Genomic DNA, 288,358 nt, shown 5'->3' with positions numbered 1-288,358 from the left:
TGATTCCCAGTATTGTGTGGTTGTCCTCCATTTTATGATCTGATGTGATTATCCTATACTTTGTAAGTGAGGCAGGATTAGGCAGTTAAGTTAATGAGGCAGGATACAATCTACAGGATTAGATTGTATCTTGAGTCAACCTCTTTTGAAATATTAAGGAGAGAGGCGAGCAGAGAGGAGAGTGGCCTCCTTATCACCAAGCAAGAAGAGCCAGGAGCAGAGCCCATCTTTGGGCCTACAGTCCCTTCTCTGAGAAGCTCCTAGACCAGGGGAAGATTGATGGCAAGGACCTTTCCCCAGAGCCCAGATAGACAGAAAGGCTTCCCCTGGAGCTGGCACCCTGAATTTGGACTTCTAGCCTCCTAGACTATGGAGAGAGTAAATTCCTGTTTGTTAAAGCCATCCACTTGGGGTATTTCTGTTATAGCAGCACTAGGTGACTAAGACAGAAGACCTCTTCCTCTAGGCTTAGAACTGGCATACCATTACATGTGCTTCATTCTATTGGCCAATGCAAGTCACAGGCCAGCCCAAATTCAAGGGCAGGAAATAGACTTCACCTCTTAATGGGAGAAGTGAAGGATTGTGGCCATTTTTGTAATTGGTCACAAGGGCAGATCACATGGCTCTAACTATCAGAGAGGAAGAGATGCAGCAGTTTCTTGGAGCAACGTTGTTCCCTTGACCAACTCAGAGAAGAGTTCCCAAGAGTCTAGCAGACGCCACATGAGCCTCATTTCCTTCAAAGCAGCTGTCATGTATTGAGTACTTATTTTGTGCCAGATCCTGCTAAGAACTTTAAATTCATTTGCTTCAAAAAACACAGGAAGCACAGCATGGCTGCTTTCTCCTTCTTTTTAATAATATTTTATTGTGTTCTTGGTGAAAGTTTATACGATAAGTTAGGTTCCCATTTGACAATTTCTATTTAAATTGTTCAGTGACATTAGTTACCTTAGCATGGCTCTTAATCAAGAGAATTTTAGTTAGACATGGATGAACAGGGATTGTGTCATCATCTTCGTTTGTCTGTTTTTTTAATTGCTTTCTATTTGTGATAAGTGATATTAGTTCTCTTTTGGTTTTAATATAAAACTTGTCTTTTGAAACAGATCAGCAAATCTTTTTAAATTTATTTCATTTATATTGTTGTTGAGAATATACACAACAGAACATCCACCAATTCAGCAATCTCTACATGTACGATTCAGGTCGCACAACTTAAAGGATGTAACCTAAGTCTTTTCAAAGTGAGTCAGTTGAAAAGCCAAAACCCATTGCCATTGAGTCGATTCTGACACATAGTGGCCGTTAAATTAATAACAATATAGGTAGTATGTGGCCAGAGTAAAACTCACGAGGGCAACAGGCAATGGGCTGGCATTTGGGAAACACAGTGAATCATCTCTTCTAATTCCTGATTGGTTTCCATTTGGTAGATGGGGAAACTGAGGATAGATGGGGCCCATGGAGGCTCAACCCAAGACGCTGCCAGATGTGCAGGTCTGCCAGAGAAGGCCCTGGTGAAAGCTCCCATGTGGCTTGTAATAGGAAGGCTGGTGCACAGCAGGGACCTTTGGCACCATCTGTCACCAAATGAGACCCCTGGGGCTCCTTGGGTGTCCCTTCTCCCACTCCAGGCTTCTGAGCATACGAGGGCTGCAGGCCAGGGTTCCTGCAAGACAAACTCTCAGAATTTGAATCAAATAGAATTCGAATCAGTAAGCTCCCCCAGAGACCCCAGTGAGCCGTGGGACTGAACTCTCCAGGAGAGGTAGGTGCAGCTCGGAGCGTGTAAACCGAAATCGTTTTGTAACTAAGAATCCGCGCATGCACAGCAGCGCTGACTAAATTAGAAGAATATAGACCTGGTCGTGGGAACTGCAAACGGAAGGGCTGGCTTCACTGTTGTAACGGCACCTCTGATTCTTTTAAAGGGGAGTCCCACGGGGACCAGTCCTGGGGACATGGGGCTGAGGTCCGCTTTTTTTTATTTTTTTGTAATTTACCTGCTTTATTCACATCCCTGATAAGAAGCCTCCTCCTGCCAACCTTAGAAGTGAAACTGCTCTCCTGTCACAGATGAGGAAGCTGAGGCTAAGAGAAATCGGATGATTTGTCCAAGGTCACCCAGCTGGTTGATGGAGGAGTGGAGGCAGGAACTTAGATAATATGAATGAGGGTTTTTATTAAGCATTTATTCTGCATCACACACAATGAAAGTACTAGATCAGGATTCTTAATCTCAACCAGTTATTGTCCAGTTGACTCCAGGGCACCGGCTCTAGGGGAAGGCTTTCCCTCTGTTGGCTTTGGAGGAAGGTCCTTGTCTCTTTTGAGCTTCCACTCCTGGGTGTGGCTTGACATCTCTGCTTCTGTTGCTTGCTTGTTTAATCTCTTTTATATCTCAAAAGAGGTTGACTTAAAACACACCCTACACTAATCCTGTCTCATTAACATAACAAAGACAGTCTATTCCCAAATGGGATTATAGCCACAGGCATAGAGGTTAGGATTTACAATACATATTTTGGGGGACACAGTTCAATCCGTAACAGCTTCCTTCTCACTACGTTTATGTCTCTGCCCAAATTTCTCATGATCAACAAGGTCTTTGCTCTAAAACAAATCCCTACTCTTATCCTACTCCACCCCTTTATCTTGAAATCCTGCTATATATTCTGATATTGATAACATATTATATTATCTATGTTGATTACATCAACTGGAATGTAAGTTATTGCGTGTATATATACAATGGACTATTACGCAGCCATAAAGAGAAATAAAGTCTTGATACGTACTATAACATGGGTGAACCTTAAAAACATTATGCTGAGTGAAGTAAGTCAATCACAAAAAGATAAAAATTGTACGATCGCATTTATAGGAAACATTTAGAAAACAGAAATGTATACAGACCGGAGTTTATTAGCGGTTACCAGGAGTGGGATTGAGGAGGTAAGAGGAAGTCATCGTTTAGGAAGCACTGAGTTTCTGTTAATGACAGAAAACTTGACAAAGGATACTGGCGATGGTTACACAACATGACTAATGCACCCAGTGTCACAGAATTGTACATGTAAAAAATGTTGAATTGGTAAATGTTGTACTAGATATATTTTTACTCACCCCCCACCTCAAAAAAAAGGTATACTGAAAATTAAAAATGCTGGCTATGAGTCGAGTCAACTTGATGGCGGTGGTTATTGCGGGTATTACGTTTTTCATTGGGACTGCGATTGGGTCTTAATTTTCCAATCTGGGAAATGGGGCTGTTGAGAGAATTAAATGAGATAATGAATGGAAAGTGCTTGGCACATAGTGAGCCCTTTATAAAAATCAGTGGTTGTTTTTAATTAATACATACACAAACTTGCACGAACACACACAAGCCCAGTACATGATACTATCCGTTTCTGACTTCCCCAGGTGGAATCTCCTTTGGGTTGAATTAGCAGAGATCTAAGACCACGGGTGGCACAAATATTTAAGCACTTGACTACTAACTGAAAGATTGGCAGTTCAAACCCACCTCGAAGCACTGTCATGGATTGAATTGCGTCTTCCAAAAATATGTGTCACCTAGGCTAGGCCATGATTCCCAGTATTGTGTGATTGTCCTCCATTTTGTGGCCTGATGTAATTGTCCTATGTGTTGTACATTCTAATCTCTGCTTGTGGTTAATGAGGCAAGATTAGGTTATGCTAAAGGGGATTAGGGTGGGTTGTAATAGCCTTACTCAGGTCATAGCCCTGATCTGACGTAATGGGAGTTTCCCTGCGGTATGGCCTTCATCACCTTTTATCTTACAAGAAAAAAAAAGGAAAAAGAAGAGAGGAGAGAGAGGGGGACCTACTACCACCAAGAAAGAAGAGCCAGGAGCACAATGCCTCCTTTGGACCCAGGGTCCGTGTGCTGAGAACCTCCTAGACCCAAGGTAAGATTGATGAGACCTTCCCCAACAGCTGACAGAGGGAGAAAGCTTTCTGTTAGAGCCAGCACCCCGATTTTGGGCTTCTAGTCTCCTAAACTCTGAGAGAATAAATTTCTGTTTGTTAAAACCATCCACTTGTGACATTTCTGTTATAGCAGCATTAGGTGACTAAGACAGGCACGTTAAAAGAAAGGTCTGGCGATCTGTTCCCACAGGTCACAGCCTTGAAAACCCTATGGAGCAGTTCTACTCTGCACACGTGGGGTCTCCATGAGTCAGAACCGACTCAACAGCAACTAGTTTGAAGTCAGTAGCTTGAAGAAGGACGGCCCCAGTTTAGCCACATCCATGCTCACTGTCACTCAGCTGATTCCAGCTCATTCATTCTGGGAGTTTTCTTGTCCTTCGTACTCTGCAGCCCCTGATCTCACCAGGCAGCCCTGCTTTCCTGTAAAACAGTCCCACGCAGGCATCGGAAGCTGGCCGCTCCCTCTCCGGAGCCCAGACCACCACGCTGAGCAGCCACCGTGCCTGTGTGCGATGTTGCTCCTTATTAGGCATCATTAGGTACACAGTAATTATAATAATTATGTGCACTGCTTAGGCGACCATCCTCAGTAACAACCACTGCTATTCAGAAGTCATAATTGCTGCATCGAGACTTAAAATGAAGGCTAATTAGATGTCAGCTGCCCCCCCCAACTCAAAGCCCCCTGCATAATCTCTGTATCCGAAATGCCCTGTGACCACCAGCTATCTTTGATTAATCTGAGAACCCAAAACAAGCAATTTGGTCCACAGGAGAGTGTGGCTATGCCTGCAGGATTAAGAGGAATCATGTGGATGACCGGGGGACTTGCAGGGTGTTGAGTCGTTTAAGAAGAAAAGACCTGGGGGCTGGAGGTGACTGAGGAAGCTGGGCTGGGAGTCAGGAGATGGGTTTGAGTCCTGGTTCTGTCATGGTCTTATTGTGCGATGCAGCAGGTCACCTCCCCAAACCCACCTCCATCCCCATCTGCGAAGCTGGCGGGGTTGATTTAGAGAACTGCTGCAGGGGCTTTCCTTCAAGTGATTGAGATAGATAGATGACAGATAGATAGAGAGAGAGACAGAGACAGACAGACAGATAGATAGATAGATATAGATGGGTGGGTAGGTAGGTAGGTAGACAGACAGAGAGATCGTTAGATGATAGGTAGGTGATAGACACATAGATACATAGATATATACATAGACGCAAGAGTGGTAAAAATGTGTATAACATTCAAGTGATCGATATAGATATATACATTGTGGTGAAATCTATATAACAAAACATCTGCCAATTCATCAATTTTTACATGTATAATTCAGCAACATTGTTTACGTATGTCCTGTTGTACAATCGTCTTCACTGTCCTTTTCCAAATTATTCCATCACTGTTAACAGAAGCTCAGTGCCCCCTAAACAATGACTCCCCCTTCCCCCCATCCCTGGTAACCACTAATAAACTTTGATTTCTATCCATTTGCTTATTGCATGTAAGTAGGTTCATACAGCATTTGTCATTTTGTGACTGGTTTATTTCACTCAACATAATGTTTTCAGGGTTCACCCACGTTGTACCATGTGTCGGGACTTCACTTTACGGCTGAGTAGTATTCCACTGTATGCGTGTACCACATTTGGTCTATCCATTCATCTGTTGATGGGCATTGAGGTTGTTTCCACCTTTCAGCTATCGTGAATAGGACTGCAATGAACATTGGTGTACACGTGCCTGTTGGCAGTAAGTGATATTTCATAAGGGGGCAAATAAATAAAACAAATATGGGGACAGCTGCTTTGATGAAGGTGGAATGAAAGAGTCTTCAGACCCTTGCCCTTTATCCCCTCCTCTGCAGTATCTTCAGAGGTAACTCTTTGAACCCTTACTTTTCCTGCGAGAAATAAAAAATGACTGATGTCAGTGCTCCCTAGAGCACTATTTCTCAAACTTGGCTGCACACTGGAATCCCCTGCAGAGATTTAAAAACTGCTGATGCTGCCCCTCACCCCCGGAGATTCTGATTTAATTGGTCTGTGGTATGGCCTGGGCATCAGCATGTTTACAGCCCGCGCCTACCACCCCCCCCCCCCAGGATTCTAAAATGCAGCTGAGTTTGAGAAGCACTGCTTTGTAAGCTCTTGCACCTGGGCATTCGATGGACCTATGGTTCTAACCAGTCTGGAGCAAGGACATCCCTTCTCTGGGCCTCAGTTTCCCCATTTTCCAAAATGAAAGAGTTGGGTGAAATGGCCTCCAAGGGCTTCCTGGTTGTCAGGTTCCTTCAGATAGGGGTTATTCAGGGCTTGTCATGCTGACAGTGCCTGGAAGTTGTGGAAAAACAAGGCTGTTTGGGTCCATTTTTCTCTGCTAAGTGATCTTCTGCACTCACTCTGTTGTATGCAGGCCTGTCCTCAGTACTGTGAATAAAAAAACATAACAAGAATACAACTAAATTCTCCTTGCCCTCAAAGTACTTTAGGAATCTAAACCTGTTACCATTGAGTTGATTTTGACTCATAGCGACTCTATAGGACACAGTAGAACTGCCCCATAGGGTTTCCAAGGAGAGGCTGGTGGATTCGAACTGCTGACCTTTTGGTTAGCAGCCTGAGCTCTTAACCACTGTGCCACCAGGACTCTTAGGAACCTAAAGGCAACCAGCCAAACCCAAACCCATTGCTGTCGAGTTGGTTCCAGCTCACAGAGACCCTATAGGACAGAGCAGAACTGCCTCGTAGGATTTCCAAGGAGAAGCTGGTGGATTTGAGCTGCCAACCTTTTGGTTAGCAGCCACAGCTCTTAACCACTGCAGGGCTCCTAAAGACAAACATTTGTTGAAAATGAAGGGCTTAAACAGTAATGAACACATATACAAAGACACAAAGTAATTGGCATTCAACTTCCCAAAGGGATCATCAAGCTCACCTTGAGGAATGATTGGAGGTCAGGAGATACTGTAAGAAAGTAATTAACAAAACTCGAGGTGCACACAGTAGGCCCCCAATAACTGCCAGTTCTTGTCACTGTTGTGCTCAAATCCAGCATTTCCCTGGGTGGGATGGGCAGAACACTTAAACTATGAGAAGAGGCTCAGTGAAAAAATGGATGCGTAGTCAACTAAGCTTGAGGAATACTGCTCACTGAATGTTGTGAATTAAATTGTGTCCCCCAGAAATATGTGTTGTAAATCCTAATCCCTATGCCTTAGGTTATAATTTCATTTGAGAATAGGTTGTCTTTGTTATGTTAATGAGGCAGGATCAGTGTAGGGTGTGTCTTGAGTCAACTTCTTTTGAGATATAAAAGAGATTAACCAAGCAAGCAACAGAAGCAGAGACCAGGGAAGACACATCCCAAACTACATGAAGATCACCCAGGAGCAGAAGCTCAAAGAGAGAAAGATCTTCCTCCAGAGCCAACAGAGAGAGCGCCTTCCCCTAGAGCCAGCACCCTGAATTCGGACTTACAGCCTCCTAAACTGTGAGAAAAGAATTTGTTTATTAAAGCCACTTGTCTTAGTTATCTACTGCTGTTGTCGTTGTTAGGTGCTGTCGAGTCGGTTCCGACTCATAGCGACCCTATGGACAAGAGAACAAAACACCGTCCGGTCCTGCGCCATCCTTACAATTTTTATGCTTGAGCTCATTGTTGCAGCCACTGTGTCAATCCACCTCATCGAGGGTCTTCCTCTTTTCCACTGACCCTGTACTCTGCCAAGGATGATGTCCTTCTCCAGGGACTGATCCCTCCTGACAACATGTCCAAAGTATGTAAGACGCAGTCTCTCCATCCTTGCCTCTAAGGAGCATTCTGGCCTCACTTCTTCCAAGACAGATTTGTTCTTTCTTTTGGCAGTCCATGGTATATTCAATATTCTTCGCCAACACCACAATTCAAAGGCGTCAACTCTTCTTTGGTCTTCCTTATTCATTGTCCAGCTTTCACATGTATATGATGTGATTAAAAATACCATGGCTTGGGTCAGGCACACCTTAGTCTTCAGGGTGACGTCTTTGCTCTTCAACACTTTGAAGAGGTCCTTTGCAGCAGATTTGCCCAATGCAATGCATCTTTTGATTTCTTGACTGCTGCTTCCATGGCTGTTGATTGTGGTTCCAAATAAAATGAAATCTTTGACAACTTCAATCTTTTTTCCATTTATCATGATGTTGCTCATTGGTCCAGTTGTGAGGATGTTTGTTTTCTTTATGTTGAGGTGTAATCCATACAGAAGGCTGTGGTCTTTGATCTTCATTAGTAAGTGCTTCAAGTCCTCTTCACTTTCAGCAAGCAAGGTTGTGTCATCTGCATAACGAAGGTTGTTAATGAGTCTTCCTCCAATCGTGATGCCCTATTCTTCTTCATACAGTCCAGCTTCTCGTACTGTTTGTTCAGCACATAGATTAAATAACTATGGTGAAAGAATACAACCCTGACATACACCTTTCCTGACTTTAAACCAATCAGTATCCCTTTGTTCTGTCCGAACAACTGCCTCTCGATCTATGTACAGATTCCTCATGAGCACAATTAAGTGTTCTGGAATTCCCATTCTTCGCAGTGTTATCCATACTTTGTTATGATCCACACAGTCGAATGCCTTTGCATAGTCAATAAAACACAGGTAAACATCTTTCTGGTATTCTCTGCTTTCAGCCAGGATCCATCTGACATCAGCAATGATATCCCTGGTTCCACGTCCTCTTCTGAAACCAGCCTGAATTTCTGGCAGTTCCCTGTTGATACACTGCTGCAGCCATTTTTGAATGATCTTCAGCAAAATTTTGCTTGCGTATGATATTAATGATATTGTTCTATAATTTCGAAATTTGGTTGGATCACCTTTCTTGGGAATAGGCATAAATATGGATCTCTTCCTGTCAGTTGGCCAGGAAGCCGTCTTCATATTTTTTGGCATAGACGAGTGAGCACCTCCAGCGCTGCATCTGTTTGTTGAAACATCTCAACTGATATTCCATCAATTCCTGGAGCCTTGTTTTTCGCCAATGCCTTCAGAACAGCTTGGACTTCTTCCTTCAGTACCATCGGTTCCTGATCATATGCCACCTCTTGAAATGGTTGAATATCGACTAATTCTTTTTGGTATAATGACTCTGTATTCCTTCCACCTTCTTTTGATGCTTCCTGCATTGTTTAATACTTTCCCCATAGAATCCTTCACTATGGCAACTTGAGGCTTGAATTTTTTCTACAGTTCTTTCAGCTTGAGAAACACCGAGCATATTCTTCCCCTTTGGTTTTCCATCTCCAGGTCTTTGCACATGTCATTATAATACTTTACTTTGTCTTCTCAAGACGCCCTTTGAAATCTTCTGTTCAGTTCTTTTACTTCATCAATTCTTCCTTTTGCTTTAGCTGCTCGACACTCAAGAACAAGTTTCAGAGTCTCCTGTGACATCCGTCTTGGTCTTTTCTTTCTTTCCTGTCCTTTCAGTGACTCCTTGCTTTCTTCATGGATGGTGTCCTTGATGTCATTCCACAACTCATCTGGCCTTCAGTCACCAGTGTTCAATGCATCAAATCTATTCTTGAGATGGTCTCTAAATTCAGGTGGGTTATACTCAAGGCCGTATTTTGACTTTCGTGGACTTGCTCTGATTTTCTTCAGTTTCAGCTTGAACTTGCATGTGAGCAATTGATGGTCTGTTCCACAGTCAGCCCCTGGCGATATTGAGCTTTTGCAGCATCTCTTTCCACAGATGTAGTCAATTTGATTTCTGTGTGTTCCCTCTGGCGAGATCCATGTGCATAGTCGCCATTTATGTTGGTGAAAGAAGGTATTTGCAATGAAGAAGTTGTTGGTCTTGCGAAATTCTATCAGTCCGTCTCCGGCATTGTTTCTATCACCAAGGCCATATTTTCCAACTACTGATCCTTCTTGTTTCCAACTTTTGCATTCCAATCGCCAGTAATTATCAATGCATCTTGATTGCATGTTCGATCAATTTGAGACTGCAGCAGCTGATAAAAATCTTCTATTTTTTCATCTTTAGCCCTAGTGGTTGGTGCGTAAATTTGAATAACAGTCGTATTAACTGGTCTTCCTTGCAGGCGTATGGATATTATCCTATCACTGACAGCGTTGTACTTCAGGATAGATCTTGAAACGTTCTTTTCGATGATGAATGCAACACCATTCCTCATCAAGTTGTCATTCTCAGCATAGTAGACTATATGATTGTCCAATTCAAAATGGCCAATACCAGTTCCATTTCAGCTCACTAATGCCTAGGATATCGATGTTTATGCATTCCATTTCATTTTTGATGATTTCCAATTTTCCTAGATTCATACTTCGTACATTCCAGGTTCCGATTATTAATGGATGTTTGCAGCCGTTTCTTCTCATTTTGAGTCATGCTGCATCAGCAAATGAAGGTCCCGAAAGCTTTACTCCATCCACGTCATTAAGGTCGACTCTATTCTGAGGAGGCAGCTCTTCCCCAGTCATCTTTTGAGTGCATTCCAACCTGGGGGGCTCATCTTCCAGCACTATATCAGACAATGTTCCACTGCTATTCATAAGGTTTTCACTGGCTAATGCTTTTCAGAAGTAGACTGCTGGGTCCTTTTTCCTAGTCTGTCTTAGTCTGGAAGCTCAGCTGAAACCTGTCCTCTGTGGGTGACCCAGCTGGTATCTGAATACCGGTGGCATAGCTTCCAGCATCACAGCAACACACAAGCCCCCACAGTACGAAAAACTGACAGACACGTGGGGGTATCTACTGCTGGTGTAACAGAAATAACACAAGTGGATGGCTTTAAAAAAGAGAAATTTATTTCTTCACAGTAAAGCAGACTAAAAGTCCAAATTTAGGGTATCAGCTCCAGGGGAAGGCTTTCTGTCTCTGTTGGCCTTCTCATCAATCCTGCCCCGGCCTGGGAGCTTCTTTGCACAGGAACCCCAGGCCCAAAGGACACACTCTGCTCCTGGCACTGGTTTCTTGGTGATATGAATTCTCCAACTCTCTGCTTGCTTCTCTTTCCTTTTATCTCTTGAGAGACAAAAGGTGGTGCAGGCCACACCCCAAGGAAACTCCCTTTACATTGGATCAGGGAGTTGACCTGAGTAAAGGTGGTGTTACAATCCCATCCTAATCCTCTCAACATAAAATTACAATCACAAAATGGAGGACTGCCACATGATACTGGGAGTCATGGCCTAACCAAGTTGATACACACATTTTGGGGGGGACATAATTCAACCCATGACACCACTCATTTGTGATAGCAACACTAGTAACTAAGACAATGGGTAGTGGAGATCGCAATGCAAATTACCATACAAAGGCTCTGAGAAGTCCTGTAATAAATAATCCTGTTTCACTTTGTTTAATCCATAGTTTACAAACTTCTTGCACCCCAGAACTCTATTGCACAAACTGGAACATGTGGCGGTATAAGCACAGACACTCAATCGATGATGTCAGAGGACAGAGACCTAATTTTGAGCAACTTTTGGCAGATTGTTGGTGAAATTGCCATAATTTGTCCAAGCCCAGATGGTGTCAGTGGTAACTTCTATTAAGACATTTAAAGAAAAAATAACGCCAATAGCACACAAAATCTTCCAGAACATGTATGTAAAGAAAATACTTTTCAATTTTTCCGTTCAGGATGACCCTGGTCCATAGGAGAGCATGGCTATGCCTGTGGGATTAAGAGGAAACATGTGGATGACTGGAGGGCTTGCAGAGTGTTGAGTCATTTACGAAGAAAATATGTGGAGGGTGAGAGTGGCTGAAGAACCTGGGCTGCTGAGAAAGGGAAGAAACAGGGCCTGAGTCCCTAGGTAAGGAGCCCTGCAACACCTGCAACTTGTAATTTACTTACAATACTATGTGTTTAGCTAATGCAAAACCCCCATCCTGGAATCTGTGATAAGGAAAGAACAAACAGTGTATTCCCCTGTAAGACATTTTTCTGAAGGACTGACCCAACCTGGTCCCTGCAGCACGCGCAGACATCCGCAAGGTGACCTACGGATGACTTCTGCCTGATGCAAGTACCCAAGACAGGAGTTAAACTGGCACCACAGGAGGGACTGTGCAGGCATGACACCCCATAATAAGTCCTGCTACAAAGCCCAGAAGTCTCCAGGACAGAAGCCATCTTAGAAAGCTGCTGTGTGAGCACCATAGTTACCATATCCCCACCCAGACAGGACACTTGCAGGAAAACCTTGCCTATACCTATGAATAAACATACATCTTTTACCACTCAAAAACCTTTAAAAACCCATGCAAATCCTTTATTCTGGGAAACAGGGGTAATCATTGCCTAGGCCGTCCTCATCTCCGCTTGAAAGCCTCTTCAATAAAGTTTTACTCATGTGGAAATTTCTCTGTGCCTTACCTGTTCATTCTTGACCAGGGAGAGGCAAGAACCTTATTTAATTAAAGGTGTAGAGATGCCAGCAACACTGGGATTCAGGACAAAACCAGACACAGAGGAGTGATGTCACCAAAAATGTGAAATAGGGAACCCCAAAATTCCAGCCTTCCAATAAAGTAACAAACTGAAAAAACTATCAATCAACTTTCCCAGAATTCCATAATCTAATTAAAAAAGAAAAAAAAAACTTAAAATAAAGCAGGGAAATGATTAATAATAAATAAGCTGCTAATTTTCAGTAAGAGAGTGTTGTAACATTTTAACTACCCACCTACCCAACCTCCACTCACCAGATCAATGGTGGCCATGAAAATGGTGACCATCATTCTTTTTTTTTTTTTTAATTAACTTTTATTAAGCTTCAAGTGAACGTTTACAAATCCAATCAGTCTGTCACATATAAGTTTACATACATCTTACTCCATACTCCCACTTGAGTCAGCCCTTTCAGTCTCTCCTTTCGTGAGAATTTTGCGGGCTTCCCTCTCTCTCTATCCTCCCATCCCCCCTCCAGACAAGAGTTGCCAACACAATCTCAAGTGTCCACCTGATATAATTAGCTCACTCTTCATCAGCATCTCTCTCCCACCCGTTGACCAGTCCCTTTCATGTCTGATGAGTTGTCTTCGGGGATGGTTCCTGTCCTGGGCCAACAGAAGGTCTGGGGACCATGGCCGCCGGGATTCCTCTAGTCTCAGTCAGACCACTAAGTTTGGTCTTTTTATGAGAATTTGGGGTCTGCATCCCACTGATCTCCTGCTCCCTCAGGGGCCCTCTACTGTGCTCCCTGTCAGGGCAGTCATCGATTGTGGCCGGGCACCAACTAGTTCTTCTGGTCTCAGGGTGATGTAGGTCTCTGGTTCATGGGGCCCTTTCTGTCTCTTGGGCTCTTAGTTGTCGTGTGGCCTTGGTATTCTTCATTCTCCTTTGCTCCAGATGGGTTGAGACCAATTGATGCATCTTAGATGGCCGCTTGTTAGCATTTAAGACCCCAGATGCTACATTTCAAAGTGGGATGCAGAATGATTTCATAATAGAATTATTTTGCCAATTGACTTAGAAGTCCCCGCAAACCATGTTCCCCAGACCCCCGCCCCTGCTCCGCTGACCTTTGCAGCATTAATTTTATCCCGGAAACTTCTTTGCTTTTGGTCCAGTCCAATTGAGCTGACCTTCCATGTATTGAGTGTTGTCTTTCCCTTCACCTAAAGCAGTTCTTATCTACTGATTATTCAATAAAAAACCCTCTCCCACCCTCCCTCCCTCCCCCGCCTCGTAACCACAAAAGTATGTGTTCTTCTCAGGTTTACTATTTCTGAAGATCTTATAATAGTGGTCTTATACAATATTTGTCCTTTTGCCTCTGACTAATTTCACTCAGCATAATGCCTTCCAGGTTCCTCCATGTTATGAAATGTTTCACAGATTCGTCACTGTTCTTTATCGATGCGTAGTATTCCATTGTGTGAATATACCACAATTTATTTACCCATTCATCCATTGATGGACACCTTGGTTGCTTCCAACTTTTTGCTATTGTAAACAGAGCTGCAATAAACATGGGTGTGCATATATCTGTTTGTATGAAGGCTCTTGTATCTCTAGGGTATATTCCGAGGAGTGGGATTTCTGGGTTGTATGGTAGTTCTATTTCTAACTGTTTAAGATAACGCCAGATAGATTTCCAAAGTGGTTGTACCATTTTACATTCCCACCAGCAGTGTATAAGAGTTCCAATCTCTCCGCAGCCTCTCCAACATTTATTATTTTGTGTTTTTTGGATTAATGCCAGCCTTGTTGGTGTGAGATGGAATCTCATCATAGTTTTAATTTGCATTTCTCTAATGGCTAATGATCGAGAGCATTTTCTCATGTATCTGTTGGCTGCCTGAATATCTTCTTTAGTGAAATGTGTGTTCATATCCTTTGCCCACTTTTTGATTGGGTTGTTTGTCTTTTTGTGGTTGAGTTTTGACAGAATCATGTAGATTTTAGAGATCAGGCGCTGGTCGGAGATGTCATAGCTGAAAATTCTTTCCCAGTCTGTAGGTGGTCTTTTTACTCTTTTGGTGAAGTCTTTAGATGAGCATAGGTGTTTGATTTTTAGGAGCTCCCAGTTATCGGGTTTCTCTTCATCATTTTTGGTAATGTTTTGTATTCTGTTTATGCCTTGTATTAGGGCTCCTAGGGTTGTCCCAATTTTTTCTTCCATGATCTTTATCGTTTTAGTCTTTATGTTTAGGTCTTTGATGCACTTGGAGTTAGTTTTTGTGCATGGTGTGAGGTATGGGTCCTGTTCCATTTTTTTGCAAATGGATATCCAGTTATGCCAGCACCATTTGTTAAAAAGGCTATCTTTTCCCCAATTAACTGACTCTGGTCCTTTGTCAAATATCAGCTGCTCATATGTGGATAGATCTATATCTGGGTTCTCAATGCTGTTCTATTGGTCTATGTGCCTGTTGTTGTACCAGTACCAGGCTGTTTTGACTGCTGTGGCTGTATAATAGGTTCTGAAATCAGGTAGAGTGAGACCTCCCACTTTCTTCTTCTTTTTCAGTAATGCTTTACTTATCCGAGGCTTCTTTCCCTTCCATATGAAGTTGGTGATTTGTTTCTCCAACACTTTAAAAAATGACATTGGAATTTGGATCGGAAGTGCATTGTATGTATAGATGGCTTTTGGTAGAATAGACATTTTTACTATGTTAAGTCTTCCTATCCATGAGCAAGGTATGCTTTTCCACTTAAGTATGTCCTTTTGAATTTCTTGTAGTAGAGCTTTGTAGTTTTCTTTGTATAGGTCTTTTACATCCTTGGTAAGATTTATTCCTAAGTATCTTATCTTCTTGGGGGCTACTGTGAATGGTATTGATTTGGTTATTTCCTCTTCGGTGTTCTTTTTGTTGATGTAGAGGAATCCAAGTGATTTTTGTATGTTTATTTTATAACCTGAGACTCTGCCAAACTCTTCTATTAGTTTCAGTAGTTTTCTGGAGGATTCCTTAGGGTTTTCTGTGTATATAATCATGTCATCTGCAAATAGTGATAACTTTACTTCTTCCTTGCCAATCCGGATACCTTTTATTTCTTTGTCTAGCCTAATTGCCCTGGCTAGGACTTCCAGCACGATGTTGAATAAGAGCGGTGATAAAGGGCATCCTTGTCTGGTTCCCGTTCTCAAGGGAAATGCTTTCAGGTTCTCTCCATTTAGAGTGATATTGGCTGTTGGCTTTGCATAGATGCCCTTTATTATGTTGAGGAATTTTCCTTCAATTCCTATTTTGGTAAGAGTTTTTATCATAAATGGGTGTTGGACTTTGTCAAATGCCTTTTCTGCATCAATTGATAAGATCATGTGGTTTTTGTCTTTTGTTTTATTTATGTGATGGATTACATTAATGGTTTTTCTGACATTAAACCAGCCTTGCATACCTGGTATAAATCCCACTTGATCAGGGTGAATTATTTTTTTGATGTGTTGTTGGATTCTATTGGCTAGAATTTTGTTGAGGATTTTTGCATCTATGTTCATGAGGGATATAGGTCTATAATTTTCTTTTTTTGTAATGTCTTTACCTGGTTTTGGTATCAGGGAGATGGTGGCTTCATAGAATGAGTTGGGTAGTATTCCGTCATTTTCTATGCTTTGGAATACCTTCAGAAGTAGTGGTGTTAACTCTTCTCTGAAAGTTTGGTAGAACTCTGCAGTGAAGCCGTCCGGGCCAGGGCTTTTTTTTGTTGGGAGTTTTTTGATTACCGTTTCAATCTCTTTTTTTGTTATGGGTCTATTTAGTTGTTCTACTTCTGAATGTGTTAGTTTAGGTAGGTAGTGTTTTTCCAGGAATTCATCCATTTCTTCTAGGTTTTCAAATTTGTTAGAGTACAATTTTTCGTAATAATCTGAAACGATTCTTTTAATTTCATTTGGTTCTGTTGTGATGTGGTCCTTCTCGTTTCTTATTCGGGTTATTTGTTTCCTTTCCTGTATTTCTTTAGTCAGTCTAGCCAATGGTTTATCAATTTTGTTAATTTTTTCAAAGAACCAGCTTTTGGCTTTGTTAATTCTTTCGATTGTTTTCTGTTCTCTAATTCATTTAGTTCAGCTCTAACTTTTATTATTTGTTTTCTTCTGGTGCCTGATGGATTCTTTTGTTGCTCACTTTCTATTTGTTCAAGTTGTAGGGACAGTTCTCTGATTTTGGCTCTTTCTTCTTTTTGTATGTGTGCATTTATCGATATAAATTGGCCTCTGAGCACTGCTTTTGCTGTGTCCCAGAGGTTTTGATGGGAAGTATTTTCATTCTCGTTGCTTTCTATGAATTTCCTTATTCCCTCCTTGATGTCTTCTATAACCCAGTCTTTTTTCAGGAGGGTATTGTTCATTTTCCAAGTATTTGATTTCTTTTCCCTAGTTTTTCTGTTATTGATTTCTAGGTTTATTGCCTTGTGGTCTGAGAAGATGCTTTGTAATATTTCGATGTTTTGGACTCTACAAAGGTTTGTTTTATGACCTAATATGTGGTCTGTTCTAGAGAATGTTCCATGTGCGCTAGAAAAAAAAGTATACTTTGCAGCAGTTGGGTGGAGAGTTCTGTTTAAGTCAATGAGGTCAAGTTGGTTGATTGTTGTAAGTAGATCTTCCGTGTCCTTATTGAGCTTCTTACTGGATGTCCTGTCCTTCTCCGAATGTGGTGTGTTGAAGTCTCCTACTATAATTGTGGAGGTGTCTATCTCGCTTTTTAATTCTGTTAAAATTTGATTTATGTATCTTGCAGCCCTGTCATTGGGTGCATAAATATTTAATATGGTTATGTCTTCCTGATCAATTGTCCCTTTTATCATTATATAGTGTCCTTCTTTATCTTTTGTGGTGGATTTAAGTCTAAAGTCTATTTTGTCAGAAATTAACATTGCTACTCCTCTTCTTTTTTGCTTATTGTTTGCTTGATATTTTTTTCCATCCTTTGAGTTTTAGTTTGTTTGTGTCTCTAAGCCTAAGGTGTGTCTCTTGTAGGCAGCATATAGATGGATCATGTTTCTTTATCCAGTCTGTGACTCTCTGTCTCTTTATTGGTGCATTTAGTCCATTTACATTCAGTGTAATTATAGATAAATAAGCGTTTAGTGTTGTCATTTTGATGCCTTTTTATGTGTGTTGTTGACAATTTCATTTTTCCACATACTTTTTTGTGCTGAGACGTTTTTCTTAGTAAATTGTGAGATCCTCATTTTCATAGTGTTTGACTTTATGTTAGTTGAGTCGTTACGTTTTTCTTGGCTTTTATCTTGAGTTGTAGAGTTGTTATACCTTTTTGTGGTTACCTTATTATTTACCCCTATTTTTCTAAGTAAAAACCTAACTTGTATTGTTCTATATCACCTTGTATCACTCTCCATATGGCAGTTCAATGCCTCCTGTATTTAGTCCCTCTTTTTGATTATTGTGATCTTTTACCTATTGACTTCCATGATTCCCTGTTATGTGTATTTTTTTTTTAATTAATCTTAATTTGTTTGTTTTTGTGATTTCCCTATTTGAGTTGATATCAGGACGTTCTGTTTTGTGTCCTTGTGTTGTGCTGATATCTGATATTATTGGTTTTCTGACCAAACCATATCCTTTAGTATTTCTTGTAGCTTTGGTTTGGTTTTTGCAAATTCTCTAAACTTGTGTTTATCTGAAAATATCTTAATTTTGCCTTCATATTTCAGAGAGAGTTTTGCTGGATATATGATCCTTGGCTGGCAGTTTTTCTCCTTCAGTGCTCTGTATATGTCGTCCCATTCCCTTCTTGCCTGCATGGTTTCTGCTGAGTAGTCTGAACTTATTCTTTTTGATTCTCCTTTGAAGGAAACCTTTCTTTTCTCCCCAGCTGCTTTTAAAATTTTCTGTTTATCTTTGGTTTTGGCAAGTTTGATGATAATATGTCTTGGTGTTTTTCTTTTTGGATCAATCTGAAATGGGGTTCGATGAGCATCTTGGATAGATATCCTTTCGTCTTTCATGATGTCAGGGAAGTTTTCTGCCAGGAGTTCTTCAACTATTTTCTCTGTGTTTTCTGTCCCGCCTCCCTGTTCTGGGACTCCAGTCACCCACAGGTTATCCTTCTTGATAGAGTCCCACATGATTCTTAGGGTTTCTTCATTTTTTTAAATTCTTTTATCTGATTTTTTTTCAGCTATGTTGGTGTTGATTCCCTGGTCCTCCAGATGTCCCAGCCTGCATTCTAATTGCTCAAGTCTGCTCCTCTGACTTCCTATTGCGTTGTCTAATTCTGTAATTTTATTGTTAATCTTTTGGATTTCTACATGCTGTCTCTCTATGGATTCTTGCAACTTATTAATTTTTCCACTATGTTCTTGAATAATCTTTTTGAGCTCTTCAACAGTTTTATCATTGTGTTCCTTGGCTTTTTCTGCAGTTTGCCTTATTTCATTTGTGATGTCTTGAAGCATTCTGTAAATTAGTTTTTTATATTCTGTATCTGATAATTCCAGGATTGTATCTTCATTTGGGAAAGATTTTGATTCTTTTGTTTGGGGGGTTGGAGAAGCTGTCATGGTCTGCTTCTTTAAGTGGTTTGATATGGATTGCTGTCTCCGAGCCATCACTGCGAAACTAGTTTTTCCAGAAAATCCGCTGTGTCCAGTCCAAATCCTGGCGGGACGGTTCCCCAGCTGGGACGCTGCTCTCCCCACTCCAAGACCAGTCACTGCCTCCCGGGGACTTCTCCCACCGGCTGCATCGCCAAGCCACCCGCGCGAACTGGCTGGGCCCCCTCCCGGTGTTAGTTCAGGGGGTGGAGCAGCTCTCTGTGCTTGCACCGTACCTGACTGGTACGCTGGCTCCAGGCTCTGAAAACAATCGCTGCTTCCCCGTATTAGTTCGTTCTCCGTCTCTAAATCTGTGTTTCTTGTTCAGGGTTCGTAGATTGTTATGTATGTGATCGATTCACTTATTTTTCCATGTCTTTGTTGCAAGAGGGATCGGAGGTAGCATCTGCCTTGTCTGCCATCTTGGCCCCGCCTTCTGACCATCATTCTTGATGTGGCTTGCTGGTGCCAGAGAGAACAATAGGAATATCGTTTTCAAAGAATTGTGGTTGTGTGTTTCAACCTAACTAGTGGCTCCCTTAGTGATTGGTTCAGAAGCTTGCCTTGGTTCCACCCACCTTCTCAGGGCTGAGCTGGCCTTGAGGATGGCATTTATCAGATGCATTTAAAGCTAAATATACTAGCCACAGCCACCTAGGGCAGGTGGTAACAGACAGGGCAAGCATAAACAAACTGAAAATCCTGAGAAAGAAAAAGCTGGGGAAGGAGATATATGAAGGAATAAGGGATTTGAAAGCCACGGTGCATACCAGGGAATCTAGAAGGTCACATGTATGACTGGGACCAGACACATGTACAGTAAAGGCCTGAGAAGGTCTAAGCTTCCACTTGAGGTTGACCTTTACACTCCACACAAGCAGGAAATGAAGCTAAGAGAGTTGAAAACAACCTGGTTAGGAATTGAAGCAGTGTCTCAACACAGAACTAATCTACAAGCAACAGTAAATTTTACTTGTTTATTTTTTGCTCCAAGCATTAAGAAAATCTCTGTCAAATCCCTAGCTGGTAGGAAATGGTAATGGAACAGAAACTTCAGAGACCGTACATAACAAAGAATACAGTCTTTACAAAAATAGTTTACAAAATATCACTAAACAAACAACTAAAACCCACAACAAGCAGCAACAACAAATCTGGGAGGATGGATAATCTGATTTCCAAAGTTATCACACTATATTATTAAAAATGTCCATAATTCAACAGTGACAACAACAAAAATGCATGCAAAAAAAAAAAAAAAAAAGCATGGCTCATTCACAGGGGAAAAAAGATATTAATAGAAACTGTCCTTGAGGAAGCACAGGCATTGGACTTATTAGACAAAGACTTTAAATCAACTGTCTTAAATATGCTCAAAGACCTAAGGGAAACTATGGGCAAAGGACTAAAGAAAACCAAGAGAACAATGTCTCACCAAATACAGAAGAATATCAATAAGACAAAGAAATTATGAAAAGGAATCAAATAGTAATTCTGGACCTGAAAAATGTAATAACAGAAATGAAGGATTCATTAGAAGAGTTCAACAACAGATTTGAGCAGGAAGAAAACAGACTAAGCAAACTTGAAGACAGATCAATTAAGACTGTCCAGCCTGAGAAGCAGAAAGGAAAGAGAATTAAGTAAACTGAACAGTGCCTAAGAGACCTTTGGGACATCGTTAAACATACCAACATACACATTATGGGAGTCCCAGAAGGAGAGGAGAAAGAAAAAAGGGCAGAAAGAATATTTGAAGAGATAATAGCCAAAAAATTCTCAAATTTGATGAAAGACATGAATCTCCGCATCCAAGAAGCTCAAATAACCCCAAGTAGAATAATCAAAGTAAACCACTAAAAGAAGCACATTATAATTAAATTGTCAAACGTCAAAGACAAGTTGAGAATTTTGAAAGCAGCAAGACACAAGCAACTAGTCACACATAAGGGATTCTCAATAAGGTTAAAAGAAGATTTATCATCAGAAACCTTGGAGGCAGTGGGATGACACACAAAATACTGGAAAAAAAAAATGTCCACCAAGAATTTGGTATCCAGCAAAACTGTCCTTCAAATCAATAAGGGAGAAATTAAGATATTTCCAGATAAACAAAAGCTGAAGGAGTTCATTGCTAGTAGGCTTGCCCAACAAGAAATGTTAAAGGGGTTCTTCAGAACAAAATGAAAGGACACTAAACAGTAACTTAAAGCCTTATTAAAAAAAAAAACAAACAGCAAAGATAACTACATATGTAAATATAAAAACCAACATTAGTTGTATTTTTGGTTTGTATCTCCTCTCCTTTTCTTATTTTTTTCTATATGATTTAAAAGACAAATGCATAAAACAATAAATATAAGTCTATACACAAAGTACAAGGATGTAACTTCCAACAATAACAACATACAAAGGGGGGGAAATTGTATCAGAGCAGAGTTTTTGTATATGATTGAAGTTAAGTTGGTGTTACTTCAAACTGGATTGTTACATATATAAGATGTTGATTGTAATCTCCAGGGTAACCACTAAGAAAATAACTAAAAAATATACCAAAAAATGAAGTGAGAAGGGAATTAAAACAGTGCGCTAGAAAAAAGTAATTAAACACAAAAGAAGACAATAACAGAGGAATTGAGAAACTAAAAAGAAATAAGACATATAGAAAATAAATAGTAAATTGCCAGAAGTAAGTCCTGCCTTGTCAGTAATTACTTTAAATGTAAATGGGTTAAACTCTCCAGTTAAAAGACAGAAACTGTCATAATGGATTAAAAAATAAATGCTCCAATTATATGCTGCCTACAAGAGATTCACTTTAAGTCCAAAACACAAATAGGTTGAAGATGAAAGGAGGAAAAAGATATTTCATGCAAATAGCAACAAAAGAAAACTAAGGTGGCTATACTAACATCAGACAAAATAAAGTTTAAGTCAAAAATTGTTACAAGAGACAAAGGACATTATATATTGTTTAAAAAGTCAATCCATAAAGAAAATATAACACTTATATAAATATACAAACAACAAGAGCCCCGAAATATATGAATCAAAAATTGACAGAATTGAAAGAGAAATAGACAATTCTATGGATGGAATCCCACTTTCAACAATGAATAGAAAAACTAGACTGAAAATCAGTAAGAAAATAGAGAACTCAACAAATGCTATAAACCCAACAGACATATACAGAACAGTCCATTGAACAAGAGCAGAATATACATCCTTCTCAAGTGCACACAGAACATTCTCCAGGATAGGCCATATGCCACAAAACAAGCCTCAATAAATGTAAAAAGACTGAAATCATACAAAGTATTTTCTCTGACCACATAAAACGAAAACCTGGAAAACTTACAAATATATGGAAATTAAAAAACATGCTCTTAAGCAGTCAATGAGCCAAAGAAAAAATTACAAGGGAAATTAGAATATACTTTGAGATTAATGTAAATGAAAATGCAATATACTAAAACATATGGGATGTCATGAAAGCAGAGCTCAGAGGGAAATTTATAGTTGTATAAACAAATCCACCCAAGTTGCAGAATACAAGATTGACACACAAAATCAGTGGTGTTTCTATACATGAGCAATGAACAGCCAGAAAAGCAAAATAAGAAAACAATTAAGAAGGCAAATGCATAAGACAATAATGATCAATCTATTGAAAGGCATAAGTATTGGAAAGGAAAAATTGTATTTGTTTATAGCTTACATGATTGTATATAAAAAATACTAAGGAATCTACCAAAAATGACTAGAGCTAATACACAAACTTAGTAAGGTTGCAGGATATAAGGTCAATATACAAAATCCAATTGTATTTTTATATAGTAGCAAATAAAATAATACAATTATAAAATAAAATGTAAAACTATACCATTTACAATAACATAATTAGAAATAAATGTAACAAAATATGAAAAAACCTCTACACTGAAAACCACAAAAGTAAGCTGAGAGAAATGAAAACTCAAACCAAACCCATTGCTGTTGAGTCAATTTGGACTCACAGCAACCCTTTAAGACAAAGTGGAACTGCCCCCACATGGTTTCCAAGGAGCAGTTTGTGGATTCAAACTGCCGACTTTTTTTGCTTAGCAGCTGAATGCTTAACGACTGCACCACTACGGCTCTGAGAGAAATGAAAGAAGGCTTAAATAAATGGAGAGATGTACCATGTTCATGGATTGAAAAAACTCAGTATTATTCAGATATCCATTCTCCAAATTAATACATAAATTCAACACAACCTCAAACAAAATTTTATATAAATGTGCAATCTGATTCTGAAATTCGTATGGAAATAACAGGGGACTTTGAATAGCCAAAACAATCTTGAGGGAAAAAAGAAAAATATTGAAGGACTCATATCACTATTTCAAAGATTTACTGTAAAGCTATAGTAGTAATCGAGCAGTATGGTAATAAAATGTATAAACAAATAGATCAATAAAACAGATAGAGAGCCCAGAAATAGACCCACACATAAACAATCATTTGATTCTTAACAAAGTCATCAAGGCAATTCAACAAAGAAAGAAAAGTCTTTTCAGCAAATAGTGCTGAGTCCGCTGGATAAAAATATGGGAAAAAGAACCTTAAACCCCTATCTCACACCATACACAAAAAATTAATTGAGATAGACCACAGACCTAAATGTAAAAGCTAAAACTATAAAAATCTAGAAGAAAATGTAGCAGAATATCTTCCCTATTGGGGAACTGGCAAAGCTTAATTAGACAAGACTCGGAAAGTAATAACAGTAAAAAAAAAGGAAATAAGCTTAGATTCCAAAAAATTTAAAAAACTAGCCACCAAGACATCATTAAGAATATTAACAGGAAAGCCATGGACTGGGAAAAATTATTCCCAAAACCTATACCTGATGAAAGAATGGCAAACAGAATATATAAAGAACTCCTACAGATCAATAATATGAATACAGTGTGATTAAAAATAGACACAATATGTGAACAGACACTTCAGAAAGGAACATATGCCAATGGCCAAAAGGCATATAAACAGTTCTCAACCTTTTTGATCACGGGAGGGAAAACACAAATCATAACCGCAGTGAGTTACTTGTACATGCTCACCACAATGACTAAAATGAAAAAGACTGACAATACAACATGCTGGCAAAAATCTGGGAGTGGAAACTGTACAATCACTCTGGATAAATGTCTGAAGTGAACACATACTACCTATGACCCAGTCATTCCTCTACGAGGAAGTGTTTACCCAGGGAGATGAGAAGATACACGTACAAAAAATACATGTACATAGAATGTTCATAGAAGCATTAGTCAGAATAGACCCAAACTGGAACCATCCAAATGTTCGTCGACAGATGAATTACAAATTACAGGATACTCAGCAAGTAAAACTAACAAGCTAAACATGGAGGGATCTCAAAAATATAATGTTGCGCAAAGAGAGCCAGACATGAAAGACTACATATGCATGATCCCAATTACCTGAAGTCCAAAACAGCTAAAATGGATCTGTGTTGTAGAAACCAAAAACATTGGCTGCCTGTGGTGGGAGGGACAGGAGTACATGGCAGAGGGCACCAGGGAAATGTTCTATGTCTTAACCGGGGTATTAGTGACACACTTATCAAAACTCATTAAACTGCATACTTGAGATCTTTGCATGCCAGTGTTTGAAATTTTATCTCAGCGTCTAAAAAGTACTTATTAAAAACACATAAACACACAGAGAGAGAATTCAAAGGATTAGCTGCCTATGCTTGCTGCCTTGCTGATCCTTGGCCCTAGCCAGTTTCTAGAATGCTCGCATCCACCAAGGGGTTTCACACATATCACTCAGATGTCTAGGAAATAAAGAAGGAATTAGAAATTCCATTTCACAAATGAAAAAATATGTGACTAAATCAGTATGCAACAGTGCAGGTATCTGATGGTGGGTAAGTCGCGGTATTGGGATGTTTGTATTTTTATTACTGAATTGTAGGAGTTCTTATATCTTTTACATATCCTGGTAGCAATCATACCAGCAGTATTAACTACTACTAAATATAATAAACTAAAAACCAAGGCCAGTGCCTTCAAGTCAGTTTCAACTCATGGCAACCACATGTGTTATAGAATTGTGCTCCATAGGGTTTTCTTGGCTGTAATCTTTACAGAAGCATATCTCCAGGCCTTTCTTCTGTGGCACCACTGGGTGGCTTTAAACAGCCAACTTTTAGTACCCATTGCCCCTGAGTCAATTCAGACTCATAGAGACCCTATAAGACAAAGAAGAACTGCCCCATAGGGTTTCCAAGGCTGTAATCCTCACAACTGGATCAATAAGCAACATCAAGATAAAAGGAGAAAATATTGAAGTTGTCAAAGATTTCGTTTTACTTGGATCCACAATCAACGCCCACGGAAGCAGCAATCAAGAAATCAAATGATGTATTGCATTGGACAAATCTTCTGCAAAAGACCTCTTTAAAGTGTTAAAAAGCAGAAATGTCATCTTGAGAACTAAGGTGTGCCTGACCCAAGCCATGGTATTTTCAATCACCTCACAAACACATGAAAGCTGGGTGATGAATAAGGAAGACCGAAGATGTATTGATACCTTTGAATTATGGCGTTGGAGAAGAACACTGAATATACCACGGACTGCCAGAAGCATGAACAAATGTGTCTTGGAAGGCGTACAACCAGAATGCTCCTTAGAAGCGAGGATGGTGAGACTTCATCTCACATGCTTTGGATGTGTTATCAGGAGGGACCAGTCCCTGAAGAAGGACATCGTGTTTGGTAGAGGGTCAGCAAAAAGGAGGAAGACCCTCAAGGAGATGGACTGACACAGTCGCTGCAACAATGGGTTCAAGCATGACAATGATTGTGAGGATGGCGAAGGACCGGGCAGTGTTTTATTCTGTTGTACATGGGTCACTATGAGTTGGAACCAACTCGATGGCACCTAACAACAACAATTTTAATACCAGTAGTCTGCCACATCTTTCTGCCACAGAGTGGCTAGTGGGTTTGAGCCACTGACTTTTCGGTTAGCAGCCAAACACTTAACCACTGCACCACCAGGGTTCCTCAACCGTTAGTAGACAGGTGCAAGCTCTTTCGCCAACCAGAGACCTAGTAATAATAGTAGTTACTTTATAGTGAATGATTAAAGTATATCAGGTCTTGCGTTATTTCTCTCAGTATCTTTTCTGGAACTGGTTCATACCACCTTGCATGAGTCAATTGTTTCATTTTCTAAAATGTTGAGGAGTCGTTAAACACAGCCATTATTAAAAGCTAAATTACACAAACCTAGAATTAAATATATTTTTTAAAAAGGTAATAAATGCTCAAAACTTATCACTTCCTAGTTATTTCCCTATTATCTTGAGGTTATTTACATCTATTGTATCTCTTTGGTGAAAATACCATATACTCGTGTGCTACTGGGCACCTCTTCACAACTCCACTATCGGTACTATCACATTAGTAGCTTGAAATTGACCATGGTGGGAGTATTTACACCATGGAAATCAGCTAACACTACAAAGCAGGGTTTGATTTATTGTCTAGGCTTAAAGAAGTGTCAAAGAAAATGTTAATAATACATATTAAACTTAAAAGTGTGTCCTGCCTATAGCCGTCATATTGCCAATAGTAGAAAACATGGAGGGCATGCCCTTCCAATATTCAAAAACTGTTACTCAAAAGCATTCTGGGAGGCTACTTGGCTACACGGAATTTACAATAAAATAATACTTTATTATTAGTTGTAAATTGTGTGTTACATTCATTTACATCTGTAAAGTTTATAATAAACTTACATGTATGTGCATATATATACGCACACAATTTTTCATCAAGTCAGTTGTCAAGTCAGCACATTTCTGATCTCATTTTGATCTCAAAAGAAACATAGAAGGTAGAAATAGTATGTGTTTTATGGAAAGGAAATGGAGGCTCAGTAAAGTTAAGCAACTTGTTCAAGGTCAGAGCTGACTGTCTTCCATGCCCAGATATTTATCCATCATGAGATAAGAGCAGCTTCTTACAAACTCCAGTAGTCCAAGACATGGCATTCCATTGCTAGAAGAGACCTCGGAGATCACATCAACTAATGCCTCTCCCCTGGTGGCGTAGTGGTTAAGAGCTACTGTGTGCTACAGCTGCTAACAAAAGGTTGGTGGTTTGAATCCCAGGAACTCCTTGGAAACTCTCTAGGGCAATTCCACTCTGTCCTATAGGGTTGCTATGAGTTGGAACCAACTCAATGGCAATGGGTCTAATGCCGCTCCGATTCCCATTTTATAGCGTGAAAAACTAAGGCTCAGAGAAAGGAAAGTCTCAACCAAATTCAGGGACTGGTGGCACAGCTGGGACATGTTCTCATTTGTGTCACCTCTGCCCTGGTGCTTGCTTCGGGGAAGGGGCTTGTCAAAGATGCAGGAAAGGGTTTGATGGCCCGCCTCCCTTCTGGCCCAGTAGCCTTCAAGTGCCCACCAGAGGGCCTGGCACAGAGGGGCACCCAACAACTGTTTGCCCAGCAAAGGCACAGGGAGTCTGATTGCATATACTCAGGTTAGCAAAGAACATCAAGGGATCTTCTCTAAATCAGATCAAATTCCTCCTCCAAATGCCCAGCCAGCAGGCCTGGCCAGAAATCCAGCCTCAACTACTCTTCGCTCCCCATGAGCCCAGGGGGTCCACTGGCCCAGCAAATGGGAGGGCCCGCTGTCTTCTACCTCCATGGCTGCCCTATGGCTCCACTTTGAGCCACTCTGGGTGCACCCTGCCACCATTCCCAAGCCACCAAATTACCTGGGAAGGTGGATGTGCCCCAGATACCTGGTGTGACACACACACATTCACACACATCTAGACCCTACAGAGATTCACACACTGACACACAGTCACACACTGACAGCGACACTCATATGGATACAGGCACTTCTGCACACCTGAAGACTAGACAACACCACACCCAGACACCTCAGACACACGCCTACCAACACTCACAGACACACCCTGACCTGACTATTATGGATAGGTATTAGGGACTAGGAAGAAAGGCCTGGCCATCTACTTCTGAAAATCAGCCATTGAAAACCCTACGCATCACAACAGCCTGATCCACAACCCGTCACGGTGATGGCAAAGGGCCAGGCAGCACTTCGTTCCATTGTACGCGAGGTCGCCATGAGTAGGTGCCGACTCCCCAGCAACTAACGACAACAACTTTACGTGTTATGTAAATGTATCACGTATACACACACACACACACGCACACTCATACACCACGGCACAGGCCCAGATATTTGCTGAGGTTTGAGTATACACGCAAGAAGAGGTATACACTCACAAAGACAGGCAGACGCCAACTCACGCACACATTCTCATCCGGACATCACGGACACACACTGTCCCTGCAGCAGAGACTGGCCTGGGCACCTCGTTCACAGACACACGCACTCCCACACTCGCAGGCAGACCCGCGTAGACAGGCACACACTTGCATCTGGGTAGCACACACACCCCCAGGGTCCACACCCAGCTGCACACTCAAATGCAAGTGGGTTTGCACACCCAGAAACACGTGCCAGAAAGCTACACAGACGCCAGCACAGGTGCACACATGCACACGTACGCACATGCACACGCCCTCACTCTCACGCACCAAGCACGCAGAGATGAACGCAGGCACCCGCCCTGTCCCCGGCCTGCTCTGTTCCCTGGTCCATGCTGCCACACAGTGGAGACGCAGCATCCTCCTGGCACCCCTCCCGCCCACCCCATCGGCTCCCCCCACTCTGGCCCAGGCAGTCACATGGACGAAAAGACAAAAATATAGATGGGGCTGGGGGGAGCGGTGGGTAGTGAGGAAGGGAAGGGGCAGAAGATGAAATAATAATACTGCTGGGTTTGTTCATTTCGGTGATAATTAGCGGTGCATTCGCGCCGCCTCACCGGCCTCTCCCGGCTGATCCCGCGTGATGGATGCCTGGTGGTGCTGAATGCAAATTAGCATAATTTCATTACCGAGGGACCCGTGAAAAGGTTCAATTATAGAGCAATCTCATTAATACCAGGGCTTGTTAAACTAATAGAAAGAGACAGGCCCTGCAGCTCAGAGAGGCAGGCATGTGCTTGGAATACAATCAATGCCAAAACCCCTAGTACCTGGGCCACGCCTTGCTCTCTGGGACCTGCCCCCAGGACCCTGCAGACCTGGGCTCCAGACACCCTGACATCAGAGGAATAGCGCCTCCCAGCTGGATCAGCCTTCACAAATCACCTAGTCCCAGGTCATAGGTGGGGAGACTGAGGCCCAAAGAGGGGAAGGGACTCACCCCAGGTCAGTGGCACAAAAGGGGCAAGCAGAGCTGCAGAGGGTCATTCCAGGGGTTGCTCAGTCCCGTTTCAGGGGTTCGCCCCATGACACATAACCTTTCAGATGCCTTTCTTACACCATGACTCAGTTTTCCCACCCCATGGGTCTGCTCAGCATCTCTTTTTTTCTCTATAAATTGTAGCAAAGAAACGCACCTGCCTCAGCCCTTTCACTAGCTGGATCCAGCGACTTTGGCGCCCAGCTCCCCAAGAAAAGGCCTCTGTTAGGGCCCACTTCAAGCTGAAGCCTTGGCCCACGTAAGACATACAAAACCTGAGGCCACCTCGGACACCATTCCCTCCGTCCCTCCTTCCTTTCATCCCCCTCTCCCCCTACTGAACCCCTGTCTAGAAACTAAAGAACCTGGCAGAAACAGCTCCTGTGGAGGGAGGATCTTCCCTTCCTCCCTGGACATAGGCCCTTGGCATAAGAAGAATTTTTAGGGCTATCATAGTCACCCCCTTATCTGACTTCAGCAAAAATGGGTCATGCTTGGCAGTTGACCTTAACTGCCCTCCCCAGGAGCCCTTTGCAATGACCTCATGCCTCAGCTCTCTCCCCTACCCGGGTATGGTACGCACACCGCACACGGAGTTGGGTCATATGAATTTGCTGTATTTTTTATCACCTCTGTAATATTTGATTTTTTTCTGCAATTGTAAGTAAAACAGCCAAGTCCCAAAATACCCCCGAGCTGGAGAATGACTCACACTGTATATTACTGAACACATAAAAATATGCAGTGACTCAGAAGGGCCCAGCAGAAGTGACAGGCCCCACAAAAGGCCTCATTGTTCCTATCATAAAGGTAAGGGGGAGGAAGGGAGGCGGTCCCAGAGGCAGACGGCCTGCCCTGGCTATGGCTACTGACACTTGTCAGATGGCCTGTCAGCCTTGGTGAGTTTTGATTCCCTCCTTAATGACATAATAAAGCCAGATAATCTCAGAAGAGAAAAAGTGCTGGAGATCTTCATTTCTAGTTGAAAGTGTGGACAGGATGGGGAGAGGCAACTTTGAAGACCATAAAAACAAAGGCAAAAAAACAGTTGTCATCAACTCGATTTTAATTCAAGATAAGCCCATATGTGTCAGAATAGAACTGGGTTCTATAGGGTTTTCAAGGCTGTGGCCTTTTAGAAACAGATCACCAGGCCTTTCCTCCAAGACACCTCTGGGTGGGTTCAAACCGCCAATCTTTCAGTTAGTAGTTGAACACTTGACCGATTGCAACACCGAGGGACTCCTAGTTGGGCCATGTTGTTGTTGTTAGGTGCTGTTGAGTTAGTTCCAACTCAGAGCAACCCCACATACAACAGAAGGAAACACAGCCCAGTCAGTCCTGTGCCATCCTCACAATGATTGGTATGCTTAAGCCCATCATTGCAGCCATTGTGTCAATCCTTCTTGTTGTGGGTCTTTCTCTTTTTCACTGACCCTCTACTTTACCAAGTCCCTCCTTCTCCAGGAGGGACTGGTCCCTCCTGATCACACGTCCAAAGCACCGGAGACCAAGTCTCGCCATCCAAGGAGCACTCCGGCTCTAATTCTTACAAGACAGATGTGTTCTTTCTTCTGGCAGTCCGTGGCCTATTCAATATTCTTTCCCAACACCATAATTCAAAGGCATCAATTCTTCTTTGGTCTTCCTTATTCATTGACCAGCTTTCCCGCGCAGATGAGGTGATTGAAAACACCATGGTTTGGTGTTTTCCTTAAAGTGATATTGTTGCTTTTTAACACTTCAAAAAGATCTTTTGCAGCAGATTTGCCCAATGCAATCCACCTTTTGATTCCCTGACTGCTGCTTTCATGGGTGTTGGTTGTGGATCCAAGCAAAGTGAAATCCATGGGACCCCAAAATCCAGGATGCACGCAATAAAGCCACAGGATTTCTAGCCAGACTGACACTCCCTCCCCTTGCAAGGCGCCACGGAGGAGCCTGCGGTTGGGGACAGAACACAAGAGGAGGGACACGGTGATGAGAGAAAGGCTCCAAGGCCCAACGCCTGGGTTCCTATTAACAGTGCTGACGAGCCTGTAGAGCTGGAGGGGAAGCAGGGTCCCGAGAGCCTCATCTTACTGTGGGAACTTCAGCAGTTAAGTCCAGAGTCGCTGGACCAAGAAAGAGAGGGGAAGGTCTAGTCCGCAAAGTTACAAAGGTAACCACTGGAAGCACCGAAAATTAATAACAGGAGGCTGTGGCGGAGTGGAGGGGACCTGCGTGTGAGCGAAATCCTCATCTATCATAGCAGAAAGTCAATAGATAATGTCTGAAACTGATGAATCAGGAAATAGCGGCAGACGCACATTATTTAGAGATATGTGGAATGGTTAGGAGACGAGGCTGGGAGTTAACATGGGGAGCAGACTGGGTGGGGAGGGCTGAGAAGGGACTGGGCTTTGTATCGGGAGCCACACAGGGCTATTTCATTTGTTTTAATATTTTATTAAAAAGCCATGATTTGTGCTCTTGACTGTGCCTCAATTCACCCTTCCCCATTGCCCTGCATGGTTTCAGTCACTCCCTGAGTATCCAAGTGGGAGGATATCTGTGCAGGCATGTGCACATGTGCGTGTGTGTGTGGACATGGATGTGTGTATGCACATGTGTGAGTGTGTGTACATGCATGTTCATGTGTGCATTTGTGCGTGTGCATGTGCATATGTGCAGGTGTGTATGCATCGGCGTGTTTGTGCATGTGTGTGCATGTGTGTGTGTGTACACAGATGTGTGTATGCATAGGCGTGTTTGTGCATTTGTGTGTTTGTGTGTACGTGTGTATGGCATGCACGGGTGTGTGTGTGTGTGTGTGTGTGTGTGCGCACTTCCACCTGTGCCATGCTCAGGACTTTCCAATAGTCTGCTTTGGACATATTCCCCATTCTACTGGGTGACAGCGCCCCAGCCTCTTTCTCATCTGTACAATGGAAAGCTTGAGCTAGGGCCCTGTCCCTCTGACAGTCTGAGGTTTGTTGATGACAGCTTAGAGTTTAAAGTCAAAAGACCCAGATTTTAGTCCCAGTTCTGCCACTTCCTGGCTGTGTGGCTTTGAACAAGTCACTCAAACTCTCTGCATCTCAGTCTTCTCTGTAAAGTAAACAGACTCATCTCAGGACACAGCGGGAGGACAGTGGGTCTAGGAGGGGCTTGTCAGCTGTGGAGCTGTGGAGATCGTGGGGTTGCTGTGAGCGGGTCTTCTGTTCTTCTGCCCTCTCCACTCATATGGTACCACCTCTGCCCGTTTCACCACCTCCCCCCTTCCCTGCACCTTCCTTTCCCTCATTTTCTCTTCTGTGTGGGAGTCCCTCAGTGGTGCACACGGTTAACACACTAGGCTGTTAACTAAAAGGATGATGGCGGTTCAAGTGCGCTCCTGGCAATCTACTTCCAAAGAACCAGCCATTGAAAACCCTACGGAGCACAGTTCTCTGACACATGCGGGGTCGCCATGGGTCAGAGTCAACTCAACAGCGACTGGTTTTTTGGTGACCATTGGCAAGAAGTAGCTTAAAGGCATCAACTACAGCGAAGGATCAGGAGATGGAGTGGAGCAAGATTAGAAAGGGAGATACCGGGGATGCAGTGGGCAGGAGGACGGTGCAAGAAAGGGGCACCAAATAGGGCTCTGTGCTAGTCAGTACTCTTTGGACTGCGAGTAGCACGACCCAATTCAAACTGGCTCAAGCAAAAAAGAGAATTGATTGGTTTATTTAACTGGGAGCCCAATACCGTCTTCAGGCATGGATGGATCCAGAGGTTCAAGCAATGTCTTCAAGAATCTGTCTCTCTCTCCAGGTCTCAGTTCTGATCTACTCTGTGTTAACTTCAATGACAGGCAGGCTTGTTTCAAGTGGTACGAAGGGTGGTCTTCCATGGTCTCCACACTTCGTAATATTAAAAGATGTTCTCTCTCCCAGCATCCCTAGCAACTCTCCCCAAAGAAACTCTGATAGACCCTCCCTGAATCACATGTACAGCTCTGGACCAATCATTTTCAGACACATGAGGTATTCTGATTAGCTGGCTCAAATCACATGATCTGCTCTGAGGCAGAGACGCAGGACCCTTGATTGGCGGTCTCACCAGAATCACATGGAGGAGGGGGAAGAAGCCGTTCCCAAAAGAGAGAAAGGGAGGAGAAGACGTGGAGCCACTTCTGGTCAAAGTGCTTGATCAGCGAGTGGGGGTTGGGGAAGGAAGGTGAGGTCTACACATGCTGTGCTGCTAGCCCGACAAGGAGCCATGACCTTTAGCAGCTCATGGGATGTAGGTTGAAGTTTGAGGGTGAGAACCAGGTCAGGCTGGAGGCCATGAAGGTGAAGAACCCAGAGGAGCAGGGGACCAGAAGCCCCAAGTGCACCTCACAGTGTAGAGAACAAAACAGTGCCCTACTCACACCCTGAGTTCCTGATCCCTGGCTTGGATATCCCAGAGGAAGGCAAATGAGGCTCTGCAGCCCATCTGGGCACTCAGGGTCCTGGTCCCCAGGTCCCCAGCACCTGTTGGCCATCTTCATGAGGAAGATCACAAACAGTGGGCTCCTCTGCCCCAGGCTTGTTGCTAACACTCCATCAAGAGGCCTACCACCACCCCATCATCCGCCAACCCAGGGCTCACAGGTCTTCCTGACCTTGACCTGAGGTGGAAGAGGGTCACAATGGGCCCATTTATTGATCTATGACGATGTGCTAGGCATCTTAGCTGCGTTATCTCATTTGATCTTTATTCCAAATCTATGATTTATCCCCATTTTGCAGATAAGGAAATTGAGGTTCAAAGAGATTAAACAAACTGTCTGGGATCGCACAGAAAGTGGTGACTGAACAGCGAACTCCGAAGCCTATGCTATATATAAAAGGTTGATTTTTATATGGAAATACTTAGATCGTTCTTCCCAAGGGCCAGGAACTGTCCCAAATACTCTCCGCACATCATCCCATTTAATCCTCACATCAATCCCATGAGATAGATACTGTTGTTATGCCCTGAAGTCAACTTTCCTGAAGAGGCTTGAGATCAAGATTCTCAGTATTTCAGTTTTCTCATCTGTAAAAGGGGCTCAGAGTTGGGGCAGAGACACTTAGATGCTTGAGGGGAGGGGAAAGGGGTGTGGGATGAGAGCCAAAGAGAGACAGATGAGAGAGAACCATGCCGAGCCTGGGCACCCCCATCCCCAGAGCGAAGTGAGGGGAGGGTCTCCGGCGGGGCAGAGGGCGAGGCTGGCCAGGACTGGGTTCAGCAGCCCATTGTGCACTGCCTGCTGGCCCAGGCCCAGCCGCCCTACAGCGGTCACTGGAGGGATCTCCGGGAGTGGGACACAGAGAGATTTTCTCCCTCTAGGGCAGAGGAAAAATGGGAGTTCAGGGGCCAGGGAGCGGGGAGGGGCTGCTTAGAGATAAAAATGTAGCTTCAGACCAGTCAGGGGTCTAATCTGAACTGCTGTCCCTCTACCCAGGACTGCCTGTCCAGAACAGAAAAGCCCTTCTTGCCATCAGCCCTGCTCTCACACCTGCCATAGCTCCCCAGTGCCCCAGCAGAAAGTCGACCTGTCTCAGCCCAGCTCCAGGGCCCTTTGCTCCTCTCCCCAACACCCCCGCCCCCACCCCGCTTCCTCTGCACTCGACCACATGACCATCCCCTCCTCCCTCTAGGATGGCTGCCTCCAGGCCTTTGATTCAGCCTGCTCCCTACACATAGAACACCTTTCTCCCCCACTACAGCCCCCAAACTGAGCCATCCTTCAAAGCCTGGCTCAAATGTGGGACTACACAGGGCTGAGCCCCTGCTCTCATCCCAGGACTTCGTCCCCTCAGATTTTCTTCCACTTATTTCCAAAGCTTATGGAAACCCTGGTGGCCTAGTGGTTAAGTGCTACAGCTGCTAACCAAAATGTTGGCAGTTTGAATCCACCAGGCGCTCCTTGGAAACTCTGTGGGGCAGTTTTACTATTTCCTATACGGTCACCGTGAGTCAGAATCGACTCGATGGCAACGGGTGTTTTTTTTTTTTTTTTGGTTTATTTCCCAAGCTTAGCTTCCATTCTATGTCTTCCAAAATCCATTTCCCCAAACTTGGCTAGTAACTGATATCCCCCTAGCTCTCCTTCGATGCTTCAGTTTCCACATCTGGAAATGTGAATAATGATGGTATCTATATCCTAGAGTGGCTGTGACAATGAAAATGAGATCATGTTGGCGAGATGCTTAGAACACAGCCTGGTACTTTGTAAGAACTTGGTAAATGTTAGCTGTTATTATTGCTATCCGGGAGGGCATGGCAACTATATTTTCCAAAATATTTCCAGTCCCATCTGCTCTCGAGGAACCTTGTAATTTCCCATCAAGAGCTGGAATCTATTTCCCCCACACCCCTCCTTTTAAAGTTCACCAAGGGAAAAGCGATACCATGTGACTTGTAAGGCATGGAAAAGATACAGCTTCTAGGCAAACTGTCTTCACCTTGACTTTAGCCTCGTGAGACTATAGGCAGACACCAGTCAAGTCCACCAGACATCTAAGTTATGGAAACTGTAGTATAGTAAGTCCATGTTGCTTCAAGCCTCTAAGTGCATGGCAATTTCTACAGTTGAAGACTAATACAGCCGCCTTCCAGTTCTCTACCTGAAGCCCTCGCACAGCATCCAGCTGCCCCCACAACGCCCTCTCCACAGAATCTGTGAGCGAGTGAGTGGCTGTTTTATGGCACTAAGTTTGGGAGCTCTTTGTTATGATGTTGCCTTAGCATGGAGCTCTGGTGACACAGTGGTTCAAGTGCTTGACTGCCACCCAAAAGGTCTGCAGTTCGAGCCCACCAGCCACTCTGTGGGAGAAGGATGTGGCACTTGGCTTCAGTAAAGATTAAACCCTCGAAAACCCTACGGGGAAGTTCTACTCTGCCCTATAGGGTCATCATGAGTTGGACTCGACGTCACGGCAATGAGCGAGTGAGCCTTAGGAACTGGAGTACAAGGCTTCCCCAACCCGTTTTCCTAGAAGGAAAGCACTTCTGAGCTCACCAAGTGACAGTTTCTTCATCCGTAAAACAAGGAGAGGGATAATAAAGAAGCAAAGCATATGTGTTGACATAAAGGGCGCCATATTGTATTTTAAAGGAAAAGTTGATGAATAGTTGTAGTGTGTGATACCATTTGTGTGAAATAAAAACGCAGCATGGTACATTTGCACTTGCATTATTTAGGAAGATGCTCCCTACATTGTCGAAGATGGTTACCACAGCAGGTGCAGTGGCAGGCTGAAATTTCACTTTTTGTTTTAGATACCTGCATGCTGTTCAACCATTTTACAGGGAGCAAGCACTAGGCTTGCGGTAATAAAACAAATGAATGCGTATTTTAAGTGGTGACAGCAACACCCACCCAAAGAGGTGTTGTGAGGATTAGCAATCTAGCAGTAGGAGAAGCACCTATCCCAGGCCTGGAATGGATGGAGTTGTCACTCAGTGACTGTCAAGTCCCTCCACTGCCTGTTTCCTGTGCTGAGGATCTCCACGCCGGACAGACAGCCCATCAGAGGTTTGAGACTGGAGATTAAAGACTTGAGCCAGACACAGTTCCACGTCCATCGCGCCATCCACGGCAGCAGAAGACTGAGGAAGGGTCCACCCCAGGAGGCTATTCCAATCCTGCAGATTCCACCTGTCAAGGTGATTCTGACTTACAGCGACCCCATGTGTTAGAGAGTAGAGCTGCTCCATGGGGTTTTCTTGGCTGTAATCTTTATGGAAGCAGATTGCCAGGCTTTTCTTCCATGACACTGCTTAAAAAAAAAACCATTGCCTTCGAATCGATTCCACCTCATAGCAAACCTATAGGGCAGAGTAGAACTGCCCCATATGGCTTCCAAGGAGTGCCTGGTGGATTCGAACTACCGACCTTTTGGTTAGCAGCCGTAGCTCTTAACCACTATACCACCAGGGTTTCCGTGACACCACTGGGTGTGTTCAAATGGCCAACCTTTAGGTTAGTAGGTGAGTGCAAACTGTTTGTGCTACCCAGTGACCTTCCTAGTCACCTAGTGCTGCAATAACAGAAATACCACAAGCTCAGAAATTTATTCTCTCATGGTTCTGGAGGCCAAAAATCCATATCAGGGTCTTGATGTGTCGATTCCCTTCTGGTCGGTAGTCCCAGGCATTCCTTGTTTCCTCGGTTCCTTGGCTTGTAGGCGATCCTCACATGGCCTCTGTTCCCCCACCGCCAGTGTTCATACCTCTGTGTCAAAGCTGCTCTTTTTGTAACTCAGAAGTGATTCGATTTAGAACCCGCCCTACTCGGGTACGGTCTCATTAATACAACAAAGAAAACTCTATTTCCAAACAGGATTACATCCGCAGGGTTAGTGTTCCAGCGTATCATTTTGGAGGGACACAATTCTACCCATAACACCATCTGATGGTAAACTTCAGAGCCCCTCTCCATCTCTGAAATTTAGTGGGAGCATTCAGTCATCAGTGCTGGGAGGAAAACATGTCCCTTTGTAGATGGCCACATTACTAAGACCGACAATAGCTGCCTTCCAGATCACTCTCAAAGACCCGGGAGAGCTCTGGATAGGTCATTCCATCCCTCCCTCAGCCTCCAGGTAACAAGACCATGCCCTGTTGTCCACATCATCAAGCAAACAGCTCTCCTCCCGGCCCTCTCCCTCAATGTTTCATAGCACCTTTCAGTAAGTTTTTCAGAATCTAGGCCAAGTCCTCATGCTGCTGCCAGACCAAAGGCTTCACTCTGTGAATCAGTAGGCCCTGCCCAGCAGAGAAGAAATGTTACAGAACTAGCCTGTTCCCCTGTACCCCATCTCAGGGTGCAGGAAATGTTTTCTCTCCAGCAAGGTAGGGCTTGGGTGGCCAGCTGTCCTGGCACTGGGTTGATCTAGCTGGGAATATGACTGGCCAGCACTCTCAAATGGAGTGTCCCAGCCACCACTTCTACCTCTGGGCTCCTAAAGCCAAGAGCTGTCCCCTATCAAAGGGCGGGGGTCAACCTGGGGTTCAGAATGTCTCGCCTATCCTAGGCACAGCTTACCTCCCCAGGACTGCCCACACTGGCCACACTTTGGGTTCCTGCCTCCATCAACAGGCTTGTTTTCTGTCAGAGTCTGTTTCAGGGCTGTGCAGACCCCACCCTCCCTGTGCCGTGAAATGCCCAGTGACTATGAATATAGGCTCTAGAGCAGGGTGTGAGGATCTGAAAGCCAGCTCTGCCACTAACTTGCTTTGTAATCTTGGGATAGTTACTTAAACTCTCTGTATCGAAGTTTTCTTGTCTATAAATTAGAGATTATAATGGCATCTACCTTGTCATGAATTGAATTGTGTCCCTCAAAAATATGTGTATTAATTTGGCTAGGTCATGATTCCAAGTATTGTGTGATTGTCCACCATTTTGTCATCTGATGTGATATTCCTATACGTTATAAATCCTATCTCTATGAAGTTAATGAGGTAGGATTAGTGGCAGTAATGTTAATGAGGCAGGACTTAATCTACAAGATTGGATTGGGTCTTGAGTCAATCTCTTTTGAGACATAAAAGAGAGAAACACGGGGACCTCATACCACCAAGAAGGCAGCACTGGGAGCAGAGCTTGGCCTTTGGACCTGAGGTTCCTGGGCTGAGAAGCTCTGAGACCAGGGGAAGATTGATGAAAAGGACCTTCATCCAGAGCAAACACAGAGGGAAAACCTTCCCCTGGAAGTGATGCCCTGAATTTGGACTTCTAGCCTACTAGATTGTGAGAAAACAAGCTTCTGTTTGTTGAAGCCATCCATTTGTGGTGTTCCTGTTATAGCAGCACTAGATGACTAAGACACGCCTCATAGAGTGTTTTTGAGGAGTCAGTGAAATAATGTATCTATGGTAAGGTCTCAGTGAAAATTTACTGGATGAATTGTTTTATTGTTGCTGTTTTCATTGCTGTTTTTGAATTGGTCTGAACATACCAAATTGTATTGGTAACTACTGCCAGTTTTACACAACAAATCCAGCAGTACACTACTCCATTGGTCTTCTTTAACAACTCCAAAAATAAACACAGGTGCCTTCCTTAGGTCTAGAAACCTCACAAGGGCAGTGATGGTTCCGTGGTAGAATCCTCGCCTTCCATGTGAGAGATCCAGGTTCAATTCCCGGCCAAGGCACTTCATGTGCAGCCACCAGCCATCTGTCACTGGAGCCTCATGTTTTGCCATGGTGCTCAACAGGTTTTAATAGAGCTTCCAGATGAGACACACTAGGAAGAAAGACCTGACAATCAACTTCTGAAAATAAGCCACTAAAAACCCTACCACAGATAGTACAGCGTTTCCTTCCGCCGCATGGATTTGCCATGAGTCAGGGACCAACTCACTGACCACTAACAACAACAACAGAAACCCCAAAGCTGTAAAAGAACAACAAAAAGTACCCAGCATCAAAGAATTTTTGATGGTTTAAAAACTAAAACTTTTGTATAGCAACAGATAACATAACAAAGTCAGTTTGGACAGATAATAGATTTGGGAAATAGCTGCAATACAGAGAACAGAAGAGTGAGATTTATAATGTATTAATGAGCTGTTACAAACAGGATTTTTTTTTTTAAGTGGGGAAAGGACATGACTAAGTAAATCACAGAGGAGCAAATCCAAAAGGCCAATAAACAGGAAAAGACGTTCAAACTTAAGAAAACTTAGGTATATGCAAAATTGAAATAACAATGAGATATTCCTGTTTTGTCTATCAGACTTGGCAAAATTTTACAGAGGTAACACGTACTCCCAGGAATATGTGGGGAAATGGGTGTTGCTGTTGGGTTCCAACAAGTCGGTTCTGACTCATAGTGACTCTATCAACAGAACAAAACACTGCCTTGCCATCTTCACTATCATTGTTATGCTTGAGTTCATTGTTGCAGCCTCTGTGTTAATCCATCTCATTGAGGGTCTTCCTCTGTTTTCACTGACCCCCTGCTTTATCAGACATGATGTATGTGAGAAGTAGTCTCACCATCCTTGCTTCCAAGGAGCATTCTGGGTGTCCTTCTTCCAAGACAGATTTGTTCTCTCTTCTGGCAGTATGTAGTATGTTCAATATTCTTTGCCAATACCACAGTTCAAAGGTGTCAATTCTTCTTCAGTCTTCCTTATTCATTGTCCAGCTTTCACACGCATATGAGGCGAATGAAAACACCATGGCTTGGTCAGGTACACTTTAGTCCTCAAAATGACATCTTTAACACTTTAAAGAGGTCTTTTACAGCAGATTTGCCCAGTGCAATGCGTCGTTTGACTGCTGCTTCCATGGGGGTTGATTGTGGATCCAAGGAAAATGAAGTCCTTGACAATTTCAATCTTTTCTCCATTTATCATGATGTTGATGCTCTTATTCAAATCTGGGGGAAATGGGAGTTGTTTTGGCTCTTTGGAATACAATCGATCATGTAAAAATACACCCATCTCCTTTGACCTGATACTCTCTTCCTGATAATGTATCTTTTAAAAATAAAAATACTGGTCCCTAAGGCTACCTATGAAGGAGCCCTGGTGGCGCAAAGGTTAAACACTTGTCTACTAGCTGTGAAGTTGGCAGTCCGAATTCACCCAGTGTCTCCATGGAAGGAAGACCGGGAAATCTGCTTTTGTAAAGATTACAGCCCAGACAATAACGACAAAAAAAAAAAAAAAAAAAAAAAGATTACAGCCTAGAAAACTCTATGGGGCAGTTCTACTCTGTCACATGGGGTTCCTGAGTCGAAAAATCGACTCAAAGTCACCTGCCAACAACAAGAAAGCTGCATATCTCTTTGTCTCACCATTGTGCACTCTGGTACGACTTAATAAACTGATGCCCTTCAGTGGCAAACGCAGAGATAACATTCGTGCTATGCAGCCAAGAAAAAGAATGAGTTAGAGTTCTTCCAGTGTCAGTGGAATTTACTCATGCTATGACTAGGAAACCCTGATGGCGTAGTGGTTAAGTGCTTTGGCTGCTAATCAAAGGGTTGGCAGTTCAAACCCACCAGGCACTCGTTGGAAACCCTGTGGGGCAGTTCTACTCTGTCCAGTAGGGTAACTATAAGTCAAAATCAACTCAGTGGCAACGGGTTTGGTTTGGTTTTTTGGACTGATGACTAAGAAAAGCAAGAAACAGAAATATGCATCTAAAATTATTCCATTTTTGCAAAATAAATAATGACCTAAAAACTCCCAAGTCATGCATGATGCAAATATTTGTGTGTATGCAATAAAATAATTAAAAACATAAATTCAAAATAAATGTATATGCTCTTTATAGATGCATATTTACACATAGAAAAGTATAAAAATGTCTCTCTAGAAGGTTAACCTCAAAGTCATGAGAATGGTAACTTGAGGAGAAGAAGTGGTTAAGCGGTCTTTAGCTGGATTTGTAATGCCTTATTTCTTTGAGAAAAAACAAAAAGCTGGAGGCAGATATGAGAAATGTTAACAGCTGAGGGGTAGGAGAAGGGATGCCTTTTATATTATCCTTGGAAATAAAAACAAGAAAGTGAAATAAATTTGACTGTTCATTCACTGTAGCAATGAGGCATCGTTGAAAGCATCCATTCTGGAGTCTGCCCCTGCGTCTACCACACAGTTTCCCCATCTGTACAATGGGCATAAATGACCACAGTTTTACCAGGTTGTTGAGAGGGTCAAATGGGAGGCCATGTGAAAGGGCCCTGCACAGCCAATGTCAGTCAGTCTTGTCTCCCCAGGCACCTGTGTAGATGGCTGCAAAGATGCTCTGGTGGCCCTAACCAGGTGTCTCAGTTACCTAATGTTGCTATAACAGAAATGCTACGAGTGGGTAGCTTTTACAAACAGAAATTTGTTCTCTCACAGTTTAGGAGGCTCGAAGTCCAAATTCAGGGCACCAGCTCCAGAGGAAGGCTTTCTATCTCTGTTGGCTCTGGAAAAGGTCCTACTCATCTATCTTCCTCTGGTCTAGGAGCTTCTCACAGGGACCCTGGGTCCAAAGGTCACATTCCATTCCCCGCTGTTCTTTCTTGGTGGTATAAGGTCCCTATTTCTCTGCTCACTTCTCTCTACTTTTATCTCTTGTAAGATAAAAGATGATACAGGCCATACTCCAGGGAAACTCCCCTTACATCGGATCAGGGCTCTGACCTGAGTAAGGGTGTTGCATCCCACCCTAATCCTCTTTAACATAACCTAATCTTGCCTCATTAACCACAGGCAGAAGATAGGATTTCCAACATCGAGGATAATCACATCAGATCACAAAATGGATTTAAAAACAGAATCTTTTTATTTTTCTTTATGAAGCACATAATAATATCCCATAGCTATTTGGAGAAACACCATATATTCTTCATATATTCTGTGAGGGCCAGTGTGGAAAAGGGGCCACTTGCTCTCCTCAGAGAGAAGCTGAAGGAGAGAAGTGCTTTATGAGGGCAGGGGTGAGGCGTATTCAAGATGGCTGCCTACCGGTAGTGAGAAGAGGGGAATGCCAGGTGGGGAGGCATGGCAAAGGCAGGGCAGAAGGTGTGGAGGGGCAGGAACAGGAAGGCAGGGAGGGGTAAGAGGACAGAGGGAGGGCAGAGCCCTCGACGCCATCTGCAGTCTCTTCTCTCCTTCTTTCAGGAACCCTTCAGATCAGCAGGGCTAAGAGAATAAAGTGGTGCTCCCCTGAGGGCTTGAGGGGTAAGCAAGGTCAATATAAGTTCCCAGCACCCCACCCTCACCCCCGGACCCAGCGCTGGAGCAGGAAGCCCTGGAGAGCAAACCCTCCACAGGATGTGTTTGAGGAGCTCCTGAAGGCTACGATAGAAACTCCTCACCCTCCTCACAAGGGAAGGCTCTCTGAAGGCAGTGCCCCAGCACAGAGCATCATGCGTGGTGAGTACCAAGAGGGTCAGTGTGGAGTGACCAAGACTAATGATGAGAACTCAGTGTGCCAGACCCAGGTCTAACAGGTGATTCACACATATTGACTCATTCACTCTTCACATCTCCGGAGATAGGTGCTGTAATTGGGCCCATTTTATAGATGAGGATACCGAGGTTCAGAGCGCTAAGCCACCGGCTTTTACCGACAGCTGGAAACTGACCCCCAGGCCACCTGACTGTGTGACCTAGGCCTTCATAATTCTCGCCCACCTTTCATGAAAACCTTAAACCACATGGCCCGTCTAAATTCCATGCCAAGAGGAATCAAGATCCTCCAAGCAGAGAGAGGAGATCTGGGTTCTAGTCCCAGGCTTCTTTTAACACGCTGTGCATCCAAGGGAAGTCCTGCCTCCTCACTGGGACTCAGTTTCCCCCATTGTAACAGACAGCAGGTTGGGCTGGATGGTCTCAGAAGGTCCTTTGACCTCCGACCTTCTGTGAAGTAGGAGACACCACAGTCCCTATTAGCAGCCCCGTCCCACCTTGATGCTGAGAGACAGAAGTAAGATAGCAGGATGGCCCGCAGGGGAAGCAAGACAGTTTGAACAGCAGGCTGGTTCACCCTGTCTGGGTGGAAGTAGAGGTACAATTTTGCAGCATGGATCAAAATATAAGACATACCTACACTTGGACCCAGCGATTCCCCTTCTAGGTCTGCATCCTACAAAATACTCTCACATGCCCACCAAGACGTGCAAGAAGATGTTCACAGCAGCTTTCATTATCCACACTTGCAACAAGCTGGAAACAGATGGAAGGCTCCCGAATGGGGAAAGGGATTAAACCAATTACGGAGCGTCCACACTCTAAACTCCTCGGCTGCATTTCACAAGAAAGAGTTTGTATGTTTCAACCTGGAAAGGAGGTCCTTAAAGTATGATTCAGTGACCTAGAAACCTTGGGGGCCAGTGAACTTATGCTAACTGGGGAGGAACAGTTCAGAAAAGGAGGGCGAGAATGGTTACACAACTTGAAGAACGTAATCCGTGTCGCTGAACTATACGTGGAGAAAGTGTTCTATCGGTGTATATTTTGCTGTGTAATGTGTATTTTCAACAATACAAATGTCCACAAAATGTTGAACGAGAAAAAGCAAGGGCGATATGTTTAGCTTAAGCACATTTAAGAAAAAAACACAGTGTGTGAATGTGTTATCTATGTGGATATAAACACACAGAGAAAGGCTTAGAAGGATACACACCCAGCCTCTGGGAAGCAGAGTGTGTTGGGATGGAGAGAGTAAAGGGGGCTCTGCTTTGATGGTCTCTACACTAGGTCTGTACTGTATGAAATTCTTACAATGCAAAAGTATTCATGGTTTTTTTTTTTTTTGTAGAATTTTAAAAAACTGATTAAAATAAAAAAGGAAAAGAAAGTTTAACAGTGGCAGAGTTCATTTTAAAAACATTATTAACTCATTTAGTATTTGAAGCAGTTGCTTAAATGATACCATTATGCTTTCCTTGGGAAGCAGTTTGGGAGCAGCATCATAGGTGAGAATGTTGTGTTCACATGAGGGGATTTGAGAGTGTCTTGGAATCCTTCCTTCCTGAAGATGTTGAGGGTAAGAGGGAAAAGCCTGATAAATGAAGATGTTCAGAACAGTGTTGACTACAGCAGCAAAGAATTAGGAAATGTTCAAATGCAACACTGACAAAAAAAATCAGAGCCCCTCTAAGCCATGAGGAGATCATACACTCTATGGAAAATATAAAACCAGTTGCCATCATGTTGATTCTGACCCATGGCAACCTCACGTGTGTCAGAGTAGAACTGTGCTACATAGCATTTTCAAAGGCTGAGTTTTTTGGAAGTAGATCACCAGGCCATTCTTCCACAGTGCCTCTGGTGGACTCAACCCTCCAAACTTTTGGTTGGTAGCCAAGCTCATTAACTATTTGCACCACCCAGGGACTCCATGGAAAATGTACAGCCCCTGAAATAAAGGTCTCATACATTCTATGGAAACATGAGCTCCTGATGGTATTTTAAATGGGGCAGGGGGAGCAGGATATAAAATTGTACCTGGCTGGAGGTATAACTGCAAAAGCCATGCATACATTCATGAAGACAAACAAGAGGACAATCCCTTAATTTTAGAGCAATTATAAATGACTCTTTTTTGTTTAGTTTTTGTCTTTTCTTTTTATGATTGACGCTATGATATTTTTTGAGCAATTAAAGGTGCTGAAATCAAAGCCAAGCTGTTAAGGGTGGTTGTAACTCAGATTTCTCCAATGACACATAAACCATCACCGAGAACGGAGCATCATGTGTGTGCTTGGCCTAGGCTGGGGTTTTAAAATTCCCAAGACAAAAGACGTGGACCCTGTGCTTGAGAAACTCACCATCAGGGATGAGAAGAGGGAGGCAGAGCCCAAACAGATCTTTACAACCGACTGGAAAGGCTTCAAGCAAAAAGGGCACAAGAAATAATTATGACGTTAATAACAGTGATGATCCTGACAATTCCAACATTCACAGAGCACTGTGTTAGTCAGTATAAGCCAAGCTATGCTGCAATAACAAACAACCCCACGATCTCAGTGACTTAAAACAACCAAGGTTTATTTCTTGCTCTTATCACTGTTCATTGTAGGTTGGCATGAGGAAGGGGAAGAGACTCTGCTTATTATAGTTACTTAACCAAGCAATTGCTGTAGAGTGGATTCCAACTTATAGCAACCCCAAGTGTGTCAGAGCGGAACTGTGCTCCATAGGGTTTTCAATGGCTGGTTTTTCAGAAGTAGATTGCCAGGCCTTTCTTCTGAGTTGCCTCTGGGTACACTCAAGCCTCCAACCTTTTGGTTAGTGCCTCAGTGCCTTAACCATCTGCACCACCTAGGGACTATGCAGTGAAGCAGCCGCTATCACAAAAGGTGCTGATCACTGTGCCAGAGAGAAAAAAATTCAAGGGAGTCTCATCCATGCAGTTACGTACTCTGGCCAGAAAGCGATGCCTATAATTTCCGTAAATAACTCATTGGCCACAGCTACTTCCCTGGACTTACCTTCAAGGGGGCAAAAAATGCAATTCTCCCATGCCTCTGCCAGGCCAAACTAAAACACCAAACCTGTCGCAGATCACGAGGCCTTTCTTCCGCAGAGCCACTGGGTGGGTTCAAACTACCAAACTTTTAGTTAGCAGTTGAGAGCAGGAGGCCAGAAATATTTAGTAAACTGCATTAATAACAACCATAAACACTTACCGTTTCAGGTACTGTGGAAATGCATTGCACATATTAGCTTATTTAATTCCCTAATAACAGTAAGAGGTGGGGACCATTAGCCTCATTCTATAGTTGAGGAAAATGAGGACCAGAGAGGTTAAGCAATATATCCAAAGTCGCAGAGTTAAGGGTTGGAGCTGAAATTTGAGCCCAGGACTCTGGCCTGCCGGGTCTCCTCACCTGGCCTCACCTTGGCTATCCCATCCAGGCAGTGGCAGCCACCACATACTCACCTTCGTTCATTCATTCAGCACAGATTTACCAAGTGTCTACTACACCCCAGAGCCAGGTTTAAGTGCTGGGGACACAGCAGTGAACAGACAAGTCTCTGCCCTCATGGAGCTTACATTCCAGAGGTGGAGACAAACAGTAAAGAAGATAAAGAAATATATTGTGTGTTAGATGGTGACAAGGGCTATGAAGAAGAGAGGAAGCAGGAAGGGACATATGGAATATGGGGTGGAGGTTCAGGGGGGCTGGAAGGAGCTGAGATACTAACTAGAGCAGGCAAGGAAAGACTTACTGAGGAGGTGACTTTTTGAGTAAGGATCTGAAGGAAGCGAGGGGCTAAGCCATACTGGTAGGGGAGCTCCCAGGGAAAGAGAACAGCAAGGGCAAAGGACCTGAGGCAGACTCACAGCTGAAGGACTTAGGGAACAGCAAGGAGGCTGGTGTGGCTTCAGAGGAGTGAGACAGGAGGAGACGGTTCGTGGAAGTCAGGTTCCTGCTGACTACGCCAATTAGGCAAACAGTCCAAGGAGAATAAGATCGCCCAGACTAGATGCCAAATTGTGTGCTAGATGAGAAATCCCACTCCACATGCCAGCTGTGTTCTATGGAAGTCTCAGCTTCCCTTCCCTGTTCAGTTCAGACCCAACCACGCAGCTCTTCTCTCTCTCATCCCCAGCCACCTGGGGTTGGGTCAGCAGGTCCCAACAGCCAGCCCTAGAGCCGTATGACTTCCTCTACTTCAGACCGGCCAGCTCCCCTGGCTGTTTTAGGTCCAATAGTTCACGGAATGACTCACAGAATTCAAAGAGAGCATAACATTCTTAAAACCCATAAACCAAACCCGTTGCAGTCGAGTCGATTCCCATTCATAGCAACCCTATAGGACATGGTAGAACTGTCCCATAGGGCTTCTAAGGCTGTAATCTTTACAGAAGCAGGTCTCCAGATCTTTTATCCCAGAGAGCCACTGGTGGGTTCAAACCACAGACCTTTCGGTTAACAGCTGAGTGCATAACCACTATGCCACCAGGGCTCCTTATAGCACACTTACTTCAGATTGATTACAACCAAAAAGGATATAAACTAAGAGACACATAGTGTAAGATCTGGGAGGGGTCACAGTGTGAAGCTTCCATGTCCCAAGGAGGGACATGCAATTCTCTGCCATGCATGGTCACCAACCAGGAAGGTCCTTGAACCTCCGTCTTCCAAGACTTTTACTGGCTTCACATGGCCATGATAGGTTACATTATGCCCCTGAGGCTTAGTCAGCGCTGGGCGACCAGGTGGTCCCTCTTGGTCTGGTCAACCCCCACTCCTTTGTGTCAGGTGTGATCCAGCTCTCAGGAAGCAAGACCAAAGGCCCAATGGCTTTCCGCAAGTTGACTCCACGCTTCACAGTAGGAGACAAGGTCAGAGAGGAAGGAGGGGCCGTTTATTCAGGGACTTGGCTGTCGTGAGGATTTTGGTTTTTATCCCAAGAGAAAGGGGGATTTGGGACAGAGGACCTGACCCAGCTTACGTTTCAAAAGGATCAGCTGGGTACCTGAGTGGAGGATAGCTGAGGGTCTGGGGAGGAAAGGGCAGAGACAGAGAGGCCAGCGTGGAGACTCTGGCAGCCTGCCCCCACCCTCCAGATTCCATCACTGTGGAGACACCGGTGAGCCTCCGCAGCCAGTGCTCAGGCTGCAGGAGGGGCTGTGGGTGGATGCCCCAGGGAGCAGCCTTCAGCCAAGGATGAGCAGAGCGTAAGACTATCCCAACTTCCTAACCTCCAGGGATGACAAACCCAAAGCGCGTCCTACACTGCCTCTCTGCCTCCCCAGCAGGACAGCACCCCAACTGCCCGTGGTGGTCGCCTGCTTGATAAGGGACGCTTTATTGTCTTCCTTTCCTTCTCTGCCAGTAACCCATAGGGTTCTCAATGGCTGATATTTCAGGACTTTCTTCTGAGTGCCTCTGGGTGGACATGAACCTTTAATCTTTCTGTTAGCAGCAGAGCACATTAGCTGTTTGCACTCCCCAGGGACTCCCTCAAACCCAGTGTCAGGACATGCTTCTGGGAGAACCCTGACTAAGACCGAGGTCTGGCCGTAATCCGGGTGAGCATGGGAGGTAGCTCAGACTGGAGGTGGCTGTGTAAGAAGGGGTCAGATTCTGGCTACACTGACAAACAGCATCCGGGGTCTGCAAGATCAAGGCACGTCCTCACCCCTTGTCCATGTGTTTTTGCCCCCCAAAGCAGGAGCCCAGGCCTAGGGGGGCGGGAGGTTCAGCCTCCTGGACTCCAAAAGACAAGACTATGCCCTGGTCCCACATCTCCTGAGTGCAGCCGCTAGCCCATGTCCTGCGGGTTGGAGGGGCTGTGGCTTCGGGAGTTAATGAGGTCCCGGGCTGAAGCACACCCCACTGAAGATGACAAACGAACGGCATTACAGACCGTTCCTACAATTACTATCAGTTGGCTGTAATATAAATATGCAAATTCCCTGGGCTTGAACTTTAACACCCTCTGTAGAAACCATTCATCTCTTTAAAGTATTAATTTAAGTTGTAAAAGGGCCCATACATCACCGAGTGTCATTTTGAAAACAAATATTAATCAATTTTACCCTCGGAATTGCTACAGTGGAGGCGGCCCCCATTACTAAGGAGCAAGGAGGCTGCGGTGAGGGATTTACATATTCATCCGGACTTAAGGAAGCCCGTGATAATGCAGGTACAACCCGAAACTCTGGCCTCCAGACCTTATCTGCGCGCCCTGCTGGCCAGCGCTCCTTCCGCATTCCCCACACACTGCCATGCAAATGAGGCCCGCAGACGGCTATCTGGATAACCTTGAACGCTGGAACAGGAGGCAGAGGCAGGCTCCCAACTTCGCTCTTCCCAGAAATCACAAAGTACTGGAAAAGCAATGAAGGGACAGCTCTGTCCTTGTGGGCTCCTGAGCGGAGCAGACTGGTGACTGAGCTAAATTCTCTATCCACCAGACTTAAGAACCAGGAAACAAAGGGTGACAGGCCCTGGGAGGATGGCTTCAGACTTTAGGAACAGGAGAGCAATTGAGGTGGTGGTCGTCTGGGAACAGAAGAGCTATGTGACTTTGGAGTCACATAGCTGTGAGTTCAAAAACTGCCACATACATGCCATAGAAATTTGCATGGATTGATTTAACCACTCTGAGCCTCAGTTACATTATCTGAGAAATGGACTTAGGCATTAAAGACACCAACTCATACAGGCATTGTTAGAAATTATCTGTGAAAGCACCTAGCACAGAAACAGGTATATGTTAAGTGCTAGATTCAAATTTTCAACAAATTGTTATTATCCTCAATTATTCATTGCATTCTCAACTCTTACTTCTCCAAACTTGCGTCTAGAGTGGGTTTAGAGGGACAGGAGCTCCCCTACTCTGCCGGCTTCCACAATCCTAGTACTAGGCAAGCTTGTGGTTTCAGGATGCTGCCTGCAAAACGTGCCTACCTAACCAGAAATCTGCTGTAACTCACTTGAAAATCTGCCACTAGGCTTCTTTCCACCACCCTGTCTGTCAAATTGCCCTGCTGCGGTGGCTTGCTTGTTGCTATGATGCTGGAAGCTATGCCACCAGTATTTCAAATGCCAGGACAGGTTTCAGCAGAGCTTCCAGACTAAGACAGACTAGGAAGAAAGGCCTGGCAATCTACTTCTGAAAATTAGCCAGTGAAAACCCTGTGGATCACAACAGAACATTGTCTGATACAGTGCTAGAAGATGAGGCCCTCGGTTGGAAAGTACTGAAAATACACTGTGGCTGCAAAAATGGACCCAAGCATACCAGTGATCGCGAAGATGGCACAGGACTGGACAACGTTTCATTCTGTTGTGAATGGGGTCTCTGTGTGTTGGAGCCGGCTCAATGCAGCTAACAAGTCCTCTTCTTTACTAAAGGACAGGCGTCCAGAAAGTCCCAGGAATGAAATATAAGTGCAGATGAAAAGTTAATGGCCACATTCCACCAGGTTCTGACCACCTTCAGCTTCTTCCAGGGAAATAACGCCATTCCGGACAGAATGTGGCTGGAGTCCGCCTCCTGAGGGGACACTTACAGGAACCATGCAGACCTGCTTCCACAGGAGGCTGCCGTGCCCTGAGACCTGTTGGCACCTTGTCAAGCCAGCAGAGGGTGCCATTGCACCTGGACAGATGTGCAGGTGGGAAGTCCTCTTCCTTCTGAGAAGCATTTCATAGTGGCCTGTATGCATTTGCTGGCATCTACCGCGTGGCATGCATCGAGCTGCACACACCTGCCCACGTGACCCTCACAGTGTGGTTGACTTCCCAGAAAATCCCGCCTCCCTTCATCCACCCACCTGCAAGGATGGGGCAGGTGTTCCCTGATGGACTCTGTGCATGGAACTGTGCACAACTGAAAGGCTCTCCTGGAATGGCTTACAATGACAGCTGAACGTCACCCACCACCTCCTGGTAATGCTGGCTATCGGCCAGTGTCAAACATTCCCTGGGACATCCACAGATCTGGGCTCAGCTGAGGACCAGTTCCCTGTCCTCCTCCCCCATTTCTTCACTTCTAAGCCTGGGACGGAAACCCTGGTGGCCTAGTGGTTAAGTGCTACGGCTGCTAACCAAAGGGTTGGCAGTTCGAATCCACCAGGCGCTCCTTGGAAACTCTATGGGGCAGTTCTACTCTGTCCTATAGGCTCACTACGAGTCGAAATTGACTCGACGGCACTGGGTTTCGTGGGTTTTTGGGAAGCCTGGGACAGGATTCAGGATCACTCAGGGATATGATGGTGTAACACTCGCTCTGTAGATGTATCTGAACCACGTGGAAGTATGTGTTGAACTGCATGTAAACATGTGCACACGTTTGTTCAGTCACATGTAAGTGTGTGCACACATGTAAGTTGAACCACAGGTAAGCATATGCACACGTGTATATTCGACCACGTGTAAACATCACACGCATGCATGTTGGGTCACACTTAAATACGAGTACACATGTATGTTCAACCATGTATACGTGTGTACACATGTGCATATTGAATCATGTTCAAGTGTGTGCACACAGGTATGTTGACTCACCCGTGTGTGCACACATATATGTTGGTCTGTGTGAGAGTGTGCAAAGAATGATACCAGAGATCAAGACAGAAAACAAACACAGTAGCCAAAGAAGAAACACTTGTTCAAAAAACCCTACAGTCAAATTTTTAATTCTTTAAACATTCATCTCAAAAACATTTGTTAAGGGGCTAATAGGTTTCAGGTAAATTTTCAGTCAAAGGAACCCTGGTGGTACAGTGGTTAAGAGCTCAGGCTGCTAACTCAAAGGTCAGTAGTTCAAATCCACCAGCTGCTCCTTGGAAACCCTATGGGGCAGTTCTACTCTGTCCTGTAGGGTTGCTATGAGTCAGAAGCAACTCGATGGCAAAGGGTTTGTTTGTTTGCTTTTGGTTCAGTCAGGAAACCGAAGGGCTGAGTTATGGAGAGTGGAGAATTTTCACATTTTATTAAACATAAACTGAAGCTAAAAGCTGTGTTATAATAAAATCCAGAAACCCAAGCCAACTCCTTTACTCCTGCACTAGAACTTGGTAATCAGCAAGCTATTCCCTAGTTCTGAAGAAAAGCCCATGGTTCTGAAGAACGGTGGTAACACTGAGGTGGCAAATTCCAGAAAACAAATTTTCATTTTTGAGGCAGCATAGATTATTTTTCTAAATGGAGCATTGAGACAAGTTGGCTTTACCAGGAAATTCATCTTCAGACACAGGCCAGGGTTTCCCACAGAGGCCCAGAGGCCCTCAGCAGGAGCTCTCTAAGCCCCTGGGGGTAAACCACCTGATCAGCTGAACAGTAAGGACAGCAGCCTTGGCCGAGATACCCAGCCTCCCTGGGCTTCTCTTTCCTCACCTGTAAACCAGGAGTAACATCAGCACCTGGACAATTATGGCGTTGTGGTGAGGACGAAGCCCGTCCAAAGCAGTGCCTGGGACACAGTAAGCACCCGGTAATTTTAGTTATTCAACATCATCATCATCATAATTACTCAAAGTTGGTAGATATTTTGTTTTGCTAACAGTGTTTGTGTGTGTGTGTGTTTTTAATTTGGTGCCAACACTTTAAAAAAGTGTAACAATTGACATAAAAATTCAAAATTCCAGCTTCTCTTGAAAAATTTAAAGCTCTCTGCCCACCGGCCCACATTCACCCAAAGCAACACTCGGCTACAAGTGAGAGGTACCTGCCCCCTGCCTTCCAGTTTGCCACAGTCCCCACCCGGCCCGCTCGCTCATTTGTTTTTATTGCTGCTCGGCTCCGGTGTACATAGGAGTGCGAGGCTCTTGACACCCTCCTCCCTCTTCCCTCTGTGAACAGATGGGGAGACTGAGGACCAGAGAGGAAAAGGGCTCTGCCAGACCTGAGCGCCAGCAGCCAAACCCTTTCTACCCTCCCCTGCTAAATTCTTTGGGCCACAAGACCACTAGGAAGCTGAAGATTTCATTCTAATTTTTTAAAGCTCGCTGAGACTGATTCCCCCGCTTACTCAGTGTAATGGGATTTCCAAGATGGATGAGGCCACTCATTTAGGGTGGGGCTGGGGTTGTTGCGTGAGCGTGTGGCGTGTCTGGTGTTTAATGTCGTAGCCTCTCTTCCATGGTCTTTTACATTTAACGTGTTACCAATATTAAGGCAAAGTAGATCTATTAAGCAATTACCTAAGGGAACTCAGCTGCTACCATAAAGCCAATGAAGTTATGACAGCCGGGCCCAGGAGGAATCAAAGCTGAGTAAAACCTGTCGGGGCTGCTGACAAATGATGATAAAGTGATCTCGGGTGCCAGCACTCGATGGGAATTGACAAGGTGAGGCTCCCCAGCTAATGAACAGATCCAACCCTTGCTCCCAATGAAATGCACAGCAAGTTTCATCTTGATAAACATCAAAAGAGATTTGCACCCACGTTTAGAAAGGGCACAGGCATGTGGCCTCAGTGCATAGTCTGGGGGTGACGGCAAAGGTGCTAGGGGCCCCCCATATGCTGTATCCTCAATGCACCAGAACAGAAACTGAGGCTCAGATGGCACCTATGTCACAGCGACCCCAACCTCTCAGAAGGCAATTGTCTCCGTGACGCGTATTAAATCTGCGCAGTTCGGGATTCTTATAAAATAATGTCAGTTATAGAACAATACCAGCCTGCCAGACAAGACGCATTAGAGGAACAGGGAGGACGGCGTGCGGGTGGGGGGAGAGACACCCCCCCAGCAACCATCGGAATACAATGCACCAGCTGCACATTAATAAATATGTAATGTTTGATTAGAAATATGTATAGTATTTTTCCCTCCCCAAATGCCGGCTCACCCTCAGGCGGAAGACGGGATCTGGCCCACACTGACGGGTTTCTTTCTTGCTTGCTTTGAAAATACAAACTCAAATGTTTTCCTGTCCCAGCTGTTTCCCATTGTTGCTGTTTATCAGCTTGAAGGATGAACAGTGGAATAAAAAAACACGCTTGCATTTCAAATGTGCCAGTCCGTCACTCCATTGTTCAAAGAAGAAAGCTTAATTGTCTGTGCTGGCAAACTTCTTTTTGGTGAATGTCCAGGTTTTAAGAAAAGCTATTCAGCTGTGCAATTTGTTTAATACATGCAGAGAAAAGCATATAAAATCACACGTTTTCTGGGAGAAAAAAATTAAAGAAGGGGAAAAGGAGAATTTTGGAAAAGAAAGAGTCACACGTTAAAGTTCTGAAACTCGCCCCCATGGGGCATGGGCTTTACTCTTCTCTGTTGAACCCTCGGCTTTCTCTTGGGGTACTCAGGGGGTCCTATCCGGTGGTCGGACCTGGTGCAGAGACACCGCACGGGCTCAGGGCTGATGGCTCAGACAGCAGAGACTCAGGTGAGGCCGTCCAAAGCCCCGCTTCCCTGCGAACTGCCCCGGCCTCTCGTGGAAGTGGCTCCTAGGAGTAAAATCCTAACCAAACCCCTTGCCGTGGAGTCGATGCTGACTCACAGTGACGCTACAGGACAAGGCAGAACTGGCCCACAGGGTTTCCGAGGCTGTAACCTTTACAGAAGCAGACTGCCACATCTTTCTCCCGCGGAGCAGCTGGTGAGTTCCAACCGCCGACCCTTCAGTTAGCAGTCGAGTGCTTAACCACGGTGCCACCGGGGCTCCTTTCTCTAGGAGCACTCGGGACTTCTCTAGGAGTACTTGAGGACTTATCTGGAAAGATTTTTCTGGAGCCTGCTCCAGGTTTAAAACTATGGCAGGAAAGAAGTTTCTGTAAATGTGTTTTTTTGTTCTTTTTTCCGGCTACCATCAAGTAGATTCTGACTCATGGCAACCCTATGTGTGTCAGAGTCGAATGGTGCTCTACAGGGTTTTCAATGGCTGATTTTACACCAGGCCTTTCTTCTGACGTACCGCTGGGTGGACTTGAACCACCAACATTCTGGTTAGCAGCTGAGTGCCTTAGCTGTTTGCACCACCCAGAGACTCCATGGATAAGGTTAGTGATGCACCAAGGGGACAAGACCTTACCACTCTCGGAGCCTGCTTAAGGGCAACTGACTACAATCACAAAGCTTCCCATTTAACCAGAGGGTGATTGTACTTAGCTATCTCAACCTCTCCTCTTTCCAGGTCTTTAACCTCAGGAATGTTTTTCTAGAACTGGAAATAAATGATAGGCCGTAAGTATCCCAGCCCAGTTCATTACTATAACCCCTACCATGCTCCTGGTTCATTCATGGCAGATCACTCACAGCCACCTGGTGAGGTGTGAGATCCATATCACCATAGCTCAGAAAGGTTAGAGGCTCAGAAAGGACAACCGTGTTCCTAGTGTCCCATAGTTCCTGAGGGGTAGAGCAAGGGCTTGAAGGAGGACCAGCCAAGTCCTGGCCCACCTGGCCTTTGTCAAGAGACTCACAGGTGGAAAACGCTAACCAGAGTTCTCCTAAGTTCTCCAGCTTCCAAATCAACATCCTCCTATGAGTGAGGGAGGGGCCAGGCTTGGACCGGCCAGGGCAGCGTCTCTATGGGCTGGACATCTGCTCGGAGAGCAGACCCTCCACATGACCCAGGAAGCCTCTGTTTCCCCAATCAGCTTTCTCACAGGCTCTCCACAGTGATGAATCCAGGCATTCTCACTTCTCCAGAAACCCTTGGCTCCTCCTCAACCTTCTTCCTCACCCCATGATAACCTCACGTCCTATTTCACAGAGAATATTGTTGTTGGTGTTGTTAGTTGCTATCAAGTTGGTTCCAACTCATGGTGACACCATGTACAACAGAACAAAACGCTGCCCAGGCCTGCGCCATCTTCATGATCACTGGTATGCTCGAGTCCATTGTTGTGGCCACCTTGTATTCTGAGAGCCTTCCAACATAGGGAGCTCATCTTCCAGCATTATATCGGACAATATTCTGTGACTCATAGGGGTTTCGTTGGCAAGTTTTCTGAAATAGATCACCAGTCCTTTCTTCCTAGTCTATCTTAGTCTGGAAGCTCTGCTGAAACCTGTCTACCGTGGGTGACCCTGCTGGCATTTGAAATACTGGTGGCATGGCTCCCAGCATTATAGCAACACACAAGCCACCACAATATGATAAACTGACAGACAGGTGGTGGGCAGAGAACACAGAAGGAACAAATAAGAATGCTGTTAATTTTCTACCAACAAACCTGTTAACGTACCTTGTTGTTGTTCTGACTGATGATGACCCCATATGTGTAGAGTAGAACTGCTCCATAGGGTTTTCAAAGCTGTGACTTTTCAGGAGATTTCCAGGCTTGTTGTCTTCCAAGGAACCTCTGGGTGGGTTTGAACCACCAACCTTTTGGTTAGTAGTAAAGTGCTTAACCATTTGTGCCACCCAGGGACTCCATGGATGCACCTACATCTGTGCATGTCTTGACTGGTCCTGCATGTCTTTGATGGTCTAAAGCCAGCCCTACCACCCTAACTTTGACCCCACCCCTCAGCCTCCCCAAGGGGCCACACTTAATTAGTTATCGTCTCTTTCCTATATCTTCAGCTTTCTCCTCTCTGCTGGCCCCTATATCGCCATGGAACCATATCTAAGTCTCCCCTGACTTATACACACACACACACAATGATAACCTAGGCATACCTATCTACCTGCCTCCTGCCCCAAACCCCTGAAGCTATATTTAAAAGAGAAACGGGGTGGATCCATAACTACACCAAAGAAGCAAGAACTTGTCCACGATTCCTGGAAGATGGAAAGCAGATAGGATTGGGTTGGCGGGAGCAGAGGAAGCCACAGCCCAACACCACAAGCAGAACTACTGCGAAAGAAAGAGAAGATGCAAAGTAACCTGGCATTCAGAGTAAACAAATACAAAGAGCAGGGGGTGGAGTGATCCGCGGGAATTTCATAAAAAAAACATGTTCAAAATCGGTTTTCACTGGGACCCACGGAGCCCACCCACCCCCATACACGAAACAGTAGGCTGCAGTAGCATTTAATCCAGGGTCAAAACCCAAGGAATTCACAAAAAAGAAAGTGAACCCTTCCGCAGTCAATTTCACCCTCTGCTCTGCCACCGTGGAAGCCCAGCTGCCTGCACTCAGGAGGAAGTGGATGATAGAAACGTTTGTTCTCATCCAAGCTTAAGGAATTCTGTCATGATGTGAGTGCAAGCCCAGAAACCCTCCAGCAGACCCATTCACAATGAAAACAAAAAGTATAAAATACTTAGGAACAAACCTACCAAGAAATGTTCAGGACCTGTGTGAAGAAAACTATAAAAATTTACTGTGGGACATAAAAGAAGACCTGAATAAATGGAAAGACATAACTGAGGACCTGGATGGAAACACTCAATATTGTAAAGATGTCAAATCTCCTCAAATTAAACCATAAATTCAATACCGTCCCAATCACTGTCTCTACAGGATTTTTTATGGAACCGGACAAGATAAGGCTAAAATCCCCTTGAAAGGGAAAATGCACGAGGATCGCCAAGAGAAGTTGGAAAAAGAAGAACAACTAGTTGGGCATTTGTTCTACACATACTAAAACAGCCCGTGAAGTATTTACAAGAGGATGACCTTGATCTGGCAAGGCAAAGAAACCAACACAACGGAACAGAAGTCCAGAAGCCAACATGCGGATATAAGAAAAAATGGAGAAGATGGTGCCATTTGCAACACATGAAATTGTGCCAATCAGCTCCCTACTTGGGGGGAAAAAAAGTCAGATCCCTACCTCATACCATAAAACAAATTCCTACTGGAGTAAGAAGCTAAATACAAGACAAATCTACAGAACCATTAGAAGAAACGATGTCTTACATTTGATGTGAACTTGAATGGTGTAGTTTTGAAGCACTGTAATATAAAAATAATGTCTCTACATTGTATATAAAATTTTAACTTCCCCTGCCCCTCATGGAGTCTCTAGAAAGCCCTAGAAGGAGAGTGCTAGCTCAGACCCCTGGGGTTCTAGAGCCAGGCCATGCTCAGCGGCGGCCGTAGGGGTAGCGTCACCCAGTGTGGTAACTCATGGTGTCACCACCCGCCATGGACCTCCTTCCATACCAGACCATACAGAATCCTTAGCAATGTTTATTACCAGTTTTAGCCATAGAATAATATGTGGTAAATATAGTTGTAAATTGCATAAATGTAATATTTCTTAGATTATACAAATACTAACAACGAAATTGTTCTGTAAAATCTTTCTACATTGAATTACATTATTAGTAACTAAGCAGAAGCCTTTTGTATTTTTCTCTTTCTTTTCCTTTAATCGGAGCCCTGGTGGCACAGTGATTAGGAGCTCAGGCTGCTAACCAAAGCGAGCAGTTTGAATCCACCGGCAGCTCCTTGGAAACCCTATGGGACAGTTCTCCTCTGTCCTGTAGGGTTGCTATGAATCAGAATCAACTCAACGACCAAGGGTTTTAACAGGTTTCATTTAATTACCACTTCATTCTCAAAAAAGTTATTGATATAGGTTCATAAATACTAATTACCACAATATTATAGCTAAAACACCAGAAATTTTGACAAAATCAGTAAATATAAAAACACTGGCAGCCATGAAAACAACAGCGCGTGCTTGTAGTGCTTGCAGAAGAACCACGTGATTCAAAGCGTCACTGTGATTGGATAATAACGACAGCTGTGACCAGAGCACATTAGAAGGTTCAAAAGGTAAATTAGCATAGAATTTTAGCCTTGTAGGCCTATTGACACATGTAAGCTGGGCTTATGAAAAATGTGTTTGTTATTATAACTAACTACAGGGATATGTTTATAAAAAATAATAAATTTCTGCTGAAACTCTCCATGAAAATTTTATAAATAGTCATTTTAGTGTCACCCCCTCTGACAATATCACCTGGTATGATCTGCACCCCCCATTTTCCCCTAGTAACAACACTAGCCATGCTACCTTCCACAAACAACTATTCATCATTTGAAAAACAGCTCTAGGCTACTAGACACAGAAGATATAGAGCTCCTGACCATGGGACATCAAGTGACCTTCCAGCCAGAACTGAGCTGTCAACCCAAGTCATAGGGTCAGGAAGATTCACCAGTAAGCCATGATAAACTGGAAGTTGCATATCTGAGACTGAGCAAAGCAGGTACACTAAGTCAGCTGTAAACCAGGTGGCCCAGACCCTATCACTTTCTGTGTTACAGCCATACCTCCCTGTCAGCTTGCACTTATGGTCTCATCAGGAGTCCCTGACAACCAGCTAACTAAAAACAGACAAACTCCATTCACAGTGGGTGAGCTCAGTATATTGGTACAAGACAAATATGGACCACTGCTATACTACAGTTCCACCCGGGGCTGGGCCTGGAGAGGTTTGTGGGGAAATCCTCCCAAGGTCAGGGCTTCAGATGTTGAACCTGGTCTCCACTTCCTGTGGACAGACCAGTGGTCACCTAGGCAGTGGTGGATGGCTTAGCCAACTGGTCAGGAGTCTGGAAGGGGCAAGAGTGGAAGATGAGAGACAGGAGGTTGAGGCAGAAGGCATGTGATGGACCCATGGAAGTCAGCATCGTGTGAAGCTCTTTGTGTTGCACAGTAACGCACACCAGAAAGCATCCATGGTGGAAGTGGCAGTGGACAACCGAGAGCACAGGATGACTCGCCAGTTCATGTCATCCAGTCTCTGACCTCAGACACCCCAGTGATGGTGCAATAGTCTCATGAACAAGGTAGACATGGCAGCAGAGAGGGAGGCCACCCATGGGCCCATGACATTGGACTCCCTCCCGCCCAGTTGAAAAAACTGCTGCTGCTAAAGGTCTGATATGTCGACAAGCATGGCAATGCTGACCCTCCATTGTCTCTTGAGTAGCCCAACCAACCACTCAATGCCAAGTCGATTCCACTGGACTCCTTCCATCCTAGTAAGGGCAGGGTCTTAGTCATCTAGTGCTGTCATAACAGAAATACCACAAGTGGATGGCTTTAACAAAGAGAAATTTATTTCCTCACAGTGAAGTAGGAATTCAAGGCACCAGCTCCAGGGGAAGGCTTTCTCTCTCTGTCAGCTCTGGAAGATGGTCCTTGTCCTCGATCTTTCCCTGGTCAAGGAGCTTCTCAGGTGCAGGGACCCCGGGTCCAAAGGACATGCTCTGCTCCTGGCGCTGCTTTCTTGGTGGTATGAAGTCCCTAGCTCTCTGCTTACTTCTCTTTCCTTGTATCTCTTGAGAGATAAAAGGTGGTGCAGGCCACACCCCAGGGAAACTCCCTTTACCTTGGATTAGGGAGGTGACCTGAGTGAGCGTGGTGTTACAATCCCACCCTAATCCATTCTAACATAAAATTACAATCACGGAATAGAGGACAACCACAGAATACTGGGAATCATGACCTAACCAAGTTGATACACACATTTTTGGGGGGACATAATTCAATCCATGACAGGCAGTGATTGAGGATGACCAGTATTGACACATATTCACCGCCGACAGAGCCTCAGCCAGCACTCCTCTGCAAGGCATGGAATCTCACATAGTATGTCTCAGACCAAGGGACCCCCTTTACAGCAAAAGAGGTGTAGGGTGGGCATATGATTGTGGGATGCATAGGCTCTGCACATAGCTTCCAGGAGACACTATGCTTATAAAACTGTGAAACAACCTTTTTTAAGATGCAGCTGGTGTGTTAGTTAGGACATGACACCCTGCAAGAAGGGGCACCATCCTTCAGGGGTGGCTTAAAACCGATGGGCACCATAGGATGCCGTATCCAGGAACCAAGGGTAGAACTAGAAGTTGCCTCACTTGGGAGGTTGTGCTTCTCGTTCCCACAGCTACAGGTCCTGGTCCTGACCCCCATATCCTCTTTTCCAAGAGGGCATCCACTATCCATGGCTGAAGCATCACTGCTGATGCAGCTCACAGTTCCCTTCTTTCTCTGCAGAAATGCATCTGGGCCATCAGGAGCTTCCTCTGTAGGAGGTTATGACCCATTTCCCCAGGGTGGCCCCAGAGTCAGTGACCAACAGTCCACTCCAAAGGGAGTGGTGCTCCAAAGGGAGTCCCTGGGTAGCATAAATGGTTAACACACTCAGCTGCTAACCGAAAGGTGGCCCGGAAGAAAGGCCTGGAGATCTACTTCTGAAAAGTCAGCCATCGAAAACCCTATGGAGCACAGTTCTACTCTGACACACAAGGGGTCTCCATGAGTCCACTCGATCAACAGGTCTGGTGGCAGTTTACAGTCCAGAGCTCCACCCAACAGCCCTCTACCTTATCAGGCCAACTTAGACCTTGCCCAAGACCACCTCCCAACCTGACGCTCTCTTTTCCTGTTCCCCTTTCTGCCTTACAGGTTTTCCTGAGAGCACAAGCTCAATAAATCAATTATACCTGCTGTAGTGGAATGAATTGTGTTCCCTAAAAATATCTGCCAACTTGGCTAGGTCATGATTCCCGGTATCGTATGACTGTCTACCATTTTGTCATCTGATGTGATTTCCCTGTGTGTTGTAAATCCTATCACTATGATGTATCAAGATGGATTAGTGGCAGTTATATTAATGAGATCTACAAGATTAAATAGTGTCTTAAGCCAATCCCTTTTGAGATATAAAAGAGAGAAGCGAGCAGAGAGACATGGGGACTTCATACTACCAAGAAAGCAGTGCTGGGAGCAGAGCACTTCCTTCGGACCCAAAGTTCCTGTGCTGAGATGCTCCCAGACCAGGGGAAGATTGATGAGGACCTTCCTCCAGAGCTGACAGAGAGAGAAGGTCTTCCCCTGGAGCCGTTGCCCTGAATTCGGACTTCTAGCCTACCGGACTGTGAGAGAATAAACTTCTCCTTATTAAAGCCATCCACCTGTGGTATTTCTGTTATAGCAGCACTAGACGACTAAGACACCTGCCTTAGGCTTGGCTTCTAGGGAACCTGGCCTATGGCATCACCCCAAATAGAAGATACAGCCATCCTGTATAAGAAAATACTTCTATAATCACGGGTACAGGAGGAGTGTTAAACAAGATTAAAATCCCCGAAGAAGTAAAGGGAAAGACTGACAAATTGACTACATGCAAATTAAAAATTTTTTTTTTCTTTTTAATTCTGAACAACTAAAGACAGCTTAAATAAAATTAAAAGAAAGAATCAGCCAGAAATAAACATTTGCAACATACAGTGTAGACAATGGATTAATATCTAGAATATATAAAGAGTTCGTGCCAATCCCCTCAAGAGAAGTAAACAACTTGATATAAAAATAACCTGTTGCCATCAAGTCCATTCTGACTCATAGCGACCCTATAGGGCAGGACAGAGTAGAACTGCCCCATAGGGTTTCCAAGGAGCGCCTGGTGGATACGAACTGCTGACCTTTGATTAGCAGCCAAGCTCTTAACCACTGCACCACCAGGGTTTCCTGATATAAAAGTGGATGAAGGACATAGACAAACACTTCACAGAATGAGAAAAACATATGACCATAAACCCAAAAAAAGACATTCAATTTAATTACAAATCAAGGAAACGTAAATCTTATTTAGTCCATTAGATGGAAATTTAAAAATATTTATTATATTCAGTGTTGATAAAGAAAGGGGAAAATAGATAAATCTGCTTCCCTACTTGGAGGGCAATTTGGTTGCAATTATTAAATTTTTGAAAGTGCAACCCCTGGGATCCAGAAACTTCCCTTCAAGCTTCAAACCTACAGTCCCCATGTGCTCCAAGATGCTTATATGAAAAATAGAAAATATCCAACCAGAGAAGACTGGTTAAATAAATAATGGTTATCTATACAAGGAGCTTTAATGGCCCGATGGTTAAGCGCTCAGCTGCTGACTAAAAGATCGGCAGTTCAAATCCGCCAGCAGCTCCGCAGGAGAAAAGACCTGGTGATCTGCTCCCATGAAGATGACAGCCTAGGAAACCCTATTGTGCAGTTCTACTCTGTCCTATAAGGGCGCTGTGAGTCAGCAGAGTCAGTGCTCAGAAAATGGCACTTCTCTGCCCCTTTCTTTTCCTTGTACCGCATGAGGCTATGGAATTTCCTTCCCCTAAAATAAGACAGGTCTTAACCTCTTCTGGGAGGCAAGACATGTGGACCCTGGCAGCCCTCCCTATGTCAGGGGTTGCAAACTCAGATACCGCTGAGGTCTGGGCCTTGGGTGAGGCAGCCAGGTGAGGCCAGAGGAGAAGGGCAGAGTACGGGCTTGTTGCAGGGGTCCTCACTGTCAGCTCCAGCCACTTACTATCAGATGCCATTGAGTCAACTCCAACTCATGGTGACCTCAAGTCTGTCAGAGTCGAACTGTGCTCCACAGTGTTTGTTTTTTTTTAAATTATTGTTGTGAAAATACAGGTAATACAATATTTACCAATTCAACATTGTTCACTTTACAATTCAGTGAGATCAACTACATTAATCACGTCGCCGGGCTTTTCTTCTGAGGTGTCTGGGGGTGGACTCAAAACTCCAACCTTGCTGTTAGCAGCTGAAGGGGACTACCCATGCCACCTGGGGACTCCTGGTTACCCTTTCAGAAAACAGACCCACACACGCCAACCCTTTCAGCTTTTTCATGAAAAGCTGGAGATCCAGATCTTATGTGAAATCTCCCATTTTTTTAAAATGCTGGCAACTTTTAATATCTATTTCCAAACACCATTCAGGCCCTGAGTCTGCCGCCTCACTCAGTTGTCCGAAACCAGAGAAAAGGCTACGGTTTGGTTCTTAGCATTCATCACTTCCCCTCCAAAAAACCATTGCTATCGAGTCGATTCCAACTCACAGAGACCCTATAGGACACAGCAGAACTGCCCCCTAGGGTTTCCAGGGTGCAGCTGGTGGATTTGAACTGCCAACATTTTGGTTAGTAGCCAAGCTCTTAACCACTGCAACACCAGGGCTTCTCACTTCCCCTAGCAGGGGTAAAACTTACTCAGAGATAGAGACCCCCTCCCCACCCTTGCTCAAAGGCCAGCCTGCACCTACAAAAAGCTGGGCTGGCAGCCACGTCCACCGAGTCTTCTGTGTTCTCAAATGTACCTTTATTGATACCCACCGTCTCTTGCAGCCCCTTCCCCCAAGGTCATGAAATGTCAGAATCCAACGTTTCTGCCTCTGGAGTACGTTGATTAAAGTGACAAAGTGACCTTTCTTTGCTGGAGATACAGGTCAACCCTGGGCACACGCAAAGGCCACTTCTAATGAATGAAGGTCCCCGCTATCCACCAGCAGCCCATCCACTGCCCACCGGCTGTCTGCCAGCCAAGCCCCCACCCGCCACACCCACCGCTGCTCAAAGTGACACTTGTTTCCTCCAACGACGGAGGTGTGGGGTGTGGAAGGACTTGGAAGTGATAAAGGCTCTTTCCCTTAATAACCACTTGGCATCTGGGCAGGCTTTCAAGACAGCCCAGAGACAGCTTATGGCGCAAAAGCACCGGAAGAGCACCGTCTCTTGTCATATGTTGTTGTTAGTTAACATCAAGTCAGCCAAGACGCACGGCGACCCCATGCACAAGGGAACGAAACACTGCCCAGCCCTGCACCATCTCCATGATTGTGGATCGGATTGTTGTGATCCTTAGGGTTTACACTGGCTAATTTTCCAAAGTAGATCCCCAGGCCTTTCTTCCTAGTCCATCTTAGTCTGGAAGCCTCGCTGAAACCTGTTCAGCACCATTACGACAGGCAAGCCTCCAGTGACAGCCGTCGGTAGCTGCGAATGAGGTGCATTGGCTGGGAATCAGACCTGGGTCTCCTGCACGGAAGGTGAGAATTCTACTGCTGAACCATCACTGCCCACTCCTGGGCATACACCAATCCTAAAAGAAAAAGAAGAAACTACAGTCTGGAAACAACCTAAATGGCTACATAAATTACGGCACAGCAAACAATACAACACTATGCAGCTACAGACAAAAATGAAGGCCTTCATGTCATGTACTAATATAGAACAAGTTATACCGCTCAATTAAAAAAAGAAAACCCAAAACAGAGTGCAGTGTGTCCCATTTGTGTCAAAAACAAAAACAACTGGTGGTGGGAATTTATTTGTGCCTATTCATGAACAAGGAACCCTGGTGGCACAATGGTTAAGCACTCAGCTGCTAACTGAAAGGTCAGCAGTTCAAACCCACCCAGCAGCTCCAAGAGAGACAAGACCTGGCAATCTGACCCCACAAAGATCGTTGTTGTTCTAAGGTGCCACCAAGACCGTTCCAGCTCATAGCAACAGAATGAAACACTGACCAGTCCTGCACCATCCTCACAATCGTTGTTATGCTTGAGTGGCTTGCAGCCACTGCGTCAGTCTTTGAGAGTCTTCCTCTTTTACTCTGACCCTCTGCTTTATCAAGCATGATGTCCTCTAGGGACTGGTTCCTTCTGACAACATGTGCAAATTACGTGAGATGAAGCCTCACCATCTTTGCTTCTAAGGAACATTCTGGCTCTACTTCTTTCCAACACAGATTTATTCGTTCTTCTGGAGCTCCATGGTATATTCAACACTCTTCACCAGCACCGTAATTCTAAGGCATCAATTCTTCTTTGGTCTTCCTTATTCATTGTCCGGCTTTCATATTTGTATGAGGCTATTGAAAACATCATGGCTTGGGTCAGGTGCACCTCAGTCCTTCAAGTGACATTTTTGCTTTTTAACACTTTAAAGAGGCCTTTTGCAGCATATTTGCCCAATGCAATGTGTCATTTGATTTCTTGACTGCTGCTTCCATGGCTGTTGATTGTGGATCCAAGTAAAATGAAATCCTTGACAACTTCCGTCTTTTCTCGGTTTATCGTGCCGCTGTTTATTGGTCCAGTTGTGAGGATTTTTGTTTTCTTTATGTTGAGGTGCAATCCATACTGAAACCTGTGGTCTTTGATCTTCATTAAGTCCTCTTCACTTTCAGCAAGCAAGTTTGTAAACCATCTGCATAACGCACGTTGTTAATGAGTCTACCTCTAACCTTGATGCCCCTTTCTTCCTCATATAGTCCAGCTTCTCACATTATTTGCTTAGGATACAGATTGAATAAGTATGGTGAAAGGATACAACCCTGACACACACGTTTCCTGATTTTAAACCAGAGCAGTTCTTCTCTGTTATATGGGGGACCCTGAGTCGAAATCGACTGACAGCACCTAACAACACCACATTTATGAAAAGAATATTTTTAGAAGAATATAAAGAACTGGTAATAATGTTTACAAATCCCAGTGGCGCAGTGGTTAAGCTCTCAGCTGCTAACGGAAAGGTCAGTGGTTTAAACTCACCAGCCGCTCTTCGAGAGAAAGACGTGGCAGTCGCTTCCATAAAGATTGTGGCGTTGGAAATCCTAAGGGGCCGTTCTACTCTGTCCTATAGGGCTGCTACACGTCGACTCGACAGCAATGGGTTTTTGGTTTCGTCCAGTGGTGCAAATGGTTAACATCCTCAGCTGCTAACCAAAAGGCTGGAGGTTCAAGTCCACCCAGAGGTGCTTCAGAAGAAAGGGCTGGTTTTCTACTTCCAAAAAATCAGCCCTTGAAAACTCGGCATAGCACAGTTCTGCTCTGACGGACATGGGGTCGCCAAGAGTCAGAGCTGAGTTGACAGCAACTGGTAATAATGTTTAACTTCAGAGAAAGGAATTGGGAGCAGGAGGCCAAGGCGTGAAAGAGGTTTGCTTTTCACTTTTATAATGTTTGACATCTTTTTAACCATGTGTCTATTTTGATTTTTTTTAAATAAACTTTTTATATTTGGGGATAATTTTAGGTTTTCAGAAGAGTTGCAAAGACAAAAGAGTTTCCATATACATTTCATCCAGTCTTCCATAATGTTAATACCTTACATAAATATTTGTTAATATTTGACATAACATTTTTCAAAGGTAAGAAATTAACATGGTACAATACACCTTCTCCTCAATTACCAACATGGTTAGGTTCCAAAGACCAGGTTGTTATGTGAAATCAGTGTTATGTGAAAATGGAGACTAACCACATTGGATCACAAAATGGAAAACGAGTACAACGTTAATATAACTGCCAAATTACATCATTACATAACTGTCAAATTACATCACTACATAACTTCTAAATTAAATCATTACATAACTGCCAAATTATATCATCACATAACTGCCAAATTACATCATTATATAACTGCCAAATTACATCACTACATAACTGTCAAATCACTGAGAATCATGGCCGAGCCAAGGTGACACATAACCTGAACCATCGCAGCTAGCGTTATTCTTGCCTTGTACCTCGGTGTTTGTTACTGCCAAATGTATGTCGTTAATGAGCAAATTTTTTACTAGTGCCGTAAATGTGAAATGTCAGATGATAAATTAGTTGATAAGTGAGGAGAAGGCATATTATCAGCTCAACTCTAGGCTTTATCTAATCCCCCTTTTTCTACAGGAGTGTCCTTTTTCTGCCCCAGGATCCCCTCGAGGATCCAACATTCCATTGTCCCTCAGGTCTCCTTCGTCACCTCCAGCATGTGACAGCTTCTCAGTCTTTCTGTGCTTTTCATGGCCTTGACACTTCTGAGGAGTACTTTTCAGGCATATTAGGAGCCCTGGTGGTGCAGTGGTTAAGCACTTGGCTGCTAACTGAAAGGTCGGCAGTTTGAACCCACCAGCTACTCGGCGGGAGAAAAAGTGGCAGCCTGCTTCTGTAAAGATCACAGCCTTGGAGACCTTATGGGGCAGTTCTGCTCTCTCCTACAGGGTTGCTAGGAGTTGGAATCAACTCCACGGCAATGAGTCTGGTTTGGTCTGGTATATGAGAATGTACTTCAGTTTGGGTTTGGCTGATGTTTTCTCTGAACCTGAGAGGAAGAGTGTGGATGAGGCTGGTGGGGACTGGCCAAGCCACACAGGGCTGGTGGGCCCTGGGGAACGGGTCAATGAGGGAGCTGGGCTTACGTTGGGGGAAACAGGAGGCTATCAGGAGGTGAGCCACGGCTAGCATCCAGAACATTCTGCCCCCACACACCCCAGCTGCCAGAGGGGAGTCCCCACGCTCCCTATTCATTACCTGACATAACTAATTGCCTTGTGACATTTCCCATATTATAGACAAATGTGAATTATGGGCCCAGCTGTTCCCCTTCTCGTCACCAGGAATCGGTTGATAAATATGTTTATTTGAGGTCAGCCTGGCCTCATCCATTAGAAATATTGTTTCTCTAAACATTACATTGATTTAATTTAACTCTAATCAATTTAAAATGGTTCTGACAATTAACAAAAGCTTCAAATATGACCTTAAAGTAATAGGATTCATTAGCTATGTTTAGGATTAAATTTACCCTAACAGGGCAATTTTTCTTCCGAGGGTATTTGGTAAGCGACTAGTGGTCAGTCAGAATGAAATCAATTATTATAAATTATACAGTTAAAGTTGATTATGTATCCACTGCTAATTTGTATAAATAAGGGTCTCCGACAATGGAAGTAATTTATTCATAACTATCTCTCCCCCAGCCCGGGATCACACTTCGTGTTACAACTGCCAGGCATCTGTAACCCATGAAGTATTATTTTCCAGGGCTGTTCTCGATGTATGCTAATTAAACCCATAATTAATTGAAACAGTTATAGTTAAAGACACAATGCTGGCGCCCTTTGCCCTGTTATTCATGACAGTCAACTCATTCAAAAGACAATCCGATCAAAAATTCATATGCTAGCTTGGGTGCTCCGAAAGCAAGGCGATCATACTACAAAGGCTGCCTGTGATGTGACAGCTGGCAGGCTGGGGAGGGGGCAAGACAGAGTTAGGCTTTAAGCCCTGGAAATCTCTGGGTTTCTCACCCAGCCACCACCCGCCAACACCCCCTATAGATGGAATGTAGTGGCAGAACAGAGGAGCCAGGGCAGAACGGCCAGCCCAGAGCTTGCAAATTGGTGGCCCTTACAGTGGTTAAGAGCACACCTGCTAACCAAAAGGTCGGCAGTTCAAATCCACCAGCCGCTCCTTGGAAAAACCCTATGGGGCAGTTCTACTCTGTCTTAGGGGGACACTATGAGTCGGAATCGACTCGATGACAGTGGTTTTGGTTCACTGCATTAGGAGCCCTGGTGGCACAATCATTTTGCACTCAGCTGCTAACCAAAAGGTTGGCAGTTCGAACCCTCCCAGTGGCTCCATGGGAGAAAGACCTGGCAATCGGCTCCTGTAAAGATTACAGCCAAGAAAACCCTATGAGGCAATTCTGCTCTGTCATTTTGGTCATTAGAGTTGGAATTGACTTGGTGGCACCTAACAAAAACATACAGTGTTAAACAGCAAACAGAAAAACTGAATTTTGGTCAGAATTTTACAAATCGAGAGAAGTCGCTTCTCTTGAAAATTTCCAGCTTTGCTTGAAGAAATCGAAATATGCTGGTGTCTCAGGAAAAGACAACTTTCAGTGCAGCCGTGAGACAGAGGTCTGATAGGCCAACCTGCTATTTCATTTTAATCTTGATTCAATAGCTATGGTTTTCGAGAAAAAAATGTATTATTCCTTGGTGGTCAAAACCAGGATGTAAAACCATATGCCCTGAGGGGTCTTAACCAAGTGACCCTCTGCCCCCCTCAAAATACACGTATTCAGGAAGAGCATCGTCTGGTACCATTGCAACAACGTATTTTGCAAGATCAGAAAAGAAAGCACACATAAACATCTTGTGACCTGATCTAAGCATCTTGTGAAACTATCTGCAATCACTAGCTACACTACCAATAATCAGTAACCAATCAGACTGTGACTATTCCAGTATTCGTTCATTTTCCCGTAATTGCCCTCCCTATGGGTTGGTTCCTCTTTTCACCTCACAGGAACGAAACCAGGTTCCATTTTCAATGGGCTATGTAGTTCCTCAATTGCAATTGTTTTAAACCCTTAACAAACTTCTGTTTTAACTTGAAACAGCGTTCAAGTGTTTCTCTACAACCCTGGGCCTGCTTCTCCCATTCCTTTTTCCCACACCAAGCCTCTTCCTTCCCTTATGTGACTTGCCGGCCCCCAAGGCACCTGAGTTTGAGAGCCTGGGTCCAGGCCCCTTCCTCACTTTATAGATGGAGATAAATGGAGCATCAGAGACAGACAGTCTTGCCAAGGGGCTTAGTGTAGCCAGGTTTCAAGCAGCCCAGGATGGCTGGCTTCACAGAGCATCTAGGCATAGCTGGGGGACCGTGAACCAACACTTGAGGTGCCCTGAAATTTGTGAGTGAGGCTGGGCCAACACCGCTGTGCTGGGTGTTTGCATTTGAAACAATGGGCTGTTGAGTCCCTCTACTCCCAGATTCTTCAAGTTGGGCTGGGGGCGGTGGGGGAACGCTTCCTTGCCCCCACGTGACCCTCTGTGGCACTTGGATGAAGGAGGAAACTAGAAGAGAAAAATTCTGACAACCAAGACCATGGGCACAACAGAACATTCAGCTTGGAAATGCCCTTGAAACATGACTCGGGACCAGGCAGCTTTATAGGAATCTGTGGCTCTTTCAGTGAACGTGGAATGAGCCACCACCCGGGCAACGGTGGTGGATGCTGAGGAGACGGGAGCGACGGGCCTCTGCCTTCCAGCGGCCCCACGACTGGAACCGACCACAGTAACCAGCTGCTGTCTAGTCGATTCCAACTCATGGCGACCCCATGCGTGTCAGAGTAGAGCTCTGTTCCACAGGGTTTTCAGTGGCTGTGACCTCTCGGAAGCAGAGTGCCAGGGCTTACTTCCAAGAAGCCTCTGGATGCACAGCAAGGATACAGCCTCCCTGGAGAGCAGCCCCAGCGAGGTCTATGGGAAACCCACTGAGCTGCCACCTCTTCCCACCCAGCAAGCAAAGCTGGGGGACCTGCCCAAGGGACCTCTGACCAGCCTGGTTTGGCACTTTTCTGGGTGGTCCCAAGACACAGTGGCTGGACAGTGTGAAGAAGAGGACAGGTGCCCAGGCTGGGACCGGGTTTCCAGAACTAGCTCTGTATGTCCTTGAGCAGATCCCTTCCCCTCCCTGGGCCTCAGTCTCCCCATCTGTACCCCACCATGAGGGGTGGACTAGAGCTGAGGCTTGGAAATGTTTTGAACCACAACCCAATGTCAGGCTTTTTGACACTGTGATTTTTTTATACTGTATATATGTAACTGAAAATGTCACAAGCCATACTTCCCTTACTAATAACCTGTGTTGCTGGCTGAGGTTTTCTACTATATTTCATCCATATATACTGGCACACACCTGTGTGATGTGTACGTGTGTATGTACAACCCAGCGGATGGTTTCGTGCCTCGCTCTAGTTCCTTCTGCCTCAGGCCTGGTGGTCTCCTCCAGGTTTCCCCCAGTACAACAACCACCGGCTGAACGCCAGGAGCCCACTTTCCACCAAAGGGATGTCCCTGCCTTCCTCCACTCCTGCTCAGCGCCCCACCAGCCCTCAGCTGCTGCAGGAGGAAGAAGAGCAGGCAAGGACCTGGGGGGTCCAGAGACCTCAGACAAACTCTGGCCTGTCCTGCCCCAAGGAGGGGGAAGGGCCAGGCCAGTCAGCTGTTTCCGTCCTTTCTGGGACAGCAGGCTTTAGGGGCTGCCCACAAGGTGGGGAGAGCCCATAGTAAGAAGCCTGGTTAATGTGGAACTCTGGTCAAATCACCTAGCTCCTTTGGCCTCAGTTTTTCCATTCTGTCCACCTCGGAGGATGAGGACAGAGGGTGTAGACATGTTTTCCAGGCTGCCAGCCCAAGGACAGGACACCGAGCAGAGTTCATGCTGGCCAAGTCTGTTTTACCCCAAACCCCTTCTGGAAGTTGACAGCTGCTCCGCTGCCTCAGTCTCCCCAGTGCAATCCTGACAGTCTACGCTGTCACCTTCGGGACACCCCCATACAGCATCCTCCTGCTCCTGAAATAGCTGCTGTGTCATCCAGCCAAGCCCATCCACACCTTTCAAGTGGCCAAGTCTTGGTAGCTTACCACCCACCCTCTGGCGCTTACCACTCACCCTCTGGAGCTAGACGCAATTCAGTCATTCCCTGGGGGTCCTAAAGGCCCCTCCAGCCATCCCTCTTCCCAGACATAGTCTTTGTCTTCCTAGGACGGGTTTTATCATGCTAAAGGGCCTCCAGAACTACCCCTTCAAACTCCCAAAGGTCCCAATAGCAGGAACTTTACAGTTCACCAGCCTTCTCTCTTCCACTATCTCCTCCCCCACCACCCTCCCTGCAGATTCTAACAGTCAGTCAATCACTGGTTTTAATCTGGATAGCAAGCAGTTTGTTACAGGCTGCTAACATCGAGGTTGGCAATTCACACTGACCCAGCACCTCCCTGGAAGAAAGGCTTGGCGATCTGCTTCCATCAAGATTACAGCCAAGAAAACCCCATGGAGCAGTTCAATTCTGTAACACACGGGGTCGCCATAAGTCAGGGGCCAACTTCAGGATGGCGGCTAACACCAACACTACTGACAAGGAAAAAATAAGAACATAAAACCATCTGCCTGTGTGGTCATTGCAATCACAGCTAAGGAGCTCAGTGCACCCACACAGACGTTCTCACATACAAAACTAGATGTATCACGTTGTTGGTCGTTAGGTGCTGTCAAGTCAATTCTGACTCATAGCGACCCCGTGTGACAAAGTAAAACTGCCCCACGGCTTCCTAGGCTGTAATCTTTACCGGAACAGATCATCAGTTCTTTCTCCCTCGAAGCAGCTAGGTGGGTTTGAACAGCCAACCTTTTGGTTAACAGCCAAGTTAAGTTCCACTTAAATTTTGCACCACCAGGGCTCCTTTGTATTAAGATACATCAGTTTTTACAGCCCACTTTTTCTCTCCTCATATATTGTAAACCTTTGGTCACACCGTTAAAAATAGTGTTCTAGGGTATTCTTCAATGGCTGCGCAGTACTCCATAATCTCAAAAAAACAACAACAACAAAAAAAGTCATTGCAATCAAGTTGATTCCGACTCATAGTCACCCTATAGGACAGAGTAGAACTGCTCCATGGGGTTTCCAAGAAGCAGCTGGGGGATTTGAACTTCTGACCTTTCGGTTAGCAGCCATAGCTCCTAACCACTACACCACTAGGGCTCCTCTCCATTAGCCTAGCTATCCCATAACTTACCATTTTAGTAATAATTACTAATATATTTATTAATAATTATTTATTAATTCATCAAGTCTTTCCAGTTTGTCCCCATTAGAAACAATGCTGCCTGCGGTGGGGCACATCTGTGAGAATTATTGCCTCAGAAAAACTTCCCTGCAATAGGAACTCCTAGCACTACAAAGTACGCAAAATGTTAAGGCTTTTGAAGAATAAGCATAGTTTTATTGAGTACCCACGTGACTCACTATTTGTGTACAGTAGTTTAGGAACGCGGCAGAGGAAGAACCAAAGCGAGAGAAGCCAGCAATCTGAAGAAGGGTCTGTGTACGTGCTGACTCGAACACTGAAATCACCAGACACGTAACATGAAGGGGTTTATAAAGCAGTTTACCCCTGAATGTCGGAGCTAGGTGAGACTGTGGAAACAACAGTTTAGTACCCTGTATTGTTGTTTTTAGTTGCCCTCAAGGTTTGGGTTTTTTTTTTTTGGTTTCAAGTCAATTCCAACTCATGGCGACTTCAGGTGTTAGAGACAGAGACCTCAGGTGTTACAGATGGAGAAGCTGAGGTCTGGAGAGAGGCCACCTGGGAAGGGAGTGATTCCCAGTTCTGGACTCTTTCCAACACATTCCTGCACTTCCCTTAAAATGAGCCCTGGTGAGAAGGCAGGAAGGCCTTGGTCTGGAAGTGTTAAATGATTTTAGCCCACCTGGCCAAGCAGAGCAGGAGTGGGGGAAGGTGGGTGAGAGCTGGGGAGACCCTCCTCCCCCGCAGGTCTCACACAGATAGCAGCAGCAGCACTGACCTGTATGAACATCTGATGTGTGCCAGGCACTGAGGGTTTTTGGCCCATTACTGCTTAATCCACACCACAAAGTAAGCGAAGGTGAGTACACGGCTTTGTATGGAGAGCCCTTCTGGCTACCTAAGAAATACCTGCCCACACTCATACAAACGGCTGTTGGTGCAAGCCTTAATCCAAACGCAAACTCTTTCTAGATTTTACTGAAAGAAAACAGTCTTTTCCACAGTGGCAGGGTCAGGGCAGTGGTTCTCAGACTTCAGTGTGTAGAAGATTTGCTTGGGAAGGGGGTGGGGGAATTGTCCAAAGGCAGATTCCAGGATGTCTTAGTCATCTAGTACTGCTATAACAGGAACCACAAGTGGATGGCTTTAAAACAGAAGTTTATTTTCTCACAGTCTAGTAGGCTAGAAGTCCATTTCAGTGCGTCAGCTCCAGGGGGATGCTTTCTCCGTTGGCTCTGGAGGAAGGTCCTTCTCATCAATCTTCCCCTGGACTAGGAGCTTCTCCTTGCAGGCACCCCAGGTCCAAAGGACATGTTCTCCTCCCCGGTACTGCTTTCTTGGTGGTATGAGGTCTGTCTGTCTCTCTGCTCTCTTCTCTCTTTTATGTTTCAAAAGAGATTGGCTCAAGACACAATCCAATCTTGTAGATTGAGTCCTGCCTCATTAACATAACTGCCACTAATCCCACCTCATTAACATCATAGAGACAGGATTTACAACATATAGGAAAATCACATTAGAGCATACTGGGAATCATGGCCTAGCCAAATTCATATGCATATTTTTGGGGGCACACAATTCCATCCATGACACAGGGCTCCCTCTGAGTTTGGATCTGTAGGTTTTGTGTGGGCCCCACTCTTCAAGCTTAGCTGCAGGCAGTCTGCAGACCGCTCTTTAGGAAGTGTTGGTGGGAATGTGGTCAGTCTCCACACTGGGACCCTGACAACAAAGCTGAAGTGTGGCTGCCATTGTCGTTAGATGTCATGGAGTCGACTTCAACTCATAGCAACCCCAAGTAACAGAGTAGAACTGCCCTACAGGTTTCCTAGGCTGTAATAATGTTTACAGGAGCAGATGACCAGGTCTTTTCTCCTCTGGAGCTGCTGGGTGGGGTTAAACAGCTGAGCACTTAACCGTTGCGTCACCAAGGCTCCTTGTAGTAAGGCTAGTACAGGAGTTATTACCACACACCAACAATCTTCTCCTGCGCCCCCGTCCCCTCAGAGGAGCATTCCTAATGAAGGGAGAAATAGGCACCAATTACGGGATGCGGCAGCAGGGTCCTATTATTTACCTGCTTCCTGCGGAACAGCTGCAGAGCTGTAACCCGTCCAGGCAGACCCCCCGGAGAAGACCGCATTACCGACCTTACGGCATTCTCCCAGTAGATGGCGCTAACTCGTTTTAAACACCATTTGTAAAAGGAGACGGAGCGACAGGGGACGATCACAAGCAGAAACGTCCAATACGAACCATCTGTCCTGAAATGACACAGAGGAAGCTTAAACTCTCCTGGGTGGGGTTTGTAATCTGGTGTGTAGCCTAGGACTAATTCCCACACTTGCTTTCAAAAATCACCTGCTTCCCAAACCTGGGGCTGGCTGCTGGCAGATAGTTGGGAGTTAAGATCCAAAATATTGTCATAACCTACTCTGACCACAAGATGGCGCTGCTGCACGCAGAAGGACAAGATGCCTGAGAAAATCTAAATCTTACAAACCCATCCAAAGAGGAGTACGACCTGAAAATAAGGTATGGAGGAAATAGCCGTGTTGCTCAGACTTGCAACGTATCTCTCAAATTTATGATTATAATACTACCGCTACTGCTGCTGCTACTCTTAGCGGATACCACTTATTGAGCGGTTTCTAAGTGCCAGGTGCTGTGAAAAGCCGTCTGCATACATGGTTTCATTTAAACCCCATACAGCTTTGTGAGGGATGCGATGACTGTACTTCTGAGAGGGGACATTGTGTGAAGAAGCAGAAGCTGGGACCTCTTGTACTTTCCCAAAAGAAAAGGGGACAGTGATCTAATTCTGGTCACGTCGGCCACAGTGAATGGGATGGCCTCTCTGCATAAAAAGCTGAGAGCTCCTTCTTTCAGTGAATGTTTGAGTACCTACTATGTGCCTATAGGGTCGCTATGAGTCGGAATCGACTCCACGGCAGCGGGTTTGGGTTTGGTTATGTGCTGGTGATGCAACGGTTAAGCGCTCGGCCGCTAACCAAAAGTTTGGTGGTTCCAACCCACCCAGGGGCTCCACGGGAGAAAGACCTGGTGATCTGCTTTAATGAAGATTACAGCCAAGAAAACCCTGTGGGGCAGTTCTGCTCTGTCACACAGGGTCGCTGTGAGCTGGAGCCGACTCGAAAGCACCCAACAACAAACAGTATCAGCACTGTTGTAAGTGCTGAGGAAGCAGAGCTGAAAGGACCTGAGAGAATCCCTGTTTTTAGTGCAGAGAGGCCACAATGAACCCTTAGGTCAGGGACTAAGTGATGTGAAGACAATGGAGACCAAAACCAAACCCAAACCCAGTGCCATGGAGTCGATTCCGACTCATAGCAATGGCGACAGCAGGGACTAGAGTGCCTGCAGGCGCGTTTAGATGATGTCAGCTGCAAGCTGGAGCCGGCCCCTACCGGCTCACAAAAATTATTAATGTAACCAAAGCCACTGAACAATAATATGTCTAGAAACTGTTAAATGGAAACCTAATTTGCTGTGTAAAAACACAATAAAATATTATAACAAAAAAGAACCAATTTTTAAATTTTCAGGAATTCTCTGAGCAAGATCTTAAACATAACTGCTATTAAGAATTAAATCACACAAATTTACAATAAAATAAGTTATATTTAAAGCAAGGGTAGTAAATAGTCAAAGCTCCTCACTTTCCTAATTATTTTCCATTTTACTATTATCTATGCCAGGCGTAAGGAGCCCTAGTGATGCAGCGGTGAAAGTACTTGGCTGCTAACCAAAAGGTCTGCAGTTTGAGCCCACCCACCAGCCACTCCACGGGAGAAAGACGTGGCAGTCTGCTTCCGGAAAGAATACAGCCCGGGAGGGTTAGTGGGGCAGTTCCCTGGTGGCATAGTTGTTAAGAGCTATGGCTGCTAACCAAAAGGTCAGTAGTTCAAATGCACTAGGTGCTCCCTGGAAACCCTATGGGGCAGTTCTACTCTGTCCTAGAGGGTCGCTATGAGTCGAAATCTGCTCAACGGCAACGTTTTTTTTTTTTTTTTAATATGGTTGCTATGAGTCAGAACTGACTGGGCAGCAATGGGTTGTACCAAGGGTAAACAAATTTCTGTAAAGGGCCTGGTGGTAAATACTTTAGGCCACGCAGGACAGATCGTTTCTGTTGTCACGACTCAACTCTGCCACCGTAGCACAAAAGCAGTCACAGGCACCAGATGCAGGAATGGGCATGACTGTATTCCAACCAAAAGTTATTTGTATAAACAGGCGATAGGTAGGCTAGATGTGACCCCCGAAGCTATAGTTTGCTGACTGCTGATCTGTGCCGATATTTATGCCTATTATATCTGTAGGGTGGAAATGCTATATAATGGCGTGCTAGTCCTACTATGTAGTCCTATAGCTCACATACTTCAGACATGTTATCAGGAGGGACGAGTCCCTGGATAAGGACATCATGCTTGATAAAGTAGAGGTTCAGCAAAAAAGAGGAAGACCCTCAATAAGATGGATTGACACAGTGGCTGCAACAATGGGCTCAAGCGTAACAATTGTGAGGATAGTGCAGGACCAGGCAGTATTTCATTCTGTTGTAGATAGGGTCACTATGAGTCAGAATTCACTCGACAGTACCTAACAACAACAACAATCCTAGTGCATCCCATGGAACGTACAAACTATGAATCTGGGAAAATTGGAAGTCATCAAATATGAACTGGCCCACATAAAGATCAATATCCTAGGCATTAGTGAGCTGAAATGAATTGGCATTGGCCATCTTTAATCAAACAATCATATGGTCTACTATGCCGGGAATGACAAATTGAAGAGAAATGGTGTTGCATTCATCATCAAAAAGAACATTTCAAGTTCTATCCTGAAGTACCACACTGTAAGTGATAGAATAATATTCATATGCCTACAAGGAAGACCAGTTAATATGATTATTATTCAAATTTATGGACCAACCACTAATGCCAAAGATGAGGAAATTGAAGATTTTTACCAACTTCTGCAGTCTGAATTGATCAAACATGCAATCAAGATGCATTGATAATTACTGGTGATTGGAATGTGAAAGTCGGAAACAAAGAAGAAGGATCAGTGGTTGGAAACTATGGCCTTGGTGATAGAAATGATGCCGGAAATCACATGACAGAATCTTGCAAGATCAACAACTTCTTCATTGCAAATACCTTTTTTCAGCAACATAAATGGCAACTATACACGTGGATCTCGCCAGATGGAAAACACAGGAATCAAATCGAATACATCTGAGGAAAAAGACGATGGAAAAGCTCAATATCATCAGTCAGAATAAGGCCAGGGGCCAACTGCAGAACAGACCATCAATTGCTCACATGCAAGTTCAAGTTGAAGCTGAAGAAAATTAAAACAAGTCCACAAGAGTCAAAGGACAACCTTGAGTATATCCCACCTGAATTTAGAAACCATCTCGAGAATAGATTTGTCGCACTGAACACTAACAACTGAAGACCAGGTGAATTGCGGAACGACAACAGGGACATCATCCATGAAGACAGCAAGAGATCATTAAAAAGGCAGAAAAGAAAGACAAGACCAAAAAGGATGTCAGAAGAGACTCTAAAACTTGCCCCTGAACATAGAGTCGCTAAAGGGAATGGAAGAAATGATGAAGTAAAAGGGCTGAACAGAAGATTTCAAAGGGTGCCTCGAGAAGGCAAAGAAAAATATTATAATGGCATGTGCAAAGACCTGGAGACAGAAAACCAAAAGGGAAGAACACACTTGGCATGGGCCCTGCTCTACAACTTTTCTCCTGGGGCCTGGCTTACTGCTCTCTTGCTAACACATCTCCCCTGGTAAAGCCTGAAGAAGGGGCATGTACTGACCAAAACAGTGGTTCTCAATCCTGGCTGCACAGTGAATTTGCATATAAAAAAAATAGAGACTTTAAAATCATACTAACGCCTGTGCCCACTCCAGACCAACTGGAACCTCTGAAGATAGGGCCAAGCAATTGGTATTTTTCAAAGTTCTTCATGGCTGTGGTTAGCGGCCATCAAGTCAGCTCTAACTCATGGTGACCTTACATACGACGGGATGAAATGTCACCCAGCCCTGCGTCTTCCTCACAATCACCAGCATGTTTGAGTCCATCATTGTGGCTATTGTGCCAATCCATCTCACCCAGGGTCTCCTTCCCTCTCATTGACCCTCTGCTTCACCAGACATGATGTCTTTCTCCAGTAATTGATCCCTCCTGGTGCCGTGTCCACAGCAAGCGAAACGGACAATGTTCTGCTGTGATCCATAAGGTTTTCATTGGCTCATTTTTCAAAGTAGATCACTCCTTTCTTCCTAGTCTGTCTTAGTCTGGAAGCTTCACTGCAGCCTGTCCACCATGGGTGGCAGCTGGTATTTGAAAGACTAGTTGTATAGCTTCCAACATCATAGCAACATGAAAGCCACCACAGTGCAAGAAACTGGCAGATGGGTGATAGCAAAGTTCTTTGGGGGATTTTCAAGTGCAGCCAGGATTGAGAACCACTTTGTTGCAAGAAATGTAATTCTCTGACGGAGACATAGCCTATGTGTCACTTTCTGGTGGAACTTTTTGCTCTAAGATGGAGAATCGTGAGCTTGGACACAGTCTAAAGGTGAAGCAGCAAATCTATTGTAAAGGTACTGTCCTGGCCTCTTTAGAGAGAGCCTTGGAAATATTTATTGAACCTGTTCTGGAGGTATGAGAAAGGATTTTGAAATGGGATGAATTTTACTGTTTCCGAAGGAGACTTGAATACAGATACCCTAAAAGAGGCAGGATGAGGATGCTATTTCCTTTGCTCAGGAGGTGTGGAAACTTCAGATGTCAGGAACTTGAATGTCATAAACTAAGTCCTGGGTTGATTAGGTGAGAAGGAAGAATCCCTTGGGCAGGGGCTGAGCTTTGTGTCAGCCTTTCAATCTCCCCTCACACTGAATTGTGGACAGACAGGTCTGGGGTCTGCCACCTTTGGTAGATTGTATTGTAGTGCTGCATTTTATTTGGGAGGGGATACTGAGGTCTGTCCGTTAGCATAAATAAGCAAGGGAAGACTGATGAACGGGATAGACTTCCATACCATAAAAATAGGGTGATTCGCCCAACAGGGACTCTCATCACAGAAGTGTCACTGAAATTTCCAAGGTGTGTCCATTATTTTGGAAACCCTGGTGGCGTAGTGGTTAAGTGCTACAACTGCTAACCAAAAGGTCAGCAGTTCAAATCCACCAGGCGCTCCTTGAAAACTCTGTGGGGCAGTTTTACTCTGTCCTGTAGGGTCACTATGAGTCGGAATCAACTCGACGGCAATGGTTTAGTTTGGTCCATTATTTTGACCTCCCAGTGTTACAGTTTAAGAAAGCTCTTAAATTTCGTGCAGCAAGTCATCACCTCACACATAACAAAAATACAAAGTGAGTAGTTTGAGGTTGCACTCAGGTTTGGACAGTTGGGGAGGAAGTTGACTTTGCCAGGGATGTCTTTATGAGGCCCTGTCCTCTCTCCTGCCTTTCTCCTGCCTTCTGCACTTTGGGGAACTCTCAGTGTGACCTCTGAGGTCTAATTTTGGAGGTTCTATTTGGTGGCAGGCAGAGTCTCACCAGCCTGTGGAATAATGAAGTCAGGCTCAGGGCCCTGGTGTGTGGCTTCTTAGCTGTGCATTCTAAATGCTACAGACACGGCTGCTCAGGGTGTGGCGCGGTGGGGTTATGATACTGGGATAGATTTATTTTAAACAAATGTGTATCTTACTGTTTTTGACCTCTTGGCAAACTTCAGACTGTTTTGTTCAAACATATTCTCAAACCGTGCCTGTAGGTCACACATCATGGGGGATGGGCAGCTGGGGAACAGAAAGACCAAGGGGTAGTTACAGGTTTCTGTTCAGAGGTCACCTCAAAGAGCCTTCACAGACCACAGTAACCACTGGTTTGCTGGTAAATGCTTAACAACCAGCTCTTTCTCTGTGTGTGTAGGTCAATGAAGGCAGAGTTCGGAAGAGTTGCACGCTAGGATTGTTGTTGTTGCTGGTAGTTGCTGTTGATTCCAACTGATGGCAATCCCATGTATTGCCTAGTGGAACTGCTTCATAGGGTCTTCTTAGCTGTAATCTTAATGGAAGCAGATTGCCAGGTCTTTTCTTCCCTGGTACTGCTGGGTGGGTTCTAATTGACAGCCTTTATGTTAGCAGTTGGGTGCAGACTGTTTGCAATACTCAGGGGCCTGCACTAGGTCTGTTGTTGTTAGGCACCATTGAGTCAGTTCCAGCTCATAGCAACCCTGTGTACAACAGAACAAAACACTGCCTGGTCCTGTGCCACCCTCACAATCTTTGCTCTGTTTGAGCCCATCATCACAGCCATTGTGTCAATCCATTTTGTTGAGGCTCTTCCTCTTTTTCATTGACCCTGTACCAAGCATGATGTCCTTCTCCAGGGACTGGTCCCTCCTGATAACATGTCCAAAATATGTGAGACGAAGTCTCATCATCCTCGTTTCTGGCTGTACTTCTTCCAAGACAGATTCGTTCATTCTTCTGGCAGTCCATGGTATTTCAACGTTCTTCACCAACACCATAATTCAAAGGCATCAATTTCTGGGTATTCCTTATTCATTGTCCAGCTTTTGCATGCATATGAAGCAATCGAAAACACCATGGTTTGGGTCAGGTGCACCTTAGTCCTTAAAGTGACATGTTTGTTTTGAACACTTTTGCAGCAGTGAATCCAAGTAAAATGAAATCCCTGACAACTTCAATATTTTCTCCATTTACCATGATGTTGCTTATTGGTCCAGTTGTTAGGATTTTTGTTTTCTTTATGTTGAGGTGCAATCCATACTGAAGGCTGTGGTCTTTGATCTTCATCAGTAAGTGTTTCAAGTCCTCTTCACTTTCAGCAATCAAGGCTGTGTCATCTGCATATCATTGGTTGTTAATGAGTCTTCCTCCAGTCCTGATGCTGTGTTCTTCTTCATACAGTATAGCTTCTCGGATTATTTGCTCAGCATACAGACTGAATAGGTATGGTGAAAGGATACAACCCCGACACACACCTTTCCTGAATTTAAACCATGCAGTATCGCCTTGTTCTGTTCCAACGACTGCCTCTTGATCTATGTACAGGTTCCTCATGAGCACAATTTAGTGTCCTGGAATTCCCACTCTTGGTGATGTTATCCATAATTTGTTATGATCCACATAGTCGAATGCCTTTGCATAGTCAGGAAAACACAGTAAACATCTTGCTGGTATTCTCTGCTTTCAGCCAGGATCCATCTGACATAAGCAATGATATCCCTGGTTCCACGTCCTCTTCTGAATCCAGCTTGAATTTCTGGCAGCTCCCCGTCAATGTACTGCTACAGCCACTTTCGAATGATCTTCAGCAAAATTTTACTTGCATGTGATATTAATGATATTGTTTGGTAATTTCTTCATTCGGTTGGGTCACCTTTCTTTGGAATAGGCATGAATATGGATCTCTGCCAGTGGGTTAGCCAGGTAGCTGTCTTCGAATCGAAGGGAAATCGGAGTGATGTTAAAATGGCATAGAGTATACTTCACTGGTGTGTTCATTCAGCTGCGGGTTTTCAAAACAGGGAAGTTCTTGATTGTACCATCGACACCAATATACCAGCTCGGACCATAATAAGTGACTTAAACTCCACGGAATTCCTAAGGTAGACTTGTTGGATCTGTTCTCTGAAAAAAGACAAAGTTTCAGTTCCATATAATATCAGGTAGTCATTCCTCCCACCGCCGTCTGTCAGTTTCTTGTAGAGTGGTGGCTTACATGTTGCTATGACGGTGAAAGTTATGTCCTCAGCATTTCAAATACAAGCAAGGTGGACAGATTTCAATGGAGCTTCCAGGCTAAGACAAGGAAGAAAGTCTTCGCAATCTACTTCTGAAAATTAATCAAAAGAAAACTTATGGGTCAACATTTAAAAAAAACAACAGAACATTGCTTGATATAGTGCCGGAAGATAAGCCCCCTAGGTTGAAAGGCACTGAAAACACAGTGGCGGCAACAATGGACTGGAGCATACCAATGGTCGTGAAGATGGTGTAGAACTGGGTAATAGTTCGTTGTTGTGCATGGGGTCACCATGAGTTGGAGCCTTCTTGACAGCAACTAACAATAAGAACCAGCATTCCTCCGGAAACTACAGAAAAGTAAAGCATTCAACTAACTGCCCCTTTGGCAGGGGTGGACCCCTAGAGATGCCAGAGTTAAGAGCTCAGATGCTAACCAAAAGGTCAGTAGTTCAAATCCACCAGCCGCTCCTCGGAAACCCTATGGGGCAGTTCTCTCTGTCCTATAGGGCCGCTGTGAGTCAGAATCAACTCAACGGCAACGGGTTTGTTTTCTGTTTTTGGCAGTGGTGGGAGGGGGTGGGACACACTGTGGTAAATCGTTTTGTGCCCTTGTTTGCAGAGATGAAGCACCGGGAGAACAGCCCCCGGCTGGAGTGGTTTAGAGACTTTTGGAACTGAATGTTAACTAGGAGCAGAGTACTCAGAGGCAAGCCTGGCTCAAGGACCCACAGAGAAGCGCAATGGCAGGAGGCGGCCCCATGGCAGGAGGCGGTCCCATGGCAGGAGGTGGTCAGGAGTCCTGGTACATATCCCAGAACAGGCAGGCATGAAGGCATTCCCAAAACTCCTGTAACAATAGCTGACGTTTGACGGGGAAACAGAAGTCCGCCCGGGCACAGCGTTTCCCCAAAGGATCCTCCTCTCCTGGCACCACGGCAACCACTTCAGGAGTTGTCAAGACCAATTCCAGTTTTCCCGTAATAACCCGAGACCCCGCCCCAAAAGAAACCAAGGAAAAGGAACCATAAAAATTTGATTTTAATGATACAGAAATAGTGTATAATACATCTCTTTCCACGGCAGCACTTCGTTCATCTCTAAAAAACTTAACAAAAATAAGGCTAAATCAGAGCAGTCTGATAATAAAGGGATACTTTATGTGGTGGTTTTTTTTTTAAAGGAAGTTTTCATAAATACAGGATGTTCTTCAGGAAAAAAAAATTTTAATGCTGAACGAGATACCAGAAATAGGACATGCAGTACAAAACGCGCTTCTTTTTACCCATCTACCAATGGCCACAGTTTCCCTGGCAAGCGTCCAATGGAATTCTGGAAACAGTGAACGTCTATGATGTGGTATGACGCAATGCTAAGACTTTCTGGAGCTAAAATTCCACAGTTCTAGGCCATTTTATAAAACACAACCCAGGGGAGTTGAGTCTCCATCACAATCCCTCTAGAAAAAACAAAAAGCAAAAATGAACAGTGGTGAAAAATGTTCAGAAAATTGTATCTGAAGCTGTGGTGTCTGCAAGGATAACTCCTTCCTCGCTGCCCTTTTCCCTGATGTTATTCAAGCTCTAGGGTGAAATACAGAGTTGCAAACGTGGGGACACAAACGTGTCATCGGTGCCAGGACAGCCAACCCCGGAATCCAATGGGCTTTTTTAACCTGGTTACCAGTGCTGATACTGACCGGGACCAGGAAAGGGGGGCAGACTTTCTCCCCCCCGTTTTACTATCCCTGGCCACGTTGGCTAACTAACATTTTACCACTGCTTTCTGACTCCAGAGAAACCCTTCAGCTTCTCCCAGACTCAGAATAAGATGAGGAGTCAGTCAGTCAGTCTCTCTCTCTCTCCCAATAAAACAGAAGAAGGAAGAACAGACAAGTCCAAAGCTTCCTCCCTGCAGGAAGCCTCTAGCTCCTAATCTCTGATAAATGGCACGATCCCTTCATAGCCGTAGAAAGCTGCTTTCCCGTGGACCCACACACACCTGCTTTAGGGCTTTACCTTCTTTCTTCCTCCATCCCATTTTGCACTGTAACACATCTTTGTCCACTACCACCTTCCACTTGCTTTTGGGAATTAATGTATTATTTTCATTGATTGAGAACTGTGAGTGTGATGTTACCATCACCAATCCCTAGAGAAGGTGGCCTTATTTTTCAGTGTAAGCCTTCTGGTCCACCAGCTTGAACACAGACATCTTCCTTTATGACAAGGGGAGCTCGCAGCAAGAGAAGAATCTTCTCATGTAATTTTTAAATTTTCATCAGAAAGTACCAGATAGTAAGAAATAATGTATTTTTTCCTTCAGCTTTACAGGACAATTTTGTATTCCTATTTCTTTGGTTCCCGGAGGCTCGATACCCCCTCAAGAAATAAAATGGAGGGAAAACGTCCAGGTAAATAACATTAAATACCCTCTTAAGAATTACCTGTTTTCCAAAGACTGCTAAAACCTCTAAGAAAGAGCAGGTTGAGGTACATATGCTGAAATGTATTTCTTATACAAGTTCATCTGTAAACAAATAGACAATCTGGTAAGTGTCTACTTACCCACATTTAAGCAGCATAATTAATACAATAATGTTACATGTTCACACAATCAGAGAATGACATCTTCTAGTTTGGTGGCTCTTAAGCCTGGCTGTAACCTGGCTGGTTGGTAAAAAGAGGAGCTTCCCACTAACAAACTTCCTAGGTCCCGCCCATGGAGTCAGATCTAGCAGGCATGTCTTGGCATCCAGAATTTTTTTTCCCCTAAAAAACTGAGAAACTAAGGCCCAAAGAAGTGAAAATGCTTGTCCAAGGCTACAGAGCCAGCAACAGAGAAAGGGCTAAAACCCAGGCCTCCCCTGCTTTTCCTGTTACACCACAGTGTCTCCTAGAGCCTTCCCTGACATGCCACCCATACACTTAAGCTGAGCAATCAGTAACATAAAATAATATGAAACGACAGCTATTCCGTCGTTAAAATTAGGGGGTAAACTGTTTGAGGGCAGAGACCGTGTCTCCCATTCCTTCTGACATAATCCTAGGCCCCTGATGCAAGGTCAGTAAAGACTCGTTGGCTGCCAGTTGCTCACCCGAGGACTGATACTCCCCTCACATCTCTGTCTGCCATCACCCAAGACCATAAGCAAACTTATCCAGCTGGTTCTCGAGAGCCAGCCAAGGACAGTACTGACTCCCGAATTTATGAAGATGCCGTGTTCAAGCAGCCAGGAATCTGAGTGGCAATACCAGCTCCATTAAGATGACTTACTACGTCTTCCCCTTGATCCCGAATCATCTGAAACAAACAAATGAATCCAAGGGGTTGGAAGAACCTGACCATTTACCTGTCACACTTGGCAAATATAAATGATAAAAAGCCTAAATTATTCTAAGGAAATGATTCTCAACAACTGTATGACACTGATTTTTGTAACCATTTCTTTAGATTTTCAGTGTCTCTCCCCAGTCTTACATTCTTTTGTGGATGGAGTCAAACTCCTTTATAAAGCTGATAGTGAGGGACTGGCCACATTTGCTCTTTTTCTCTCTCTCTTTCCCTCTCTCCACACATACAGGAATACATACACAGCCACACACGCGCACGCATACACACGCACACATGTATTTATCTGAAGGTGGGGGAAAATGATTTGTTATTTTTTCTGTTTGGAGCTATGAGTCATGAGCCATGTTATAAATGTTTCCATTATACTGTCATCTCGATTGTACATATGATAAGAGGAAAAATAAAAAGGATAATCAAAACACTTACAAAGCAAACAGGAAAATATTTTTTGAAATTTAAAGAAATAACTAAGCAGGAACATCTGCCACCCTTCCACGCAGCCCAGCTCTGGTCACGCCTCACTGACAAGCCAAGCTCTTCCGGAACAAGGAACAAGGACGGGGCCGGAACAGGGAGGTGGGGACGGCAGCCTTCCGGGCTGGCTTCATGGTGCTCAGAAGCAAGGGAAGAATCCCACCTCTATCGGGACCACCAGAGGTGGCCCTGGGCATCCCTTTACTGAGTGTTCCCTCCCCCAAGTAACGTTAAAAGGATGTAAAGCTCCATCTAAGAAAACATGAGAAATAACTTATGGCTGAGGATCACCTGACATGAAAACACTGCCATGCACTGTGGAAACCACACAGGCATCAAAACCTTCCTTCTTTAAATCTGCATGGAAAGGCTGGAAGGACAGATTTCCCCAGCTTTTATTTTGTTTAAATGTTTGCAGAAAAGGAACTGTATTCTCTTCTTCTTTTAAATAGTTAAGTCCATTTTTACCTACATGTAGAATTCCAATCATGCCTCCAGATGAACTTTTAAAATCCTATTGATAAGCTTGTTCATCCGTGGATTCATTCAACACATTTACGAAGTGATGGTTGGGCTCTAGGTGGGCAGAGCTAGAAGAGACTTGGACATCTTGTATCCCAGGCCCACATTCTACCCTCGGCTAATGGAGGCAGAGCCCACCCCGCAGCCCAGGGCTCCTCCCCACCCCCTCAGCTCCCGATCTGGTATCCTTCCCACCACCCCAACCCACGGCCTCTGCAGTACAAAACCCCATGCAAAATTTATGTCCCTTTTCATTTCGAAAAATGAGAACAATTGCGAGATGAGAGAATTTTTTGTACCTTCTCATTCTTTACAAAGCTAAAATAAACATCAGCAAAATGGATGATAAAACCAAAAAAGTGCCTTTAAAAGACAGTAATTGTAGGGTTTGTAAAGAGTCTATTTTTTTTTTTTTTTTTGCCATTAAGTATTTTATAAAGTCATATGCTAGGTCCATATGACAACTTTCTGTCTCTCTGCATGGTTAGGAATTCATTCTAGAAAGACAACGATACCACAAAACAACACTCATAGAACACACACTCCACAGCACAGACATCTGGGCTTCTAGTCTACCACATTTACTCGAGGTCTATAAACACATTAGGGATATTAGCCAAGAAAACATCCCGTTTTTTATTTATTTAATCAGAAGGAGGATGCAGCTGCTGACAACATTTCAATAAAACACGATTCATAACTGTCATTATCGCCACTGAAGCTGAAGTGAACTGAGTCAGGGTACTGGCTGACCGATCAAACTTAAGCTCAGGACAGACTTGTTCGAAAGAGCAGAGGTCTAGGTACCCAAAACGTCTTTTCAGGGACATTTTAGTGAGTGATTCTATATGTCAAACGTACTGTCTTCTGGAGCACGTATTTGTGGAGGACTATTTTTTTTTTTTTTTTTTATAGCATTACACTTATTACTCCCACCTTCGGTATGAAATTTATCGTGTCCGGTCCCACACAATAGCTGGAGAGCCTTGAAAAAAACCTGTTGGTTGACAGTTACAACTATGAATGAAGAGCTTCAATTGCTGAATATCCTAATCCTCCTGGAAAATTACATCAAAAAAAAAAAAAAAGACGTTTTGTAACAGAATCACTCATTTATCTCAAAACCAGAACAAGTAGAAAACAACACTCCATTAAGGGGCTTTAACTCTTTTTCTGGCCACTATTACAGAAACTCAGCAGATTGCAGACATGCAGGAATCGGCACTAGATAGGAAAGAATTAACAAGTCAAACTGAGTACACCTTTAAAAACAGATGGAAAACAGGCTCTTAACCAAACCAAAGGACTGCTTCCTCAAGGCCACCGTGAGCTACAAAGGAAAAATGATTTCACATCCTTGGTCCAGAAAGAAGACACATTTATTTACATTCTCAATGGACTAAAAGACGTTTTATGCTTCCAAAAATATCGTATGGTCAACGCACTTAACTGAAAGCTTCAGGTATTAATAGCTGCATTTACACTTTTTAAAAAACCAACACAAACATACTTTCTAGAGTGCAAAATGCGTCTTATTAAATACTTCAGTAACACAAAAGCAATTTGTTTTTAAACACTGGAATCCTTTTCGGAAGGATCCTCACCACAAAGACGTCCATTGCCGGCAATGGACGCTGAACAAAACTGCCAGCTCGAGTAAAACGCAACGTTAAAATCCTGCGTTCAGCTTCTTCACCTCTCCGGCGACCCCGTTTATTTGTACAAACTCATGGTTGGACTCTGGTACATGCACATGTATGCATCACAGAGGAGTCTTCGTGCGCATCCTTGGATCCTTCTGGAGTCTAAGGAGTGCAGCTCTTCCAGAGACATCTTCAAGTACTCACCAACTTCTGGGCATGGGGTGACCTGCGGAATGTTGAAGCCATTCTGACCACCTACGAAGAAGAGGAGGGTCTCTTTTTAGGCCTGTGAAGCTCTCACCCCCCAGTTGCTGCCCTGACCCACCACAGCGACTTTAGAAACTTGGGATTTAGTACAGGCTAATTTTCAGGGTCTGAAAGTCCTTATTTTACTTCTGATTTCTGGAAGCTAATGCCTCTTGTAGAAACCCTGGTGCTGTAGTGGTTAAGCGCTACAGCTGCTAACCAAAGGGCTGGCAGTTCAAATCCACCAGGTGCTCCTGGAAACCATATGGGGCAGTTCTACCCTGTCCTATAGGGTCACTGTGAGTCGGAATCGACTCGATGGCAATGAGTTTGGTTTTTTTTTGTTAATGCCTCTTGTTAACTCTCAACAGTGAATAAAACTGGTAAAATGACATTACCCTGAGAAAAGGCCAACGCCTACTTTCCAGGCTCCTCTCAGCATTCAGTCAGGGAGAAACAGTACAGACACATAAGCACACAACACTCAATTCTTCACATTTCCATATCCCCTCCCAGCATGGGCACCCCGTACACGTCACCATGGGGTGGCCCATTTAGAGCAGGCCTAGTAAAAGTCAACACTATCATTCCTCCCTCAAGTCTGAAAACATAATTGTTCAACTTTAGCAAGGTTTGATTTACGTATCATGAGACTGTGAGCGAAGATGCTATGGAGTATGCTGTTAGGGATTCCAGAAAAGGCCCTTCTGGTTTAGCTCTCCCAATGGTTTAATATGAAACACATACGCTCTGAGGTTAGAAGGACTGGGTTAATACTCGCTCTGTGACCTTAAGCACCTGAAACTTTAGCTTTAATAGTAGAAAAATAAGAATGATTCCTTCTTGCAGGGTATCTCGAGAACTTAGAATAATGACTTCATGCATTTCCCAGGGAGCTTGGCACATGGGCACACCATAAAATGGCAGCCCTGGCTTGCACAGAAAAGGAGAGGAACCCGAAAGTAAAAGATAACAAAGCTGCAAATAAAATCTCTCAGTAGCAGAATGTACGCATATCATAACAGCACAATAATACTCTTCCTTGATTTAGGTCTACCACTTGCCCCTGAGTGATACCAACGATTGATGTGCTTAGCTGCTAATGTAAAGGCTGGAGGTTTGAGTCTAACCAGAGGGCACCATGAAGAAAGGCCTGGTGATCTACTTCCAAAAAATCAGCCCTTGAAAAGGCTATGGAGCACAGTTCTACTCTTGACACATATGGGGTCACCATGAGTTGAAATCCATGCAACAGCAAAATGTTTTCTTTTTTTTTTTTTTTAAACTAGCAACTCCACGTGTGCCAGAGCAGCACTGCGTTCCACAGGGTTTTCAATGGCTGATTTTTTCAAAGTAGATAGTCAGGCCTTTCTTCTGAGATGCCTCTGGGTAGACCTGAACCTCTACGTTTTAGGTTAGCAGCCAAGCACATTAACTGTGTGCATCACTCAGAGATCCCTCAATCTAGGTAGCAGGGCTGTGAACACATTTCAAGATCTATGGCTGTCTCACCAAGATATCCCTGAAAGAATTCTGTCACAAAATATTTTCTCACTCAGAAGAGGCTATGGCACCGTGGACTCTCCCAGTATAAACTAAAACACTGCCACAAAGCAGAAGGAAAGTTTTCAAAATACCATCCCGGTCGGCCATGCTGTCAAAGAAGAGCCAGGCCGAGTCGTCCTTCCCGTACTTCACAAAAGCAACGTAGTGGCTGGTCTCTATGCAGAGCACAGCAAATAACTCCATCTTCTGGCAGGGTATGCAGCCGTGTCTCCAGTCCCAGTCAGGCAAATCCTTGGGAAGTGACACGGGGTTGTACTTATGACTCAACCTCTTGGGATGAAGGTGGACCTAAAATGGACCATGAAGAGAATGTCACAGATAAGCTGAACTCCACGTTACAAGTCACTGCGCTTTGCTTACTCTTACTCAACACATCCCCTATAACAGCAGCCAGGTACTTCACAGAAGCCTAACAAACAAACGGTCAGGAGAGGCAGAAATACTGCATCTTATTATGAAGCTTTGAAAGTTAATTTTGATTTAAAAACCTTTTCAAAACCTAAAGTCTGTGTCCAACTATAAATAATTGACAGTTCCTCCAAGAACATCCAGAGTGAAGGCACACTTACTTGGGTGTTGCAGGTCTTACAGAACTGCTTGATCTTTCCAGCTGAGATGTCAGGGTCATCATAGCACTCTCTGCATTCGTACATGGCAAGTCCTCCGCATATCCGGCACTGCCTGGGGGCTAAGAGGGTGGTAGCGGATGGGGAGGCGGGGGTTAAGGTGCCTTTAAAACATGCACTCTTTCGTTTAAAAAATCAGAAGGAAAAGTTATGCTTTAAAAAGCATAATGTTCATGGACTCGGACAGTCCCTTCACTCCTGTCTCTATAAATGTTACATTGGATATCCTTGGACTCAGGGTATCTTGAATATTTTGGTATTTTCTCTGTACAAATGACAATCTTTTAAATAACAAAGTCTGGGGGTTCTCCTCCCTGATTCTAAAAGTGAAGAACGCCCATTAATGAAAAATTCAAAGACATAAGAAAATACAAAGAAGAAAACAAAAAGCACTTGCAATTTTCAATTTGCAAGAGATAACCACTGTCAATACTGTTGTGTATTTTCTCCAATAATTTTATATCTTCATATTTATATAACTGTGCAGGTAGATATATATATTAATCACATCCTATTGTAAAGTATCAGTGCATTTACCTTTCACTTTACATTGTATCTTGACCATTTTTATGCACATTAGTCTTCAAAAACATGAATTTTAATGGCAGTAGTTTCAATGTATAAATAATTCATTTAACTCTTCTTATTAACGTTTAGGTTGTTTCTAATGTATTCATCAAGTGATAATACACATTTGCATATGAAGTATTCATCTGCATCTCTGATTATTTTCTCAGAGTAAATTCCCAGAAATAAATTGTTGTTGGGTGCCATCAGGTTGATTCCATCTCACAGCAGCCCTATATAACACGGTAGAACGGCCCAATAGGGTTACCTAGGCTGTACTCTTCACAGCAGCTGGTTGCCAGGTCTCTTCTCCTGTGGAGAGGCTGGTAGGTTCGAACCACCAACCTTTTGTTTAGCAGCCCAGCACTGAACCATTGTGCCACCAGGGCTCCTTGAAGCAAAATTACTGGCTTAATATTTCAAGGCTCTTCAGATACTGAGTTGCCTTTTAGCAGAACTGTCTCTAGTTATAATCTTATTCATGAATGATAATGACCTGACAATTTCTGAAAAACAAACTAAAATATCTTATACTTACTGTCCTCAAGTAAATCTGTTATATTTAATTCCAGAGAAGGAAAAATTTTTTTAAATAGTTTAAAGTCTTTTCCAAATCGAGGCATCTGAATAATCAGACATGATGGTGCCTAAAAAGAAAATATATATTTTTAGAACCAAAGTTCTGGAAAAAAAATTTTCCCTATGAAACTGAAATAGTCACACTGTCAAATCAAGCAGTGATTTTTAGGCATAATGCTGACGGTCTGTAGAACATTCTAGAAGGGTGAATTTGGGGTCTGGAGGCAGAGCTCAAGGAGTCACAAGTGTGCAAGCAGGCGACTATCTCATGGACACAACAATACCCAGGTCAGGTAGTTAAAGAAATAATGACTCAACTAATACCATGACTATCTACAGTGACAGTCTGCATTGGGTTTGTATCTAACCGAGGTTTTGGAGAAACTGTTTTTGCAAGTATAATATATACAAGCTGTCGTCACTGAAGAAGACTATTCCTCATTTCAACAAATGCATAACTGTAGCTGTTATGTTTTTACCAAACGTTCTTTCAGAAATGAATAGTCAAAAAAAACCCCATAAGCATGTACTACTAATATCATGAAGATACTCAGAGAGTAAAAGAAAAATCATTTCTATTCTTCATTAACAAACTGATATAAGTGAATCTGTTCACATTTTATCTTTTATTAAGGGGGAAAATGAAACATTCTCTTTGGGTATATTTGGAAATATGCTTGCATAAAATTTAAAATAGTAAATTTATGCAATAAAAAAGATGACAGTTATTTTTTCTAAGAAACACAAATCTTTCTTTCGCTTTAAACTACCTGAAAGTTTTTAAGTTATAAATTACCCTGGTGTTTTCTCTGGCATCAAAAATTCAAAAACTTAAATCTTAATTCTACGCGTTTCCATAAAAACGAAGCTGAAACAGTGCACGTTGTTTCCTATTTGTGTTTTCTTAACAGATTGTGTTTCAAACTATTCTCAGCTGGCTAAAATGAACAGTTATTCAATCTGGAGTAGTGTCTCATGAATCGTAAGGACTTACAGACGGAAGACAATAAGCGCTTTTCACTAACCTCTGCAAATTTCAGGTTACTGTTGATAAAAGACCATTCTAGCAACTGCTGAATTGTAGGAACACCAACTTTCTCGTTTTTTTCCATAAAGATTTGGTAGAAGTAACAATCCTGTACTTTTTGACCTGCTGATCTAAAAAACATGCAGAACAAACCACACAAAATCTAGTTTTTCAATGCATAATCAAAACACGCAGCTGTGCCAGCTGGATCTGAGAAAAACTGTGAAACTTATAGCACAACCGTGGACAGTGAGTACAACAACGGAGAAAAAGACAACAACTCAGACTGAATAATTACATGTACGAATGCATAACAACTTAAAAATGATCCCTTATTTTAATTTTTATATTGAAAAGGTCCTTTAGGGATCAGGAGAAAAACGATGGAGTAACATCAGTGTTATGGATTGAACTGGCCCCCCAAAATATGTGTTATAAATCCTCACATGTCTGAATGGGGCAGACCCTTAGAGACCTTCTAGTCCAAAGTTTTCTTTTCATAAAATGAAAGCCCTGAGATCTAGGGAAGGCTAATCACTTCCCAGCATGAATAGCCACTAAAATTCTTTACAGACTCTGGGTTAGCTATCACTAGGGAATATAATATAGATACAATATACCCATGTAATAAAAATACTCAGACCATGTACTTTGAGAAGTACTCAGTAATATGATCTGAAATTCTCCTATCTCTTTTGACTCATTGAAAAGTCAGACACATAAAAAAGGTATTGAATAAAAACAGTTGATTAAGCTAAATATTTTATTTAAAAGATTTAGTGTTTAAAGCTGACATGTGGCATATAACTAGATACAAGAGAGAACAATAACTGAATCATGACACTGTAGTCTGTACTCTGGAGGCCAGAATTTGAACGGCCTGAGAAGTTTTATCAAACAGATTAAGCACTATCTTGGCAATGTCTTCCAATTTTAATTCTTCTACGTAACATTGGTTCAAAATCCCAGGCTAATATAGGATAAAAGCAAGCTATTCCTGTACGTGTTATAACCAGTTGCCATGTTTAAGGGCTGATACATAAGATACTGAAATATTACCTATAGTTAATTCTATTTCTGGGCTTTCTATTCCGTTCTAATTTTGTACCAATATTACAATGTTTTAATGTCTCCTTTTTGTTTTTATAATAAAATTTTTGAAAAACGCTTCAATATTCTCATCTTGTAGAGAACTCTGAAATCACTTTATTGAACTCTGAAATCACTTTATTGAACTCTGAAATCACTTTATTGAACTCAAAAAAAATTCTGTAAAGATTTTGCTTAAATGCAAATTACTTTGTGAAAAATTAACATCTTTAAGATACTTAAGTTTCCTATCCTGAACACAATCTTTTTCATTAATCATATCACCTTTTAGTTCTATGCAAGTCTTTTTAAAAATCTATCTCCATAAAATTGATTTCTCAGTAGTTATACTTTCATTAAGGAGCCCAGGTGGCAAATGGTTAGATGCTCAGCTACTAACTGAAAGGTTGGCGGTTCAAACCCACCAGCCGCTCTGCTGGAGAAAAGACCAGGTGATCTGCTCCCATGAAGACTACAGCCTAGAAGACCCTTTGGGGCAGTTTTCCTCTATCACATGGGGTGGCTGTGAGTCAGAAACGACTGGATAGCACACAACAACAACAATATACTTCCATTAAGTACGAAATGATCCTTTTTTCATATTTGCTAGAAGGAATACAGAAATACTACTGATTGAAAAAATAAAAAGGTTATTTTTTTTACTTGACCAAATTACAAACTCTTTTTGTCAATTCCAGTAGTTGCTGGACAATTTTCTAGGATTTTCTAGGTATGCATATTACTATTATTATCTTTGAATAGATAAACATGTATTCTTGATGTTTATGTGTTGCGCCTTATTTCGTTAGTTAGAACTTCCAAAACAATATAAAACTGTGATATTGTCCCCCCTTTCTTCCTTCTTCTCATCCATCAATTTGACATTGGCATCAAACAGCATCACTTGAGGCATAGAGATGGGTAAAAGCATCTGTCTGTGATTAGGTTTTAGAAAAATATATAGTGTGATAGGAAGATTTTAATAGAGAAACCCAGGTTAAGAGGTAAAAAGGTCCAGCATTTAGGCTGTGAACACTCAAACTATCTGTAAACTACCTATAACATCTCAGTAAGAATTCTACCCCATTAGATTCAAGGCTTTCACTCAAGATGGAGTAAAAAAACCAAGTTAGCAAACTGAGAACATGAGAGCTAATTTAAGGCTAAATTAGTTCTTTGAGTGATGGGTAGATAAAAACTGTGTTCTCACAGTGTTTGATTAGGTTAGAGTAAGATTTCTTAAAGGGTGCATTAACTTAAATTACAAAAATATATCCAGTTTCATAAGAAAATGATTTGCAATGATATTTATTACTAGGTTAAAATTAAAAGCACATATTGACATTGGATTCATTCTTCAAGTTAAATGTGGTACTCTGGAGAGGAAAATGATTAAAATTAATTTACATTATACTCAGCAAGCATATAAAGGGTGCTAAACAAATATTATATTAAGTAATCGCTAATGAAATAATTTCTACTGAATAATGGCAATGGAAATGAGGACTATCTTTCCTATGCTTCTATAATAAAATAAAAAATGTACCTTATTTTTAACAATGGCTCTACCCTTAAAATATGGTGAAACAGGATATTCAAGAATTCTTCAGGATCTAGGAAAATATAAAAAATCAGATATTACAGACAAAGCCTAAAAATTACTCTTTTTATTTACAGTAATAACATTTCTATATTGACTTTAATTTCATAGATCAATATTATTTCCATTAATAGTATATTTCTCAAGTTTTCCTAAGGAAAAATACAAAGGCTAACTAAAGGTTATGATAAAGTACTATGTGTCAATTTTGTTACAGCTTTATTTCATTTGAAGGGGTATAATAACTCACTTATGGTGAAATAATTTTAATTTATTTGGGGAGAGGAGGTTGGGATAAATGGAATAAAGTCAGAAGAACGGCTCTGTTTTTTCCTGATATTTAAATAGCTGTCACACCTCTAGGCATTACACTTAGTTACAACACACTATTATCAAGTTCAAAGTCAAGTGTTCAATCCCTGAGTAAACCCATTATCTAGGAATAGATGAAAACACTGACTATAAACTCAGTCCCAGCCAGCCGTGTTCTAACTCCCTTTATAGCAAAACTAAGTGAGAAAATGTGGAGGGCTCAAAGCAACCCTTCGCTGCCAAAAAAAAACAACTCGGGATATCATTACTGGATAGAAGGGTAAGAGCTTTTTATTTATTCGTTTAGTATACTAAAGCCATCCAACTTCTAATTTTTTATTATGCCACACCATCATTCACTTTTACAAGAGAGAAAGTATTTACAAAAAGGGGAGAAAACTGTGTATCACCTAGAAAGAAGTTCCTAATTTAAAATCAAACTCCGAAACCACCCACACGCATTTCAGCCAATAATCTAGCATATACTTTTGAGTTACGTTTAACGCATATCCTGTACGTTAAGACAGCCACCTTTTTCTTCAGAGGTAAATCCTGACGCAGCCCCCACTTTTTCAAGTATTTTCCTCAGTTTCATAATTTTTGTGGCACACACGTATCCATATCTGTTAACAAAAAATATTAGGTTAGAATAAGACTCTCTAAAAGGGTTCATTAACTTAAATTACAAAAATACTTATATCCAGTTACGTTAGAAAATGATTGGCAGTGATATTTATTACTGGGTTAAAATTAAAAGCACAAATTGACGTTGGATTCATTCTTCAGGTTAAATGTGGTACTCTGGGGAGGAAAAGGATTAACATTGATTTACATAATACTCAGCAAGCATATATACCTTAAATTACGTAACCAAACCCAAAAAACCAAACCCACTGCCGTGGAGTCGATTCCAACTCAGAGCAACCCTAAGCACAGAGTAGAGCTGCCCTATAGAGTTTCCAAGGAGCACCTGGTGGATTTGAACCACCGACCTCTTGGTTAGCAGCCGTAGCACTTAACCACTACGCCACCAGGGTTTCCAAATTATGTAACACACCTTGATAACCACACGTTTCTTGTACAGCCCCAGTATGTCAAAAATCAATAGACCAGACAATTATCTTCAAGACTACACTAGGGGCTTCTTCCTGAAGTTTGAAAAATTACAGGTCTAGAACTAGGATTATCTCAGACACTATTATACCTTAAAAGCAACTGTCATATACTAATACAAGAAAAATTATTTTTAATAATAGTTTATGATGACTTATTTTTAATATTATTTGTCTAAGAAATTAAAGCATTTACTTTATACAACAGAAAATACCATTTTCGGAGAGGCAGTCCTTTTAATATTAAAGGCTGAAATAGCCACCTAAGGAATGGGAAAGGGAATTGATAAATTGAAAACCCCAAATCTGCAATCAAGCCAATCACTGCAGTTATGTTTTCTCATAGTATGTAAACATACAGGAAGCATTCAATATGTTTAACATCAATCCTTGACAAAATTCTAATTCTAAAATGGCTTCAAAAGAGACCTAGAGGCCACATAACTTTATAAGGGCAAGTCAGAACCAGCTAATCTCATATCCATTTTTTATAATAACTATTCTTTTTTTTTTTTTTATTATTCATTCATTTGGAGCCCTGGTGGTGAAGTGGTTAAGAGCTCCGGCCATTCACCAAAAGATCAGCAGTTTAAATCCACCAGCCGCTCCTTGAAAACCCTAGTGGGCAGTTCTACTTGGTCCTATAGGGTCGCTATAAGTTGGAATCAACTCAACGGCAATGGGTTTAGTTTATTCATTCATTCATTGTAATCATATATACTGAGCATCTAACACTTAAATATTAATCTAACCTGATAGCCACTGAGAATATAAAAATAAATCAGATGAAAAAGACAGAGTCTCTACCCCTGAGAATCTTATAGTGGAGAAAAAAGCTATAATACAGACACAGGAAACTTGAACACAACAGGGCATCTGAAAGTTCCTTACTGTGGACAGGGTGGCAGGGTGTGACTACTCATGATTCGTAACTGGTTGGATAACAGTATCCAAAGAATATACATTAACTGGCTCATGGGGTTTTGGAAGGAAGGAAGGAACACACCGCAGAGTTCCGGGTTTGACACGTCCTGATCTCATATCAATTACTTGAGGAAAAAAAAAAAGGTATGCTTAAAAAGTTGTATATGACAAAAAGTTGATGTAAAAATCTAAGATTCATAATTATCTTAGAAGATGAAAACTATAGTCATTTTGATCATTTCAGAATTTAAGAAAAACAAATGCTCTAAGCAGGGAAGCTTGTTCTCTTGTAATTGATTTTCCTGGTCATATTATGAAGTAGGTCATTCTCAATGCTCATTATATTTCAATATTCTGGGTTTTTGAGCAACCTCTTGTACCAGACTGGTTTTTATTTTACTTGTTAAATAAGAAAAGTATGTCACAGATTTTAAATTTACCTTAATGAGGGATTTAAATTACATTGTTTGCTCTCTACACTCCTGAATGAACAAATCTGTTTCATGATCTGCGGTCCTAATTCTTCACAGTTTAAATCTGTACTGGCCGGTATCACACACACTACTACTATCACTTATCAAAAGTCAGTACGAGATGTCTCCTGTCACTGGATTAGTACCATTATAATCACTTTCTGTGGCCAGAGAAAGACACATTTACAATTCCTAAACTAGGAAATGAAAAGAAAAAAATAAAGAAGCCTAAATATATTCCTTTAACCAAGAAATGTGTTAATAAAATACATATTGTTTGCTTCCAATATAAACCCGTAAAAACCAAACCCCATTGCCGTCAAGTCGATTCCAATTCATAGGGACCCTATAGGACAAAGTAGAACTGCCCCAAAGGGTTTCCAAGGAGCGGCTGGTGGATTTGAACTGCTAACCTTTTGGTTAGCAGCTGAGCTCTTAAACACTGTGCCACCAGGGCCCTGTTCCTAACAGAAGTTAACAACTAGCTATTCTATAAATAAAAATTTCCCCTTGCTCCTGCTCTGACAGGGGTCACTATAGAGGGTCCTGGACAGAGCTGGAGAAAAATGTAGAACAAAATTCTAACTCACAAAAAAAGACCAGACTTACTGGCCTGACCGCGACTGGAGAAACCCCAAGAGTATGGCCCTCGGACACCCCTTTAGCTCAGCAATGAAGTTACTCCTGAGGCTCACCCTTCAGCCAAAGATGAGACAGGCCCATAAAATGAGACTAAAGGGGCACACTAGCCCAGGGGCAGAGATAGGAGGCAGGAGGGGACAGGAAAGCTGATAATAGGGAGCCCAAGGTCAAGAAGGGAGGGTGTTGACATGTCATGGGGTTGTTAAGCAATGTCATAAAACAATATGTGTACTGTTTAATGAGAAGCTAGTTTGTTCTGTAAACATTCATCTAAAGTACAATTAAAAAAAAAAACCAAAAACTTCCCCTTGCTCTTTTTCTTTCAGATGAAATTAAGTTTAAGAAGCCAAACTACACCAATTTGACTAAGAAGCATGATTACTGTTAGGGATAGATCTGGAATAAACTATTTCAGAAAATAAGAATCCCAAGTACTAACTATATCAGCTTTTCTAAACCTATAGCAATTGCTAACCTGTAACATGTTCTACCAAATCGTTTAAACCATTTCCTGGCATACACTTTGTATTACAGATTAGCCAAATTTAAGAAATTAAACAAGCAAAGGAAGGACCAAACATCAAAAAATATATATATTAATATTTCATCAAGAAAATTAGTATTTGCCCATTTCCTACTATATGAAACAGGGTATAAGTTAATCACTGTGCCAAAAGTAAAAAAAAGACAAAAGAAAAGCAAATAAGATGCCATCTAACAGCAAAATAACTATATATGTTCTACTTACATTCTCAAAGGATTAACAATTTCCGTCCTCAGTAGTCCTTGAGTTTCACTATAATATTCTACATCATTCTTTTCTTTGGGTCTAAGTAACACAGTGTCCAGAACAGAACTAAAAGCAAAGAGGCTGCAAAATAAAAAGAACATGCTCGCTCATGCTGTAAACATACTATTTTTTGAGAAACAGGTTCTAAAAAAGAGAAGAGAAAAAAGCAAACTCTGGAGAACAAATAATATAAAAATTAGTGTTTTTCCTTAACTCAGTATCCAAGAGCCCTGTTAAGATTCCCATGGTTCAGTCATCGGGACCTAGAGACCCCTCCAGGTTAAGAAGAATACTAACATCAGGAGGGCAAACTATAGACTGACGGTATTTAAGGATAAAAACACACATAGAGTTTATTAAAAAAGAAAACTTGTTTGCAAAAGTTGAAAGAAGGTCTGCAAAGCTGAGCAAACTACAGACAAGCAGCTGGTGGCGGAAGTGTGGAAGCGACTCCCCAGGACGAGCACACGCCAGCGCGCATCCCCTCTAGGGACCATACTTCTCTCTCTCCACGCCCCCTGGAGAGGATCCGAATTTCTTTAAATGGCAAAATCACTTGTGCGTGACTAACAGCAGTAACTTGCTGGTATCTAAGAAAAAGAAAACTTGGCTAATTGAGATTTTTATTAGGAAACCTGAAGAATATTATAGTCATGCTGTGAGGCTAACTTTTATCAACACATCTGAAAGGCTGGAAGTATTCTGCCCCCACAGTGGCCTGTCCCTTCTCTTCTTCCCCTACTTTTCCCATTTCAGCATCCCACAATAACATTTTTTTCTTAGGACATGGCTGTCCAGGGCTGGCAGGTGACACTGAACTGAGCTGGCTGTGTACTTGGTTCAATCTTCCGAGTCTAAAGAGTCTTGTCATGTTGGGCTGTTCCATTTTGGAGTAAACTGTATCTATGAGGGCAACAAACATGTAGTTCTCCTGAAAACAATCCTTTAACATGAAGTTACATTATGATTGCCTCCACCTGTAAAACAAATGCGGCTCACACCAGCCAGTGGCGTACTGCAAGTCCTGCTCTTCAGTATGTGCCCAAAGATTGCTGTATTTATTCTCCTCAGTCACACGATTCCCCAGAAATCCTCAATAACGCTATCATTGTAATATCATTGTTCACCTTTTACTCAGCGTTGACTGCATTACTTTTTATATTAATTTTTTGGGTATAGATACATGAAACATTCAATAGCTTCCAAAGAGTATATAATGAAAAGCAAATCTCCCTTTCTTCCCTGACCTCCAGCCATCCAGCTTCTCAACCAGAGGCAGTCAGCTGTTTCCTTCACATGTATACATACGTACATTCATGTACACACATACACACACACACACACGGATGTCCCTGCCCCATGACACTGCCTATTCTCCTACTGCATCAATTTGAAACTTACCAGAATAAGGTCGAATCTAAGTAACAAGAATTGTAATGACCCTGGATCCCTTTCTTCTTTCCAATCATTATCTCTAGACCTTCTTTTTCCATTTTTGGTGGAGTATTTTCTTCTACTACTTCACTTAAGTAGCCTCCAAATGCTGAAAAGATAAAAAACAAAAATGAATTCTTTTAAACTATTATAATATGTACTCCACACACATCTCTTCATTTAAAATATATTTTGATGTTTGATACAAAATTTGTTTCTCAACATAAAACTATGCTAAAGGCAGGCTCTCACTAACTCTTACACAGCTTGGCTTGTAAAAAATGCTACTGTTTGTTTTCAACCTCTTTTCCTCCACAGTTTAAAAAATCCTTTATTGTATTAAATAATATGTAAAAAAAATTCTGCCGAGTAAAATATTTTCCCCTCAAATATTTTATTATTTGTCCAAAGATGCTTCAAATTTGAAAAGAAAAATAATTTCAAAGAACTACTTCACTGTAATGAAAAATCTTTTTCATAAATATGGCTTTCTAGTTATACCTTCTTAACCCTTAAGATGCTTTACCGCTATTACCCAAAACTGGAAAATTGCATTGAGAAACTGGAAACTGCCACCTATTACAGGTAATGTATCCTTCCCCAACTGACTTAAAACTACTTCCTATAATAGTGCTGATTTCTTGATAAGAATACGCTTATTAATGTACTTAAATGATTCATTAAAAGAGGAAAATCAGTGCCCAAAAGGCCATGTGTCAGTTTCCACCTCCTGTATCATTGAAAATTAATGGCTGAACGGCAGCTAACAACCACAACAGTCGACGGGAAGAGAAAAATAAATCCCAGTATTTTTCGCTTTTTAAGTCCCCAACACTTTCCCTGCCTATTACTTTTTAACAATTTCCCCTGGTAGGATAATAACGACCAATAAAAACCACTGTAACCTTCCTATACCCCAACTGAGAATTTTTACTGGTTTAAAGCTCAATGAACACTGGCAAGAAACATATTAAAATGCTGTCACTGTCACACTGCAAAATGACAGGAGCTAGAACTAGAGTCATTGCGGACTGGTAAATAATTGAAAGGTACCCAGATACCTAAGGAGTTACAGCGTTCGATCTGATTGGAGACTGGCTGTAGTGATGCAAATCTAGAATCAGGTCTGCAGCTCTTGAGTTTCACAAAGAGCGCCTTCTTCAGGGCACAGGTGAAATACCGAGTGCCCCTAAAGGTTCCGTCTGTGCAGCCTGCACATTCATCCTCCTGAAAAAGAAAGGCTTCGATTTGCGTGATTCTGCATCTTGCAAAGATAATATACAAAGAATGAAGGTTCCTAAGCTCTGTTCCCAGTATACCCTTTCTCAGAATTCCCTCTCTGCATCTGGACTGAGAGCTCCATTGGGAAAGAGGAGTTGACTCCTCAGTGCTTCAGCCTACAGCTGATGATTTAAGAAATTAATTCTTTAATCCAACGTGAAGTCCTTAATGTGTCTCCTTTCAGAATATATGCATAAACCTTCTCCGGCTAACTGTCTTTCCTGAACCATTTCCACAAGTATTAAAACTGGAGGGGCAAGAAAGGGAGGAGGAAGCTATTTATTTTAACAACCCAAGAAGAAAAATCAGTATTCACTAGACTGGAAACAAACAAAAAAAGAACAAGAAATATAATTAAATAAAACCTAAATGCACTCAAATTCTCCTCTCCTGCTCACAAAATATCAAAACAGTATGTTCTCCTAATATCCCAAGGGAAAATCTTTCCTTCTACAAAAGATCTCTAAAAATGGAGATTAATCTTAAAGCCAGTGACGTAACTATTAGAGCTGATTAGGGGATGGAGACAGAGGGGAAAAAAGAAACGCTGATATAACGGATTTGATTTCCTTACTGTACTCTCTTTAAGCAAATAAGCCTGAACATATTTGCTTAAACATCGAATTTTACTCCTTAAACGTACGGTGACATTAGGAACAAATGGGTCATAAGCTTAATGGGAGGCAAAGGGAAGTCAGTCATTTCTCTAGTGATGGCCTTTTGGACAAATACAACATTTAACCAAATGACATATAATAGGAAAGAATCTGTATAAAACCCCAGATGGAAAGGAATTACAGTTTTTTAGGTCAAGTTAAATTACCAGTTCTAGTCCAGCTAGTACTTCATTGAGTCCTGGTGGTTGACCAATCCAGCGGATCACCCCATAGAAAGGAGGGTTCTCTTTAACTTCAGCCAGAGAGCCTACTTCTAGACCATGCGTGTTACCAGAGGATGTGGCCAAGGGTGGGCTTTCCTGGACAGGTGTATTGTTCAGCTCTCCCATCACGGACTGAACTGACAGAGAAAGCGGACTGTGGCCAATACTCCCATTGGTATTGGGCATCTTTGTCAGACTAAACGGTAAGGAGTGAAATCTGTTCTCGCTGGACAATGAGTTCATGGAAGGAGGCTGTAATGGTGGTGAAGAATGTCCAAAGTCTGGAGATAGCTCAGTCAGTGATTTTGCAGGGTCTTCAGCAACTATGAAAAAAAGCATTCTTAATTAGAAAACTGTACTCAAGGATATTAAATATGCATTGCTTCTCTAAAAATTAACATACAGGTCTACTCCAACTGCCCCCTTGACAACTCTACCAGGATTCTCACCGGCATCTCAAACTGAGCAACTCCAGAACAGTGTTCTTGATTGCTCCCCGCCCACCTCCAAATTTTTCTGCCTCGGTAAATGGCACCCAATCATTCAAGCTAAGAAATATCTATTACTGATTGATATAAAAAAGATTACATTCTTTGCCCACAATACAATTAAGTTAGAAATTTGTACAAAAAGATACCAAAAATTTAAGAAACGTACTTCTAAATAACTAATGGATCAAAGAAGAAATGTTAACATAAATTTTTAAAATAAAGAAGAGCAAGAGAAAAGGAAGAAAGGGAAGGATGAAGAGAGAGGGACGGAGGAGGAGGAGAAAGAAAGAAAGAAAGGGAGAGAGAGAAACATAATTTGTGGAACACAGCTGAAGTAATATTCATAAAGAAAATGTATAGGCTTAATAGCTTATTTTAGAAAAAAATAAAAGTTAAATATTAATGAAGTAAGCATCCAACTTAGGAAGTTAGAAGAAGAGAATATCCTTCCAAATAGTAGGCAAGAGGAAAGAATAAACAAAAGAACAGAAAATAATTAAAGAGAAAATGAAGATACAATAAGGACAACCCAAGCCAAAAGCTGTTTCCTTAAAATGGATAATAAAGTTGTAGATGTGTTTTACCCACAATTTAAACAAATTCATGTGACAGCTTAAAAGTTATTACAGAGTTCTACAGTGCTCTTAAATTCTTATCTTCATTTAATGTGCACACAATTACTAAATCTAAGTCCTGTGCTAAACACTAGGAAATCAGCAGCTGGCAGAGAAGACTGGCAAGTAAACAAAACAGTTATGACGACACTTTACCTAACCTAGGAGAAGTGGGAGACAAGAAGAAAGGCTTCTGCTAAGCAGATACCCAAGCTGAGATTTAAGAGATGAACAGAAGTAAACCAGACCACGAAGTAGGGGGAACAGGAAGCAAAATGTCCAGGCACCAGAGACATGTGCAAAAAAAAAAAAGAGAAGGCATGGCATATACAAAGAATGGCCCCACTCCAGTAAGGTTGGAGCAGGGGTGGAAGGGGGAAATGGCAGAGAAGAGGAAGAAGTCATGTCAAAAAGAGTCCCATAGGCCAAACTAAGGAAAGTGGTCAAGGGCTAGGAATTAATAGATACGGAGCAAAGAAGAGACATGAGTGATGTGAAGGGAAGCATAGGTAGTGATTAAGATGTTGAGCTCTGGTGTCATATAGACCTGAGTTGAAACACTGGCTCCATTATTTACTAGCTGTGTGACCTTGGGCAAGTTATTTAACTTCTGCAACAAAACAGAAAATAAAAATACCGACCCTCATCAAGTTGTTATGAACATAAAATAAAATAATGCTATAAAATGCTTAGTATGATGCCTGGCATGTAGTAGGTGGTCAAGAAATATTAGCTACACTGATGAGAATGCTGAGAATGATGACAACTGTTACTACTGTTCAGAATAAATTTTAAAAGAACGAGACTAAAGGCGGAGAAACCAGTTAGAAGATCATTGTATGAATCCAGGTGGGAACAAACAAGGGATGTGAACTAAAGCCACAGCTGCAGAAATGAAGAAAAGGGGGAAGATCCCAGTGATGATGAAGAGAAGGAAAGGCAGAGGACTAGTGACAAGTGGATGTGACTAATGAGAGAGGGAGGAAGTCCAGGATGAAGCCTGAGATAGAAGCTGGACTTATGTCTCTACTTCCTCACTCTACATACCTTAGAGCACTCCAGTCTGGCCTCTGACCAAATTCCTCCACCAAAACGCACTTCCAGGTGGCCAAATCAATGGGCACTGAGTGGTCTTCATCTTACTTGTCCTCTCAGAAGCATTCAATACTGCTGTTCACTCTCTCCTTGGTCTCCTTGACCCAACTAGTTTCCTAGTTTTTCCCACATCCCTCTAGTCACTTTGTCTCCTTTGAAGACTTACTCTCCTCTCACCCAGCCTTTAAGTTCCTCAAGGCTCAGTCTTAAGCTATGACACCTCATAACCCTTCATACTCTCTCCTTACGTGATATTACTGACATAACTCTAATCATCACATATATGCAGATGACCTACAAATGTGTTATTCCAGCTCTTCTCTTCCAAGCTCCAAATCTGTACATTCAACCATCCACATGACGAATCACCTCTAGTAAGCTTAAAAGGCCCCTCCAACTCAATGTTTTCAAAATCTAATTAATAATCTTCCTCCACCACTATCTAAGGATGCAAGACAAAAACCAGGAGTCATCCTTGCCATCTCCTTTTTCCTTAACTCTTATTTTCAATCGATCTGTGAGTCTTGTCAACTGACTTGCTAAACATCTCTCCTATTTTTCCACTTCTCTTAAGTCTCCTCTTCCACAAGTCTAGCCCCCACTATCACTGAGCCCAGGAACAGCCTTCAGTGGTATACCTGCATTCACACTGGCCTCTTTTTCAACCTTGGCAAACACCTGGCTTCATTTTTCCATGAGGCCTCCACACACGCCGTTCCCTCTGCCTAACCTGCTCTTCTGAGCCCTTGCACTTTATCTTCTACTCCTCCAGTAAATGCAAGCTCACATCACTTCCTCAGAGAACCCTCCCTGAGCTCGAAGTAAAATCACCCTTTAATATGCTCTCGTAGGTCACATGCCTCCCCTTCATTGCACGCATCCCAACTGCAAGTTTATATTCGCTTCTGTGATTGCTCGATTAACTTCTGCCTGAACAACCTGATCATAAACTCAAAAAAGGCAAGGACAATGTCTTTTTTTCTCATCATCGGTGCCTAGAAGAATGCCTGGCACATAGGAAGCACTCAATAAATATTTGTCAAATGGATGAACAAAGAAAATAATAAACCAGGAAAAAAAAAATGATACCTCTGAACCGAAAGAAGGCAGGCTTTAAAAAGTACTTTAAAGAGGATAACAAAGACCCATAGAGGAAAGTCTTTAAATGATCCTATTGATTCTAAAGATCTTCTGCCCTAAACAGATCAGTTAAAGGAAGAGACGAAGCTACTAATACATTTTTTAAATGTTTTTATTCACCTTAACATCAATGCAGTTCAAATTGTGTACAATATTTGAGTTCAGCAATACCAGTAGTCCCCAACTTACGAGATATTCAAGTTACAACCAGCCACATTTAGGATCATCATTTTTGGGTTTTTTTTGGTATATCTTAACATTAGTAATAATGTATGCATCTATTAAAATATATCTGTAAGTTTGTATGTAATGTTTCCAACCCCCAAAGACATATAAAGATTGGATTTATAAAGATACTGATAATAAAAGGCAATAACAATGAAACTAAAAAAAAAAAAGAAATGAGGTTATCAATTTATGTCACAACCAACTTTCGACAGAGATGTCAGAACAAAACCCCTTCATAAGCTGGGAACTACTTGTATTAATAAAGAACGGTCTAGTTATTCTGAAAACTACAAATATTGGTGAAAGAGCCATTATTCTCTGATGAGTTAAAAAGAGAGGATCATCATAAAGAACACTAAAATTATAGATTACCTTCATCAATGTACCACGTATTTTTTGATTTGGATTGTGGCTGTGAATCAACAGAAGACCCATTTAAGTTATAAAATAATTCAGATCTGTTTCTATTTCCAGGGTCTGAGGTAGAGCCTACAGAACAAGAAAAGTTCCCTTTAAAAGTAAAATCAATATGGTATGAAAGCTTTTCTTTAATAAGAAAAATTAATATGCATGTAGAATCAACAACTGTTTATATAACAATAGATAGGCAAACCCAATTTTTTTTTTTTTCTTGAGCTTTTAAAAATGTGGTAATCATTTTGGTAATGTCAAAAAGACTCTTCAGCCCATCAGTCAACACAGGAGGTGGACAGGAGTAAGTCGAAAGTGTGGTCTCTTTTTTTTTTAATGAACTCCTTTTAGAAATTGTTTCCTATACTACGGCTTGTTTCCAAATGTCAAAACTCCACAATTTCATTTGATGAACTTGTTGGTTGACGAATTTAACCTATTATTTTAAAACAGTTCCTTTCAGAAGAAGGTAATCTTCAAATGCTGTACACAAATAAATGTACAAATTAAGTTTAAACATATTTAAAATTTAAGCATTTTGGAATCATTGGTGATCAAATATTTGCTTAATTCCTTCATGTCTTTGAAAAAGTGAAGCACTATTATTTCTTACACACTAAAAAAACCAAACCAAAACCAAACCCACCGTCGTCAGTATAGGTAGCTCCATGCTGTGTACACATAACTAAGATCTGCTAAAACATAATTAGCACAACGTGTTTTAAGAAAATCTTTAGGCTGCTTATATTTAGGTGCGAGTGGCAAGTTTGAACTATATACATAGATCTGGAGGATAAAATTAAAAATGCTGTTGCCTATATACATGCTGCTTAATTCTAAGTCTCACAGGGTCCAATGTCACACGAACTATTTTTTACAGTACAATTTCTTTCTAAGCGAGCCAAAATAGTTTTGTTCACTAGATAACTGAGGAAAAATTTTCTTTTCCTAACACCCCATCTGAGTTGTAACAACGCCCATTCTTACAGTTTTTTAAATGAGCTGTTTAGCTTGTATAACTACCACCCTATAAATCTATAAAGAATGTGAAAGCTAGCAAAAAAAGAAAAAAAGCTCAGAACACCACATGTATTGTGGGGGAGTTTCTGGAAGAGAAACAAAATTTTTTGCTTAGCGTTTGGAATTTAATTTGTGCTACTTCTAGTTAGCAAAATCCACATAATTAATCTCTAGCATACATTATCCTACATAATATTTTCCATACCTGATTATTTTATACAGTTGTAACTCTAAACTATATGTACAAATGCAACAAGGAGGGGGTTCCAGAAACCAGTTAATTCTGGGCCAGCAAAAGACACAGGTCATCACAGGAAACTATCCATTAGCTAAAAAAGGCTGGGGACTCCTGGCTTAAGCAATAGCATCTATATAAAATTTTGGTTTAATGAGTCAGAACTGACTCAACGGCACTTAACAACAGCAACAACAACAGTAGTCACGCATCGCATAATGTCCTTGGGCAATGTACAATCGCCTATACGTCTGTAGTCCCGTAAGGTTGTAACAGAGTTCAGAAATCCCGAACAGAGTATACTGTACCTTTCTATGAAAAAACATGAAAGAAGCACTTCCAGATACACTCAAACATCTTTCATACAATAATACAGTAATAATAATAATGTTTTGATGTGCGTCGCAAAGTAGCATCCATTTGTTATTATGAACCATTGCATGTACCTCAAATTTTTAACATAATAGAGACAGACTGACACGGTGGCTGCAACAATGGGCTCAAGCATAACAACGATTGTGAGGATGACACAGGACAGGGCAGTGTTTCGTTGACAGCACCTAACAACAACAAAGGCTTTATGGGGGTTGGTTTGTAACTAAAGGTTGTACACAAGTAAGTCATTTGTAACCCGGGGACGACCTGTATATAATATGGTGTTTGCACAACATCCAGGTCACATAACATATTGTGGACGTTAAGCGACACGTGACTGTGCTCAAAATGTTTAAAAGAAGAAAGTCTACATACACGTTAAGGATTAATACCTTTTAACCTCTTTTAATCCTACAGCAAATCAGTTATCACAAAAATGACGGAGGATTGCACTCTATGAATTCATACCTGTAGCCTTTGGTTTATTATGACTAGATGAGCCTTTGTCCCCAACACCTCTTGACATAAAGGCAAGTTTGGGAGGCCTCCTTTCCTGTGTCACGCTATCTGAAACAGTAACGCGTTTTTTAAAGATAAAAGCAAATTCTTATAGAAGAGAAATAATCATACAAAGACAAAAGCAACAAAAAAAAAAACCTTTTTGAAATTTTTTCTAAAAAGGTGCATTTTCACAGAGCTTAACAAATTTTTTTTTATCAAAAGTATTCAGAGAGATAATACTTCAAAAGAAAAAAAAAGTCAATGTCGTACTTAAAAAAGCAATGTCTACAAGAAAATACAATTCAGCCAAATGCTTTAATCTCCTAAAATTTAATCACTTGTAGTCAATTTGCTTGATGATTTAAAACACTACCAAGAAAACCTTATTCATATTTTTTGCAGTATTTACCAAACTGGTCTCACCAGAATACCCCCTATGTATTACGAAGTGTCCCACACTCCACTATTTCTAGAAAATACAGATTTCTCTACTGTATGACCCTCAGAACCTTTAATATGCTGATATCCTCTCAGAGAGGGATATGGTAAGCTTATGTGCTCACATTTTTTGTGCTACTCCGCTTAACATCTCAGAGTAATATATTTCATGGAACACAGTTTAGAAAAATCCTGTTTACTGGTTAGACTATAGATTAGTTTTTAAAAACACAGTATGCTAAGAATAACACAAATGTATATACAAACACATACATATAAACAAGAAAAATACAATTATACACAAATTAATGATGCAGAAACCCAGAGACATACAACAGCAATACTTTCAAGGAAAGCACTCAAAACTTCTTTTTGAAATACGAGTCTAATAAATTTGGCAAACTTGTTTTGATACAAAAAAAAAAGCCCAAACCCATTGTTGTCGAGTCAGTTCCAACTCATAGCAATCCTACAGGCAGAGTAGAACTGCCCCATAGGGTTTCCAAAGAGCAGCTGGTGGATTCAAACTGCTGACCTTTTGGTTAGCAGCTAAGTGCTTAAAGCCCAGTAATGTTCATAGGCTATTTGCAAATACTGACTGAGCAAATGTAGAAAAGTCAGTCTGGAAAGCTTTTCCCTGAAAAATTCAACACCACATCTGTGGAGTCTAACCGTGAGGACTCACACCTGATAAAGCTGTGTATCAGTGAAAATGGTATCACCCACAGTGTGTTTCTGAGAGTAGGAGAAAAAAAAAATATATGAAATTTTTTACATTTTAAACACAAAGAGGCCATTTAAAAAAAAAAAAAAAGTGAATCATACTGAATTAATTATATAAAACTGATGCTTGTTAACTTTTTTCCATAGTTGGAGGGGGAGGAGAAAGCATTGTTAAACTACATCTTCAACTTCTCAGAATACAATCAAACGGAATATTATTTTAATTCAAAAATTATACTGAATCGCCATGATTTTACTCAAGTGATATATTAAAAGGAAAGCTATTTACTAATACATTTATGGTGTTACCATTCAGACAGCTCCAAATATCACATATGACAGCTCACTGTAGAGGGGAAGAACTTATTAGTCACCGGCAAAGGTTCTCAAATTATATCATGTAAATTAAGAAAAATAATCCCATTAACAGTAATTAATTGGCATAAAAGTTTATTTTAATAAAGATATTCACATGTATACCATTATATATATATACATATATACATATATATGCACGTAATAAGGTTTGTAAAAAATGCCGCAAATGGTCTTCCCTTTGTAAACACAGCAACTAGCAGTACCCAGACGGTCATATGGATGACACCATGGGGACAATACTGCTGGTAATGCTAGGGAGGGCTGCAAAGATGGGGAAGGTGAGCTGGAAGGCATCGGAGTTGGGAACCGTGGTTACCATCTGTCTGCTGAAGACTTTGTCTTAAAAAACCACCCACTGCCGTCAAGACTTTGTCTTAGAGGGCTCAAATGTTGAGTTTGAAGAACAGGACATTCCAGCAGATTCCTATATAGATAAAGGGTCATATGCCCCATCTAACTTGCCCTCCAACAATCATATACCCAATATGTCTTGATATTTTGTCACAACTACGTTCATGAACTAAAACCATTTGGATCATGAAACAAAGCCTTCGAACATAAGTGGATTTTAAGAGTTTGCCATCTCAGGAAGAGGTAGGCATAGGAAGGTAGGCAAGATAAGAAACATATTCAGCACACAATTTTGTGAGATTAAAACAATCATGGTTAAGAGATATAAGAAGTGACAGAATGATGCATCTACCAAAAGGCAGGTCTTATTCCTGATAGCCAAAGCTGGAAACCATCTGTTCTATTAAAGAATGGAAAAACAAATCTGGCCTATCATATGATGGAATACGACATATCAATTTAAAAAAAAATGTTGCATTTATGAAATAAAATGTTGTTGTTACGTGCTGTTGCATCCATTTTGACTCATAGCAACCCCACAGGGTTTTCCAGGCTGTAAGCTGTATAGGGGAACCCTGGTGCGTAGTGGTTAAGTGCTATGGCTGCGAACCAAAAGGTCGGCAGTTCAAAACCGTCAGGTGCTCCTTGGAAACTCTATGGGGCAGTTCTTCTCTGTCCTATAGGGTCGTTATGAGTCGGAATCAGCTCCATGGCAGCAGGTTTGAATCTTTATTGGAGCAGTTCACCAGGTCTTTCTCCCATGGAGATGCTAGGTGAGTTTGAATCACCAACCTTTAGGTTAGCAGCCAAGCACTTAACTGTTGTGCCACCAGGCTCCTTATAAAATGAAATACAACGCAGTATTTTTTTTTAATTAAGTAGGCAATTTATGTACTAACATGAAATTATCTCTATTAACTTAAAAAGGAAGGCGCAGAGGGTGGGAGCCAAGATGGCGGAATAGACAGACGCTTCCGTCGAGCCCTCTTTACAACAAAGACCCGAAAAAACAAGTGAAAGGACTGTATTTGTGACAAGCTGGGAGCCCTGAGCATCAAAGGCAAGCTTAGACAATGAACTGAGGGTCAGGGGAATGAAGAGACCGTTCAGAAGTGGAGAGGAGTTACCAGACCTGAATCGCGGGGAGCCCTCAGGCACCATTTCCGGAGCGGCTGCGGCGGCAGTGGGCTGGTCCTAGCGTTCGGCTGCAGTTTCCTCAGGGAGAAGCAGCCAGGCACACAGCCCACTCACACCTCTGGAACCTGAGCAGAAGGGCGCTCTCGGCAAAAGCTAAGTACTTGCCTATATTTTACCGTGCCCCCACCCCCACCCCATCCCAGCTTCAGCAGCTGAATCCCTAGGCCTGAGATAGACCCTGGTGAGCACCTAGAGCCGTCCTCCTGGCCTTGGGGAAGGAAAAAATTTCCAGCTGGGGGGAGAAGACAATTTGTTAGCTCCATTAACTGGGGGAGCTCAGGACAGAAGCAGCTCCTGTCCAGGCATAAACCACCCGTGGACCTTGAGCACCTTTCCCTTCTGCATGGACCTGTGTGGGCCTATCTTGGGAGAATAGACCCTTGTTGGCAACCTCCAAACATTTCAGCGATGCAGTGGAGAGGTGGGTGTTTGACGTTTGACATTGTTTTGCCTATTAAACAAGGTCCTCATCTACCCACATCAGGGACATAAGGACTGATGGCTCCACTTGGGTCACCCAGCCACCCGTGATAGGGGCCCAGGGATAACTGGTACCTCCCCGTCCTTACAACAAAAACTTTGGGTGCCCATGGTCCCTCTGAAGAACCCACCCACCAGCACTCTAGGGAACAGAGACGTGTTTTCCTCAGAGACACTTGGGGGTCGGTTCTCAGCCCCCTGCCTTGTTCAGAGCATGACCCCCCGCTGCAATGAGATACGGGTACACACGCCAATCACCCCTGCCCCTCTAATACTGTAGGACAGAGCCTGTACACACACTTGATGATCAGCTACCTGGAAACCTGAGCTGAATTCATACAAGAAAATTGAATGGACTCCTAGACTGATATACCTGATAACAGCTCTAGCCAGTTGGGGACAGAACACCACAGCTCCAAAGGCGAAAATGAACAAGCTAGCTCGCTCAAGCAACCCATAGGGGTATACCAAAATAAAACAAAGCAAGCAGCTATGACACAGTAAGCAAGCATAAACTAATACAATAACTTATAGACGGCTCGGAGACAACAGTCAATATCAAGTCACATAAAGAAACAGACCATGATCATCTCAACAGGCTCTCAAAACAAAGAATCCGGGGATCTTTTAGATGAAAGTGCATTCCTGGAATTACCAGATGCTGAATACAAAAGTTTAATATACAGAACCCTTCAAGACATCAGGAAGGAAATGAGGCAATACGCAGAACAAGCCAAGGAACACACAGATAAAGCAACTGAGGAACTCAGAAAGATTATTCTGGAACATAATGAAAAGTTGAATAAGCTGGAAAAATCCATAGACAGACAGCAATCAGAAATTCAGAAGATTAACAATAAAATTATAGAATTAGATAACTCGATAGAAAGTCAGAGGAGCAGAACTGAGCAAGTAGAAGCTAGAATTTCTGAACTCGAAGATAAATCACTTTGTACTAATATATTTGAAGAAAAATCTGATAAAAGAATTAAAAAAAATGAAGAAACCTTAAGAATCACGTGGGACTCTATCAAGAGAAATAACCTACAAGTGATTGGAGTACCAGAACAGGGAGTGATAACAGAAAATACAGAGAAAATTGTTGAGGATTTGTTGGCAGAAAACTTCCCTGATATTGAGAAAGATGAGAAGACATCTATCCAAGATGCTCATCGAACTCCACATAAGGTAGATCTTAAAAGAAAGTCACCAAGACATATTATAATCAAGCTTGCCAAAACCAAAGATAGGGAGACAATTATAAGAGCAGTGTGGGATAAAAGAAAAGTCACTTACAAAGGAGAGCCAATAAGAATAAGCTCGGACTACTCAGCAGAAACCATGCAGGCAAGAAGGCAATGGGATGACATATTTAAAAAACTGAAGGAAAAAAATTGCCTGCCAAGAATCATATATCCAGCAAAACTGTCTCTTAAATATGAAGGTGAAATTAAGACATTTCCAGATAAACACAAGTTGAGGAAATTCGTAAAAAACCAAACCAAAACTACAAGAAATACTAAAGGGAGTTCTTTGGTTAGAAAATCAATAATATCAGGTATCGACCCAAGACTAGAACACTGGGCAGAGCAACCAGAAGTCAACCCAAACAGGGAAATTCAAAAAACTAAAAAGAAGATTAAAAAAAAAAAAAAAAAAAAAAAAGCCCAACACAGGGTAATGGCGATGTTATTATATAAAAGAAGACAACATTAAAAAAATAAAGAGGGACTAAGAAATATAATCATACACCTTCCATATGGAGAGGAAGATATAGCAATACAAAGAAATAAAAGTTAGTTATAAATTTAGAAATCTAAGGGTAAATAACAAGGTAACAACAAAGGAGACAAACTATCCTACTCATCAAAATAAAATACAAGGGAAAAAGATAGACTCAGCAGAAACAAAATTAACAACAAATATGAGGAAAGGACAATATATAAAGAAAATCTACTCAGCACATAAAATCTAGTGGGAAAAAGAAACTGTCAGCACACAAAAAAAGACATCAAAATGATAGCACTAAATGCATACCTATCCATAATTACCCTGAATGTAAATGGACTAAATGCACCAATAAAGAGAGAGTGGCACAATGGATTAAAAAACAAGATCTGTCTATATGCTGCCTACAAGAGACATACCTTAGACTTAGAGACATAAACAAACTAAAACTCAAAGGATGGAAAAAAATATACCAAGCAAACAACAATCAAAAAAGAGCAGGACTGGTAATATTAATTTCTGACAAAACAGACTTTAAAGTTAAATCCATCAGAAAGGATAAGGAAGGACACTATATAATGATTAAAGGGACAATACACCAAGAAGATATAACCATATTAAATATTTATGCACTCAATGACAGGGCTGCAAGATACATAAAACAAACTCTATCAGCATTGAAAAGTGAGATAGACACCTCCACAATAATAGTAGGAGACTTCAACACACCACTTTCGGTGAAGGACAGGACATCCAGAAAGAAGCTCAATAAAGACACAGAAGATCTAAATGCCACAATCAAACAACTTGACCTCGTAGACATATACAGGACACTCTACCCAACAGCAACCAACTATACTTTCTTTTCTAGTGCACATGGAACATTCTCTAGAACAGACCACATATTAGGTCATAAAGCAGCCTTAGCAGAATCTAAAACACTGAAATATTACAAAGCATCTTCTCTGACCATAAGGCCATAAAAGTGGAACTCAATAACAGGAAAAGCAGGGAAAAGAAATCAAACACTTGGAAACTGAACAATACCCTGCTCAAAAAAGACTGGATTATAGAAGACATTAAGGATGGAATAAAGAAATTCATAGAATCCAATGAGAATGAAAACACTTCCTATCAGAACCTTTGGGACACAGCAAAAGCGGTGCTCAGAGGCCAATTTATATCAATAAATGCACACATCCAAAAAAAAGAGGGCCAAAATCAAAGAACTATCCCTACAACTTGAACAAATAGAAAGAGAGCAACAAAAGAAGCCCACAGGCACCAGAAGAAAACAAATAATAAAAATTAGAGCTGAACTAAATGAAATAGAAAACAGAAAATCAATTGAAAGAATTAACAAGACCAAAAGCTGGTTTTTTGAGAAACTCAACAAAATTGATAAACCATTGGCCAAACATTGACAAAAGAAAAGCAGGAGAGGAAGCAAATAACCCAAATAAGAAATGAGATGGGCGATATTACAACCCACACAACTGAAATTAAAAGAATCATATCAGATTACTATGAAAAACTATACTCAAATTTGAAAACCTAGAAGAAATGGATGAATTCCTAGAAACACACTACCTACCTAAACTAACACAAACAGAGGTAGAACAACCAAACAGACCCATAACAAAAGAAGAGATTGAAAAGGTAATCAAAAAACTCCCAACAAAAAAAAAAGCCCTAATCCGGACAGCGTCACTGCAGAGTTCTACCAAACTTTCAAAGAAGAGTTAACACCGCTACTACTAAAGGTATTTCAGAGCATAGAAAAGGATGGAATACTACCAAATTCATTCTATGAAGCCACCATATCCCTGATACCCGAACCAGGTAAAGACACCACAAGAAAATTATAGACCTATATCCCTCATGAATGTACATGCAAAAATCCTCAACAAAATTCTAGCCAACAGAATTCAACAACATATCAAAAAATTAATCCACCATGACCAAGTGGGATTTATACCAGGTATGCAAGCCTGGTTTAATATTAGAAAAACCATTAATGTAATCCGCCATATAAATAAAACAAAAGACAAAAACCACATGATCTTATCAATTGATGCAGAAAAGGCATTTGACAAAGTCCAGCACCCATTTATGATAAAAACTCTCACCAAAATAGGAATTGAAGGAAAATTCCTCAACATAATAAAAGGCATCTATATAAAGCCAACAGCCAACGTCACTCTACATGGAGAGAGCCTGAAAGCATTTCCCTTGAGAACGGGAACTAGACAAGGATGCCCTTTATCACCGCTCTTATTCAACATTGTGCTAGAGGTCCGAGCCAGAGCAATTAGGCTAGACAAAGAAATAAAGGGCATCCGGATTGGCAAGGAGGAAGTAAAATTATCTCCATTTGCAGATGACATGATCTTATACACAGAAAACCCTAAGGAATCGTCAAGAAAACTACTGTAACTAATAGAAGAGTTTGGCAGAGTCTCAGGTTATAAGATAAACATACAAAAATCACTTGGATTCCTCTACAAAAACAAAAAGAACATCGAAGGGGAAATCACCAAATCAATACCATTCACAGTAGCGACCAAGAAGATAAAATACTTAGGAATAAATCTTACCGAAGATGTAAAAGACCTATACAAAGAAAACTACAAAGTACTACTACAAGAAACTAAAAAGGACCTACTTAAGTGGAAAAACATACCTTGCTCATGGATAGGAAGACTTAACATAGTAAAAATGTCTATTCTACCAAAAGCCATCTATACATACAATGCACGTCTGATCCAAATTCCAATGTCATTTTTTAATGTGATGGAGAAACAAACCACCAACTTCATATGGAAGGGAAAGAAGCCTCGGATAAGTAAAGCATTACTGAAAAAGAAGAAGAAAGTGGGAGGCCTCACTCTACCTGATTTCAGAACCTATTATACAGCCACAGTAGTCAAAACAGCCTGGTACTGGTACAATAACAGACACATAGACCAATGGAACAGAATTGAGAACCCAGGTATGAATCCATCCACATATGAGCAGCTGATATTTGACAAAGGCCCAGTGTCAGTTAATTGGGGAAAAGATAGTCGTTTTAACAAATGGTGCTGACATAACTGGATATCCATTTGCAAAAAAATGAAACAGGACCCATACCTCACACCATGCACAAAAACTAACTCCAAGTGGATCAAAGACCTAAACATAAAGACTAAAACAATAAAGATCATGGAAGAAAAAATAGGGACAACGTTAGGAGCCCTAATACAAGGCATAAACAGAATACAAAACATTACCAAAAATGATGAAGAGAAACCCGATAACTGGGAGCTCCTATAAATCAAACACCTATGCTCATCTAAAGACTTCACCAAAAGAGTAAAAAGACCACCTACAGACTGGGAAAGAATTTTCAGCTATGACATCTCCGACCAGCGCCTGATCTCTAAAATCTACATGATTCTGTCAAAACTCAACCACAAAAAGACAAACAACCCAATCAAGAAGTGGGCAAAGGATATGAACACACACTTCACTAAAGAAGATATTCAGGCAGCTAACAGATACATGAGAAAATGCTCTCGATCATTAGCCATTAGAGAAATGCAAACTAAAACTACGATGAGATTCCATCTCACTCCAACAAGGCTGGCATTAATCCAAAAAACACAAAATAATAAATGTTGGAGAGGCTGCGGAGAGATTGGAACTCTTATACACCGCTGGTGGGAATGTAAAATGGTACAACCACTTTGGAAATCTATCTGGCATTATCTTAAACAGTTAGAAATAGAACTACCATACAACCCAGAAATCCCACTCCTCGGAATATACCCTAGAGAAATAAGAGCCTTCACACAAACAGATATATGCACGCCCATGTTTATTGCAGCTCTGTTTACAATAGCAAAAAGCTGGAAGCAACCAAGGTGTCCATCAACGGATGAATGGTTAAATAAATTGTGGTATATTCACACAATGGAATACTACGCATCGGTAAAGAACAGTGACGAATCTGTGAAACATTTCATAACATGGAGGAACCTGGAAGGCATTATGCTGAGCGAAATTAGTCAGAGGCAAAAGGACAAATATTGTATAAGACCACTATCATAAGATCTTGAGAGATAGTATAAACTGAGAAGAACACATACTTTTGTGGTTACGAGGCGGTGGGGGGGAGAGGGTTTTTTACTGATTATTTAGTAGATAAGAACTGCTTTAGGTGAAGGGAAGGACAATACTCAATACATGGAAGGTCAGCTCAACTGGACTGGACCAAAAGCAAAGAAGTTTCCGGGATAAACTGAATGCTTCAAAGGTCAGCGGAGCAAGGGCGAGCGTTTGGGGACCACGGTTTAAGGGGACCTCTAAGTCAATTGGCAAAATAATTCTATTATGAAAACAGTCTGCATCCCACTTTGAAATGTGGCGTCTGGGGTCTTAAATGCTAACAAGCAGCCATCTAAGATGCATCAATTGGTCTCAACCCACCTGGATCAAAGGAGGATGAAGAACACCAAGGTCACACGATAACTAAGAGCCCAAGAGACAGAAAGGGCCACATGAACCAGAGACCTACATCATCCTGAGACCAGAAGAACTAGTTGGTGCCCGGCCACAACCGATGACTGTCCTGACAGGGAGCACAACAGAGAACCCCTGAGGGAGCAGGAGATCAGTGGGATGCAGACCCCAAATTCTCACAAAAAGACCATACTTAATGGTCTGACTGAGACTAGAGGAATCCCGGCAGTCATGGTCCCCAAACCTTCTGTTGGCCCAGGACAGGAACCATTCCCGAAGACAACTCATCAGACATGAAAGGGACTGGACAGTGGGTAGGAGAGAGATGCTGATGAAGAGTGAGCTATTTGTATGAGGTGGACACTTGAGACTGTGTTGGCATCTCCTGTCTGGAGGGGGGATGGGAGGATAGAGAGAGTTGGAAGCTGGCAAAATTGTCACGGAAGGAGAGACTGGAAGGGCTGACTCATTGGGGGAGAGCAAGTGGGAGTACGGAGTAAGGTGTATATAAACTTATATGTGACAGTTTGACTTGATTTGTAAATGTTCACTTGAAGCGCAATAAAAGTTAATTAAAAAAAAATAATAATAATTCACCATGACCAAGTGGGACTCGTACCAGGTATGCAGGGATGGTTCAACATTAGAAAAACAATTAATGTAATCCACCACATAAATAAAACAAGACAAGAATCACATGATTTTATCAACTGATGCAGAAAAGGCATTTGACAAAGTTCAACACTCATTCATGATAAAAACTCTTTGCAAAATAGGAACAGAAGGAAAATTTCTCAGCATAATAAAGGGCATTTATACTAAGCCAACAGCCAACATCACCCTAAATGGAGAGAGCCTGAAAACATTCCCATTGAGATCGGGAACCAGACAAGGATGCCCTTTATCACCGCTTTTATTCAACATTGTGCTGGAAGTCCTAGCCAGAGCATTAGGCTAGATACAGAAATAAAGGGCATCCAGACTGGCAAGCAAGAAGTAAAGTATCTCTATTTGCAGATGACATGATCTTATACACAGAAAACCCTAAGAAATCCTCCAGAAAACTACTGAAACTAATAGAAGAGTTCAGCAGAGTATCGGGATACAAGATAAACATACAAAAATCAGTTGGATTCCTCTACACCAACAAAAAGAACATCGAAGAGAAAATCACCAAATCAACGCCATTTACAGTAGCCCCCAAGAAGATAAAATACGTAGGAATAAATCTTACCAGAGATGTAAAAGACTTATACAAAGAAAACTACAGCACACTTCTGCAAGAAACCAAAAGAGACTTATATAAGTGGAAGAACATACCTTGCTCGTGGATAGGAAGACATAACATTATAAAAATATCTATTCTACCAAAAGCGATCTATACATTTAATGCAATTCCGATCCAAATCCCAACGACATTCTTCAATGAGATGGAGAAACAAATCACCAATTTCATATGGAAGGGAAAGAGGCCCCGGATAAATAAGGCATTACTGAAAAAGAAGGACAAAGTAGGAGGCCTTACTTTACCTGATTTTAGAACCTATTATACCTCCACAGTAGTCAAAACAGCCTGGTACGGGTACAACAAGATACATGGACCAATGGAACAGAATTGAGAATCCAGACATAAATCCATCCACATATGAGCAGTTGATATTTGACAAAGGCCCCAAAACAGTTAAATGGGGAAAACACAGTCTTTTTAACAAATGGTGCTGGCATAACCGGATATCCACCTGCAAAAAAATGAAACAAGACCCATACCTCACTACATGCACAAAAACTAACTCAAAATGGATCTAAGACCTAAATATAAAATCTAAAACGATAAAGATCATGGAAGAAAAAATAGGGACGTTAGAAGCCCTAATACATGGCATAAACATTATAGAAAACATTATAAAGAACATAGAAGAAAAACTAGATAACTGGGAGCTCCTAAAAATCAAACACATATGCTCATCCAGAGACTTCACCAAAAGAGTAAAAAGACTACCTACAGACTGCGAAAAAGTTTTTTAGCTATGACTGTTCTGATCAGCGCCTGATCTCTAACATCTACAGAACACTGCAAAAACAACTGCAAAAAGACAAATAACCCAATTAAAAAATGGGCAAAAGATATGAATAGAAACTTCACTAAAGAAGACATTCAGGTAGCTAACAGATATATGAGGAAATGTTCATGATCATTAGCCATTAGAGAAATGCAGATCAAAACTACAATGAGATTTCATCTCACTCCAACAAGGCTGGCATTAATCCAAAAACACAAAATAATAAATGTTGGAGAGGCTGTGGAGAGATTGGAACACTTCTGCACTGCTGGTGGGAATGTCAAATGGTACAACCACTTTGGAAATCGATTTGGTGCTTCTTTAAAAAGCTAGAAATAGAACTACCATACGATCCAGCAATCCCACTCCTTGGAATATATCCTAGAGAAATAAGAGCCTTTACACAAACATATATCTGCACACCCATGTTTACTGCACCACTGTTTACAATAGCAAAAACATGGAAGCAAGCAAGGTGCCCATCAATGGATGAATGGATAAATAAATTATGGTATATTCACACAATGGAATACTACGCATCGATAAAGAACAATGAGGAATCTGTGAAACATTTCATAATCTGGAGGAACCTGGAAGGCATTATGCTGAGTGAAATTAGTTGCAAAAGGACAAATATTGTATAAGACCACTATTATAAGAACTTGAGAAATAGTTTAAACTGAGAAGAAAACATTCTTTTGTGGTTACAAGAGGGGGGAGGGAGGGAGGGTGGGAGAGGGGCATTCACTAATTAGATAGTAGATAAGAACTACTTTAGGTGAAGGGAAAGACAGCACACAGTATAGGGGAGGTCAGCATAATTGGACTAAACCAAAAGCAAAGAAGTTTCCTGAATAAACTGAATGCTTTGAGGGCCAGCATAGCAGGGGCAGGGGTCTGGGGACCATGGTTTTAGGGGACATCTAAGTCATTTGGCATAATAAAATCTATTAACAAAACATTCTGCATCCCACTTGGAAGAGTGGCATCTGTGGTCTTAAACACTAGCACGCAGCCATCTAAGATGCATCAATTGGTCTCAACCCACCTGGATCAATGGAGAATGAAGAACACTAAGGACACAAGGCGATTAAGAGCCCAAGGGACAGCAAGGGCCACATGAACCAGCGACAACATCATCCTGAGACCAGAAGAACTAGATGGTGCCTGGCTAAAACCGATGACTGCCCTGACAGGGAACACAACAGAGAACCCCTAAGGGAGCAGCAGAGCAGTGGGATGCAGACCCCAAATTCTCATAAGACCAGACTTAATGGTCTGAGACTGGAAGGACCCCAGTGGTCATGACCCCCAGACCTTCTGTTGGCCCAGGACAGGAACCATTCCCGAAGCCAACTCTTCAGACATGGATTGGACTGGACAATGGGTTGGAAAGGGATGCTGGTGAGGAGTGAGCTTTTTGGATCAGGTGGACACTTGAGACTATGTTGGCATCTCCCGCCTGGAGGGGAGATGAGAGGGTGGAGGGGGTAAGAAGCTGGCGAAAAGGACACGAAAAGAGAGAGCAGAGGGAGAGAGCGGGCTGTCTCATTAGGGGGAGAGTGATTGGGAGTGTGTAGCAAGGTGTATATGGGTTTTTGTGTGAGAGACTGACTTGATTTGTAAACTTCCACTTAAAGCACAATAAAAATTATTTAAAAAACAAAAAAGGAAGGTGCAACTTCCATTTCTGAGAAGATGGAGTAGAAATATTTTTCCCTATTCCTCTCACTAAGTACAATTAAAAATCCTGGACATTATACATAAAATAAACAGAAGACTCTGAAAGGTGGGCAGAAGGAGGCAGGCCAGCCTGGGAACCTCGAGACCTGCGGAACAGCACAGCAGGGAGTTCCCTAGCGGTGCAGTGGTTAAGAGTTTGGCTGCTAGCCAAAAGGCTGGCAGTTCGAATCCACGGCCATTCCTTGGAAACCCTACCGGGCAGTTCTACTCTGTCCTATAGGGCTGCTATGAGTCAGAATCGACTTGACAGCAACAGGTTTTTTGTTTCTGTTTTTGTTTTATCCCAGACTTAGAGCTGCAGACTTAGCCAGCAATCTAGAACCACCAATAGGTGCACACAAAAGAGAGCCCCTACAAAAGTCTGCTCTCTCTAGCCAAAGCACCAGGGTAAGGGCAGCCTAGCAAGACAAAAATTTTAGACAATAATTACTCTACTCCACCCAAACTCCACAGAAAAAATTGTGGTCCCATCCCCGGCCACACCAGCAAGGGCCAAATGGGGAGCCTCAACTTCCACCCTCAGGAGATAATAGCAAAGTGCTCCAACACCCCTGCTGGGTGCTCTCAGCGAAGGCCAAGTAGAGAGTTGGGACGTTCATTTCTACCAGCTGGCAACAAGGTCCCCCAACCCAGTGGTGTCTCTGGAAACCATGTGGAGAAGCTACATTTCCACCCCAGCAATAACAAGGTGCTACTCCCCGGTGCTGCTGGAGTGGCACCAAAGGAGGTCTAGTGGAGAGTCAAGACTTTTTCCACTGCCCAGCAGTAATGAGGCCACACCATCCATAGTGTCAGCAGAGACCACACTAGGAGCTGGAACTCACACTGCTGCCCAGCAGTAACGAGTTCCCCCATTCAGATGTCAACAGAGGCAAATGAAGGCAACAGAGTAGGAAACCTGTATTTCTACCCCTAAGTGGCAGTAATGAGGCATTGTACCACCCTTCCTCTAACCGAGTGGTAACAAAGAAAAGCAGCTAAAACGTAAGGTTTAAATATGACCCAGGATCTCAGAACATAATACACTGTCCAGTTTTCAGCTGAAAATCACTCATCATACCAAGAACCAGGAAGATCCCAGACTGAATGAAAAAAGACCATCAGTAGATGCCAAAACTTAGACGCGTGATGTTAGAATTATTTGAGAAAGATTTTAATGCAGCTATGATAAAAATGCTTCAACAAGCAATTATCAACAGGCTTGAAACAAATGAAAAAAACAGAAACCTCTTAAAAGAAATAGAAAGCCTCAGAAAAGGAAAAATATAAAAAAAAAGCAAATGGAAATTTTAGAACTGAAAAGTATAATAATGAAAATTAAAATCTCAGTGGGTAGGCTCAACATCAGAATGGACGGGAGAGAAGAAAGAACCAGGGCAACTGAAGTCAGAACTCTACAAATTATCCAATCCACACAATAAGAGAAATAGACTAAAAAAAATTAACAGAGCCTCAGGGACCTATGGGATTATAACAAAACACCTAGCATTTGTGTCATCAAATCCTGGAAGGAGAGGACAAGCAAGGCAGGGCTGAAAAAGTACTCACAGAAATAATCAGAAAATTTCTCAAACTTGGCGAGAGACATAAACCTACAGATCCAAGAAACTAAGTGAACCCCAAACAGGATAAACCAAAAGAAATCCATTCTGAGACATATCATAATTAAACTTTTAAAAACTAAAGACAAAGTCTTGAAAGTAGACAGGCTTACTGGACCAGCTGAGACTACAGGACTACCCCATGACTACTGCCCTGAGATCCTCTTTAAACCTTGAACTGAAGCTATCCCCTGAAGTCATCTTTTAGCTAAATAACAGATTAGCTCACAAAATAAAGAATATCACCCGTGAGTACTGTGCAACTTTAAAAAAAAAAAAAATCATCTATGTAAGACCAAACAATTACTTTAAAGCAAAGATAAGAAGTAAGGAGAAAGGGAAACTAGATTACTGGAAACAGAACAACCAAAATGGAAATAATGAGAATGCTGACACATTGTAAAGAATGTAACCAACGTCACTAAGCAATCTGTGTAAAAATTGTTGAACGGGAACCTAACTTGCTGTGTAAACTTTCACTGAAAACTTCGTATTATTTAAAACAAATGAAACACAACAAAAGCACTGCAGAGCTTCTAGACTAAGACATACTAGGGAGAAAGGTCTGGCTATCTAATCCTACAAATCTGCCAACGAACACCCTATCGATCGAACAGCCCAATCCACAACGGATCACGGGGATGGTGCAGGACTGAGTAGCGTCTCATTCCATTGTGCAAAGGGTAGCCAACAGCTGGTGCCCAACTCTATGGTAGCTAACGTAACTATTAATAAAATTGAATTTGTAATTTAAAAACTCTCAAAAAAAGAAATCCCTAGGCCCAGATGGTTTCATTGAAGAATTTCACTAAATGTTTAAAGAAGAATTAATACCAGTTCTACATAATCTGTTCTAGAAAATAGGAGAGAACACTTCGCAATTCATTTTACAAAACTAGTATTACCCTGCATCCAAAGTCTGCTTACCCAGTTTACTACTTAGCTACAGCGATCAAAACTGTGAGGTACTTTCAGTGGGACAGACACACATATCAATGGAAGAGAACAAAGAACCCAGAAATAGACCCACACTAATATGCCCAACTGATTTTTTTTTTTTTTTTTTACAAAGGTGCAAAAGCAATTCAATAGAAGAAAGTTTTCAACAAATAGTGCTGGAGCAACTGGATATCCTGGGGGCGGGGAGGTGAGAATCTCAACCAGTTACCACAATAAGCCCATTGTTGTCAAGTCGATTCCAACTCATAGCAACCCTATAGGACAGAGTAGAACTGCCCCACAGGGTTTCCAAGGAGCAGCTGGTAGATTTGAACTGCTGACCTTTTTGGTTAGTAGCCAAGCTATTAACCACTGTGCCACCAGGGCTCCAGACCACAACAGACCTAATAAAATAACTAAGATTTAAAGGACTAATCACACAAGGACATGGAGAAACTGGAACTCTCATGTATTGCTGGTGGGGATTAAAACAGAATAATCACTTTGGAAAACACTTTGGCAGATTAGTTAAAACAACACCTACCACATAACCCAGCCATTCAGTATCTAGGTTATTTACCCGAGAGAATGTCCGTTCCCAAGCATATGTTCCTCAAACGCCTGTACACAAATGTCCACAACAGCATTATTCATAGTAGCCAAAAACTGGGAACCTCCCGAATTCCCAACACGGAGTGAGGGGATAAACTGTAGTTATAGCCACAGAAAGGAATACTACTCAGCAATGAAAACAAGTAGCTTATTGATACATGCAACGATATGAATAAATCAAAAAATAATTATATTGATTGAAGTAAGACGGACAAAAAATACATACTGAATTATTCCATTTACATAAAATTCTAGAAAATGTGAACTAATGTACAGTGAAAGAAAGAAGAACAGTGGTTGCCTGGGGTGGGGGAGGCAGGCAAGGATGGGAGAGAGGGATTAGAAAGGAACACGCTTTTCAGGTGATGCGTATGTTTATTACCTTGATTGCAGTGATGGTTTCACAGGTGTGTATACATAAATATATATATATTTCCACCAAGAATACTGTTGCGGTTGAGTTGATTCCGACTCATAGCGACCCTATAGGACAGAGCACAACTACTCCATAGGACTAGGTAGCTGGGGCCAAGGTTATGAGGGAAATTTCTCCCTATATACCCTTTTAAATGTGTGAATGTAAATATACTGCATATTCTAAAAAAATACAATTAGCATTACACCCCCAGCCACCACAATTACAAAAGAAGTCCCGGAGCGAACCAGAAAAAGCAGAAATGAACAATGGAGGAATGGCGCTAATCTTCACCACAATAGCCTCCGGAGCCTGAATAATAAAATACCAGGTTGGATATGTAAGAGTTTTTCACCACCTGAGACTGATATGAGGAGAGGAAAGGTATGATAACAGGTTTCAGATTCCTGCATCACTTAGTAAAAGGTATCCTTCAGAAGCCAACTGTAAGGAGTAACTGAATGGGAAGAACTCTTTCCTAATCTTACCAGCTGTTCAATGACTTCAAAAAGAAATCTTTTCAGAATGCTAGAAATATTAATTTGGTCCTACAGATGGAAGGTAATTGGGTAAGAACAAGAAGCTAAGGAACTAAAGGAGATGCTCTGACTCCTCTTTCTCCCTCAAGAAAAGGGCGTTAATGATGACATGAAATACAGATGGAGGCTCATTCAAATAAACTACATTAATTTCCGTTCAGACAACTTTATTTTTAAAATTCCATTTGCAAGCTTTATTTTGCCAGCAAATAAGTATAATTTATGTATTATGTTATAAAAGCTGGTATCATTCTTAATTATCTTCTATTCAGGGTTTATGAAAATCAAGCTTTAAAAGGAAAAAAAAAAAAAAAGTATTCTTTTCCTCTCCCTTCGCTGCTCTGAGAGAGCCGGCAGTGATGACAACAGCAGTCACTGATTAGGAAGATTCAAGTGTGGCTGACAAGTGAGTCCCAAAAGGGATACATATAACTAATGTTTACTATCTTAACCCTCTGCCAATATTTAAATAAAATACAATTGTAACTGTTTTTAAAGATAAATACTGTTAAAGAAGAATTCCTTGTCGGGGTATATACAATTTCATCACAGATAAAATAGAAATAGTAGCTTTTTCTCTTCTCTTAAATTGCTACTGCAGAATCCAAGATAATTTACATTTCAAACCAAATTGAGATGTAGAAAAAATATACAGAAAGCAATACAGCTCTAGAGTGGCGGGGCTGGGGGTGGGGAAGCACGTCAAATCTTTATTCTACAGCAGGCTAGTCTATCTTGAGAAAAACACAATCAATTATACATAAGCCAACTTCATATTTCCAGCATCTTTTTCTTTCTTAAGTTAAAAGACTAAATTAATGACATCCCTAGTTCCCTAATCTACTCAACACAATGAGTTACATTCAATTTTAAAATATAAAAATCAAAGAAATTCAATTAATGTAAGTTAAAAAGGGTGGTTACACTCAATCTAAAATCAAGTTGGAGCCTTCAAAAGTACCCTTTGGAAATTAAAAATTAAAAAAGAAACCCCAAACATGTTTGATTTGGTAACCCAAAAACCCACTGCCATCAAGTCCATTCCGACTCATAGCGACCCTATAGAACAGAGTAGAACTGCCCCATAAAGTTTCCAAGGAGTGCCTGTTGGATTCAAACTGCCGACCTCTTGGTTAGCAGCCATAGCACTTAACCACTGCATCACCAGGGTTTCCTTGATTTGGTGAGGCAAGTTAAATTACATTTTATCCATGTATTTTGGAGAAATACTAGCACAGAATTAGTTACCCATGTAAGAATATGTAAATAATGAAAGAAAATTATTTTATAAGACATCCAAAACCCATTGCCACTGAGTTGATGCCAACTTATAGTGACTGTACAGGACAGAGCAGAACTGCCCCATAGGGTTTCCAAGGAGTGGCTGGTGGATTCGAACTGCCGACCTTTTGGTTAACAGCCGTAGCTCTTAACCACTGCGCCACAAAAGCTCCATAAGACATCCAGCAGGTCAAATTATAAAATTAGCATAGCTCCCAGATTTTGCTTAGAACAGGGTTTCTCAGTCTCAGCACTGGACTAGATAATTATTTCTGTGGGGGGCTACCTGTGCATTGTAAGATGTTTAGCAGCATTCCTTTCCTCTACCCAGTAGATGCCAGTAGCGCCCACTTCCCCCAGTTGTAACAATCAAAAATGTGTCCAGAAATTGCCAATTATCCACTGGGGACAAAATCATCCCAGATTGGGAGCTACTGGCCTACACTTAAAATGACCTTCTTATGAAGATTTTGTAGTATAGCCAAAAAAAGGGGACTGAAAGAGAAATTCAACAGTTACAGGGTAAAAAAAATAAAAAAAAAAACAGAACCACATTTCAAACATTGAAAAATGTAAAGATAAAATCTAATTATAAGTGGCAGCATACCTATGTAGAAAAATTCCCCCTTTTTCTTGAATAAATCCTCTTTATATTCCAAAATAAATATTTAAAAATATAACTGTTATGGTGGAGCAATTGGTTCCTATCAGAACAATTCTCCTGCAGATAACAGATGTAAACTTTGATGAATATAAAAAAAGAAAAAACTACGTGAGGGTACTGCAGAGTGAACAGAAGTAGGCATTTCATGGAGAAGAATTAAAATCTGCAGGAAGGGAACAGCAGAGGGATATAATCCCAAACTATTTAACATATGAAAGAACAAGAAATTTTGACCCATTCTAAAGAGAAAAAAAAAAAATCAACAAATAAAAAATCCACAAATTATTAAAATGTTGGAATTAGCACAAAAGAATTTTAAAGCAACTCTTATAACTATGAAGTCCCTGGGTGGTGCAAACAGTGAATGCGCTCAGCTGCTAACTGAACGGTTCGCAGTTCAAGTCCATTCGGAGGTGCCCCTGAAGAAAGGCGTGGAAATCTACTTCCAAAAAAATCGGTCACTGAAAACCCTTTGGAGCACAGCTCTACTCTGACATACATGAGATTGCCATGAGTCAGAATCAACTCAACAATAACTGGTTTGGTTTATTATAATTACAAATGAAATAAAGGAAAATATGCTCTCACAGAGAATAAAAAAAAGAGAAAAACTCATCAGAGAAATAAAAACTATTAAAAAGAAAGAAAGAAATGGAAAGCCTAGAACTGTAAAATATCTGAAAAAAAATTCACTGGAGGGGGCTTAATAATACAATAGAGATTAAAAAAAAAAAAAAAAAGCTAGTAAGCTTGAGGATGGCACAACAGAAGTTACCTGAAGAACAGAGAGGGGAAAAAATAGGGGGGAAAAAATGAGGAGCCTCAGGGACTTGTGGGACAATATAAACAAATCTAAAAAAAAAAAAATTTTTTTTTAATATACATGTAATTGGAGTCCCAGAATAAAAGAAGACTGAGTAGGACGGGGAAAAAATTTTTTTTTGAAGAAGTAATGGCTAAAATTATCCCAAGTTTGGTGAAAGATCTAAAATTACTAATCTAAGAACCTCATTAAACCTCCAAGCAGGATAAATGTGAAGAAAACCACACCAGGTACATTATAGATAAACCACTGTAAACCAAAGAAAAAGAGAAAATAGCGAAGACACCCAGAAAAAGAACAATGCATTAAATACAGAAGAACAATGATGCAAGTGACTGCTGACTTCTCATCAGAAACAATGGAGGCCAGAAGACAGTGGAAAACTATATTTAAAAAAAAAAAGTACAGAAAAAAAAAAAATTTGCCAATCCAGAATTCTATATCCAGCAAAAATATCCTTCAAGTACAAAGGTAAATAAAGATATTTTCATATAAAAGAAAATTAAATAAACTCATTACCAGAAGACCTGCATTTTAAGAAACATCAAAGGAATTTCCACCAAGTGAATAGCCAGAACTTTCTATTTCTTTAAAATATATGTAAATATATACGACTCCCTCAGCAAAAATTACAACACTGTGGAATTTTTAATATGTAGATGTAATATATATAACCTTTATAGTTGAAAAGATGGAAAAAAACGAAAAAAAATAATATATATAACTTTTATAGTTGAAAAGATGGAGAGGAGATAAATGGACCTATATGGTAGTGAGGTTTCTACATTTTACATGAAATGGTACAACAGTAATTCTAAATAGACTAAAATATAAAAGGTATATATTCTAATCCTTGAGGCAGCCATTAAAAGAACAGTACACTGAAATATAGCTAAAAGCCAATAAAACGAAAAACAAAGCTGGAGGACTGACAACCCAGCTTCAAGGCTTACTATACAGCTAAAGTAATCAGTACAGTGTTATACATAATTTTACTTACTTGAACTAAGAGACATAAAATATTACACTCAACTACAAATGAAGACAGTACAGTCTTTTTAAGCACACATGGAACATTTCTGAAAACCGATCATACACTAAGCAATAAGGCTAGCCTTGACAAGTTTCAAAGAGTCAGCATCACGTTATCTTGACTGTATGCAACTGAATTAAAATTGTTCATGACCAAAAAAAAAATTCTATCTAAAAATTTAAAAGCATACTTTAGAATAACTCCCAGAACCCACTGCTGTTGAGTAGATTCTCGTAGTGACCCTATATTACAGAGTATTACTGCCCCACAGGGTTTTCAAGGCTGTAAACCTTTAGGCAAGCAAACTGCCACAACTTCCTCCCGCAGAGCAGCTGGTGCATTCCAACTCCCGACCTGTCTGTTAGCAACCAAGTGCTTAACCACTGTACCACCAGGGCTTCTCTAAAATAAAATTCACGGGTTAAATAAAAAAAATCATGACGTAAACTAGAAAATTCAAAATATCAAATTGCATGATAACAAGATAATTATATACACAAATTATATAAGTCAATACTTAGAGAAATCTATAGCCTTAGATGCTTTCCACTAGAAAAAAGATTAAAAACTAATAAGCTTAAATATCCAAACCTATGGAGCTAGGGAAAAAAGAGAATAAATCCTGAAAAAGTCAAATAAAAAACAGAAGTTACTGAAATTTTTTTAAAAAAAAATTATATAGAGAGAGAGAAAGCCAAAAGTTGGTTCTTTGAAAAAAAATAAATAAAGTTTAGAAACTTCTGGTAATATTGATGAATAAAGAGAGAGCACACAAATAATTAAATTCCCAACGAAAACAGGGATATAACTTCAGATACCGCAGAGATTAAACAGAAAATAAGACAATTTTATGAACAACTTTATGTCAAAAACATTGAAAATGCAGAATAAATAAATTAATAGAAAAGTTAAACTTACAAAAGGGACTCAAGAAGTAGAAACCACGCAAAAAATTTAATCAGCAGTTAAATCACTCTACAAAGAGCAGCTTTACCAAATATTTGAGAAACAGATCACTCTAGTCATATACAAACCCTTGCAAAGAACCAACAAAGAAGAAACTTTACCACGCACTTTATAAGACAAGCACGGCCTTGACTCCAAAACCAGACAAGGCCGATTATGAAGGAACAATCATAAGCCAGTATCTCTTATGAACAGAGATTAAAAAAAAAAAAAAAAAATGCAAATACTGGCAATGTAAGAATCACAATGAAGTTGGATTTATAACAGGAATGTAAGGTTTATTTAATATTAGAAAATTATCAGATTAAAAGGAAAGAACCATATGATCATATCAAGATAGGGAAGAAAAGGTTTAGTAAAATTCAACATCCATTCAATAAATACTCTGAGAAAACTAAGAATGGTATGTAGTTTCCATAACCTGGTAAATGACAGCTACAAAAATAAAATCCTGTGACAAATACCATACTTAACAGTGAAATTTAAAATCATGTCCTTTAAGATCAGGAATAAGACCAACACACCTGCTACTACCACTTCTATTTCAATACTGCATTAGAGGTTCTAGCTAGGTCAGTAAGACAAGAAACTATTTTTCACAAACAAAACACAATAAAGATTAGAAGGAAAAAATAAAACCTATTGTTTGTAGATGACACAAATGGTTACTGGGAAAGTAATATATAGATAAATTACAAATAAGAGAGTTTAACAAGATTGTTTATTACAAAATTCAGTACACAAAAGTCAACTGTATTTCCATACATCAGCAAACATACAATGTGCGTGTATTAGAAGTGTCAAGATAATAAACTAAAAGCAAACCCATTGATATATAATATAATAATAAACTAAAAGCAAACCCATTGCCGTCGAGTCAATTCCGATACAACCCTACAGGACAGAGTAGAACTGCCCCATGGGGTTTCTGAGGACTCAAAATCCACAAACCATTAAAATAAAATTGCTAATTCAACTATATAAACATCAAAATCCTGATGGCAAAGAACACGAAAATTAAAAGACAAATGGGGTGTAGGGAGTGAGGATTATCTGCGCCTCCTTTTGCACACAATACAGAGTTTACCTCCTCAACACATAAAGAAGTCAGGAAGAAAAAAGATCAACGGCCCAATTAAAAAATGTGAATCAACAGTCCACAGAAGGAGAAATACAAACTGCCTCTCATCATACAAAAAGATTCTCAACCTCATTTGACAAATGCACATTAAAACTTTACTGAAATAGACTTTTAACTATCAGACTACGAAAAAATTTAACAACATACTCTCATGGTTGGAAACCCTGGTGGCATAGTGGTTAAGTGCTGCAGCTGCTAACCAAAGGGTTGGCAGTTCGAATCCACCAGGCGCTCCTTGGAAACTCTATGGGGCAGTTCTACTCTGTCCTATAGGGTCGCTATGAGTCAGAATTGACTCGACAGCACCGGGTAAGGCTGCGAGAAAAGCTGCCCTTGTACTCTGCTGGTAAACCCATTGCCGTCAAGTAGATTTCGACTCATAGCGACCCTATAGGACAGGGTAGAACTGCCCCATAGGGTTTCCTAGGCTTTAAATTCTTACAGCAGACTCCCACATCTTCCTCCCAAGGAGCGGCTGGTGGCTTCAAACTGACGACCTTTCAGTTAGCCACTGATGGTGGCTTCAAACTGATGACCTTTCAGTTAGCCACTGAGCTCAGTTAACTGCTTAGCGCTCAATCACTGTACCACCAGGGCTCCTCGCTCTGCTGGTAGGAATATAAATTGTTATATCCACTACTGAAGGTGATTTAGCAATCTCTAAAAACAAAACACCCAGTGCCATCAAGTCGATTCCAACTCATAGCGACCTCTAGAACAATACAAATGCATGCACCCTTTCACCAAACAATCTCACTTCTGGGACCTTGTCCTATAGATACAGTAGCACGTGGGGGGAACACGTATGCACAAGGTTATCGCAGCCTTGCTTGTAATAGCGAAACAGTAGTAACAACCCAAACGCCCATCAACAGGAAACTAGTTAAATAAAATATGGAATCACCATAAGGAGAAACTATACATTGTAAAAAAAAAAAAAAAAAACCACCTCACTATTCAGATATAGAAAGAGTGCAAAGATAAAAAGTTAAGAGAATAAAATAGGTGAGCATGATGTATACAGTATATGCTATGAAAAAGGAAGGGGAAGTACGAATATATACGCATATTGATAAAGAACTCTGGAGAGAGATACAAGAAACCAATAAAAATAAATACCAGTGGCAGGCAAGGGCTGGAGTGAGGGGGCAGCTGGGTGGAGGCAACTGAATGGAAACAAGACATTTTACTGCACATTTTTTATTGTTTTCATTGGAGATATGTGAAAGTATTTCTTATTAAAAATTTATTTTAATAACTTAATAGGAATTTGGGTTACAGGGGTATACAATGTGTATTCGTCAAATCTCATCAAATGATACACTTAAGATCTGTGCCTTTCATTACATGTATGTCTTTCATCTTAACAGAAAAAGAAACCTATGTATTTACTTCTAGTTAATGACATGCACACTGAAGTATTTAGTGGTAAGTGTATAGACATCTGTAACTCACTGTGAAATGCATTAAAAAAAAGATGGATTAATGCATGGATAGGGGGATGGTTAGGTATATGATAAACCAAGTACAGAGCCCTGATGGCACAGTGGTTTAAACGTTTGGCTGCTAACCAAAAGGTTGGTAGTTCAAATCCACCAGCCACTCCTCAGAAACCCTACAGGGCAGTAAAATGTTAATTGTGGAATCTATTTTTTTTTTTATGCGGTAGGTATAGGAATGTTCAGTTTAAGATTCTTTCAGCTTTTCTGTATGTTTGAAAATTTCATAGTAAGATACTAGAAAATTTCTTTTAAATATAAAAAAAAAATTTTAAATAGAGAACTCAAGAATCAATAAATAAGCAAACAACCCAACAGAAAAATGAGTAGAAGACACAAATAGGTGTTTAATAAAAGAAGATACACGGATGTTCCATGAACATATGGAAAGTTGTTCAACCCTACTTGTAATTGGGGAACTGCATATTAAAACCACACTGACACAAAAGGACGAGTGCTCGATCTCATTTTTATAAAAAGATAAGAATAAGTATACCTACAGAAAGCAACGCTCTTTGATGGTTACCAGGGATAGGACGGAGAGGAGGGAAGCACTTTCTAGATAGTCCAAAAACCAAACCAAACCCGTTGCCATGGAGTGGATTCCAACACATAGCCACCCTACAGAAAGAGCAGAACTGCCCCATAGAGTTTTCAAGGAGCGCCTGGTAGATTCAAACTGCTGACCTTTTGGTGAGCAGCCACGGTCCTTAACTACTACGCAACCAGGATTTCCTTCTAGATAGTAGACACTTGCCACTTTTGGTGCTGGGAAAGGCAATACCAATATGGGTGAAGTCTGTACAACTAGAACAACGTAAATGATGACACTAAGAAGTATGTGGGAACAAGGGATGTTTTTAGTAAATTCTGTAACATATAAAGTTTTGCAACAATAGCAATAACAGCCAAAAATTAAGTGTGTGGTTACATAGGTAGATGTGTACGCATATATGTGTACAGGAAGACAGACATGAGTACACGGGAGTGCATGTACAGTTTTATCTGCTGTAGATCGGTTCTGACGTAAGTTGAATATCTTTTATTATTATTATCATTACCTTTTATTATCAGTATCTTTATAAATATAGCAGTGTTTTGAACAGAAAACCATAAAATTGAACACCTAGGAGGCAGTACCTGAGAATCGGCAAATTGTGCACTGCAACACTGTATGTAGTATGTATCACTAATGATAAGTACGGTCATGAAGTGCAGTTCATCATAGCTCAAATGCATCATAAGTCGTATACATGTCTGAGTGTGCTGCATATATATTCATGTATATAATAAAGCACATAGGAGGCACAGTTACAGAGACTTCCTGGACATAACCAAACATCTTACAGGACTCGTTTACTGGGTTTGAAGGCTTAGGATCATAGTTTTATGGAACAACTCAGTCAATAAGCACAAGATAGTTTATAAAGTTTTTGTTTTCCATTCTAGTTTAGTGAGTAGCATCTACAGTCTTAAAAAAGACTGTAGATGCTACTCACCAAACCAGAATGCTTGTGAGCAGCCATCTAAGATATAACTATTGGTCTCTACTCATCCAGAGCAAAAGAGAAAGAAGGAAACCAATGACTCAAAGAAGAAACAAGTCTACAGGACTAACGGCCCACACAAACCACAGACTTACTGGACTGGTAGAGACTAGAGTGAACCCCTGAGATTGCTGTCCTGAGACAGCCTTTAAACTTGGAACTGAAATCACTCCCAGATGTCACCATTCAGTTAAACAGCAGACTGGACATAAAAGAAACAACATCATTAGTGAGTAGTGAGCACTTTATAAAAGAAAAAAATCATCTGTATGAGACCAAATGGTCAACATTTACCCTAAAGCAAAGATGAGATGGTAAGGGGGGACAGGGAAGCTAGATGAATGGAAACAGAACAACCAGAATGGGAATAAAGAGAATGTTGACACATTGTGAAAAATCAACAAAAGCCACTGAACAACATGTATAACCCGCTGCCGTTGAGTCAATTCCGACTCAGAGCAACCCTACAGGACAGAGTAGAACTGCCCCATAGGGTTTCCAAAGAGTGCCTGGTGGATTTGAACTGTCGACCTTTTGGTTAGCAGCCATAGCTCTTAATCCCTACCCAACCGGGGTTTCTGAATATAGGAACTGTTAAATGCAAACCTAATTTGCTATGTAATCTTTCACCAAAAACACAATATTAGGAAAGAAAAAAAAAGAAATATTAGCACTAAAAAAAAAAACCCACTGAGATACCAATTCTCAGCCATCGGACTGGCAGAAATTCAAAATGTCAGAGACGTGGAAATAACCCAAACATCCACTAACAGAATAGGTCAGTAAATCATGGGATATTCACACAATGAAATATACTACACAGCAGTGAGACACCTGTATCCACAAGCAAGAATCTCAAAATACATTTTGAGTAAACTAAGCAAGTAATGCAAGTAATTAAAGAATACAGGTACTATAATTCTATATTAAGTTCGAAAATAGGCTAAAGTAAACAACATATTGTTCAGGCATACAGATGTGAAAAAACTAGAAAGAAAAACAAGGAAATAATTCACGAAAAAATCAAGACAGTGGTCATCATTGGGAGGAACATATTCTACTCTCAAGTCAGTCCCTGACTCATGGCAGCTCCATGCACCTCAGAACGAAATGCTGCCCGGTCCTGCACCATCCCCACGATCAGTTCCCAATCAGACCTCTGAAATCCACGGGGTTTTCACTGGTTGATTTTCAAGCAGTATATTGCTAAGCCTTTCTTTCTGGGCTGCCTTAGTCTGGAAGCGCTGCTGAAAGGCGTTCAGCATCACAGCAACACACACAAGCCTCTGCTGACAGACAGGGGGCAGCTGTGCATGCGGTGCACTGGCCAGGAATTGAACTTGGGTCTCCTGCATGGAAGGAGAGAATTCTACCACTGAACCACCACTGCCGCCATTCATTCTGTATCAGCCCCTTCACTTTTACAAAAGAAGAAACTGAGGACCTGAAATGACCTGTGGGCAACTCAAAAGTGTTCTGTGTCAAAATTAACAATAATGGAAAAATACTACAAGCGAAAAAAAAAAAAAAAAAACAATTTAGTTTGCCTGTTCAGCTGTAATCGATGCTATGGTAAAATTCTCCTTTCATAAAACTAGAGACAAGATGCATCTCCATGGAAACAATATTTTCCAAGTGTACATGGGAGACTGAAAAGTCTGGTTTTCTGTGCAGGTCTTCTCATCCTACCCACTAAGTACACACAAGATCTGGGGTGTAAAGGTACTAAAAACAGCAGAGCTTTACAATCAGACAGGTCTAGATTTGAATTCTGGCTCCACCACCGACTGATCTTAGGTGAGTTACTAAACCTACCTGAATGGACCAGTTTTTTAATCAGCAATATAGGGATAATTAATACTTACCGTACAAGTTTGTTAAGAATATTTAAAAAGTGCGAGTCATCTAATTAAGGGTATCGTATGTTCCTGGCTACAGTCCACCTGCAGACTTTCTGACCTTTTATCCACAGTTGCACAGTGCTCAGGAAGAATCACCATCTCAGATGGCCTCTGTTAGCTTTCTGATTAACATACTATCAACTGCTGAACAGGGGAATTCTACTAACAGCAGGAAATGGCACAGCTGATGTTGCTATCAATAGGTATTCGTCAATAATGACAGCAGCTACCAAGTGCTACGGGTTAGAGGCAAAATAAAAGGTTGCATCAGGCTTTTTTTTTAAGATGTAAGGTTAAATGACCTGTTTCCATCTACAGGTATGAAGCCTGATCAATTACAGCATTTCAAAACTGCAACGGATCCTGAAGGTCATCCAGCAAGAATCCTCTCCACGGTACATTAGAGGACACGAGATGACCAACTTCTGTGAAAGGCTTCTAGTACACCAGGCTCTTAGACAGAAGTTGATAACCTTTTCTGACCTTTCGAATTATCAGAAAAGGCCTTTCCCTCTATTAGAGTGGAGAAGTGATGAAAAAGTGAACGATAACGTACACGTGCAACCCACACCACACACTTTCGGAAATGCAAATCTTGACATGTTGCTTTCATTCGGGGGTGGAAGAAGCCACGTTCTAAAAATGCATCTTGAAATTTATATTTACGTCCTTGTAACAAAATACATCTTAGAAACTCTGCGTTATAAATGGAGAAAACATGGAGAAAACATACCTGGGATGATATCGTTGATATGCAAAAGGAGTGTACTTTCAACACTTGCAAAGCTACAAAGCTGCACTCCATTAAATTTTCCATCCCAGTTGCCAATAGGATTATCCTAGAAATTAAATAATAAACTTTAAAAAAAAAAACTCCTCAATAAAATATAAATATAGGAGTCTGTATTTTCCATAAAAGGGCCCTCCAAAACATTTAACATTGGTAAATTTTTACTATTTTGCCTAAAAGAAAAATGCTGTATTAGGAATAATTACCACCAAAACAAAGATTTCTTTTTGGTGGAGAGATGAAATCCGAGAATACTCAAGTCACAGTAAACTCACAGATAAGAAAGGAATCAGAAGAGTTTTTAATACTTTACTGAACAATAAATGCTAGTTTATATAGCACCCACTTGAGGTCTACAAAGGCATTATTTTGCATCAAAAGATTTATTAATAATACATTAATTAATCGTAGCTTGCTCTGATCACTCCTTAGCAGTCCCTCAGTACGTAAATATTCAGTGGGAACTCCTGTATCCCCTTCTGTTTATAGCAAGTCTAGTTTTTCATTGTTCCCTTGTCATTTTATGGGTATGCAAGAATTTTCTCCACAATGGAGACTTTTGCATTTAATTATTTTATACTCCGATGTAGGACCATCTAGTGGTATGGTGCACGGAGCTTGATGAAAGGATGCACCTATCAGACAATTGCCCTTGAGCGCCAATCTGTTCGGAGTGCTAAAATAGCTCTGAAAATAGAAGTAGATGAAAAAAATTGCATTTTCTAGAACTTTCAAGAAGTATGCTAGAGGTATTTGGAATGAAAGCTTGCACAAGCTAACTGAGTGATGGAGAGCAGAGGGGAAGAAGCTGAGGATTTGGGGAGCAGACCTTTATGAAGCTTGCAACCAGTGGACGAGATGATCCCGAGACTGCCATCTCAGCGGGGGAAAACCTCAATGGCTTTTGCCAAGTTTGGAGCCTGAATGGAATGTCTTGAAGAAATGGCAGACTAACCCTAGTGATCAGTGATCCTCCTTCTCCAATCTTCCTCCCACCCAGCCCACAATCTCTCTCAATAAATATAAATTAATATTTTTAAAATATTGGTTTAAACAAGTGCTTTATTGTTAGCTTTCCTGAGGGACCCACTGCAGTTCTAACTTTGCACATATCAAGTGTTCAGTAAATGCTTGTTTAGTAACTGACTACTGATGTTGCCGTTGTTAAGTGCCGTCGAGTAGGTTCCGACTCATAGCAACCCTATGCACAACAGAACGAAACACTGCCCTGTCCTGAGCCATCCTTACAATCGTTGTTATGCTTGAGCTCACTGTTGTAGCCACTGTGTCAATCCACCTCGTTGAGGGTCTTCCTCTTTAACGCTGACCCTGTACTCTGCCAAGCATGATGTCCTTCTCCAGGGATTGATCCCTCCTGACAACATGTCCAAAGTATGTAAGACGCAGTCTCGCCATCCTTGCCTCTAAGGAGCATTCTGGTTGTACTTCTTCCAAGGCAGATTTGTTCGTTCTTTTGGCAGTCCATGGTGTATTCAATATTCTTCACCAACACCACAATTCAAAGGCATCAACTCTTCTTTGGTCTTCCTTATTCATTGTCCAGCTTTCACATGCATGTGATGTGATTGAAAGTACCATGGCTTGGGTCAGGCACACTTTAGTCTTCAAGGTGACATTTTTGCTCTTCAACATTTTGAAGAGGTCCTTTGCAGCAGATTTACCCAATGCAATGCGTCTTTTCATTTCTTGACTGCTCCTTCCATGGCTGTTGATTGTGGATCCAAGTAAAATGAAATCCTTGACAACTTCAACCTTTTCTCTGTTTATCATGATGTTGCTCACTGGTCCAGTTGTGAGGATTTTTGTTTTCTTTATGTTGAGGTGTAATCCATACTGAAGGCTGTGGTCTTTTATCTTCATCAGTAAGTGCTTCAAGTCCTCTTCACTTTCAGCAAATAAGGTTGTGTCATCTGCATAACGCAGGTTGTTAATGAGTCTTCCTCCAATCCGGATGCCCTGTTCTTCTTCATATAGTCCAGCTTCTCGGATTATTTGCTCAGCATACAGATTGAATAGGTATGGTGAAAGAATACAACCCTGACACACACCTTTCCTGACTTTAAACCAATCAGTATCCCCTTGTTCTGTCTGAACAACTGCCTCTTGATCTATGTAAAGGTTCCTCGTGAGCACAATTAAGTGTTCTGGAATTCCCATTCTTTGCGGTGTTATCCATAGTTTGTTATGATCCACACAGTCAAATGCCTTTGCGTAATCAATAAAACACAGGTAAACCTCCTTCTGGTATTCTCTGCTTTCAGCCAGGATCCATCTGACATCAGCAATGATATCCCTGGTTCCACGTCCTCTTCTGAAACCGGCCTGAATTTCTGGCAGTTCCCTCTCGATACAGAGCTGCAGCTGTTTTTGAATGATCTTCAGCAGAATTTTGCTTGCGTGTGATATTAATGGTATTGTTCTATAATTTCCACGTTTGGTTGGATCACCTTTCTTGGGAATAGGCATAAATATGGATTTCTTCCAGTTAGTTAGCCAGGAAGCTGTCTTCCATATTTCTTGGCATAGGCGAGTGAGCACCTCCAGTGCTGCACCTGTTTGTTGAAACATCTCAATTGATATTCCATCAATTCCTGGAGCCTTGTTTTTCGCCAATGCCTTCAGAGCAACTTGAACTTCTTCCTTCAGTACCATCGGTTCCTGATCATATGCCTCCTCTTGAAATGGTTGAATATCAACTAATTCTTTTTGGTATAATGACTCTGTGTTTTCCTTCCATTTTCTTTTGATGCTTCCTGCATCATTTAATATTTTCCCCGTGGAATCCTTCACTACTGCAACTCGAGGCTTGAATTTTTTCTTCAGTTCTTTCAGCTTGAGAAACGCCGAGCGTGTTCTTCCCTTTTGGTTTTCCATCTCCAGCTCTTTGCACACTTATAATACTTCGTCTTCTTGAGAGGCCCTTTGAAATCTTCTGTTCAGTTCTTTTACTTCATCAGTTCTTCCTTTTGCTTTAGCTGCTCGACGCTCAAGAGCAAGTTTCAGAGTCGCCTCTGACATCCACCTTGGTCTTTTCTTTCTTTCCTGTCTCTTCAGTGACCTCTTGCTTTCTTCATGGATGATGTCCTTGATGTCATTCTACGACTCGTCTGGTTTTCAGTCACTAGTGTTCAATGAGTCAAATCTATTCTTGAGATGGTCTCTAAATTCAAGTGGGATATACTCAAGGTCGTATTTTGGCTCTCGTGGACTTGCTTTGATTTTCTTCAGTTTCAGCTTGAACTTGCATATGAGCAATTGATGGTCTGTTCCACAGTCGGCCCCTGGCCTTGTCCTGATGATATTGAGCTTCTCCATCGTCTCTTTCCACAGATGTAGTCAATTTGATTTCTGTGTGTTCCATCTGCCAAGGTCCATGTGTATAGTCGCCGTTTATGTTGGTCAAAGAAGGTATTTGCAATGAAGAAGTCGTTGGTCTTACAAAATTCTGTCATTCGATCTCCGGCACTGTTTCTATCACCAAGGCCATATTTTCCAACTACTGATCCTTCTTCTTTGTTTCCAACTTTCGCATTCCAATTGCCAGTAATTATTGCATGTTCGATCAATTTCAGACTGCAGCAGCTGATAAAAATCTACTATTTCTTCATCTTTGGCCCTAATGGTTGGTGCGTAAATTTGAATAATAGTCGTATTAACTGGTCTTCCTTGTAGGCGTATGGATATTATCCTGTCACTGACAGCGTTGTACTTCAGGATAGATCTTGAAATGTTCTTTTTGACAATGAATGCAACGCCATTCCTCTTCGAGCTGTCATTCCCAGCATAGTAGGCTGTATGATTGTCTGATTCGAAATGGCCAATACCAGTCCATTTCAGCTCACTAATGCCTAGGATATCGATGTTTATGCATTCCATTTCATTTTTGATGATTTCCAATTTTCCTAGATTCATACTTCATAAAAAAATCTTTTTTTTTTTTTTATAGCAAATAGAATTTCCTAGATAAGAGAGTTAAGCTCAGGATAACAGAAACTTATGGTAGAACATGCATACTTTACCAATCAAAAACTACAGAAAAAAAGCCAGTGCCATCGAGTCGATTCCGACTCATAGCGACTCTATAGGACAGAAAGAAACTGAAAATGCTTACTAAAACACGCCCATGATGAGTACAAGAGTGTATCACTCACATCCTCTCCCGTTACTCATTCTAAAATCCATTGTCGTCAAGTCAATTCCAACTCATAGCGACCCCACAGGACAGAGCAGAACTGCTTCATAGGGTTTCCAAGGAGTGGCTGGTGGATTTGAACTGCCAACCACTGTCCGACCAGGGCTCCGCTACTTATTCTAGTGTTTAACAATTTTGTATGAATCTCCTTCTTTATACCTAACAAAATCTTACCCATATCTTCAATCTATTTTAAGCATGTTTCCAGCCTTTTTCTTCTTCTCTTAATGCATAGGTATAATTTAACGTGCAGTATTGGAATGTGTTCATTATTAATAAGTGTAAGTACAATTAATGAGTGTAATTTTAAGTGACACCTTAAGAGAAAATTCAAAATTGTCTGTTCCTCAAAAGTCAAGTGCTTTTCCTATACTCTCATACTTTCCCTTAAGCGATTTTTACAGACCAAATCTAAACCCGTTACCTTCAAGTCGATTCTGATTCATAGCGACCCTATAGGACAGAATAGAACTGCCACATAGGGTTTGCAAACAGTGGTTGGTGGGCTCAAACTGCCAACCTTTTGGTCAGCAGCCGAGCTCTCAACCACTGCGTCACCATGGCTCCAGTGATTTTTATACTAGTCACTAAGATTAGGTCGGCGCCAATAAAATTTTGTAAAATATTATTAAAAAAGACAACCAAAAAAAGACTTTTCAAAATTAAAAAAATAATAACAACACATCAGTTGAAACATTGGTTGTTTTTTGGTTTGTTTGTTTTCTATCTACTGGTCAGCTACAAAAAGATAAATGTGGAGCTTGAAAACATTATTCCAATTTGTTCAAACTGGAAAAAAGAGTAAATACAATTCTGTATCTAGAGTCCTATACCATTTCAATGGTCCCTTTCCAAAGGTAAATTAGAACACATTCTTTAAATTACTCCAAATTAGTCCATTTTAAATATTCAAAGTATTCAATTTGTACCAAAGTTGGTCATAAAACTGATCAATTCACAAAGATAATATAATCCAAAATTTCCTTACCATGTCCACACCAACAAAATATCCTAAGCTTTCTCTTTCTGGCAAAACATCACAGAATATAACTGTTCCAGACTCTAAAGTGTCTCCAACCTTCAAAGAAACTCTGGAGTTTATCTTCAAAGGGGGGAGTTCAACTTGCATCGCGTCTGCAGGACCTGCATAATCACTTTCCAATCCAGTGTCATCGTCTTCCATGATTTCTAGCTTGTCCAAGGCAACAAACACTCCACAATCTTCCTCACACTGAAAGAGCTGCTTCCCCTGATATAGTCCATCGGTGAACCCTTGGGTACGGCCTTCTTCCTAGTTTTTAAGAGAGAGAGGAAAAATTTGATAGAGGTGGTGCATGGGAAAAAGGAATTTCCAGAGTATCATTCTGAAAAAAATTCTAAATGACATAAGAAATATAATTATTAGCAGTTGCTGTTATACTTTGGGGGTTTAAAAAATAAAAATAAAAAAGAACCCATTATCTGATGCTAAAATAAAATCACCTGACAAAGAAATTTAAAACTCTATTACATAAAATTTAAAAACCAATTCCATTTATTAAAATGTTGGGCTGGACTCTATATTGTCGTTTTACCAATCATTTTGTCAAAAAAAGAACAATTTATTTTAAAATAACAGTAACATTATCTCCATTTACTGAGCACTTACTGTGTGCTAGCCACTGTGCTAAATTGTGCATCAGTACATCACAAAAACACTGCAAACTGCATACGGCTATCACTGTTTTACAGGTAAGGAAGCAAACTTAGAGAAGCTAAGGAACTTAGTTAAGTAACTTGGTAACTCAAATAGTAAAGGGCATCCATAGCTTGAATTCGAATCCCCAATTCTTTTACAATCACTGCTAAAAATAAATTAAGAAGTAAGCAAGCAAACAAGACATGAAATTTTATTTGTGAGAATGCCAAAATGTTACTGGCATTTAAGTTCTTGAGAATTAAGTTTGGAAACAATCAGAGAACTCTTTTCAGTAGAAATAAATTCCGAGATGATTTTCATATATATTGTGTAATAACTATAACCAAAACCAAACCCACTGCCGTCGAGTCGATTCCAACTCATAGCAACCCTATAGGTCAGAGTAGAACTGCTCCATAGGGTTTCTAAGGAGCACCTGGTGCATTAGAACTGCCTACCTTTTGGTTAGCAGCCATAGTTCTTAACCACTACGCCAACAGGGTTTCCAAAAGCAAGTTTAAAAATGCTGCGACTTATTTTAAAAAATCTTAAATCCAAATTATCATTACATTCTAGCACACATTAGGCAAAGCTGAGAGCCCCACAGATGATAATGTCACAATTATCAATGAACAACTTCGTGAAATAATTAGTTTACAACCTGGTAGGGTTTAATATCATTGAGCTGACAGCTGCCATTGAGTCGCTTCTGACTCACAGCTACCCTATGTACAACAGAACAAAACACTGCTCAACTGCTAACCTAAAGGTTGGTTGTTCAAACCTACCCAGTGTTACCACAGAAGAAAAGGCCTGGCAATTTGCTTCCATTAAGATTACAGAAGGAGCCCTGGTGGCATGGTCGTTAAGAGCTCAGCTGCTAATCAAAGGATCAGCAGTTCAAATTCACCAGCCACTCCTTGGAAACCCTATGGGACAGTTCTGTTCTGTCCTATAGGGTCGCTATGAGTCAGAACTGATCAACAGCACCTAACAACTAGATTACAGGAAAGAAAACTCAATGGAGCAGTTCTACACTGTAACACACAGGGTAGCCATGAGGTAGAATCGACTAGACAGCAAATAACAACAATGACCATAGTAGGTGATTTAAATAACGGATGTAGGAGGATGTTCGGATACATCGGCTTTGCATCATCTCAATTTATCATTAAAAAATAAGTCCCAAGGATTATGAATATTAAAAATTACAGAAGACATCTGTGAAAACTTATTTTATATTTAAAGGGGGAAAAAAATACGTGTGCATTCAAACACACACACTCAAAGCCCACTACAAATTACAAAACGATTCATCAAACTTACCAGCAACTCTACTCCGAAGAATATGCCCGACACCGTCCGCTCTGCTAACAAGGGTCCCCTGAAGCGCACAACTCCAGGAAATTTTTCTTCCCCGGATCTCAGCTGTACTTTCACACGGCAGCCCACGTCTATTTGGAGGCCTTTACTTAGTCTGTTTCTGTTTTTAAACAGGCTGAATCTCTCCTCACAGTTGGTAATTGCCAGAAGTAACTCTGTGAATTTTTCATTTATTTCTACAACATCCTTTTCATCCACAAAAAGAACTGCGTGCGGTTGCTCTAAAATTTTTAATCCAATCTGATTTTTCTTGCCTTTTGCAGAAGGAACCCTTGAATGTCCCAAAGGGCGATCTTGGATATTCTGTCCTATGCTCCCCTTTGGTACTTTAATCAGCTTTTGCGTTTGCTTGTCTGTAACACTGCATTCTTGAAGAAGCAAATAAAAAACCCTCTCTTCCCAGTAGGGTGAGGTAACTTTTTCTTGGCTCCATAAGCTTGAACTCATTGTGACAGTAACTTTAAAATACTAGCTCAAGAAAAAAAGGGAACTACTAATAAATTGGTCATAAAAGTGCAAAAGGTAAACTCACTGGCAGTCCCAAAGCGTGTCTGTAGCAATTGGGCGTCCATGCTGCAAACAGACAGCAAATCAAAATGCCTGGGGGATGAGCAAAAAGAAGTTTTAGACTTCATCCTGCACAACCTAAAATTCAGATTAAAGGCTAAAAAATCTCATTCTGTTAGCAAAAACACATACAAATTATAAAAAGTTCAAAAAATGTTTTAAAAGGTTAAAAGACATTCATATATTGCTTGTAGCTATTGTAATTTTATAGATTTTAAAGAACTGATACAGGAGATGACTAGGAAGTTCGTGAAGAACCTTCAGAGAAAATACAATAATGTTTGTTTCCAAGGCACTGAGATCATAAAGGATAACCTTATGTACAAATTCTGATATTTTTAAACTTTAAAAGCAGCATTTTTAATGAATGCTGCCTACCTTAAATGGGTAAGCTGCTGTACTTCAGCAAAACGCACAAACATCTTATAAATCAAAAAAGGCTATTTTTTCTACACACATAGTCACCCTTCATATATAGTACTGAACATCTTTTATCAGGAAAAACACCACAAAATCACATCCTGAAACTTTAACCAAAAAAAAAAAAAAAAATTCGTTAATCTGTGTGCCATGTTTTGGTAATGGAACATTTTCTCTCTGATTCATTTTCAATTCCTTAATCTTGGACAGTCTGTCCTTTGATAGGCATACTGAGCATCACGCTAATCACAGCTATCATTTAATTTCTCATCATCATGAATATCAGATATTGTAAATCTGATTATACTAGAGATAACAAACAAAATCAATTTTTTCCAGCCACCAAAACTCAGACTATGTAACAAAAGATATATTTGCAATGTAGCATCAAATAAAAAAAATTTTCATAATGCAACTTTATCTATACTAAGAAGGAATGCACAAAAGATGGTTTCTTTCCCAGTTTTAAAATTTCACTTAAAGTTTCTACAATGATAATCCTCATTCACAATTAAAGAAGCCTCATTCTCATCCCTACTTTAATTGATGGTTAAAAATTACACAATTTTACTCATTCAAATTGAGACTTTTATTAATTGTTTTGCTGAAAACAATCACTCCTGTGTGTACTCAGTCACAGAATCTAACAGTTAATATTGTATTTAGTACCAAGTACGAAAGACAGTACTTATTTCACGCTTCTTTGAGGTTGAGGTATCCATTCCAGCATTCCGCGTAACGGCAGGAATTGATAGCACTATCATATTTACCTATTTTATTCTTGGAATTAAAAAATAAATACTCCTAATACTAAAGAATCAAATTTCAAGTTCAATCATTTAATGTAATTATTAAACAATCTGACAAATCCATATGCAGAGTAACGTTTCTTTCAGAAAGCACTTTTAGGAAATGAGGTATTCCATAATGGTACTGTTTTTAAAAGCCTGTCCCTCTACAAGCCAGGAGGAGACCAATGAGACATGGGGTTGCCCAAGTTAGGCTAATAGTCTGGTGCTCCTACAAACCAACATCACGAAATACCCGTCTGACATTCAGTGATGGGAAGGGCAGGGCTGGCATAAAGTAGTTCTCTATTATTTTAATTTTTTCTTTTATGTAATGTGTTTGCTTTAATTCTACTTGAGGGCACTGTCTACTTCAGCAGGAAAGGGATCAATTTATATTTGCCACTTAACATAAGACACCTGTGGAAACCTCTATGTTGGCACCATATAAATAATATAGTTGTTTTTCTTAACCCCTTATAAGGATTACCCAAGCAGTTACCCAGTCCCTTAATTTGGCTCTATTCCTTTAAAGTAGCAAAATGAAATGTTTATTTTTGACTAAAATGCTTTTAAAATGTCAACGTTTTTCAGCAAGGAAATGGCCTTGTTATTTTCTCCAACACTGAATTATCATTATGAATATAAATTACTACAGGTGGCTCAACGCGCAAGTCGTTGCTTTATTAAGGGCTTTCCATTCTGTTTTCTGGCTTCTTACATCTGCTTTCCATTAGACATACATACAGTCTATAGTTTTCCCTCACAATCTGCCATTTTCCGTGGTTTCCTGCAGCAGGCATTTGACTTCTTTGGAGGCCTCATTGCCTTCCAACTTACTGCTTCTAATCAATTTTGAGAAGCCAGATGGTGAAATACGTTTGTGTGTCAAAAACAAAAACAATAATAACAACAACAACAAAAAAGAATACATAAATTCTAAAAGTACAGTACATAGGTTTCACTGCATGTTTAGCTGTTTCCAGAAGGCTGAGATGATCAAAAGGCAAATTTCAAAAAAAAGAGCTGTTGTTTGGTTCTTCAAATGTATTTAAATTTTTTGGCAAGAAAAAAAAAAGTATGACAATTGTATTATTATTTTGAAAAAAATACTTAAAATGATATCTTCAATGTTAAAATTAGGAACTTGCCTGAATTTTAATAATTATTACGTGCAAAGATTCCTACCCTATTTGGTTTTCTAGTTAAACCAATTCATGTCATAATTTAAAATAAAGACCATTAAAAAAAAAAACCATTGCCATCGAGTCAATCCGCCTCATAGCAGCCCTCTAGGACAGAGGAGAACCGCCCAATTGTTTCCAAGGAGTGCCTGGCAGATTCGAACTGCCAACTTTTTCGTTAGCAGTCGTAGCTCTTCACCACTATGCCATCAGGGTTTCCAGAGACCATTAATGCTGCTGAAATATTACCAAGACAATACTAAATTACTATATGTAATGCATTCAAAAAAATATGTAATGCATTAGGGCACTGTATTTTAAATTTTAAATAAATTTGGTTATAAAAGTGCTTTATTGCAAATCACTTAAGAGACAGAGTCCAATAGACTATTTGACATTACTCTGGTATAAAAAAAGGACTGAGGGTAGCTTAAGAACAGTTACCAAGTACTATATTTTAAAGCAAACTAGACAAGAAGAGGTTACTCTGTCTCCAACCTGCATCAGCACAAGTGGGAGTGAGCTCAGACCCACTAACGGGATGGATCACCATAGACAACTAGAACAGCCAGAACAAAGGTTATAAAATATTTAAAGGACATTATCCAAAAATAAAAAGGAGGTGGTCATTCCTCTTTTAGAAAGAATACATTACGAAAGAATAGGTTTGAACCTACCATATTAAAAATTGATTCTCTTCACTGCAACTGATAGGTGCAGAAAGTTGAGTGGGGAACATAATGGCTCTAGTTTAGGGGGGTGCGAGACTACAAACGTAATACTCCTAACTACTGGTATTACAGCAGAAACAGGCTAACAGAGACCTTCTTCCCATTGTCCAGATGAATGAATATAATAATGCCCACATTCTACTTTCCCTGGGATACACAGGATAATTAAACTACGTCTTAACAGCCCCAAGGAGTACAAGTTGACTCAATACTTTATGAAGAAAACGACTTCAATCACATTGTTAATGAGCTCTTTCTCAATCAGGAAGGGTTTGTTTGTTTGTTTAGTATTTTTATCTGCTCAGCACAGTGTCAGGCACTGAAAATACTGAAGATTTAAGATATGATGTCTGCCCTCAACAGAAATCAGCCCATGTTCACTCAGCTTCTGCCTTTAAGTCAAGGTCATAGGAGCAGGAAGGTAACACACAAACGAGGAGCATATCCAAATTCTGAAAAACAGGGGGTCAGGTGGGGGGTCAGCGTGAAGGGAGAAATTTTCATTTGTATTCTTACTATTTTTCATGTCCAAGCATCTTCAAATTGCCTCTAATGCCCCACTTCATGCTGAGTATAAGTATTTCACAAATGACTCATCTAAATACCACACTACTAACTGCAGGTTGGAAAATTTGAGTGACTGAGAGTATCCTGATAATTCCTGTAAGTACTGAATGAAGAATGCCAAACAGCTGAAATACAATAATGCACTGAACCCTAACACCATATTGGCAACACTCCAGATGAGGGAACAGGTCGGGATCACATGGATTTGAAAATATACCTGGCTATCTGAGCTGGTTGTTGGTCTGGATTCTGAGTAAAGGGGAATTTGGCTGTATTAAAATTAAATAATTAAATTGGAAGGTGCATATATTTGTCAGTTTCCCATCAATGAAGTGGAAAGAAGGCAGTCGAGAAACAAGTTTTATAAGAAAATATTAAACATCAGAATTACCAAGTTCGAAAGACAACAGATTGTACAAACAAACAGCATTAGCTAAGTAAGTCACAATTATTTAACTGATCTAGAAAATGTTACCTGGATTCTTGTTAACAGGTTATACCTTACTAAAGAACTCTTTACATCTCCTGAGATAACCTGACTTGTTCTCAAAACCACAGAAGGCTAGAATAAAAATGACCACACTAAAATACTGCCCCTAATTATAAACAGCAAAGTAGCAGAAAGGTCAGTGTGACTATCAAAGAAAGACACACGGGCCTTTTTCCAAACTCTTCTAGACAGCTAGAATGATGACCATTTTCAGAAAGAATATCTCTCACTAAAAGAACAAGTTGTACTCCTAAACAGCTAAAGAACAGGCATAGAGAGGCTATGACCAAAAGAGATTTAGTCAGTTTTAATGTCCTTGTGACCCAAGTAAGCCAGGATACAGTTCCTTAAGTATTCTGCGCGTGAAAACAACTGGGATTTATAATGTAAAACAAAACAAACACAAAAAGATTTGGCTCCTGTGTTTGTATATTCATGTTAGAGAAACCGTGAACAACACTATCCCACTACAGTGGGCCCCAGCCACCATACTCCCAAACTCTGAGTTCCCCCAAGTCCTTTATCCTTCTATTCCAGTGTTCAGTGACTTGACATATATGGTAGTTCATGAGAACTAAATGAATGACTTGGCAAAACTCAAGTGGTACCAGTGAGAGCCCAAATCCCATATCCTCATCCTAATTGTTTATGTGATTAAAAGCTTCTGCCAGCTTAAAAAAAAAAAAAAAGAGGGAGTTGGGAGCATCTAGGGTTTTTTGCCTAAAATGTCACTAAGTCTCTGAATAAATAAAGTCCTGGTCAATTTTTATACCACTTTATTTATACAAAAAAAAGAAACAAATAAGGAAAATTCCACAATGATGAAAACAAGCTGTTGTGTGGTTCCTTTGAAACCGTGTATGATGCCTATAAATTCTGCATCACCAATGTAAAAGCTCCCAACAAATTTAAGAACACAGGGTGACAATTAGGAACAAAATACTAATAGCTTGATGAGTAGGACAATCATCCCATTCTCTTTTTGTGTTAAAGCTTTTCTTAAATCAAAACCAGAATTTTGGGCATGCCAAACCACAGAAATCATTGCTGCCTCACGTCTGTTGTTTTCAATAACAAGTGCCTTGGCCTTATCAGCTCTTCACACAAATTACCACCCAAAGGAAGGCAGCTTCTATGCAAGATCACTCCCAAATTTTGCTGCAGAACATTAAAGAATGTTCTGGGTGTTACCAACATGCATAGTGCATGAATTCCAACAAGAATTTCCAGCAAATTCTTTTCTCCTGTTTTTTTAATACTGTTCTAGTTCAAATCCACCCACCACTCAGTGGGGACTAGCAGGTGAAATTCTTAGGGCCATGAAGATGACTGGGGGGGTGGGGGCAGAAAACCAACCCCTGAATAAACAAACACCCTCTCTCAAGGCCTGGCTTTTTCTCTGGGAGTCAATGATTGGAAAATGAACAACCGTCTTAAGTTTCCTCATTAGTCCACATTCAAAACCAAGGTAGGGAAGGCTGGGGAGAGGATGGGGGCAGGGAATCTGGGGGTGGGAGACGGAAAGGCCACAGGCTTGCCGGCTGGACGGTGACAACCATCCTAAAACACGGGTATGTCAAGGGGTTGACTAGAAAAGACTCCAAGTACGCGAATAACCTGGCAGCTGACCCCGCTGAGCACCAAACTCGAAATCAACAGCTTCCTTCAAAATTTCACGATGTCCCCACAGACTGTTAATATGATAATAAAGAAAAAAAAAAAAAAAGACGGGGGGGAAAAAAAAGGAATACCTTGTCTCAACACAGCGCACCTTTCAACTAAAGAACTCCGGGCAGTTGTATAAAACCATCCTCACCCCGAAACTGAAAGAAAAAGCAGAACACGCCATTAACGAGGCCAAAACCCCAACCGCTCTTCCTAGAAAGAAGCCGCGAACACCCCAAAGCCGATTGATAAGCCCCACGGCACAGACGTGAGTTATTACAGCCCGGGGCTCTTGATGCCAACTATAGCAGTGGGGACCCAGCCAGCGGCCGGTGCCTCAGTTTCCCCATCTCTAAATGGGGTCGAAGCCAGAGACTGCGTTCCGCGCCCCTTCCACCTCCGAGTCCTCTCCTCTCGGGAGGTCCAGCGGCGGCCACCACGCTGCCATGACCCAGGAGGCCTCCCGGGAAGGCCCGGAGCGGGGAGCCCCGGGCTGGGGGGGGAGTCCGGGCTGACGTCAGCGGGCTCAGCACCCCGCGGGCCCGGCCGACTCGGGGCCGGGGCAAGTAACAGGTCGGCGCAGAGGGCCGGACGGCCCCCGCCGCGGCTCGAGACGCCCGGAGCCTGGGGAGGAGCACCGAGGGGATCCGGCCGCCGCTGCTCGCCGGCTCGGCCGCCCGCTCCCTCGCTCACCTCGGGCAGCGGGGCGTCGCCCCTTCTCCGGCCTCCCTAGCCCACATCCCGGGCCGGCCCGGGAACCCGACACCCACCGCCCTAGTATTTACCTCCGACGCGCAGCCCCCGCGCAGCCGAACCTGCTACCTGGGCCCGCCCCCACCTGCCCCGCCTCCGAGCCGCCCAGGGTGAAGGGAGGGCGCGGAGGCGGAGGGGCAACCGTCCCGTTAACCAATCGTGGCCTGTGATGCGCCCCTGCGCATGCCCTGATTGGCCTGCCTTGTGACAGACCTTCCCCCAATGGCTGCCGGCCGGGCGCGGGCTGAAGGGACTTTCCGCTCCGCCAAGCTCGGTCGAGCCAAAGGGAAAGCTGAGGGGAGGGGAGGAGATGAGGGAGATGGGGGCGGGGAGCTCTGTCTGATTGGACTAAAGGCAGTGAGTGCCGCGCCACCATTGGCTGATACTGGAGTCGGGGCGGGGCACCGTGCTTTTCCTCGCTCCACCTCCCATACTCAGGTATAGGCTTTTGGCTAAGCTGTCAAAACTCCTATAACCGCTGGGAGTTTGGGTCCGGGTGGGGAGCACTCCAGAAGAGAGCTGGAAATAGGATTCCAGGATTCCATGAAAGAGCAAAGCTTTAGGATCAGACCTCAGTTTGAATCTTCTGCGCTTTCAATTATTAGCCGTGTGACTTGGGGAAACTGATGACCTTGCTGAGCCCCAATTTCATCTATAAAATGGAGATAACAGTAACTTTTGTTTCATAGGATTGTTGTGAAATACCGTCTGTAGAGTTCCTGACACGCAGCAGGAGCTCAGTAAATGTTAAAGCTTCATATTCGGCATGGGACCTCTGATGCTTCTGAACCTCTATTAGCACCTAGCCCGCTCTAGGGGAAGTCTCTGTAAAGTGGTGAAGACGGAACTTCTGTATGCTTCCTCACTCAGCCCTGCACCCCTGGCCACCAGCCAGGACTTTGGGTATAGTTAAGAATCTTTGAATTAGAAGAGAGGTTTCTGGTTCCCAAAAGTGCTCAAAATATTTAACGAAGTGCTTTTTATAATCCATCCCAGGGTGCTGCGGTGTGCCTTGCTGCACTTTACGGTTAATTAATTCCTTCTCCTTTGACATTTTAACGCCAATTACGGGAGAAGATGATTAATACTGAGGAAGGAGGAGGAGGTGCCGTGCGTGTGAGTGTGCGTGTGTATATGTAATCATGACATGATTTTCCCCAGTGGAAAGTGACACGCTTCTGTAGGTTGGGGGAATTTAAACCTATGAGTACATGAAAGAAGTCACATGAACAATTACTAACAGCAGTAGTAAGCAGGCCACTCCTCTCCCTTGCCATCATCACCTAGAATGAAATGAGCATCTTTTTTTTGAAAACGTAATCCTCGGATCCACTTCTGGCCTCTTCAGTCCATCCTTACCCTGTTTCCCAGTCTTCATGACCACACTGCAGTAGAAAGCAGGAAATGGGAACCCACAGGCCTGGCTTACAGTGTAGCCCGAGGCAGCACTGTTCCCTCTAGATCTAGACTTCCAAAAACAACAGGTAGAACTCAGAGGTCACAATCTGGCCAGAAGCGAAATTTAGCCTGAAGACTATTTTTCTTGACCCATGCAGTGAGGGAGAGGAGGGAAGGGGGCAAGAGGAGTGGGAAAAAGAAATTTCGAGTGCTTTTAGACAGGTTACTGAGTGGTGCAAACAGTTTGTGCAAGGCTACTAACTGAAAGATTAGAGGTTCAAAACCACCCAGAGGTGCTGCAAAAGAAAGGCCTGGCAATCTACTTCTGTAAAGATTACACCAAGAAAACGCTATGGAGCTCCGTTCTACTCTGTAACACGTGAGGTTGCCATGAGTTAGGATCAATTTGACAGCAATAGGTTTGATTTGGTTTTGGTTACCCAGGGCCAGTGCTCTCATTTTCTCCAGCTTGCCACACTCCCCACCATTCCCTAATTCATCAGTCTGGCCCACTTCTTGCCTTACATTATCTGCTGGCCCCTAAAGGTATTTGAGTTTGCCATCCCTGGACTGGAGCATCTTTGTGTCCTTTCTGATGATGATGTTTGATGTTGCTGAGCCCTGTGCTCCAGAGGGCTTTCTTCCCCAACAGCAATGGTTGGCTACTATGCTCATTCTTGTCACTTGTTCACTGAGCCAGTGAGAGAGCCTGACTTCATCGAGATCTTCACCCAAGCCAGACCTGATAAACAGGGTGTCGGAGTAGCAGAACTGTGCTCCGTAGGGTTTTCGATGCCTGTGACCTTTCAGAAGCAGATCACCAGCTCCTATCAATTGGGAATGCTTGCCTAGAACACTGTGTTAAAAGCAATCCTGAATCCTTATTCAGGCTTATGGGAGAGAGAGATTGTCTGCCGGGGATGAGATGGCAGAATAGTGTCTTGGTACTATGATTTACAGTCCTCGATAAGCCAGCCTCTCATTCTATAGATAAGAGACTAAAGTCAAGAGGGAGAAAATCATTTGCGCCCAGGTCCCCAGGAAATGAGCTGAGACCTTGATTCTTCTGAATCCAAGCCAGGGCTTTTTCCACCTCTATTTCGGTGGATTCTCCATCTGAAAGGCCCATACTCTCTGCCTTCCAAATCCTTCCTTCATTTAAGGCTCCCAGCCAAAGGCCGGCCTCTTCCAGGTGTCTCTGCAGATGGATCCAGCCTCCAGAGTTCACCTCTGTCTATCCGGCACCCCATAGCCTGTTCTAACCAGCCTAGCCCTGGGTTCACGTGGCCTGTGGGTGAGTTACTGAGCAGGTACTGGGAGCCACAGCAGTGTATAAGAGAGATGCTATCCCTGCCCTCTGGTCAGGAAGGCAAATCTTCAACAACGTATTACACGATCATGTACTTAATTATGGTTATGGCAAGCCTCAGGAGGAAAACTGCTCTGAGCACTTGTAAAGGGTGGTTGGGCATTCAGGGAAGGCCTGTTTGAGGAAGTCACCTTTAAGAAGAGGTGGGAGAGATGACAGGAAGTTAGGGGTGAGGGGGAATGCTCCAGGCAGCAGGAACAGGAAAGAGAGTGACGTTTAAAAGAACTGAAAGAGGCGGAGTGCAGAAAGTGTGGGCGCAGAAGGGCCATTCACACAGAGCCTTGTGAACCAGGGCAAGAGCCCCAGATCAAGGAGAACCCCTGGATGTGTTTTAAGCAGGGCTGTTGTTAGCTGCCATCAAGTCAGACCTAACTCGTGGTGACCTGTATACAACATACTGTGTCCGGCATGGCCAGTTGTACCTCAGACCGTTGGGATCCACACATTTTTCATTGGCTGATTTTCTGAAGTAGATCACTAGGTCTTTCTTCCTAGTCTGTCTAGTCTAGAAGCTCCAGTGAAACCTGTTCAGGATCATAGTAACATGCAAGCCTTCACTCACAGACGGCTGGTGGCTGCACATGAGGTGTATCAGACAGGAATCAAACCTGGGTCTCCTGCATGGAAGGTGAGAATTCTACCACTAAACGATCACTGCTTTCTTAAACAGGGTAGTTAACTGTGATTCTGAACGGTCTTGCATAGTTCTTTTATTGTACACAGCAGGAACCCCATGATAAGCTATTGAATTGTGTGAAGCTCTCTCTCCCAGGAGGTGGTAAACTCCTGGTTGCCTGGTAGGGCCCTACTACCTTATATAGAGTAACACTTATGACTCAATAAAACCTTCTCAGTAGCACTAGTCATGATTGTTGATTAGATCCTGCCCCACACTTCCCAAATGGCTACCAGAGGCTTCCACCTCATACTTACAGCCTCACCAAGTTCAGCGTTTACTTTATATCCTACTGCCTACTCAACACCTCCACTCAACAAAGCCAAAAGTGAGCTCCTGTACCGTCCTCCTGCCATTTGGTAGGTAGCTCCAGTTGCTCATCCAGTCTCTGTGGTTCCTGCCATTTTCCCACCTGGCTCTTCAGCCTTTCCCATCACTTCTGTGGACCTCCCAAAATCCTTCCAGTGAACTCCTTTTATGCTTGAGGAAGCCAGAGTCCATTTCTGTCACTTGCAACCATGAGAAAAGTCTAATTAATACATCTAAGTGTTCACGTAACTCAACCATGTACACAAGACTAAATGGGCACACTAGCCCGGGGGCAAGGATAAGAAGGCAGGAGGAGACAGGAAAACTGGACCAATGGAAATGGGGAACCCAAGGTCAAGAAGGGGGGAGTGTTGACACATTGCAGGGTTGGCAACCAATGTCACAAAACAATATCTGTATTAATTGTTCAATGAGAAACTAATTTGCTCTGTAAACCTTCATCTAAAGCACAATGAAAAATAAATTATATATATATAAACGTTGATTTCATGAACAATGTTGTTCAGGACAAGGTTGTTGCTGTTAGGTACCGTCAAGTCAGTTCCGACTCATAGCAACCCTACGTAAAATACAACAAACCACTGCCCAGTCCTGTGCCAACCTCACAATCAATGCTATGCTTGAGCCCGTTGCTGCAGCCACTGTGTCAATCCATCTTTTTAGCTGGCCCTTTACTCTACCAAACATGATGTCCTTCTCCAGGGAATGGTCCCTCCTGATAACATGTCCGAAGTACACGAGACAAAGACTCACTATCCTCACTTGCAGGGAGCATTCTGGCTGTACTTCTTCCAAGACAGATTTGTTCATTCTACTGACAGTTCATGGTATATTCATTGTTCTTTGCCAGCACCATAATTCAAAGGCATCAGCTCTTCTTTGGTCTTCCTTATTCATTAACATAACAAAGAAAACTCTATTCCCAAATGGGATTGCATTCACAAGTATAGGGGTTAGGATTTACAACACATAATTTTCAGCAGACACAATTCAATCTATAACACTGAGCTTCACCCACAGACAAGATGTTCCTTTTTCATAGAGCTTACTAAGTGACTACAGGATGTGCATAATGAGGGTTTAGTGAAAGGATTTTTGCAAGTTGCTGAATCAAAGAAATAACTGAACTATCAGACCTCAGAGGAGTCCCAGAGGTCTCAGTGGCAGGACCATACGGAGACCTCTTCAGAGCCATCAGGATGAATCAGGTGCAAGGTTCACGCTCCAGAAGAGAGCATATGATTGGCCAAGCTTGAGTCACACGGTCACTCCTTGGTCAAAGGAAGGAAAGGTGCCTCGAATGACAACCCGACCAAGGCTCCACCCATACAATGAGGGAGAAGTGGTTCCTCAAAGGGAATTGGGGTGCCATTACCAGAAGAAGGGGGAAGAGATGTTGGATAAGCAAAATCACCATGTTGGAGTAGGTCGAGTTCCCTGGGAAGCAGACTCTGTGATGGAGATTAGTGTGCAGAAAGTTAACTGGAGGCCACTCTTGGGATCAATACTTGTGGAAGGGAAGAGAAGCAAGAAGGATTGGGTAGAGGAAAAGGTGGGGCTGTGATTCAGTCTCAACCAGGCCTCAGCTACCCCCATGGGGAGCTCTGAAGCTGGAATGGCCCTTCAGAGTTGTCCCAAGTTGGTGTAAGGGGGCTGAGCTTTTAGACTGTGTAACAACTAGTTGCTGATATGGACCACCCTTGGGAATAGGGGGTGATCTTGCATGACGCAACTCTCTCCAACTGAAGCAATTCCTTTAGAGAGCTGACAGCTGAAGGCTGTCAGCCAGGACACTCCTGTGAGCTGGAAGAATAAGACCTTCAGTCCTCGGATGTGGGTGGTACATCACAGCATCTACTACCAAACCCATTGCCATCAAGTTGATTCCGACTCATAGCAACCCTATAGGACAGAGTAGAACTATCCCATAGAGTTTCCGAGAGCCATCTGGTGGATTCGAACTGCTGGCCTTTTGAGAGCCTTAGCTCTCAACCACAAGGGTTTCCCTACAAAGGTCCACTGGAGACATTATCCAGAGTCTCCGAGCTGTGGATAGGAGGCTGAACACTACTATATAGGAGAGAAACTCAAATTAAAAGTGCAAATTTGTCTAGGGTGCATGGCACTTAGTAAGCTGTATATAAATGGTGGACTCCATGGGTGATACAAATAATTAATGTGCTGGGCTGCCAATGGAAAGGTTGAAGATTTCAGTCCATGCAATGGTATCTCAGAATAAAGGACTGGCAAACTACTTCCAAAAAATCAGTCACCGACCACCCTACTCTGACATACATGGGGTTGCCATGAGTCAGAATCATCTCGATGGCCACCTGTACATAAATGTTAGTGATTAACATTGTTATTGATGATTTAAACTGCCACTCACCTTGCATATGACATCCCATTAAATCATTGTAGTAATCTTATTAGGAAGCTGTAAGGGGTTGAGTGGTGGCCCTCCAAATAGTTATGTCTACATCCTAACCCCTGGAACTTGTGAATGTGAGCTCATTTGGAAAAAGGGTCTTGGCAGATATAATTAAGGATCACAAGATTAGATCATCCTGAATTATCTGGATGGGCCCTCCCCAATGACAAGTGTCCATATAAGAGACACCCAGAGGAGAGACAGAGAAGGGGAGAAGGTCATGTGAAGAGACTACAGTCATGCAGCCACAAGCCAAGAAACACCTGGAGCCACCAGAAGCAGAAAGAAGCAAAGAACGGATTCTCTACTTGAGGAGTGCAGCCCTACTAGCACCTTGACCTTGGACTTCTGGCACTCTGCTCCTGGCACTGCTTTCTTGGTGATAGGAAATCCTCCTGTCTCTCTGCTCATTTCTCTCTTTTATATCTCAAAAGAGACCGATTTAAGACACAAGCTAATCTTGTAGATTGAGTCCTGCCTCATTAACATAACTGCCTCTAATCCTGCCTCGTTAACATGGTAAACCCCCAGAGTTAACATGATAGAGGTAGAATTTACAACACATAGGAAAATCACATCAGATGACAAAACAGTGGACAATCACACAATCCTGGGAATCATGGCCTAGCCAAGTTGACATATATTTTTTGGAGACCCAGTTCTATCCACAACAGTAACCCGTAACCCGTTGCTGTTGAGTTCAGTAGACTTAGAAAATTAATGTAGTAGACATGATTATATTCTCTTTTGACAGATAAGGACACTGAGGCACAGAAAGGTTATTTCAGTTATCTAAGGTAATAAGTATCCAGTAAAGGACAAAGAGGATGACTGGGACCCACCTTACTCCACACTGTACTAGCAGCACAGCAAGCTGCCCTAGCCTCATCCAGAATGAACTATGAGCCACAGAGCTAACTGGACCAGGCCAGGCACTTTCACTACATGGGAGCCTAGATCCTGTCTTAGTTATCAACTTCTGCTATAACAGAAATATCATAAGTGGATGGCTTTAACAAATCAATTTCCTCAAAATCTAGGAGGCTGTTGTTCTTAGGTGCCATCCAGTCGGTTCCAACTCATAGCTACCCTATGCACAACAGAACGAAACAGTGCCCTGTCCTGCAACATCGTTGTTATGCTTGAGCCCATTGTTCCAGCCACTGTGTCAATCCATCTCATTGAGGGTCTTCCTCTTTTGTGCTGACCCTCTACTTTACCAAGCATGATGTCCTTCTCTAGGGACCGATCTCTCCTGATAACCTGTCCAAAGTATGTGAAACAAAGTCTCACCATCCTCGCTTCTAAGGAACATTCTGGCTGTACTTCTTCAAGACAGATTTGCTCGTTTTTTTGGCGATCCGTGGTATATTCAATACCCTTCACCAACGCCATAATTCAAAAGCATCAATTCTTCTTCGGTCTTCCTTATTCATTGTCCAGTTTTCACATGCATAAGAGGCAATTGAAAAAACCGTGGCTCATCTTAGTCTTTAAAGTGACATCTTTACTTATTAATACTTTAAGGAGGTCGTTTGCATCCGATTTGTCCAACGCAATGTGTCCTTTGATTTCTTGACTGCTGCTCCCATGAATGTTGATTGCAGATCCAAATAAAATGAAATCCTTGTCAACTTCAATCTTTTCTCCATTTATCATGATGTTGCTCATTGGTCCAGTTGTGAGGATTTTTAGTTTCTTTATATTGAGGTATAATCCATGCTGAAGGCTGTGGTCTTCGACCTTCATCAGTAAGTGCTTCAAGTCCTCTTCACTTTTAGCAAGTAAGAATGTGTCATCTGCATAAAGCAGGTTGTCAATGAGTCTTCCTCCAGTCTTGATGTCACGTTCTTTTTCATATAGTCCAGCTTCTCTGGGTATTCGGTCAGCATACAGATTGAATAGGTATGGTGAAAGGATACAACCCTGACGCACAACTTTATCGACTTTAAACCACCTATTCAAACGACGACTGCCTCTTAATCTCTGTACAGGTTCTGCATGAGCTAAATTAAGTGTTCTGGGATTCCCATTCTTCAAAACGTTATTCATAATTTATTATGATCTACATAGTCAAATACCTAGGCATAGTAAAAAAAAAAAAAAAAAAACACAGGTAAACACCTCTCTGCTTTCAGCCATAATCCATCTGACATTAATAATGGTATCCCGTGTTCCACGTCTTCTGAATCTGGCTTGAATTTCTGGTAGTTCCCTGTCAAGGTACTGCTACAACTGCTTTCGAATGATCTTCAGCAAAATTTTATTTCTGTGTGATATTAATGATATTGTTGGATAATTTCCAAGTTCAGTTGGATCACCTTTCTTTAAAAAGGGCAGTTGGCCAGGTAGCTGTCTTCCAAATTTTCTTGGCATGGATAAGTGAGCAACTCCAGCGCTGCATCCGTTTGTTGAAATATCTCAATTGGTGTTCTGTCAATTCCTGGAGGCTTGTTTTTCTCAATGCCTTCGATGCAGCTTGGACTTCTTCCTTCCATACCGTTGGTTCTTGATCATATGTTACCTTCTAAAATGGCTGAATGTCAAACAATTCTTTTTGGTACAGTGAATCTCCTCTTTTTTAATGCTTCCTGTGTTGTTTAATATTGTCCTCGTAGAATCCTTCAATATTACAGCTCAAGACTTGAATTTTTTTCTTCAGTTTTTTAGCTAGAGAAATGCCAAGCATGTTCTTCCGTTTTGGTTTTCTATCTCCAGGTCTTTGCATATTTCTATTTTTTTTTTTTTAATTGTGCTTTAAGCGAAAGTTTGCAATTCAAGTCGGTTTCTCATACAAAGACTTTATACACACATTGTTATGTGACCCTAGTTGCTCTCCCTACAATGTGACAGCACGCTCCTCCTCTCCACCCTGTTTTTCCCATTTCCATTCAATCAGCTCATGTCCCTTTGTGCCTTCTCATCTCACCTACAGACAGGAGCTGCCCACATAGTCTCATGTGTCTACTTGAGCTAAGAAACACACTCCTCACCAGTATCATTTTATGTCTTATAGTCCAGTCTAATCTTTGTCTGAAGAGTTGGCTTCAGAAATGGCTTTAGTTTTGGGCTAACAGAGTCTGGGGGCCATGAACTCTGGGTTCCCTCCAGTCGCAGACCATTAAGTCTGGTCTTTCTACTAGAATTTGAGGTCTACATCCCACTTTTCTCCTGCTCCATCAGGGATTCTCTGTTGTATTCCCTGTCATGGCAGTCACTGGTGGTAGCGAGGAACCATCTAGTTCTTCCGGTCTCAAGCTGTTGGAGTCTCTGGTTTATGTGGCCCTTTCTCTCTCTTGGGTACGTATTTTCCCCGTGTATTTGGCGTTTTTCATTCTCCTTTGCTTCTGGTGGGTTGAGACCAATTGATGCATCCTAGATGACCACTTGCCAGCCTTTAGGACCCCAGACACCACTCACCAAAGTGGGATGCAGAATGTTTTCTTAATACCCTTTGTTATGCCATCTGACCTAGACGTCCCCCAAAATCATGGTCTCCAGGCTCCTGTCCCTGCTGCTCTGGCCCTAGAAGTGTTTGGTTGTGCTCAGGAAACTTCTTAACTTTTGGATTAGTCCACTTATGCCGACTTCCCCCTTATTGTGTGTAGTCATTCCCTTCACCTAAAATAATTCTTGTCTACTATCTGATTAGTGAATACTCCTCTCCCTCCCTCCCCACGCTGAAACCATCAAAGAATGTTTTCTTCTGTGTTTAAACCTTTTCTTGAGTTCTTATAATAGTGGTCTCATACAATATTTGTCCTTTTGCAACTGACTAATTTCACTCAGCATAGTGCCTTACAGATTCCTCCACGTTATGACATATCTCAAGTATTCATCTTTGTTCTTTATCATTGTGTAGTATTCCACTGTGTGAATATACCATAATTTATTTACCCATTCATCCGTTGATGAGCTCCTAGGTTGTTTCCAGATTTTTGCCATTGTAAACAGTGCTGCAATAAACATGGGTGTGCATATATCTATTAATGTGAAGGCTCTTATTTCTCTAGGCTATATTCCTAGGAGTGGGATTGCTGGATTGTGTGGTAGTTCTATTTCTAGCTTTTTAAGGAAGTACCAAATCGATTTCCAAGTGGTTGTACCATTTTACATTCCCATCAGCAGCGTATAAGTGTTCCAGTCTCTCCACAACCTGTCCAACATTTATTATTTTGTGTTTTTCGGATTAATGCCAGCCTTGTTGGGGTGAGATGGTATCTTGATTTGCATTTCTTTAATGGCTAATGATTGTGAGCATTTCCTCATATATCTGTCAGCCGCCTGAACGTCTTCTTTGGTGAAGTGCCTGTTCATATCCCCGGCCCATTTTATAATTGGGTTATTTGTCTTTTTGTTGTTGAGGTTTTGCAGTATCTTGTAGATTTTAGAGATTAGATGCTGATCGGATTTGTCATAGCCAAAAATTTTTTCCCAATCTGCAGGTTGTCTTTTTACTCTTTTGGTGAACTTTTTGGTTGAGCATAAGTGTTTGATTTTTAGGAGCTCCCAGTTATCTAGCTTCTCTTCTGGTGTCTGTGTACTGTTAGTAATGTTTTGTATACTGTTTATGCCATGTATTAGGGCTCCTAGCATTGTCCCTATTTTTTCTTCCATGATCTTTATTGTTTTAGATTTTACTGTTGGGTCTTTGATCCATTTTGAGTTAGTTTTTGTGCATGGTGTGAGGTATGGGTCCTGTTCCATTTTTTTGCAGATGGATACCCAGTTATGCTAGGACCATTTGTTAAAGAGACTGTCTTTCCCCCAATTAATGGACTTTGGGCCTTTGTCAAATATCAGCTGCTCATAGATGGATGAATTTATGTCTCAATTCTATTCCATTGGTCTATGTATCTGTTGTTGTACCAGTATCAGGCTGTTTTAGACTACCGTGGCGGTATCATAGTTTCTCAAATCAGGCAGTGTGAGGCCTTCCACTTTGTTCTTTTTCTTCAGTAATGCTTTCCTTATCAGTGGCCTCTTCCCTTTCCATATGAAGTGGGTGATTTGTTTCTCAATGTCATTAAAAAATGCCATTGGAATTTGGATTGAGATTGCATTGTATCTGTAGATCACTTTGGGTAGAATAGACGTTTTCACAACGTTGAGTCTTCCTATCCATGAGCAAGGTATGTTTTTCCACTTATGTAGGTCTCTTTTGGTTTCTTGCAGCAGCATCTTGCAATTTTCTTTGTACAGTTCTTTTACGTCTCTGGTTAGATTTACTCCTAAGTATTTTATCTTCTTGGGGGCTATTGTACAGGGTATTGATTTGGCAACTTCCTCTTCAAAGTTCTCTTTGTTGGTATAGAGGAATCCAACTGATTTTTGTATGTTTGTCTTGTATCCTGATACTTTGCTGAAATCTTCTATTAGTTCCAGTAGTTTTCTTGTGGATTCTTTGGGGTTTTCTGTGTATAAGATCATATCATCTGCAAATACAGATACTTTTACTTCTTCCTTACAAATGCAGATGCCCTTTATTTCTTTTTCTAGCCTAATTGCTCTGAGGACCTCCAGCACAATGTTGAATAAGAGGTTTAAACACAAGGGCATCCTTGTCTGGTTCCTGATCTCAAGGTGAATGCTTTCAGGCCTTCTCCATTTAGGATGATGTTGGCTGTTGGCATTGTATAAATGCCCTTTATTATGTTGAGGAATTTCCCTTCTGTTCTGTTTTGCTTAGAGTTTATTATGAATGGGTATTGGACTTTGTCAAATGCCTTTTCTGCATCAATTGATAGGCTCATGTGGTTCTTGTCTTTTGTTTTATTTCTGTGGTAAATTACATTGATTGTTTTTCTAATGTTGAACCATCCCTGCATACCTGGTATGAATGCCACTTGGTCATGGTGAATTATTTTTTTGATATGTTGTTGAATTCTATTGGCCAGAATTTTGTTGAGGATTTTTGCATCTAAGTTCAGGAGGGATCTTGGTCTGTAATTTTATTTTTGTGGTGTCTTTACCTGGTTTTGGTATCAGGGTTATTCTGGCTTCATAGAATGAGTTCGGGATTATTCCATCCTTTTCTATGCTCTGAAATACATTTAGTAGTAGTGGTGTTAACTCTTCTCTGAAAGTTTGGTAGAATTCTCCAGTGAAGCTGTCAGGGCCAGGGCTTTTTCTTTGTTGGAAGTTTTTTTAATTCCGTTTTCAATCTCTTCATTTGTTATAGGCTTATTTAGTTGTTCTACCTCTTTTTGTGTTAGTATAGGTATGTAGTGTATTTCTAGAATTCTGTCCATTTCCTCTAGGTTTTCAAATTTGTTAGAGTACAATTTTCACAGTATTCTGTTATGATTCTTTTAATTTCAGTTGGGTCTGTTGTGATATCGCCCATCTCATTTCTTATTTGGGTTATTTGCTTCCTCTCCTGTTTTCCTTTTGTCAGTTTGGCCTGTGATTTATCAATTTTTTTGACCTTCTCAAAGAACCAGCTTTTGGTCCTGCTAACTCTTTCGATGATTTTTCTATTCTCTATTTCATTTAATTCTGCTCTAATTTTTATTATTTCCTTTCTTCTGGTGCCTGAGGGCTTCTTTTGCTGCTCTCTTTATATTTGTTCGAGTTATAGAGTTAATGTTTTGATTTTGGCCCTTTCTTCTTTTTGGATGTATGCATTTGTTGCTCTAAATTGACCTCTGAGCACTGCTTTTGCTGCATCCCAAAGCTTCCGGTAGGACGTATTTTCATTCTCATTTGATTCTGTGAATTTCTTTATCCCATCCTTAATTTCTTCTATAACCCAGTAGTTTTTGAACAAAGTGTTGTTCAGTTTCCATGTGTTTGATTTTTTTTTTTTTCCTTGCACCAAGGCTGTATTTTCCAACTACCAATTCTTATTCTTTGTTTCCAGCTTTCTCACTGCAATCCCCAGTAATTATCGATGTGTCTTGTTTTCATGTTTGGTAAATTTCAGACTGCAGAACTTTCTAACAATCCTCCATTTCTTCATCTTTGGCCTTAGTGATTGGTGCATAAACTTGAATAATAGTTGTAATAACTGGTCTTCCTTGTAGGTGTATGGATATTATCCTATCACTGACAGCATTGTACCTCAGGATAGATCTTGAAAAGTTCTTTTTGACAATGAATGTGACGCCATTCCTATTCAATTTGTCATTCCTGGCATAGTAGATCATATGATTGTCTGATTCAAAATGGGCAATACTAATCCATTTCAGCTCAGAAGTGCCTAGGATATTAATGTTTATTTGTTCCATTTCACTTTTGATGACTTCCTATTTTCCTAGATTCATACTTTGTACATTCCACATTCTGATTATTAATGGATGTTTGCAGCTGTTTCTTCTTATTTTGAGTCATGCCACGTAATCAAATGAAGGTCCTGAAAGCTCGACTTCATCTATGTCATTAAGGTTGACTCTACTTTGAGAAGGCAGCTTTTCCCCAGCCGTACTTTGAGTGACTTCCAACCTGAGGGGCTTATCTTCTGGCACTATATCAATGTTCCACTGCTATTCATAAAGTTTTCACTGGTCAATTTTTTTAAAAGTAGGCTGCAGGTCCTCCTTCCTAGTCTGTCTCAGTCTGGAAGCTCCACTTAAACTTGTCCACCATGGGTGACCCTGCTGGTATTTGAAATACTGGTAGCAAAGCTTCCAGTATCACAGCAACAAATGAGCCACCAAACTGACAGGTGGTGGCATCAGTCAGGAAACTAACCTGGGCCTTCCATGTGGCAGGCAAGAATTCTACCACTGAACCACCAGCTAGGAGGCTAGAAGTTCGAAATCAGAGCACCAGCTCTGAGGAAGGCTTTCTCTCTCTGGAGGCCCTGGAGGAAAGTCCTTGTCTTTTCAACTTCTGCTTCCTGCTTTCCTGGAGAACTCCATGTGTCTTGGCAGCTGTCTTGCCCCATCTCTCTTCTGCTGGCTTGTTTAATCTCTTTTAAACCTCAAAAGTAGTTGCCTCAAGAGACACCCTACACTAATCCTGCCTCATTAACATAACAAAGACAACCTATTCCCAAATGGGATTATAACCACAGGTATAGAAGTTAGGATTTGCCACACATATTTTGGGGGGACATAATTCAATCCATAATATTCCCCCCTTTGGCACCCAAAAGTTCATGTTGTTGCCATATGCAAAACACATTTACCCCCATCACATCATCCCAAAAGTCTTAAATCAACCCCAAGTCCAAAATCTCATCTTCTGACTTATCTAAATAAATATGGATGAGACTCTAGGTGTATTCCATCCTGGGGCAAAACTCCTCTTCATCTGTGAACCTCTGAAATCTAGAATAGAAGTTATCTGTTTCCAAAGTACAGTGGCGGAACAGGCACAAGGAAGACATTTCCATTACAAATGGGAGAAATTGGAGGGAAAAAAGGGATAACAGGCAGCAATCTCAAAAAACCAAATCTATCACCACCAACTCAAATTTTGACCTATAGTAACTCTATAGGACAGAGTAAAACTGCCCCATAAGGTTTCTGCCAAGCTTTTGGTTAGCAGCTGAACATTTAACCACTGCACAACCAGGGCCCCTCTAACAGGCACCAAGCTAGTCCAAAACCCAGCAGAACAAATTACATTAGCTCTGAAGGCTTGCAAATAATCCTCTCTTCTCTGAGACCATCTGGGCAATGGTCCTGCCTTCCAGACTCTGGGTGCCCATTGACGCCATCTGTATTCTGGGTGGAGGTCCCTCGGACCTGGGCTGCAACTCCACCTTCCAGGCCCTCTGAGATGGCAACTCTGCTCCCTCAGCTTTGCTGGCCCATTCTCCTAGTCCATCTGAGTGGCAACTCCACCACCTAGGCCATGGCAGGCCCCATTCGTCTGCCCGCTGGGCATGGCAGCCCTGCCCCACCCCCCAACTTTGAGCGGCAGCCCCATGCCCCTGGCTGTCTTCAACAGCAGCCCCACACTCTGGAACCAAGTTGGTGACAATGCAACTCTTCGAAACCTAGGAGGCTGTGGCCCCACCCTTTGAGATCCAGGAGACTGTGGCCTCACCCATTGAAACCGAGAAAGTTCTGCTTCCTGTGCTCCTTCCAACTGTTCTGCTGATCTCCAAGCACTCAAGGGATGATTCTTTTCTTCTTCTGAAGGGCAAAGGTGTATCTTCTTTGGCCTTTTCCTGCCTGTAGAATTCCAAGAGGCAGAGACAGCATTCTTCCGTTTTGTTCTTTCTCTGTCCCCATCGGTTTAAGCTGATACATTTTCTGCTGTGGTAGCTGGTTAGGTCCATTAGTCTCAGGCTTAATCTCTTCAACAAAAGATTGTGTAGCCGTGTCCTCGGTGAAATTCTAGGACATATGTCCTTGGTTTGTAGGACAGAGTTTTCCAGATCTTTAAGTTCTGTTCTCATTTTGCACAGTTCATTTTTAAGTCCATCTCTTTCCTCTCAGATTTTACTATAAGCAACATGGAGAAACCACGCAGCCCCTTTAAGATCTTGTTTAGAAATCGCCTCAGCCAGACATCCAAGTTTATCACTTACACGTTCTTCCTTCCATCAAACATTTGAACATAATCCAGGCAAGTTCTTTGCCACTGCATAAAAAGCATTGCCCTTCCTCCATTGTATAATCACATGGTCATCATTTTCTTTTTTTTTTTTAATTAACTTTTATTGAGCTTCAAGTGAACATTTACAAATCAAGTCAGACTGTCACATATAAGTTTATATACACCTTACTCCGTACTCCCACTTGCTCTCCCCCTAATGAGTCAGCCCTTCCAGTCTCTCCTTCCGTGACAATTTTGCCAGCTTCCAACTCTCTCTATCCTCCCATGCCCCCTCCAGACAGGAGACGCCAACACAGTCTCAAGTGTCCACCTGATATCATTAGCTCACTCTTCATCAGCACCTCTCTCCTACCCACTGTCCAGTCCCTTTCATGTCTGATGAGTTGTCTTCGGGAATGGTTCCTGTCCTGGGCCAACAGAAGGCTTGGGGACCATGACTGCCGGGAGTCCTCTAGTCTCAGTCAGACCATTAAGTATGGTCTTTTTGTGAGAATTTGGGGTCTGCATCCCACTGATCTCCTGCTCCCTCAGGGGTTCTCTGCTGTGCTCCCTGTCAGGGCAGTCATTGGTTGTGGCTGGGCACCATCTAGTTCTTCTGGTCTCAGGATGATGTCTCTAGTTCATGTGGCTCTTTCTGTCTCTTGGGCTCTTAGTTATCGTGTGACCTTGGTGTTCTTCATTTTCCTTTGATCCAGGTGGGTTGAGACCAATTGATGCATCTTAGATGGCCGCTTGTTAGCATTTAAGACCCCAGACGCCACATTTCAAAGTGGGATGCAGACTGTTTTCATAATAGAATTATTTTGCCAATTGACTTAGAGGTCCCCTTAAACCATGGTCCCCAAACGCCCGCCCTTGCTCCGCTGACCTTTGAAGCATTCAGTTTATCCCGGAAACTTCTTTGCTTTTGGTCCAGTCCAGTTGAGCTGACCTTCCATGTATTGAGTATTGTCCTTCCCTTCACCTAAAGCAGTTCTTATCTATTAATTAATCAGTAAAAACCCTCTCCCACCCTCCCTCCCTCCCCCGCTCGTAACCACAAAAGTATGTGTTCTTCTCAGTTTATACTATTTCTCAAGATCTTATAATAGTGGTCTTATACAATATTTGTCCTTTTGCCTCTGACTGATTTCGCTCAGCATAATGCCTTCCAGGTTCCTCCATGTTATGAAATGTTTCACAGATTCGTCACTGTTCTTTACCGATGCGTAGTACTCCATTGTGTGAATACACCACAATTTATTTAACCATTCATCCGTTGATGGACACCTTGGTTGCTTCCAGCTTTTTGCTATTGTAAACAGAGCTGCAATAAACATGGGCGTGCATATATCTGTTTGTGTGAAGGCTCTTATTTCTCTAGGGTATATTCCGAGGAGTGGGATTTCTGGGTTGTATGGTAGTTCTATTTCTAACTGTTTAAGATAACGCCAGATAGATTTCCAAAGTGGTTGTACCATTTTACATTCCCACCAGCAGTGTATAAGAGTTCCAATCTCTCCGCAGCCTCTCCAACATTTATTATTTTGTGTTTTTTGGATTAATGCCAGCCTTGTTGGAGTGAGATGGAATCTCATCGTAGTTTTAGTTTGCATTTCTCTAATGGCTAATGATAGAGAGCATTTTCTCATGTATCTTTTAGCTGCCTGAATAACTTCTTTAGTGAAGTGTGTGTTCATATCCTTTGCCCACTTCTTGATTGGGTTGTTTGTCTTTTTGTGGTTGAGTTTTGACAGAATCATGTAGATTTTAGAGATCAGGTGCTGGTCGGAGATGTCATAGCTGAAAATTCTTTCCCAGTCTGTAGGTGGTCTTTTTACTCTTTTGGTGAAGTCTTTAGATGAGCATAAGTGTTTGATTTTTAGGAGCTCCCAGTTATCTGGTTTCTCTTCGTCATTTTTGGTGATGTTTTGTATTCTGTTTATGCCTTGTATTAGGGCTCCTAAAAGGTTGTCCCTACTTTTTCTTCCATGATCTTTATTGTTTTAGTCTTTGTGTTTAGGTCTTTGATGCACTTGGAGTTAGTTTTTGTGCATGGTGTGAGGTATGGGTCCTGTTCCATTTTTTTGCAAATGGATATCCAATTATGCCAGCACCATTTGTTAAAAAGACTATCTTTTCCCCAATTAACTGACACTGGGCCTTTGTCAAATATCAGCTGCTCATATGTGGATGGACTTATATCTGGGTTCTCAATTCTGTTCCATTGGTCTATGTGCCTGTTGTTGTACCAGTACCAGGCTGTTTTGACTACTGTGGCTGTATAATAGGTTCTGAAATCAGGTAGATTGAGGCCTCCCACTTTCTTCTTCTTTTTCAGTAATGCTTTGCTTATCCGAGGCTTCTTTCCCTTCCATATGAAGTTGGTGATTTGTTTCTCTATCACATTAAAAAATGACATTGGAATTTGGATCAGACGTGCATTGTATGTATAGATGGCTTTTGGTAGAATAGACATTTTTACTATGTTAAGTCTTCCTATCCATGAGCAAGGTATGTTTTTCCACTTAAGTATGTCCTTTTTAATTTCTTGTAGTAGAGCTTTGTAGTTTTCCTTGTATAGGTCTTTTACATCTTCGGTAAGATTTATTCCTAAGTATTTTATCTTCTTGGGGGCTACTGTGAATGGTATTGATTTGGTTATTTCATCATTTTCTTTAAAGCTTCACCAGAAACACATTTAACATCCACATTTCCAGCAACATTGTGTTGCTGATGCCATATGTATTCTCTAACATGATAGAGACTTTCTCTATAGCTCTCTCCACTTCCTTCTGATCACTCACCAAAAGTGCCTTTGATGTCCATAATTCTACTAACAGTCTCTTCAAGGCAATCTAGGCTTTTGCTATTAGGCATCTTAAAACCCCTCCAGCCTCCACCCTTTACCCAATTCCAAACCCACTTCCATATTTAGGTATTTGTTAGAGCAGCACCCTCCTTCTTGGTACCCAATTCTGTGTTTGGATAAATGGCTGATGAGCTGAGAGTCTTCTATCTCTGATGTGTGCTTATCTCTTAGTGAGGAGAAACTCTAGGTACAACTTGAACGTTCTGTCTGGGGCCTTTTACTCTGGTCACCTAAAAGCTCTTTTTTATAAGATTAAAGGGATTATTTTAATCATCTTTAAACTAATCCAGCTCAAATGTAAATCCATGCTCTCCTGTTGGAGCTATTTGCTGTGACCAATGACAAATGATTTTTGTGTGTGATTTAAAAATCACGAACATAGAGAAAAAGGGTTTAATACTCTTCGTTGGGACTTTGTGTCATGGCTAAAGTTCCATTTTGAGCAGCTGATGTGTAAGGGGTGTTCCCAGGTCCCAGGAAATCTTCCTCCCTCAGGAAAGAGACATTAAGAGTGTTAGGAAAACCCTGATTCGTTATTATAATCTGTCCAAACTTCCATTTCCTGCCCCTTTCAAGTAGGGTAGATTCATAAGTCATTCAACAAATATTTATTGAACTCCTGTTGTTCTTAGCTGCTGTCAGAGGCTCCACACGCAACAGAAGAAAAGTATGCCCAGTCCTGCACTATCTCCACGATCTGCTGGGAATCTGACTGTTGCTATCCACAGGGTTTTCATTGGCTGATTTGCAGAAGTAGATTACCAAAACTTCCTCCCTAGTCTGTCTTAGACTTGAAGTGCCACTAAAACATCTTCAGCTTCACAGCACCAAGCAAGCCTCCACTGACAGGTGGGTGGTGGCTGCGCATGAGGTGCGTTGGCTGGGAATCAAACCTGGGTCTCCCACATGAAAGGTGAGAATTCTGCCACTGAACCATCACTGCCCTCCCATGTGCTAAGTGCCATTCTAGGCTCTGAGGACACTGCAGTGAGCAAGACACTCATGGCCCCTGCTCTCATGGAGTTGACGTTCTAGTGGAAGGAGATAAGCAATAAGAAACAAAGGTATACCAGGTAGTGCATGCTGAGAAGACAGTATTGAGCAGGGTAGGGGAGAAAAGAGTGTCTGGAACAGCTATTTGAGTTAGACTGTCCAGAGAAGAACTCCTTTGAGGAGGTGACATTTGATCAAAGACCTGAGGGAAACGAGGGGGCCAAAGAGTGCTCCTGGAGAGGGAATAAGGAAGTGCAAATGTCTGGAAGCAGGAATGGGCTTGGTGTGTACAAGGAACAGCAGAGAAGCCAGTGTGGCTGGAGGGCAAAGAATTGGAGTGAGGGTGGCAGAGGTGAGGCTAGGGAGGATTTGGGGGTGCTCCAGGCCAGCGTGGGACCTTGGCTTTTACCCTGCGCCAGAAGGGAAATCCTGGAGAGCTTAGCCGAGAGCAGTGACTGATCTGATTTATGTTTTAATAGGCTCTCTCTGGCCACTGTGCGGAAAGAGACTCTTCAGGTCAAGGGCAGAAACAGGAAGACAAGTCAGGGGACTGATACAGTGATCCAGGCAAAGGTGGGTCCCAAAGAAGCCCCTTTTAACCTGAGGGCGAAAGGAGAGGCGGAGGGGAGTGTGGTGGCAATGTGGAACTGAAGCTGTCAGGAAAGATGTTGTAACTGTCCACCAAGGTTCATGGCAACACTTTTCACAATAGCTAAAGATGGAAACAACCAAATGCCCATCAACAGATGACCGAAGCCACTACAGAGGGCAGTACATATGCACAATACAATACTACCCAGGCACAGAGAGGAATGAAGGTCTGATGCAGGCCACCACCTGGGTGGACCTTGAAAGTATCACACTGAACAAAGTAAGCCTGTTGCAAAAGCACAAATACTGTATGAGCCCACTTATATGAGATAGACAAATATACAGAAACCAAAGATTAGTAATAGTTAGCAGGGGCGGAAGGGAGGAGGAAAGAGGAAGTTGTTCCTGAAGGACACTGAGTTTATGTTAATGGTGATGGAATGATTTGGAGAAGGATAGTGAGAATGTTGCGCAACTTGCATATAATCAATGTCACTAAATTGTAGATGTAGAAATTGTTGAGATGCCATATTTTGTTATGCATACTTTCACCACAATTTTTTTAGAAAAGGAAATAAAGATCTGTTCCATTTAACAAAGGGATGCAATGCTCCTGAGAGAAAAGATTTTCAATGTGGGTGATGGAATGGTGGCTGGTTCTTAGAGGATTGGATTGGCGGATTGTTCTGGAAGTTATGATAGGTCGAGATGAAATTTGGAGCACAAAATGGTGTCTCAAAGAAGCCCAGGCGAAAGATCTTGGTTTTCCATATAATCCCCCAAGAGAAACTGCTCAGGCCAGTGCCTGAGGTCCTTCACCGTGAACCTCCCTGTTCACCTGTAGCCCGCTGCCCAGGGCCGGAGGCTGTGCATTCCCTCCTTGAGGGCATTGCCAGGGTGTGTGCCCCAACAACTGTGAGCTTCACCCACTGGGCTGGGCCAATCTCATGGGTACAGAGGCACCAAGATGTATGTCTTGGCTATCTAGCTGCTAAAACAGAAACACCACAAGTGGATGGCTTTAACAAACAGAAATTTATTCTCTCACAATTGGCAAGGCTAAATGTCTGAATTCAGGACGTCAGCTCTAGGAGAAGGCTTTCTCTCCCTGCCGGTTCTAGGGGAAGGTCCTCATGTTCTCTCAACATCTGTGGGCCCAACATTCCTTGGAGATCTCCATGTGTCTGGGCATCAATCTTCCCTCTTCCCCTAGGAGTAGGAGGTTCTTAGCATGGGGACCCTGGGTCCAAAGCACGTGTTCCACTTCCAGCTCTTCTTTCTTGGTGGTAGTGTAGTGAGGTCTCTCCCCTCTCTGCTTGTCATGATGCCTATGGACACGTAGACACAGTAGCTTTCTTTGCAGCTGTGCTTGCGCTTCTTGCATCCTTCTTCTGCACCTTGGTCACTGCCTTCTTGGAGCCCTTCTTTGGGGCCGGCGCAGGCTCGGCTGGCTCAGGCATTGTTAGATCTAATTTATGCCACCAAAAGTAGATCACAAAATGGAGGACAACCCCACAACACTGGGAATCTTGACCTACCCAAGTTGACACATATTTTAGGGGGACAATTCAATCCATGACAATGTGTTAGTACAATAAGACAATAGCACTTTAGTCTCTACTTGGCCAGCTTGGAAATGATTCCACTTCTCCCATTTCTGTGAGTTATATTCATTTTGTTTGGTGCTATGCAAAAAAAAACAAAAGAAAAAAAAACAAAACTCAGATTGACTGTTTTTTTCCTTTCAGGCTGATGGTGAATATATGAAAGCCTGAAGCTCTTCCAAAATTTCTCCTGCTCTAGTACCTTTTTTTTTTTTTTGCATAAGGGTTATGTATTCTTAGCCACAAATCTGGAATCTCTCTGCTCCTAGATAAGCCACTGGCATGAGCACACACCTTTCAGGTAACCTCCATACCAGAGAACTTTAAGATCAAAGTCCCTTGTTCACTGTTGCTGTCTTTGGATGCCATCGAGTTGACTTTTGACTCATAGCGATCCCATGTGACAGAGTAGAACTGGGTTTTCTTGGCTGTAATCTTTGTGGAAACAGATCACCAGGTCTTTCTCCCATGGAGCCCACTGGGTGAGTTAGCAGCCAATTGCTTAAGCAATGTGCCACCAGAGCTCAAAGGCCAAGAATATTTTTGGTGGTATCTGCTGGATTTTTGAAAAAGTTATGAAATTCCTCCTACTCTGAACTCTGACAGTAATCACGTATCAAGATCTCAGTAACACCTTTACCTAGGTTCTCGTGAGCACCTCTTTCTCCATAATCTCTCCCTGGGTGATGACATCAAGGCCCAGGAATGCAATTCCCATTTTACTACTGAGGATGCCCGCATTGATACCAGTGACCACGACCTTTCTTCCGGGCTCCAGACTCACACGATAATTTGATAGCTCCACTTGACTTTCCCACTTAGGGGTCTAAAACATGGCGATCCAAAACAGAAGTCTCCTCCTACTTCCAAACTTGTTTCCTATGCGTCCCCCTCCCCACCCAGTTTCCAGGTTAAACACAACTCAGAAATCTGGGAGTCATCCTTGATTCTTCCCTTTCCCTCGCCCCTCTAATCCATCTCTATGTTTTTGGGAGTCTATCTCCAGATCATCTGAAATCCATCCCCTTCTCTCCACCCCCACTGCCACCAACCTCGGCCACCCACCTGCCTCGAACCTGTAATAGCTCCTATATGGTTTCTCCACTTCCTCTTCTTCCCACCCCACCCATATACATTCTAGTCCCAGCTCCACCCAGCAGCAAAAGAGATCTTCTTCAGATATAAATTGGGTCGCAGCTCCCCTGCTAACAACGCTCCAATGGCTTGCCATTATCTTAAGATCAAGATCAAACTCTTGACCATGGCCAACTAGACCCTGCATGAACTGGCCCTACCTACCTCTGCAAATTATCTGGTGATGCTCTTCCCCAGCTTGCCTGAAGTATATTGTATTAGTTCCCTACAGCTGCTGTAACAAATTACTAGGGAGCTGCAGGAGGTATGGATCACACTGGGTGTCACCGTCAGAGGAGATGACACCAAAATGACTCTCTATAAAATTTTTTGCAGTGTTTCAGTAAAAATCTATTATTTTTTATAAAATATCCCTGTAGTTAGTTATAACCACAAAAACATTTTTCATAAGCCCAGCTTACATTATCAATATACATGTCATCGTTGTTAGGTGCCATCCAATTGGTTCCAACTCATAACGACACTATGTACAACAGAACAAAACACTGCCTGATCCTGTGCCATCCTCACAACTGTTGTTATGTTTGAGTCCATTGTTGTAGCCACTGTGTCAATCCATTTTGTTGAGGGTCTTCCTTTTTTTCCACTGACCCTTGACCTTACCAAGCATGATGTCCTTCTACAGAGACTAATCCCTCCTGATAACATGTCCAGAGTGTGTGAGCATTCTGGCTGTATTTCCTCAATAGAGCTACAAGGCTAAAACTCTACGCTAATTTACTTTTTGGACCTTCTAATGTGCGCAGGTCAGAGCTATCATTCTTACCGAATAACAGTGATGTTTAGAGCCACATGGTTTTGTCTGCACATGCTACAGACACACCCTGTTGTTTTCATCGCTGCCAATGTTTTTACAGCTGATGATTTTGTCAGATTTTCTGGTGTTTTGCTACAATATTGTGGTAATTAGTATTCATGAGCCTCTATCAATAACTTTTTTGAGAATAAAGTAGTAATTGAAGGAAATGAAGTAGCAATACACAGGAATGGTGATTTCTGAGTAACATCAGTACAAAAAACATTATTAAGGATTCTGCATGGTCTGGTACAGGAGAAGGTCCATGGGAGGGTGATACCATGCATTACTGCACTGGGTGACACCAACCCTAGTGATGTCACCACAAATTACCACAAATTGGGTGGCTGTACAACACAGATTTAACTCTCCTACGGTCACGGAGTCCTGGTGGTGCAGTGGTTAAATGCTCAGTTGCTAACCGGAAGACCAGTGGTTCAAACCTGCCAGCCACACTGAGGGTGGAAGATGTAGTAGTATCTCCATAAAGATTTACTGCCTTGGGATCCCTAGGGGACAGCTCTGCTCTGTCCTATAGGGTCGCTATGAGTTGGAATCAACTCAGTGGCAAGGGGAATGGGTTTACAGTCCTGGAGGCCAGAAGTCCAAAATGGTTTCACTGGGCTGAAACCAACATGTTAGCAGGGCTGCTCTTCCTCCAAAGGTCCCAGGGGAGAACCAGTTCCCTGGCCTTTTCCATCTCTACAGCTGTATTCCTTGTATTCCTTGGCTCGTCACTCCTTCCTCCATCTTCAAAGCCAACAGCGTCGCATCCTGCTTCCATGGTACATTGCCTTCTTCTTCTGTGTCAAATCACCTTTTGCCTCCTAATAAGGACAATTGTGATTACATTGAGAACCCCCTTAGATAATCCAGAATAAATCTCCCCATAACAAGAGCCTGAATTTAAAACCATCTGCTAAATCTCTTTTGCCGTATAAGGTAACATTCACAGGTTCCAAGGATTAGGACTTGGCTACCTTTGGGGGGTATTATTCAGCTGGTCACACGCCGAGCTCTTCCCCATGACAGGGCCTCTGGACAGTGTGTTCCCTGTGATTGCATTGCTCCAGCATCCTCACGCTGCATGGCCAGCCCCTTGTCTTCTGGAGGTCATGGCTTCCATGTCACCTCCTCCGAGTACCTGTCTTTGACCAACCCCCATCTAAAGGTTTCCCTCTGTCTCGGACCGTGTTTATTTCTTTCCTAGCATTTACAGGGTGGACCTTGTTTTATGCACTTTTTGATTCCCATGTATTTTTTTTCTCCCTCTACACTCCCCATTCACCACTGATTGTCAAACATAACCTCCGGTTGCCGTGCACTTGACTCTGGCTCCTGGCCACTTACGTGTGTCAGAGTAGACACACTGTGCTCCACAGGGTTTTCAAAGGCTAATATCTTTCAAAAGTAGATCACCAGGACTTTTTTCCAAGGCACCTATGAGTGGGCTTGAACCACCAACCTCTGGGTTCGCAGCCGCACACATTAACCGTTCACACTACCCAGGGACTCCTCAAAATTAACTAGTTAATAAGTAATTCCTAAATTAACGTGTTGCCCTTGTTGTAAGGTGCTGTTGAGTCGATTCTGACTCAAAGCGACCCCATGTGGCGAAGTAGAACTGCCCCATAGGGCTTTTCTGGCTGTGATCCTTACGGAAGCAGATCACCAGGTCTTTGTCCCAAAGAGCCCTTGGGAAAAAGCCATTTGTTGGTTCAAACCGCCAGCCTTTTGGTTAGCAGTTGATTGCTTGACCATTGTGCCACAGGGTTCCTTTAAATGAATTTAAGAAAGATGAATTTGCAACAAATGGGCTGGTGTGTTGACTCCTCAGAGAAAGCAGGCCTATCTCCACCTTCCTCCTGATTTTATATATCAGAAACAATGGTCTGAGCAGAAAATAACATCAACAGCAAAGACACAGACACGCTTGCACACCGGAGGCCGGTGAGATGCTGTAGCACTTAGTCAGCCAGGCACGCAGAAACCTTTCTTCTCAGGAGCAGGACTCGACTTTGGTGAGGAGCCACCTGAGCCCTTGCTCATTAAATTCAGCTGGGAATTACTTCAACAAGCCTTGCACGGGGGGCTGCTCACCACGGAGGGCCGTACCCAAACCTTCTCCATCTTTCTTCTGCTCAAGACTCCCGGAGCCACTTTGAGAGAATTGAGGGAGGCCTGGGGACCCTTTCATGTTTGCTGCAATCTTTCAGCCTGGACACCATGAGGCTCCCACACAGCTTAAAACCTCATGCTGGGTTGGGCCTTTCTAAGCTGAAGCCAAATGGATTTTGATTGCCAAGCTATTTCTAAGAATTGCTTTTGCCTTCAGCAATAAATTATCTAGTTGAAAACATCATTCTTCTTTCCCCTTCAAGCAGAAAATTGTGCTTTAATATTTGACACATTTCAGGAATATTTTTAAATGTTTGGTCACAATGAAGATTAGCGTTGGTGACTCAATAGTTTTGTCCTCTGTGATTATTTACAGCAGAACGTTCATGGTCACGTTTTCTACAAAAAATACAAACTTTTTTACAACAACAACAACAAAAGAGTACTGCCAAGGCTGATTATGTACAACCAAATACCTCATGAGATCTGGTTTCTTGGTTTAGAGGTTTAGGGTCATGGCTTCATGGGACATCCCAGTTAACTGGCCTAAGAACACGTTTAGTGCTTCTGTTCTACCTCCTAGTTCAATGCGTAGTGCCTGGGGTCTTAAACGCTTGCGAGCAGCCATCCAAGCACAACAATTGGTCTCTATTTGCCTGAAATAACAGAGGAAGAAGGAGAGTCAGGAATCGGAGGAGGATATGGAATGTGTGGCTGATTGCCTCCATGAACTGCCTCCTTTGCCATGAGACCAGAAGAACTGGATAGTGCCCAGCTACCATTACTGAGCATTTTGATCAAAGATTCTATAGGACAACACTGATCAAAAGGAGGAAAACGTAAAACAGAATTTCAAATTCTCATGGACTCCAGACTTCTGGGAAGCATGAAGATTAGACGAACCCCTGAAACTATTGTCCTGAGATAATCTTTAAACCTGAAACCAAAAATATCCCCTAAAGTCTTCTTAAAACCAAACAATAGTTTAGCTTCACTAGTAAAAAAAAAAGTCTGCCTTGAGCATAATGCTCTTTTAAGAACCACCTATACGAGATTGAATTGACAATTGCAACTCGAAAGATTAGATAGGAATTTAAGGGGGCAGTGAGCTTACGTTAATGGCAGAGGAACAACTCAGAAAAGGAGGGTGAGAATGGTCACACATCTCGAAACAACGTCACTAAATGGTACATGTGGAAACAGTTCAATTGGTGTATGTTTTCTGTGTATATTTTCAATGGCAACAACCAAACAAATAAAATTATATCAAAAAATACAAACTTTGAAGAATAACACAAAGTGGTTTAGAAATATTAACCAGTTTTCACAAATAATAGTGCTTAAAACAGTAACACGTGCATAGCACCTGGCAGCTTTCAAAGGCTTCCACATCTGAAAAATCCAGAAAGACATGTGTTTGTAAGGTGGGGCCTGAGTTTGCCCCTGTAAACTTTCAATCCCTGACTTTATGTCCTAAAGTATTCTGGAACAAATAAAAAACCGAGCCCTTCTTAGGAATATATTTCAGAAGTCTGTCCAGAGTTCACTTCACAGGCATCAGCCAGAGCCCTAGTCAGGCCATACAAACTTCTGGCCCAGATTCATTTTTAAAAGCTGCACTTTGATGGGGGGCTGGAGAGTAATGGATTTCACTGGAAATAAAAGTCCACATGTGAGCCCAGCTGTAGTGTGATACTATTTTGTTGCAAATCTAGAAGGTCTTGGGGAACAAGCACAGACTGCCTGTCCTGTATTCCCTTCCAATAATGTCTTAGGCACCAGAAAGGAGAGCAGGGTAAACTGTAAGCCCTGCTCCTGCAGGGAGGGCAGCGGGGTGCTGGGGGTGCTATACGCAAACTATCAAAGCTGAATACACCAATACTCTGAATCCTCAGCCACAGATGGCATTCCATGTACAGGAATCCAGGACGAGTTGGAGGTGCCAGATACGGGGAATGACCCATGAGTCTCGAGAGGCCAGATGGCTGCTTCCGGAACACCCCCTCCTCATTGTGGGAGGAGTAGTGAGGGGGGCTTTCGTGTAGGTCTGGGTCTCTATGCAGTAGGCACTCGGTTAACATACATGAGCCCCATTGACCCCTGAAGGATCAGCTGGAGGTTGGCCCCATGCTGTGAAGGGGGGCTGCCCCTCTTCTACATCCATGGATCAACTCTCGGGAAGAATTTGATGGCAGAAGTGTTGTCACATGCCGTCAAGTCAATTTTGACTCATAGCGACCCTATGTGACAGAGCAGAACTGCTCCATAGGGTTTTCTTGGCTGTAATCTTTGAAGCGGATCACCAGGCCTTTCTCCCACAGAGTCACTGGGTGGGTTTGAACCACCAACCTTTCGGTTAACAGCTAAGCACTTAACCGTTGCATCGTCAGGGCTCCTTATGGCAAAAGTAGGCTTGGGAGAAGTCTATTCTGGAAAGCATTGATGCTCCTTCCTCCACCAGAAGAAAACTGACCAATTATATTTCCAGAAAACTATGTCAGCCCTGAGCAGGACAGAGCTCAGTCTGAATGGGCTGCTGCCACCATATGTAATCCAGCTTCTGGGTCCAAACAAACTGAGATAAGCGTCAGACCAGAGACATCAAAGCAAGAGTCTGGTGTCCTTGTGGCTGAGTGTCTCGATCTCCTCTGGAGAGAAAGTGTTCCCTCGGAGCCTAAAGGGGGACAAAGTGATAAAAGGTTTGAGTGAGGAACAAACCAGAGCAGTACCTTGCAGCGAAGCTGCTGCTTTTTCAACGCACACCTGGGATGGTCTGAGCCTCAGGCCCAGCTGCAGCTCTCCTGGGAGGTCAGTCTGTAATGTTTGGACCCTGCACCAGCCGTGAGAGCTCGTGGATCATTTTGCATGATTAGCACGACTCCATGACGCTGCAGGAAGAGACCCCACCCTGGACCCAGCAGGCCACAGGCTCCCGGAGGCTGGCTGGATTCTTTTTAAGGCAACAGTAGAATCCATCAAGAATGCAATGAGTGAGTCCTGATACCCTCCCAAGCTCTGTAAACACGGCAGCAAATCACATCAGAACCCTTAAAATATCAACCTCATGCTGGCTCACTCCCCCGGGACACAGAACGTGACATTTCTTGGGGCTGTGCAATGGCTTAAAAAATAAAACCACACACACTGCCCTGGATCTGATGATCTCAGAGGCTACAGAAGGGAAAAGTTCGCCTTCTCAGCACAGATATTCTGAAATTCTAGTTAGTTTTGTTTTTCACGTTGACGTTTGCTGCTGTCTTGATGTGATTTTTCAGTGAAGGAATAAGACCTGTGTCTGCATATGTAAAGCGGGGCCACAGGCTTACAGAGACGAGGTGGGCCAGATACAGGAGCCAGAGGGACCTGGTCTGAGACGACCAGTTTGGTGGGTCAAGTAGAGTGGGGTCATTCACCTAAGTGGCGTAGGTCCTTCCTCTACTCTGGTTAATTACTAGCATTGTAAACTGGAGTCTAGAGTTGCCAGGTCTTTTGAGAAAGCCAGGAAATACAGATTTTACATGAAACCTCCTGGTTTTTAAAGATTGGTGTCTAGGCCAGTGCTATTGCTATAGTTGGACGCCATTGAGTCAATTTCGATTCATGTCAACTCCATATGACAGAGTAGAATTGCCCCATAAGGGTTTCCTAGGTTGTAATCTTTATGGAAGCAAATTGCCAGGTTTTTCTTCTATGGAGACGCTGGGTGGGTTCAAACTGCCAATCTTTCTGTTAGCAACCGAATCCGTTGCGCCAACAGGACTCCTCAGCCCAGTGCTAGATATACACTAACCATCACTCATGACATCTTAAACCAGGGGAGATCTTTCTAGTTTTTATCTTAGTTAAAAATGTTTTTGTTGTTACTAGCTGCTGTCTAGTCAGGCCCCCCACTTACGGTGACCCCACGTAAAATAGAATGAAGTGCTGCCAGGTCCTGTGCCATTCCTGTGATCGGTAGCTGATCAGAACGTTGTGATCCACAGGGTTTCCACTGGCTAATTTTCAGAAGTAGATCGCCAGGCCTTTCTTCCTAGTCTGTCTTAGTCTAAAGTTCCACTGAACCTGTTCAGCATCACAGCAACATACAAGCCCCCACTGACAGACGGGTGGTGTCTATGGGTGAGGTGCACCGGCTGGGAATCAAACCCAGGGCTACTGCGTGGAAAGTGAGAATTCTACTGCTAAACCACCACTGCCTCTGTGAGTTAGAAACAGATCCCCAAAAGAAGGGGGAGAAATCTCTGAAGGTGTGACTCAAAGCTCTTTTCAAATACACGAAGGAACATGGCTTTTAATTACATAGACTCGGATCCAGTATACCACAGCCCACACCCTGTGTTGGCTCCATTCAGAGCTGCAGAGGGTCTGAGACAACATTCTTGGTCTAGGAAGGCTGATATAAATCCCAGTAGGGGCAGGAGCTGAGCTCTTATTTTATTATTTTCATTCTTCAACCACGCCCCTGTTCCCATTCTATTGCCTAGAACAGAGAAGTTTCTGAACACTCATGATTGACAAATGAAAGACTTGGCCCCTACCTGAGATGTGAAGACTTCTTTCCCAGACAGAGAAATAGATCCATCAAGTGAAATGGCATCGAATGTCAGAGTCAGGAGGCATCTTACAAATTCCAAAGTTCCTCTCTCCCCTCACCCCATTTTACAAATCAGAAAACTGAGGCTCAGAGAGATAAAGAAGCTTGCCCAGGGGCCTTACCAGACTTCCAGGATGGTGTTATTCCTCTCAAGGGTCTGCAGGAGGGCTTCTGCCCCAGCATAGGTGATGCTGTTGTTGGATAGCCTGGAGAGGAAGATGGAATGGTGAGCTTCTGAGATGCTTGGTTCTTATAAGCTTGCCCAGTTAAAGGAAGTGTAGGGAACTGGCTGGTCTAGTCCAGCCACTGGAGCCCTCCCGCACCCTGGTCATGGCCCTTTCCTTTCTGAGATTCCCCAGAATCTCATCAACAAAGGCTCAGTGCCTTAAGCGAAATGCACCCGTTCCCTCCTGTTCATCCTAAACTTGGTGATTGAAGTATTAAAATCTGTTTATCTAACTAACTAGCCTCGCCTTAGGAACGCGCTACAGCATAGTGGTTAAGTACCCGTGGTTTAGTGGCAGACATCCTGGATTCAAACGCAACCTACATCACTTCCTTTTTGATCTCCAGCTAATTGGGTGCAGTTTTCTCATCTGTAAAATGGGTCTAAGAGTGCCTACCTCATCAAAATAATAAAAATAAAAATAACCAAACCCATTGCCATTGAGCCGACTGCAACACATAGCGATCCTAGAGGACAGAGCAGAACTGCCCCAGAGGGTTTTCAAGGGGCAGCTGGTGGATTTGAACTGCCAACCTTTTGATTAGCAGCCAAGTTCTTTAACCACTGCACTGCCAGGGCTCCACCTACCTCAGAGAGTATAGCAATTAAAGAATGGCAAATACAAAGCACTTGGCCCAGTATTTCACTGGGAGAAAATAATCAATGAAGAGTAATGTGCTCATTTGGGGGGCCCCAAGGGGCATATGAGCTGGAATTGACTTGAAGGTAATGGATTTGGTTTTGGGGGTCATAGGGACAGAGATTAGAGAAAATATGAGGCTGGGAAAGGGGAGGGGCAATGGGGAACTGTCCAGGAAAGCGGGGAAAGACCCACGTGTTCCTCTGCGGCTGTTTGGCTCAGAGCTTTGCCTTCTAGATGGTTTCCATGACCTATCTTCCCCTCCTCCACAACTTTAGGAATTTCTTAGAAGCTGACACTAAGGTAATGCTAATGATAGTAATAGCCAATATCTGCTGAGCTCTTCCTATACGCCCGCTCGTTACCTACGTTATCTCAGGGAATGTTCACAACCCCATGTCGAGTTGATTCCAACTCATAGCGACCCTAGAGGACAGAGTAGAACTGCCCCATTGGGTTTCCAAGGAGTGGCTAGTAGATTCGAAGTGCCAATCTTTTGGTTAGCAGCCGAGCTCTTAACCACTGTGCAACCAAGGCTCCCACAACCCGATGAGGAAGTTCCAATTATTATTCCCATTGATGCTCAGGGAAACTGAGGCACTGGTCCAAGGAGAAACAGCTGTTAATGGCAGAGCTGGAGTACACACCCAGGCCATCCAGGTCCAGAGCCTGCTCTCTGAATCAACGCTTGGTAGAGGCTAAGCCTGGGAGAAAAATGTAGGCATTTTTTTTTTTTTAAAGATCTATCAGAAGCTTAATTTTTATGGGAAAACAATGAGCGGGGGAGGATAAATAGTTCAGTAATGCTGAATTGTAAGGCTGGCAGCAAGGTAATGTGGGATGCCTCCAACCACCATTGCCATTGGGGTCAAGCTGGGTCAATCTGTGACAACAAGGGTGGGCAAATTTGTCATACCCACATGTGCTGGCTTGGACAAATCCAGCCTCCCAAGTCTGCTTCCACCCAAGTGACATGTGGAAGTGTTTTCCCCCAAACATTTGGCAACTTTCTAGGCCCTGCAAAGCAACACAAACAAGTGCCACCAGGGTGGCTGGTGGTCTGGCAGCAAAGCCGACACTCTCCCTGAGGCAGCTGTCTGCCTGTCCCTGGAGCTGGGTGTTTTCTCGGGCCACGTTTGCCAGAGCAGATGCCACCTGCCTCTGGGAAATACAGTCATCTGATGGGGCCCTGATGTCCCAGGAAAATGAGACCTTGGGCGCTGCAACCGGCATGCAGTCTGTCTTGGACAGCGCCAGCCCAAGTCCAGGGTGCTCACTTGGTGGTGCCCTGCTCACAGCCCCTGTCCCTGTCCTCATGGCAAAGGTCCCTACAGAGGTGTATCTAGGGTATGGCAGGAAGGCCATGTGCCCTGGACGCCACTTAAAGAAGGCAAGACTACCGAGCAGTTCCTGTTAACCTGGTGCTACCCAATGGCCTTCCTCAAGTGTGCTCGTCATCAGTGCATACAAAAGCCAAAACAGCAGTCTGACAACCGAATTTGGTACCTAAATTTCTGTGACAGAATGTTTGGACAAGGGTGCCATTCTAGTGCTTGTCATAGGCACTATATACGTTGCTGGGCCCCTGTCCACCGAGTCCACCACCACAGGACCCCCAATCGCTCCCCCATCAACACTACTCCTAACCCAGCAAGCCTTCCATAAGCTCCTGCTATCTAACCAGGTTTCTCCGCTGCCCTTGGCTGGATTCAAGCCTCCTCCCTCATTCACCCGGAAGACTGCAGGAGCCTCCTGACTGGTCTCCATGCCCCCATCTGAACCCTTGTCAATCCACTCTGCTCCAAGAGGCAGAAATGACTGGTTTCTGATATAAATCAGATCATGTTTCTCCCCTGATTAAAACCGTCCAAAGGGCATCCACTAATGTTCACTGCAGCATCCTTCACCATAGCCAAGAGTTAAAAACAACCCAAGTGTCCATCAAAACAGATGCACAGATAAACACGTGGTACATGCATAAAACGGAATATTACTCAGCCGTAAAGAAAACGGGAGTACTGATACGTGGTGCAACATGGATGAACCTTGGAAACATTAGGTTGAGAGAAATAAGTCAGACAGAAAAGATCAAATATCGTATGACCCCACTTATATGAAATACTGAGAACAGGCAAATGCGGAGATGAAAGTTTCTTAGTCGTTACCAGGGGCTTGGGGAGAAGGAGGTGGGGAGTTGGTTACTTAAGGGGTCTGAGTTTTTATTTAGGGGGATGAGAAACATTTGAAAATGGATAGTGGTCATGGTTGTACAACATGGTGAATGAATGAATGTCACTGAATCGTGCACTTAAAATGGCCAGAATGGCAAACATTTTCCTATATATATTTCACCACAATGAAAATAAAATGTAAAAAAAAAAAAAGCCCTCCAAAGGCTTCCCAATGTCCTTGGAATAAAACCCAACATCCTTCCACTGCTCTGAGGCCTATGAGGCCCACTCTGCTTGCCTCTTCCCTCTCGCTTCCACTCCCCGACCACTCTATTCCAACCACACAAGCTCTCTTTCTGTTCTCAAAACCACCAAGTTTATTTCTGCCCCAGGGCCTTTGCACATGCTGTTCCCGCCACCTGGAATACCTTTTCTTGAGACCTCAGCACGGTGGGCACCTTGAGTTATTCAGGCCTGAACTCAAATGCCACCTTTGCAGACAGACCCCGCCTGAGCAGTAGCGACCCCGCCCTCTCCAGCCACACAGTCACATCTCCCCCTTGGAAGTCTCTCTTTAACCCTTATTACCATCAGAAATGCTCTTGTTTGCTTGGTTACTTGCTCATTACCTGCATCCATCATTAGAATTTAAGAGCCAGGTGAGCAGGGGCCTGCTCTGTCCTTTTATCCCTGTTATCTCCCGTGCCTCACGCAACACCTGGCACAGAATGGGTGCTTAAGAAACATTGCTTGTATGAATATACAAGTGCACGCACCTATGCATAAATGAATGTATGCATGCGTGATGAATTAGGAAAGCCGTGCACGCATAAATAAACACACGTGTGCATTCATGCATGCACAATGCAACAAGACGATCATCTGAAGAGTCCTGCCTGAGCCAGAGCTGGTCCCTGGAGAGGCAGAAGGGCATTTCCCAGGAGCCACGTAGCAGACGCTGTCAGCAAACCCACCCATATTCCCTCCGGTTTCACCACTAACTCTGAGGGCTGCTTGCCAGGAACACCTGCCACTCTCTGCCTTAGGCCTTTCTTCTGACCCCAGGGGCAAGCTCACCCAGGTACAGGGCAAGCCGCAAGTGCCAAGTAGTTCACGTTCCACAAGCACACTTCAGCGTAGCACGCACAGGCAGTTGATGGATAAATACCCCATCCTTCTCACCCCTCAGGTGGGCAGGTAACCAGGCATGTTCTATACTGGCTCCCCAATTTCCCCAGCAGGGACCTCCAAGTGAGCCCAAGTTGCCTGCCATAATGATAACACATTCTTTCTTGGCTGCCTTCCTTTTCTGCCCCACTTCACTATCTCCCATCTGTTTTCTGGGACCACCTCTGAAAAACCTGCTTGTGCTTGACCAACAGAAGCTGTTTTCTACCAGGCCACCTCATGTGAGCTACCCGGGCTGAGAAGCCACCCAGATCTCTGAATCAGAAGCACCCCCTCCCAACCAAGCCGGTCATTATTACTCCAGCTCCTGCTTAAGAGTTCCTTACTTCAGGACTTTCAAACTTGAGTTTCTCTTAAGTCCTTCAGCGAGAAAACACACACCTTCATCATGGAGATGGTTCTCCTCCAGGCTGGCAAGAACAAGAGAGAAAATCCAACTGATATGATAACACTTATTACAGAGGATGATGTCGATAAAGATTAACCCATATGGCCAGATTTAGAAAATCCAGCAGCGGAGAATTCAAACTTATGGAACAGATAAAGCAGGGTGTTCTCAATTCCAGGGGCACAGTTGCAAGAGAATTCGCCCCAAGGCCCCTCTACGTAATAGATTCCCTCATGCCCAGCTACCCAATACATTTTGCCTTTCTTCCTTATTATGGGAGCCTCATTTTGTTTGAGGAAGACCAAAGGAAAATTGACGCCTTTGAATTATGGTGTTGGCAAAGAATACTGAATATACCATGGACTGTTGGAAGAATGAACAAATCTGTCTTGGAAGAAGTACAGCCAGAGTGCTCCCTGGAAGCAAGGATGGCGAGGCTTTGTCTCACGTACTTCGGACATGTTATCAGGAGGAATCAGTCCCTGGAGCAGGACATCATGCTTGGTGGAGGATCAGTGAAAAAGAGGAAGACCCTCAAGGAGATGGACTGACACAGTGGCTACAACAATGGGCTCAAGCATAACAAGGACCGTGAGGATGGCACAGGACCAGGCGGCACTTTGTTCTGTTGTACACAGGGTTGCTATGAATTGGAACCGACTCAATGACACCTAGCAACAAATTTTGTTTGGAAGTCCCTGGGTGGTACAAAGAGTTTACATGCTCTGCTGCTAACCAAAAGGTTGGCAGTTTGAATCCACCCAGAGCCCACCTATCTCGGAAGAAAAACCTGGTGATTTACCTCCGAAAAACCAGCCATTGAAAACCCTATGCAGCACAATTCTACTCTGACACACGTGGGGTCACCACGAGTCAGAACTGACTTGATGGCAACTGGTACTGGTAATTTTATTTGGGGCAGCCATGTACCTGGTGAGAAAACTACATTTCCCAGCCTCCATTGCAGCCAGGCCTTTGGTACAGTGGAATTTGACAGATGGGCTTCTGGGAATGGCTTTTAATGAGGAGACACCCACCTGCTCTGTACCTTTTACCCTTCCCAGCATACAGACTGAACCCTGGATTACGGGAGTAGTGCTGCAGGTGGGGATTTTGTGATCATGAGGCAATCAACCATGACCATGAGGACGAACCCACAGGCTAAGGATGATGGAACGGAGAAAAAGACAGAGAGTCCAGGCCCCTGCTGGCCTTATGTAGCCCCCATGCCAGCCCTATGCTGCCTACCTCCAGGCATGACAAAATAAACACTTCACTGGTTTAAGCCACTGTGGTGGTGTTCTCAGTTGTCATTGAGTCAGCTCCGACTCATGGCACCCCATGTACAACAGAACAAAACATTGTCTGCTTCTGCACCACCTTCATGATCCTTGGTACGCTTGAGTCCATTGTTGTAGCCACTGTGTATTCTGAGTGCCTTCCAACCTAGGTTGCTCATCTTCCAATAGTATATCAGACAATATTCTATTGCCATCCAGAGGATTTTCATTGACTCATTTTCAGAAGTAGGTTGCCAGGCCTTTCTTCCTAGACCGTCTTAGTCTGGAAGTTCCACTGAAACCTGTCCACCATGGGTGACCCTGCTGGTATCTAAAAAATCAACGGCATAGCTTCCAGCATCACGGCAACACATAATCTACCAAGAATGACATGCTGGCCGACAGGTGGCAGTTCAATCTCTACGGATAGAGGTTTTCTATCGCTTTCAGCCTAAAGCAACCATATCTGATACATGCACAGTGAGGTACCCCTCTGCCAAGAAATTCCCGTGGCAAAATCCAATCAGGCTATAAACGAAGACCTTCAGAACTGGCCCAAGCTCCTCCCTCCTTACCCTGACTCACCCTGAAGCCCCACCAACAGCCAAGGCCCACCCACAATCTCCTTTCTACGACAATGCTCATGTTTCACTGCCTTTCTGCTTCCTGGAAAAAAAATCAAACATTCGTCATTTTATGTCCCTGACATAGTCTGGAACTTTCCAGAACATGTCAGAGGAACTATCCTAGTGGAGTCTGAAGGATGGAAAACTTGGAATCAGCTTCAGATCCATAGCATAAGCATGATTCATGGTTCATCTTTTCAACTTCCCCAAAATGTTATTCTACCTTCCAAGACGACCACTGACTCTAACATCTAGAACTCAAATGCACTTTAAAATTACAAAACTACTATTATTATTACTAGTAGTAATAGCAGTAGTCGTCACAGTAGTCCTGCTACAATTATAATTTAACATTTATGGAGCACTTACACCAATGCCAGGAACTATATCCAGCTCTTTACAAACATTACCTCATTTAATTCTGACAACAATGTTTAATCGTCAGAAGCATTCTTACCCTCATTTCACAGGTGAGAAAACAGAGACCCAGAGATTTTATAGAACTGCCTCAAACGACAGCCAGGACTTGAATCTCAGTCTGCTTGATACCAGCATCTGTGCTTTTAGCCATTATGCCACGCGTAGGCAGAAAACAAACAAATTAAGTAATTAAGTAAAAAGAATTACCACCTATATGCCAGGCTCTGTAAGCAGCATGCCACTCAGTATGTACAAAGGCAAACACAATCAATCAATCAATCCTCCACCTCTGCTTTATTCATACAACCACTTCCATAAATGAGGCAGTTACCTGCCTCCCCAGACCAGGGACTTCCCAAACTCACCAGAGCTCTTCCAGTACCATGTTCTTTTCTAACATCCGTGCTAAAGCTTGGGCACCCACACTGCCGATGCTGTTCCCCACCAGGCTGGGCAAGATCATGAAACAAAAACACATCAGAGAAGGCAGGAACCTCAAAGATAAGCACAAATGCACAGAGAGCAAAATGCACAGCACACATAACCCATTCTCCTCGTCTGCTCCATTCTAGGCATCACTAATTGATTACAGGGCTCTTTCTCATTACGTCCAGATGCAGCCTTGGAATCCTTCCCAAATTAATGGACTGGAGTTGGCCCTTGAAGTACAATGTATCTGGCTCAACCCAAGGTCTTCAATTCACAAGTAGGGAATCAAGCATAAGCATGATTTTATGATTCATCTTTCATGGTTCATCTCTGAGAGGGGAAGGGACATCTCCAAAGTCACTTAGAAACATTCAAGAGCCTCAACTTCAAATTCTTCACCCCACTGCCTAACATCCAAACCCCTTGCTGCTGAGTCAATTCCAACTCGTAGTGACTCTATGAGACAGAACAGAACTTCACTATCGAGTTTCCAAGGAGCGGCTGGTGGATTCAAACTGCCAACCTTTGGATAGCAGCCGAGCTCTTAAATACTGCGTCACCAGGGCTCCCTGACTAACATAAAAACCCATTGCCATTGAATCGATTCCAACTCACAGCAACCCTATAGGACAGACTAGAACTACCCCTAGAGAATTTCCAAGGAGCACCTGGTAGATTCAAACTGCCAACTTTTTGGTTAGCAGCCATAGTTCTTAACCACTACGCCACCAGGGTTTCCCTGACTAACACAGGAGTGTAAAAATGAAGTTCAAAGACCTTCAAAACTGGCCCAAGCTCCTCCCTCCTCACCCTGACTCACTCTTAGCTTACCTGAGCCACTTCAAGCTCTGATGGTCACTCAAGGCTTCAGCCAAGGCCTGGGCACCCTTGTCACCCACCCTGTTGCCCCAGAACCTGAAAAGACCAACAAAGTCAACAGATAGTTAGCGAGCTCCTGCTATGCACTAACACTATTCTAAGCATACACTAACAGTGTGCCCTGCTGTCTGCAGCCACAGCCAGGGAAGCAGGACCACCCAGTCCCAAAGAGGCCTCACTGGGTCTCCCACCAGTACAGTGTACCTGCCTTCATCTTTTTGGCTGGATGGCCAAACTTCACTCTAATTTTTCTATAGCTTTAGATCACAAACTTGGAGAATATCAGAGGCCCATCCAGCCCATAACCCCAGAGACAGGGAACTCACGTGATTGTAACATTTTTCCTGACATTTCTTCAGATCTGCATCCTGGTAATTGCCACCCTGTGGTCCTTAATTATCCTCTGGGGCCACCCAGACAAGTCTAACTCGTCTTCTACAAGCCAGTTCTTTATCTCTTGCTCCTTCTTCACATACCTAATTCCTTCACGATGTCCGCTTCCTTCACCTTCTGGGTCACCCCCTCTGACCCACGATAGTTTGAAAGTATACTTGGTAAAAAGGTGGAACCCAGCTCCAATCTTCTGACCCAGCTATTTTACATGTGCAAATTTACTCTAGATATAAATGTGCACCAGTGAGAAAGATGGCTGAACTAAGGCGTTTCCTGCACTTTCACTCACTCGGTAAATGCTTATCGAGCTTTTGCCGTGTGCCAACACTGCTTCAGGCTCCAGGGATACAACGCTGAAATAGCAAAACAACCTGGAAACAGCCTAAGTGTGGATCAACAGAAAACCCATTGCTGTACAGTCAATTCTGACGCGTAGCAACCCTAAAAGACAGAGTAGAACTGCCCCATAGGGTTTCCAAGGAACAGAATCAACAGAGGACGTTTACATAGATCACGGACATCCACCCAGTGGAATAAGGTCATAATAATATGAAGATGCTTATTATGTATTGTTAAACAAATAAAAAAAAAAAAAATGCAAGTGACCCTGCTTGGCGTTTTCAGCACAGTGCCTGGTCCAGAGAAGGTGCCTTAATAAATATGTGTTCCGAGACAAACGAACACCCTAGACACGACCTGAAGCAGGAAATAGCATAGTAGGGCTGTGGCCACCTTTGTTGTAGACACTGTGCTGCTACTCGCTAAGCTTGAAAAAGGTGCTGATTTCTCTAGCAAGAATCCTGCTCCTGGATCAAAGTGTGCTTTGTGGGCAGCAACTTGCCTACCTGTAAAATGGGTCACAGCACCTGGGCCCTAAGATTATTCTCGCTTCCAACAGTCTCAGATTCTAAACCCCTCAGTTCTTATCAAATGGATCCCGGTCCAGGGTGTGACAGGACAGGAGAGGGACTCTCAGGGACTGCCTGGGTGCAGCCCTGGGGGCAATTACTCTGCCAGCAAATAGAGGAAGCCCATCTGGGTCCCTGCAGTCTACAGGACCAACCTTTCAGCCTGAGTCTGACTCCCTCCCCTCCCTGATAAGCCTAATAGGGCCCCACACAACCAAGGGCTCTGAAGGACCCAGGACAGGCTCCTGCCACCCTGGGTCCATCTCCACCCTCCCCACCTCCTTCTCTTCCCCAGGTCCGTGGTTCTCACCCTGGGCATCACCTCCCCTGGGAGCTTTCCGAAACCACTGATGCCTGGGCCCCGCACCGATTGCAGTCGAGTCGAGGAGCCTTGCTGGTGCATGGTTAAGAGCTTCGCTGCTAACCAAAAGGTTGGCAGTTCAAATCCTCCAGCCACACCTTGGAAACCCTATGGGGCAGTTCTAATCTGTCCTATAGGGTTGCTATGTGTCAGAATTGACTCAATGGCAACGGGTTTGTTTTTTTTGATTTGGGCCTTACACCCAGGTATTTCCATTGAATGGGTTTTAGTCATAGGTGGGACCCAGGCAACGGTGTACTTTAGAAGCTTCCAGGTGATTCCAAAGCGGAGACGCACAGCCCTAAGTGCCCAAGGACCAGAGGGCTTCCTGTCACCAGCTCATGGGCCCTGCCTGCCCCAGCCCTGACATCCTCAACTTCCTGTTTATCAGGAGAAAAAGCACTGAAGCAGCCAAGGCCCACCCACTCTCTCCCTGGCTCACCCTCCCCACTGTAGCCTGGGCACCTCTAGGGGCTGCTGGCTGAAGAGCTTTACCTGCCCCTAAGTCCTCCAATGCCCAAGCCCCTCCATGCAGCCCCTCGACCCCACTGCCCAACCTACCCCAGAAACTGGAGGGAGCAGTTGTCTCGGAGCCCCTGGGCCAGCACCTCAGCCCCCACAGCAGTGATGTGGTTATTTCCCAGCCTGGAAGGAAGACAGGGGAGGCTGAGGGACCTTCATGCCCTGAAGTCCCCCGGGGTGCGGTGGGAAAGGGCATCCTGGACAGAGACACGTGGGAAGAAAGCTGTGGGGGCCTCTCCTTGCAGATGTGGGACCCGTGCTCACACTCAGGGGCAGCGTAGTGCATGCTGTACACGCTGGGCAAGCTTACTCAACCTTATGTAACTGCTAACTCGCCGTCATCTTCCACCAGCAAAGGCAAAGGGGCAGGGGCTGCTGTGCACAGCAACGTGACAGGTACAGGCAGGAGCCACCGTAGGCAGCTGTCCTGGGAGGTGGCTTTCCCGAAGGGCGAGGCCAGGTTGTGGAGGGTGATTTGCTGCTCCACCTTTATCTCCTGTCTCAGCACCTGCTGACACTAGACCCCAGCGAGCCTCCTACAGCTTCCCAGAGCTGCTGTTGCTGCAGGCAGCATCAACCTATTAGAAGGGAGTCAGGGCAGGCCCAGGCAGCTGGGAGGGAGCTTGCCTGCCAGAAAGGAGGGATCCTCTGAGCCTTCCCGGTGGGCTCCGTGCCAGCCCCAGGAGGGGCAGTTGGAGAGGGAGGGCCTCAGGAAAGCAGCCAGGCCAGGGGAATCTCAGCAAGGGAGGCAGCTGTTGTTGTTAGTGGGAAGGCAACTTCTGGTGACTCCACGCACAACAGAACAAAATGTTGTCCAGTCTGGTGTCATCCCCATGAACACTTCTTCAGCTATGAGGGCTAAAGGTCAAAGGGCAGAGCACCAGTCCAAAGTTTGCTGGGGAAGTCACAGTATTAGAGAAACCCTGCTCAAAAGGAGACCAGTTTAAAACAAAAAACAGTTGCCATCAAGTCGACTCTGACTCATGGCGACCCCATGCGTGTCAGGGTAGAACTGTGCCCCATAGGATTTTCAATGGGTGATTTTTCAGAAACAGATCACCAGACCTTTCCTCCGAGGCACCTCTGGGAGGACTCAAACCTCCAACCTTTTGGTTAGCAGCCGAACACATTAACCCTTCGCACCACCAGACTCCCAAAAGGACACACTGCACCTGAATTCAGCCTGAAGGCCATGATCCCTGTGTGGACCGAGCCAGGGCTGAAGCTGGCGCAGACTGACTCAGCTGTTGGGGAAAAACCATTTCTGGGGAACAGGGAAGCCCAAGGCTTACCTCAATGCCAAGAAGTTCTGCTTGCGCGCAAGTAGCTCGGCCATGGAGCGTGCACAGCCGTCAGTCAATTTGTTGTTGAACAGGCTGGGAAGTTCCGGGAGGGAGGAGACATTGAGATAAGGAACAAAGGACAGTGACCACCCAAGCAGGGCAGCCTCTTCCCTCAGAACAGGAGTCCCCCTGCACCCTCCAGCCACGCAAACACCCATGCCCAGCCCATTACTCCTGCACACCTGCCCCGGCCTGGAGTGAGGCTGGGTGCGCGGGGCCCAGTGTCCACTTAGTCAGTCTAGCCTGACTTACGCTAATTTCTGCAGCTGCTCGAAGTGAAGAGCATGCTCAATGAGCTTGCAGATGCCTCGGTCTGAGATATTGTTGTCCCGCAAGCTAAAAAAGACAAAAGAAACACATTTGAAAGTGGAGCTGGTAAGAAAGGTAGAAAAAAATGAACAACCTCCCCAAAGAAATGCCTGCAAGGACTGAGCACCCAGGAAAAGTGGAGACTCCCTCATCCTTGGCCAGGTGACTGACCAGTATAGCATGGTGGGGAACAGTCCAGGAAATGGAGACCCAAAACCCCACTAAAGAACCCTAGAATCCTTGGAGAAGTCACTGATCTCATTTGAAGTGCTGTTTCCATCTCTGTAAAAGAGAAGCTGGCAGCATTATGAACACCTGGTGCCTGGTACGAGCTACCTGTAATCAGGGTTGCTGGCATCTATGTTCCGGCTGCTGTTCTAAGTATGTCACAAATCACCCATTGCCATCGGGTCGATTCCGACTCATAGAGACCCTGTCTAATGGAGTAGAACTGCCCCATAGGGTTTCCCAGGCTGTAAATCTTTACAGAAGCAGATTGCCACATTTTTCTCCCAAGGAGTGGCTGGTGGTTTCGAACCACTGATCTTTCCGTTAACATCCAAGGCCTTAAGCACTGCTCCACCAGGGCTCCTGGCACTTCACAAACAGTAAATTTATTTAATCCTCACAACAACCTCTTGTAGTAGGTACTATTTTCACATCCCTTACGGAGAAGGAAACTGAGGCCCAGACAAGTGAAGTAACTTGGGAAAGGTTCACAGCAAGTGAAGGGTTTGAGCCCAGGCAGCCTGGCTCCAGATCCCACTCTGCCCTGGTGATGCAGTGGTTAAAGTGTTCAACTGCCAACCGAAAGGCCGGCGGTTCAAAACCACAAGGGGCTCCACAGGAGAAAGATGTGGCGGTCTGCTTCCGTAGATTTACGGCCTTGGAAACCCCAACGGGGTTGCTATGAGTCGGAATCGACTCGCCAGCAGTGGATTTGTTTTGTTTTGTTTTTTTGGAGTGGGCCATGAAATCAATTTTGACGGTCCGGAGCAGCATTGCTTTTAAATGAAATAGAACAGAAGCCAAGAGCAGAGCATGTCAGAGGTAATAAGGTAACATCACTTCATGAAGTTTCGGTTTATAGTTTTACATGCATCCTCTCTCTCTCTCTCTCTCCCTGTGGGCTGCAGTCAAAAAACTTTGAAGGCCACCACCCTAGAGTCAGACGCAGAGTCTAAAGAGACCTATAGACGTGTGTACAGGGTTTCCCGGAGGCTGAGGATTTCGGTTGGCATGGCAACAGCTCAAGTGGGAGAGAAGCAGCTTAGTGCTGTGGGAGAGGAGTCTCACTCCCTCCCTCTCCCTCTCTCTCTCTCTTTCACACACACACACAGGAAATGCCCACACAGCAACCTCATGGCTGTTTCCACCAGCCCCCTGCTACAGTGTCAGCAATTCTGCCATGTGTACACGTGTAGAACCTGGTCAAGGACTTCAGTTGCTGATGAAAAGCCAAGCTGGTTCAGGCACACTAGTATTTTCTGTGTGTCCTCTGGACCACCAGTCTCAGAATCACCAGGGATGTTTGTTAAAAATACAGATTCCCAGGCCCGCACAACAGACCTCCTGAATGGGAATCACTGGGAGCAGGCCCAGGAAATCTGTGTCTCAACCAGCACCTTCGCACACTACAGCCTGAGACCCATGAACTGGGACCGGATCACCCTCACCCTACCCTGAAACAGAGACTAACCCCCAGCCTCTGCCCAGCCCTCCTGTAGGCTGTGGGGGTCACGTGGGCATTCCTAACCCAGGAGAGATGATCCCTTTGAGAATTCCAGGGGTGGAGTGGCCACTGAGGGTCACCCAGCACAGGGGCTCCTGGCCTCTTGGGTTTCAGGGACCCCTTTGAGAACCTGGTGAAAACTATGAATCCACTACCCAACAAAATGGACATTCATATTTTTATCAGGAAAAGGGCCCCTACAGAGAGGTCCCAAAATTCCCAAGTCAAAATACCATGATTCTTCCCTCTTAGGGAAATGGGGGTATTGTGCTTGTCATCCTCCGTTGGCCCTGCCAGGTCTACTCTCCCCCTTACCTCCCCTGCTTTCTGTCCTGGAGGCTGAGCCACATGGACCACGTTTCTGGCCCCCTATTGGGCTTCAGCACTGGCAGAAGGCAGGAGCGAGGGCCGAGTGAGGGATTTATTCCCTCAGATCTGCCCTTCCAGGTTGCCGCAGCCACAGTTCCTATCAGGCAGTATCCTCCATGCCTTCGTCTCAGGGTTCTAACCACCACTCCCATCCTCCCCCTGGTGCCATGACCACCCCAGGGCCTGTGCTGTCCCTCCGTGCTCTCCCGACTCTTGTCCACACCTTTGCTGGCAGTCCCTTTGTCAACTCTCCTCAAATCATCCAATTTCTCAGTGTGTCATGTTTCCTCCAAGCCCCTGACTGGACTATTCATATGTATCATATTATATAGTAACTTAATTATGTATAATATTTATATTAATAATTTATAATATGGAGTTCCCCGGTGGTGCAAAAGGTTAATGCATTCTGCTGCTACCCAAAAGGGCTGATGGTTCAAGTCCACCTAGAGGCACCTCGGAAGAAAGGCTTGGCAATCTGCTTTGAAAAACCAGCCACTGCAAATCCTATGGAGCACAGTTCTACTCTGACACAGGTGGGGTCGCTGTGAGTTGGAACTGACTCCACGGCAACTAGGTTATATATATTATGTTATCATTTGCTTAGTAAAGTAGAGGGTCAGCAAAAAAGAGGATGACCCTAAACAAGATGGAATGACATGGTGGCTGCAACAATGGGCTCAAACATAGCAACAACTGTGATGGCTCAGAATCGGGCAGTGTTTCTTTCTGTTGTACATAGCTAGGGTTGCTCTGAGTCAGAACCAACTCATGACACCTAGCAACAACAACGTTATTATTACATTATATTTATAAAGTTATGGTCGTGGTTCCTATTTAGCTGACAACAGTTTCTAGTAGAGATCCATGTGTTTGCTCCCCAGAGGAAAAGGATCTTGCTGCTTTGCATCAGACTACATGCCATCCTAATATAATCACGGGAAACCCTGGTGGCCTAGTGGCTAAGAGTTCAGCTGCTAGCCAAAACGTCAGCAGTTCAAATCCACCAGGCGCTCCTTGGAAACCCTATGGGGTAGTTCTACTCTGTCCTATAGGGTCACTATGAGTCAGAATCGACTTGACAGAAATGGGTTTGGTTTTTGGTTTTAATATAATCAAGAAGTCTGTCCCTTGTTTAGGATCAAATAAGGTTATCTGGGGTAGACCAAAAACCCTGGGAGGCTATGAGTAGATTTCAACTCTTAGCTACAATTTCTGCTTTCTCAGAGGTTACAGACAAGGATCAGGACATTCCCTTTCAAGGCTGCCAGGGAAGTTGGGGAGCTGGGCGTGCTCTCTGCCCTGCCCGTCCCAAGACATGCTGAGGCACAGGCCTTCCAAAGGGGAAACCCTTTCAGACAGGAAGCTGAAAGCAGCATGGATAATGCCATAGTGTTTAACACTGCCCTATGCAAGGAACCGAAGGTCAGTTTCAACTCTGCAGCTGCTTTCTCTCTCTCACACTAAAACCAAACCAAACCCGCTGCCGTTGAGTCAATTCTGACTCATAGCAACCTATATGACAGACTAGGATTGTCCCTTAGGGTTTCCAAGGAGCAGGTGATGGCTTCAAACTGGTGACCTTTGGTTAGCAGCCAAGCTCTTAACCACTGTGTCGCTGGGGCTCCTTCTCTCTCAGCATCCTGAAATTCCCACCACGATGGAATTTTAAAGTCTTGGATAGGGCACAAGTCACCTCTGACCTGGGGTAGATCCTAAGACAGTCACATATTACACAAAACTGTGCCATGACTTCAGGGTTTACACAGAGCCCCTGAAGCCCATCCACAGATCACAGCTGACTCGGGGGGAGCAGGGAGCCTGTGACCATAAAGATTTGATTTTTGAATTCTGGCTCTGCCGTTTCCTGTGCAACCCTGAACAAGTTACTTTGCTTCTCTGAGCCTTACCACTGAGGATACCTGTTGCTGTCAAATCAATTCCGACTCATGACAACCCCTCATGACAACAGAGTAGAACTGCTCCATAAGGTTTTCTTGGAAAATTCTTACATAAGCAGGTCACCAGGTCTTTCTTCCACAGTGCCACTAGGTGTGTTTGAACAGCCAGCCTTTAGGTTAATAGTCAAGTGAAAACTGTTTGCACTACCCAGGGACCTACACTGAGGATAACAGGGATAATAATGCCCCTGCCTACAGTCCGGGGTGGTGGAAGAGATTCAAGGAGGTAATTCTGGGAAGTGCACAGCACCATGCCTGGCCCACAGGATGCATTCAATAAGTTACAGATACTGTTATCACCCACCACCCACTGTCAGTTTGTCATACTATGGTGTCTTGCATATTGCTATGATGCTGGAAGCTGCTTCACCAGTATTTCAAATATTTCAAATACCGGCAGGGTGACCCATGGTGGATGGGTTTCAGTGGTGCCTCCAGACCAGGACAGACTAGGAAGAAAGGGCTGGCAATCTACTTCAAAAAATTAGCCAACGAAAACTTATGGACCACAACAGAATACTGTCTGACTGGCTTGCTTTGGACATGTCATCAAGAGGGATCAATTGCTAGAGAAAGACATAGTGTTTGATAAAACAGAGGGCCAGCGAGGGTGAGGGAGATGGCCCTCTTGGTGAGATGGATTGACACAAAAGCCATAATGACACGAGGATGACGAAGGAGCAGGCAGCACTTCCTTCTTTTGTACATAAGGTCACCAGGAGTTGGAAGTGACTCACTGGCAGTAAACATCAACAACACTGTTATCACATAATCAACACCAGGGCAGCTAACAAAAACATTGTAGAGGGGGGAAAACTAAGGCCCAGACTGGGGAAGGCCTGGTCTGGCCCAGAGGAGGGGTAGCAGAACTGGCTGGGGCTGGACTGGTCTCCTGGACCCCAGCTCAGTGCTCCAGCCCCTGCACCTCCACGGTGGCATTCCTGCCACACTCCGCTGGCATCACCCAGCAACACTCACTAGAGAGCTTTGCAGACACCGAGGCAAGGCAGCAGCTGCTCCACGCCGATGTCACCCACAGAGTTGTAGTCCAGCTGCAGGGCCACGGGCTGCCGGAGGTGCTGCAGTGCAAAGGCCAGGGCCGCACACTCGGCGGGGCCCACGCCACAAAACGTCAGCTTCAGGTGCTCAACGTCCAGCCCACGCACGGCCTCCCGGGCCAGCCGCTCCTCCTGCATCTCGTACAGGCTCCGGATGAGCCAGAGGAAGCCGGGCATGGCGTGCATGCTCTTGGCCTCACCCGGCACGCCGGGCGGGATGGAGTGGAAGTACTTGCGGAGGCTGCGGGCCAGACACCACCGGGCGCAGGTGTGGCGCTGGAGCAGGGCCTTCTCGGACGCCTGACACTCGGCCAGCAGGCCCCGGTGCTCCCGGGACAACAGCCCTGCCAGGAAGGCCGCCGTAATCTGGAGGTTGTGCGGCTCGGCCTTCTGCAGCCAAGCCACCACGCTGCTCTCCTTGCTCTCAGAGCGCTGGATGCATAATGCGGGCAGCAGCCTGGCCAGCAGAGAGCCACCTGTCCTGCAGCAATTAAAGAGGTGTCTGAGCGTGGTGGGCGGCAGGTCAGAACTTAACACGAGGTAGAACGCGGCAAAAAAGCACTGGAAAGTGATGTGCAAGAACTCCAGGGGCGCCGAGCTGCCCAGTACAACGCTTTTGGCACGTACCAGGAAGCCCAGGGCAATGTCGTCAGTGTCCACCTGTGCAGCCTGGAGCTGCTTGGCTGAGAACACATAGCAGCACGTGCCCAGGCCCCAGAGAGCCAGGTGGCCCAGGCGCAGGAGTGTGGGGAGCCTGCCTCGAAGGAGGCTGGGACCCGGGCCACAGGGGTCTGTGTCTGGTGGGGAGGTATGAAGCAGAAAGTGCTGCAGGATCAGCAGGTACATGTCCGTGGTGGTCTTCAGGGAGCCCCCGCCCTGCAATAACAGCTCCTGGTGGCATCTGGACACGATCCACGAGAAGACAGGGAGGTAGCACAAACCATGCAAGGCTGAGGTGGCTTTGAGCAGGCAGATGAGACGGTCTGCCACCCCCGGCTCCCGATGGTGCCTCCGCATGTACAGCTCGATGCCCTCCTCCGAGAAGCCCCTGAGGTGGAGCTCCCTGCAGACGTACTTCCGGAGAAAGGCCGTCACCGCATCCGGACGGCTGGTCAGCACCTTGCGGGCGTTCTTCAGCAGGTTGCCCTGCAGAAGGTTGAAGAGCAGATTCTGGACGGATGTGGGGTCGGTCGGAGAGCAGTGGCGCTCACGATCGGTGAACCTGAACCTGAACTCGTCGAAGCCATCAAAGGTGAGCAGCACGCGGTCAGGGTGGTCAAGGAGGAACTGGAAGACATCCTGCTGGCCAACGTCGGGCCAGCAGCAGTGTTCAAAGAGCAGCGTCCGTACCGACAGGGGTTTTGCCACACACTGCAGCTGCCGGCAGCTGAATGGGAAGACGAAGAGAAACTCCTGGAAGTCCCGGCCTGCAGCCCACAGGAAGTGCAGCTGCTGCAGGAGTGTGCTCTTGCCACTGCCCGCCTCGCCCACCACCAGCACCGTGTCTGCATCTTCATTGAGACAGCCCTGGGAGCTGAAGAGCTCCTCCAGGCCCAGGGTGGCCGGGCTCTGCTGAGGGGGTCCGGCCATGCCGATATTCGTCCGCACCTCCAGGACATTCTCCGTGTATATGTCTTCTAGGCAAAGGTTCTCCGCCCCATCATAGGTACTCAGGAAGCGAGACTGAGCAGATACCGTGCTCTTCAGCTTGGACATGTACTTCTTACATGCGGCATCTGGGAGACAGCAAAAGATAAATGAGGGGGTCCATGTCAAACATGGGACCTGAATAGAGAGTGGGCTGCGTAGGGGAACTCACAAGCTGGGGGACTTTGAGGCCTGTCACGTAATCTCTCTAAGCCTCAGTTTGCTCACCTATAGAGTGGAAGAAATAATGGTCCCTACTTTATAAGGTTCTTACATGGATCAACTAAGATAATCTGTGTCAAACACTGAATCTCTTGGTGGTATAAATGGTTAGCATGCCCGGCTGCTAACTGAAAGCTTGGAGATTTAAGCCCACCCAGAAGTACCTCGGAAGAAAGGCCTGGCAATCTACTTCTGAAAAATCAGCCATTGAAAACCCTATGGAACACAGCTCTGCTCTGACACACATGGGGTCGCCATGAGTCAAAGTCAACTAGACGGCAACTGGTTAGTGGTTTCTGGTTATGACCTGTGCTTAGCAGAGTATCCAACACAAAGTAAATGCTGGAAAGAAATTAGCTACTGTCATTATTATTACTGACACCAGGAGCAGCTGTAGAAGATTTGAGGGAGCACTGGGCTGGGAGTCAGAAGACCTGTGTCTGAGGTTGGTCCTGTCACATTAATTGATAAGTCCCTTCACCACTCAGCCTCAGCTGCCTCTTTCTAAAAAGAAGGAGAAGGTTTAAGGGCTTAGGAGCCCAGCTTCTGAACTTAAACACACCTGAGTTTGAAACCTGGGTCCACCATTAACTTGGACAAGCCACTTAACCTTTCTGAGCTTCAGCCTTCTTATCTGTAAAAATGGGGACGACGACCTTATCCACCTTGTAGGATTGCTTCAGGAGGAAATAACGTAGACTAGAAAAGAATGCCTGACACAGAGCAAGCTCTTGATACTCACTCAAACCCACTGCTGTAGTCAATTCTGACTCATAGAGACCCTATAGGACAAAGCAGAACTGCCCCCTAGGGTTTCCAAGGCTGTAAATCTTTAGGGAAGCCAACTGCCACATCTTTCTCCCAAGGACTGGCTGGTGGGTTTGAAGCACCAACCTCTCAGTTAGCAGCCTAGTGCTTTAACCACTGCACCACCAGGGCTCCCTAAGCTCTCAATATATAGTGTTTTATGATCATTATTATCAATGGGTATGATAGGTAAAATAATGGACCCCCAAAGATGTCCTGGGGCCTATGACTATGTCACCTTACATGGCAAAAGGGACTTTGCAAATGTGATAAAGTTCAATGAGACGGAGAAATTACCTTGGATTCTCTGTGTGAGCCCATTGTAATCACAAGGGTCCTCAAAAGTGGAAGAGGGAGGCAGGAGAGGAGAGTCAGCGGTGATTAAGGAAGAACAGCTCAGAGATGCAACTTCGTTGGCTCCAAAGACAGAGGAAAGGGGCCAGGAGCCAAGAAATGTGGGTGGCCTCTAGAAGCTGGAAAGGGCAAGGAAACAAATCCTTCCCTAGACCCTCCAGAAAGGTGCATATTCCCACCTACACCTGATTTTAGCCCAGTGAGACCCATGTCGGATTTCTAACCTACAGAACTATAAGAACAAATTTGCATTAAGCCCCTAAGTTTGTGGTAGTTTGTTACAGCAGCAATACAGAACTAACATGGTGGGGGATTCACTGAGAGAATGAATCATATAAAATGCGAATGGATTTACATAAAAGTTAATTGCAACTTCACTGTAAGAATAACTGGAATAATAAAACATTATTACCAGGCTCATAATAATAGTAGGGATAAGAATCTCAAATAGGTTAAGAAGTGATGAGAGTGGATGACTAGGGATCCTAGGTCTCCAACAGGTTCAACAATGCCTAACACAAGCTCAAACTGCAGAATGTGCAGAGCGAAAGTGAATGGTGCAAGCCTCAAACTGGCAGCCCACGGACCACTCCGATCCCGAGGCATCTTGTATATGGTACACACAGCACTTTTTCAAAATCTCACTTACTTGCTAACTTTTCAAAACCATGGTGTTATGGGTTGAATTGTGCTCACCCCCAAGAAAGATATTTCGAAGTTCTAAATATCATGACTTTGCTTGGAAATAGGGTCTTTGAATATGTTATTAATTAAGGTAACATGAGATTATACCAGCGTAGGGTGGGCCCTAATCCTATCTGAGTGATGTCCTTTTTAAAGGGGAGAATAGACAGAGAGACAGAGGAAGGAGGCCATGTGACAGTAAAGCTGCAAGCCAAGGAACTCCTGGAGCTACCGGAAGCTGGGAGATAGGTATAGAACAGATCCTCCCTCAGGGCTCTCAGAAGGAATCAGCATGGCCGACACCCTGATCTTGGACCCTTGGCCTCCAGAACTGAGAGATAGTTTCTCTAAAAACTTTATTGTGCCATCCAGTTTGCTTCCCAGCCCTGAGAAACTAAGACACGTGGATTTCCCATACACATCTTAATTAAGCTTCTCTTGGAAAAAATAAGGTAAGATCTAGCAATACAGGAACCACACACCCAGATGGCATCATTGCTCTCCAGTTTGTCACGGCCCCAACTGTTTACACTTCCTGCTGGCGTCTGGATGGGACCTCAAAGATCATCTGAGTCTTCACTTCTCAGGAATTGACCAGGACACTCAGGCCCAGAGAGGCGAAGGGACCTCAAAGATCATCTGAGTCTTTACTTCTCAGGAATTGACCCAAAGACTCAAGCCCAGAGAGGGGAAGGGACTTGCCAAAGTCACATGGAGTGGTGGGTAGGCGGGCAGCCAGCAGAGCCTAGGCCGTCATACCAGGGCTCCTCTCCCCAGACAGCCTCTTCTGAGTCCTGCTAAGGGGTTGGCTTTCTGTAGTTCTAGATGCCACCCCCAGCAAAGAACTGCCCATGGAAGCCCCTGGCCAAACACCCATGAAGCAAGAAGGAGTCCCAAAGGAACTGGAACTGAGGGGTCACCCGGGTAACCCAGGCTGAGTACTCAGACACGATTCCCTGATCCTGTCTCCACTCTCTCATCCTCCTCATGCATTTCTCTCCAGCAAGAGTTCTCGCGAACAGGACGCCTGCTGCTTTTCTTATTATCTTGATACCAACATGAGCAAACCACTTCCTGTGACGGGATTCAGTTCCTCTTTCAGGAAATGGGGAAGCATTAGTCCAGAGACCCACGGTGGTGGGACCTCAGGGCGTGGTTCACCCCATCACAGGTCTCAGTGCCCCAACCAAGTGCTGAGCTGGGCCCACTTGGCTCATTTGTCCTCAATTCAAAGGCGGCCAGTTGCCTTTGAGTTGACTCTGACTCATGGCGACCCCATGTGTGTTAGAGTAAAACTGTGCTCCACAGAGTTTTCGATGGCTGATATTTCAGAATAAGATTGCCAGGCCTTTCTTCCAAGGAGGCTCTGGGTGGACTGGAACGGCCAACCTTTCGGTTAGCAGCCAAGCACATTAGCTGTTCGCACCATCCAGGGTCTCCCAACTTAAAGGCTACCAAATAGTTTTCACAGATGGCTCTTAGCATATCAAAGTTGTACGTATAAAGAAGAGCTGCCCTGTGTTTGCACTTCCTCTTTTGTTCCCAGAGCTGATGATCACTGCTGCTTTTACTGCTCTCCGGATATACCAGGAGTACTGAATAGAGACCATAAAATATATAACTTCCCCTCCAGTGCCCCGATTTCCAATGCAGGTTTCCCAACCATCACCAATAATATCAAAACTTTCCAGAAAAATTCTCTCTCATTTTAAAAACAATAAACACATGTCAATCATCACCTTTAAAAGTGTGGGGGATCTTACAGCATGGCACAGTTACAGTGCCCAGATGGCCAGCTCTACTTGTTGATACCAACCACAGATATTAGCAAGCCTATTAGCCTGGGCCCTGGGCTTGGGGCTGTACATCCCTGCCACACACTGATGTGTACATTCCTTTCTTACATGAGACAGTGCACGCTACACTGCCAAGCACAGGCTTCCTGCCATCTGTCCCCTCACCCTGCTCTGGGCTGCTCACTGTCCAGAGGGCAGGGATCAGGGTGATAAACCCATGTGCCAGGATCATGCACAGCTCAGCGGCCCTCCGTGCTGATAGGCCTGCCTTACAATAGTGCGGATGCAAGGCTCAGAGTGACAGGCTGTTACCCTGTATTTATAACTGAAGGTTCCTTCTCCCAACATAAGAGAAATACGTCCTGTCTAAAATCAGACCCATCTGCCCCTCCCTCATCACTTAACCTCCCAGCCTCAATTTCCACATCTGTAAAGCGGAGATAACAGCACTTACTTCTTGGGGTTATTGCAAAGGGCAGGAATGTCTGCTATGTACAGTGGCTATGCTCTCCAAGCCTCTCCTATTGCTGAGTCTGGACGGTGATCGTGGGCATGGAGGGATACCATGCTATCTAAATTCATTTGGTTCTGGAGTTCCTGTGAGTAGCTAATTTCAGAGATCAAGAAACACGAGCCCTGTCTCAAAAGGTGTATTTACTGGTCTCTACTCATCCAGAGCAAAAAAGAAAGAAGGAAACCAAAGGCTCAAAGAAGAAACTAGTCTATAGGACAAATAGTCTAGATGAACCATGGCCTCATCTACCCTGAGACCAGAAGAACTAGATGGTGCCTGGCTACAACTACTGCCCATTATGATCAGGGTCACAATATCTGGATACTGATAAAATACGAAAAAAATGTGAAACAGAACTTCGAATTCCTAAAAAAAAAAAAAAAACAGTCTTACTGGACTAGTTGAGACTGGAAGACTCCTCAAGACTATTGCCCTGAGATACAATTCAAACCTTGAACTGAAACTAACTCATGAAGTCATCTTATAGCTAAACGATAAATTGGCTCAAAAAATAATGAATATCACTCATCAGTACTGTGCACCTTTAGACAATCACCTATATAAGACCAAACTATCAACCATTACTTTAAAACATAGACGAGAATGTAAAGGGGCAGGGAAACTAGTTTAACGAAAATAAAACAACCAGAATGGAAATAATGAGAAATGTTCATATATTGTAAAGAATGTAACCAATGTCACTGAACAATTTGTGTAGAAATTGCCGAATGGGAACCTAAACTGCTGGGTAAACCTTCACTGAAAACACAATAAAATATTATTATTTTAAAAAAAATGTTTTATCTACATCTTTTTAGTATGGATAATGAGAATTTAGATAGCAAGGGAAACGAGTAGATAGCCTTTTAATAATACATGGTGGCTCCAATTATCATTACATAGTGTGGAAAGTAATAAAAGCTGATAAAAAATAAAACCCAACCCAACCCATTGCTGTTGAGTTGATTCCAACTCATGGTGACCCATATGACACAGAGTAGAGCTGCTCCATAGGGTTTTCTTGGCTATAATCATTACAGAAGCAGATCACCAGGCCTTTCTTCTCTGGTGCGGGTTGGTGGGTTTGAACCTTTGGTTAAGAGCAAACCGTCTGTGTTACCCAGGGACCTATAATAAGAGCTGATAACCCCATAAACGGTTGCTGTCGAGTTGATTCCAACTCACAGCGACAGCTGACTTTAAATGCTTTCATCCTCTTAATCCTCCCAAGAGCTCAGTGGGACATGTGGTATTATCCTTAGTATGAGGAAGCTGGGTCTCGGGGGGCTGGCATAGGCAGCGAGAGGGATTCTAACAGACTTACGCCTCACTGTGGAGTTTTTCCCCTTAACCATGAGTCTGTATGGCCTTCCTTCTCCTTTCTGATAAACTGAGACGAACGCACATATACCTTCAAAAGGCAGGGCCGATGGGACTGGTAATTCCTGAACATGCTGTAGAAGGAAGGCAGCCAATCCATTGGTCTTCACCGTGGCAAGATCCAGCAGCCTTCTTGCCTATGGGAAAATTGAATGCCATTATTTTTTCAGAAAGGCTAATGGAGAGGTGTGGGAAGGTTTCTACTGACAACTTCAATGTCATAGACATTGTTCTTCTACCACAATAAAATGACAGAAAAACAACCAAACAATAATATGAACTTAAAGAAATCAATACGATATTGGAGATGACTTGAATACATAGGTTCAATCTGATGCCCTGGTGAAATCCATTAAAACGGTGAATATTTTTTTTGAAAAGACAGAAAGCTACACGGATAGAGAGAACAAGAGAAGTGGTAACAGCGATAGATCCTGGAAGCTGGAAATCATTTGGAAGAAGGATGTTCCATTCAGTCTCATGGCTTGAAACGTCACCTCTGCTATGACTCTCGAACTTGGATCTCCAGCCTGGACTGCTCCCCTCCACCCTGCACTTGCTACCTCTGTGCCTCACAGACATCTTGAACTTCATGTATCCAAACCTGAACTCCTAGCCCCCCCACATACACACGCATCAAACCTACAGCCTTCCTCATCTCGGCTAATGTCAACGTTGGTCTTCCCTTTACTCAGCCTCAAGATTTTGGTGTGGCCCTTGAGGTCTCTCCTCTGCAATCCATCAGCAAATTCTGTTGTCTCTGCCTTCAAGGTGTATCCAGCACTGTCCCATAGAAATGCAACACAAGACACAAATGCAAAACACGTGTAGTTCTAAATTTTCCAATAATTAGCTGCTGTGGAGTCAACCCTGACTCATGGTGACCCCATGTGTGTCCAAGTAGAACTTTGCTCCATAGGGTTTTCAATGGCTGATTTTGTTCCGAGGCACCTCTTGGTAGACTTGAACCTCCAACCTTTAGGTTATCAGCCAGGCACACTGATTACCACCCAGGGACTCCAATTCTTCTAATAAAACTGCCTTTAAAAAAAATTTTTTTTAAACAAATGCAATTACATTTAACTATACATTTTCTTTAACTTAATATATCAAAAATATTATCATTTCACTTTGTAACCAATATAAAAAAATTAACGAGATATTTCACATTTCTTTTTTTCTTTCATACTAAGCCTTCGACATCTGGTACGTGTTTTGCACCTACAGCATCTCAGTGTAGACCAGCCATGTTTAACACACTCAGTAGACACACATGGCTGGTGGCGTCTATGCTGGATGCACAGCTAGAGAACCCTACCACTTCTCATCCCTCCCTCTACTCCTACCCTGGTCTAGGCCACCATCATGGCTCAGCTGGAAAACTGCAAACAAAGGCCACTGAACTGGTCTCCTTGCCTCTGTACCTGACCCCCCACCGTCTACTCTCAACACCACAGTCAGAGCTAAGCCTTTAAAAATAAAAGTCAGATCACATCACTCCTCTTTTACAAACGTCTCAACAGCTCCTCTACTTTCTCAGAGTAAAAAGTTAAGTCCAATAGTAACCTACAAGAACCAAAGCAGGCTGAAGCCCCTGTCTGTAACCATCCAGACCCCAGTTACTTCTCTAATCTCACCTCTTGCTCCTCTTCCCCAGCTCATCCACCAAGCACACTGGTCTCCTTGTTTCTAGAATACACCAGGCACTTCTGGGCCTTTGCCCTGGCTGTCCCCTCTGCCAGGAATTCTCTCCCTTCACTGTCTCCATGTCTTTGCTCAAATGTCACCTTCTCAGTGAGGACTCCCTGATCACTCTATTTAAAACCGCAATCACTTGCAATCCCCCGGGCCAACTCTCAACCCCCAAACGCCACTCTGTTTTCTGCAGCACTTAATGCCTTCTGACATACTCTGTAATTTGCTTCCTCTTGCTTATTGTCTACCTCCCCCACTGGAAGGTTAGCATCTCCAAAACAGGGACATCGGCCTATTTTGTTCCCTGCTGTGTCCCCAGCACCTGGAAGAGAGCCTGGCACAGGGAAAGCACTAGGGGCTTGCTGAATGAATAAGTGAATGGTAACAGACATAGAAGACACCAGAAAGCCAAGTCCTAAGCCAGCAGTGGAGAAGCTGAAAACCACATGATGTACATCCCAGAATCTGTAAAAGACTAGAACCGCCAGCATCTGGTACCCCTGGAATGGAAGAAAATGACTAAAATAAGGAGGACTGGGTCAAAGTGATTTATGAAAAAAAGATCTCTAGTTTCCCTCCCCCACTCCAAGCCACTGGCAACCACCTCTGGCCCATCGTGGCAAAAGTCTGGAGACTGATGTTCTAGAAAGGGTAAAACAGAGGCTTCCCAGACCGTGAGACGCCGGACACAATTAACGAGGTGGGTGTCGTACCCAAAGAGAGGGTTTAAATGACTATGGTGGTGCAGTGGTTAAGAGCTATGGTTGCTAACCAAAAGGTCGACAGTCTGAATCTACCACCCGCTCCTTTGGGAACCCCATGGGGCAGTTCTACTCTGTCCTATAGGGTCACTATGAGTCGAAATTGACTCGATGGCAACAGGTTTGCAGGTGGATGGTCATACAGCTGAAAGATCACTGCTGAGTAATCACTCAGCAAAATGAGTGCCAAATTCTGAGATTCCCACCACCACCATCGCCAACACCCAGCCCTCTCACCCACTGGACTCCAGAACTCTGGCAGTCAAACCTTTACACTGAGGCAGGAGGTTTATGAAGAAAAGATCTAAAGATGCACACACTTCTATTTCTCAAAAATTCCACAGTGAAACTCACAGTAGGCCAGTTTCACCTGCATGCTCAGAGTTTCCAATCAGTTTTAAAGTTCTCCATTTTAGTCATAAGCAGACAACAAAAGATTACCCTATATCCAAAGAAAACATCTTATATGGGAAAGAGAGACCAAACAAGTGGGGGAAAGAGACAAAAAGCTTATGCAAGGTGATAAAAGTTACCAAAAACAAACAAACAAACCTATCATTACAATCCTTAATAAAGAGAATATTGCACCCATAAAACAAGAACAAGATACTACAATAAAGGAACATTCAAAAATACCTCCTGGAAATTAAAGCCATGACAAGCAAAAATGAAAAACTCAACAGAAGGATTTAAAGACAAAGTTGAGAATACCATACAGAAAGTAAAGGAAAAAGATACAGGGATAGAAAACAGGAGAGAAATAAAAGGAAATTAGAAGGTCAGATTAGAAATTTTAATATCCAAGTAATAGGAGTTCCATAAAGAGAGAAGACAGTGGAGAGGAAGAAATCATCAATAAACTCATCAAGAAAATTTCTCAAACACAAAGACATGGCATCCAGTACAAAGGAAGAAGAACTAAGGCACATAATTGTGGAATTTCAGAATGTCAGGAACCAAAAGAAAATTTTACAAGCTTCCAGAGACAGCTATTAAGTAGCTTTGCAATTCTTAGCAGGAACATTGGGAGAAAGAAGATAATGAAGTAATGCCATCATTCTGAAGGTAAAGGAAGTTCAACCCAGAATTCTATACCCAGCCATAGTATCAATCAAGTGAGAGGAAACTTTCAGACACCCAAGAGCTCAGAAATGTTAAGTCCCATACGCTCATTGTAAAGAATTTATTGAAGAATATGCTCTACCGAAGTGGGAAAAAAAGAGGAACAAGGAAGACATAGCATTCAGAACAGAAGAGACCCAACACAGAGGACTATGAAAGGAAATCTCAGGAAGCCAGCTGTGCACCACAAGTAGTGGGCCACCAGTCCAGATTGGAGCAGTGTGACTCAAAACTCAGACATACTGAGGGTAGTTATCTCCAAGACATCCGGGCAAGCCTGGTCTGATTTCCACCTGGGTTTGGTTTGTTTCCACCACAGACTGATATCATCCCTTCTCTCAACTTTCGCTGCCTGGTTCAGCTGAGGGCATCCTTTTTATCCCCGAGAAGTGTTAGTTTTGACCTACTCCTAAGAGCTGGAATAGCCTTAGGCAAGCTGAGAAATAAACATAATGGGCAGCTCACTTCCTCTCCTCATACTGCCACTGCACATTCAGTATCTGACTCACACCAGCCCTACAACAGCCTCCAACTATAGCGAGCCCTGTATTTCCCAGGACTCATTCATGGCCTTGTCACTGACTTCCTAGAAAACTGAAACCAAATTCACTGCCATTGAGTTGATTCTGACTCATACTGACCCTACAGGACAGAATAGAACTGCCCCACAGAACTGCCAAGGCTGTAATCTTTACAGAAGCAGACTGCCTGCCACGTCTTTCTCCTGCAGAGCATCTGGTGGGTTCAAACCACTGACCTTTCAGTTAGCAGCCGAGTGCTTTAACCACTGCACCACCAGGGCTCTGACTTCCCAGAAGAGGCCCTTACACACTCCCAGGGAAGGCAAAGCCAGACCATGCCCCTGAGACCCTGTTCAGCTTCCCTGCTCCAGGGAGCCTTCATCTAAAAAAAAGCAACATAGTCCATTCCTTACTCAGCCATGTTAGTGTATTTGTTGTTGTGTGCCAGTCAGTCAATTTCGACTCATAGCAACCCCATGTGACAGAGTAAAACTGCCCCCTAGGATTTCCTAGGCTGTAATTACAGGGGAAACCCTGGTGGCGTAGTGGTTAAGTGCTAAGGCTGCTATCCAAAGGGTCGGCAGTTCGAATCCACCAGGCGCTCCTTGGAAACTCTGTGGGGCTGCTCTACTCTGTCCTATAGGGTTGCTATGAGTCGGAATCGACTCGACGGCACTGGGTTTTGGTTTGGTAATCTTTACAGGAGCAGATCACCAGGTCTTTCTCCTGTAGGGTCCCTGGGTGGGTTCAAAATGCCAACCTTATGTTTAGCAGCCAAGCCAATGGGCCACCAGGGCTCCTTGTTTGTGAATACTACTGTTTTTCAAAAGTCAGTAATACATTGTTTAGGAATTTGCTCTAAAACATGCTAAAACTATAAAGAAAATCAAAGGAATAATTAACACAGAAGTGAGGTTAGTGGTTACCTCGGGCAGATGCAGCTGAGGGAGAGCACTGGTACTGTGGTGCAGCTGTTAAGCGCTCAGCTGCTAACCAAAGGTTGTCGGCTTGAACTCATCAGCAGCTCCTTAGGAGAAAAGACCTGGCAATCTCTCCCGTAGAGATTACAGCCTAAGACACCCTATGGGGCAGTTCTACTGTGTCACATAGGATCACTATGAGTCAAAATTGATTCGATGGGACAACAACTGGTACTGGGAACATGCTATTTCTGAACCTGGGTGATGGGAACATGTTTAAACCATACACATATGAATTATATACTCTTCCATAGGCGTGGTGCACTTCCTGATTAAAAAAAAAAAAAAATGTTTAAGCTAATTGTGACTGAGCCAAGCAACTCAGAACTCAGTCTGACACTTCAGTCCTATCAACTTCAGCAGTTGCATGAGTCAGATGGACAGCTGGTATACCAGCTGATGTTACCAGCCTGAGGTTTCTTAACTACTGTTATGCCCAACTCAGCAGGTTTACCACTTTATGTCAGAGAGGGACAAACACAAGCTTTGGAATCAAAGAGGCCTGGATTCAAATTCTAGCTGGATCACTTCTCTTACAAACTCTGGTCTGTTAGTAATTACTAAGTCCAGTCCCTTAGTATTCTCCTGCAATCCCAGATGGGTGATCTGGGCAATTTCTCCATTGTTAAGTGGAGACGATAATACCTTGGAAGGTGTGACTTAAATGAGAAAACACATGTAAAGGACTGAGCACAGTACCTGGCACACAGCAGGCACTCATTCAATAAATGATGGCAATGGATATTTTAGGATTCAGTGCTTTATTCTGCATTTTATTTCATTCCACAGCATTTTTAGCCCCAGTGTGTCAGAATCAACTTGATGGCAATGGATTTGGTTTTGGAGTTAATGTGCAATTCATGACAACCATCTCCTTACAGGCAATTTTAAAAGGCCAGTATATGACAGCATACAAGGCCATCCTCGATTGGGGGTGTATTAGTTGGACATACCACAAGGCTGCCCGCAGAGCCACTGAACCATAAATTCAGCCACCCAGGGAAGGTCATCGAAGCAGAAAATCACAGAGTGCCAAAGCTCAAAGAAAATTCAGAGAGCTAGATTCTAAAATCTTAATTCTTGGCAAGTCCAGTACCTCAGTAATCTCCTACAATCCTCAAATCCCTTGAACACCATCGTTTATACCTACTTAGCTCAGTCCCAGCTCTCAATCTCTGCTTTTGCTGTCTGCCTAGCCCTTTCTTAAGGTAGATTCTAAGCTAGCTAAAATTCAGCCTTTCTTCTTTCTAATATAAGCATTTAAGTTTATAAATTTCCCTCTATAAACTGCTTTAGCTGCATCCCATAAAATTTTTTTTTATTAACTTTTATTGAGCTTCAAGTGAACGTTTACAAATCAAGTCAAACTGTCACATATAAGTTTATATACACCTTACTCCGTACTCCCACTTGCTCTCCCCCAATGAGTCAGCCCTTCCAGTCTCTCCTTTCGTGACAATTTTGCCAGCTTCCAACTCTCTCTATCCTCCCAACCCCCCTCCAGACAGGAGATGCCAACACAGTCTCAAGTGTCCACCTGATACAAATAGCTCACTCTTCATCAGCATCTCTCTCCTACCCACTGTCCAGTCCCTTTCACGTCTGATGAGTTGTCTTCGGGAATGGTTCCTGTCTTGGGCCAACAGAAGGTTTGGGGACCATGACTGCCGGGATTCCTCTAGTCTCAGTCAGACCATCAAGTATGCTCTTTTTGTGAGAATTTGGGGTCTGCAACCCACTGATCTCCTGCTCCCTCCGGGGTTCTCTGTTGTGCTCCTTGTCAGGGCAGTCATCTGTTGTGGCCGGGCACCAACTAGTTGCATCCCATAAATTTTGATAAATTATATCATCACTACTGTTTACCCATTGCTGTCAAGTTAATTCTGACTCACAGTGACCCTACAAGACATTGCAGAACTGCCCCATAGGGTTTCTAAGGCCGTAATCTTTACAAAAGCAGACTGCCACATCTTTCTCCCACAGAGCAGCTGGTGGGTTTGAACTGCTGACCTTTCAGTTAGCAGCCAAGTGCCTAACCACTGTGGCACCAGGGCTCCTCATTATTGTTTAATTCTGAATATTTACTGATTACTATAATCATTTCTTCTTTGTTATCGTTAGGTACTATCAAGTCGGTTCCAACTCTTACCGATCCTATGTACAACAGAACAAAACACTGCCTGACCCTGTGCCATGTTCACGATTGTTGCTATGTTTGAGCCCATTGTTGCAGCCACTGTGTCAATCCATCTCGTTGAGGGTCTTCCTTTTTTTCACTTACCCTCTACCTTACTAAGTATGATGTCCTTCTCCAGGGACTGGTCCCTCATGATAATATGTCCAAAGTACATGAGACAAAGTCTCACCATACTAGCTTCTAAGGAGCATTCTGGCTTTACTTGTTCCAAGGCAGATTTGGTCATTCTTCTGTCAGTCGTGGTATATTCAATATTTTTCGCCAGCACCATAATTCAAAGGCATCAATTCTTCTGTCTTCCTTATTCATTGTCTAGCTTTCATATGCATGTGAGGTGACTGAAAATACCATGGCGTGGAACAGGCACGCCTTAGTTCTCAAACTGACATCTTTGCTTATTAACATTTTAAAGAGGTCGTTTGCAGCAGATCTGCCCAATGCAATATGTCATTTGATTTTTTGACTGTTGCTTCTATGGGCACTGATTATGAATTCAAGTAAAACGAAATTCTTGTCCACGTCAAAATTTTCTCTGTTTATCTCATTTTTTTTTTCTCATCGATCCAAATGCTTGCTCTATTCATGCCCTGTCTCCTCCAAGCCCCAGAGATCTAGCTACCTTCTCTAAATCCCTTCTGAGCATCCAGACCAGATCACACTGCTGAACATTTGATCTAAGACGACTAGACACAATCTCCTAACTTCTCCCATGTGGGCTGATTCGACCCCTCCAATAGATCAAGAGACATCAAGGTAGGTACACTAACTAACATGTCTTCTGTAATCCCCTCGGGGCCAGGCTCAAGGAGATGGTGCTGAGGCTATAACGGCAGGTTTCAAGTGCACTATGGAGCCCCAGCAGTGCATTGGTTAAGCACTCGGCTGCTAACTGAGAGGTTGGTGGTTTGAACCTACCCAGAGGCTCTGCATAAGAGCCTGGAGATCTGCTTCCATAAGGATTGTAGCCTAGGAAACCCTGTGGGATAGCTCAACTCTGTCACATGGGGTGGCTATGAGTTAAAACAGACTTGACCACACCTAACAACAACAATAACAATTAACAGGGACCATACCATGTCTACTCTACAAATACTCAGCCACCTTGAGCAAGTTTTAAGACAATCTTGCAGGTAGATTGACTTATTCCATCAGCCTGATCTAGGATTACCTAGACTCACTTGAACACCAAGTATATTAAAAAAAAAAAAAAAAACTAGAAAGCCCATTCTAACACAGCCATGTCATTCCAACTCATTCATTTATTTATTCAAGAATTCATTTATTTAATCAACAAATATTTATCATGGACTTGCTTTGTGTAAGGTACGCTGAAAGCAAAAAAAAAAAAAATCTTAAAGACAGATTCTGGCACATAGGAGGCACTTAATAGATTCTTCCTGAATGAATGAATAACTAATGAGAAATGAATGAGTCGTGCCAGCAGGTGCAGCAGCGGCCCTCCCATTCAATACTGTGAGCTTGCCCAAAGCACTTCTCTGGGCCTGTGTCCCAGTCTGTAAAGTGGGATGTTAATTCTTACTCCATTAGCATCCCAGGAGGCCTGGAGATCACTGATGTAAAGGGTGTTCAGGCAAAAATAAAACGAAGAGTTTTAAAAACACCAACAGACACTTTTTCTGCTCTTGTGGTCTCTGCTGCATCGTCTGCTGAATGTCTATGGTCTAATGCAATCTCGTATCAGAAGTCCTATGTGGACATTTAAACTATATTAGCACACAGTGGGCCATATTAATTATTAAAAATGGATTTAACATAATGAAGCGGTATAATCTGCCGAGAGGTTAATTTAAAACAGGCGGCAATAAAGTGTGCAAGTACAGGCTGTCACTCATAACAGAAATAATAGCAGCCAATCCAAATGAATATTTACTGTGTGCTCCAAACCCTGGCAGCACAGTGGCTAAGCGCTTGGCTACTAACCAAAAAGCTGACAGTTCAAAGCCACCCAGCAGCTCTGCAGGGGAAAGAACTGGCAATCTCTTTTCACAAAGATTGCAGTCAAGAAAACCCTACGAGGAGATTCTATTCTTTCACATGGGGTCACAATGAGTCAGAACTGACTCAACGGCACGTAACAACTATGTATCCCACCATCCCTCTGTCTGGTTGTTGTACGGTGGTGGCTTGCATGCGTCTGTGATGCTGGAAGCTATGCCAGCAAAATCTGAAATACTATAAGGGTCCCCATGGTGAACAGGTTTCAATGGCATTAGGAAGAAAGACCTGGCAATCTACAACAAAAAAATCAACCAGTGAAAACCTTATGGATCATGGCAGAACACTGTCCCGCCGACTTGCTTGCTCTGGACTCGTCATCAGGAGGGATCAATCGCTGGAGGAGGAGGCCATCATGTTTGGTGAAGCAGAGAGTCTACGAGGGCCTGGGAGATCCTCAGTGAGATGGATTGGCACAAAAGCCACCGCCATGGACTCCACCATGCCAGTGATGTGAGGATGGTGCAGGACCAGACAACACTTCATTCTGTTGTACATGGGGTCGCCATGAGCTGGAGTCAACTCTACGGCAGCTAACGACAACTACGAGCCAGACCCTGTCCTAACCATTACAGGATTGACTCACTGAGTTCTCACAAGAATCTTAGAGGCTAGGTACCATACGACTCTAACTGGTGTCTTACAGACGAGGAAACTGAGAGACAAGAGAGAATAAGGATGGAGAGGTTCCATAGAGACCTGAAGTCAGAGTGGGCTGAGAGACCTGAGCCACTACTCAACAGCCCCTCTCAACAGAAGGGGCCTGCTGCCCATAAGCAAGAGTGACTTCTACCTGCCTGCCTACCTTTTCCGGGGGAATTCCATGGCCCATGGTACCCCACAGGGCTGATGTCCCAAGACCAATTAGTCTTGGGGACTAACCACCCTTTCCCTGTGAATTCTGTGTACCGAGCATGAACGTGCCTTACCCGCTGGGATGACGTGAAGATGGGCAGCCTGATTCCATCACATTCATACTGGCTGACGAAGCCCCGCTCCTGCACCAGGTCCAGCACACCCTCCACGTGACTGTAGAGTCTCCTGACAATGGCTGGCCGGTGACTCTGCAGGTCACGAGCTGGGCAGCGTGAGTGTGGGTCCCAGAGTCCACGCAGCTCGAGGGGCCGGCTGTCGGCCTGGGCCTCCTGAACAGCTGCCATGAGCTGTTCACAGCCCCAAGCCCCCTTATTCCACACCGTGTCCAGGAGTCGCCTGGCCAGGTGAGAGAGGGGCTGGCCCAGGACACTAAGGCTCTCATAATCTTCCCAGGAAAGGACTTCCCAGGACAGCAGCCAGTCCAGGACACCCTCAAAGCCCTCCAGGGACCCCGAGACCAGCAGCCCCACCAGCTGGCTCCTCTTGGCCTGGAAACCCTCCTGCGTGCACATTTCACAACCTGAGGAGGAAAGCAAGGTCAGCACAGGACTTATCCAGAAGCCAGGCAGGTGGCAAGCCAGCCCCAGCCTGAGTCTGAGCCAGCCATGGTTCTCCCCTCAGACATCACCCAATCCAGCCTCCGTTATACGGATGTGCGAACTGAGGTCCAGAGAGGGCAAGAAATTGGCTCAAGGCCCTGTAGGGAGTTTGAAGCTATCAGGAATTAAATCGAGATGGCCTATCTCCCTATTCATGCTTGATCCCTAGCTTAAGTTTAAAAAGACACTTTTGAGTTAATGGAACGGTGTTTCCAAAGGGATTGCAGAATTCATGCTCTTTGATGCAGGGGAAGAGGCTCTGCCATGCTGGTCTGATTCGGGCCACAGCAGCTCTCTCTCCACTAAGGCTGAGATTCATCAGGCACACGCATGGCTGTGAGAATTCATTCAACCCTCCCAACCACTCTGAAGGGGCCCTGGTGGTGCAGCAGTTAAGTGTTTGGCTGCTAACCAAAAGGTCGGCAGTTCAAATCCACCAGCTGCTCCTTGGAAATCCCATAGGGCAGTTCTATTCTGTCCTATAGGGTCACTATGAGTCAGAATCGACTCGACGGCAGTGGGTTTGGTTTGGTTTGTTTTTGTTTTTTAACCACTCTGAGGTGGGTGCTACAAGAAAAAAAACCCAAACCCATTGCTGCGGAGTCAATTCTAATTCATGGTGACCCCATATCTTACACAATAAAACTGTGCTCCATAGAGTTTTCAATTTCTGTAATCTCTATGGAAGCAGGTCACCAGGCCTTTCTGAGGGGCCACTGGGTGGGTTCGAATCACCAACCTGTAGTCGAGCACAAACAGTTTGCAGGACTCAGGGAACTTTAGGTGCTATGATCAGTCCTGTTTTACAGATGAGGAAACTGAGGCACAGAGAGGCTAAGTTGACTCGTTCAAGGGCTCAGACAAGGTGGAGCTAGGATTTGAACTTAAGCAGCATGACTCCAAACACATGCCTTTAACTACGTTATATTTGAGCTCCCCACAGGGTCCCCCCAGCCCACTCCTGCACTCTGCTACCCTGAGGGGCAGACCCAGAACATTGCTCGGCCCTCAGATCCTGGATTCTGGGACTCTGAGGGGGAAGTGACTTCTAGGAGCAGAGAAAATCTCAGCACCTGGACCTTTCTGCCACTGTCACAGGGTCCAGGGACAAAGAGTTGGTGCTGTGCCCAGAGAAGATGAAAGTGAAAGCACGCAGGATGGAAAACTCAAGGGAGGTCTGCTTATTTTATAAATCAGGGACATTCTGAGACACTCAAACCCTCTACGAAGCGTGCAGCAGACGCCAAGTGGCTTGGGGATTTCGCCTCTTCTTGTTGGTTGTTTATGTGTCTCCCCATGCTTGGCCCAAGACGGAGCCTAGATCTTACTCATCCTGACATCCCTGAGCCCAGCATAGGGCTGGGCCCAGCCCAGGCCTCTGGGAATGTTCACAAATCCAAAATCCACAGAGGAGGTGAGGGGCTGGAACACTGTGCGCTTCCTCATATGCTGGCCAAGGTAAACAGAAGGAGACATCTCCAACTCAGAATGCTGCCAACACATAGGCTGGAGGGCTGGTGTGGGCCTGATGGGAAAACTGAGGCAGCGAGGCTACCTGCGTGTCTGGCAGAGTGGGAGGGATGGTTTCCTCACTGCGGGGGCCGCTGCAAACCAGAAACTAAAGTCGGGCTCCCTGTCCAAGCAGGCTGCCTCCCTGTGCCCACTGCCCAGCAGAGGAGCCACAAGTGGGGGTAGGGGAGGGAGAGGTGGGCAGGGCAGGAAGAGCTCTGGGCTTGGCCTGCAGTGGTTCTCAGCCAGGAACATGCACAGCCCCCACTGCCAGCCCTGCTCAGGACCTAGGGACAATACCCGTGGCCTGGAGTATACGCGTGCAGAATGTCCATATCTCTTACCCAGACGACTCCTTTTCTTTCCTGGGCACCCTCTCTCCACGACCACCCATTAAGCTTGGGGGAACATCAGGGCCAAGCTGTCCGTGGGCAGGTCTTGAGCTGGACTGACAGGCCTGGATCTGTCCACAGACCCCACCACTGGGGAGACCCCGAACAGATGGACCAGAAGTCAGGGTTGGCTGGGCAACCATCCAGAATGAGGTTATTCTCAGCAGTTCTGACACAGAGGCTTGTGCATCCGCCATCACCCTCGCTGAGAAACCTCACCAGCGATGTGAGACACACCCACAGATGTCCCCCGCCCCACACACCCACAGGGGGACATGCTGAGAGTCACTGGGCCTCTTCCCAAACACACCAATTTGGGGGCAGCTTACAGAGGCTCTAGCCACAACCCACTCAGGGTAGTGATGTCAGGGCTCTGTTGTCACAGTCATCAGAGACTAGAAGGGAGGGATAGGTCCTAGACATGAGGCCTGACATTCTGTCCTCCCATCAGCAGATGGAAAGTCCCATCTCTGTCCCAGCCTTCTTCCAGAAACCTCAGAGTAGGAAGAATCCCCGAGGATCAACTCAGCCAGCCCCCTGACCCCAAACAGGCGTTGTCTTGTCTCATGGTAAACATCCGGGGAGGAGGACCTGACATTGTTGCAATCCTCACTAACTAAATCAGGAAGTTCTTCATAATGTCTAGCTTAAGTTTTTCCTGCTTCCCTTTAAATTGGGAAAAGGAAAAAAGATGTTCACCCACCACTTATTTCATAAAGGCTGTCCCTAAAATCCTGTCCCTTCCCTTCCTCTCTTCAGATTAAACAAATCAGTCTATGTCCACTGTCTTCTTATTTGCTTCATTCACAACTTTGGAGTCATTACTGCCCTTCCTCAAGGAAAGTGATCACTTGCCCTTCAGTTGATTCCGACTCATGGTGAGCCCATGTGTGTGCAGTAGAAACGCTCCATGGGGTTTTCAAGGCTGTGATCTTTTGGAAGCAGATTGCCAAGCCTGTCTTCCGAGGCACCTCTGGGTGGGTTTGAACTGCCGGCCTTCAGTTAACAGTCGAGCACGTAACCATTTGTGCCACCCAGGGAAAGTGAGGCTTGTGCAAAGAAAGGGCAGAGGGGCACTTTCTTGCTGGAACACAGGGTCAAGCCAAGGGAGTGGCCCTTGGGGACCCGTCCTTGTCCCCATGCCCAGTCCTCGGCCCTGGCACTGCCATCCTTCCTGAGACCGCAAGGCAGGCCTGGGTTTCTCTGGGGCCATGTGCCAGTTACAGCACTGAAATCCTAGCCCACTGCAGATGGGAGAGGAAGGGAGGGCCCGGGAAGCCCACTTCTGAGCTAGGCTGGCTCTCAGCGGGGTCCACATCTCCGCTGGGGTACTGGGCCCACCTCCTTACCTCCTCCAGACACCCTCCATTCTCTGTCCTCTTCACCCAGCTTCTCTCTCTAGAACACCATTTCTGAGTGGTCCTAGACAGACTATAATTTCTCCCATCTTAAAAGTAAAGCCCCTCGTCCTTTCAGCCACAGTCCCACCTCTCTGTCCCCTGTGCAGCAGGACTCCTAGGCAGTAGTTTGTATGACTTTTCCAAGTCCTCACCTCCCATGCATTCTGATAGATCTTTCGCCCCACCCCTTCCCCAGGCTGCTGTTGCCAAGGTCACCAGTGATGCCACCCTGCTCATGTCTCAGCCCTCTTTTCTCGCTCGCTCTGCCCAGGGTATTTGCCCAATTGTATCCTCACTAGCATCCAGGACACTCCACCCTCTGGGTTTTCCTCGCACCTCACTAGCTGCTTTTTCTCAGTCTCCTTAGCTGGATGCTAAAGTCCGGGAGAGTTGTGAATTTGTAATCTCTTCTCCAGGTATCACTGTCTCTCTAAGTGAGCTCACCTGATCTTATAGCTTTAAATATCAGCTACATGGTGATGGGAGCCCTGATGGTGCAGTGGTTAAGAGCTTGGCTGCTAACCAAAAGGTCAACAGTTTGAATCCACCAGCTGCTCCTTGGGAACCCTACGGGGCAGTTCTACTCTGTCCTATAGGATCACTATGAGTTGGAATTCACTCGATGGCAATGGGTTTGGTTGGGTTTTCATGATGATGGGCCTGGTGGTGCAGTGGGTAAGCACTCGGCTGCAGTTCGAATCCACCAGCCAGCTTTGGAAACCCTATGGGGCAGTTCTGCTCATTCGTATAGAGTCGCTGTGAGTCGGAATCAACTTGACGGCAACAGGTTTGGTTTATATGGTGATATGAGTTCCTGGGTAGTGCAAACAATTAAGTGCTTGTCTGTAAACAGGAAGATTGGTGGTTTGAGTCAACTGAGATGTGCCTCAGAAGAAAGGCCTGGTGGCCTTCCAAACAGTCACTGAAAACCCTGTGGAGCACAGTTCTACTCGGACACACACAGGGTCACCATGAGTCAGTCTACTCAACAGCAAGTGGTTGGGGTTTATATAGTAATGATGCCCCAAATTTTATTTCCCGACTGCCTGCTAGACATCTTCAGATAGATGTCTAATCAGTATCTCAAATTCTAAAAATACAAACCAGATTCCTGATCTCCCTCTAAAGAGCTCCTGCCACCAGCTTCCCCATCTGTTGATGGCAGCTCCAAACTTCCAGGTACTTCAAGCCAAAAACCTCGGCATCTTCCTTGACTGCACCCTTTCTCTCACACCCCATATCCTATTAACCCTAATGTCAAAAGAGATCCCAAATCTGAAAATCTGGTAATTTCTCACCACTGCTATGCTGCACCCTAAGCTCCATGGCCTCGCCTCTGAATAGCAGCTGGGGTCGCCTCGCTGGTCTTCCCCTCTGCCCTCACCGCCCTGGTCTATCCTCCCCCCCACAGCCAGGTAAACCAGCTAAACCCTAAGTTAGAGCAGCTGCCTCCCTGCTCCAGTGGCCTCCGTCATATTCAGGGTACAAAGCAACACCCTTACAGTGACCTTCCAGCCTTACACATTGGACGCCCCCTCTCCCAACCCTCTTGAACTTATTTCCTACTAATCCCCCTCCCCCACTCTGCTCCAGCCAGCCACACACACTGGCCTCCTTATTTCTAGAACAAGCCAGGCTTGCTCCCTCCCATCATGCTTCTGCCTCAGGGCCTTTGCACATGCCCTCCCTCCCCCCAGAGATCCACAGAGCTCACCCCTCACCTTCTCCAAGGCTTTGCTCAGTGGCCACTGTCTTGAAGAGGCCTTCCCCAACTACGCTATCTAAAACTGCAATATCCAAGCCCAGCACCTCCTGACCCTCTTTCCTGCTTTGTTTTCTCCGTAGGACTTCTCACCACCTGACACACTATGTATGGACTTATTTGATCGTTGCCTGACACACTCCTGGAATGTGAACTCCGCGAGGAACGGGGAGTTTTGTCTGTGTGCTTCATTGCTATATCCCCCATGTCTCATTCAGTGCATCAATAAGGATTTTTTGAATGAATGGGTGACTTTACTTTGCAAGGTTCCAGGAGGCACAGGTGGGACCCAGGTGGAAGCCGCACCCTGCAGATTTTGGCTAAATGTCAGGAGAGCCGCAGGACTCAGAAAAGGCACCTTGTAAGTAGGGAGCTCCCCGCCACCGGCATGTGCCACAGAGGCTGGGCCAGCACTCAGCTGGGATTCTGCACTTGGTGGGCGGGGCTGGAGGCCACAGTGAGCTAAGGTCCTTTCTGCCTCAGATCCCAATACACCAAGAGGCAAAGGGGCCTTGAGTGACCAGCAAACCAGCAGAGTGATAGGAGAAGGGTCGTGGGAGTGCCTCTCCAGTCTCTTTCACCAAGGGCCAAGTTAGGGGTACAGTAGCGGTGCTGGGGAAGGCTTTTGCCCTCTGTGCAACAAGGACCTTGGAGGAGGCTAGGCCACAGCCCATGGGGAGACAGAAGCTTTGGGCAGGGAGATGTCACAGGGCTGGGAGACAGCAAGAGAGGCAAGGGCAGACTCAGAGCCAGGGGTCCAGCTGCCAGCCCTCCTCCAGCTAAGGGAGACCCTCCCCAGGGGAGCTGGGGAGGCTTTTTTAGTTTGTGGGAAAGCTGGTAGGACCGGATGGCTGCTCCACCAACACAGCGGCAGAGGGGAGGGCATATGGCAGAGGGGAGGGCTCTGGACAAGCCTGGAGTGGGCCTGTCTGGGCAGGGGTGGGGGATGAACTGGGGTCTCACACCCACGGAAGGGGGTGGGGCAGAGGACGCAGGGACTCTTACGAGAACTAAAGAGCCCAAGGAGGTGTTAGGGAGCAGCTAGGCAGACTCACAAACACTCACAGGCTTGGTAAAGTTGGGGAAACTGAGGCCCAGAAAGAGGAAAGGACTGGGCAAAGAGTGGCCCCCACTGAGACCTGAAGCTGTTTCTGATTCCCATACCCAAGCGGGGCCCTGTGCCTCTGGCCTTCACATCCTCCCGCCCACCAACCACGCGACTCCCCAAGTCAGCTGGTCCCCTAATCTCAAAGGTTCCTGGGGGCTCTCGGACGTCCTCTGTAGCCGCAGACCGCCTGGGGGCTCCCCGCCCTGGAGACGCCTCCTTTCCTTCCGCCCCCCATCTACTCCTCAGAGCTCACCAAGGGGAAACCGAGGCAGCCCCTCTACAAACCCAAAGGCTGGGACGGCTCTGGAGCCAGGTGTCAGACTCGGGAGGCGGGATCCTCGGCGCCCACCGTCTCCCCGCCGCCCAGGTGTTGGGCGCAGGTGCGCAGGTAGCGCGCCCTGAGCCAGCACTCACCGCAAAGCCGCCGGTGCCCGGTTCCTCGACCCCGGCCTGGGCCACGATTCCGGCTTCGGTTCGGGCTCAGGCTGCGCGGGCGCCCGGCTCCGCCCCTGCGCTCCCCACTCCGCCCTCCTCGGCCCGAGCGGGCCGCACCCCCTGGGAGTGCCCGCCTCCCCGCCGGCAGGAGCTCACCTAGGCTGGGTGACTGACACCGGCTGGGAGAGCCGGCCAGCGTGTATCTCTCTTCCGTCACATTTGAACTAGGAGACGGACGAGGGAGTCTTGGAACACCCCTCCAACGCGCGCGCACCCACACACATACACAGTCTCACAAATGCAGTCACACACACACTCTCCCCCCACACAGAAACACACTGTCCCACACACTCGCTTACACACTCTTACAAACACATAGTCACACACACTCGCCCACACACACTGCCTCTCTCTGTCTCTCACACACACACACACACACACACACACACACACGGTGGTATCCTGTGAAATGAAAAGCTGTTGGTGTCAGTATTAATCAGTGCACCTTCAGGCAGTCAGTAAGTCCAAAAGAAAGAAGAGTCAGTAAGTCCACAGCCATCTAAAGCCTTAAAATTGCAAAGCTCAGTTCCCTGAACAGCGTTTCCGGAGTGTGATGGGTTACATGTTAGGTGACCCTGAGCCAGGCATGACATAGAAAGGAGTCATGTGACGGTGAAGTTCCTCTTTTTTCATTTTTCTTTCCATCTTTCTGTTTAAGTCCAGGAGAGACATCTCCGTTTAGTGCTCCTTGTCTAACACTGTCTAGTCTCCTCCACTGGCCACAATATCTGACTAGAATTTGATACCGCGGATTTGTTTTCATTAACTGTTTCTCAGAGCAAGTGACCTGGTTTTCCACTTAAGGTATTAATATAAAAGTTCCTTTAAAAACACGTGCATTTGCCCGGCTACCACCCGTGACCATCCTGACAGGGAACACAACAGAGAGTCCCTGACGGAGCAAGAGAAAAGTGGATGCAGAACTCAAGTTCTAGTAAAAAGAACAGACTTAATGGTCTGATTGAGACTGGAGGGACCCCAGAAGACATGGCCCCAGGACTTTCTGATAGCCCCAAACTAAAATCACTCCAGAAGCCAACTCTTCAGACAAAGATTAGACTGGACTATAAGACATAAAATGATATCTGTGAAGTGCATGCTTCTTAGCTCAAATACTTACATGAGACTAAGTGGGCAGTTCCTGTCTGGAGGCGAGATGAGAAAGCAGAAATGGACAGGAGCTGACTGAATAGACACGGGAAATACAGGGTGGGAAAGAGGAGTATGATGGCACATTACAGGGAGAGCAACTAGGGTCACATAACAATGTATGTATAAATTTTGTATGAGAAACTAACTTGAACTGTAAACTTTCATTTAAAGCACAATTAAAAAAAACATGCATTTGGATTTGTAAAAAATGTGAAGTCGATTTAAAGAAATATAATGGAGACAACTAATTTTACAGAGTGTTTACTAGGTGCCAGGCTTTAGTACAAGTATTTATGTATTATATGAATACATAGTTGTTGTTTTAGGCACTGTCTAGTCGGTTCCAACTCATAGCGACCCTACATACAACCAAACGAAGCACTGCCCGGTCCTGTGCCATCCTCACAATCGTTGTTATGCTTGAGCCCATTGTTGCAGCCACTGTGTCAATCCATCTGGTTGAGGGCCTTCCTCTTTTTCGCTGACCCTCTACTTTACCAAGCATGATGTCCTTCTCCAGGGGATGGTCCGTACTGATAACATGTCCAAAGTATGTGAGACGAAGTCTCTCCACCCTTGCTTCTGAGGAGCATTCTGGCTGTACTTCTTCCAAGACAACCATTAGGGAAAAGTAAATCAAAACCACAACGAAATACTACTTGCCCCACTAAGATGACTATAATCAAAAAGGCAGGTAATAGCAAGTGTTGGCGAGGATGTGGAGAAATTGAAACCCTTCTGTGTTGCTGGTGGGAATGTAAAATGGTACAGCTGCTGTACAAAACAGTTTAGCAATTCCTCAAAAAGTCGAATACAGAGTTCCCGTACAACTGAGAGATTCACTCCTAAGTGTATACTCAAGGGAATTAAATACATGTTCACTCAAAAACTTGTACAGGAATGTTCATAGCAGAATTATACTTAATATCAGAAAGTTGGAAACAACTCAAATCTCCATCAACTGATGAATGGATAAACAAAAGGTGGTATATCCATACAGTGGAATACTATTCAGCCATAAAAAAGGAATGAAGTACTGATACACACTACAACATGGATGAACCTTGAAAACATTAAAAGAAAAAAAAAATTTTTTTTTTCTTACACTGAGTAAAAGATACCAGACACATAAGGCCACATATTCTATGTTTCCACTTATATTAAATGTCCAGGTTAGGCAAATCCATAGAGACAGAAAATAGATTAGTGGTTGCCAGAAGATGAGGGTAGTGAGAGTAGGGGGTGACAGCTAATGGGTACAGGGCTTCTTTTTCATGTGATGAAAATATTCTGCAGGTAGTTAATGGTGATGGTTTCACAACCTTGTGGATCCACTAAAAACCACTGAATCGTACGCTTTGAAAAGGTGAACTTTATGGCATATGAATTCTAGCTCCATAAAAAAAGTGGGTTGTCCACCAGGATCAAAGGAGAATGAAAAACACCAAGGTCACAAGATAACCATGAGCCCAAGAGACAGAAACGGCCACATGAACCAGAGACTTACATCATCCTGAGACCAGAAGAACTAGATGGTGCCCGGCCACAACCGATGACTGCCCTGACAGGGAGCACAACAGAGAACCCCTGAAGGAGCAGGAGATCAGTGGGATGCAGACCCCAAATTCTCATAAAAAGACCAGACTTAATGGTCTGACTGAGACTGGAGGAATCCCGGCAGCCAAGGTCCCCAGACCTTCTGTTGGCACAGGACAGGAACCATTCCCGAAGACAACTCATCAGACATGGAAGGGACTGGTCAGCGGGTGGGAGAGAGATGCTGATGAAGAGTGAGCTACTTGTATCAGGTGGACACTTGAGACTGTGTTGGCATCTCCTGTCTGGAGGGGAGATAGGAGGGTAGAGAGGGTTAGAAACTGGAAAAATTGTCACGAAAGGAGAGACTGGAAGGGCTGACTCATTAGGGGGAGATCTCGTAAGTGGGAGTATGGAGTAAGGTGTATATAAGCTTATATGTGACAAACTGACTTGGTTTGTAAACGTTCACTTAAAGCTCAATAAAAATTATTAAAAAAAAAAAAAGTGGGTTGTAAAGTGTTTCGTGTAGTATGCTCCTATTATGTTATCTGTAACATAAACCTATTAATATATGCATTGAAAAATCCAAAAGATTATCCTTTCAAATTCATGGTTGGGTTGTAAGTGGATTTTTTAGCTTTTTATTGTTGTTGTTAACCTGTATTTTATGCTTAACCTGTGTATAGGCATACACCGTTATTGTTGTTGTTGTTAGTTGCTATTGAGTCAATGCTGGCTCACAGCGACCCCATTTGTGCAGAGTAGAACTGCTCCATAGGGTTTTCAAGGCTGTGACCTTTTGGAAGCAGTTCACCTGGCCTGTCTTCCAAGGCAACTCTGGGTGGGTTCAAACTGCCGACATTTCTGCTAGTTGAGCACTTAACTGTTTGTGCCACCCAGCGCCTCCAAGCATGTGTTACTTGCAAAATAATAATCTTCAGAAAGCTTTCTCTTCAATGAGCTAAGGAGCATCTCCCTGGCTGCAGAGCCCTATCCTAGAGATGGCAATTGGGATCCTAGTGACTTTTCTGCCCACAGGTTCTCTGTCCTGGGTACCGGGGGGACAAAGCCTCCGGGCCTGGGCCTTTCCTCTTCTAGGGAAATCTTCTAGGTTGTGACATTTAAAACTCTCCGGGGCGGGGTGGGGGGAAGGTTGGCAGAGGAGCAGGTTTGCCGGCTACCTGTGCACGAGAGCTGCCCCCAGGAGCCAGGACTGTTTCCAGCAGACCCAGGCCCAGAGCCAGCTGCTGCCAACCCAGAAGGTGACCCCAGGCTTGCACTAGGTGACTGTCTCTCTGCCGGTCTCCTGTTCCAGGCAGCCCAGAACAGGCCCCTCCCCACCCACCAGAGTCCAAACTCCTGTACAACCAGGCCCAAATGAGTGAATTTGGGGATGATCTTCCCACTACCCACTCTCAGCCACACCAGCTTCCTTACGGCTCTTGGTATCCCTACCTCTGTGCTTCTACTTGCTCTGTGCCCCAATGGGAGGCAACAGTTGGAAACAGAATGGATTTGGGACTCAAGCAAACCTGGATTTAAATCTCAGTTCTGCCACTTAGCTGTTTGCCCTTGGGCACATTATTTAAGCTCTCTTGGCCTCAGTTTCCATACGGTTAGGAGGGAATAAAAATTCAACATCTTAGATATTGTTATTTATGAGGAGTATATATATATATATATATTAGAACCTGCCATATTTCCTGGCACATACACCAAAACCAAACCTGCTGTTGTCAAGCCAACTCGTGGTGCCCCAGTGTGTTACAGAGTAGAACTGCTCCGTAAGGTTTTCTTGGCTGTTTTTTTAATCTTTTCTGGAAGCAGATCACCAGGCCTTTCTTCCACAGTGCCAGTGGGTGGGTTCACGAAGTGAGCACTAGGAAGTCAAAAGGCAAAAACCAGTTGCTATTCAGTCAATTCTGAATCACGGAGACCCCATCTGTGTCAGAGCAAAATTGCGGCCTAGTGGTGAAGGGCTGCGACTGCTAACCAAGAGAGTGCAGTTCACATCCACCAGGCACTCATGGAAACTCTGTGGGGCAGCTCTACTCTGTCCTATAGGGTCGCTATGAGTCGGAACCGACTCGACGGCACTGGGTAGTGGGTTAAGGTTTTCAATGGCTGATTTTCTGGAAGGAGATCACCAGGCCTCTCTTCTGAGCTACCTCTGGGTGGACTCGAACCTCCAACCTTTTGGTTAGCAGTTGAGTGTGTTAATCATGCGCACCACCCAGGGACTGTTGTTGTTATTAGTTGCCGTCAAGTCGATTCTGACTCATAGCGATCCCACTCAATAATGTGAATAAATTAGCATTTACTGATCATCTACTGTATTCCAGGCACTGTACATCCATTCCTCACATACTCCTCACAACACCTTTACGGAACGCTTAGGTGCAGGAGGCCCTTTAATTTAACCTCATGTTGCAATTAGGGAAACTGAAATTGAGAGCGTGGTAGTGATCTGCCCAGGATCACACAGTGGCCACTTGTCGCCCAAATGGCCTCTTCTCTGCATCCACTCACTCATTCACTCAACACTTTCTTACTGAGCACCTGCTGCGTGCAGGCACTGTGCTAGGGGATGGGGGTGGTGTGCCAATGTCCCTGCCATCGTGGCGTTTGATACGGGCAACAAACAAGTAAACAAAACAATGATAACTCTCCGAAGAGGGGTCAGGGAGAAGGCCGCAGGGAGGAGAGACATTGAAGCTGACCCCAAAGAGTGAGAAAGCGACAGCCCTGGAAAGAACGGAAGGAATCGCAAGGACAGAGCCCAGAGGTGTGCTCGAGGGGGAGAAAGTGGTTTAGGAGGGCTGGTTGTAGCAGTGATGCTGGGAGCGGTGAAAATAAGGTCAGCAAGGGAGGTGAGTGGCAAATCAAGGAGGCCTCTAGGCCCCAGTGAGGTGTTGGGGTTTCCTCTGAAGGTCACGGGAAGCTACTGAATGGTCCAAGCATGGGAGAGACGTGCTCTGACCTTGATTCTAGAAGAGGCACCTGAACTCTGAGATACCAGCATTCCCCTTCCTGACTCCCCAGTGGCCCTGCTCACCACCTGGGTTCAGTGCTGCACTGGGGGATGCCCACTCCTGTGCCCTCTCTCGATGGCAGCAGCCCTTGCCTGCTTTCCTCCACCGTGTGGACCTGTGTGCTGTAGAGGGCACAAGAAGTTACAAGCTGCACAAGTTGTCCACCACTCTGGAACAATGTGGTGTGATCTAGCACAGTTGAAGCTATTCATGCTCTAAGATCCATCAACTTCAACCTCAGAGAAAACACATGCCCTTAGATGCCCAGAGGGTGGCTAAGCATGGCATCTGGTCACTCTGGTCCTACCACGTCCTTTCTCCACAAGCTAGACACCCCCTCCATGTCAGGGGGTTTCCACAGAGGATCTCCTGCCCCCAGAAGAGGAAGCAGAGCCTACCACATGTTCTTCCCCTACGCTTGCTGGCTGCCTGGTGAAGGGGTCACACCAGGCATAGGGCTACAGAGAAGGGCTACAAGTCTCTCCTGGTGTCTCACAGATTCCAGGTCTGCACAGGGCAGGGCAGAGAGTGGGAGAGAAAGTAGGAAAGCTGCAGAACGCTACCCAGAGAGAAGAGAGACAGGGCATTCCAGCCTCGTTGTACACAATGCTAGGCCCTCTGTGACGAAAAGGCAAGTAAGACACTCCCGCTGCACACAAGTGGCTCACCGCTAGCAGGCCAGAGGCACACTATTCATGGTATTCGCCCTGAGCACTGCCCAGAAACAAACTCTTAAGTATGTGGATACTCCTTACGACAGCGATGGCACTGCAGAGCAATGGGATTGGATGGTCATTTCAATAGAAAAGGTCACTAGGTAAGCACGGGGTGGGATTGGAACTCCTACCTCACACCATACACAAAAATCTACTCTAAGTGCATTATTATAGAGCCCAAAATGAGAAAGGCAAAACTATAAAGCTTTTTGCATAGCAGTGATAGCCAGTATTTTTACAGCACTTAATATATACCTATAGAGTCACTATGAGTCGAAATCAACCCGATGGCAATGGGTTTGGTTTGGTTTTTTGGTCATATGTACCAGCAACGCTCTAAGTGCTTTGCACATCTTGACTCATCTAAAGCCTCACAAGCTCCTATGAGGTTGAGGAGGGGCAAATAAAGGAGAAATTGCCGTGACTTTGAGGTATGGTCCTGGCCATAAAGGAAAAGATTGATATGGTCGAATACTTTAAAGTTACAATTCCTTTTCATCAAAAGACCCCATTAAGAGAGTGCACATAAACCTCAAGATGGAAAAGAATATTGAGAAGTGCAAATACCCAAATGAATACACAAAAAAATCTACAAACCATCAAGAAAAGAATCCAATGAGCAATGGACTTGTTCAAGACATTTCACCCAAGAGAGTGGATATAAGGGTGGCAAACAAGCAGCTGAAAAGACACCCAAGATCATCACTCATTAGAGAAATGCAACTTCAAACCATGATTTGTGTCATGAATTGAATTATGTCCCCCCAAAAATGTGCACGTCAATTTGGCTGGGCCATGATTCCCAGTATTATATGATTTTCCTATGTGTTGTAAATCCTGCCTCTACGGTGTTAATGAGGGAGGATGGGTGGCAGTTGTGTTAGTGAGGCAGGACTCGACCTACAAGATTGGATTGTGTCTTGAGGCAATCTCTTGAGATTAAACAAACAAAAAAAAAAGAAGCGAGCAGAGAGATGGGGGGACCTCATACCACCAAGAAAGCAATGCTGGGAGCAGAGCGTGTCTGTTGTACCAGGGGTCCCTGCTCAGAGAAACTCCTAGTCTAGGGGAAGATTGATGAGAAGGCCAACAGAGAGAGAAAGCCTTGCCCTGGAGCTGACGCCCTGAATTTGGACTTTTAGCCTACTTTACTGTGAGGAAATAAATTTCTCTTTGTTAAAGTCATCCACTTGTGGTATTTCTGTTATAGCAGCACTAGATGACTAAGACAATGAGATACCATTGCACATCTAATAGAATGGCTGCAACAAAAAAATACTGGTAATACCACGTGTCGGTAAAGATGCGGAGTAACTGGGCCTCTCACTGCTGGTAGGAAGGCAAAGTAATACAGCCAGTCTGGAAAACAGTGTGTCATGATCTAGTACAGCCGAAGCCATTCATGGTCCAAGATCCATCCATTTTGCCTTGGGAAATATGTAAGGATATTTCCAGCAGCATTAATCATGATGGCCAAAACCGGGCTGTCACCCAAACGTGCATCAAAAAAAAAAAAAAAGATTAAGTAGTGATATCTTCAGATAATGTAACAACCTAACAGTAAAAATGAACAAACTCCAGCTACACAAATAGTATTAACGAATCTTATAAGCATAGTGTTGAATGAAAGAAGCAAGACACCAAAGAGCACCAACAGCATGCATGACTCAGGGAATATAAAATTTAAAAACAAGAAAAGGTAAACTCTACTGTTGTGGAATATATTCATAGGTGGTAAATTTATAAAGAAAAGCAAGGAGGTGACTCCCACAAAAATCGGGAGTGTGATTACCTCTAATGGGGAGGGATCGATCATGCTTAGGAAGAGACACATTGTTATGGATTGAATTGGTCCCTCCAAAATGTGTATCAACTTGGCTAGGACATGATTCCCAATATTGTGTGGTTGTCCACCATTTTGTGATCTGATGTGATCATCCTATGTGTTGTAAATTCTAACCCCTATGATGTTAATGAGGTAGGATTAGAGGCAGTTATGTCAACGAGGCAGGACACAATCTACAGGATGAGGTTGTATCCTGAGTTAATCTCTTTTGAGATATAAAAGAGAGAATCAAGCAGAGAGGAGAGGGACTTCATACCACCAAGAAAGAGCACCGGAAGCAAAGCGCCTCAAAGTCCCTATGCCGAGAAGCTCCTAGACCAGGGTAAGATTGATGACAAGGACCTTCCCCCAGAGCCTACACAGAGAGGAAGCCTTCCCCTAAAGCCAACACAGAGAGGAAGCCTTCCCCTAAAGCTGGCACCCTGAATTTGGACTTTCAGCCTCTGAAACTGTGAGCGAATAAATTCGTGTTTGTTAAAGCCATCCACTTGTGGTATTCCTGTTTTAACAGCACTAGATAACTAAGACAGAATTTGGTACCAGGAGAATGGGGCACTGCTCTAACAGGTACCTAAAATGTGGAGGTGGATTGGAAACTGTGACTGGGTAGGGCCTGGAAGAGTTTTAAAGCGTCTAATAGTAAAAGCCTAGATTGCCCTGAAGAGACTGTCGGTGGAATTATGGACATCAAAGACAATTCTGCTGAGGGCTCAGAAGGAAGCAAAGAGAGCTGTAACCCCAGAGATGGCACAGACGATGAGAAACGGCAGAGAAACGGCAGAGAAATGGCAGCAGCAGAATGAGGAAACTGGCAAGAGATGGTGTGGGAACCAACCTAGGGAGCAAGAGAGGTGAGGGCTTTCAGGCTGGAGGCTTTCTGGCAGAATAGGGTGTGTCGTGGATTGAATTGTGTCCCCCAAGAATATGTGTCAACTTGGTTAAGCCATGATTCCCAGTATTCTGTGGTTGTCTTCCATTTTGTGATTGTAATTCTATGTTGGGTGGGATTATAACAGCCTTACTAAGGTCATATCCCTGATCCAATGTAAAGGGAGTTTCTCTGGGGTGTGGCCTGCACCACTTTTTATCCTACAAGAGATAAAAGGAAAGGGAAGCAAGCAGGGAGCGGGGACCTCATACCACCGAGAAAGCAGTGCCAGGAGCAGAGTACGTCCTTTGGACCCAGGTTTCCTGTGTGGAGAAGCTCCTAATCTAGGGGAAGATTGAGGACAAGGGCCTTCCTCCAGAGCCCACAGATAGAGAAAGCCTCCCCCTGGAGTTTATGCCCTGAATTTAGACTTCTAGCCTACTTCAAGTGAGGAAATACGTTTCTCTTTGTTAAAGCCATCCACTTGTAGTATTTCTGTTACAGCAGCACAAGAAGACTGAGACAGAATTCGATATCTAGAGAGTGGGGTACTGCTCTAACAGATACCTAAAATGTGGAAGGAATTTTGAAACTGTGAATGGATAGAAGACTCACAAGGAAGTGAGGAGAGCTTTTAACACCAGAGAAGGCACAGTTGGTGAGAAACAGCAACAGAGGACCAGCTGCAGCAGAACCAGGAGACCTGCACCAGATAGCACTAGAGCCGACCCACAGAGCCAGAGAGTTAAGTGCCTTCCAGTTGAAGTTTATTGGAGGAGTGGGGTGCCTCCGGGCACTTATCGGTGGAGCTGCAGAGCTTTGGAATGCTTGCCCCAGCAGGCCAGATGCAGGCATGAGGCCCAAGGGCCAAGAGACCAGGAACACGGAAAGATGAGCTGCCTCAATCTCAAAAGGTATGGCCACGACCTCTGGGCTTTCAAAGGGTGGAACCACGGCCTCTGGTGTTTCTAAGGGGGGGAGTCGACACTCAGGTGGACTAGGAGAATAGTACACCTAAAGCCAAGGGAGCAGAGTAGCCGTCCCAGTGAGCTTGAAAGGCAGAGCTGAAGCCCAGGGCCGAAGAGCCTCCACTCAGAATCTGGAAAGTATGGCCAACACCTAGAGTCTGGAGGGCAGGACTACTGTGTGAATGGTCTCAGAGAACAGAGGATTATTTTCAAGCCTTGAGGGCTAATGTAGTATGTTCTGCTTGGTGCCTGTTATGCCTTCTTTCCCTCCAATTTTTCCCACTTCTAATGGAAATGTCTAGTTTGTGCCTTCCTTCCTGTTCTACCGTTGTACTTTGGAAGCACTTAACTTGTAATCTAGATTTCACAGATGAAGAGGAATTTTTGAATTTTGGACTTGCAGCTGATTTAAGACTTTTGCTATGGTACAATGGGGTGAATGTGTTTTACATGTGGCAAGGACATGAATTTGGGGGGCCAAAGTGTGGAGTGTCATGGATTGAATTGTGTCCCCCCAAAATATGTGTCAACTTGGTTAGGCCATGATTTCCAGTATTGTGTGGTTGTCCTCCATTTTGTGATTGTAATTTTATATTAAAGAGGATTAGGGTGGGATTTTATAACACCCTTACGAAGGTCACATCCCTGAACCAATGTAAAGGGAGTTTCCCTAGGGCGTGGCCTGCACCACCTTTTATCTTATAAGAGATAGAAAGAAAGGGAAGTGAGCAGAGAGTAGGGACCTCATACCACCAAGAAAGCAGTACCAGGAGCACAGAGCGTCCTGCTCCTGGTCCAAGAGAAGGTGACAAAGTCTTCCCCTGGAGCTGACCTCCTAAATTTAGACTTCTAGCCTACTTTACCACAAGGAAATAAATTTCTTTGTTAAAGCCATCCACTTATGGTATTTGTGTTATAGCAGCACTAGATGACTAAGACAGTATGCCTCCAGGCACTTATCAGCAAAGCTAGGCTTGCCGACCCACAGGGCAAGAGAACTGAGTGCCTCTCAGCTCAGGTTTACTGGCGGAGCGGGTGCTTCCTGGTACTTACTGGTGGGGCTAAAGAGCTTTGTAACACTTTCGGAGCAGGGCAGATGTTTGGCTAGCCCAAGAGCCAGGAGCACCTGAGGGGCTGAGGGGCCAAGGGGCCAAAGAACCAGGAAGCAGAAGCTGAAGAGTCAAAGGGCACAGGAAGCAGAGCTGCTTCTGTCTCAAAATGTAGGGCCACAACCTTTGGAATATCAAAGGGTAAAACCACAGCTTGCTGAGACTCACAGGTGGAGCCACAGCCTCCTAGGTTTCAAAGAGTCAGATCTTCACCAACTCAGTTCCGGAGTATGGGGCTGCCTTTTACAAGTGCCGGTGGGATGGGGCCAGATGCACTGCCCAAAGCTGAAGAGGCAGGGCTGCCATGCACAAGGGGCCAAAGAATGGGGCCTGCTGGGGCCAAGAAGGTAAGATTACCACTCAGATGGACTAGGAGAATTGGGCCACCCAAAGCTGAGGGAGCAGAATGCCATTCCAGTGGGCCTTTAAGGCTGAGCTGAAGCCCAGGTCCGAGGGGCTTCCACCCAGTGTCCTGAGAGTGTGGCCAACACTCACGAGTATGGAGGGCAAGGCCATTGCCTAAATGGTCTCAGAAACAGAGGATTATTTTCAGACCTTGAGGGCTAATGTAATGTGTTCTGTTGACTTGCTTGGCTACTATTACCCCTTCTTTCTCTTCAATTTCTCCCATTTGTAATAGAAATGTCTACTTTGTGCCCGTTCCACCATTTTATCTTTGAAGCAGTTAACTTGTATTCTAGATTTCACAGATGAAGAGGAATTTTGCAGAAGATTTCACACTTGAGTTGATATTTCACTTTTGGGATGATATAATGGGGTTAATATGTTTTACACGTGGCAAGGACATGAATTTTGGGGGGCCAAAGGGTGGTATGTTATGGATTGAATTGTGCCCCCCAAAATGTGTATCAACTTGGCTAAGCCATGATTCCCAGTGTTGTGTGATTGTCTGCCATTTTGTGATGTGATGTGATTATCTTACGTGTTGTAAATCCTAACTTCTATAATAGAATGAACAAATCTGTCTTGGAAGAAGTACAGCCGGAATGCTTATTAGAAGCAAGGATGGCAAGACTTCTCACATAGTTTGGATATGTTATCAGGAGGAACCAGCCCCTAGAGAAGGACATCATGCTTGGTAAAGTAGAGAGGGTCAGCGAAAAAGATGAAGACCCTCAACAAGATGGACTGACACAGTGGCTGCAACAATGGGCTCAAGCATAACAACGATTATGAGGATGGCACAAGACTGGGCACTGTTTTGTTCCGTCGTGCATAGGGTCGCTATGAGTCAGAACCGAACCGACTAGACGGCACCTAACAACAACAATAAAATGTTAATGAAGCAGAATTAGAGGCAATTTCGTTAATGAGGCAGGAATCAATCTACAGGATTAAGTTGTGTCTTGAGTCAATCTCTTTTGAGAAATAAAAGAGACAATCGAGCAGAGAGGAGAGGGACCTCATACCACCAAGAAAGAAGCACAGGGAGTGGAGTGTGTCCTTTGGACCTGGGGTCCCTGCACTGACAAGGACCTCCCCCCAGAGCCGACAGAGAGAAAGCCTTCCCCTAGAACAGGCATCCTGAACTTGGACTTCTAGCCTCTGAAACAGTGAGAGAATAAATTTCTGTTTGTTAAAGCCACCCACTTGTGGTATTCCTGTTACAGCAGCACTAGATCGCTAAGACACACATGGTAGACTGACGAGGCTCTCTTTCTTTCCTGTCCCAGCTTCTTGTCCTCAATCAACAGGCCATAAGTTCTGGTGGCTGGGAATTGCATCACTGCTCAGGGGTTTAGCTCCCTGGGTACTTCCTGTTGGTAGTGTTGGATGCAGTTTTGCCCAGAGAATGGGCAACAAACAGGGAGCTGTGATCCCACCCTCTACCCTTCCACTTAAGGTGCTGGCTCTGCATCCCATCAGGTCTGCTCTTCAACCCTCAGTTTCCCTATCTGTTAATAGAGGATGATGGCCCCAGCATGCCTATCTCACAGGGTGGGATATTGAATGCTGAAGGGCCTTGGGAGCTGCTGCCCAAATGCCAAAGATTGTCTAGGACTCTGAAGGACAACCAGGCTGCTACAAGACCTCCAGAAGTGAGGCAGGGCAAGACCCCCGGGACACCCCCGCCGCACCGCCCTGCAGCAGCTGTAGGAGGAAAGGGTGCAGCAAGCTCTCTGTTAAGTTCACCCACCACCTCTCACCAGCCAATGGGCTAGGGCGACCAGGAGCAGGTCACATACCCCATTTCCTGTTTTCAAACAGGAAACTTAGTGAAGCTGCAGCCACTCGTCTGCTCCTAGGGGCTTGGCACGACTCACAGAAAGGGACAATGTGATACCCCTCCCGGACCCCTGGACACACGCAGGGCCACAGGCCTCAGGTCAGTGTTTGATTCCAAGCTGGGTCGGCCTCTGCCCCCTGTGGCCTGAGTCCTCTCCTACCGTGTGCCTCCTCAGTACCTCGTGGGGGCAGGGCGGGTCACGGCCTCTATGTGTGGGACTCTCGTTAGACAGCGGGACACAGCTATGTGTGGGACTCAAGTTAGAGAGTGGGGTACTGTCCCTCCAACGCTTCAATCCCATTGAAAATGTCAGAAAATTACGCAATCCCTCTTAGGCCTGGGAAACAAGTCACAACACCTATGTTTCTCAAAAAGTGGTGCCAGGGAACCCCTGTATCTATCAGCCTAGCCCTGGGACACTAGTAAAAAATGCAGAATCCCGGGCCCACCCCCAACCTGCTAACGCCCCTGTATCTGCCCCCCACTAGGGGGTTCTGATGCACTCTCCCATTTTCTAGCCCCTGACCTTGGCAAGGGCTTCTCAGTTGAGCGTCAAGGTGTCCTTGGTGCCATCCTTTCCCCACTGGGGCAGCTGGCACATCCGGTATCCTGGGGCCTCCTCTCGGTCCACCCCTCTGAGTAGACGAAAAGCCTCTGTAGCCCTCAGAAGGGAAGCATGGGCTTTGGAGGCCACCCTGTCTGCCCATCAGGACTGGGATGGGGCAGGGCTCCCGGGGGTTAGGCAAGGTGAAGCAGGAGGGGAATCACTGTGCTGAGTGGTAGAGGGGCTAGGAAGCTGCTCTGTCTCCTGGATCAAGTGCAGACCCCCAAGCCAACAGCACCAACATGTGCAGTATTTTGTTGGGACATCTAGAAATCTTTGCTAAAAAGGGTATAGAGGAAGGAGAGAAGGGCCCATGTGTGCCTGTCCCAAAGAGCTTTCAGAGGTACAGAATTGTTTTCCCCATTTCACAGATGAGAAAACCAAGGCCTGGGGAGGGATAGGAAGTTCCCAAGACCCTGTGAGGGGCACCAATACACGACGGTTTCCCTCCTGCTCCTTGTTAAATGGACATGTAAGAGAGCTGGCCTTGGCTGCTGAATTTGTATATTCTAAGCCTTGGGTTCATGATCGGCCTTCCCACATCTCTGCTAGAGTGTCCAGCCAAGGCCATCATTTCTGGGGTCTTACAGGGCAGGCTCTCTGGGCAAACAGTGTCCTGCTTCTGACCTGGCGCCAGCTGCCTGATCATGGAAGCAGAGCTGGAAGGGCTGGTATTATTGAGTCCAATGCCACCCACCATCACCCATTTTACAGATAAGTTGACTGAAGCAAGTGCGTAGGAGTGCCCCCAGGAAACGTTGGGCCACCAAGAATTCATTAGACAAGAGAGCACGTGGTCCACACAGCATCTTGCCTGGGCACCTACCAGAACATAGGGAATCTGTCCCTAGCCTTCCATCACCAGCAGGACCAGGCTTGTGGCCACACTTTGCGGGTAAGAAAACTAATACCTAGAGATATTAAATAGCTTGCCTGAGGGCCAGTGGTCATCAGGATGGAAGGCTAGGTATCCAACTTCTTCGGGGGAGATGAGAGATAAATGAAGTATCTTCTACAGTCAGGGAAATAATCACCCTCTGAATCACGCCCAGCTCCAGGCCATACCCCCGCTTCTTACCCGGTTTTCCCATCTGTCAAAGGTGAGGTTGGATGGAGGGCCACCATTCTCATTGGGCAGCTGCACAGAGCCACCTAGAGAATGCCCCAGGGTTCCTGTCACCACATGCAAGCAAGAGATCCTGACCCCAGTTGACCTCACCTCTCCCCAGGCCAGGCCAACTCCAGGAGGCCCACACCCTGGATCAAGGCACAGGTTCTGGCCACACCCAGGGACTAGACAGGGCTGTGTGGGCAGCAGGTGTTTTGCCTCTCTCTAGACAAGAGTCAGCATAGGGGTTCAGCATCAGGGCCTGGAACCCAACAGACTGGAGTTCAGGCCCAGCTGTGCACCAGGTGCCCACTTGTGGCCTCCTTGGATCCTCTCAGGAAGGGTGTGAGGTAACTTGATCCTCCTTATTTAAAATTTCCGTGCTGAAGCAGTATCCTAGGTACTCACTCCATCTGAGCTACACCCAATTTTCAAAAATTGTCCCATTCTCTAATTTGTCTCAGACATGTTTGATTCTATTCCAACTTATACTTTATTAGAGTATTTATTTCACAAGTATTTCTCAACATATGGGTTGGATCATAATAATAGGAAATATTATCTGGTATTCTTTTTTTTATTCCCTAAGTTATGAATTGAATTGTGTCCCCCATAAATGAACGTCAACTTGGCTAAGCCACGATTCCCAGTATTGTGTGATTCTTCACCATTTTGTGATTGCATGTGATTTTCCTATGTGTTGTAAATCTTAACCTCTATGATGTTAATGAGGCAAGATTAGAGGCAGTTATGTGAATGAGGCAGGCCTCAGTCTACACGATTAGGTTGTATATTGAGTCAATCTCTTTTTTTTTTTTATTGTGCTTTAAGTGAAAATCTACAATTCAAGTCAGTTTCTCATATAAAAAGTTATATACATGTTTTTATGTGGCCCTAGTTGTTCTCCCTACAGTGTGACAGCACACTCCTCCTCTCCACCCTGTATTTCCCATGTCCATTCAACCAACTCCTCCTGTCTGCCTCTACCTTCTCATCTCGCCTCTAGACAGGAGCTGCCCACATAGTCTCATGTGTCCTCTTGAGCTAAGAAACATACTCCTCACCAGTGCCATTTTATGTCTTATAGTCCAGTCTGAAGAGTTAGCTTCCAGAATGGTTTTAGTTTTGGGCTAACAGAGAGTCCAGGAGCCATGACCTCTGGGGTCCCTCCAGTCTCAGTAAGACCACTAAGTCTGGTCTTTTTACTAGAAATTTGAGGTCTGCATTCTATTTTTCTCCTGCTCCATCAGGGATTCTCTGTTGTGTTCACTGTCAGGATAGTCATTGGTGGTAGCTGGGCACCATCTAGTTCTTCTGGCCTCAGGCTGATGGAGACTCTGATTTATGTGGCCCTTTCTTTCACTTGGGCTCATATTTTCCTTGTATATTTGGTATTTTTCATTCTCCTTTGCTCCAGGTGGGTTGAGACCAATTGATATATCTTAGATGGCTGCTTGCTAGCTTTTAAGACCCCAGATGCTGCTCACCAAAGTGGGATGCAGAATGTTTTCTTAATATACTTTTTTACACCAGTTGACGTAGATGTCCCCTAAAACCATGCTCCTCAGACTGCCACCCCTGCTACTCTGTCCCTCAAAGTGTTTGGTTGTATTCAGGAAACTTCTTAGCTTTTGGATTAGTCCAGTTGTACTGACTTCCCCTGTATTGTGTGCTGTCCTTCCCTTCACCTGAAATAATTCTAGTCTACTATCTAATTAGTGAATACCCCACTCCCTCCCTCCCTCCCTCCCCACCCTCATAACCATCAAAGAATGTTTTCTTCTGTGTTTAAACCTTTTCTTGAGTTCTTTTAATAGTGGTCTCATACAATATTTGTCCTTTTGCAACTGACTAATTTCACTCAGCATAATGTCTCTCAGATTTCTCCATGTTATGACATGTTCCACGAATTCATCCTTGTTCTTTATCATTGTGTAGTATTTCATTGTGTCAACATACCATAATTTGTTTATCTATTCATACGTCGATGGGCACCTTGGTCACTTCCATCTTTTTGCTATTGTAAACAGTGCTGCAACGAACATGGGTGTGAAGGCTCTTACTGCTCTAGGATATATTCCAAGGAATGGGATTGCTGGATTGTATGGGTAGTTCTATTTCTAGATTTTAAAGGAAGTGCCCAATCGATTTCCAAAGTGGTTGTACCATTTTACATTCCCACCAGCAGTGTATAAGTGTTCCAGTCTCTCCACATTCTCTCCAACATTCATTATTTTGTGTTTTTTGGATTAATGCCAGCCTTGTTGGGATAAGAAGGTATCTCATTTTAGTTTTGATTTGCATTTCTCTAATGACTAATGATCGTGAGCATTTCTTCATGTACCTGTTAGCCACCTGAATGTCTTCTTTGCCCATTTTTTAGTTGGGTTATTCGTCTTTTTGTTGGTAAGGTTTTGCAGTATCTTTTAGATTTTAGAGATTAGACACTGATTGGATTTGTCATAGCTCAAAAATTTTTCGCAGTGTGTAAGTTGTCTTTTTACTCTTTTGGTGAAGTCTTTGAATGAGCACAAGTGTTTGATTTTGAGGAGCTCCCAGTTATCTAGTTTCTCTTCTGGTGTTTGTACATTGTTAGTAATGTTTTGTATAATGTTTACGCCATGTATTAGGGCTTCTAGTGTTGTCCCTATTTTTTCTTCCATTATCTTTTTCGTTTTAGATTTTATAGTTAGGTCTTTGATCCATTTTGAGTTATTTTTTGTGCATGGTGTGAGGTATGGGTCTTGTTTCATTTTTTTGCAGATGGATATCCAGTTATGCCGGCACCATTTGTTAAAGAGACTGCCTCCCCCATTTAAAGGACTTTGGACCTTTGTCAAATACCAGCTGCTCACAGGTGGATGAATTTATGTCTGGATTCTCAACTCTGTTCCACTGGCCTGTGTATCTGTTGTTGTACCAGTACCAGGCTGTTTTGACTACTGTGGTGGTATAATAGGCTCTAAAATCAGGTAGCGTGAGGTCACCCACTTTGGTCTTCTTTTTCAGTAATACTTTACATATCAGTGGCCTCTTCCCTTTCCATATGAAGTCGGTGATTTGTTACTCCATCTCATTAAAAAATGCCATTGGAATTTGGCTTGAGATTGCATTGTATTTGCAGATTCCTTGGTGTAGAATAGAGCAAGGGTATGTTTTTCCACTTATGTAGGTCTCTTTTGGTTTCTTGCCGTAACATCTTGTAGTTTTCTTTGTATAGGTCTTTTACATCTCTGGTTAGATTTATTCCTAAGTATTTTATCTTCTTGGGGGCTACTGTAAATGGTATTGATTTACTGATTTCTTCTTCAATGTTCTTTTTGCTGGTATAGAGGAATCCAACTGATTTTTGTATGTTTATCCTGTATCGTGATACTTTGCTGAAATCTATTTGTTCCAGTAGTTTTCTTGTGGATTCTTTGGGATTTTCTGTGTATAAGATCATATCATCTGCAAATAGAGATACTTTTATTTCTTCCTTACCAATTCAGAAGCTCTTTATTTCTTTTTCTAGCATAATTGCTCTGGATAGGACCTCCAGCACAATGTTGAATAAGAGTAGTGATAAAGGGCATCTTTGTCTGGTTCCCGTTCTCAAGGGAAATGCTTTCAGACTCTCTCCATTTAGGAGGATGTCGCTGTTGGGTTTGTAAAAACACCCCTTATTATGTTGAGGAATTTCCCTTCTATTTCTATTTTGCTGAGAGTTTTTATCATGAATCTGTGTTGGACTTTGTCAACTGCCTTTTCTGCGTCTATTGATAGGATCATGTGGTTCTTGTCTTTTATTTATGTGGTGGATTACGTTGATTGTTTTTCTAATGTTGAACCATCCCTGCATACTTGATATGAATCCTACTTGGCCATGGTGAATTATTTTTTTGAAATGTTGAATTCTCTTGGCTAGAATTTTGTTGAAGATTTTTGTGTCTAAGTTCATGAGGGATATTGGTCTGTAATTTCCTTTTTTTGTGGTGTCTTTACTTGGTTTTGGTATCAGGGTTATGCTGGCTTCATAGAATGAGTTTGGGAGTATTCCATCTTTTCCTGTGCTCTGAAATACCTTTAGTAGTAGTGGTGTTAACACTTCTCTGGAAGTTTGGTAGAATTCTCCAGTGAAGCCGTTAGGGCCATGGCTTTTTTTTTTTGTTGTTGTGACCTTTTAAATTACCTTTTCAATCTCTTCTTTTGTTATAGGTGCATTTAGTTGTTCTACCTCTGTTTGTGTTAGTTTAGGTAGGCAGTGTGTTTCTAAAAATTTGTTCTTTTCCTCTAGGTTTTCAAATTTGTTAGAGTACAATTTTTCATAGTATTCTGTTATGATTCTTTTAATTTCAGTTGGGTCTGTTGCAATATCACCCATCTCATTTCTTATTTGGGTTATTTGCTTCCTCTCCTGTTTTTGTTTTGTCACTTTGGCCAGTGAAAAGATTAATTTCGTTGATCTTTTCAAAGAATCAACTTTTGGTCTTGTTAACTCTTTCAATTGTTTTTCTAGTCTCTATTTTATTTAATTCTGCTCTAATTTTTACTATGTTTTCTTCTGGTGCTCAAGGGTTTCTTTTGCTGTTATCTTTCCATTTGTTCAAGTTGTAGGGTTAATTCTTTGATTTTGGCCCTTTCTTCTTTTTGGATATGTGCATTTATTGCTATAAATTGACCTCTGAGCACTGCTTTTCTGTGTCCCAAAGGTTCTGGTAGGATGTGTTCTCATTCTCATTTGATTCTATGAATTTCTTTATTCTGTCCTTAATTTTTCCACAACCCAAAAGTTTTTGAGCAAGGTGTTTTTTGGTTTCCATGTGTTTGATATTTTTCTCTTTCTTTTTCTGTTATTGATTTCTACTTTTATGGCTTTATTGTCAGAAAAGATGCTTTGTAATATTTCGATGTTTTGGATTCTGTTAAGGCTTGCTTTATGGCCTAATATGTGGTCTATTCTGGAGAATGTTCCATGTGGGTTGGAAAAGGAACTATACTTGGCTGCTGTTGGGTGGAGTGTTCTATATATACCTATGAGGTCAAGTTGGTTGATTGTGGCATTTAGATCTTCTGTGTCTTTATTGAGCTTCTTTCTAGATGTTCTGTCCTTCACTGACAGTAGTGTGTTAAAGTCTCCTATTATTACTGTGGAGCTGTCTATCTCTCTTTTCAATGCCGTTAGTTCATTTTATGCATTCTGGAGCTCTGTCGTTGGGTATGTAAATATTTATTATGGTTATGTCCTCCTGGTGTATGGACCCTTTAATCATTATATAGTGTCCTTCCTTATCTTTTGTGGTGGATTTTACTTAAAGTTTATTTTGTCAGAAATTAATATTGCCACTCTTGCTCTTTTTTTTTTTTAATTTTTATTGTGCTTTAAGTGAAAGTTTACAAGTCAAGTCATCCTCTTATACAAAAATTTATGTATACCTTGCTACATACTCCTAGTTGCTCTCCCCCAATGAGACGGCACATTCCTTCTCTTCATCCTCTATTTCTGTGTCCATTCAGCCAGCTTCTGTCCCCCTTTGCCTTCTCATCTCTGCAGACAGGAGCTGCCCACAGTCTCATGTATCTACTTGATCCAAGAAGCCCACTCCTCGCCAGCATCATTTTCTATCTTATAATCCAGTCCAATCCCTGTCTGAAGTGTTGGCTTTGGGAATGTTTCCTGTCTTGGGCTAACAGAAGGTCTGGGGACCATGACCTCCAGGGTCCTTCTAGTCTCAGTCAGACCATTAAGTCTGGTCTTTTTATGAGGATTTGAGGTCTGCATCCCACTGCTCTCCTGTCAGGGCAGTCATCAGTTATTGCCGGACGCCATCTAGTTCTGGTCTCAGGCTGATGTAGTCTCTGATTTATGTGACCCTTTCTGTCTCTTGGGCTCATAATTACCTTGTGTCCTTGGTGTTCTTCATTCTCCTTTGCTCCAGGTGGGTTGAGACCAATTGATGCATCTTATATGGCCACTCACTAATGTTTATGGCCCCAGACACCACTCTCCAAACTGGGATGCAGAATGTTTTCTTAATAGATTTTATTATGCTGGTTGGCCTAGATGTCCCCTGAAACCTCTTGCTCTTTTTTTTTTGTTGTTGCCTGCTTGATATATTTTTTTCCATCCTTTGAGTTTTAGTTTCTTTGTGTCTCTAAGTCTAACGTGTGTCTCTTGTAGGCAGCATATAGATGGATCATGTTTTTTAATTCATTCTGCCACACTCTGTCTCTTTATTACTGCATTTAGTCCATTTACACTCAGTGAGTTTAGTGCTGTCATTTTGATGTCTTTGTGTGTCATTGACAGTTTCTTTGTTCCACTTACTTTCCTGTGCTGAGTTGTTTTTCTTTATATATTTTCTTTTCCTCTTTTTCATTGTATTCATTTTGTATTGCTCTGACTTCCTCTCCATATGAAAGACCTATGACTACATTTTTTTAGTCCCTCTTTTTTGATTTAATGTTGTCATCTTTTACATATTGACATCTCTATTTCCCTGTTTTGAGCATTTTAGCTTTGATTTATTTTTGTGATTTCCCTATCTGGGTTGATATCTGGTTGCTGTGTCCTATGTTCTTGCTTGGGGTTATTATTGTTATTGACTTTCTAACTGGAAGACTCCCTTTAGCATTTCTCATAATTTTGGTTTGGTTTTTGCAAATTCCCTAAACTTCTGTTTGTCTTGAAATGTCCTAATTTGGCCATTATATTTGAGAGACAGTTTTGCTGGATATATAATTCTAGCCTGGCAATTTTTTTCCCTCAAGGCTTTATATATGTGCTCCCATTGTCTTCTTGCCTGCATGGTTTCTGCTGAGTAGTCCGAGATTATTCTTATTGACTCTCCTTTGTAGGTGACTTTTTGTTTATCCCTATCTGCTCTTAAAATTCTCTCTTTATCTTTGGTTTCAGCAAGTTTGATTACAATATATCTTGGTGACTTTCTTTTGGGATATACCTAGTGTGGGTTCAATGAGCATCTTGGGTAGGTATCTTCTCATCTTTCATGATATCAGGAAGCTTTCTGTCAACAAATCTTCAATAAGTCTCTCCGTATTTTCTGTTATCCCCCCGCTCTGGTACTCCAAACGCTCATCGGTTAGTCCTCTCAATAGAGTCCCACATAATTCTCAGGGTTTCTTAATTTTTTTTAATTATTTTATCTGATTTTTCCTCAAATATGTTGGTGCCAAGTGCTTTGTCTTCAGTCTCACTAATTCGGACTTCCATTGTCTCAGTTCTGCTCTTATGACTTTCTATTGAATGGTCTAATTCTGAAATTTTATTGTTAACCTTCTGAATTTCTGTTTGCTCTCTCTCTATGGATTCTTGCATCCTACTAAATTTGTCATTGTGCTCTAATCTAATCTGCTTAAGTTCCTCTAATGCTTTGTCTGTGCATTCCTTGGCTTGTTCTGTGTTTTTCCTGATCTTCCTGATCTCCTGAAGAGTTCTGTATCTTAATCTTTTGTATTCTACCTCTGGTAATTCCAGGAAATTTTCTTCATCTGGAAGATTTCTTGATTCTTTGTTTTGGGAGCTTGCTGAAGCCATCGTGGTCTGCCTCCTTATGTGATTTGATATTGACTGTTGTTTCCAAGCCATTGATGTTATTGCATTTATTTTATGTTTGCTTACTGTGTCCTAGCTTCTTGTTTTGATATGCCCAGATAGGCTGTTCATGTGAGCTAGTTTGATTATTGATGCCATTGAAGCTCTAATATCCTGTCACCAAGTGGTTAGAGCTGTTACTAGGTATGTGAGCCCAGGAGTCCATTCACTTCTCTTGTATGGATTCAGCTCAGGTGTCCAGATAGTCACCAAGTGTGTGGTGCAGGCTCTTACCTACAGTCCTAGATGAGCAGGGGTGATTGGTGTAGGCACAGATATCTGGGTACAATAGGCGGTCACACCCCGAGTAAAGCAGAGGGCGAAAACCACCCCTGAGTGTCTGTGAGGAAAGCATGTCCCTGTTTCCTAGAGCACTTAGGTGGGTAGGTTTTCCTGGGTCAGGTCCGGCAACTCCTCACTGCTTCTGAACCATTTCTCCCTCCCCTTGTCGCTCAGTCCCATTCCCAAACTTTGCCTATGATGTTTGGGGCTCCTAGTTTGTCATATATATTTGATTCACTTGTTTTTTTGGGGGGGTTTTGTTGTAAGAAGGACCACAGGAAGCGTCTGGCTACTCCCCATCTTGGACCTGCCACAAGTCAATTATTTTTGAGATATAAACAAAAGAAGCAAACAGAGAGATGGGGGACCCCATACCACCAGGAAAATGGTGCCAGGAGCAAAGCACGTCCTTTGGGCCCAGGGTCCCTGCACTGAGACTCTCCTAGATCAGGGGAAGACTGATGACAAGGACTTTCCTCCAGAGTCAACAGAGAAAGCCTTCCCCTAGAGTTGGTGCCCTGAATTCAGACTTTTAACCTACTAGGCTGTGAAAGAATACATTTCTCTTTGTTAAAGCCATCCATTTGTGGTACTTCTGTTGTGGCAGCACTAGATAACTAAGACACCCTAATATAATAATATTATATTACTATAGTATGTGTGGGGCCCTGAACCGATGTTTTACATGGTCTGTCTGACCTAATCCTCTACCAGCCTCATGAAGGTGAGTTCTATTATCATGCCCATTTTGTAGGAAACTGAGGCACAGAGAAGTTAAGTAGCTCACCAGATGTGATGTCAACTGGTTCCCTTACCTGGGTCACAAGCAGAGCTACTGCATAAGTTGGACCCCAGGATTTGGCCTGCCTGCCCTCCACCCCTGACGAGGGTGGAGAGGATTCTGTAGTCAGCCCAGCCTGGGTTTGTGGCCTGTCCATCATTTACTAGCTGTTGATCTTGGGCAACTCTAAGTCTCAGTTCCTTCATTGTGAAATAGACATAACAATAGTCTCGGTCACCCAGGGTGGTTAGACTGAGAGAGACCACGTCAAGAGCATAGAACTCAGGCTGGCATGTAACAAGCATCTGAGACCAACTGGGCATTGCTTATTGGGCACACTCACCAGCTGCAGAACCGGGGGCTAAGCCTCAGTTTCCTCATCTGTTAATTGGGTGTAATGATAGATTTTTTTTTGTGGATGTTAAATAAGACAGTGGGTGTGAACAACCTAGATGGATATGAAGTGGGTATAGTAAACTCTCTGTAAATGTTTGCTTAGATAGAAAGAAAGAGAGAATTGTGAAAAAAATCCATACCAGTGTCAACCTGCTCTGAAAACTGGGATTTCATTGCATGTGTAATATACAATGGAGAATTGGAACATTCATCTAGACAAGACAGCACCTTTCTCCCAAGTAATTACTGAAGCCATTACCTTTGCTTGGTGTAAAAATGGCGTGGAGATGGCGTCAAACTTCCTCTCTTCATAAGGGGAAAGGAGAATCAAGATCGATTGCCCAAGGCTGATTCTTATGAGGCAGAGGTCAGATATGCCTCCTCTCTCTGCCATCTTTGCCAATTCTGACACCAACTCTCCCTTCCATGGCACTCTCTACACCCTGCTGAGTTCAATAATTCATTTCAGTGGCCACACAGAACTCACAGATAATACTTACGATTATGGGGTTTATTAGGGAAGTAACAGGTTACAATTCAGGATCAGGAATGCTCAAGATACAGTGATTCCATCAGGACAGCCTATTTTCAGCTGTGCTCGCAGGTATACCTCTCTCTGGTCCTAGGCCTCTGCCCTGGTCTGCCCTGCTCAGGCAAGTGTTACAAAGCTTTTTCAGCCCCTGGCAATAAATCCCCAGAGGCAACCTAGGCACTCAGCTTTGTCACTCTGTGGACCAGGAAGCCTGCTGCTCGGTCTCCTGCCAGTCTCTCCTGCCACTGCTTCTCGCTGTCTTCGGGGCTACAGCGCTCTCTCTCTCTCTCTCAGTCTCCTGGTTCCAGGAGCTTCTCAGTGCAGGCATCCTGGGTCCAAATGATGTGCTTTCCGCTTCTGGGTATTCTTCCTTAGTGGTGGTGGGATTCTCCTCTTTCCTGCCTCTGGGGTAGCTCATTTCAATTCCAGTGGGTTGGCAATATTGACAAACCCCTTTGGTGGGCTACATTTACCCTATCTGCACAGTCCCGGCCAATCACCTGGGTGGGAGTTATAAGAACATGGCAAGAAAGGCCTCACAAAAGCGATCCATTGTACCACACTTGGGATCACCTCATTTAAAACTCGACTCAATAATACAAGGATCCTAACAATACAATAAGGACCTGCTTACCCTGGGAGTGACCTGTGCAGCTCTCCACACTACGCTGGGTGCAAAGGGGAAGCCCACGTTTAGCATCTGGCAACTGGATGGGCAGCTGGGTGGATGGCAGAGGACTCAGCAGCAAGGATGTTGTCATTCCCTTCTGCCTGCCAGCAGGGAATATGACACAGATCATAGGCTCCCCAGAAACTACCAGGAACCCCAACATGAGTGGGCACTCACTGATCTCTCTTGTGTCCTTGGCAGCCTTGGAGCATGGCAAGTCCTGAGCACCCTGGGGGTCCTGGTTGGACAGGGCACCCTGCAGCCCAGTGTGTGGCAAGGACCAAGCAAGAAGCATCAGCCACTGGTCCAGACCTCCCACATCCAGGACCTGAAGGACACTTAGGTGGGCTTGAAGCTTGGGGCTTGGTCAGGGTGTAGAGGTCTGAAGACATTTGAAGTAAGCACGTGGGTCCCCTCAATGTATGCAATGGTGTCTTCTAGCTGGGCAGCTCTCTTAACTTGGATTACCCCAATGTAGAGACTGAGACAAGGATTTGGGTACAAGTTGTTTATCTGGGAGATGATTGTAGAAGGCATGGTAGGAGGGTGGGAAGGTGAGGAAGGGAAGGGCAAGAAGCCAGTATAGTGTCAATGAGCAGATTACTGCTGTGGGCAACTGGACCCAAGCCTGGTGAGGATCTTTGGGAGGCTGTTTGGATAATATCTCAGAGATGGTGCACCTGGGGGATGAGGCAGGCAGGCTATTTACTCACTAAATCCCATCTTCACCAGCTGAAGGATGCTTTTGAGCAAGCTCTTATGTCCCAAGAAAGCCCTCAGGCCAAGAGTGGCAGGTGCTTCCAGAAGGAAATGCTGACTGGCATAGCCAGGCACTGACGGCATCTGCTACAGTGCCATCTCTTGGAACAAACTGCCACCCATTCATTCATTCACGCAATCATTCGAGACATGCCAATTGAAAACGTGCTGTGTTCCAGGCCCTCTGCAGGGCACTGGAAAATAGGCACAGGTCAAACATTAGGCTGGCTCTCAAATTTAATGAAGAAACTGATCGTAAAAAGACATTTGAAATGTCATGAAAAAGGCCAAAAGAATAAGCTGAGAGGCTCTCACTCAAATGCCAAGGGACAGTAGAAGTCAAATGTCGGCTGGCCCTTGAAGGACATATTGGAGAAAGGCTTCTGGGACCCATGATCCCATAAAATAAAATGCGAACTCGCATGTGCATTTTGCTGGTGAGGGATCCAGTGTTCCCAAGATTCTTAGACGGGCTCAGGTCTCACAAAAGTTTTAAGAAACACCGTGATAAGTTGTCCAGGCAGGGAAAGAGGTAGGCTGCTTTCAAGGCAGGAGTGGTATGAGCACGAGACGGTCAGGAAGCATGGCAGGTGGGAAATGAGTGAGGTCGGGGCTGGCCAGGCTGAGCCTGGAACCCAGCATCCCTCCACCATTTGCTGGGATATGCTCAAGGAGGCCTGGTGCCAGCCATGGGGCCAGCGTTGTAGGGAATGCAGAGATGAGCAAGCCACAGTCCCCTCCACAGGAGCACAGGTTTTCACAATGTCAACCCACAGGCCAGAAGCAGGCAGTGCAGCACAACCACAATGCGGCCTCTCAGAGCCAAGAAAGCACCTTGGGATGATGGGCCATTTGGGCTTGTCGGTGGTGGGTGGACTCAGCCAGGTTGGGAACAGATGTCTGCTTGATGGCCTATACATAGAAGGGTTGAGGGGAGGGAACATTCACCCTTTTTCAGGAACTCTGAGGTCCCATGCCAGGCAGACCCAGCCATCTCCCCAAGCCTTAGCCTCTGAAGTGCACTGGCTGGTACAAATCTTAAAGCGTGCCACCCTTCCAGATATGCCCAGCAGCCTGAGCCCTAACTCCAGCATGACTACGCGAGAGCTGCAGGAGTATTGGAGGAACGAGAAATGCCACTGGAAGCATGTCAAACTGCTCTTTGAGATCGCGTCGGCCCGCATTGAGGAGAGAAAGGCCTCCAAGTTCGTGGTACGCCAAGTAAAAAAAAAAACGATCTTTCACGCCCTTATGCCACCTCCTTTTTGACCCTGGGCAATTCCTGTGGGGTCTCAGTGTTCCCAGACATGAAATGGGTTGGCACACTCTAACTCACAGATTTCTTCTGGAGAAGATAGTCAGAAATCAAGATTTCATGAGCACCTACTATATGCTCAGCACTGAGCTAGGTACTATGGGGATTAGAGAACCTAAGTCACAGCCCCTGATCCTGAGGAGGAGATAGCCCAGCTGGGACAACAAAGTCTACCTCCAAGAAACAACATACAATTTAATCGTATGATGTCTGTTATCTGTGTCCCTTCTTCATAGGTTTTGCCACCTCCCTGTAGCATTTACATTATTATTACTTTTTCATTAAATCACTTAAAAAAAAAAAACACTAAACCAAACAAACAAAAAAAACACTAAATGCATGTATTTCAAAAGGAAATCACTTAAATGAAAAACCAGTATCCTATGGCATAAAAAAGGTAACCACAAAAATAAATATAAATAATAATAAATAAAATAGATTCTAGCTGGTTACTCTGCCTGGTAGAAAGCCCTGTGCTTGGGGACTGTTCTCTCCAAAAAACCAAACCCATTACCGTCAACTCAATTCTGACTCATAATGACGATATAAGACGAGTTGAACTGGCTCATAGGATTTCCAAGGCTGTAAACTTTTACAGAAGCAGACTTCCACATCTTTCTCCCACAGAGCCGCTGGTGGTTTCAAACCGCTGACCTTTCGGTTAGTAGCTGAGTACTTTAACCACTAACCACCAGGGCTCCTAGCTTGTATTACGGAATGTGAAAGACTATATCTACCACTCGTCTGTCAGTTTGTTGTACTGTGGTGGTTTGTATGTCACTGTGATGCTGGAAGCTATGCCACCAGTATTTCAAATAGCAGAGGGGTCACCCATGGTAGGCAGGTTTCAGTGGAGCTTCCAGACTAAGACAGACTAGGAAGAAAGGCCTGGAAATCTACTTCTGAAAACTTGCCAATGAAAACCCTATGTATCCCAACAGAATATTGTCCATTATAGTGCTAGAAGATGAGCTCCTTAGGTTGGAAAGAACTCAAAATATACAGTGGCTGCAGTAATGGACTAAGCATACCAATGATGGTGAAGATGGCAGAGGACCAGGCAACGTTTCCTTCTCTTATACACAGGGTTGCCATGAGTTGGAACCCACTTGACAGTGATTAACAACACAAGACTATATATGGGCCACACTCAACCTTTCTCCCTCCCTTAACGGGGACCAGAATAATAACAATAGCTAACGCGGAAGGCTTACTGTGTGTCCGGCATGGTTCCAAAACAGTTACTGTGTATTAACTCATTTAGCCCTCACCCAGTGAGGATACTATTACTATTCTCATTTTACAGGTTCAGAGAGGTTAAATCACCTATGACCACAGACTAGCTAGTCCACGCTGGACCTGAGATCATAACCCTGGCATACAGTTCCAGAATCTGTGGCCTCAGTCGATATTCTCTATGCCCATGGGAAGAGAATCGAAAAGGAATCACTTTCTTACTATATTGCATCATTACCAGTATACGACCTAAAACCATCTCCCAAGTGTTCAAACTGGGAGAACACAGATCAAATTCAAGCTTCCCATTTCAGAAAACTGAGGCCCAGTTTTGATAACACAAAGCCAAGACAGTCCCCAGGCCCCCTGCACCTCATGTTCCCGAGCTTTCTCTCTAGGCACACCCCCACGGTGCTGTGTCTGTTATTCTTGGGTTGCCTCTTGTCATGATTAGTGTTTGTAGTTTGGCTGATTCCAAAGGCAATTTAAAGCGGAATTGCAGATAAGGGCCACCCACTTTCAGGGTATGTTTTAACTCGTCAGCGTCATTATTTTCACTTGTCTGGGCTCTCTCTGTCAGTTCCAACCTCCGCCAGGCTGTCGTCAGAGCCTTTCTCTCTTTGTCTTGTAGATGTACCAAATCGTTGTCATCCAGACAGGGAGTTTTGACAGCAACAAAGCCATCCTGGAACGGCGCTACTCAGACTTTGAGAAGCTCCAGAAAAACCTCCTGAAGATTTTCAGGGAAGAGATCGAAGATGTCGCCTTCCCCAAGAAGCACCTCATGGGGAACTTCACGGAGGAGATGATCTGTGAGCGCAAGCTGGCCTTCAAAGAGTACCTGAGCCTGCTCTACACTATCCGCTGCGTGCGCCGCTCCCGCGAGTTCATCGACTTCCTGACGCGGCCCGAGCTGCGCGAGGCCTTCGGATGCCTGCGCGCCGGCCAGTACACCAAGGCCCTGGACATACTGGTGCACGTGGTGCCCCTGCAGGAGAAGCTGACCCGCCACTGCCCCGTCCTGGTGGTCCCGGCCCTCTGCGCCATGCTGCTGTGTCACCGTGACCTCGAGCACCCCCTGGAGGCCTTCGCCGTGGGCGAGAGGGCCCTGCAGTACCTGGAGGCCCGGGAGAGCCACCGGTACTACGCGCCCCTGCTGGACGCCATGGCCCGCCTGGCCTACGTGCTGGGCAAGGACTTTGTGTCCCTGCAAGAGAAACTGGAGGAGCGCCAGCTCCGGAAGCCCACCACCCGGGGGCTCACCCTGAAGGAACTCACAGTCCGAGAGTATCTGTACTGAGCTAGCCAGCCCGGAGGAGCGGGAGACTTGGGGGTCACCTGTTTGGTGGGCTCTTTGGGCTTCATTTTTAGTGGGAAGAGTCATTTTTGGTTCTAACTTAAGGGTCGACTTTGGGCAAGCCCCTACCCCTCTCTGGTCCTCTGTTTCCTCATCCCGACAAAGGTTGAACCTTCTTGGAAGTCTCTGTTTGCGTCCTGTGTCCCCTTGAGACCAGATCCATGGCTTCATCTCAAAACCACAAACCAGGCTCCCGAAGCATTGGAGAGTAATATTGATCTTATGGAGGCTTTCATGGGTGCTAGGGGTCAGGTTTACATTGCACATGGTTGACAAAATTTAATTTCCTCTCAGCCAGCTCTCCACCGCTGTCCTGAGTGTCTTCCGTCTACGCCTCCCTGTCAGCACTGCTTGCAAATATCCACACCCATTACCGGAAGCATTCTAGCTCTTCCCTCCTATCGTGTACACCCAACTCAGTAAAACTAAAGCTCACCTATTGCTCCCCAGGACAGCATCCCCTGAGATGGGGGTTGTATGCCAGCCTTGGAAGGGTGGGGCAATATTGGGCTGGAAAGCAATGGTGTCATGAGTTTGTATAATACAAGGTTGTCAACAAGAGAAGCTATCAACGATTTCTCTAGTTAAGACAAATTAATATGCTGCCTAGGAGTGGATTTTCATTTATAACGGAAATAGTCCCTGAAATGGAGTCATTGGGTGATGCAAATGGTTAACATGCTTGGCTGCTAACTGAAAGGTTAGGGGTTTAAGTCCACTCAGAGACACCTCAGAAGAAAGGCCTGGCACTATCTTTCCGAAAAATCAGCTGTTGAAAACCCTATTAAGCATAAGCCTACTCTGACACACATGGGGTTGCCATGAGTCAACAGTGACTCAGCAGCAACTGGTTTTTAACTAGTCCCTTAGATGGCCTCCCTAGGTCACGGAGACACAGCCCTAGGTCACGGAGCCACAGCCCTAGGTCACGGAGACACAGCCCTAGGTCACGGAGACACAGCCCTAGGTCACGGAGACACAGCCCTAGGTCACGGAGACACAGCCCTAGGTCACGGAGACACAGCCCTAGGTCACGGAGCCACAGCCCTAGGTCACGGAGACACAGCCCTAGGTCACGGAGACACAGCCCTAGGTCACGGAGACACAGCCCTAGGTCACGGAGACACAGCCCTAGGTCACGGAGACACAGCCCTAGGTCACGGAGACACAGCCCTAGGTCACGGAGACACAGCCCTAGGTCACGGAGACACAGCCCTAGGTCACGGAGACACAGCCCTAGGTCACGGAGACACAGCCCTAGGTCACGGAGACACAGCCCTAGGTCACGGAGACACAGCCCTGGAGGGAGGTGGAGCGGGATACTCAGCGGAGCCTCTAGAGAGAGGAGAGGTGGAATCCTCAACACTTTCTCTTTTGAATGGCAGTGTTCTTAGGAAGCTCTCTCGTGGGTTAGGATCTGAAGTCTGCTGTCAGGAAAGGATATCAAGGGTCCCAGTGTGAAGGGGAGTCTGGACCAATGACCTTAATTCAACACAGGGCCTGGAGCTGGTGGTTTAGGCTGGTTTGGGCCCAATATGTGCTGAGGCTGGAAGCCCCTGCAGACCAAGCCATCTGTCTGAGCTTATAAGTGTGAAATGACAGGTTGTAACTTGGGAAGCTTAATATGGGGCACCAGTTTGACTGAGCAAGGATCTGACCCAGCAAAGAGATCGCCATAGCAGTGAACAAGCGTTCACTAAACTGCACCAGGATGTGTTCAACAGCGACACCATGTGGCAACAATTCTAGCGCCTCACTCAGGCTCCACCCCGAAATTTAGAAGTAGGAGGGACACCTTTGGACAGAGAAAGCCCTCAAGCCTCTCTGTTTACTCAAGGAGAAGGATACTTCAAGAAGGAGCCCAGGACTTTCAGAGCCTTACTGTATGTCTGGGGCTGTACTCCTATTACCCCTAGCCCAGCTCTACTTGAGATGCTACTATCCCATTTTACAGACAAGCACACAGAGACCCTGACAGTTTAAGTGACTTGCCCAAGGTCACAGTTAACAAGTGGTAGAACAGGAAATTAAGCCCAGGCCTGTTTGACTCCAAACTTATACATTTCACTTAGTCCCACATTGGGGCAGGCAGAGAGGGGAGGGCATATGTCCCTGGTCCTCTCACCCACAGGGCCTTTAAAGGTCATCTCTCTCATCCCTGCTATAATTAGAAGGTAGCTATAAAGTATAAATACAGTGGAAACTCTCGCTGTAATTACACCCCAGCTAGACCATTCCCTGAGTCAGGGCCTAAGTCTGAGACCTGCTCATCCTTTGCTAAAAGAGAGAGTGGGGAAACTGATACCTGGGGAGGTGATTCCCTCAAGGCCACACAGTAAGACAGGGACCTGGAGTGTCCACATCAAAGTGATATGCTCTGGCAGGCAGGCCAGACAGAACAATCCCGGTTTCCAATTCTAGGAGGCCCTCGGGGTCATCCAGCTGGACCTGGGGGTGCTGGATCAGCATCAAGGCCAGGGAAGGGGCCAGCCAGCCTGGCAGGGCTTCCCAGCTCCAGGGTGAGAGGCTTAGTTCAGGGTGGGCTCCAGACCCCAAGGCCTAGCATGCCCTTAGCTCTGCTCACAAGCTGACTTTACCTAGCTGTGACCCTGCCTTGGAGCAACAAAACCAGTTCCAACTCCACCTGCTAGTGGAAGGGGGCGGACTCAACACATCCCCAAGCAGGCCTCTCCTGGCCTCAGGAACCAGGACGTGCTGAGCCATGCTGGCGGGCAGCAGCCACACAAAAGCTGCCACCTCACAATCCTCTCACTTGCTCACACACCCCTGCCCTTCTGGGGCCCAACAATGCCACCACTTGTCTTCCCAGCTACTCACCATCTTCTTTCAAGTAGTCTCCTTTTATTTCTGCAAATTTATTGAAAAAGAAACTTCATATTGCTACCCAAAGGGGAAAATCAGAATCACTAGCTGTAATTAGAAGGTAGTTATAAACACAACCAGAAAATATTGCTGTAATTACACCCCAGCTAGACCATTGCCTGAGTGAGGGTCTGAGTCTGAGACCTGCTCATCCTTTGCTAAGAGAGAAGGGAGAGAGACAGAGAGAAGAATTAGAGACTCGTTATCACCAAGCTGAGGCCTCACTTGGATTTATGCAGGACCCGTTGCCACCAAGTCCGTTCTGACTCACGGCGACCCTATAGGACCCAGTAGAACTGCCCCATGGGGTTTCCAAGGAGCACCTGGTGGATTCGAACTGCCAACCTTTTGCTTAGCAGCTGAGCTCTTAACCATTGGGCTACCAGGGCTCAGAAGTACTGGAAAGTTTGTAAAAGGAATTGTCTGGTCATGTGGCTTGGGTCATCCAATGCTGTCTTTGCACTGTTCCAGCCACCTGGTGTCTCGCCCAAGCACACTGAAAATTCTGCCCTTTGATGCTTGTCCCCATGGCCCAGGGCTCCCGGACTCCCAGACCTGCACCTCAGCCCGCTCGCTCTCTAGCTCCTTAGTTCTTGGCCTGGTTCGGCTTTGTTTGACCGTCTTTGACTTTCAGCACACCATTCGTGAGGTGGTACCCAGGCTCCAGCTCCTGACTTCATACCCTGATACCAGGTTAAGATCTCCAAACGGAGGGAGTGTTCTGGATTGATCAGGCCGGAACCTGCAGCATGTCACCTGGGGGGCGTCATGGCCCATCAGCTCTGTCCTCCTGATAACAGCACAAAAATGTCCTTCCCCCAAAGGGGCCTTGGACCAGCCCCACCCTCCCGGTCAGCACCCAGAATAGCCTTACCCCTCTCTCTGAGCACACACTCACTTTCTCAGTAAACAAAGAGTGATGGCATTCCTACCATGTCCCAGACCCAACAGCTGGGGACACACAGAGACAGAACCAGCTCAGTCCCTGCCCTCGTAGAGATGGGAGCCACTCACAGAGTAAATGGAAGCTGGGACAAAGGCTCTCCCTCAGCCAGTCGGTTAGGAGGGCTTCTCAGAGGAGGAGCCATTTGAGGGGGTCACAGAGGTTGTGAAGGAGCCAGTCACGGGAGCATTTCCACAGAGGGAAAGCGGAGAGCAATCCTGAGGCACCTTTGTCCTAGAGCAGCAGCTCCCTCCTCAGGAATTCCTGGTCCTCGGCCCCAGGGGACCCTCGGTCCAGGTCTGGGCCCAGAAAGGACCCAACCCCAGGTGCCCCCTCCCTGATGTGCCCTCCAGCTCTGCCTTTTGAGAAGACACCTTGCAAACTGTGTCTACATTGTTGCTATATCCAGTGACCGGCTTGTTTGAAGTGAAGGAGCCGGAAGCTTGCATTTAAGGCTTGGAGACCTTTAGGTTACAAGTGACAGAAACCCAAAGTTAACCCGGCAAGGGAGGAATTTATTATCTAAAGGTCCAGGAATAGAGTAGCTTCAAGCAGAGTTGGACCCAAAGACTTAAACCTTGTCATCTGGGCAGCCTTGGACAGAAGTAGTTCTTTAACACACTGTTTGGTAATCTGCATTTCCCTACAAGACATCCTTCTACCACATTACTTTTAAGGGTTTCATTGAATTTTAATGTACATACCATAGTTATTTTAATAGTCCTAAAATGTTCCAAGTTTTCTTATTATAGGGCAACACTGCAGCAGACATCTTGATCTATGTCTTTTTGTGTATTTGTGCTCTTAAGACAATATCTAACAGTGTCATTTCTGAATTAAAGGGTACGAAAAAAAACCAAACCTGTTGCCGTCAGTTGATTCTGATTCATCGCGACCCTGTAGGACAATGTAGAGCTGCCCCACAGGGTTTCCAAGGAGCAGTTGGTGGATTCGAACTGCTTTTGGCTAGCAGCCGAGCTCTTAACCACTAACCACCAGGGCTCCCGAATGAAAAGGTAGGAACACTTTAATTAATATGTTAGGTAACTTCTCTCTCTCCAGCTAATACGTTGTCGTTGAGTCCCATCAAGTCGATTCCCACTCAGAGAGAGTCCACGTGACAGAGTAGAATTGTACCGTAGGGGTTTCTTGGTGGTAATATTTACGGAGACAGATCGCCCAGTCCTCCTCGCGTGAAGTGGCTGGGTGGGTTCGAACCGCTGACCTTTCGGTTAGTAGATGAGCCCTTAACCGTTTCTCCCACCAGCTAATAGGAAAAAATAGGAGAGAAGCTAATTTCCTTAAATCCTCCACAACACTTCTATTTCCATTTTAAAACCATTCTCCAATGGGATAGGCAAAAAAGTGTGACCCCTGGCTTAATGTGCACTTATTTATTATTATTGAGGATGAACATTCTTTTCATAGGCTTACTGGCCATTTTTGTTGTACTTAATGTCATAAAAACGTTTCTTTTTGCCCCTTTCGCCGGGACGTCGGGAGGCAAGAGGGACCTAGAGAGCCTCCAACCCCTCAATTTAAAAAGCGGCCACCAGGTGGCGCCGCCGTATTGGCGGCTCTGGAAGCTCGGCTGGCTTTGCCGCAGAACAGGGAGGAAACAAGGGAAATTGAGCATTTCTCTAAAAAGAAGGTGGTGGGGGGAAGGCTTTCAAAAACTGTTGGAAAAGGCTAGAAATCATTCTGGTGGGAAAGAGCTTTGCTGGGAAAGCGTTGATGCTTAGCTAATTTTTTAACCGTCCTGTCCCCAATGGTTGGGGGTCCCCGCGCGACCCCTAGTTCTTGGGGTTCAGGACCCTGCTCTCTGGCTTCCTGCTCTGGCATCCACTTCCCGAAGCCCAGAAGCTTCAAGAAGGCGGAGGGAGGCCTCCCTGTCTCTCCGCCGCGCCCCCTGCCAGTCACCGCCTGCACCTTCTTGGCTGATCAGGAGGCCAGTGTGACACGACTCTTAAAAAAAAAAAAAGGGAAAAATAAGCGGCGCCCTGAGACTCCAGGAACAGAGGGGCCCAGGAGCCGCCCCCGCCCCCACGCCCCCGTAGTGGCCAGAGGTTTAACGGCCTGCCTGCTGGGGGAGGGGACTTGATATGGGCTCCCTCCCTGTGGGGCAGAGGCCATAGCCCTAATACCGGGCTTGGGCACCCTCAGAGGCCCTGCCACTTAGCTTTCCAGGAGGGACGGTGTGGGCGCCAGGCTCCTCTCCAGACCCACCGCCGACCTTTAAAAAAAATTTTTTTAATAATATTTTGTTGAGTATTTGGTGAAAGTTTACGCGGCAAGTTAGGTTCCCATTTGACAATTTCCTCACCAACTGTTCAGTGACATTAGTTAAATTTATCACAAGGTGTCACATTCTCTTAATTGTGTTCTGTTTGCTCCCTTCCCAGTGCTCTAGTTTCCCTGCCCCCTCATCTTCTCATTTTTGCTTTTGAGTAATTGTTGACCTTTTGGTCTCATACAGGTGGTTTTTAAGTAGGGCACTGATCTCACAGGTAATATCCTTCATTTTGTGTGCCAAGCTGCTGTTTCGCTAAAGTGTGATCTTAGGGGTAGGCTCAGTTCTAGGTTTAAAGAGTGTCTCAGGGTGATAGTCTCAGGGAGTCCTTTGTTCTCTGCTGTTCCAGTTTGTCTGGCTTGCTTTTTTTTTTTTAAAGAATTTGAGCCTTGTCCACATTTTTCTCCCATTCTGTTTGAGACTGCCTACTGTGACCTCGGTCAGAACCGTCAATGCCATCTAGTTCTTCCTGGTCTCAGGGTAGATGAGGTTGTGGCTTGTACAGACTTCTTTCTAAGCTTTTGGTTACTTTCTGTTTTTGCACCTGGTAAGTAGAGACCAGTAGTTTTACCTCAGATGACCACTCACAAGTTTTAAGACTCCAGACGCTACTCACTTCACTAGGAGGCAGATCATGATTTTAGTGAACTGTTATGCCAATTGATTGAGCTGTCCCGTGAAAATACGGCCCTAAATTTTCAAACCCAGAAAACCAATCTTGGAAAGTGTTTGGTTATATCTAAGGAGTTTCCGTATTTGTGTGTGCAATGAATGTATGTGTCCGCCCTCACATATTTGTATTTACACATACCTTTTTTTTTTTTCTGGAAACCCTAGTGGCGCAGTGGTTAAGAGTTATGGCTGCTAATCAAAAGGTCAGCAGTTCGAATCCACCAGGTGCCTCTTGGAAACCCTACGGGGCAGTTCTACTCTGTCCTATGGGGTCACTATAAGTCAGAATCAACTTGACAGCAACAGACTTTTTTGGTTTTATAAATACTTTTATAGCGTCACTATGAGTCGGAATCAACTCAACGGCACCTAATAGCAACAATAACAGATACTTCTGTCTGTTCTCACCCGTGTATACATTTGTGCCTATCTGTATACCAATATGCCTATACCCATCTATATGTGCTCACACGCTCAGTTTTACTTTGGTTGAGCTGTGCTCACTACATCCAAATTCGGTGTCACTTTTCCCATCACCAAAAATAACAAGCCTCTACGATCTGCAGCCTACTTTTCCTTCCCCCCTCCCCTCCCTGGTAACCACTTATGAACATTGGTCTCTATGTTTATCTGCTCTTGTCTTCTTATAAAAGAAGGATCATGAAATATTTGTCCTTATAAACCACTGCTGTATGCTTGATTTATTTTCCACTTAGCAGTATGCCCTCCAAGTCCATCCATGTTATGTTTCATGGACTCATTGTTGTTCTTTATGGTTGCGTAGTATTCTGTTGTATGTACCACAATTTGCTTATCCATTCATCCATTGATGCGCACTTCAGTTGTTTTCATTTATGTGCTATTGTGAATAAACCAGCGATGAACATAGGTGTGCATATGTCTGTTCTTATCATTATTTTTAGGTCTCCAGAGGGTCACTATGAGTCAGTACTGACTCAATGGCACCTAACAACAACAACAACAGGTTATATACATAGGAGTGGGCTTTCTGGGTCATAGGGTAGCTCTATTTCTACTTGTTTGAGAAAGCACCATACCTGTTTTCCAGAGTGGTTGTACCACTTCACAGTCAGTTCTACCAGCAGTGGGTAAGGGTTCCAGTCTTCCCACATCCTGGCCAACATTTGCTGTTATCTTTTTTAATCAACGCCATTTTACGTTGGGTGAGATGACATCTCATCGTAGTTTTGATTTGCATCTCTCTATGTTTGCTGGCTGCTTGGGTGTCCCCTTTGGTGACGGTTCTGTTCATGTCATTTGCCCGTTTTGTGATTGGGTTGTTTGTCTTTTTGTTATTGAGTTGCTGCAGTTTTCTATAGATTTCAGACCCTTATCAGTAAGTCAGTTCTGAATTTTTTCCCCCAGTCTATAGGTTGTCTATTTACCCTTTTAATAAAGTCTTCCAATGAGCATAAATTTTTAATTTTATCTATATTATCTTCTTCTATTCATACGTTTGTTGTTATGTTATGTTGTTGTTATATGTTGTTATGTTTGTTATTCTAGTTTTACAAAAGATTAGGTCCCAGAGTTTTCTCCCAGGAATTTTATAATTTTAGTTTTAACATTTAGGTCTTTGATCCATTTTGAGTTGTTTTTTGTGTATGGTGTGAGGTATGGGTCCTGTTTCGTCTTTCTGCAGGTGGATATTCAGTTTTGCCAGCACTATGTATTAAAGAGACTGTTTCTGCCCCCACTGAATGGACTTTTACCCTTGTTGAAAATCAGTTGGCCACAGATGGCTAGGTTTAATTCTGGGTTCTCAAGACTATTCCATTGGCCTATGTGTCTATCATTGAACCAATACCAGGCTGTTTTGACCCTACGGCAACTGTATAGTATGTTTTGATATCACGGAGTGTGAGGCCTTCTGCTTTGTTGTTTTTCTTCAATATTCCTTTGGCTATTCAAGGCTTCTTTCCTTTCCATATAAAGTTGGTCATTAGTTTTTCTATTTCAGTAAGGAAAGCTGTTGGGATTTGTATCGGGGTTTTTTTTTTACATTGTATCTGTAGATTGCTTTAGGCAGAATTGATATTTTCTCTATATTAAATCTTCCAATCCATGAGCACTGAATGTCTTTCCATTTTTGTAGGTCTCTTTTAGTCTCTTGCAGTAGCGTTTTATAATTTTCATTGTTGTTGTGTTAGGTGCTATCGAGTCGATTCCAACTCATAGCAACCCTATAGCCTTTTATGTCCCTGGTTAGGTTAATTCCTAGGTATTTTATCAGCTTGGGGGCTAGTGTAAATGGTATAGTTCTCTTGATTTATTTTTTGGAACCTCCGACCTTTTGAGAACCCAGATGGTGCTGGGGCTTCCCACCCATCTGCCCACCAGAGGAGGCAGAAGAGGACGCCCAGGGACACACATCTTGACTTCTTTTTAATTCCCTATTAGACACCTAGAGCCCAGCCCGTCAACTTCATCAGTAAACATGGGTTGAAAGAAAAAATAAAATGGAAAGAGGAAAAGGGGGAGGGGCGGTGGTAGGAAAAAAGAAAAGAGAAATACCCTAACCCTGCTAAAGGAGCCCTAGTGGCTCAATGGGTAGGCGCTTGGCTGCTAACTGAAGGGTTGGTGATTTGAACCCTCCAGCCATTCCATGGAATTAAAGACCTGGTGATCTGCTCCTTTCAAGATTATAGCCTAGGAAACCCTATAGGGCAGTTCTGCCCTGTCATATAGGATCACTATGAGTCAGAAACAACTTGATGGCACACAATAACAACAAAGCTTGCTGATTAGAGTGTAAATTGGTACAACCACTTAGGAAAATTATTCGGCACCATCTCCTAAAGCCATACAATTCTCGACAATTCGTCTTGTAGGAATATCCAAAAACCAGTTGCCATCCAGTCAATTCTGACTCATGGCAGCCCCATGTGTGTCATAGTAGAACTATGCTCCATAGAGTCTTCAATGGCTGATTTTCAGACATAGATTGCCAGGCCTTTCTTCTGAGGCACCTCTGGGTAGATGCAAACCACCAACCTTCTGGTTGGTAACTGAGCACATTTACCACTTGTACTACCCAGGGACTCCTCCTAGGAATATACCCTCTAGACAGATATTTAAGCATGTTCACCAAAAGACATGCAGTAGGATTTTGGGGCAGGTTGATTCCTATCAGATCCTCCAACTGGAAACAGCCAAAATGTCCATCAACAGTAAAATGGGTGGGTAAATTGGGATATACAAACTACAATGCAGTGGATGAATCTCACAAGCTGAAAGAACCTTGAGTGAAAGAAGCCAGACACGCAAGAGTACGTCCTGTATGACTCCAATGAATGAAGCTCAAGAAGAGATGAAGCTACACCATAGACTTTAAGGATGCTTACTTAGATGGTGGGGGCAGTGGTGGTTCAGTGATAGAATTCTCACCTTCCATGTGGGAGAGCAGGGTTCGATTCCCAACTAATGGATCTCATGCGTAGCCACCATGCGTCTGTGAGTGGAGGCTTGTGTGTCAACTACGATGGTGAACAGGTTCAGCAGCCCTTCTAGCCCACAACGGACTGGGAAGGAAGTCCTATCAATCGACTTTGGTCTTATCATCTTGTCATGAGGTCGCCCTTCATTAGAGGCTGACTGGACAACGGCTAACAATATCAACACATAGATGGTTATCATGGATTGAATTATGTCCCCCCAAAAATGTGTGTATCAACTTGGTTAGGCCATGATTCCCAGTATTGTGTGGTTGCCCTCCATTTTATGATTGTAATTTTATGTTGAGAGGATTAGGGTGGGATTATAACACCACCCTTAGTCAGGTCACCTCCCTGATTTGAGGTAAAGGGAGTTTCTTTGGGGTGTGGCCTGTACCACCTTTTATCTCTCAAGAGATAAAAGGAAAGGGAAGCAAGCAGAGAGTGGGGGACCTCATACCACCAGGAAAGCAGTACCAGGAGCAGAGCACGTCCTTTGGACATGGAGTCCCTGCACCTGAGAAGCTCCTCAACCAGGGGAAGATTGAGGACAAGGACCTTCCTCCCGAGGTGATAGAGAGAGAAAGCCTTCCCCTGGAGCTCACACCCTAAATTTGGACTTGTAACCTACTAGACCGTAAGAAAGTAAATTTCTCTTTGTTAAAGCCACCCACTTGTAGTATTTCTGTTATGGCAGCACTAGATGACTAAGACAGTGGTAAAACTCCTTAAAAAAAAAAAAAAGGAGAAAGAGGTAATATAAAAAGTTCAGACTGTGGTTATTCTTCTGGGGGTGGGGGACTTCAGATGGAGGCTCACAGTAAGGCGTCTCAGGATACAGATGGTTTCTACTCCTCAATCTTGAGTGATGGTTACAAAGATATTTGCTTTGGTAAGCTGTACATTTCTACTTAAGGTACTTCTCTTGGTGTGTTATATTTCACAACAAAGCCTTTTAATAAAAGAATGAGTGGATGCAGCAAATAGGAATTCAAGACTCATTATGCACTAAATATGGAGGCTACTCAGAGCTGCAACTTGAACCTGAGACTCTGCCCTGGCCTGCACTGCCTCCTGGTGCTGACCCAGTGGGAGGGGCTGGGAGGGCATGTGTGATTAGGTTAACGTGGGGCCTCGGACTAGCTCACAATCCAGACCAAGTCATTTCACACCTACGCAGCTAGTGTGGTGTCTGACCCAACGCCCACACTTCCCCTAACCTGCAGGAACAGACCATAAAAGGTGAACGCTCAGGAGCAGCTCTGCGAGGGAGTTTCCTACAGGCGTCTCCTTAAAATAACCTTCTGTGGTAAATTTCGAGAATGGCCCCAGTTATTCTTCCCTCCTGGTTGCCATGTGACTTTGCAGTCCCTCTTCCTAAAGAGGCGCAGTCAGCTTCCCCACCCCTTGAGTCTGAGAAAGGTCCCTAATTGGTGCAAACGGCTTGTGCTCGTCTACTAACTAACAGGTTGGTGGTTCAAACCCACCCAACAGTGCCACAGAAGAACGGCCTGGTGATCTGCTTGTATAAAGATTACAGTCAAGAAAGCCCTGTGGAACTCAGCTGTCCTCTGTAACACACGGGGTGGCCATGAGTCCGAGCTGTCCTCGACGTTTGTTTTAGGGAGCATGATGCGACGGCAGAAAGGATGGCGTGCCAGTCCCAAGCCCAGGCCTCAAGTGACCTTGCCCGTTGTCACTAGCACTCTTGAGCTTCTGCCGCTGTCAGGAGAAGACCCTGCCTGAGCTACCCTGTTGGAGGATGAGAGGCACCTGGAATAGAGCCAAGGGTAATTAAGATCAGTGGATAGCCAGGTGACCCCCAGACATGTGGACAAGCTTGGCTGAAATCAGCCAACTCTCAATCATGTGAACCCTAAAATTAACGTTGTTTTAAGGTGCTGAATTTTGGGGGCTGTTATGTAGAATGGCTTACTGATACATTGTCCATAGACAGCTGTGGGGTTTGAAGGCTTGTCGGAAGGGGTGCCTGAAAGGAGCTGCCCAGGCTGAGAAATGGGATCAGTGATGGTCCACTCTGGATTCTCTTTGAGGCCCCAAGCAGCTTCAACATTAATACCAAGGCTACTGACACCTGGCATGGGAGAGAGCATTCACACCAGGCACTGGACTCAGCCATTTTCAAACCTATCCTCCTTAGCCTTTACAAAGCCCTATGAGGTAAGCACTATTACCATTCCCATTTTACAGATGAGGAGACTGAGGACAAGAGGTTAGATGACCAGACCACCGGCCCAAGGTCACATGGCTTAAAAGAAGGGTGGAGCTGGGGTCTGACTTCAAAGGCTGTGCTCTACCCACTCCACCATCCTGCCTGCCCACCCTGGTCAGCTCCTTTCAGAGTACCTTCCTCAACCTCAGGACACCACGTCTATGGGCTCTCAAGACATCTCAACAATCAGAGACAGCCCAGTCCCCCAGCGTGAAGGTCATGTTCAGCAGCAGTCATGTCCCAGGGTACGGGTGGCTCCTCTGGGTTAATAGGCCAGTTCGCAGGAAACAATCAGTGCAGAGAACGCTTTGCAGAGCTTCTAAATGGGATGAAATGTGTTGAAACAGAGTTCATCATTCTAATGGGGCGTCTTGGAATAGTTGGGCTGGAGAGGACGACAGTGCTAATCCAGTCAAAGTTTCAGGCTCTTTTTTTTTTTTTAAGCCACAGAGTCTTTTCTTCACATGAAATTTGATACAGAAATCCAACACATAAGAGAGACCACAGTCAAGCCATTCTGGCTGGGAGGCCAGGGAGCTCTACCTGAGGCCTCTCTGGGGTACCCCCTGGGGCTCCATGGAACACTATCTGAGAACCACCACTGTGGTCCAGCTCTGTTATTTTGTTGATGGAGAAAGAGTATATGAGTGGAACAGCCAAGAACTGAACTGAGATCTCTTGCCTCCCATTTCCAGGCTCTTTCTTCCATTCTCCGTGTTCAGGAGCAAAAAAAAAAAAACTCATTCCAAAAAAAGAAGGCATAAATCTGTTCCGTTTTTTAATATCCATTTTTCAAAATGGTGCATTTGGCTTCTTACCTACCCCCTAGGATAGAATTGTCCAGTCATCAAATTTCTGGGTCCCATTTATTGCCTTATCATGTTCAGCCGGGGGTCCACTGGGACCCTAGACTCTTTCCCCTGGGGTCATCTCAGTGTGCAGCTGATAAGGTACTGCAGAGCCAGAGGCAAAGTGGTGCCAGGGAATGAGCACTGGGCTGGGAGGAAAGATCTCCATGTGTCTGAGGATCGGAGGGGCTGGATGGCAGGAAGGGAGGGAGGATGAAATGAGGCGGGAGGTGGGCTGAGGCCAGATCAAGCTGGGCCAGGTAGGCTGGGGTGAGGAGTTTGGATTTTATGCTAAGAGTGAGTGGAAAATCTGTGAGAGCTTTGAGTTGGGGGCTGATATGGTCTGATTTGTCATTTTGAAAGGTCTCCCTGGCTGCCGTGTGGAGAATGAACTGGAGGAGACAAGTCTGGAAGCAAGAAGACCAGTGAGGAAGATGTTACAGCCGGCAAGGGGAGAGGAGTTGATTTGGACCAGGGTGGAACTAAAGATTCACAAAAGAATTCAAGCCGTGGAGCCCACTCACTGATTGCCTGGATGAGATCCAGGTGCCAAGGGCAAGATAGGAGGAAACAGACCCTTCCTGACCACCTAATAGGGAAGAGAAAGTAGAAAGGGGCTTGCACTTTAAGGGTAGCTCAGACAGGTGTTGTAAGGCCCATTGAGATAGGGCAGAAACTCAACCACTGCAGAGGAAGCTGGATAAGGGATTATTTGGTTGAGCCCTCGAAACAACAGTTGTCTCACAAATCCCAAAGTGTCAGGTTGGCAAGCACCTCTGCACACTACCTAGTGGAACCCTTTCATTTACAAGCAGAGAAACTGAGGCCCAGTAAGTGGAAGCGCTGGCCCAAGAGCAGCTAGTGCTCCAGCCCCACTCGTACTGCAAGGACTGAGAGAAAGGGAGGGCTGGTTTCCCAAAGGAGAGAGAGTAATGAGGTGCTGTTTCCAGGAGGGGGACAGGCAAGTCCTTGTGCTGATCTGTCTCCTTAGAGCGTTCTTCCCGTGACGGTGGCTCTTTTGGACTCAAAGCTGCTCCCGGTGACACCTCTTTATCTACAGAGAGCTGCCCATCTTTCTCCTCCCTCTGTTTCTTTAATAGCCGTGGGTAGTGATTAAGTGCTATGGCTGCTAACCAAAAAGTCAGCAGTTTGAATCTACCAGGTGCTCCTTGGAAACTCTATGGGGCAGTTCTGCTCTATCCTATAGGGTCGCTATGAGTCGGAATCAACTCGACTGCAATGGGTTTTGCTTTTTTTTTTTTTTTGGCTTTTATCACCAGGAGATATGCTGTGCTGTGGTGGCTTGTGTGTTGCTGTGATGCTGGAAGCTACGACAGTGGTATTTCAAATACCAGTAGGGTCACTCACGGTGGACAGGTTTCGGCAGAGCTTCCAGACCAAGACAGACTAGGAAGAGAGGCCTGGAGATCTACTTCCAAAAATTAGTCAGTGACAACCCTGTGGACCAACTGTTGAATAGGAAACTAATTAGCTCTGTAAGCTTTCAGCCAAACCACAATAAAATGTTTAAAAAAAGAAAGAAAAGAATACTCTAAGGGTCATAACAGAGTATTATCTGATGTAGTACTAGAAGATGAACCCCCTAGGCTGGAAGGCATCCAAAGTACCAGCAGCAGCCACAACAACGGACTGCAGCACACCAACAACCATGAAAACGGAATAAAGCTGGGCAACGTTTCCTTCTGTTGTAGGTGGCTTTCGAAGTGAGTCATCACCTACTAGATGTCAACTAACAACATCACCCATCACTGTGAGAAATCGCCTCGGGGTCTGTTCAGTGACTCCGCCTCCAGTGCGACACCTTTGAAGCATGGCTCACCGCGCACTTGTCCTTGGTGCCCAGGAGAGTGTCCAGCAGGGCCGGCTCCGTGGGCGTGTGATCTCTTCAGTGCACAGGGCCCTACACTTAGCTGCCCTCCCCACTCCACACCTGCTCTCACAACAGACATGGTGAGCTCACTCACTGTGCAGGGCACACCTGGACAGCCAGGTGAACACCTGGATGGCCAGCCCAGGGAGGGGCCTCCAGCTCATCTGGTGTAGTCTGTCCCAGAATGGGGGCGCGGCCTGGCCAGTGACCACTGTCCTTAGACTCTGAACTCAGGGGAAGACCTCAATCCCTGATTTCCTTCTTTTTCGTTCTTCTGATTATGACTAGAAGAAAGTTTCCCTTGACCTCCCTCACGATCACTCAGCTCTGGTTTTTAACAAAGAGAGAGCTGGTTGGTCTTGCTGCTTTCGATGGGCAACAGAATCTATTTAGAATTTAATGACCTGTTGCTATTTATTTTTATAGCTTTTTAAAAATTTTTTATTATGGCTGTGATACTGTGGGGTTTCTTTGTCCGTTTCTGGTGCTGACATAAATGTTGCCTATTAAATTCAGTGCATTAAAGTTAGGAAAAGGGAATCCCTGTACATGACAGTCAGGTGCTCGTGTAAACGAAGTAGTCCTGATGGAGGAAGGTGCGGGATTCTGAATTTTAGCCCAGGCCCTTATACGGAAGGGATCTTGAGGCTCAGAGAGGGGAGGGGGAAGTCTGAAGTCACACAGAGGGTCAGTGGTAACACAGTCATCTGGACACCTAGCTCAGTGCTCTCTTCTGGCCGACCGTTCTGCCTCAATGGTGTGCGATTCATGATAATCAAAGGCTTGGCTGCTGCTCTCCTTGCAGAGGAAACCCTGGTGGCGTAATGGTTAAGAGCAAGGCTGCTAACCAAGAAGTCAGCAGTTTGAATCCACCAGGTACTCCTTGGAAACCCTATGGGGCAGTTCTACTCTGTCCTGTAGGGTTGCTATGAGTCAGAATTGACTTGACGGCAACAGGTTTTCCTTGCAGAATGTCCCTCCCACCAAGTCTTATGGGGAGCCGCCCCCACCAGCCTCAGGGCTGAAAGCCCAAGCCGCAGGCCAGTGTGTAAAAGTGTATCCTCCTTTACCATGCTCAGACAGACAAGAAAGTCTGGAGACTGAAATCAGGTTTCTGCTTTGAAAACTGCCACCCACAGCCTTCCCCACCTTCTGCTTAGCAAATCTTTACAGGCCGTGATTTAAATACTTTTTCTCCTTTTGCTGTGATCAAAGGAATTGCTTGTTGGCCTGATAAGTGATGGAAGACCCAGAGAGACTAAGGAGAGAATGTGTTCACCGCCCTCTTCCTTTCGCCCAGGGCCTGTTGGGCTGGGTAGCCTTTAGGATTTGGGAGGTTGGGTGCTGGAGGCTACAGGCAGGAGCAGAGGAGGGGACCCCAGGCGCCAGCAGTTGACATTGGTTGGGTGGGCCTCCCAGCATGCATTTCCTCTTCTCCTGGGCAGAGCTTCCCAATTTTCCTTTACCTTCACGTGTCCCTACAGTTCATTCCCAGCTATGGAGCTGTGTGTGTAAGACTCAGAGCAGGCCACTGGGAATCTTGTACACTCCTGGCCATAGCAACTGGTGCAGAGATGGGCATGTCAGCCAATCAGAGAAAATGAGAAACAATCCTGGGACTCTGACTGGACCCATTGCTGAGAGGGAGGACACCTCTTCCAGCTGGCCTTGGTGTTTGGGAGATGCGAGCCTGGAGCTGCCAGGGAGTTAGTTACTGTGAGATTAAGGTTGTGTGACAACCTGGCTGGGCCATGACCCTCAGTGGTTTGGCAGTTATGATGTAGTCTGGCAGCTTTTTAACGATGTAATCACCTCCATGATGAGATCTGTTGTGAGCAGCCAATCGGGTGAAAGGGAGTTTCCTGGGGGGTGTGGTTTGCATCCAATATAGGTGGTCTTGCCGGCAAACCATGCTGTCTTTTGCTCACTCTGGCTCCTGCAGCTGGCTCCTGTTCATCTGACCTCCGGTTCTTGGGACTTGAGCTACCAGCTTACCTGCTACCTGATCTTCTGATCTTGGATTCGTCAGCGTGTGTGGCTGCAGGAGTCAGGGGAAGCCTCCATGCTGACCCACAAACTTGGAACTTTCTAGCCATTTCCTTTATATAGCTCTGTCTATATATATTTATACTCTGTACTGGTTTTGCCTCTCTAAAGAACCCAGCCTAAGACAGTTGCCCAGGAAGGATTGAAAAAAATAGAGTCAAAAAATTGAGAGAAAAATGGATGGAAAATGGGTACTGGTGATCTTTAGCTCCTAGATCAAGCTGTACCTGAACATGGACATAAGAAACTCACAAAAGGTTAATGTGCTAGGCTGCTAACCCAAAAGCTGGAGGCTTGAGCCCAGCCAGAGACATCTCAGAAGAAAGACCTGGCAATCTACTTCTGAAAAAAAATCGGCCATCGTAAACCCTATGGAGCACAGTTCTACTCTGACACACACGAGGTCTCCGTGAGTCAGAACCCACTCCACAGCAACTGGGGTTTTTGTTTATTTATTTATTTATTGGCTTAACCTGTTTGAGTTGAGGTTTTTCTCTCATTTTTGACAAAAGAAGGTCATTTCACAACCGTCTTTGATTACTTGCGAAAGTGTTTTCAGGAAACTCACCCCCTACAGGGTCTCCCCTTCCTGCCCCTCCCAAGGACCGACGGAATACAACTTCCTCCATCTCGCCCATGGAGAGTTCCTGGGGTGGGTCAGTCCTCCCACCCATGAAACAGCCCAGCTTTAAGGCAGTGGGCTAGATCAAAAGCCCTCAAAGCCCTGTGACTCCTGTAACCCATGTTGCTGTCCATGAATGTGCCAGTCCCATTTTATACACAAGCCCTGGGATGAGGAAGCAGGGACAAGGGACATCTGACACTCCTACTGCCATCCCCTTATCTTGACATGCACTCAGCACTTAAGTGTCTACCTTGCAGCTTAGGAGAGTGGGGAGGCTGATTGCTGATGGCATTGATTGTGCTCCTAGATCCAACCGTGCCTGAAGGCCCTAGATCTATCTCTTGGATTTTTCAAGAACCAGTAAATCCTCTGTTAAGCTAGATTGAGTTGAGATTCTGTCACTTGCAATCAAAAGAGTCCTGATTATGTAGCTGCCTTCAAATCTCTAAGGGGCTGCATGCCATGGGACAAAGAGAACAGCTATGTCCAGGCTGCCCCAGAGGCCAGGAGCTCAGGCATTTCATGACATCCCCAGTTATCCAGGTGGGTTAGGCCCCTGGGAGCAGTGGGAGTGAAGGCAGACAGTGTGGGGACACAGTGGAGAGGAGGGCAAGGTGTCCCTGTGAGAGGGGCTGGTCTTCCAGAACTGGAGCCATAGATGCCTCAGACCAGTGTTCCTCAGAGTGTGGCTCCCCAGACCAGCAGCATCAGCATCACCTGGGAACTTGTTAGAAATGCAAATTCTCAGGCCCTGCCTTAGACCTGCTGAATCAGAAACTCTGGGTGTGGAGCCAGCCGTGTGTGTTTTAACAAACCCTCCTGGTGATTCTAGAGTCCCTGGGTGGTGCAAACTGTGAATCTGTTTGGCTGCTAACTGAAAGGTCAGAGGTTTCAGTCTACCCAGAGGCTCCCGGGAAGAAAGGCCTCGAGACCTACTCCCAACAAATCAGCCATTGAAAACCCTGTGGAGCACAGTTCTACTCTGACACATATGGGATTGCCATGAATTGGGGTCGACTCGACAGCAACTGGGTCTGATGCTGGGTAAAGCTTGAGCACCGCGGATTTAGACATTTAAATAAATTAAATCTTCTCAGGGAAGACAGCAAATTATTTACTACTGAGAACAGATTGGAAACCCTGGTGGCATAGTGGTTAAGCACTACGGCTGCTAACCAAAAGTCGGCAGTTCGAATCCACCAGGTGCTCCTTGGAAACTCTATGGCGTATTCCTACTCTGTCCTACAGGGTCGCTATGAGTCAGAATCGACTCAACAGCAACAGGTTACAGGAGAACACATTTGGAAAACCCAGAGCACAACTATTGAGATTTTCTGCTCACAGGGGTCCCACGTCCCTCAGAGGCTACAGAGGCTGATAGAGTGGCCCCCACGTGTCTCCCAATGGACCCACACCAGGCAAGGTGGCAAAGCACATGATGGCCACCACCTCCAAGTCCTGCTAAGCCCTTTTGCCTCAGCCTCCTCCTCCTGTCCTCTGCGCTGAGGAGACCCCATGTGGCAGCCAGCCAGGCCTGGCATACAAAGAGGAGGGGATGGCCCAGAGGATGTGAGCACTGGGCAAGTATTGACAGGTGACCTTTGGCCTCACAAGCTAGGATTATACGGCAGCCAGATAAATCCCTGATCCCAGCCCCACCTGTTCTCCCTAACTCCAGTTCAGTAGCAACTCCACTTTATATTCCCATAGGCTTGGTTATGAGGCCGTAACACACTAAGCTAAAATCTCAGCAGTTTAACACAACCCAAATTACCTTCTTGCTCTTGAAAAGTCCAAAGCAAGTTGGGCAGCTGCCCATCACATTTGTCTTCCAAGCCTCAGCAAACCAGGCTGCTTCTCTCTTGCAGCTCTGCCATCTCAGGTGCAGAAAGAACTTGAAGAATGTGCAAACAAAGAAACAAAAAACCAAACTCCTTGCCATTGAGTTGATTCCCTCTCATGGCAACCCTATGTGTTACAGTGTAGAAGTGCTCCACAGGGCTTTCTTGGCTGTAATCTTTACAGAAGAAGATCACCTGGCCTTTCTTCCGTGGTGCCGATAGCTGGGTTCAAACTGACAACCCTTAGGTTAGTACTGGAGCACAGACCCCTTGTGCCACCCAGGGACCTGCGGGGACATCCACCGCTGCTTCACCTGTGTCACTTCTACTTGCTGCCCATTGGCCAGAACTAGCAGCGCGGCCCCATGTTGCTGTGGCGGGGCTAGAACATGTGAGGAGCAGTTGGTAACAGTAGGAATCTCTGCTATTTACCTGTTGGGCACCCGGCTGCAGTCCACTCTGCCACCTCCCATGGATCACTCATTCCCTCATCAAAAGGCTGCTGAGGACCGAGAGCTGAGCATTGTGCCTGGCATTGGATCCACCAGCATGAACAGGACAGTCATGGTCCCAGCCCTTAAGGAGCTCACAGGTTAGAAAGAGAGAGGTGTAGATCCAGCAGACCCTCACCAAAGCCCCCAGGCCTCCACTTCTGTGCCCCCTTTTGTTAACGACACCACGAACCATCCTTCCTGTTTTATAGGCTGAGTTTAGTCAGCTCTCAGCCTTTGGGTGAGCCTCAATTGTTCTGTTTTTTTTTTTTTTTTAATGAGTTTTTGGTGAAAATTTACATAGCAAGTTAGGTTCCCATTTCACAATTTTTGCACAAATTGTCCAGTGACATTAGCTATATTTATCACAATGTATCAACATTGTCTCTAATTGCATTGTTTGTTCTATTTGCAGTACTCTAACTTCCCTGTCCCCTTATCTTCTCATGTTTGCTTTGGGGTAATTGTTGACCTTTTGGTCTCATACTGATGGTTTTAAGTAGAGCACCAATGTTATGGGTAATATCCTTTATTTTGTGTGCCACTCTGCTATTTCACTAAAACGTGATCTTGCGACAGGCTCGGCTCTAGGTTTAGGGTGTCTCAGGGCGATAGTCTCAGGGAGTCCTCTGTTCTCTATGTTCCAGTTTGTCTGGCTTTTGTTTTTTTAAATAAGAATTTAAGTTCTGCTCCACATTTTTCTCCCATTGTATCTGGGACCATCTATTGTGACTGGTCAAAACTGTTAGTGGTGGTAGCCTGGCACTATCTAGTTCTTTTGGTCTCAGGATAGATGAAGTTGTGACTCATGTAGACTTGTTTCTGAACCTCGGTTTTCTCATCTGTACAATGGGGATAATAATAGACTAACAAAAGTCATCTGATAGCAGGCATCAAAGTGAGTCTCAGATTGGGGATGGGGACAAGCCACATAGCCAATGGGCAGTGGAGCCAGGGTTCACACTCTGCTGGTCTGATTCCATTGCTCAAGTCTCTTCAGTGGCCCCCCTCCTCCCAGAGTGAGTGAGACCTGCAGAAACTTTCTATAAGAAGGAAGAGATCAGAGAGCCCAGCCTCCCACCACAGCCAAGGATAGCTGGACCTGGCCTGGAGCAACCTGGTCCCTTGAAGGCCATTTAAGCCAGCCCAGCCTGACATCCAGTGCATCTCTGGACCTGGCTCCTGGCCCAGGTTGCCCCAGGACCACAGCAGCTGTCCTGCCACCTGGAACCCAGACAAGGCCAGCTCCAAGCTCCATGCCCCCTCCCCCTCACTGTCCTTTCTCCAGACTTAGATGTGGTTGAAAAGCTTACCATGGAAGCAGCAAGGCCACCACAACCACCACCGTTAGAAACCAGATTCCGAATCGCTGATTAAAACCAGGAGGGGTTTTAATCAGCCAGGGCCATGTGCCATTTAACTGGAGATGAAAGTACAAATGATAAGCATCATCTCAGAAAGGATGTCGTTAAAGGAAGAGCAGAACAGCAAGTGGCAACTTTTATCATTACAGCCGCTCCGCTCAGCCCCTCCTGAAGCCCTCGTTAGGGGCTTTGAGGAACATCTGGGCCCTGTCTTTATTATGCAGAGCTTTGACGATGGCTCCTGAGCCCACGACTTGCTAAACTTCTAAATATACAATTAATGCCTATTAATTATAGTTTTCAAAGCAGCAAAATGATCCTTCATTAGCTTAATCTCCTCTTCTGTTTTACCGGAAGTTGCATTCTCTCTTTTCATAATCCCTGCGTCAGAAGCCGCCTGTTGGCGGGTGGCATGTGGTGCTTGGCAGACTGTGGATGGGAAGGCCTGCCTGTCCTTCCGCCATCCCCTACACACTCCCCCCGCCACCTTCCACCTCCACAGTCAGACAGGAGACCACTGTGGACCTAGGTGTGGGTTCCGGGGACGAGGGTGGAAGTGGGACTGGGGAGCTGCCATCCATTGTGCCTGGTCAAACTGGACTCTAGATCAGGTAAAACTAGATTTAGATCATGGTGGGGTGGGGGGTGGGGTGGGCATGATTTGCGGAGACAATGAGATCATCACCTTCCACATCACTTTTGATCATGTCCAGCCCTTGCTCGTCCTCATTGTGGACAGCCAAAGGCCTTGGAGATCACCTCCCAGCTCACTAACCCAGGTGCTGTCAAGTTGATTCCGACTCATGGCAACCCCATATGTTACAGAGTAGAACTGTGTTCTGTAGGGTTTTCTTGGCTGTAATCTTTACGGAAGCAGATCACCAGGCCTTTCTTCCACGGTGCTGTTGGGTGGGCTTGATCCACCAGCCTTTAGGTTAGTAGCCAAGTACAAACTGTTTACACCACCCAGGGACCTTGTGGAAACCCTGGTGGTGTAGTGGTTAAGTCCTGTAGCTGCTAACCAAAAGTTCGGCAGTTCGAATCCACCAGGCCCTCCTTGGAAACTCTACGGGGCAGTTCTACTCTGTCCCATAGGGTCGCTATGAGTTGGAATTGACTCAACAGCAACAGGCTTTGGCTTGGGGATCTTGTAGAACCAAAAGGTCTGGTGATTGGATTAGGGATGAGGGAGAAAAAGAAGTGAAGGATGACACCCAGACCCCTGGCTTGGTCCATTTGGTGGGTTGCCTTGCCATTTACTGAGCTGGTAACAAGTTCTAGGGTAAGACAACAAGTTTATTTAGAGGCTTGTTACCTTTGAAGGGACATCCAACTGGAGATGTCTAGTAGAAAGTTGGAACTCCTTGTCAGCAGCCTACAGATGGCCACCGAGGCTATAGGAGTAGATGAGACCCCAGGAAGTAAGTCCATGAAGAAGACAAGAGGGCCAGACTAAAATCAAAGCAATGCCACCATCTTAAAAACTTTTCATTTTGAGATAATTATAGATTCACAGGACGTTGCAAAAATAGTACAGAGACTTCCCATGTACCCAGTTTCAACGCCAGCATTTTTAAAGGTGGATTAGGCAAAGCAGATTGCTAAAAATGGTCCCGGGAGGCTGGAGAAAATCCAACAGGTTCTGATGTCAGGAAAACTATTTCATGTAGGATTAGGTTTGGCTGCAGTGAGACTGATTTAAACAAGTGTGGAGTTGACTTCTTCCTCATAAAATAGTCCAAAGGTAGGTGCCCAGGCCTGGAATAGAAGCCCCATTCCTCTAAGTCCTCAGGGACACAGGCTGGTCCCAGCCATCTCTAGGGCGTTGTCCTGACCTCATGGTCCAAAATCGTCGCTAGAATTCCAGCCATCACATCTGCTTTCCAGGCAGCAGAATGGAAGAAGGGATAGAGAAAGAGACCATGGGTATTTTGTTTATATATTTAAAGATTTCCAGATGTTGTCAAATGGTACTTCCTTTGACCAGAATTGAATCACATGATCGTTCCTAGTTGCAAAGGAAGCTGGGAACTATAGTCTTTATTCTTGAACTCAAAAACCAGAGATTCTATTTCCAAGGAAGAAAAGCAGAATGGATATAGGGGAGCAATTGGCAGCCTGTGCACAGAATCCAAGGGTGGAGCGTTTCTGAAAGGGAGGATGTGGTCAGCAGCAGGAAAAAGAGCCTAGAAGTCTAGAAAGGTGGTTATCAGACTGCCCACTGGATCTAGGGACACGAAAGTCAACGGTGACTTTCTGGGGACAGTGTCAATTACCTGTCTGACCCCAAAGCCCTGGATCCCTAGCTCTTTACTTTTTTCAGAGTTGGCTTTTGTCAGGTGGGTGGAGCAGAAAGACAGAGTGATGGAGATGAGGTATCCGGTAGTGAGTGTTGGAGAAGCAGACCACAGGAGCAAGCAGGAAGTGGGGGTGAGGAAGTGAGAGAGAGGACGCCAGATGAAGCCAGAGAGCTGGCCTGTAGGGAAGACCTGAAAGGGGCTGTGAGGAGGACAGCAGTGAGGGCAGAGGGTGATGACAGTGTTTGTGATGTCTGAGGTAGGTCATGTCTGGGTCCACAGCGGGGCCCAGGAGTGAGTGTCTATAGAAGAGAGAAAAAGGAGGTCCTTGGAAGGGGTATCACAAAATTGAAAGGCTGGGGTCCAGCTGGGTGCTGAAACCCCCCAGGACGCTGGCAGGAAGTCAGGTAGAGGCAGACCCTCAACCTCCTTAGCGTTCTCCCAGGTGCCCTCAAGTCCCCTTCCCCTGTTGCCCAAAGTGCCTCTTTAATGTTCTCGTGTTCATTAGAATACCTGTGCATTAGGATACCTGTTCAAAACTTTGAATGGTTTCCTGTTGGTTCCCAAGAAAACATCCAAACCCCTCACCTTTTCCTTCAGAGTCCCCCTGACCACCTGGCATGAATTAGGATGGTTTCAGGTGCAAGCAACAGAAACCCCAAGTAGTCGATGTTGCCAGTGTCCCGCCCTGTTTCCCCGTCGAATCATTTCTGTGTCTGCCAGCACCTGTGATTCTTCACTGCAGGCTCTCTTCGGCCACCAGAGAGCACTCCGCCTCTGTGTGGGAGCAGCCCTTTGCCAATGACTGGCGGGAATGGGAGGATAAATACCCCAGCTCCCTCTCCCTATGGGTGGGCTAACTCTGAGAGACTGTTCCACATTGGCTCTAGATTTCCTCAACAGGAATAAGCTGGAGTTGCCCACAGTTGCTTTCCTTCTCTGTCTCACTCCCTCACTCATCTACCAGTGTTCCAGAATCACTCAAAATAAATAACTTGTACCCAAATCATCATTTCAGGACCTTCTCCTGAGAAAAGCACAAACACGGGGCAATCGTTAGGAGCTATACGAGCAGTAGTTTGATGACATCTTCCAGAACCCAGTTTTTCTCTGTGCCTGTTCTTTGTGATCCTCAGTGTTGGCTTCGACCTCAGGTTGGTAGCAAGATGGCTGCCACCATGCCAGGCATCACACTGAATCATGACAGCATCTTGCAAAGGAATTTTTCCAAGAAGCTCCCCAACAGGCTTCCCTTCAGGTCTCATTGGCCGGAATAGGGTCACATGCCCTTTCCTGAACTAACCACTGGCAAAGGTGATGGCTTTGCCACAATTACATGTGTCTGGGTGGCGCAAAAGGTTTGCACTTAACTTTTTTTTTTTAATTGTGCTTTAGATGAAGGCTTACAGAGCAAATTAGTTTTTCATCAAACGATTAAAACACAAATTGTTTTGTGACATTGGTTGCCAATCCCACGAAGTGTCAACTCTCTCCCTTTCTTGACCTTGAGCTCCTCATTTCCATTCATCCTGCTTTCCTGTCCCCTCCTGCCTTCTGGTCCTTGTCCCTGGGCTGGTGTGCCCACTTAGTCTCATATACATGGTGGAGCTACATGTATTATTGTTTGTTTTCTAGGCCTGCCTAACCTTTGGCTGAAGGGTGAACCTTAGGAGTGACTTTACACTGAGTTAAAAGGGTGTCCAGGAGCCATGCTCTTGGGGTTTCTCCAGTCTCCGTCAGACCAGTAAGTCTGGTTTTTGTATGTGTGTGTTGTGCTCACTATTAACCTAAAGGTTGGTGGTTTGAACCCACCTAGCTGCACCAAGGATGAAAGGTTTGGTGATTTGCTTCCATAAAGATTACAGCCAAGAACCCTATCAAGCAGTTCTACTCTGTAATACATCGGGTCGCCATGAATCAGCATCAACTCAATGGTGACTGGTCAGTTATTTTGGTTTTGCCACAACTGACCTAGACTAGTCACCTAGAGGTAGAAAAGATGCTGAGAGTCAACCATAACCATCAAAACACACCCCTATCATCTCGTCCAATCTGAAACTTCCGTCTACCATCTATGGACTCTCCATGCCAACCAGCTCTGTCTTTTTCCTATCTCACATTCACTCATTCATTCATTCATTCAACAAGCACATATCAGGGTTTACTATGGCCCTGCCCTCCAGGAGCTCACAGGCTAGTTGCTTGGGGTAGGGATGGGGAGACAAGAGAAGCACAGGGGTTGAGTGTCTGGGAGGATAAGGTGGAAGGGGCACAGTCCAAGGATCCTCCGGTCCAACTGTTTCACCATCTAGAATGCCCCACCCTTCTCGCCTTGGCTGCCTGGATCACGCCTGCCCCACAGAGCTAGCCTCCTGCAGGAAGCCTCTCCTGGTTTCCCCAGGCCTCCAGCTCCCTCCTGGCTCTGTGACCCTTGAGTGGACAAGACCCTGCCCTGGCTGGCACTGAAATGTCCTCCTGCCCATTTGCCTTGTCTTCCCCATGAAGGGTGATGCCTTCTAGAGGGTGAGGGGCCTGTGTCCCCAGGGCCTGTCCCCCAGCCTGGGTGACCCGCCAGCCCCAGCCCCAGCCCCAAACCCACCTCACTGCCTCCTTCTCCTCAGGCCTCTCCCATCAATTTCTTATTTCATAAAAATCAATTTCTGTCCTGTTTTTGCTGCGTACATAAAAGACAGTGGCATCAGTTAGCCTCCATTCTCTCTCTCCCTCTCGCTCTTTTTCTTCCTCATGTTTTTCGGAAACCTCTTTGTAGGGAAAATCTCATATTTCAGCAATTTGCATTATCCACACACTCAGCTTTGAAGTTCTAAGTTATGGTAAGAAAAGGACCCACTTATCTGCCCATAAAAAATGTTCAAAGCTTATAAATTCCCTGAAACAGATGTACATTATCATTGGATTTGCCTTCCTCTCTGCTACAGCGTGCCTGATAGAGTTTCGGCCACCCCCTGGCCCCCGTCCCCCGTCCCCCGCCCCCGTTGGCATCTTGTCTCCCCAGCAGCCCACTCCCCACTGGGCCAGGCCGACTTCAAAGGTCCCAGGCTGTCTCTTAGCAGCAAAGCACAAAGTGGGAACATAGGGGCCTTTTAAATCCCCCACGTTTAAGTCAATATCCTCCCTCCCTTCCTTCCCCTCTCCCCGCAGAGGGACAGAAGTCAGCCATTGCTTTTCTGCCTCTGCTAGCGTCAATTCAGCAATTACAGAGAGGAGGGCAAGACCTCTTTCTCTCTCTGTCTTTTCCCTTTCTTTCTTTCCAACTTTACTTTTTGTTCTCTCTCCAGCTTAAGAAGACGTTGTCCGGCAGCAGGGAAGCTCTTGCTGATCCCAGGTGAATACAAACAAGCGGATCCTTGGCCCTTTTACGAGGAGGAACGTTTGAGTCCCACTCATGGTGACCCCATGTGTGCAGAGCAGAACTGTGCTCTGTAGGGTTTCCAATGGCTGATCATTTGGAAGCAGATCGCCAGGGCTTTCTTCCAAGGCACCTCTAGGTAGACCTAAACCTCCAGCCCTTCACTTAGCAGCTAAGCATGCTAACCATTTGCACCACCCAGGGACTCTGAGAAAGTCATATACAACTTCTATCCATGTCTACTGTGACCTGCTGCGGGCCACCCCTGGGTCCTACCAGGATAGCCCCCCTCTGGGCTACTGTTTTCAATCCCTTCTTCGAACTGCTCAGTGTGTCTCTCAGGGGGAAGAGAAATCAACCACCGTGCCCACCAGGCCCTGCCAGGCTGGGTCCTGTGCACTTGCCTTGCCGTCTCTACTCAGTCACCCCGGCTGCCATCAGTTTATTCAGTGCCTTCCCCCACTCTCCCACCTCAGGGCCTTTGCACAGGCTGTTCCCTCTAGCTTTTCACCTGGCTAACTCCTCCTCATCCTTGAGGTCTCGGCCTGTGTGTGGCTTCCTAAAGAGGCACTCCCCACCACTCCAACTCCATGCTGGTACCCCTTGCCACTGGCAGGCGGTCAGACCTCAGAGCTCAGCTTGCAGGAACTAAACTGTACAGCAAGACTGAGTGAGTTACTCGCATACCAAATTCTCTCTCTCCAGCGATGGAAGAAAGGAAGAGAGGGAAAAAATGAAGGGAAGGAAGGTCACATGGAATATTCCACATGGCTGGAATATTCTGGCCAGGAATTTCTAAGCCAAATCACAATCAGATGCTGTTTTTGAGGACAGAGTCAGAGGAAATGGAATCAGGCGACCTCGGCTCATAAGGCCAGGGGCACATCTTCCATCTGGAGAGGATCTGGACAGGGGACCTGAGCCCTGAACGCCACCGGGGCCCCTGCTGGGTGCCATAAGCCGAGTCCAGTGGCACTGCCCCTTTCCTCCGTGTGACCCAGAATATCCCCAGTAGATTCCCAGTTTTCAGTCTGTATGAGGGCAGCTACCCCTCTCTGGCAGCAGAATTGACACGCTATTGAGCCTGAGGATGGGGATCCTGGGGGAGGAGAGGTCCCACTGCCCATTTGTGTTTATGAAGCCAATCAACAAGGAAGAACTGAGAGCCGACAGCAGGCCACATGCTTGGTCTAGCTGGGGGCAGGCAGTGGGAGGCCAGGAATGCGCCATCACTCAGTCCTTCAGCAATGTAGCAGCACCTACCAGGTAGCTTTGCTGGGCCTTTCGGATGACAAGATAATCTCCAGTGAACAAGACAGTGCTTTAGCAGAAACAGATGTTAATCAAATCATCAGAGGCATAAACAAGTATATAGTTACAAATTTGGTCAGCATTCTGAATGAGGAAGACTGGCAGGGCCCCGTGAAGTCGTGGGGCACCATCTTGCTGTGGCTGGGACCTTGGCCAGGCCACAGCCACATCTCCCATAGCCTCTCATTGCTCACATTTCCTGGATGTGCCTGGGGTGACAGCAGAGACAGGGTAGGACCAGAGTTTGTCAGTGCCCACAGGATCCTGGGAAGGGTGGTCAAGGCCACAACTTGTCTCCACAGACAGGTGGCACACTCGCGTTTGGCCCCACTCTGCATTCACCATGACCTAGGTTAGTCACTAAATTGAACAGTAATGGCTTCTACACAGGGTCGTTCTAAGCATGTCAGTGAATGTAGGTGGAGCATACAGTAGATGCTCAAAAAATGGCAGATATGGCAATTTGGACTCCTTGGCCACCCTGGGGCTCAGGGCCTGGTCCTAGAGCTGGGCAAGGATAGACCAGGTGCAAGGCAGCCATGAGCTGTTCCAGAGGCCCCCGCCTGAGTAAGGCACTTTTGGGAATGGTTCCAGGCTACCAGTCCCACCTCTATGCCATCCTTTTGGGGTGCAGAGCTGCCACTCAAGGCCTAGCTTGTCAGAGCTAGAGGCAGGTGAACTGGCACTCCACACCCAGGTCGGGGCAGGGCACCCTTCATCGGTCAGGACTGCACCTACTTCCTCCTAAACCCTGTGAGGTCAGATTCTCATAACAGCTACTGCCATCTATGGAGGGTCTACCACGTGCCAAGCCAGTTACCACTGAGTCGACTCCAACTCATGGTGACTCCACGTGTGTCAGAGTAGAACTTGGCTCCACAGGATTTTCGATGGATGATTTTTCAGAAGCAGATCGCCAGGCCTTTCTACAAGGCATCTCCGGGTGGACTCAACCTGCCAACCTTTCAGTTAACAGTCAAGTGCATTAACCATTTGCATGGCTTAGCTGCTAACTGAAAGGTTGGATGTTCAAGTCCACCCAGAGGCGCCTTGGAAGAAATATCTGTTGATCTGCTTCCCAAAAATCAGCCATTGAAAACCCTGTAGAGAGCAGTTCTACTCTGACACACATGGGGTCGCCATGAGTTAGAATTGACTCAGTGGCAACTGTTTTTTTTTTGCTGGCCCATGTGCCAGGCTCTGTGCTTCATGCCCATCAGATCATTTACCCTGATCCTCACAACAGCCCAGTGATTAGCCCTGTGTTACAGAGAACGGAACTGAGGCACAGAGAGGTTGGGCCACTTGTTCAAGGCCACACAGCTGGGAAGTAGCAGAGCCATGACTCAACTGGGCTCTGCCTGACTCTAAAGTCCATTCAACCATGGGCTGTTCTGCCCATCTTTGCCAAGCGCCCCCCATATGCCTACGTTTTGTGGTCCTGCTACTGGATGCTGTCACCTTCCCAGGCTCCATCTACCATGCCGGATTTTCAGGATTCCAGATGTCAGGGCCAGAGAATCAGAGCCACGTCCTCCCACGTCTGCAGATGGAAAAGGGCCAAACTCTCCCCTGAGCAGCAAGACACAGCCCAGAGAGGAAGGAGTCACAGCCAGTGCCAGGCCCAGTCAGGGCAGCTGCTGGGATTCCCCACGGACCTACCCTGATAAACCCCTCCATATCTGCAGCACCCCCACCACAAGGCACCTGTGGGGGGCACTTGTTCAAGGAGCTCCATGTGTCTCTTCTTGTTTAAATCTCCAAAGACCCTGGAGCTGAAGCACGGTAGGTCTCATTAGACCCACTTTACAGAAAAGCAAACTGAGTCTCAGAGATGAAGTTACTGGCCCACAGTCAACAGCTAACAAGTAGCACAGCCAGGTGGAATCCAGCCTAGTCTTTTGAACTGGAGGTCCTTTCCACCTGCTTTGCCTCTTTAAGTAGCATTTGACAGGGTCTCACAGAGGCTAGGACCCTTTGCCAGGGCCTCCAGCCAACCCCACCCTGCTAAAAAAGGAATGGGGCCAGGCCGTGAGTGAGGGTTTCCAGGACACCCCCCAGAGACCTCATGAAAGTCCTCCCACGCCTGAAATGTCCCATTAGACATTCATCTATATAAGACTATGCCATGAACAGGCTCAGTTTTTAGTCAGCTTAAGTCGTCCCTCAAAGGCTAGCTACTTGAGAATACACACAGCTCAGGGGCTGAAATGCCTTCAGAGACAGGCCCGGGAAGGTACCAGAGAGAGCCCAGTCGAGAGAGGTGCCAGGGAACTGGAAAGCACACACCCTGTCTGAAGGGCGTGGATGCCCCTCAGCACTGGCTGATAGTAGCCATGTGGGAGTGTGGACCCCCTATGGTCAGATTTTCTGATTTGTACAAGAAAAGCCAAAAATCTAAAATGTTTAGGTGAAACCTTCAGATTTTGGAAATTAAGTCAAACTTGCTGAAACCCTGGATGGGTCAGAGGTACCACGTTGGTGGACCATGCAGGGTGTGGTCCAGGGGTCAGATGGTGGACTGCTGGAGCCTGAGTGGGCAGAGAGCAGGAAGTGGGAGGAGGGTCCAAATTCCAGACCCCACACTTCCCAGGGACTGGGGCTCTGAGCAAGTGGCCCCCACATTCACCACGGCGCCCTCCATCCCACACAGCAGGACGAAGGTCAGGGCCACCCATGGACTGGCTGTGACAGGTAGGGGTGAGTTATCCAATAGGCAAGGTAAGCACGGTGCTTACCTTGCTTACCAGATCATCTGTAGTGAACAATTTCACATTTTTTCACCACATCAAAGATTCTGCTTCTAAGTACAGGGGTATCTATCTCTCTCCCAACCCCACAGCACCTTCCTACAGGATCAGAGTCTGTTTTCCATTTATAACCCTTGACAGGGGCAGAACACCCAGTGAGCAAGGTAAGCATGGTCTTATTTGTGCTAGGTTACTAATCGGTAGTGACCAATTTCGCATGGGTTTGAAATCC

General features: G+C 44.3%; 3 protein-coding genes across 13 annotated transcripts; 1 reads left to right on the top strand and 2 right to left on the bottom strand.

The window, feature by feature from the left end:
• Positions 1–88,914: 88,914 nt before the first annotated feature.
• Positions 88,915–154,335, bottom strand: CYLD (CYLD lysine 63 deubiquitinase). Of its 7 annotated transcripts, none has more exons than XM_049863628.1 (18): positions 154,278–154,335; positions 153,579–153,650; positions 147,024–147,680; positions 145,008–145,310; positions 139,750–139,855; positions 110,422–110,520; positions 108,285–108,401; positions 104,288–104,667; positions 103,245–103,410; positions 102,151–102,292; positions 100,708–100,830; positions 97,340–97,431; positions 96,443–96,509; positions 93,806–93,938; positions 92,740–92,848; positions 91,578–91,696; positions 91,080–91,296; positions 88,915–89,451 (listed from the first exon to the last, which is right to left on the bottom strand). In XM_049863628.1, the coding sequence occupies exons 3-18, from the start codon at positions 147,525–147,527 to the stop codon at positions 89,267–89,269; spliced, it is 2,862 nt and encodes a 953-aa protein (XP_049719585.1). In that variant the 5' UTR covers positions 147,528–147,680; positions 153,579–153,650; positions 154,278–154,335; the 3' UTR covers positions 88,915–89,266. The 7 variants fall into 7 exon arrangements, with proteins under 7 accessions (XP_049719585.1, XP_049719586.1, XP_049719589.1 ...); XM_049863629.1 differs by lacking the exon at positions 154,278–154,335 and adding an exon at positions 154,186–154,270; XM_049863632.1 differs by lacking the exon at positions 154,278–154,335 and adding an exon at positions 154,186–154,270 and having other exon boundaries at positions 153,599–153,650.
• Positions 154,336–181,266: 26,931 nt separating this feature from the next.
• NOD2 (nucleotide binding oligomerization domain containing 2) lies at positions 181,267–226,851 on the bottom strand. 4 transcript variants are annotated; one of them, XM_049864421.1, is made up of 12 exons: positions 226,624–226,702; positions 219,493–219,959; positions 209,303–209,408; positions 201,788–203,603; positions 196,691–196,774; positions 196,388–196,471; positions 195,135–195,218; positions 192,864–192,947; positions 191,969–192,052; positions 189,271–189,299; positions 184,787–184,870; positions 181,267–182,744 (listed from the first exon to the last, which is right to left on the bottom strand). In XM_049864421.1, exons 2-12 carry the CDS (start codon positions 219,949–219,951, stop codon positions 182,590–182,592), a joined length of 3,069 nt encoding a protein of 1,022 aa, XP_049720378.1. In that variant the 5' UTR covers positions 219,952–219,959; positions 226,624–226,702; the 3' UTR covers positions 181,267–182,589. The 4 variants fall into 4 exon arrangements, with proteins under 4 accessions (XP_049720378.1, XP_049720380.1, XP_049720379.1 ...); XM_049864422.1 differs by lacking the exon at positions 226,624–226,702 and adding an exon at positions 226,801–226,851 and having other exon boundaries at positions 182,594–182,744; positions 189,216–189,299; XM_049864424.1 differs by having other exon boundaries at positions 182,594–182,744; positions 189,216–189,299.
• Positions 226,852–238,188: 11,337 nt separating this feature from the next.
• SNX20 (sorting nexin 20) lies at positions 238,189–256,943 on the top strand. 2 transcript variants are annotated; one of them, XM_049864667.1, is made up of 6 exons: positions 238,189–238,281; positions 240,164–240,281; positions 241,501–241,681; positions 252,351–252,492; positions 253,969–254,120; positions 256,091–256,943. In XM_049864667.1, the coding sequence occupies exons 4-6, from the start codon at positions 252,360–252,362 to the stop codon at positions 256,757–256,759; spliced, it is 954 nt and encodes a 317-aa protein (XP_049720624.1). In that variant the 5' UTR covers positions 238,189–238,281; positions 240,164–240,281; positions 241,501–241,681; positions 252,351–252,359; the 3' UTR covers positions 256,760–256,943. The 2 variants fall into 2 exon arrangements, with proteins under 2 accessions (XP_049720624.1, XP_049720623.1); XM_049864666.1 differs by lacking the exon at positions 241,501–241,681 and having other exon boundaries at positions 238,191–238,281.
• The last annotated feature ends 31,415 nt before the right edge of the window (positions 256,944–288,358 follow it).

Source organism: Elephas maximus, chromosome 21 (assembly GCF_024166365.1).
Source record: "Elephas maximus indicus isolate mEleMax1 chromosome 21, mEleMax1 primary haplotype, whole genome shotgun sequence".
NCBI classification, from domain to species: Eukaryota; Metazoa; Chordata; class Mammalia; order Proboscidea; family Elephantidae; genus Elephas; species Elephas maximus.
Note: the sequence above shows the minus strand (reverse complement) of the source record. Positions and strands in the feature narration are given on the sequence as shown.

Coding starts and splice junctions, on each gene's coding strand:
- CYLD (XM_049863628.1), bottom strand. CDS start 147,527: ATGAGTTCAAGCTTATGGAGCCAAGAAAAAGTTACCTCACCCTACTGG. Junction 145,311..147,023: donor TCTTCGGAGTAGAGTTGCTG/GTAAGTTTGATG, acceptor CTTAAAAACTAG/GAAGAAGGCCGTACCCAAGG. Junction 102,293..103,244: donor CGAACGCTGTAACTCCTTAG/GTATCTGGGTAC, acceptor TTATCTTTTCAG/CATTTGGAGGCTACTTAAGT.
- NOD2 (XM_049864421.1), bottom strand. CDS start 219,951: ATGTGCACGCAGGAGGGTTTCCAGGCCAAGAGGAGCCAGCTGGTGGGG. Junction 196,775..201,787: donor GGTGTCTGCAAAGCTCTCTA/GTGAGTGTTGCT, acceptor TGTCTTTTTTAG/CTTGCGGGACAACAATATCT. Junction 182,745..184,786: donor AACACCATCCTGGAAGTCTG/GTAAGGCCCCTG, acceptor GTCCCCCTTTAG/GCTCCGAGGGAACACTTTCT.
- SNX20 (XM_049864667.1), top strand. CDS start 252,360: ATGGCAAGTCCTGAGCACCCTGGGGGTCCTGGTTGGACAGGGCACCCT. Junction 252,493..253,968: donor AGGACCTGAAGGACACTTAG/GTGGGCTTGAAG, acceptor CCACCCTTCCAG/ATATGCCCAGCAGCCTGAGC. Junction 254,121..256,090: donor GAAAGGCCTCCAAGTTCGTG/GTACGCCAAGTA, acceptor TTTGTCTTGTAG/ATGTACCAAATCGTTGTCAT.